This window comes from Grampus griseus (assembly GCF_964374135.1).
Source record: "Grampus griseus genome assembly, chromosome: 5".
NCBI classification, from domain to species: domain Eukaryota; kingdom Metazoa; phylum Chordata; class Mammalia; order Artiodactyla; family Delphinidae; genus Grampus; species Grampus griseus.
Window position 1 is genome coordinate 88005639 of NC_138998.1, and position 281070 is coordinate 88286708.

The 281070-nt window shown below is 38.3% G+C and overlaps 1 protein-coding gene across 1 annotated transcript; it reads left to right on the forward strand.

The window, feature by feature from the left end:
* Positions 1 to 2904: 2904 nt before the first annotated feature.
* On the forward strand, positions 2905 to 182001 carry MORC1 (MORC family CW-type zinc finger 1; the record flags this gene model as incomplete). Its single annotated transcript, XM_082655264.1, has 27 exons — positions 2905 to 3050; positions 6477 to 6530; positions 10709 to 10743; positions 16802 to 16870; positions 19985 to 20075; positions 20730 to 20838; positions 24630 to 24789; positions 26581 to 26686; positions 67258 to 67383; positions 72168 to 72247; positions 73167 to 73240; positions 75626 to 75690; positions 77915 to 78058; positions 80273 to 80427; positions 99023 to 99151; positions 102473 to 102578; positions 107640 to 107778; positions 127469 to 127534; positions 128506 to 128751; positions 136265 to 136369; positions 155711 to 155780; positions 157899 to 157965; positions 161215 to 161361; positions 169450 to 169537; positions 170990 to 171043; positions 178659 to 178853; positions 181909 to 182001. The coding sequence occupies exons 1-27, from the start codon at positions 2920 to 2922 to the stop codon at positions 181999 to 182001; spliced, it is 2904 nt and encodes a 967-aa protein (XP_082511390.1). The 5' UTR covers positions 2905 to 2919.
* Positions 182002 to 281070: the final 99069 nt, after the last annotated feature.

Consider the following 281070-nt stretch of genomic DNA (forward strand, 5'->3'; position numbering starts at 1 on the left):
TGTTTCATAATGAAAACTCTGGAGGTGAGTGACTTCTGGCTTTGGTTTAGTAATTCAAGAATGTTTGGGACTGCTTCATGCAATTCTCTTGACTTTCCCTCATGGATGCAAATGACACCTCAATATCCTGTAATTGCACCTGTATTTAAAGCAGAAACAAGAAAGAAGGGAGGTAGAACCAGCCGCGACTGTGCCTTTTATCTAGTGGTTTTCTAGAAACCACTCAACACATTTCTGCTTTTATCTTATTCAAGAGTACTAAGTCAGATGGCCACCTTTGCTGCAGGGGAGTCTAGAAAAGTAAGTCTTCAGCTTTGATAGTAGAAAGAGGAAAGTTGGGAAAATGGCTAGTGGGTTAGCCAACCCAGAGTGAATACCATATTTTCTAACTCATTTAATACCATCACTATTCTTTGAGCAAGTTTTGGGCCTCATATTTTCCACCGTCTCCAGGGATGCTTATCACAGTGCTGAATATTTGGGAATATAAAGATGGTCAATTATATGGGTAACAGAATTTCTATAATGAAAACCCCACCATTGTCTAACCTGGAGTAGATTGGAAGAGATGAAAACACACTGACTAGGTTCACACAAAAGCAAGAAAATGAGCCATAATGGTGTGAGGTGCTTTCAGAGACATTTCATTATTATCGATTGAGGGTTATTGGCCTCTTTCAACATTATCACCTTAATAGCATTTGTTTTCTGTGTTTATTATCTTAGGACGATGTCACTTCTTATAGTTCCTAGGAGATGGCACACCGTTGTGCATGGTTGGAAGGTACAAGTGTCCGTTTTTTATGTTTATAAACTTTGTTTTGTGTTTAAACATGTTTGTGTAGAGTAATGAAATGTTGGTTCATACAAAGTTAAGCGAAAGGGGGAAAGTGGAGTTTGAAAAATTTGAGCCGCCATTTGTGACTAGTACATGAATGTTGCAAAGCCGAAATGTTTGGTTAGGAAGAGCTGAAGAGTCTCATATCCCAAATTGACTGTTCTCAACATCAGGATCAACCATAAGATAAGCAGATGATGTTCTCATTTTAAATTTCTCCTCCCTGTTATTCCCCTAGTATTTTTATCATGAAGTAATGTTAAAATGAATACTGAGGCAGGGCTGAGGGGGGTGGCTGAGACAGGCAATCCCAAAAGTATACGTTAAAGAGGAAACGAATTGCCTTTATGACAGCAGAGTGGCAAAGCAGAGTTGAAATGGGGAAAAAGGCTTTGGGTGGGTTGTGCACAATGACCTCAGGGCTCTTTTTCAGCACCATCTAATAGAGCCCCCCTGCGTGTCTGTCATCCAGGCCAACCGGAAATGTCTAGTGCTTTGGGACTGCCCACTTACTGTAGGAGGGCTCTTCTCAGATTATTAGACGGAGTGCTTCTGTGATAATCACACCCTTCCCTCTGGTAGAAATTAGGTATTACAGCCCATTACTAAGTATAGGCTAGTGGCTCTGGTGCCCTCCCAAAAGTAAATTTCTTTGAGGTAGCAGCTGGAAATTGGGGGTAATAAAATAAATCCAGAAGAGGCTTGTCAAGGTTTTCTTACTCATAAAATGAAAATAAAATATCATACTTTCCTTGAAGTTCTATGAAAGGAAAGATTGGAAAAATAGCTCACGTTGCTTAGTAAAGAGAATTTTGCTATCAAAACACCATCATAGCCACTGTTAAAACAAAAATGCAATCAGGAAAATTATTTGAAATGTTTGTGCTTACTACCGGTTTTCAAATTAGAGCACCATGTGCGCTTGGGTTGCCATTCAGATTCTCTCTTCCTCCGCTGAGTCTTACAAATGTAGTAACAGATAAACTTCTTTCTCTGGAAGTAGAATGAGTACCCCAAAACTGACATTGTTTTTCTTTTTTTTTGTGAGCCTCATTGCTTGTGTAATGCCTGGAAATCACAAACACATCTAGTCCAACTTCTTTATTCCATAGATGCTTGTTTCTGATTTTAAAACTCTCATATAAAACATCTGCTGAGTACTATTGAACTACCTTATTTGCAAGTCATAGTGCCTTAGAATGAATGAGTTTGAACACTTAGAGGTCAACTAGGCCTACTAATTTGTCATCCCAGCCAGCACCTTTCCATAACACATCCTTGACAAATCTTGTTTCAGCTCAGGTTTTGGTGACTCAGTGCTTTGTATCCCCTTTTGGACAGCTGGCATACACAGCCCTTCCTTATATTTATCCCCAATCCCCCTCTTTCCACCTTCCACTTGCCCAATTCTGTCTTTTGGAACAATACAGAATGTCTATTCTTTGAATCGCGCCAGCACATCAAACAATTGAATGGCAGCTGACAGGTGAAAAAGGTCCTCACGGAACACAAGGCTCCACATTCTGTTCTGATTGCCTTTAGTTCTTCCTTCCTTTCTCTCTCTGGCTGACCGCTTTTCTTCTTTCTTTCCTTAGACTGGAGAAAACACAACCCAAGGGACACGGGTAAGTGCTGGGGTGAGAACACAAAGGGCCTTGACCTCTGCTGTGTAACAACCGCAAAAGGGAAACTATCCGTTTTCCTTCCCTACCGTCCCCAGCTCCCTTACCGACCTCGCCTCCCAGATTCTTCCCATTCTGTGTGTTTATGTGTGTATGTGTGTGTGCGATCATTTCTGATCAAATTCTAGCCCCAGCCCTGGGCTCCATTTTCCAGTTGGGGAATGATAGAAAAGTGTTTAGTAAGGTTACGTAAACCTCAATTCGGGAAGAGGAGCCTAGCCCAGACGCCTTATCACCAGGTGGATCCAAGATCAGGACCAGACTTAACTTGCCAGACACTCGGGCCCACAGCGCAGGGTGAGCTTCGCGCTCCGGCCACCAGGGGGAGCGCGTGCTCGCCGAGCCAGGTGTCTGCGCAAGGGCGTGGGCGTGGGCGTGGACGTGGACGTGGGCGTGGAGATGGGCGAAAGGCTGCTGGGTCTGGCGTCTGGGTGCCCGAGGGCCGCGCGGGTCGCGTTCCAGGCCATGGACGACAAGTATACCGCTCTGCGGCGGGCCCAGCTGAATCTGGACTTCATCCATGCCAACTCGTGAGTACCCTGGCGTAGCCGGAACGGGGAGCCTGTCCACACAATGGAGACGTTTGTCCATCTCCTCATTCTACCATCCTGGCCTATCTCTAATGATTTCTCTCCCTAACACACTGACATTTTAAAGATTAAAGTTGCCTTCCAAAGAGTAATTTGTATTTATCGATTCCAGCCGCTGTTGCATCCTGAGGCTTTCTGAAAATGTAACCTCTATGAGGATAGGAATCTCACATTTTAGTTATTACTAGGGCACTGTTTCTTCTGTCAGGCCAGTAGCCCCTTTGGCTACTCTTTAGGTGTTATATTGAATATTCAGATTGCAGAGGCAGGTGACAGAGGTTTTCTTGTCCATCTGTTATTTCCAACAGAGCAAAGCATAGCAGTGAGTGCTGTGTAATTCACGGTGGTATGTTGAGTTTTTGGAACCTTTTAGTAATTTGTATTTACTGAAAGTACCGATTGATAGAAAGGATGCAGCAGATTTGAAACCACAGAAATGGAAATGTAAAGAAGCCTGGCCTTGCTGCTTGGGAAAAACAGTGTAATTTTTACAGACAACAGAATAAAACAAACGGGCAATATTCAGCAGATATTTAGTTTTATCTTGTTATCATGGAGAATGATTTCAAGCTGGAAAGGATGGTACAAGTAGTTAAAAGTTAACAGGTAGAAGACAAATGAAGAAATAGCAATTTTGAGCAAGTTGAAAAATTATAAGCTGAGTGCTGGAAAGACTGTGAATTTTATCTTAGAAAAGTTCCTCAGCCTCAGTTTTGCATAGTTTCTATAGCTATTGCTCCCCAACCTCCCCCCCCACCATACTACCCCATTATCAGTTGGTGGTCTGGTAACTTAACAACAAAAGTGACAGCAGCGTGAAGCCACAGCAACAAAATCAGATACAAATTGGCATAGTCTCAGCTCCCAGAGATAAAATTCTTATCTGAGACTGGCCTCAGTAAAAACAGGAGTGATTTTTTATTCCTCCTTTGCTTCACCCCCACATCCAATCCATCAATCATCAAGTCCTCTTCATGCCACCTCTGTGTCTCAAATTCATCCATTTCTCCCCATCTCTACTGCCATCTCCCCTCTGGATTTCTCATAGCCTCTAAACTAGGTTCTCTGCTTCCCCTTCTTGCTCCCCTATGATCCGTTTTCCTAAAAGCTGCCAGAGTGAGCTTTTAAAAACTTAAACCAGATGTGTCACTCTTCTTTTTTTTTTCTTTTTAATATTATTTATTTATTTATTTTAATTTTGACTGCGTTGGGTCTTCGTTGCTGCGCGCGGGCTTTCTCTAGTTGCGGTGAGCTGGGGCTACTCTTCGTTGTGGTGTGCAGGCTTCTCATTGCGGTGGCTTCTCTTGTTGCGGAACACGGGCTCTAGGCGCGTGGGCTTCAGTAGTTGTGGCATGTGGGCTCAGTAGTTGTGGCTCACGGACCCAGTTGCTCCACGGCATGTGGGATCTTCCTGGACCAGGGCTCGAACCCGTGTCCCCTGCATTGGCAGGCGGATTCTTAACCACTGAGTCACCAGGGAAGCCCCAAGGTGTGTCACTTTTCTTAAGACATGACAGTGGTTTCCAGTTGCATGGGGACCAAGTATGAGCTCCTAACCATGGAGTAGGAAGCACTGCACGACCTGGCCATCCCATGTCTTGCTGTGTTCTCCCCGTTTTGCCATAGCCAGAGCAGACTGGCCTGCTTGGCTCTTTTCTGCTTCAAGGTCTTTGCACCTCCTGCTCTTGCTGGAGCATTTTCACTCCAGTTCTGCAAGGGACTGAGCTCTCATCTTTCAGGGTTCAGCTTATGTCTTCTGTGAAGAAAGGCTTTCCCTTCCTCACCAGTTACTCTTCCCCATACCTCTTTCTTAGTAGCATTGAATCATAATCTGTGTTTTCATCTTTATATGTTTGTTTACTTGTGTATTTTTCATATCCCCCACTAACTTGAGCCCGCAAAGTGTAAAGAACATGTCTGCCCACATTGGCACGTAGCAGGCAGTCAGTAAAAATCTCAAGTGAAATGGTACAGAAGCTTATATGGCATTTTTTGGGGGGGGATCAGAATGATTGCAGTTACTTTCCTGAAGGATTGTTTAGAAAGGCTTGTGGTTTGAAGTGCTGCTTTTGTAAAGCATGTCACCGACACTTTTCTTTTGCTCTGTTCTAGATTTTTAAGTACTAACTTTCTTTTGAGTGAAGGACACCTTTTTGCAATAATTGCATTTAGTAGGTTTATGCTTTTTTTCACGAACAGTGAATATTTATTAAAAGGCAACTATTTTATAAGAGCAGCTAAGCTCAGAAATCAGAGACATCTGACATCTGCCATTAAAGGAGTTAGTTCTACTGTAGGGTATAATTAAGAGTCAAATGAATGGTGTACTAAGCAATTAGGATAGTGGTTCACAAACTTGTCTCTTCATTAGAAGCATAGTAGGTTTATTCTGATGACGAATTTGAAAGCTGACTGGAGTCAAGAGACCCCTCATCAGCATGTGTTTATAGTTTAAAATTCCAAAAATAGATATATGTATATATTTTTTTAAATAAATTTTTAGCTAACATATCATCCTGTGGCCTGAGGTATTTGGAGTCCCTGAGACATTGCAGATTATCCTTCCTCCTGTACAAATGAGCAGATGTTTTTTGATAAATGGGTCTCTCTTGCTTCTGCTACCTGTTTACTAAATATAAAAAGAAAATTGCCTACTGAATCTTACTTTAATGCTGCGATAAGGTTGCTGATTGAAATATCCACAACAACAAATGAAAAGCAAGTGTGGGACCCTGAAGGTGGCTTGATATCACCCCAGAGGAACATTCAGCCTTCAAAGTATAAATAAGGATGGCTATCTAGTGTGTTCTATTGCCCAGGACTTGGCAAGAGGGATACAGGGGAGAGTGACCACTGGTAATCTGTGAGATTATTTAAGGATCAGGGTTGTCCAAGGTGAAAAGATTGCACAGAAAAGTGTAGATTAGTGGTGCAAACAGGGTCCCCTGCCAGTGCCTGTGTCTGCAGATGGAGTCTTAAGGTCTTTCAGTGAGCCTGGATTTTGATCAAGGTTTTTCAGAAGTAATTTGGCCTTCAATAATACAGCTTTAATGAAACATTCTCTAAAAGACTTGAGTAAATGCTTATCAAGCAATTTTAAAATGTCAAAATTTGCTTTAAGTACAGTCAGGTCCTTGAAGTCTTTGTTTCATTAGGAGTAGACAGGATATTTTGGCAATAGTGTTCTTAGCCCTGGCTTTGTCATGTACTTCAGAATCTTGACCATGCTGAGAAAGTAGTTTCTAGAATAACTCCGTAATTGATTATCTGCCTAGAACTGGAGAACATTGTCTGAACGTGTCTTGAACCTTTTACATTGATTACAGAGTTGGTTTAACTTTGGTTTTCCCTCTATTTCTTCATCAGCACCACTCACAGTTTCCTTTTTGGAGCACTGGCTGAATTGCTGGACAATGCAAGGTAAGGATTATGTGTAAACAAAGGTTATTCAAAGGGACAAAGGCATTTTATAAAATTAATAAAGTCTAGTCATATTAAGAGATGAAAATACGTTGTCATTTCCCCACTTGGAATGCTTTGTGACTTGATTTCCTATAAAATCAAGGTATTATAGGAAAAAGAACAGATGAAAGGAGGAATTATTCATCTTTATTCAGTTTGTATTTATGATCATACTTGAAGTGCAGGTAAATTGGACATCTGTTTTTTTTTTTACATCTTTATTGGAGTATAATTGCTTTACAGTGGTGTGTTACTTTCTGCTTTATAATAAAGTGAATCAGTTATACATATACATATGTTCCCATATCTCTTCCCTCTTGTGTCTCCCTCTCTCCCACCCTCCCTATCACACTCCTCCAGGTGGTCACAAAGCACCGAGCTGATCTCCCTGTGCTATGCGGCTGCTTCCCACTAGCTATCTACCTTACGTTTGGTAGTGTTTATATGTCCATGCCACTCTCTCACTTTGTCCCAGCTTACCCTTCCCCCTCCCCATATCCTCAAGTCCATTCTCTGGTAGGTCTGTGTCTTTATTCCCATCTTGCCCCTAGGTTCTTCATGACCCTTTTTTTTTTCTTAGATTCCATATATATGTGTTAGCATACGGTATTTGTTTTTCTCTTTCTGACTTACTACACTCTGTATGACAGGCTCTAGGTCCATCCATCTCACTACAAATAACTCAGTTTTGTTTCTTTTTATGGCTGAGTAATATTCCATTGTATATATGTGCCACGTCTTCTTTATCCATTCATCTGGACATCTGTTTTTGTGTTTATAACCATGTAATAGCAGATATTCATTTGGATTTTATTTGAATTATGTATCAATGTATACTATGTATTGAGAATTTAGGTTTGGGTTTGGGCATTTACTGAAGTCTGCATCAAAGTGAATTGCATAGTTAAGGAGAAAAGAGCTAAGTGTTGTTGATACCCTGCTGTGTATCAGATCCTGTTCTAAGCTCTTCATGTAGAGGTATTAACTCATTATTCTTGACAACAGCACTTTGACCTGGGAATCATTATTTGAATTCCCCAGATGTAGAAATTGATGCACAGAGAGGTTAGATGACTTATTCAAGGAGATACAGTTAATATTTGGTAGAGCTAGAATTCAAATTCAGGCTATCTGGCTACAGAACTCCCTTGCCCCATTTTACTGTCTCTGACAAAGGTATTGATGTTTAAGGAAATCTCTTTAACAATTTAAGACCTGCTCAATAGTGTGTTTGTGAAGGAGTCAGTTTTTCAGCTCACTGAATATGGCATTTGATTTTTTTATATTTGTATTTGCCTGTAACAGAAGATTTTGTCACCTTTTCTGCAGAAAGCAAAGTCCACCCAGGGAGTAGTATGCGGTTGTTAGATAAGGGATCTCAGTGGGGAGATCTAAATTCCCTGCCACTGATTGATGACTGTATTACAGCGTTTTGCATTTTCCTCTTGTTTCTGGCCTTTGAAGGGAGGTGACTGAGTGTGACCACAGGGTGTAGTCATTTAACCAGCCATCTAGAACTTCCTGCACAGCCATGCTCAATGCTAAGTAAAAAGTCCCTAGCTCCTCTTTATATGAAACTCTGCAGGACTAATGGAATCACCGTCATCACAAAAAGGGAGGGGAGAGGAGAAAAAGAAATTTGCTTGGTCAGAAGAGCTGTGAATGCAACTTAGGTGGAGCTAACAGAGATGGGGCTACTACACATGAATGTTCATGGTTAGTCTCTGCAGGAATTCAGGGTTTCTACTGTTTGCTTCTGCCCAAAGCTTTGAAGCAAGCCTCCTCCTGTATCCATTAGTCCTCTGTCCTACTCAGTGTCCATTTCCAGCAAACTTGACATCTGTAAGTGTGAAAGAACACATCTGTCTCTTTTGCCTACTGTCTTTTCTCCTATAAAGTTGTTTCACTCATTCATTTCAACAAAGGAGGGCAAGTAAAATCAGAATGTAGAAGAAATAGAACAGTGGGAACGGTTTATGGAGTAGAGAGGGTGATTAGCAAAGAAAGATTGACTGCAGACTCAGGGGAGTGAGGGAAATGTGATCAATCAAGCAATTCTTCAAGCAGCATTTGTAAACAGGCAGCCCCCGAACAAGTCCAGCCTGTCTCATGTTTCTTTGACTCATACTGAAAGTTTGCACAATATTTATAAAAAAGAAAAGAAGGAATTGTTTGTAAAGTTTGAGAAACATGAGGTGCCACATAAAAGAATCTGGATCCCATGCTTTTTTAATGTTTTTTTAAAGATTAGACGTACCAACCTTGAGGCTGCCTTCCTCAACGGGATCAGGTGTGTAGCAGGTGCACTCTTGGGACCAGCCTGTGTTTTCAGCTTTGCCATTCCCAGTGTTCCCCATGGCCAGCCTGAACTCTTCAGCTCCTCTGTCTTCAGGGCACACTGAAGTTTGTCACCGCTGCTTAGATGCTAGTAATTGACAGCAAATGAAGCTATTTAACAGACTTACGTGAGATGCTTGCTTGGTCTTACAGAGGTCTTCATAAAGTCCCTGTGTTACTCTAAGACGTTATTTTATATCATTGTATTCAAGATTTTGATGATTTCCTGGAGTTGTCAAAATTAGAACTGGAAGGTATTAAAAGAATGTTGTGGAAAGAGGAGGAAAAAATGTGACAGGATAGGAAGGAATTGTTAGGGGACTCTTCCTGATACAGCACATGTTCAGAGAGAAAGTACCTGGGCTCAAGTACAAAGCTTATTATGAAATGTCTTAATATGCCGTAAAGGTAAATGACTGTTCTTTGTCTCATTCCATGGAATTTTTCTGTGAAGAAACTGTTTCTATGAAAAAAACCGTTCAGTACAGTGGCGTTTATTGAGCAATTATTGTATACATGGTACTTTGTATAACGTGTAATTATACAATGGAGATAATGATACCTATGTGTCACGGGTCTGTGGTAAGGATTAGAAGGGAAGGTTTAATATTTATTTGTCACATGGATAATGACCAAGAAATGACAGTGGTAACCCCAGAATTTCTTTAGAGGAGGCACTTAGAAGCAGCAGTTGGCTAGAGGAAGGAGCTAAGGGGCCAACTTTGTAGAACAGGTACATTGTACCTACTCCAATTTATCTGGGGTAGTTTTGGGTCAGGACTGATGGAAATTTTGGGAGACACTCAGATTTTCCCACCAGAGTCCCACTGGTTGTTATTATTCTGAGCTTCCTTCTAGACTCTTCCTTCCCTCAACATACCCACTTCCTTGTCAGCTAAGCCCTCATTGCCCTTCTCCTTTCTCTCACAGCCTTCATGTGGAAACCAGGATCTTCTGGCTCTTTCTCCTTTCCTTTTAAAGTTTCTACTTTAAAAAGTAATTTAAGAAATTACATAAATAATATCTGTGAATTGTGGAAAACTAAGAAAATAAGAAAAAAAGAAAAGGCACCAGTAACCTCATCATTTGTGTGTGGGGGTGTCCAGCATACTTCTCTGTGCAAGACCAAATATTAAATATTTTCACCTTTGTAGGCCATGTGTTCTCTGTTGAAACTACCCAACTCTACTATTGTAGTGTGAAGGCAGACTATAAGCAATAGGTATATGACAATATGTAAATAAACGGTCATGGTTGTGTTCCCGTAACTTTATTCACAAAAACAGTTGGTGGGCCCATAGACCATAGATTGTCAACCTCTGACCTAGAGAAAATCACTGTTAACATTTGATTTCTTTCCTTACAGATATGCACATGAATATCATATATGTTCTTTAAAAATGTGATTATATGGTACACAGTACTTAGTAATTTTCTTTTTCTTTTTGTACTAAAATATATCATGAAAGTCTTCATATGACTTCTGGATTATTCTCCAACCATTTTTTTTAATGTTCATATCCATTTTCTTGAGCTTCTTGTGTAACTACCACTAAATTCCATCTCTTCTTTTAAATTTCTGACTTTTAGGCTTTGTAATATTCTCAAATTACGAGGGATCATAGGTCTTAGTCTACAAATGCAGGGTGAAACATTTTAGTGTTTTTAAAGCAATTTAAGCAGATTTCTCCATTGTTTGCTATCTGACAGTAGATCATATGTCACATGAGCAATTCAGATTAATGTAATTTTTAAAAATACAATTTCATACTGAAGCAGTATTTTTATATTGTTTTCAGAGATGCAGGGGCTGCAAGACTTGATGTGTTTTCAGGTGAGCAGATTTTCTTTCTCCTTTTTTCTTCTAATGGAAAAGCCTGTAGTTATTTTGATTTTCTTTCATTTCATGAAAATCAAACCACATTCTATAGATTTTTAATGTAATCTAAGTGCTTTGTGAGTTCAGTGACCCCGTGGGGAGCCAGGTTGAGAACAATATACTCTTTGAGTGAAATTGTTCACTTGTTAGAGGACTCATTTACAAAATTAGATCTTCCAGGGTTTTGTGAAAGCATCAGTGATTTGGAGCAGTCAGTTTCTCTGCCACGAGAAAACAGTTTTATTTTAAAATGCATATTAGTGGTTATTCATAATTAAGTATACATCATTCCCAACATATCACAGTTTTAAAGTGTGTAAGTGAATGTGTAGTATGAATGTTTGAAGGCTGTGAAGTTCAAACCAAGCATGTTTTCTTTACTGACTTCATTTCCAGTCACCAAGTATTTTTTGCACTTATTAGTTCATTTCACTGAATATGATGCAGAGGAAGTTAGGTTTTGTGATCCAGTCCTGTAGTTAACACTACCTGGAGAAACGCCTATTGTGTTAAAACTGATCCCCAACCCAGATTCTATCAGCTTTCCTGTGAATATTGGCTGTTGGTCACAGGCCAGAGAATGTGGTCCATGATATAAAGTCTTATCATTATTTAAAAAGCAACTCAGTTCAGTTCAGTTTTCTAAATGTTTTAAGATTTTGTGCTAGGTGGGTGCTTCTGGTTCACGAGGAAGAGAGACATGGACATCTTGAGAGATTTGAAGAAACATAATAAATGACACTCTTCTTCCCTTTCTACTCCCAGGTTCTGAGAAGTTTGAGAAATCAAATAAGAGAGTCAGTCTTCATTGCTGATAAATGCTAGGTTGGAGTGTGGAGCTTAGTGTGGGAGAGCATCAGGCACTCGCCCACCTAGTGGAGTCATGCTCTCTGCAGGCAGCTTGCTCTCAGAGGGAACAGGAGAGACCTGAGCAGAACCTTCTTAAGTTACTTTTCCCCAACTTACTAGTCAGATGAGTGAGCTCACTGCTTCAGGGAAAAAATGGTCAAGGTACAGAGAAGGGCCCCATTTACTACTACTGATTGAACTCCATTCTGCATAGAAGGAAATGCCAGTAGTGGAGAAAGGGTGGTCTTTCCATATATATATCCAATTATATAAGAGTGAAAGAGAATAAGCATCTCTTGCCTAGGAGAGACTCAAAGCATGGTGGGAACACAGAGAAAGAACACCCCATATTAAAGAGCCAGGGCTTGAAATATGGATGTGATTTTTGTCAGGTAGTGTAGGAAGAAAAGAATAGTCCTGTCTGAGGAATTATTGTGAAAAAAAGAATGGAGGTAGACTAGTTCAGAGACTCATTCATTTATTCAATAACAATTTACTGGGTATCTATTATGAATGAGCCAAGCAGTTTTTCTAGGTGCTGGGGATAGAGCAATGACTAAAGTGTTTGATTAAGCCTGTGCTCTCATGGAACATGCATTCTAATGAGGAAAGACAGACAATAAAGAAGTGAACAAATAAATAATATACCAGGTCACGATAAGTGCTAAAAAGAAACAAAACAAAACGAAACATACTGGGTTAAGAGAACAGAGAGGAATGGGAAAGATGTACTATTTTTCACGTGGTGCTCATGGAAAGTTGCTCTAAATAGGTGATATACCAGCAAAGACCTAAATGGCATGAGGCAGTGAGCCATGTATATATTTGGAGAAAAAGCATCCAGGAGACAATGATGGGGCTTGGTTGACTAGAGCTAAGGGTTAGAGCCAAATGTATGAGCACCTTGAATACCATACTAAGATTTTTTGTTTGTTTCTTTTTCTGTAGCCAGTGAACCATTAAAGAGTTTTGAGCAATGTCAGTTGCAAATTATTCAATAGAAATGTGCTCTTTTCTTTTTAAAGAAAGATACTCTAGCAAGAGCATACAGGATGGTTTGTAGATGGTCTGTAGAAGTGTGAAAGAACGATAGCAGGGAAGTGGGGCTATGGCTGATCTACACAAGATTTTATGAGGATTTGAACAAAGGCAGTGGTCCTAGCAGTGGAGGAAGGAGAAAAGATTCGAGCTGAATTACATTCAGAGCACACGTATTATTGAAGGGTCGAAGGGTTGAGAAGAATTATCTGGAATCACAGAAAGTACAACAACTGTGATCAGAATTCACACATTATGTTCTTTTGGGTTTGTGCAAGACATCAGGGCATGGCAGTATTCACTTCACCCCACTTTCTTTAGCACTTGGCATTGTCACAAAAAAGAAAAAAGAATCTTTGCAGTTTGATTTGAAAGGGGCACGTCTTTCTTTATTTAGGTAATATGTGTTATTGCAGCAAACCACAATATGGCTATCAACTTTTTATTGCAGCAAACCACAATATGGCTATCAACCTAGCAAACTGATTTTTCTTCAAAAAATAAAAAAAATAAATAAACTAGGGCCAGGGCTTATGCACCAATAGAATTGGTATGGGGGTACATAATTAATCTAAGCATTGGACTAGTTTTTAAATTATTTACTGAGGCCTGTGAATTACTTTCTTAAGTTTTCTTCAAGTAACTTGAGGGCTATAAAATTCAAACTGAATATGTTTAGCCATGGATGTTTTATCTTACTGTGTGTATTATTCTAGTAAACATGGGTATGCATTCAGTACATTTTTTTAGTGCTTACCAAGTGGCAGGCACTGGGCCAAGTGCTGAGTACACACAGTGCCTGCTTTTAAGGAATTGGCATCCTAGTAAAGGGATCTGTGGAAAATATTGTGTGCAACTTCACTTTTATGGGTAGAAGGCCGTTGAGCTTTCATCATATCTCTGAGGCAACTGAGTCCCCAAACGTGGAAGAACCACTAGTCTGAAAGAGAAATAGATGCATGAACAGGTATTTGAATATACTTTGAAAAGTGGGAAACACAGATTAGAAAGAAAACATTCATTATGGGCACCTGATGATGTGGAAGGATTAGGAAGGCTTGCTAGAAGAAATCATATATGAACTAGAGACCTAAAGGGAAAATAGGCCTTAACCTGGAGAATCAAGGATGGAAAGGACGAAGGAGAAGAATGTATAGTCGCTTGAATCTGGAGAGAACATAGGACACCCTGATGGTGTTGAAGAAATGTTTGAGATGTTCAGGATTAGTCCCAGGTGATTATTTGTGTAGAAGTGGAAGAGTGCAGTATGGGCAGGGGAGGGGATGACAAGAGATGAGCTTGGAGGGGTTCTTCAGAGAAACAGAACCAATAGTAGATAAATAGATATCTCTCCCTGCCCCTTCCTCTCTCTCTCTCTCTCTCTCTCTCTCTCTCTCTCTCTCTCTCTCTCTCTCTCTCTGTCTCTGTCTCTCTGTCAGTCTCTCTCATTCTATCTATGGATATACATATAGTAGAGAGGGAGGAAGAGAAAGAAGGGGATTATTTTAAGAAGCTGGCTCCCATGATTGTGCGGGCTGGCAGGTGTGGAATCTGTAGGGCAGCTGGCAGGTTGGAAATCCAGGTCAGAGTTGACGTTGCAGTCTTGAGTTCTAAATCTTCAGGCAGGCCAGCAGCCCGGAAACTCAAGCAGGGTTTCTGTGTTGCAGTCTTGAGGCAGAAAATTGCTGTTTCTTTGGGAAACCTCAGTCTTTGCCTTTACGGCCTGCAACTGATTGGATGAGGCTGACCCACATTATAGAGGGTATCTGCTTTACTTACAGTTAGCTGATTATAAATGTTAATTGTATCTACAAGTACTTTCATAACAACATCGAGTTGACCAAACAATTGGACACCACAGCTTAGCCAAGTTGACACATAAAATTCACCACCACAGAGAGGTTGGAGGGTCAGGTGATGAAAGGCAAGCTAGATTTGCTAACTGGTTGGGTTGCACCCTGTGGGCAGTGGGAAGGCATGCAAGGGTTATAAGCAGAAGAGGAGTGAACTGCATGACTGGCTACAGACTCTCGGCGTGCTCTGATTTGTGGGAGCAAGAAGTGGGGGAGCTGCTACTGGAATCCAGAAGAGAGGGGTGGTTTCCTGAACTAAGGCAGTGTCATGGGGATGGAGAAAGTGGTCAGATTTGAGAGATGTGAGGAGGTGGAATGGAGAAGACATGTCTACATGGGTGGAAGAGGTGCAGAACTTGATCTTGAGGCTTTGACGTGGGCAGCTGAAGCCTAATGGCAGAGAGATGCCATTTATTGAGCAGGACACACCGGAAGGAGGAGGCAGTCTGCTTCGGGAGAAGGTGCTGTGGTTTGTTTCGGACATGCATGCTTAATAGTTAGTAGAAATCGATCTGAAATACATAGTTTTAAGGAATTGAAACAAACAAGTTGGCGCCAAGCCTCTGAGTGGGTACTTGGGGAACGTTAAATTTTGAGGCTGTGATTGTCTGCAGGCCTTCATGGGAAGTTATAGAAAAATTAAGCACTCTATTAAGACTCTTGGGAATTTTGAGCCTTTCCCACCTATTCACCAAAGAAATGCCCTGCTTTCTTACGTGAGAACTATATACCAAGAGCTGCAAAATCAACTGTTGCAACTTCACAGGCTGAGGCTTGTGTTAGGTGGTTCCCAGTTCTGATAAACCTTAGGATAATAGGGAGGAGTTTTTATTGCTGAACTGCATCCAAGACCAATTAATTTAGAATATATCCCGGTGATTCAAATGTGCAGCCAAGGTTGAGAACTATCGCATTGTGCAAAGAACTCAACAAGAGCTGAACAGTGGAGAAGTGTCAGCCTTAGTCAGGGGATGGCTGAACAGAGCAAATACCTAAAGCGGGGAGGAATATTCTGACACAGAAGTTGAGGTAAGCAGACCAGAGGACCAGGTAGGGAGAAGAACTGGGGAAATGAGATGGTAGGGAAGATTCAAAGGGTTTGTAAACAGGAGGTGAATTAGAGAGAGGAGGGGGAATTACAAGTGGACATGTGAGCATAAAATTATGAACCCAGAAAACTTGGGTATGATTTTTAGATATGTATTTATAGATTATTTTGAACATTTAAAAAATGTAGATTAGAGGTGACCATTGAACCCAGAGTTGACTTAACTGATGTGCTAGAAATGAATCTGTAAGGATGGAGTTAGTAAATCCATGGCTGCCTGGGGATGGGGTCGGGGGTGACAGGGCATGGGAGGGGCAGAAGGCAGAGACTACAAGGGGCACCAGGAAACACCTGGGGTGATGGTCATGTTCACTATCCTGATTGTGGTGATGGTTCCACAGGTATTTACATATGTCAAAATGTGTCACATTGTACACTTTAAACGTGTAGCTCTCTTGTGTGTAAGCTATTTCTCAATAAAGTTGTATGTTAACAAAAAAAAGAGAGAGGTGTGCTGGAATTCACATATCCACATGTTGAAATTACTTCAAGAGCCAGATTACAAACTGTGCATTAACATTACTCTCATTACTTTTAGTTACACCTTCAAAATTTTTTAAACAAGAGATTATATTATGTAATTTAATATCTCTTAATCATCAAAATTGACTCCAAATAACTTAGCTATTTTCAAAAATCAAATACATTTTTCAAGAGGCAAATATTTGCTGCCACTGAGAAGCATGCACGAATGGCTCTTATGGGAATTAGCTACTTGGAAGAGAGCCTGATGAATTTAATAAGAATGACCTGGACTGACTTTAGAATTAGTGCTTTGGTGGAAGGGCATCAGGACTGATCAATTTGATAGAGGGATCCTGGGGCCACATCACTGGCTACCTTTATTCCCTCCCCCAGGGAGAAAATACCTGAAGTTTAAAGGACCAGTCAGATTCCAGAACAGGGCATGTCATGCTGTATACATAATTTATTAATATGTACATGTTTTATGTTAATTTAAAGCCTTTTTGTTGCATGATTGTTTTCCCCCTGTAGTTTCTCATGAAACTGTAGCCAAGATGCCTTTCTGAGCTTTATCCTTGTGCCATAACTCTGTCACTCAGTGGCTGCATTTGAGGAGGACAAATAATTATGTGAGCAGCATGACTGTCTGATGAACAAATTAAGCCCACTATTTATTAGTAATAACTGTTTTCTCTTACAGTGGATAATGAAGAACTGCAGGGTGGATTCATGTTGTGCTTCCTGGATGATGGATGTGGTATGAGCCCTGGTAAGTGAATTATCTAGATTCCTACCTGGCTGTTAGAACAAACAGCCTGAAAACCTATAAAATAAATAAAAATAAATTGATATATATATATATATAAACAAGTATGGAGCTATTAGGGAAAATAAACCCCAGACTTAACATCTTGTTGAGCTTTTTAGGTTTAAATATTCCAGCTGACAGAGTAAATTCACTGTAACCATCTAAAGCAAGACCAAAAGTGAACGTAAATCAATATTATCAGAAAAATGACAGGCACAGGGCACAGATTTCTTGTAAGGAACAGCATCTGGGAATGAATGGAAAACAAACACAGACTGTGAGGTTGTCTTTAGCACACCCTTCAGGTACTGCTTGCAAGAGATTTTAAATTTTTTGTTTAACCTTGAGGTAGAGGTCACCTCTCCTTGTTTTTAGCAGTCTGTGTTTTTTCCCTGCACATTCAAAGGTTTAGTTGCTTCTTGAATGTTCTCATCGTAGTGAAAACATCTACAATGCATTGCATGATTATCTTCATATCTTCAAGGCTAGCAAAAGGCAGCACAGAGTAGGTACATAATATTGTTTGCTGTGGAATTGAGATGTTATTCCTTCACATAAAAGATTTGCATGAATTGGGATACCTTATCCCTGAATTCTTATAACACTTGTGTATGTCCCTCAAGCTAGGCTTTTTGACCACCAAATTTAACAAACAGTGAGGGAGTTCAAATAATATGGTAGTGTTCTGGTCAGTTCCACACCAGAGGAAAGAATGATCACCGGTGCTGATAGAAGCTAAGAATAAAAAATAAAGCAATTATCTTCTTTTGAGTCTCCAAAGACCCCCTTGGTCTGAATGGTAAAAGACTATGTGTGACATATTCTAAAGCAATTCCTTAAAAAAAGAAGCAACTCCTTTATATGGGTCCACAAACAAAATAATCAAAACACAGGTAAGACAAATATTCAGATCTTCAGAAGAAACTCACTTCAGTTGACATATACAGTTGTATTTTAAAAAGGCCCAGTAGTGTTGAGAGCAATTCTTTATTAATGTTGGAACTCAGGTGATAAGTTGGAAGAGTTTTTCTGATGATTGAAAATAGAATCCGTCTGTTGTCCAAGCTGAGCTCAATCAATTTTGACCCTTAGAAGATGACTGCGGTGATTTCCAAACTCTTCTCACTTGCAGTCTTGCCCCATCACAGTGCATTCCCCACACAGCAATCCTGAGTGCATTTTTTTCTTTTAATAGATCATATTGATGCCCCTGCTTAAAACCCTTAGTGGTTTTCCATTACTTTAGAATAAAATTCACATTCCTCAGCAACACTTTCAATTTCTTGCATTATTTGGCCTCTGTCCACCTCTTTGACCTTTTCTCGTACCTCGCACTCCCTTGCTCATAGCACTCCAGCCACACCTGGCTGGCCCTTCATCATTTAAATCTCATCTCAGATGACACCTTATGAAGGAGGCCTTCCCTGAGCATTCTATCTGCAGGCTACATTCTTGTTAATTCCCTGTAACATTACCCTGGTTTTATTTCCCTTACTTAGTACTCTCCGAAAGGATCTTGTTTGTCTGCTGCTTTCTCCTACCATGACATAAAGTTATTGAGGACAGGGGTCATGCCTGTCCTATTCAGTGTTCTGTCCCTGTGCTCAGAACTCTGGCCACCGTACATGGGAGTCTATATGGTGTGTGATAAAAACCATGGGATTTGGTCTTCTGCAACTCTGGGTGATATTTCTGTGGGTACCATTTATCAGTGTGACCTTGGGAAAGTTACATAAACTCCTAAAACTTAAATTTCCTCATGCGTAATGTGTAGATAATAATAATAATAGTATCTTCCTTGTAGGCTTGTTATAAATATTAAGTAGTTGGTGCAAATAAAGTATATGATATAGTACCTGGCACATACTAAATAATAAGCAGTAGCTAATATTATCATTATGGATACCCTCGTCTAATAGCCAACCCTTAATAAGAACATGTGATAAAATGTCCAGTTAGCTTCAGACAAGCAGAGTGTCTTTACACACCTCATGCCACGTGCCACTGAACTATAGCATGTCTGCCCCCAGACTGACACAGGGTCCTCAGGGCAATTCTGGAGCATGTATTCAGGTAGCCCAATTGGGAGACCCATTTCTATCTCTTCCTATTTCCCTGGGAACATTCCTGTGCTTGGAGGTATGTATATTCTGAAGTTCAGGGGATTCTTCTCTAGAATTCCAGAATGCCCTGGAGAGATCAGGAGAATAACTCTCAAAGTCTGAAATAAGTAGCCCTTCCCAGTTAGTAGCAGACCAAAAGCTATTCTGCCCTTCTCAGTCTCACATGGGACTGGATAAGTGCCAAAAGCATAGAAAATTACTAGTGGTACAAATAATTATAGCACCTTTATTAGCATTTATTAAATGGCATGTATTGTCTTTAAGGTTAACACATCATCTCATTTAATTCATTTCATTTATCTTCATCAACAAATCTGTGATATAAGTGTTAGTAGTTCCCTTTTAGGGACAAGAAAATATTTTTAAAATTAATTAATTAATTTTTGGCTGTGTTGGGTCTTCATTGCTGAGCGTGGGCTTTCTCTAGTTGCGGCAAGTGGGGGCTACTCTTCCTTGTGGTGCGCGGGCTTCTCATTACGCTGGCTTCTCTTGTTGCAGAGCATGGGCTCTAGGCGCATGGGCTTCAGTAGTTGTGGCACGTGGGCTCAGTGGTCGTGGCTCACGGGCTCTAGAGCACATGCTCAGTAGTTGTGGCACACGGGCTTAGCTGCTCCGTGGCATGTGGGATCTTTCCAGACCAGGGCTCGAACCCGTGTCCCTTGCATTGGCAGGAAGATTCTTAACCACTGCACTACCAGGGAGGCCCAGGGAAAAGGAAATTAAGGCTCTACTTCCCCAGGGTCACGTGGCTAGGTCTGTCTGACCTCCTTCAACATATTGCTGTTATGATCCTGGTGAGAGATTATGGGGCCTGACAAGGATCCTTGTCTTTGGACTGACCCAAGAAGTATGGATTTGTCCTAATATATGTGTGACATCCTGACAACTGGGCCTCTGGCCGGTGTGAATGACTCATAAGTCCTAACCACTTACATGTCTTTGTCAATTATAGAGGAAGCTTCAGATATCATTTACTTTGGAACATCCAAGAAACGGTTATCAAGTTTGAAGTTTATTGGGCAATATGGCAATGGTCTTAAAAGGTGAGAATTGTTTTCCTTAATGCATATATTATTGATTTTGATTATTGGGAATAATATTTGGTTAAAGGAAATTTTAGAAACAAATATAAACTTGAGAGTCCTATCTTGTTTTAGAATTTCCACTACCCATAACTGACTTGAACCTTTACAATGTTTTAAAATTTAATTAAAATTAAAATTTAAAATTTAATTCTTAAATAGATGATGAATCTTTTTTTCAGAGATGGCTGAAGTAGCACCCCTGTAGCTTAAAGCTTCATCACATCTCTAGGTCCTATTGTTTCTCAAAGTGTGTCTTAGTGTAGGTGTTATATGTGTCCACAGCTTATGTTACTGGTCTGCCTCAAAGAAAAGTGAGGACATGAGGCTACGATCACCTGTGTAGCACCTGCCAGGGACAGATGATTGTTCTTTGCTGGAGCCATGGACAGCACCTTATCTCAAGCCAGAATGTGGGCCTGGATTAGTTCAAATTCTGCTCTGCTTTGAGAAAAAAAAAAATCATACTTATACACTCTTGGTGATGAGTCTGCAAAACAGGGGAGTTATTTCTGTGAAAAGAACAACCTGGTACAGTACATGATATCATGCTCGCCTGTTCCTTCTTTCTAGTGTTTGAGATGTAAACCGTTATGTTCTTGATTTTTAATATAGTGGATCCATGAGGATTGGAAAAGACTTTATTCTTTTCACAAAGAAGGAAGAAACGATGACCTGTGTGTTTTTTTCTCAGACATTTTGTGAAAGAGAAGGTCTAAGTGAGGTAAGGGTTGAGAATTTTCCTTCGGTTCCCATGGTAATGGAAATGTTTTCATTTACCGTTTCAGGAGGTAAAGTCTACCGTGGGTTCTTTCTGATTATGCTTTAGAAATTTAAGAGTATATTTGGGAAATGGAGAGAGGGTAGCTGGCCATTCTGGGGTCATTGGAGGCCTGTCCTATTGATCCTTCCTTGAGTAGGTTTGTAACTCCTAGACAGTTTTCAGAACTTTATTTTTATTATCCATGTACACAAATTTTCCAGAATAAGAGGCTCCCTTTGGCACAATGAGCTTTTTGGAAGAAGCTTGCAAAACATTTCCACCACTTGTCTGTAAATTAGAGTATCTTTTTTTTTTTTTTCGCGGTACGTGGGCCTCTCATCGCCGTGGCCTCTCCCGCCGCAGAGCACAGGCTCCGGACGCGCAGGCTCTGGATGCGGCTCACGGGCCCAGCTGCTCATGGGCCCAGCTGCTCCGCAGCACACGGGATCCTCCCGGACCGGGGAACAAACCCCCATCCCCTGCATCGGCCACTGCGCCACCAGGGAAGCCCTAGAGTATCATTTTTAAAATAGAATATTGGATTCAAAAGACTTGGAAAACAACATCTAAAGAAATTGAATGCAAAACAGACTTAAAACTGTAACTCTGTTGACCATAATTTCAATTCCATTTGCTGACCCAGAGACATTTTATTAATTTGCAGTGTCTGAGTTTAGTATTATGAACATCAGTTATAATTCAATATAGCAAATACATGTTGAGGAACTGCTGTCTGCCTAGCACTGGGTAGACCCTGTGGAAGGTAGAAAACAAGCGGGACCACCCGACCGTCAGTATTTTCAGTCTTATCACCAAATAAGGCAGACACGTATGAACTGGATAAATAAAAAAACAGGGGTGTTTAAAAAGCATGCTGTTCAATGAGTATGTGTTCCTGCTGTTACTCAATTGTCAAAAGCAGTGATATGGATGGAGAGATGAGAGAGCCTTGAGTGGCCAATGAGGGTTTTATGGCGAGAGGACAACGTGTAACTGGAAAGGTTGGTATATGGTGAGAAATAGCATGTGGCAAGTCTCAGACCTGAGATGACTGTGGGGTTTGGAGGGACAGTGTGGAGATGGGGGACTGTCCAGCAGGAGCCCAGCATGCCCGCTGGCAGCAGTGGAGTGGGGCTGGTTAACAGGAATAGTCTGGAAGCAATAGGGAGTAGCTGAGTGGGATTCTGACATGAGGAAACGCAATACTTTAAGCATTTATATTGTACTTTTTGTATGTAAAGGATGTGGGAAATTGGGCCAAAGCTGAGGTTATAGTTTTCCTAAAATGGGTCATTTCCTTTTTTTTTTTTAAACTAAAGCCTGCAGCCCCTTTCCATTTCCACTTCTACAGAGGCAATCTCTTTCAACAGTATTAGCTGATTCTTTTGCTATTTTCCTGTAAATCTCTATATAACATGCTTGTATTGCTACTTCTTGATTTGATTTAGGCATTATCTATTCTGTTAACCTCCCACTGTAAAAGGGGAGGATTTATCTGTTTCTTTTTCTTTGCTCCCATCACACATACATACCCTTCCAATTCTCCACCCTCAATATGGCTCAGTTGTAATTTTGGTTGTGCCAATATTCACTATTTACATTAGAGACTATACAGGCACTACATACAATTATACCGTGTCACAAACTATGATTTTTCTCTCTCCTGCAAAACTTTTAATTAATAATTACTAATTGCCTGCTTAGTGTTCTGTATGCTTATCGCTATCACTGAATATTTGCTTGGTCTTATATGTCTTTTATCACTGTGTTAACCCCAGTCTCAGCCTGTTATTTTGATGGTTCCACCGTCTTGAAGAACTCTACTCTGGAATCTTCTTATGTGCTGCACCTCACATTCCTGCTTTCCATGGCTGGTATTCAGCTGCCATCCTGGGATATGCCCCTGCCATCATTCTGGCAATTCTCTTTACTTCTCTTCTGTGTCAGGTCTTTCCTAGTGTGCTCCCTCTTCTTGGTGTAACATATCCTCCATTAGCTTTCTCAGCAAGAGGGCATGAGGGGTAAAATATTTTGAGACTTCACATGCATGAAAATGTTTTTATCCCACCCAAACACTTAATGATAGTTTGGCTTGATGTTTTTTCTTGGAATTAGTTTTCTTTCAGAATTTTGAAGGCATTGCTCCATGATCTTATAATTTCTAGTGTTGAGAAGTCTGAAGCCATTTAAATTCCTGAGTTTTCTAGGTGACCCATTCTTCTCCCCCCTCCCTCTATTTTTGGGAGGGCTTTTCCCCCTCTGTTCTGATTTCAGTGTTTTGCCTCTGGGTGGGTCTGTTTGTACCCATCGTGCTGGGTGCTTGTTGAACATTTTCAGTCTGGAAACTCATGTCCTTTAATTCTGGGATATTTTCCTGTAATATTGCATGATTTTCTTCCATCCATATTATCTTTTCTCTCCTTTTACAACACCTATTCTTAGCTCTTGGATGTCTAGAGACAGTTCTTTAGTTTTCTTACCCTTTCTCTCCTGTTTTCTGTCCTTTATATTTTTGTTTTGTTTTCTGGGAGATTTTCTTACATTTATCTTCCAACCCTTAAAAAGAAAATTTTTTCTGTAATCATATTCTTTACTTCTAAGGAGTCTTTTTAGTCTCTCAATATTCCTTTTTAAAGATATGTAGTTCTTGTTTCATGGATACAGTATTTCTTCTTAGAGCACTGAAGATATTAACTACGATTGAATTTTTTCCCCCTGAAATTTTCATCTTCCTCTTATGGTTTTTGTTACCACTGAGTTGCTTTGTTTGTGCTTGTTTATTTGGTCTCTGTCTGTCACATTAGAGGCTTTTCTTAGATGACTGTTAATCCTGAATACTTTAAAGATTAGTTCAATAAAGTGCCAATTGAAAGCTCTGAGAGTGTGGGTGGGGCTTGACAGCTATGCAGGTCACAATAATGGGATCTAACTGGGATGTTTTATTGGAAAATCCTCAATATAATTTGCCTCATGTCTTTCCTTCTGGGCTGGTCAGATATCTCAAAGAAGACTCTTACAGGCTTCTGCCTGAAGGTCTAGCTGACAGCTTCCTGGGAGCCAAATGAGAGAAGGGATCTGGGGTTCTCAGCATCCAATATGTATACTTTTATTTAATCCCTCTAATCTAAGTAAGGTCCCCTGCCAACTGTGCCTGATATATCCGCTAATCCAGACGTGCTTTGTTCCACTCTTTCCAGTTAATAAACATCAGTCCCTGTGGAGGTGGGGGAGGAGCTATTGCCAGGTGGGGACCTGGATGCTACTTCTAGCTCTCTTCTCCTTTTACCCTACCTCCAGAGTTAATTCATGCCATCAATCTCTGAGCCTTTTAGCAGATTCTGAATTGTAAATCAGGCTAGGGCTTCTCCTGCCTGGCACGGGCTTTAGATTGGTTACTTGGATATGCTGTCATATTTCTTGGATATGCTGTCATACTTGGATATGCTTTTCAACTTCTAAAATGCTGATACTGTTGTCCCCTCTGCCATTCTACCCATAATTCCATAGGGGGCTGAGGTAGATTCCATCTGTTCCCACATTCTACAGTGGAACATTTTAGAATAAAACTCCAAGTATACATATTTGTCATGTGTCTCTTCCTTATAAAACTAGCATACCTGGGAAAAATAAACATTTAACCTAGTGTTTTATAATTTGGCTGCATGGTAAATGAACTGAATTAGGATCAGACAAAAGAATGATGGTTTTTCTTTGTGTATTTCATAGTAAATTGATGTGTGTTTTTTTAATAGGTTGTGGTTCCAATACCTTCATGGTTAACAAGAACCAGAGAATCTGTCACAGATGATCCTCAGAAATTCTCAACGGAATTGTCTATAATTTTTAAGTATTCTCCGTTTAAAACTGAAGCTGAATTGATGCAGCAGTTTGATGTGATCTATGGGAAATGTGGTAAGATCATCACAGCCCTGAAATTTTGATGTGAAAGTATTTGTTTTCAGTGTCTTATGAAAGACTATAAATATGATTTCGTATTTTCTTCTATTTACAATATCACATGGAGTCTCATATGGGGCAGTTATTCATTTTATTTATATAAGTTTTGTCTCAGGAGAGTCCAAACAGGAATAATTCTTAAGTCCCTGACATTGGGAGAAAAGTTTGTACTTGTGTGAGCTTGGTGAAACTGGATAAGAAGAGGATGATACAGGCTATTACCGCAGGGAATCACAGTCTCTGCACCAGATGCTATACTGAAGCATCAATGATTAGATGATGCCAGGGTTTATAAGAGAGTTAGCAATTTATAAAATAACGAATCCAGGTTTCTGTGCCAGTCTTTCTCCAGACTTCTAGCACTTTACATATCTGGAAGCAAAAAGATTCCTACTCTAGAGAAAACTATTTGCATTCTACTTTTTGTAATGTTTATATGCAAAATTCTGTTGTGTTTATATTAAAATTCTGTTTTATGTTATGCTTATAGCAAATTCTGAGATTTTTTTTTCTGTGACTTGGCCTGTGGTTACCTTCAAAATTTCTTCTCTAAACCTGTGTCATTTTGTTTAAAAGTGATGTTTTATGTCATCCTTTTCCCTTTCTCACAGCAGAAAAATAGTGGCAATTAAATAAATATTCATTTCATTAACATATGTGGCATACTTTATGGACAGTTAATGTAATCTCTTAGTTGCCTTCTAATTGTGAAATACTCATATAAATGAAAGATGTATTGTTTCCTGAATACTTTTCTAAATGCTTTATAAAAATTAACTCATTTAATCCTCTAAACAACTCAGTGGTTTAGGTACCTCATGAGCTCCATCATATAGATTAGAAAACTTAGGTTCAGAGAGGTTAGGAAACTTACCTGAGGTCATTGTGCTAGTAAATGGTTGATCCAGGATGTAACCCAAGTATTTAGGCTCCCAAGTCCAAGTCCAAATTCTTAGTCACTCTGCTGTTCTCCCTTCTGTTTTAGTATTACCAAAAAAAGTGTAATTGGTTGTTCTTAAAATTTCTCTGACAGTGGTGTTTGTCTTGATATTATAATCAATTTCATAAAGAATTTGGATTTTTTTGTTTACTGTGCTTTAGAGCAGGGGTCAGCAAACTCTAGCGCCTGCAGGTCCTATCAGCCCCATAGCTGTTTTTGTTAATAAATTTTTATTGGAAATAGCCACATCATTCATTTGTGTATTCCCTACGGCAGCTTTCATGCTACAGCTGTGGAGTTGAGTTGTGAGTAGATGTGAGAGGCCTGCAAAGCCTGAAGTAGTTATTATCTGGCCCTTTACAGAAAAAGTTTACCAACACCTGTTTCAGGGTCTAAAAGCAGTACTTCATATTTATACAAATGTTGAAAATTCATCTTTGTTCTTATGTGCATTGACTTCAGTTCTGCCAGTGAGAGCTTTGCCTATAATACAAATTTGGTTCAGGCTTCTAACAGTTTTTGTAATGCAAATTATGAACAGAGTTCCAAAGTTTAAGAGTCCACATTGAAAGACATAATGAATAGTAAAAAGAAGCGCTATACTGTAGAAACTCAACACTGTTTGGCAGAGAGTGGTATTTGCTATAAGACGTATATCTTGGAACTTATCCAAGCGTATTATTTACTGAAGTACAAAAAGAAATTTGGTCTATAGCAGGCTTAATTCCATAGGTGAGATAATAGCACCATGACTAACACATAGTATAGTTAAATATTGATGAGTCAAATATCTATTTTTCCACTAGGTACTTTGCTGGTTATTTATAACTTGAAGCTTCTGCTTAGTGGAGAACCTGAGTTGGATGTTAAAACTGACAAGGAAGATATACTGATGGCTGGAGCTCTTGAGGAGTGAGTAATATGAGTGTTTGTCAGAACAGGTGTCAACAATGGCAGTGAGCTGGAGTTAGGAGCTCTACATCCTTGCTCCAGGTTGGGGGCCACCAGGCCTTGTCTCTAGAACAATTAATATTACCCCAGCTACAGATGAAGTAAGTTAGGCTAGACAACTGATTCCCGAACCTGGCTGAGCCTCTGAGTGATGTAGGTAGCTTCTTCAGAAGTACAGGATCCTATCTCATACCAAATGTACTGAGTCAGAATCTCCAGATATCAAGCCTAGGAATCAATATTTTTTATATGTTCCACAGGTGATTCATAGGAATATGACTGAATGACAATTCAGAATGGCCCTATGAACTGTATACTTGCAGTTTATAGATAAATAAATGGACATTCATTTTTCTTGGCTATTGGGGATCCATAGGAAACAGAATTGAGAAAACAGTAGTGGGCATGGGTGAAAAAGTGTGGAGAAATATGAAATAGTAATTAACCCTGGATTTCTCTAAAGTAACTTTGAAATTAAAACTTATTAGCTTGAACCTATAGTCTCTTAGTGTCAGCATGCTAGAGCTAGGCGGGATTTATTTTTTTAACATCTTTATTGGAGTATAATTGCTTTACAATGTTGTGTTAGTTTCTGCTGTGTAACAAAGTGAATCAGCTCTATGTATACATACATCCCCATATCCCCTCCCTCTTGCGTCTTCCTCCCACCCTCCCTATGCCACCCCTCTAGGTGGTCACAAAGCACCAAGCTGATCACCCTGTGCTATGCAGCTGCTTCCCACTAGTTATGTATTTTACATTTGTTAGTGTATATATGTCAATGCTACTCTCTCACTTTGTCCCAGCTTACCCTCCCCCCTCCCCATGTCTTCAAGTCCATCCTCTACATCTGTGTCTTTATTCCTGTCCTGGCCCTAGGTACATCAGAATCATTTTTGTTTGTTTGTTTGTTTTAGATTCCACATATATGTGTTAGCATATGGTATTTGTTTTTCTCTTTCTGAGTTACTTCACTCTGCATGACAGACTCTAGGTCCATCCACCTCACTACAAATAACTCCATTTCTTTTTATGTCTGAGTAATATTCCATTGTATATAGGTGCCACATCTTCTTTATCCATTCATCTGTCGATGGACACACAGGTTGCTTCCATATCCTGGCTACTGTAAATAGTGCTGCAATGAACATTGTGGTACATGTCTCTTTTTGAATTATGGTTTTCTCAGGGTATATGCCCAATAGTGGGATTGCTGGGGCATATGGTAGTTCTATTTTTAGATTTTTAAGGAACCTCCATACTGTTCTCCATAGTGGCTCTATCAATTTACATTCCCAGCAACAGTGCAAGAGGGCTCCCTTCAGAGCTAGAAGGGATTTTAAAGGAACTTAATCTAGTCTGATTCATTTCATGAACATTGTGGTGCAATAGAAATATAGTGAGAGCCGGATAGCCTCATCCACTAGAGGGCAGACAGCAGAAGCAAGAACTACAATCCTGCAGCCTGTGGAACAAAAGCCACATTCACAGAAGATAAGACAAGATGAAAAGGCAGAGGACTATGTACTAGATGAATGAGCAAGATAAAACCCCAGAAAAACAACTAAATGAAACAGAGATAGGCAATCTTCCAGAAAGAGAATTCAGAATAATGATAGTGAAGATGATCCAGGACCTCGGAAAAAGAATGGAGACAAAGATCGAGAAGATGCAAGAAATGTTTAACAAAGATCTAGAAGAATTAAAAAACAAACAAACAGAGATGAACAACACAATAACTGAAATGAAAAATACACTAGAAGGGATCAATAGCAGAGTAACTGAGGCAGAAGAACGGATAAGTGACCTGGAAGACAGAATGGGGGAATTCACTGCTGCAGAACACAGTAAAGAAGAAAGAAAAGAAATGAAGAAAGCATAAGAGACCTCATAGGAGAAGAGAGAGAAAAGGACCCGAGAAAATATTTGAAGAGATTATAGTCAAAAACTTCCCTAACATGGGAAAGGAAATAGCCACCCAAGTCCAGGAAGCACAGAGATTTCCATACAGGATAAGCCCAAGGAGAAATATGCTGAGACACACAGTAATCAAATTGGCAAAAATTAAAGACAAAGAAAAATTATTGAAAGCAGCAAGGTAAAAATGACAAATAACATACAAGGGAACTCCCATAAGGTTAACAGAGGATTTCTCAGCAGAAACTCTACAAGCCAGAAGGGAGTGGAATGATATACTTAAAGTGATGAAAGGGAAGAACCTACAACCAAGATTACTCTACCCAGCAAGGATCTCATTCAGATTTGATGGAGAAATCAAAAGCTTTACAGACAAGCAAAAGCTAAGAGAATTCAGCACCACCAAACCAGCTCTACAACAAATGCTAAAAGTGGGAAACACAAGAGAAGAAACGGACCTACAAAAACAAACCCAAAACAGTTAAGAAAATGGTAATAGGAACATACATATCGATAATTACCTTAAACGTGAATGGATTAAATGCTCCAACCAAAAGACACAGGCTCACTGAATGGATACAAAAACAAGACCCATATATATGCTGTCTACAAGAGACCCACTTCAGACCTAGGGACACATACAGATTGAAAGTGAGGGGATGGAAAAAATATTCCATGCAAATGGAAATCAAAAGAAAGCTGGAGTAGCAATACTCATATCAGATAAAATAGACTTTAAAATAAAGAATGTTACAAGAGACAAGGAAGGGCACTACATAATGATCAAGGAATCAATCCAAGAAGAAGATATAACAATTATAAATATATATGCACCCAACATAGGAGCACCTCAATACATAAGGCAACTGCTAACAGCTATAAAAGAGGAAATCACCAGTTACACAAAAATAGTGGGGGACTTTAACACCTCACTTACACCAATGGACAGATCATCCATACAGAAAATTAATAAGGAAACACAAGCTTTAAATGACACAATAGACCAGATAGATTTAATTGATATTTATAGGACATTCCATCCAAGAACAGCAGATTATACTTTCTATTCAGGGCGCCTGGAACGTTCTCCAGGATAGATCATATCTTGGGTCACAAATCAAGCCTCAGTAAGCTTAAGAAAATTGAAATCATATCAAGCATCTTTTCTTACCACAATGCTATGAGATTAGAAATCAATTGCAGGGAAAAAAATGTAAAAAACACAAATACATGAAGGCTAAGCAATATGTTACTAAATAAGCAAGAGATCACTGAAGAAATCAAAGAGGAAATAAAAAAATACCTAGAGACAAATGACAATGAACACACAACGAACCAAAACCTATGGGATGCAGCAAAAGCAGTTCTAAGAGGGAAGTTTATAGCTATACAAGCCTACCTCAAGAAACAAGAAGAATCTCAAATAAACAATCTAATGTTACACCTAAAGGAATTAGAGAAAGAAGAACAAACGAAACCCAAGTTAGCAGAAGGAAAGAAGTCATAAAGATCAGAGCAGAAATAAACGAAATAGAAACAAAGAAAACAGTAGCAAAGATCAATAAAACTAAAAGGGAGTTCTTTGAGAAAATAAAAAAAATTGAGAAACCGTTAACCAGACTCATCAAGAAAAAGAGGGAGAGGACTCAAATCAATAAAATTAGAAACGAAAAAGGAGAAGTTACAACAGACACCACAGAAATACAAAGTATCCGAAGAGACTACTACAGGCAACTCTATGCCAATGAAATGGACAACCTGGAAGAAATGGACAAATTCTTAGAAAGGTATAACCTTACAAGAATGAACCAGGAAGAAATAGAAAACATGAACAGACCAATCACAAGGAGTGAAGTTGAAACTGTGATTAAAAAATCTTCCAACAAACAAAAGTCCAGGACAAGATGGCTTCACAGCTGAATTCTATCAAACATTTAGAGAATAGTTAACACCCATCCTTCTCAGTCTCTTTCAAAAAATTTCAGAGGAAGGAAAACTTCCAAACTCATTCTATGAGGCCACCATCACCCTGATACCAAAACCAGACAAAGGTACTACAAAAAAAGAAAATTACAGACCAATATCACTGATGAATATAGTTGCAAAAATCCTCAACAAAATACTAGCAAACAGAATCCAACAGCACATTAAAAGGATCATACACCATGATCAAGTGGATTTATCCCAGGGAAGCAAGGATTCTTCAATATATGCAAATCAATCAGTGCGATACACCATATTAACAAATTGAAGAATAAAGACCATATGATCATCTTAATAGATGCAGAAAAAGCTTTTGACAAAATTCAACACCCATTTATGATAAAAACTCTCCAGAAAGTGGGCATAGAGGGAACCTACCTCAAAATAATAAAGGCCATATGTGACAAACCCACGGCAAACATTCTCAATGGTGAAAAACTGAAGGCGTTTCCTCTAAGATCAGGAACAAGACAAGGATGTCCACTCTCACCACTATTATTCAGCATAGGTTTGGAAGTCCTAGCCACTGCAATCAGAGAAGAAAAAGAAAGAAAAGGAATACAAATTGGAAAAGAAGAAGTAAAACTCACTGTTTGCAGATGACATGATACTATACATAAAGAATCCTAAAGATGCCACCCAGAAACTGCTAGAGCTAATCATTGAATTTGGTAAAGTTTCAGGATACAAAATTAATGCACAGAAATCTCTTGCACTCCTATACACTAATGATGAAAAATCTGAAAGAGAAATTAAGGAAACAACCCCATTTACCATTGGAACAAAAAAAATCAAATACCTAGGAATAAACCTACCTAGGGAGACAAAAGACCTGTATGCAGAAAACTATAAGACACTGATGAAAGAAATTAAAGATGATACCAACAGATGGAGAGATATACCATGTTCTTGGATTGGAAGAATCAATATTGTGAAAATGACTATACTACCCATAGCAATCTACAGATTCAGTGCAATCCTTATCAACATACCAATGGCATTTTTTACAGAACTACAACAGAAAATCTGAAAATTTGTATAGAGACACAGAGGACCCTGCATAGCCAAAGCTGTCCTGAGGGAAAAAAATGGCGTTGGAGGAATCACACTCACTGACTTCAGACTATACTACAAAGCTACACTAATCAAGACAATATGGTACTGTCACAAAACCATAAATATAGGTCAATGGAATGGGATAGAAAGCCCAGAGATAAACCCATGCACCTATGGTCAACGAATCTATGATAAAGGAGGCAAGGATATACAATGGAGGAAAGACAGTCTCTTCAGTAAGTGGTACTGGGAAAAATGGACAGCTACATGTAAAAGAATGAAATGAGAACATTCCCTAACACCATACACAAAAATAAACTCAAAATGGGTTAGAGACCTAAATGTAAGACCGGACACTATAAAACTCTTAGAAGAAAACATAGGAAGAACACTCTTTGATATAAATCACAGCAAGATATTTTTTAATCCATCTCCTAGAGTAATGGAAATAAAAACAAAACTAAACAAATGGGACTTAATGAAATTTCAAAGCTTTTGCACAGCAAAGGAAACAATAAACAAGACAAAAAGACAACCCTCAGAATGGGAGAAAACATTTGAAAATGAATCAACGGACAAAGGATTAATCTGCAAAATATATAAACAGCTCGTGCACCTCAATATTAAAAAAACAAACAACTCAATTCAAAAATGGACAGAAGACCTGAATAGACATTTCTCCAAAGAAGACATACAGATGGCCAAGAGGCACATGAAAAGCTGCTCAACATCACTGTTAGAGAAATGCAAATCAAAACTACACTGAGGTATCACCTCACACCAGTCATTACCCACCAGTCATGGGTATCATTAGAAAATCTACAAACAACAAATCCTGGAGAGGGTGTGGAGAGAAGGGAACCCTCTTGCTCTGTTGTTGGGAATGTAATTTGATACAGCCACTATGGAGAACAGTATGGAGGTTCCTTAAACTAAAAATAGAATTACGATATGACCCAGCAATTCCACTACTGAGCATATACCCAGAGAAAACCGTAATTCAAAAAGACACATGCACCCCAATGTTCATTGCAGCACTATTTACAAAGCCAGGTCATGGAAGCAACCTAAATGCCCTTTGACAGACGAATGAATAAAGAAGGTGTGGTTCATATTTACAATGGAATATTCCTCAGCCATAAAAGGAACATAATTGGGTCATTTGTAGAGATGTGGATGGGTCTGGAGACTGTCCTATTGAGTGAAGTAACTCAGAAAGGGAAAAACAAATGTCGTATATTAACGCATATATGGGGAACCTAGAAAATGGTACAGATGAACCGGTTTGCAGAGCGGAAATTGAGACACAGAAGTAGAGAAAAGACGGATGGACACCAAGGCGGGAAAGTGGCGGGGGTGGGTGGTGGTGGTATGAATTGGGAGATTGGGATTGACATGTATACACTGATGTGTGTAAAATGGATGACTAATAAGAACCTGCTGTATAAAAATATATATAAAATAAAATTTTTTAAAAAAAGGAAATATAGTGAGAGCCAAAATATGAACCACATATGTCATCATAAATTTATTAGGAGGTACATTAAGAAAAGTAGAAAGAAACAGATGAAATTAATTTAATAATTTTTTAATAGATCTTCATTGGAGAATAATTGCTTCACAATACCCGGTTAGTTCCTGTTGCACAGCAAAGGGAGTCAGCCATATGCATACACATGTCCGCATATCCCCTCCCACTTGATCCTCCCTCCCATCCTCCCTATCCCATCCCTGTAGGTCCTCACAAAGCACCGAGCCATTCTCTCTGTGCTATGCTGCTGCTTCCCACCAGCCAGCTGTTTTACGTTGGTAGTATATATATGTCGATGCTACTCTTACTTTGCCCCAGGTTCGCCCTCCCACCCCATGTCATCAAGTCCATTCTCTATGTCTACCCCTAGGTTCATCAGTACCATTTTTTTTTTTAAGATTCCATATATATGCGTTAGCATATGGTATTCGTTTTTCTCTTTCTGACTTACTTCGCTCTGTGTGGCAGTCTCTAGGTCCATCCACCTCACTATAAATAACTCAATTTCATTTCTTTTTATGGCTGAGTAATATTCTATTGTATATATGTGCCACATCTTCTTTATCAGTTCATCTGTTGATGGACATTTCAGTTGGTTCCATGTCCTGGCTATTGTATATAGTGCTGCAGTGAACATTGTGGTGTATGCCTTCTTTTGAATTATGGTTTTCTCAGGGTATATGCTCAGTAGTGATATTGCTGGGTCATATGGTAGTTCCATTTTTAGTTTTTTTTTTTAGTTTTTTAAGGAACCTCCATACTGTTTTCCATAGTGATTGTGTCAAATTTACATTCCCACCAACAGTGTAGGAGGGTTCCCTTTTTACCACACCCTTTCCAGCGTTTATTGTTTCTAGCATTTTGATAATGGCCATTTTGACCTGTGTGAGGTGATACCTCATTGTAGGTTTGATTTGCATTTCTCTGATAATTAGTGATGCTGAGCATCTTTTTATGTGGCTCTTGACCATCTGTATGTCTTCCTTGGTGAAATGTCTATTTAGGTCTTCCACCCAATTTTTAACTGGATTCTTTGTTTTTTTGATATTGATCTCCACGAGCTCTTTGTATATTTTGGAGATTAACCCTTTGTTGTTTCAATTGCAAATATTTTCTCCCATTCTGAGGGTTGTCTTTTTGTCTTGTTTATGGTTTCCTTCGCTGTGCAAAAGCTTTTAAGTTTCATTAAGTCCTATTTGTTTATTTTTTTAATTTCTGTTAATCTAGGAGATGGGTCAAAAAAGATGTTGTTGTAGTTTATGTCAAAGAGTGTTTTTTCTATGTTTTTCCTCTAAAAGTTTTATTGTGTCTGGTCTCACATTTAAGTCTTTAATCCATTTGGAGTTTATTTTTCTGTATGGTGTTAGGTAGCGTTCTAATTTCATTCTTTTACATGTAGCTGTCCAGTTTTCCCAACACCACTTATTGAAGAGGCTGTCTTTTCTCCATTGTATGTTCTTGCCTCCTTTGTCGTAAATTAGGTGCCCATATGTGCGTGGGTTTATCTCTGGGCATCCAATCCTGTACCATTGATCTATATTTCTCTTTTTGTGCTGGTACCATAATGTCTTGATTACTGTAGCTTTGTGGTACAGTTTAAAGTCGGGGAGCCTGCTTCCTCCAACTCCGTTTTTCTTTCCCAAGATTGCTTTGGCTATTCGGGGTCTTTTGTGTTTCCATATGAATTGTAAGATTTTTGTTCTATTTCTGTAAAAAGTGCCATTGGTAATTTGATAGGGATTGCACTGAATCTGTAGGTTGCTTTGGGTAGTATAGTCATTTTCACAATATTGATTCTTCCAATCCAAGAACATGGTATATTTCTCCATCTGTTTATGTCATCTTTGATTTCTTTCATCAGTGTCTTATAGTTTTTTGAGTACAAGTCTTCACCTCCTTAGGCAGGTTTATTCGTTGGTATTTTATTTTTTTTGTTGCAGTGGTAAATGGGAGTGTTTCCTTAACTTCTTTTTCTGATTTTTCATTGTTGGTGTACAAGAATGCCAGAGATCTCTGTGCATTAATTTTGTATCCTGCAACCTTATGAAATTCATTGGTTAGTTCAAGTAGCTCTCTGGTGGCATCTTTAGAATATTCTATGTATAGTGTCATGTCATCAGCAAATAGTGACAATTTTACTTCTTTTCCAATTTGTATTCCTTTTATTTCTTTTTCTTCTCTGATATCTGTGGCTAGGACTTCCAAAACTGTGTTGAATAAGAGTGGTGAGAGTGGACATTCTTGTCTTTATCCTGATTCTAGTGGAAATGCTTTCCATTTTTCACCATTGAGTATGATGCTAGCTGTGGGTTTGTCATATATGGCCTTTATTATGTTGAGGTAGTTTCCCTCTATGCCTATTTTCTGGAGAGTTTTTATCATAAATGAGTGTTGAATTTGGCAAAGTTTTTTCTGCATCTATTGAGATGATCCTATGGTTTTTATTCTTCAGTTTGTTAATATGGTGTATCACATTGATTGATTTGCGTATATTGAAGAATCCTTGCATCCCTGGGATAAATCCCACTTGATCATGGTGTATGATCCTTTTAGTGTGCTGTTGGATTCTGTTCACTAGTATTTTGTTCAGGATTTTTGCATCTATGTTCATCAGTGATATTGATGTATAATTTTCTTTTTTTGTGATATCTTTTTCTGGTTTTGGTATCAGGGTGATGGGGGCTTTGTAGAATGAATTTGGGAGTGTTTCTCCCTCTGCAATTTTTTGGAAGAGTTTGAGAAGTATCGGTGTTAGCTCTTCTCTAAATGTTTGATAGAATTTGCCTGTGAAGCCATCTTGTCCTGGACTTTTGTTTGTTGGAAGATTTTTAATTACAGTTTCAATTTCATTACTTGTGATAGGTCTGTTTATATTTTCTAATTCTTCCTGGTTCAGTCTTGGAAAATTGTACCTTTCCAAGAATTTGTCCATTTCTTTGTGGTTGTCCATTTTATTGGAATATAGTTGTTTGTAGTAGTCTTTTATAATCCTTTGTATTTCTCCAGTGTCAGTTGTGATTTCTCCTTTTTTATTTCTAATTTTATTGATTTGCATCCTCTCCCTTTTTTTCTTGATGAGTCGGACTAAGGGTTTATCAAGTTTGTTTATCTTCTCAAAGAACCAGCTTTTAGTTTTATTGATCTTTGCTATTGTTTTCTTCATTTCTGTTTCATTTATTTCTGCTCTGATCTTTATGATTCCTTTCTTTGTACTGACTTTTGGTTTTCTTTGTTCTTCTTTCTGTAGTTGTTTTAAGTGCAGTTTAGATTGTGTATCTGAGATTTTTGTTGTTTCTTGAGGTGAGATTGGATTGCTATAAACTTCCCTCTTAGAACTGCTTTTGCTGCGTCCCATAGGTTTTGGGTTGTCGTGTTTTCGTTGTCATTTTTTTCTATGTTTTTTAAAATTTCTTCTTTGATTTCTTCAGTGATCTCCTGGTTATTTAGTAGCACACTGTTTAACCTCCATGTATTTGTGTTTTTTACAGTTTTTTTCCTGTAATTGATTTCCAGTCTCATAGCACTGTGGTCAGAAAAGATGCTTGATATGATTTCAATTTTCTTAAATATTCCAAGGCTTCATTTGTGACCCAAGACATGATCTATCCTGGAGAATGTTCCATGTGCACTTGAGAAGAAAGTGTATTCTGCCACTTTGGGGTGGAATGTTATATAAATATCAATTAGATGTATGTGGTCTATTGTATCATTTAAAACTTTTATTTCCGTATTTATTTTCTGTTTGGATGATCTGTCCATTGGCATAAGTGGGGTGTTAAAGTCCCCTCCTATTTTTGTGTTACTGTTAATTTCTCCTTTCATGGTTGTCAGCATTTGCCTTATGTATTGAGGTGCTCCTCTGTTGGGTGAATAAACATTTATAATTGTTATATCTTCTTCTTTCATTGACCCTTTGATCAATATGTGGTGTCCCTCCGTATCTCTTGTAGCAGTCTTTATTTTAAAGTCTGTTTATTTTATACAAGTATTGCTACTCCAGCTTTCTTTTGATTTGCGTTTGCATGGAGTATATTTTTCCGTCCCTTCACTTTCAGTCTGTATGTGTCTCTAGGTGTGAAGTGGGTATTTTATAGAGAGCATATATATGGGTCTTCTTGTTGTATCTATTGAGCAGTCTTTGTCTTTCCCTTGGGGCATTTAATCCATTTACATTCAAGGTTATTATCAATATGTATGTCCCTGTTACCATTTTCTTAATTGTTTTGGGTTTGTTTTTGTGGGTCTTTTTCTTCTCTTGTGTTTTCCACTTAGAGAAGGTTCTTTAGCATTTGTTGTAAAGCTGGTTTGGTGGTGCTGAATTCTCTTAGCTTTTGTCTGTCTGAAAAGCTTTTGACTTCTCCATTGAATCTGAATGAGACTCTTGCTAGGTAGTGTAATCTTGGCTGTAGGTTTTTCTCTTTCAGCATTTTAAGAATATCGTGCCACTCCCCTCTGGCCTGCAGAATTTCCACTGAAAAATCAGCTGATAACCTTATGGGGATTCCTTTGTATGTTATTTTTTGTTTTCCCTTGCTGCTTTTAATACTTTTTCTTTGAATTTAACTTTTGTTAGTTTGATTAATATGTGCCTTGGTGTGTTTTTCCCAGGGTTTATCCTGTATGGGACTTTCTGTGCTTCCCAGACTTGGGTGACTATTTCTTTTCCCATGTTAGGGAAGTTTTCCACTATAATCTCTTTAAGTATTTTCTCAGACCCTTTCTTTTTCGCTTTTCTACTGGGACCCCTATAATTCTAATGTTGGTGTGTTTAGTGTTGTCCCTGAGGTCTCTGAGTTGTCTGCAATTCATTTCATTCTTTTTACTTTATTCTGCTCCTTGGCAGTTATTTCCACCATTTTGTCTTCCAGCTCACTTATTCATTCTGCCTCAGTTATTCTGTTATTGATTCCTTCTAGTGTATTTTTCATTTAAGTTCACTGTGTTATTCATCTCTCTATTTTGTTCTTTAGTTCTTCTAGATCTTTGTTAAACATTTCTTGTATTTTCTCAATCCATGCTTCCATTCTATTTCCGAGATTCTGGATCACCTTTACTGTCATTACTCTGAATTCTTTTTCAGGAAGATTGCCTATTTCCTCTTCATTTATTTGGTCTTATAGGTTTTTACCTTGCTCCTTGCTTTGCTATCTCATTTCTTTTTTTTTTTTTTTTTATGAGTGGGATTGTTTTCCTGTTTTATTGGTTGTTTGGCCTGAGGCTTCCAGCACTGGAGTTTGTAGGCTATTTTGTAGAGCTGGATCTTGGTGCTGAGATGAAGAACTCTGTGAGACCTCACTCCAATGAATATTCCCTGAGTCTGAGGTTCTCTGTTAGTCCAGTGGTTTGGACTCAGAGCTCCCACTACAGGAGCCATGTGGGTTGGCCAAAAAAAAAAGAGCAATAACAAAGTAAAAAATAAAATTAGACTAGGAAGCTAAGAGATATAGAAAGAGAATGTAAAAATAAAAATATAGATGAGTCAGCAACTGGAAGGTACATCAGTACCACAGTAATAAAAAAGAGGAGGAGGGAAAAGAAGAAAAAAAACGGGGGCGCGGGGAAGGCCTTGTCTGCGGAGAGCGGGTCCTAAGCAAGGGCAAGGTTTGGGTGTTGGGTGGAGCCAATGCTCAGGACCCACAGGGATGAAAAAGGCCCTGGGGACTGTGGGGGGTGGGGTTTAGGCCAAGGAACAGAAGGGGCCCAGGCGTGCCTCCCACCCCTGGTCTCAGAGGGCAGGGGACCTCACCTGGGAGCTTAGTAGGCTTCCTGGGCTCGAGTGGGCAGAGTAAATGCCCTCCTCTCCTCTCCTGCTTCTCTGGTTTGGGAAGGCCCCTCCCACCTGCCTCTCCTGATCTCCCCAGCCTCCCTCCTATGCCCCCAGGACCCACGCGGCCTGGATGGGGCCTTGCGGGGGGATACCAGCTTGGGAGTTCAGCAGGCTCCCTGGCCCAAGTGGGTCAGGCGATCGCCCTCTGCTCCTCTCCTGCTCTTCATAGAGAGTCCCTCCCACCTGCCTCTCCTTATCTCCCTGGCCTCAGGGGTGCCGATCTTGTCTGGCCTCTACTTCTCCTCCCCTGCCAGTCCCCCTGTGTCCTACCAGTTCACTCTGGGGTTCCTTCTGTCTCCTTGGGCATCAGGGTCTCCTACCAGTGTCTAGCAGGTGCCCTAGTTGTGGGGAGATGCTAACTCCATGTCTTCCCACACCTCTGTCTTGACTCCTCCCCCAATAATGTTTTTATTTAATCTGGTAAATATAAAATATTATAATTTCAATTTCTGTATGCAAAATATTGAGACATTTTACATTGTTTTTTTTCCATTCTAAATCTTTGAAATCCAGTGTGTGTTCTACACATATACCACATATCAATTTGGACTAGTGCCCAATAGCCACACATGGCCAGTAGCTACTGTATTGGACAGTGCAGCTTTAGACTAAGATATTGAGACCCAAGTAAACACATTAGCTTAGACAACTTCTTTTTCTTTTTCCTTGGAGGTGACATTTTGAAAGTTCTTTATTTAGAGAATTTAGAGAATTTAACATTTGATAACCTCTTTAGATTAGCTTTTCTATATTTTTCTAATTTATATTTTTTCTCATTTTATTCTAACATGTGGAATTCTTAATTTACACAGAAATGGAGGTTTTTTCCTTTTGGAAAAAAATATCCTGCCTAATTACTGTTCTGCAATTGCTGAGAACCCTTTTGCCAACATTAATGTGCCAATGTCAGAAAGGAGGCCCAGAGTTGTTACTGGCAACTCCATTACTGTGTCCTCCTTTTCTTGCTGGCCTTGTCCTCTGCTTAACAGCTGGTTCAAAAAACAATATCTTATACTATTTAAAAGCTTTGAGCTCAAATTTTCCAAAAGTTATCTCTCAGAGTGCCTTGGCATTTCAACACTAGCATCAGGAAACAATACATTATTAGAGGAATAATTTGACAGCTAATTCTTTGCAAAAAATTCTTACTGTTTCCAGATTGTTTAATGAAGCCAGAAGCTTCTTAAAGCATTTAGACAGTTAATTACAAAATAAAGAAAATGGATCAGACCCAGGACATGTACAATTGACATGGAACATTGTTCACATTGGAATTTTTTGTTTGTTTGACTTTTCAACAAAAATTTTCACACTTTAATCACAAGAGAAGTTTTTTTAAAGACAAGGATGGGGTTTTATGAGGAAGGATTATTGTAAAGAGGAGGCATACTTTCTATACCAAAGATGCTATACATTTCATGGCTTCTGATGTGAGCACCTTGGTGGTGTCAAGAAGGGACAGCAGTACCTCCTCCTGGGGATGGGATAATAATGCCACTGTAGTTTTCTCCTCTAAAAAGTCAGTGGATTCTGACAATAACACCTAATTCCTCTTCACTAAGGGACTAGAAAAACATTAACTCTTAAGGCTGAAAGAATACATCTGGTCCCAAGGTGGCTCTTTTTCTGATTCATTTTCCATTTATGACTTCTGATCTTTGAACTTCTAATCAGGTACAGTTTACATAATCTTGGTTCCGAGAACAAGTGGTTTGTAATATAACAACTTTTTTACCGTTTCTTTTTCTTCTGGCTATTGTATCCCCTCAAAGCCATTGGGCATGATTTGACATCTGTCCAAAGCAAGTTTCCAACCTTCCAATTGTGTAATTTTCACCTTTAGTCTTAGATGATGTGGTCCTGCTGATTCTGAAAATAATTTAATTTTCTACATAAGAATAGGAAAATCCAGGCTTTCAGACTTTTGTTTGGCCTCAGAGAAGAGGTTTCCTGGTATTATTTACTTTCTTCCAATTTTGTTTATTGTAAAATCAAAAGTAAAACAATATTTTTTAACTTTTTAAGGAAAAGAATTTCTATATCGTAATTGATTATTTTAAAAATTTATTTATTTATTCATTTATTTAATTTTTGGCTGCATTGGGTCTTTGCTGCTGCACGTGGGCTTTCTCTAGTTGCTTAGAGTGGGGGCTACTCTTTGTTGTGGTGCACAGGCTTCTCATTGTGGACGCTTCTCTTGTTGCGGAGCGTGGGCTCTAGGCGTGCAGGCCTCAGTAGTTGTGGCACATGGGCTCAGTAGTTGTGGCTCGCAGGCTTTAGAGAACAGGCTCAGTAGTTGTGGCGCACGGACTTAGTTGCTCCGCGGCATGTGGGATCCTCCCGGACCAGGGCTCGAACCCGTGTCCCCTGCACTGGCAGGCAGATTCTTAACCACTGCGCCACCAGGAAAGCCCCTCATAATTATTAATTTATTATTCCATTCTAGTGTTTTTTAAGTGCAGTTTCTCTTTTTTCATTTATGATTTGCTTCTAAACTTTATTCTAAGTTATACAGTCTTAATAAGCCTCGTTTCATAATGATTTCTTGATAAGTGGCCACTGAACTGATTCGTCAACATTTACGTAACAATTCCTGTATTTTTGGACAGTGACATTGGTCTCAGTGTTTCACATTATTTGTGGATGATGTTGGAATAAACATATTCATACAGATAGATTTTTTAATTTTTTGAATTATTTTCTTAAGACAGATTCCCAGGATGGGAACCAGTGAGTCAAAGGGTTTGAACTTTGATACAGTTCTTGTGAGTATTTGGTATCAGTTTTAAACTTGGGAATCAAACCCTTTATCGTTCTGCTTTGGGCTGAGGCTCTAAGAGCAGTAATCTGACCATTGGCAGGGCCTTGTTTCAAGATGACAGTAACCTCATGAAAATTTCATTAGGAGTGATGTTTAAGCACAGGGCAGTGGCATGTGCTTTGGCAATGTCAGTCTAATGACAATCTGTTTTCCCTTAAATTAAAAAAATTGTATGTAGATAGATAACAGTCATCTCAGAATTTCAGAATGCAGATGAGGCAGAAGTTCGCATTTAATGTGTGATATATCACACTGCAGTTTGAATCTGTGACTGTGGTATGTGGTGAGTGCTAGGGAAGCGTACAGAGGTTCCAGGGTGACATGCAGAAAGTCAGTTGTATCTGTAGGGAAAGAATCATGTTGAATTATATCATGTTAAACTTAGTTCCCAGAAAGGGAAGAAGATGATATGAAAAATAGCTTTGTAAGAAATCAGAAGAAAATCAAGTGTTTGGAATAAAACGGAGGTGCAGGGGAGGGCTGAGAATACTGAATATTAAAGGAATAAAAGTGGACTAATAACAGAAAACAAGATGCTTCTTTAGGGCCTGCTTAGACAATTTTTGTTTATTAGTTTATGTTGTGGTAATTTTTGGAACTCTGAACCAAGTCCCACACCTCAAACCTTTGTAACTTTTCCCCCCACCGAGCTGTATTTTCTTCCTTTGAAGTAGTCCATTTGTGCAAAAGAGAATCAAGTTAATCCATTTTCTCCTCACTGGTGCCTGTTAGTAACCTTCAGTCACAGTCATACAAATTATTGAAATTTAGAGTCATTTTCAAAGGTCCTGTATTGCTAGAGTGCAGTAGGACTAAGCAAATGGAAGATGACAGGCTGGTGGAGGGTTTTAAAATGAGTCAGTGCCCATCACTACCTCATATGTGGTTAGTATAAATTGTCATCTGCAAAATCTGCAGGGTTGTAATTCTACTTTGGCATTCCTTACTCAGAGAGTTTATGTAGATGCCAGGTGTGGAATTATAATTCTGTAATTTGGATATTTTAAATTTCATTCATAAGACATACAGCTTTTTTATTCGGATACTGGTATGGAATTATAATTTCATAACTGAGATTTTGAAATTTCATGTAAGATATGCCAGTGAATCCTGGATCCATGTATTAGTTTTCTTTATTCTCTCCTATATCTCACTCTTCCTTGTTTACCTGGTGGTCTATCACCTGTTCCAGGGGCATTAATCTTTGGGGCAGAGGGTGAAGTGTGGATGAAGGGAAGGGGCTTCAAGTAGTACACAAATATCAATTTATTGAAAATTATTCAAACTTGCATAAACACACAGATCAGAGTAATAGTGCTTCCTCATTCTCCACACCAGTTCCCTTAGTCTCTCTTCTTCTATAGAAATAATTCTGCAAGTTGAGTTTTTAAATATATCATCTAATTTTTTTTCTAGTAATTGTCAGTTTATATTAGATTTAACTCAGACATTTTTCTTCTTAACCTTTTATTTTGAAATAATTTAGACTTTTCAGAAGGGTTGCAAAGATAATACAAAGAATTCCAGTATACTTTGCACTCTGATTCCACAAATGTTATTTTACTGCACTTGCTTTATCTTTCAACCTCTCGCTCTTCCTCTCTTTATATGTACTATGGATCCATGGAGTCTCTTATTCTCTTTATTCTAAGGGTTATAATCCATCACTATCAATATGAATTTTGTGTCTAAAGTTGTCCTAGATTTGGCTCTGGCTAGTAGGAGACTGTTTAAGCTGAATCTTATGTTCTTTTCACGTCACCATCATTTTTGAACGTTTCTGTACTTGCTGGAACCACAAGATGTTCCAGGCTCATATTATACTCTTATTTCCCCTGTCTGCAATAAGCCATTTCTCCAAGGAACCTGGTTCCCTTTAGTAGATAATGCTATATTTCATTTTAAAAGATAGCGCTTTTAAAGATGGTATACTTAATCTTTGAAGTAGCTGTATACTGATCAATTACTGTATGTTGGTATATAACAATTTTGCATAATATTCAGTTACTATACACTATAATGTAATGTATAACATGATATTATACATCAACACTCTCCTGTTGATGGGACTTCACTCTTTTAACAGTGCTGATCTTTATACTTATATTTTGGGGCACATGCACAAGTATTGATATTTCTTTAGTATTCTCAGAAAAAATATTGCCAGATTAAGTGGTGGTAATTTTAAATTTAAATAGTGCTAAAGTATTGTGTGAAATGCTTAAATTTTCTGTGCACCCAACCCATGGTCTGAGTTTTCTTAATGCCCTGATTCTTACCAAGAATTTATATAATCAATCTTTAAAATTTTGCCAGGTAGCAAACGATCAGAACCTAGGCAAAAGTCAGGGAACAGATTTTTCTTCACAGCCCTCAGAAAAACCAACTATGGTGGCATCTTCATCTCACACTTCTAGCCTCTAGAACTGTGAGACAATGAATTTTTGTTGTTTTAAAAAAATTTAGCGGGTAGATTAAAGATTTCTCTGCACTCTAGTTTTCTCCTAATTATTGACAAAATTGAGTATATTTTCATGTTTTTTGAACACTTACTTTGCTTCCATAATTTGCTTGTGTGTTTTGCTTATATTTCTATTATGTAGTTTTTCTTGTTGATTTATAGGAATATTTAATTTAGTCTAGCTATTAATACTTTGGGTGTTAAATATGTGGAAAATATTTTCCTCCAGTCTGACACTTGCCCTTTTTTTAATTGAAATGTTCATTGAGATAATTGTAGACTTACATGCAGTTATAAGAAATAATACAGAGAGAGACCATATACCCTTTACGCAGCTTGCCCAGTGTTGGCATTTTGCAAAACTATAGTGCAATATTCCAACCAGGATATTGACATTGATACAGTCCACCAACTTTGATGAAAATCCATCAATGCATCAGCACAAGGATCCTTCCTTTTGCTTTTTATAAATACACATACCTCCTTTTCTCTCTCCCCATTTGACTTTTAACATTCTTAATATTGTCCTTTGTCTTATAGATATTTTTGATTTTTTGAGGTCAATTCTGTCAGTGTTTTCTTTTCTGTGCTTCTTACTTTTGCATTCTAAACTCAGAAAGTCCTTCCTCAGCCAAATGTGTTTTTTCTTATAATCTCTTAACATTTGTAGTTTATTTCTGTATAGCCTTTTAATCCATCTGGAATTTGTTTTTGAAGTGTGCACGCATGGGGAAGGATAGATTAATTTCATGTTTTCCTCATGGATATAGCATTTTTTAAATAGTCCAGCCTTTCCTACTTATTTGAAATGCATTGTCAATATAAACTAGATTTCCACCATACATGGATGTGATTCTAGATAATCTGTTCCTTTTCAGTGATGTAATTTTTTATTCCTCCCCCATTAGAATTTCTAAATTGCCATAGCCCTTATGATCTGTTTTGTTATTTGGTAAGGGAAGTACCCCTAAGCTCTTTTATAAATTGTCTATGCTTGTAGATGTTCTTTTCTATATGAATTTTTAAAATAAGCTTTTTAAGTTTTATTATAAAAAATTCTTGGCATTTTGATTGGTAGTCCATTGAATTTATAGATTAATTGGGGGAGAACTAGCATATTTATGTTTTGGTTCTTATTCCTGTCTTCTATTATATAGCTGAGTGGAGTTTTTTAACAGCATAATATATCAAACTAATTAAGAACAGAGCTTTGGTAGTGAGACTGTCTTCAATTTATACTTCTACCTCCTGTGTTATTATGGGGAAGGTAGTTAACCTCACAGAGCCTCAATTTACTCATTTGAGAATGGTAATAATAATAATAGTGTTATATCACAGGTTGTTGTGAAGATTAAGCAATGTATGATGTAAAAAGTGCTTAAAACACTTCTTGGCACATAGTTCATACCCAGTAATTGTTAGCTATTATTATTACTTAATATAGCTCTTGTATATTTCTTTTTTTTTGAGATTTTGAATTTTATCTTATTTATTTTTTTATACAGCAGGTTCTTATTAGTTATCCATTTTATACATATTAGTGTATATATGTCAATCCCAATCTCCCAATTCATCACACCACCACCCTTCCCCCCAGCTTTCCCCCTTGCTGTCCATATGTTTGTCCTCTACATTTGTGTCTCAATTTCTGCCCTGTAAACTGGTTCATCTGTACCATTTTTCTAGGCTCCACATATATGCGTTAATATACAATATTTGTTTTTCTCTTTCTGACTTACTTCACTCTGTATGACAGTCTCTAGATCCATCCACGTCTCTACAAATGACCCAATTTCTTTCCTTTTTATGGCTGAGTAATACTTCATTGTATATATGTACCACACCTTCTTTATCCATTCATCTGTCGATGGGCATTTAGGTTGCTTCCATGACCTGGCTATTGTAAATAGTGCTACAGTGAAGAGTGGGGTGCATGTGTCTTTTTGAATTATGGTTTTCTCTGGGTATATGCCCAGTAGTGGAATTGCTGAGTCACATGGTAATTCTACTTTTAGTTTTTTAAGGAACCACTGTACTGTTCTCCATAGTGGCTGTATCAATTTACATTCCCACCAACAGTGCAAGAGGGTTCCCTTTTCTCCACACCCTCTCCAGCATTTGTTGTTTGTATATTTTCTGATGATGCCCATTCTAACTGGTGTGAGGTGATACCTCATTGTAGTTTTGATTTGCATTTCTCTAATAATTAGTGATGCTAAGCAGCTTTTCATGTGCTTCTTGGCCATCTTTATGCCTTCTTTGGAGAAATGTCTATTTAGGTCTTCTACCCATTTTTGGATTGTGTGTTTTTTTTTTAATATTGAGCTACATGAGCTGTTTATATATTTTGCAGATTAATCTTTCTCCATTGATTCATATGCAAATATTTTCTCCTATTCTGAGGGCTGTCTTTTTGTCTTGTTTATGGTTTCCTTTGCTGTGCAAAAGATTTGAAGTTTCATTAAGTCCCATTTGTTTAGTTTTGTTTTTATTTCCATTACTCTGGGAGGGGGATCAAAAAAGATCTTGCTGTGATTTATATCAAAGAGTGTTCTTCCTATGTTTTACTCTAAGAGTTTTATAGTGTCTGGTCTTACATTTAGGTCTCTAATCCATTTTAAGTTTATTTTTGTGTATGGTGTTAGGGAGTGTTCTCATTTCATTCTTTTACATGTAGCTGTCCAATTTTCCCAGCACCACTTATTGAAGAGACTGTCTTTTCTCCATTGTATATCCTTGCCTCCTTTATCATAGATCAGTTGATCATAGGTGCGTGGGTTTATCTCTGGGCTTTCTATCCTGTTCCATTGATCTATATTTCTGTTTTTGTGCCAGTACCATATTGTCTTGATTACTGTAGCTTTGTAGTATAGTCTGAAGTCAGGGAGTCTGATTCCTCCAGCTCCATTTTTTTCCCTCAAGATTGCTTTGGCTATTCGGGGTCTTTTTTGTCTCCATACAAATTTTAAGATTATTTGTTCTAGTTCTGTAAAACATGCCATTGGTAATATGATAGAGATTGCATTGAATCTGTAGATTGCCCTGGGTAGTACAGTTATTTTCACAATATTGATTCTTCCAATCCAAGAACATGGTATATCTCTCCATCTGTTTGTGTCATCTTTGATTTCTTTCATCAGTGTCTTTTAGTTTTCTGAGTACAGATCTTTTACCTCCTTAGGTAGGTTTATTCCTAGGTATTTTATTCTTTTTTTGCAGTGGTAAATGGGAGTGTTTCCATAAGTTCTCTTTCAGATATTTCATCATTAGTGTATAGGAATGCAAGAGACTTCTGTGCATTAATTTCATATCCTGCAACTACCAAATGTGTTGGTTAGCTCTAGTATTTTTCTGGTGGCATCTTTAGGATTCTCTATGTATAGTATCATGTCATCTGCAAACAGTGACAGTTTTAGTTCTTCTTTTCCAGTTTGTATTCCTTTTATTTCTTTTTCTTCTCTGATTGCTGTGGCTTGGACTCCAAAACTATGTGGAATAATAGTGGTGAGAGTGGGCATCCTTGTGTTGTTCCTGATCTTAAAGGAAATGCTTCCAGTTTTTCACCTTTGAGAATGATGTTTGCTGGGGGTTTGTCGTATATGGCCTTTATTATGTTGAGGTAGGTTTCTTGTTTGTTGTTTCTTGAGGTAGGATTGTATTGCTATAAACTTCCCTCTTAGAACTGCTTTGCTGCATCCCATAGGTTTTGGATCATCATGTTTTTGTTGTAATTAGTCTCTAGGTACTTTTTGATTTCCTCTTTGATTTCCTCAGTGATCTCTTGGTTATTTAGCAACATATTGTTAGGCCTCCATGTGTTTGTGTTTTTTCTGTTCTTTACCCTGTAATGGATTTCTAATCTCATAACGTTGTGGTCAGAAAAGATGCTTCATATGATTTCAGTTTCTTAAATTTACTGAGGCTTGGATTGTGACCAAAGATGTGATCTATCCTGGAGAATGTTCCATGCACACTTGAGAAGAAAGTGTAATCTGCTGTTTTTGGATGGAATGTCCTATAAATATCAATTAAATGTATCTAGTCTGTTGTGTCATTTAAAGCTTGTGTTTCCTTATTAATTTTCTGCCTGGATGATCTGTCCATTGTTGTAAATGAGGTGTTAAAGTCCCCCACTATTATTGTGTTACTGTCGATTTCCTCTTTTATAGCTGTTAGCAGTTGCCTTATGTATTGAGGTGCTCCTGTGTGGGTGCATATATATTTATAATTGTTGTATCTTCTTCTTGGATTGATCCGTTGATCATTGTGTAGTGTCCTTCCTTGTCTCTTGTAACATTGTTTATTTTAATGTCTGTTTTGTCTGATATGAGTATTGCTACTCCAGCTTTCTTTTGATTTCCACGGAATCATGGAATATCTTTTTCCATCACCTACTTGCAGTTTGTATGTGTCCCTAGGTCTGAAGTGGGTCTCCTGTAGACAGCATATATATGGATCTTGTTTTTGTATCCATTCAGCGAGCCTGTGTCTTTTGGTTGGAGCATTTAATCCATTCACATTTAAGGTAATTATTGATATGTATGTTCTTATTACCATATTTTAACTGTTTGGGGTTTATTTTTGTAGGTCGTTTTCTTTTGTGTTTTCCACTTAGAGAAGTTCCTTTACCATTTGTTGTAGAGCTGGTTTGGTGGTGCTGAATTCTCTCAGCTTTTGCTTGTCTGTAAAGCTTTTTATTTCTCCACTGAATATGAATGAGATCCTTGCTGGGTATGGTAATCTTGGTTGTAGGTTCTTACCTTTCATCACTTTAAATATGTCATGCCATTCCCTTCTGGCTTGTAGAGTTTCTGCTCAGAAATCAGCTGTTAACCTTATGGGAGTTCCCTTGTGTCTTATTTGTCATTTTTCCCTTGTTGCTTTCTATAATTTTTCTTTGTCTTTAATTTTTGTCAGTTTGATTACTGTGTGTCTCAGTGTGTTTCTCCTTGGTTTATCTTGTGTGGGATTCTCTGCACTTCCTGGACTTGGGTGGCTATTTCCTTTCCCATGTTAGGGAAGTTTTCAACTGTAATCTCTTCAAATATTTTCTCTAGTCCTTTCTCTCTCTCTTCTCCTTCTAGGACCCCTGTATGCGAATGTTGTGTTTAATGTTGTCCCAGATGTCTCTTAGGCTGTCTTCATTTCTTTTCATTCTTTTTTCTATATTCAGTTATGCAGTGGTGAATTCCCCCATTCTGTCTTCCAGGTCACTTATCCGTTCTTCTGCCTCAGTTATTCTGCTATCGATTCCTTCTAGTGTATTTTTCATTTCAGTTATTGCATTGTTCATCTCTGTCTGTTTGCTTTTTAATTCTTCTAGCTCTTTGTTAAACATTTCTTGCATCTTCTCGATCTTTGCCTCCATTCTTTTTCCGAGGTCCTGGATCATCTTCACTATCATTATTCTGAATTCTTTTTCTAGAAGGTTGCCTGTCTCCACTTCATTTAGTTGTTTTTCTGGGGTTTTATCTTGTTCCTTCATCTGGTACATAGTCCTCTGCCTTTTCATCTTGTCTATCTTTCTGTGAATGTGGTTTTTGTTCCACTGGCTGCAGGATTGTAGTTCTTCTTGCTTCTGTGTCTGCCCTCTGGTGAATGAGGCTATCTATGAGGATAGTGAAAGTTTCCTGATGGGAGGGATTGGTGATGGGTAGAGCTGGGTGTTGCTCTGGTGGGCAGAGCTCAGTAAAACCTTAATCTGCTTGTCTGCTGATGGATGGGGCTGGGTTCCCTCCCTTTTGGTTGTTTGGCCTGAGGCGACTCAACTCTGGAGCCTACCCAGGCTCTTTAGTGGGGCTTATGGCAGACTCTCGGGGAGCTCACGCTAAGGAATACTTCCCAGAAATTCTGCTGCCAGTGTCCTTATCCCTGCAGTGAGCCACAGCCACCCCTGGCCTCTGCAGGAGACCCTCCAACACTAGCAGGTAGGTCTGGTTCAGTCTCCTATGGGGTCACTGCTCCTTTCTCTGGGTCCTGATGTGCCCACTACTTTGTGTATGCACTCCAAGAGTGGAGTCTCTGTTTCCCCCAGTCCTGTTGAAATCTTGCAATCAAATCCCGCTAGCGTTCAAAATCTCATTCTCTTGGAATTCCTCCTCCCGTTGCCGGACCCCCAGGTTGGGAAACCTGACGTGGGGCTCAGAACCTTCACTCCAGTGGTGGACTTCTGTGGTATAAGTGTTCTCCAGTTTGTGAGTCACCCACCCAGAAGTTATGGGATTTGCTTTTATTGTGATTGTGTCCCTCCTACTGTCTCATTGTGGCTTCTCCTTTGTCTTTGGATATGGGGTATCTTTTTTGGTGACTTCCAGTGTCTTCCTGTGGATAATTGTTCAGCAGTTAGTTGTAATTCCGGTGCTCTCGCAAGAGGGATTGAGAGCACGTCTTTCTACTCTGCCATCTTAAACCAGTCTTCTTTTGTATATTTCTTTTTTTTTTTTTTGTGGTACGCGGGGCCCTCACTGTTGTGGCCTGTCCCATTGCGGAGCACAGGCTCCGGACGCACAGGCTCAGCGGCCATGGCTCATGGGCCTAGCCGCTCCGCAGCATGTGGTATCTTGCCGGACTGGGGCACGAACCCGTGTCCCCTGCATCGGCAGGCGGACTCTCAACCACTACACCACCAGGGAAGTCCTGTATATTTCTTGTTATGTTTGTGCATAGGTATTTTGTGACTCTTCTTGGCATGCAAATAAGACTTTTTTTTTCTCCATTTCTTTTTTGGATTTTTTATTTATTAGTGTACAGTTGGGAATGCCATTGACTTTTTGCCTGTTGATTTTATTTTTTTTAATTTTTAAAATATTTTATTTATATACTTATTTATTTGGTTTTGCCAGGTCATAGTTGCAGTAGGCGGGCTCCTAGTTACGGCTTGTGGGCTCCTTAGTTGTAGCTCGCTGGCTCCTTAGTTATGGCATGTGAACTCTTAGTTGTGGCATGCCTGTGGGTTCTAGTTCCCTGACCAGTGATCGAATCTGGGCCCCCTGCATTGGGAGCTCGGAGTCTTAACTACCGCGCCACCAGGGAAGTCCCTGCCCATTTTTTTTTGCGGTACGCGGGCCTCTCACTGTTGCGGGCTCTCCAGTTGCGGACCACAGGCTCTGGACATGCAGGCTCAGCGGCCATGGCTCACAGGCCTAGCCGCTCCGCGGCATGTGGGATCTTCCCAGACTGGGGCACAAACCCATGTGCCCTGCATTGGCAGGTGGACTCTCAACCACTGTGCCACCAGGGAAGCCCTGCCCATTGATTTTATATCTCAACATTTACTGAACCATTTTATTCTAATAGTTGTCAGTTAAATTTTCTATATCGTTTTTATTTTCAAATAGTGTTGGTTTGTCTTCATTTCTGTTACTTATACTTATTTCTGTTTTTCCTGTTTTAACTAATTAGCTAGTTAAATAGAAGTGGTAATAGAAGACATGCTTTTTTGTCTTGTTTTTGTCTCAGTGGGGTTCTTTTACGTTTGACCATTAGGTGTGATACTTGTTCTAGTTATTCTTCCTTCAAATCAATGTCTTTTGTCAAACTGAGGAAGTCAGTTATTCCTAGTATACTGAGTACCTTTTATTTATTTTTCACATCAGGAAATGGGTATTAAATTTTAGTCAATGCTTTCTGATATCTGTTGAGGTTATTTAGTTTTGTTTTTCTCCTTTAATCTGTTAGAGCAGTGTATTATTATATTAGAGTTTATGATGTGGAACCATCTTTGCATTGCCCAAATAAACCCAACTAGTTTATGATGTATTATTCACTGTGTTGATTTTGCTAGTATTTTATTTAATATTTTTTGCTTTTACGTTTACACATGAGACTGGCAATAATTATGCTTTTATTATCTTTGTCTTATTTAGTATTGGTGTATATAGACTATAGTAGAATAAGTTGTGAAGTATTTTACCTCTTTTATTGATTTGGAAGTGTTTATGTAAAATGAATCATTAGTTTACCTATAGGTTTGGTAGAAGTTCCCTGAAAAATCTGTGGTCCTGTTACTTCCTTTTTACATTCAATACTTTTCAATTGTGTTATAACTGTTAATCTATTCAAATTTTAAAATTCTTGGGCCAAATTTATCACTTATAACTTCTTATAATAAAAATATTCATTTTATTTAGATTTTCAAATTTGTTGATATGGTGTTTTACAGAAAATATTCTTATAAAATTTCTATTTTCCTCAAATCTTATAGTTGTGTCCACTTTTACTTCTTTTTTTAAATTTTATTTTATTTATTTATTTTTTTGGCTGTGTTGGGTCTTCATTGCTGTGCATGGGCTTTGTCTAGTTGCGGCGAGCTGTGGCTACTCTTCGTTGCTGTGCAAGGGCTTCTCACTGTGATGGCTTCTCTTGTTGCAGAGCACAGGCTCTAGGTGCACATGCTTCAGTAGTTGTGGCTCGTGGGCTCTAGAGCGCAGGCTCAGTAGTTGCGGTGCGTGGGCTTAGTTGTTCCGTGGCATGTGAGATCTTCCTGGACCAGGGCTTGAACCCATGTCCCCTACGTTGGCCGGCAGATTCTTAACCACTGTGCCACCAGGGAAGCCCACTTTTACTTCTTTTATCATGTAGTTATGCCATTTCTTTTTCTTGCTAGAGATATTTAATTGTGTCAACTGTCTTTAAAAATAAAACAATTTTGGATTCTTCTTATTAAGTCCATTAGGTTTATGTTAATTTTAAATTAAAAAAATTTTTTTACATATTCTTTGGATTTATTTCCCTTCTTTCTATTTCCTTGAGGTGTGTATTTTATCTGTTCACTTTCAATCTCATTTTCTTTTTTTCATATATATTTTTACTTTTTTTTTAATAGATCTTTATTGGAGTATAATTGCTTCATTTTCTAATCTAAACAATTAAGGCTCTTATTTACCCCCTGCATATGGCTATATTATACAGATTTCAAAATGTTGAACTATCATTGTTGCTTATTTTTAAATAATTTATAAATTCCATTGTATTTTCTCTTTAGCTCAAAAATTATTTTTAAAAATATTTAAAATATCTACAAGAGTTATATTGGGGCATATCAAATATCCTTTTTCTTATTGTTCTAATTTTATTATATGGTGATCAAAGAATGTAGCCTGTATTATATCTGGTCTTTGAAATCTGCTGAGATTTTCTTGTGACCTAATGTTTTAAACATTGGAAAAAATGTGACACTCTGATAAGGTGAGATTCTGATACATCAAGCTTTCAAAATAAGTTATTCAAACCTTCCATATCTTTTTTCCCCCTTAATCCCTCGATTTCTGAGAGAAGTGTGTTAGAATCTCTGAAGTGCATATAAATATGTCCATGTTTCTTGTACTTCTATTAGTATTTGCTGTATATTTTTCTGAGTCATTAGATTTGTGGCACATATCTCATTTTGCTTAAGTGAACCTTTTATTAATTTAAAATATCCCTTTATGTTCCAGCTAATGCTTTCCAGTAACTTTGATTCTACATTTGTCTAGGATTAACCTATGCTCTCTTTCTTTTAGTTAACTTCTTCTTACTATATGTTTTACCACTGCTTTACTAACAACAGTGTTACTTTGTTTTTGGTCTGCCTCATATAAGTGTTATAAAACTAGATTTCCTACTCAGTCTAAGTGCATCTATCTTTTAATAGTAAATTTGTCTAATTCACATTTATAATGACATCTGATATGGTTGGAATTACACTGCCTTCTTATTTTATGTTTCATTTTTCTTTGCTTCCTTGGTTATTTGTTTACACTTGGTTTTTATTTGTTTTATTTTGTTCTGCTTTATTTTTCCTTTCTCCCCTTTTGTCAGATTGGTTGAGATGTGATTTTTTTTCTCAAGGAGGAATATTCATTTATTTTCCATTCCATGTTTGAAAAATTATACATTCCATTCTGTTCTTTCAGTGGATTATCTTTATATCTTAAATAAACATATATAAACTTATATATAGTTTTCTTATTAAAGTTTACAGTTAATCAGTATCTATATCATCTCACAAAGAGGCCTTAGTATGCTCTTTTATTTCTCTTCCTTACCAGTTCCTTCTTTTAAAATTATTTTATATTAAATTTATTTACAAATTTTTACAATATTTTTATCACACCCTGCATATGTAATTATTTAGACTAAATTATAAGATTAAGAAAATTTCATTTGCTTACCACAAAATCTTCCACACCGTATCTTCTTTATTGGTTAATTTACTGGATTATGTTCTCAAATAATTACATCACAGTCTATTGGAGGTAAATTTATGGAAGCTTTATATCCATAAAAGTGCCTTTATTGAGGGGGATTGGTTCAAGATGGCAGAGTAGAAGGACGTGGGCTCAATCCCTCTTGTGAGAGCACCAGAATCATAACTAACTGTTGAACAGTCATTGACAGGAAGACACTGGAACTCACCAAAAAAGATACCCCACATCCAAAGACAAAGGAGAAGCCACAATGAGATGGTAGAAGGGGCACAATCACAATAAAATCAAATCCCATAACTGCTAGGTGGGGGACTCACAAACTGGAGAACAGTTATACCACACCAAGTCCACACAGTGGAGTGAAGGTTCTGAGCCCTACGTCAGGCTTCCCAACCTGGGGGTCCGGCAATGGGAGGAAGAATTCCCAGAGAATTAGACTTTGAAGGCTAGCGGGATTTGATTGCAAGACTTTGACAGGACTAGGGGAAACAGAGACTCCACCCTTGGAGGGCACACACAAAGTAGTGTGCCCACCAGGACCCAGGGGGAAGGAGCAGTGACCCTTAGGAGACTGAACCAGACCTACCTGCTAGTAGTGTAGGAGGGTCTCCTACCCGCTAGAGGCAGGGGGTGTCTGTGGCCCATGGCAGGGAGCAGGACACTGGCAGCAGAAGTTCTGGGAAGTACTCCTTGGCGTGAGCCCTTCTGGAGTCTGCCAATAGCCACACAAAAGAGCCCATAGGCTCCAGTGCTGGGTTGCCTCAGGCCAAACAACCAACAGGGAGGGAACTCAGCCCCACCCATCAGCAGACCAGTGGATTAAAGTTTTACTGAGCTCTTCCCACCAGAGAAACACCCAGCTCTACTCACCACCAGTCCCTCCCATCAGGAAACTTGCACAAGCCTATTAGGTAGCCTCATTGACCAGAGGGCAGACACAGAAGCAAGAAGAACTACAATCCTGCAGCCTGTGGAACGAAAACCACATTCACAGAAACATAGACAAAATGAAAAGGCAGAGGACTATGTACCAGATGAAGGAACAAGATAAAACCCCAGAAAAACAGCTAAATAAAGGGAGATAGGCAACCTTCCAGAAAAAGAATTCAGAATAATGATAGTGAAGATGATCCAGGACCTCAGAAAAAGAATGGAGGCAAAGATTGAGAATGTGCAGGAAATGTTTAGCAAACACCTAGAAGAATTAAAGAACAAATAAACAGAAATGAACAATTTAATAAGTGAAATGAAAAATACACTAGAAGGAATCAATAGGAGAATAACTGAGGCAGAAGAACGGACAAGTGACCTGGAAGACAGAATGGTGGAATTCACTGCCGCAGAACAGAATATAGAAAAAAGAATGAAAAGAAATGAAGACAGCCTAAGAGATCTCTGGGACAACATTAAATGCACTAACATTCCCATTACAGGGGTCCCAGGAGGAGAAGAGAGAGAGAAAGGACCCAAGAAAATATTTGAAGAGATTACAGTTGAAAACTTCCCTAACATGGGAAAGGAAATAGCCATCCAAGTCCAGGAAGCGCAGAGAGTCTCAGGCAGGATAAACCCAAGGAGAAACACGCTGAGACACATAGTAATCAAATTGACAAAAATTAAAGACAAAATTTATTAAAAGCAACAAGGGAAAAATGACAAATAACATAGAAGGGAATTCCCATAAGGTTAACAGCTGATTTCTCAGCAGAAACTCTACAAGCCAGAAGGGAGTAGCATGATATATTTAAAGTGATGAAAGGGAAGAACCTACAACCAAGGTTAATCTACCTGACAAGGATCTCATTCAGATTCCATGGAGAAATCAAAAGCTTTACAGACAAGCAAACGCTAAGAGGATTCATCACCACCACCTCTACAACAAATGCTAATGGATCTTTTCTGAGTGGGAAACACAAGAGAAGAAGAGGACCTACAAAAACAAATGCAAAAGAATTAAGAAAATGGTAATAGGTATATACAGATTGATAATTACCTTAAATGTGAATGGATTGAATGCTCCAACCAAAAGACACAGGCTCGCTAAATGGATACAAAAGCAAGACCCATATATATGCTGTCTACAAGAGACCCACTTCACACCTAGGGACACTTACAGACTGAAATTGAGTGGATGGAAAAAGATACTCAATGCAAATGGAAATCCAAAGAAAGCTGGAGTAGCAATACTCATATCGGACAAAATAGAACTTAAAAAAAAGAATGTTACAAGAGACAAGGAAGTGATGCATACATAATGATGTATGATGTATGTTGTATTACATACATCATTATGATTATATTATATGATCAATATATTATATGATCATATCATATGATCAATAATATGATCAGTCATATTATTGATCCCTACATAATGATCAAGGAATCAATCCAAGAAGAAGATACAACAATTATAAATATATATGCACCCAACATAGGAGCACCTCAATACATAAGGCAACTGCTAACAGCTATAAAAGAGGAAATCGACAGTAACACAGTAATAGTGGGGGACTTTTAACAACTCATTTACAACAATGGACAGATCATCCGGGCAGAAACTAAATAAGGAAACACAAGCTTTAAATGACACAATAGACCAGATAGATTTGATTGATATTTATAGGACATTCCATCTGAAAACAGCAGATTACATTTTCTTCTCAAGTGCACATGGAACAGTCTCCAGGAGAGACCACATCTTGGGTCACAAATCAAGCCTCCATAAATTTAAGAAAATTGAAATCATATCAAGCATCTTTTCCAATGACCACGCTATGAGATTAGATACCAATTACAGGGGAAAAACTGTAAAAACCACAAACACATGGAGGCTAAACAATATGGTACTAAATAACCAAGAGATAACTGAAGACATCAAAGAGGAAATAAAAAATACCTAGAGACAAATGACAATGAAAACATGATGATCCAATACCTAGGGAATGCAGCAAAAGCAGTTCTAAGAGGATAGTGTATAGCAATACCATCCAACCTCAAGAAACAAGAAAAATATCAAATAAACAATCTAACCTTACACCTAAAGTAACCAGAGAAAGAAGAAGAAACAAGGCCCAAAGTTAGTAGAACAGAAGAAATCATAAAGATCAGAGCAGAAATAAATGAAATAGAAACAAAACAATACCAAAGATCAATAAAAATAAAACTGGTTCTTTGAAATGATAAACAAAATTTATAAACCTTTACCAAGACTCATCAAGAAGAAGAGGGAGAGGACTTAAATCAATAAAATTAGAAATGAAAAAGGAGAAGTTACAACAGACACTGCAAAATACAAAGCATCCTAAGAGACTACTACAAGCAACTTTATACCAATAAAATGGACAATCTGGAAGAAATGGACAGAATTTTAGAAAGGTATAGCCTTCCAAGACTGTACCAGGAAGAAATAGAAAATATGAACAGACCAGTCACAAGTAGTGAAGTTGAAACTGTGATTAAAAATCTGCCAACAAACAAAAGTCCAGGACCAGATTGCTTCACAGGTGAATTCTATCAAACATTTAGAGAAGCACTAACACCCATCTTTCTCAAACTCTTCCAGAAAATCACAGAGGAAGGAATACTCTCAAACTCATTCTACGAGGCGACCATCACCCTGATACCAAAACCAGACAAGGATACTACAAAAAAATAAATGTACAGACCAATATCACTGATGGATATAGATGCAAAAATCCTCAACAAAATACTAGCAAACAGAATCCAACAACACATTAAAAGGATCATACACCATGATCAATTGGGATTTATTACAGAGATGCAAGGATTCTTCAATATATGCAAATCAATCAATGTGATACACCATATTAACAAATTGAAGGAGAAAAACCATATGATCATCTCAATAGATGCAGAAAAAGCTTTTGACAAAATTCAATACTGATTTACGATAAGAACTCTCCAGAACATGGGCACAGAGGGTACCTACCTCAACATAATAAAGGCCATATACGACAAATCCACAGCAAACATCATTCACAGTGGTGAAAAACGGAAAGCATTTCCTCTAAGATCAGGAACAAGACAAGGTTGCCCACTCTCACCACTATTATTCAGCAGAGACTAGGACTTTTGGAAGTCCTATCCATGGCAGTCTGAGAAGAAAAAGAAATAAAAGGAACAGAAATTGGAAAAGAAGAAGTAAAGCTGTCACTGTTTGCAAATGACATGATACTATACATAGAGAATCCTAAAGATGCCACCAGAAAACTACTAGAGCTAATTAATGAATTTGGTAAAGTTGCAGGATACAAAATTAATGCACAGAAATCTCTTGCATTCCTTTACACTAATGATGAAAAATCTGAAAGAGAAATTAAGGAAACACTCCTGTTCACCACTGCAACAGTAAGAATAAAATACCTAGGAATAAACATACCTAGGGAGACATAAGACCTGTATGCAGAAAATTATAAGACACTGATAGAAGAAATCAAAGGTGACACAAACAGATGGAGAGATATACCATGTTCTTGAATTGGAAGAATCAGTATTGTGAAAATGACTGTACTACCCAAGGCAATCTACAGATTCAATGCAATCTCTATCAAATTACCAATGGCATTTTTTACAGAACTAGAACAAATAATCTTAAAATTTGTATAGGGACACAAAAGACCCTGAATAGCCAAACCAATATTGAGGGAAAAAAACGGAGCTGGAGGAATCAGACTCTCTGACTTCAGACTATACTACAAAGCTATAGTAATCAAGACAATATGGTACTGGCACAAAAACAGAAATATAGATCAATGGAACAGGATAGAAAGCCCAGAGATAAACCCACACACTTATGGTCAATTAATCTATGACAAAGGGAGTAAGGATATACAGTGGAGAAAAGACAGTCTCTTCAATAAGTGGGGCTGGGAAAACTGGACAGCTAGATGTTAAAGAATGAATTTAGAACACTCTCTAACACCATGTACAAAAATAAACTCAAAATGGATTAAAGACCTAAATGTAAGAGTGGGCACTATAAAACTCTTAGAGGAAAACATACAAAGAACACTCTTTGACATAAATCACAGCAAGATCTTTTATGACCCACCTCCTAGAGTAATGGAAATTAAAAAAAAAATGGGACGTAATGAAACTTAAAAGCTTTTGCACAGCAAAGAAACTATAAACAAAATGAAAAGACAGCCCTCAGAATGGGAGAAAATATTTGCTAACAAATCAACGGGGAAAGAATTAATCTCCTCAATATATAAACAGCTCATGCAGCTCAATATTAAAATAACAAACAACCCAATCAAAAAATGGCTGGAAGACCTAAATAGACATTTCTCCAAAGAAGACATACACATGGCCAAGAGGCATATGAAAAGCTGCTCAACGTCGCTAATCATTAGAGAAATGCAAATCAAAACTACAGTGAGGTATCACCTCACACCTGTTAGAATGGCCATCATCAGAAAATCTACAAACAACAAATGCTGGAGAGGGTGTGGAGAAAAGGGAACCCTCTTGTACGGTTAATGGGAATGTAAATTGATACAGTCACTATGGAGAACAGTATGGACGTTCCTTAAAAAACTAAAAATAGAATTACCATATGATCCAGCAATCCCACTACTGGGCAAATATCCAGAGAAAACCATAATTCAAAAAGACACATGCACCCCAATATTTATTGCAGTAGTCTTTACAATAGGCAGGACATGGAAGCAACCTAAATGCCCATCGACAGATGAATGGATAAGGAAGATGTGGTACATATATACAATGGAATATTACTCAGCCATAAAAAGGAACGAGATTGGGTCATTTGTAGAGACATGGATGGACCTAGTGACTGTCATACAGAGTGAAGTAAGTCAGAAAGAAAAACAAATTTCGTATATTAACACATATATGTGGAATCCAGAAAAATGGTAGTGATGAACTGTTTTGCAAGGCAGGAATAGAGACACAGATGTAGAGAAGAAACCAAGGGGGGAAAGTGGGGGCTGGTTGTGGGATGAATTGGGAGATTGGGATTGACATATATACACTAATATGTATAAAATAGGTAACTAATAAGAACCTGCTGTATAAAAAAAATAAAATTCAAAAAAACGTACCTTTATTTCCCCTTTGTACCTCAGTATTTAAATGGTTAAAGGAATATTGGTTTAAAAATTGTTTTTCTCAGTACTTATTACTTGTTTGACTTCTTGAATCCATGTTGTTAGTGAGAAGTCTGATGAAGATGTAATTATTAAAATTTTGTAATGCTCATTTTTCCTGTGCATAGCTTTTAGGATTTTCTCTTAACCTTTAATAATTCCATAATGTGGGTCTTGGCTTTCTCTAATTCTTCATACTCAGCAGTTGGAGGACTCTTGTAACTTATTACTTTCATATGGGCTCTGCCTTCAAATAGATCCAGATCCAACCACTTATCATCTCCTCTGCTGCTATGATCCTGGTCCAGGCTACCCTCATATCTCACCTGGATTATTGCAGAAGTCCTCCCACTGGTCGACTGGTCTTCCTGCTTCCACCCTTGGCCCTGTAAAAACTATTCTACCCTTGCTCCTCTGTAGCAGCCAGAGTAGTCTTTTAAACAGTCTCTGTATAGAATTCTCCAGTGACTTCCCATTTCACCCAGAGAAAAAGTCAATGTCTGTACAGTGTTCTGCAGCATCCTGCATATTAGTCGCTTATATTTCTCTGATCTTCTTTCCCCTTTTTCTCATTCTTCTCTACGCACCCAAGCATCCTTACTATTCTTCCTTGGATTTCAGCAGGAGACTAGTATGTGTTCTAAGTCTACCAACTTGATTCTAGCTATGTCTTTGATTTTTAAAAAAAGATTCCTTTATATGATGTCATGGTCTGTCAGCAGAGACATTAGGGTTAATTGAATGAATGGGCAGCATTTGCAGTCTAATGCCATATCATATGTTCTTTGTAAAGTCCATACAGAATTAGAAAATATGGGCACCATATCCTTGAATCCTGTTCTGTGGATGGAGTTGAAGGAGCCAGAACCTCAGGCTTACAGGCAGGTAGGGGCTGTGGATGGAGGCTGCCTGAGCCCGTCCACTAATTCCCACCACTCTGCAGCAGTGCTGGGCGTCCAGCCACTCAGCCTTGGAGGCAGTAGGTACATTATAAAAAGCATGAACTTTGTAGTCACTTAGAACTGGTCTCAAATTCTGGTTCTTCCACTGAGTAACGGACTATAGATAGATTCATTTTACATTCACTCATTCAGTGGATATTTACTGAGTGTAAGTATCAGGCCTTGCTTTAGGATCTGGGGATATATCAGGGAAGAAAACAAATATCTCTGCCCCCAAGTGGCTTGAATTCTGTTGAGAGAGCTTTCATTCTAATGATAAGTTATTTGTGGTCTCTGAACTTCAGTGTTCTCATCTACAGGATGAGGCTATTGCATCATCTACTTAATACGAATACTGTAGAAATAGAAGAGGCACAGTACTGGGCATGTGGAAGTTCTCAGTGCATTTTAATTCTGTCCATTCTTCTTCTCCCATAGCACTTCTTTCTAGCACTTACTATAATGCTCTGTAAACTAACTCAGTGCCTGGTACATAGCAAGTAACAGATGAATTAAGGTAAACCGAATTGAATGTCAATGTCTAGGTAATTTTCTAAGGATATTGCAGATACTTTCATTGGAAGGTGCTGGCACTTTCCGTAGTGGGTTCTACTGTCCTCCATCCCTGAAGATCACTGGGGACCTTTATTAGGATGAGAGGGGGAGTTTTAGGAAATTTTGTAAAGTGCTTCTATTACCTTTGAAATCTTTTTTGACTTCCAAACTGTGAAGGCTTGATCACTCCTATAACATTTTTCCTGATTCCCTTTTGGGGGGCCAGGATCATATGACCATTTCACTTGGTCTGTTATGTATGCAATTTCCTTTTGCCCATGTTGTTTTCAATTACTTAATATCTTCTTAACATATTCAACTTTATGAAAAAATGGAAGAAACCACGGACTCTAGTAAAAAAAAAAAAGGCATGTCATGGAATTGGCTGTTATCAAAAGGGCCTTTCTTGCCCCTGGAATCCATCATGGCTCAGGATCTCAGGCAACTAGAGGAATCCATCCAAAAGTAATGATATAATACGGAGTAATGGAGTTGAAATTTTGTGCTAAGTAATGTTTTGAAATTAGGTGTCATGTTGCCAGTGTGTTTCTAAATTGACAGTCATTGGGCAGCATTCCATAATGTCTCTAGTTTATGTCTTAACTGAGCTGGCTAGGAACACATCAAAAGTCACAGCTTCAGATTGTTATAATGTAGTGCTTGCCATACTATGGTTATGGCAGAAGCACTTTCATTACTTTGCGCAGCTTATAACTTTTCTTTTAAATTGCCTCTCTGAGTTGACATTTCTCTTAGGTATAATCTACCCTGAGATTAAATTTAGTTAGCCCCTTTATAGTTCAGAACTTAAACTAGTTAAAAATCTTTACGCACTTCTTTATATTCAAGATAATATAGGCCTTGTTAATTTCAACTTCAAGAACTCTTCAGAGATTTTATAGGGATTTTTAGCAATAAATTTAGAAAATGATAAACCAGTTTTGGTTATAGTATACAGTATTTTCATGAATAGAAATATGACACTTCAGAGATACTCCAAAAGGGATCTAATTTAGTCTGGTGCCCAGATTTTAGAGTTGTTTTCTCAACTATGGAAGGTAGCTCAGTGGTTGGACTGGATGGGAGTCTGTTGTCTGTGTACCCAGTGTAGATAAATGTGGAGGGTGTCCTAGGTCCAAACACCTTCAAGAGATTGTTCTGCTCCCTTCTTTCAGGAAAACTGCTTTACATACTACCCTGTCCAGTAGGTCTACCAGGCAATGGTTCTTAAAACTGGTGGAGTTAAAGAAACACCTGGATAGTTAAAAAAAAATTCACATTCTCAGACTCCAGCCACAGAGAATCTGAATTGGTAGGTAAAGGAGATTTGACCTTGGTCATGAGACCCCTCTTTCTGGACCCTCTCCTACCCTTAACATAGTTTGGTGGTCCCAACACACCAGTCCACCCATGGTATGCCACATATGGAGCAACACTTCCAACAGCAGGAGGACAGGGTGATTAGTCTGGGAGAAGAGAGAGGCCACACAGAGGCCACAGCCACAGCTGGAGGCTAAATTTGAGACTTTTTGCGAATACCCATTGCTGAGTAGGGGACAAGCACATAGATTACCCCAGCTCCTCTATCATATTCCACAGACTATAAAGCCAGTTTCTGCCTGAAAATTTTCCCTTCTCAAGTCTGTCACATGACGGGTGTGTGTGTGTGTGTGTGTGTGTGTGTGTGTGTGTGTGTGTGTTAGGGAGCTTGCTCTCTCTCTTCTTTTCTCAGTTTATTATAGACAGTTAAATAGAAAGTAAGAGAGAAAGATGATACAGACAAAGAGAGAGAAATATGGATACTTCTGGAAAACTTTAGGTTGGAAAAGACATTTAGGAGGAAACGAGACGAACACCTCTTGGAGAAGATCTATGAAGCAGCTCCTGCATGATGGAGAGTAACACTATATTTTTTCTTAGATCTTCTGAAGATACCATGATGACAGAGTACATTTGTATCTCAGTTTCCCCAGTGGGTGGCTTTATTTGTAAACACTGGTAACATCATCACTGAGGATGATCAGTCATTAAAAAGTCTTGTACAGGGAACCCTGTGGTGTTCGTTCTAAATTAAGCCAAGGAAGTCCTGAATAATTATCATTTATTCAACAAATGTTTATTGATGAGGATGCTAGCCTCATGGAGGGTACAGCCTGATGGAGATACAAGTAAGTAAACAGTCAACGACACCACAAAGCAGCAAGTGCTGTGGAGGGGGCCACAGAAAAAGGAGGGGAGCACCGAAGAGTGACTCACCCAATCTTGGGGAGTGAGGGAAGGCTTTGAGAGGAAGTGCGATCTGAAGCGTGAAGAGCAGCTCACTGAAAATGGCCACAGAATTGAATGTGTCAAGGCTTGGGGGTAAGAAAGCATGACCCCATATCTGGAGAACTGAAGTGGTCCTAAATGGCTAGACTGAAACTGGCAGGAGACGAGGCTGGAGAGTTAAGTGGGGTCCAGATCATGAAGGACCTTATGTATCACATAAAGACGTTTGAAAGTGACATTGGGAAGCCTGGTTCATATACAGATGTCATATTTAGCCTTCTTTGTCTTTCTGTCACTGACATAATAATAGCATAAGAAGTATTGCTGTTCTCTTTGTCACAAGTAAATAGGAACTTTCAAAAGTAGGTGTGTGGGGGCTTCCTTGGTGGCGCAGTGGTTGGGAGTCCGCCTGCCGATGCAGGGGACACGGGTTCGTGCCCCGGTCCGGGAGGATCCCACATGCTGCGGAGCAGCTGGGCCCGTGAGCCGTGACCGCTGAGCCTGCGTGTCCGGTGCCTGTGCTCCGCAACGGGGGAGGCCACAGCAGTGAGAGGCCCGCGTATCGCAAAAAAAAAAAAAAAAAAAAAGTAGGTGTGTGTGTAGCAAAGGGTTAATGCTAGAAGTCTTGCTTGCAAGATTGGCCCTTGGCTGGCTTCTGGGAACTTGGCTGGTAAACAGTTCCCCTCACTGATATAAAACTTTCTGTAACAGGTGAAGGTGGCTCACTGTGTCCAGACTGTGCAAATAACATGATATATGCTGAAAATCTACTTTTTTTTCTGGGACTCTGGAACTTTTATACATGCTAGGCAGAGGGTGTTTATATGACCAGCCCCAGTAAAAAAGACAAAAACAAAAACAGAAGCAAAGAACAAACAATGATGAAAAAGCCTTGAGGGCCCAGAGTCTCTAATGGGCTTCCTGAGGCAGAAGCATCACACACACGTTGCTACATTTTCATAGCTGGGGAAAGAGTATTCTCTGTGTGACCCTTCATGAGAGGGGGAGAACATAAGAAAGCCACACGAGGATTCCTCCAGACATCACCTCTCTTTTCCATAGGAGCCATTGTATATCCTTACTTCGTCACCACGATAAAGCTTAGCCATGAATACAATTACATGCTAAGTCCCGTGAGACCTTCTAGCACATCTTCCTCACGTAGGGGAGGTCTTGAGGATCCCCAGCAAACATGCTATGAATATTTACCTATAAATATTAATGGAATGAGTAAAGAAGTGACCTGTTAAGAAGTAGACATATTAGTGTCCTTATTTTATATTTGTATAATATTTTTTTTAACCCAAACTTGTTTAACCCAGTTGGATCTCTCACCAGATTTCTCAAATTCTCAAACTTGTCTCTGAATTACTTTTGACTTTTACCTTCAAATGACAAAGAAGTGTTAGCTTTGAGGAGAGTCAAAAGAAGGAGCTTCTAGCTGTAAGGGCAATTTCAAATCAGGAGATCCAGAAAGGATTTGAATAATGGCAGAAGTCCTCAGAATTTTTATAGTGTCCCAAGGTGACTTTTTTTTTTCTCTTAACAGGGGAGGACTTACTTGACTGTGCAGCTTCTGGTATACTAATAATTGACTACATTACTGTAGTCATGCAGATAGCCTTTCGTGTCACATTAAAGCTGCACTTGTATTTATGGAGTAATAGCCATGGACTAGATACTTTTATGTAATTTATATTGGGAAATTCTACTGAAGGCTTGCTTTTTAAACAACTAATAGAAATTCCTGACTTCATAATGAGCTTCAGATCCTGCCTGGAGGAACTTATAACCAACCAGGAAATCCTTGGACTGCCTATGGATTTCGTCTTCATTTTTGTAAATTCCTTGGAGCTCGGTTCTTTCTTACTGAGTAATTGCCAATAATGTGACCCCATTGAGCAGCCACCCCTCAACAGGCTTTATATTTCCTTTCCACCAACTTGTCTCCCTCTGGACTGAGGTAGGATTATAAAAATGATAGGTTTACTGCTCCCTGCTTTCTATTTGTGCCTTGTAGCCCTTCCCTTGTAGACTTTTCTAGGACCCAGGAGATGAAGAGCACTACTTCTTAAGCATGGCTGGGCCTGTTTTTGATCTTTATTTCTTGTCTAATTGGAGAGGATTTACAGTTCACAAGTAGACTTTAATATAGAAGGTCCCTGGAGTTGTTGTTATACAGCAACTCAGCGACTTCTCAACAATGTGCAGTTTTACAAGGGTAGTTTTCTTCATAGGCTATTTATGTTGTTTCTGCTCCCATTTTATTGCCTTTCCACCCTTTATTTTTCTCTTTTCTTTTTCACTTATCATGTTATCAGACTTCTCCCCTCAGCTGGCCATTAATACTTATTTTAACACTTAATTGCACTTACAGAGTGAAGTTTTATGTTTCTTGTTCATAATTTTCAAAGCAAATGAAACATTTTATTGTATTTCTCTGTTTGCAGTAACTTCATGGAAATATATTTCATTCATGTGGGCCTAGATTCATTTTGTTATGTTTGAGCAGGGGGATTGTTTTGTATATTTGAGGCGGTTTTGTCCTTCTGGGCTGATAGCTTTAATGAAAAGTATCTTTTCTATTGCTGATGTAAGTCTACTTTGAATCGGCTAGTTGCCAGCCAGAGTTCAGTTCTAATCAATGTGTAGGTTATTCACGGAAGCCCTTGTATTTAGGGGTGTGTGAGTGTTGCAGGATTTGCTGGTATTTGTTGTGTCATTAGGTTTAGAAAAAAGTTCCTGAAGCTGCTAGTAGTAACCATTATGACTTGGTAGTCTTATTTTTTCTTCTCAAATAATGTCATTATTACATTGTCTACAGTATGGCCTTTGATATTTTCTTTTCTAGTTTTCCAGAGAGACGGTCATTCAGAGCCTATACATCTGTTCTGTATTTTGACCCTTGGATGAGAATATTCATTCAGGCCAAAAGAGTTAAAACAAAATACCTATGTTATTGCCTCTACAGACCCAGGTAACTCACCTTTGTTCAATTATCTTCATAGAGTTTTCATTTGTAAAATACCTCCCACCCCAATTGTTAAAGTGATTTGATAGTAAGATTTTTATAATTTGATAGTAAGATTTTTACAATTGCAAATAAAATTCAAACTGCATTCTGGAAGGTTTGCTGAAGAGTAATTATATGAAACAAATATTTGGCCATAATAGTAACATACTGGAGTGAACACTGCAGTTAGATGGTCCCCCCAAGTAGGAATATGTTATTTACTTCAGTGACTCCTAGGTGCTTTGATTGTAATGGGTTCTATTAAAAAAATCTGTTCACTTATATTTTCTTTTTACTCAAATATATTTGAACTATTAAGTCATACACATATATGTGTATGTATATTTTATATAGAGAATGCACATATGTACATCTGGTTCACTTATATTTTAATTACCATTTATATTTTAGCATAAGCTTTTTTTAAGCTTACATTTGCCTATGATATAACTTATCTTGCACAACTATGCATGCTATGAGAACAGTTTTTTTTTTCTTGGTGTGTGGTGTGTGGGTGGTCATTTATTTTCTAAACATTTATCAAAACCTGTTAGTCTGAGATTGTGCTAGAAAGATAAGATTAGTTCTAGTTTTCAGGAGTTTACTATCTACTGGGAGGAATATTTAATGCTTGTACATTGTCTATATGTACGCCTTTTGATATACATTGTTATTTAATTTTGGAGTGACCCTGTGGGTTATGTTTTATCATCATTTAGAAATAAATAAATGTCAGAACTAGATAAGAACTCAAATCTTCTGGCTCCGAATTCTGTACCAATTCAAATTCCATGCTCTTTCCCCTATACCACACTAATTCTTTATAACAGACCCACATTTGTTATATTGTCTTATTTCCATGAATAAGTAGTTGCTGTTCTGGGGCCTTGCAATCACTCATATTGATATTAACATGAAAAATTGTGGATCTCTGAATTGAATGCCCTGACCACACACGAATGGATTCCTCAAAAGCTTTACTTTTGATTTCTGATTCTACTGCAGGTCATATTTTGAAAAATGAAGTACACCAAGCCTGAGACTTACTGTATAAATCTGTTTGTTCCTTAATTCATATCAAAGTGATACTTCCTTTTCATCAGTCTCATTCTTCTGGGAAGCACCAAGGGTCTCCTGGATCAATCAATATAGCTCATCTTTTCAAATTAAATTATTCCTCTCTTAGTGAGTTTGGATAAAAAATGGTTTAAGCCAGTGGAAAATGTGGATTTATCCCTATATTCTGAGGGAATTTTATTAAATTGAATTTCGTCTACCTAAATTACTTATATCAAGTGATGGCTGTTTCCTACCCTAGTATATTTTTTAATGCACCTTTCAGTGTAATATTCTTAGAACCAGGAAGTAGATATAATATAAATATTTATTTTATTCCTTCAAAGATACTTAAGGAGGCTCTGGTACTTACACGGGGCTCTGATAAACTGTTAAGTCTGATATGTTTTGGGATCTACAGTATAGCCAGGTTTAATTTTTCATGGCTTTATCCCTTAGGCTTAACTTTCTCTCCATTTGACTTATTTACTTGCATATTGTTTTCCTCACAGCTTCTCTGGTGGCAAAAGTTTTGTGTAAGAAATATGTGGCGTTCTCTGCATGTTATTTCACCCCTAGTGGGGTGACCCTTACTTTATTTCTTCCTTAAAAGGCACTCTAGCTCTAATGGCTGTATGGAAACAAATTAAAAGCTGGGAATGACCCTATAGGACCAGAGTAGAAGCATGTAAAATGTATTAAAAATGATTAAATACTCTGTCCACTTGACTATCCAGCCTCCAATAAACTTCTAGACATGAACCCTGAAGTATTATTTATAAGAATACATACCTATACTTTATGGTCAGTCATTTCTCTATATTTTCGTAGCAAACAGAAAGAAGAAGATTGTATTTTAATTGTGTGGATGGACTTACAGTTGCTGTAGTTCCTTTACCCCAATGTCTCTAACAAGTTCAGAAGGTGCTAGGGGGGAATTTTTGGTGTCATGTCATTGGTTTCCTCCCTTAATCATATTCTCTTCAGTGTTTTTATCAATAGCTTGGGTAAAAAACAGGCATGTTTGAATTCATAATAGACCCTGAACTAGAAGGAGTATCTTATATCAGGCATAATGCGAACAAGATGTGAGAGAGTTGAAATACGAAAGATAAATGTAGTATAAATAACCTACAGTCCCGAATTTAGATTTAAAAAATCTATTGTGTTAATATGCTAGACTTGGACAGTGATTTACATGAAAAAAATAGATGTTTTCATTGACCACAAGCTTAATCTAAGCTGATAGTGTGACAGGGTTGCTGAAAATATTTATGGAACTTAGCTAGCAGCACAAGATGGTAGCCATCCGTTCTCCCCCCGCTCCGCCGCGGGTGCCAGCGGCTCGGGCGGCGGGAGCAGCGGCAGCGGCCAGGCAGCCCAGCTTCGCGAAGGCTCTGCGCCCGCAGGCACCCGGCCCGCGCCCACCCCGCCGCCACGATGCCCAAGAGGAAGAAACCGGCTCCTGCAAAAGTAGAAACGAAGCCAAAAAAGGCGGCAGGAAAGGATAAATCTTCAGACAAAAAAGTGCAAACAGAAGGGAAAAGGGGAGCAAAGGGAAAACAGGCTGAAGTGGCTAACCAAGACACTAAGACAGACTCACCTGCAGAAAATGGAGAAGCTAAAAACGAGGAGAGCCCAGCTTCCGATGAAGCAGGAGGGAAAGAAGCCAAGTCTGATTAATATCACCCACCTGGTCCTATCAGGGGTCCCTGTCTCCCTCCTTGTACAATCCAGAGGAATATTTTTATCAACTATTTTGTAAATGCAGGTTTTTTAGTAACTAGAAACATTTTTAAAAAGGAGGGAGTCCCACCTCATCCCATTTTTTAAGTGTAAACGCTCTTTTTTAAGAGCAGCGTTTGCTGGTTGTTTATTTTTTGGTAGAGTCAGAAAATAGTGGGATATTGAATATGGGAGGCTTTGATTGTCTTGGGTGTCAGCTTAACATTCCACAGATGGGGGGTAGCTTTTCTATCCTATAATACAAAGCACACTAAATGGCAGTTTGGAGACAGTTGTGCATTTAATGTCTTAAACGCTTTACATTACGTGTTTCCCATGTTGTTTTTGGTAGAATTGTTTCCTAAAGGAAACCACTCACCCCTTGATCTTGGCTCTCCTGGGCAGAATTTTGTGCACTTTGTAACATCTTTGGTAATGGTAGTCCAGTTCTTCTAGTAACTGTTAATGTGCTGTGGATGACTGACAATTTGAGTGTGTAGTGTATATGATATTAAATTGTGAATTAGTTGGACTTACGATATAATAGCATATTAGTATTTGAAGGTATTGGTACTTGATATCCTGTGAAGGGAAATTTGCCTCCAAATTTTAAGCTGGAAAGTCACTGGAATAACTGTTCAGAAAAGAATCACAACTACATGATTTTTTAGATTTTTGGTACGTATATTGAGAATTGTGTACAAATTGAAATGTCTGTATACTGATCCTCAAAACAACCAATAAAATCTCAATTATAAAAGAAAAGAAAAGAAAAGAGCAAGATGGTAACACTACCAATAAACCATGTCCTGCTTATACCATGTCTGGAGGGTGATGTTCAGATGAGGATGCTTTAGGAGGGAAGGGACTTCCTAGCTCACAGTATAAATTAACTATCTGGTTATCTGGTAGGGGGTCATTGGTGGAATTGAGCATCATGCCGTGGCTGAGGGAATACACAGGGCCTGAGTGAAAACGTGAAAAGCTGCCATGTGATGGTTGGAATTCTAGAGGGCAGAACTTGGATGGCTGGATAGAAGTGGAAGACAGAGCTAGCTCAGCATGAGAGTGTTAGGCTGTTTTTGCAAGGCAGAGACACACAGATTACCTTTTTCTATTGGTGTATATTTATTTATTTAAATTTATTTGTTTATTTATTTATTGGCCGAGTTGGGTCTTCGTTGCTGCGCGAGGGCTTTCTCTAGTTGCGGCGAGTGGGGGCTACTCTTCGTTGCGGTGCGTGGGCTTCTCATTGCGGTGGCTTCTCTTGTTGCAGCGCACAAGGTCTTAGGTCTTAGACTGTAACAGAAACAAGCTGCTGGCCTAATTAGGCCCACGAGCAGTATTTTGCCTATGCCTGGCATAGGCTCATTGGGCATATAGATGTAGACTCTCTCCTCTGCCTGAACAGATGCCTCTTTTTATATGTCTTTAAATGTTTTGGCTTCAAGAGATGTTATAGAATTCTCCATCTAACTCTCACTGCCTTTCTAAACACTGCCTTTCTAAACATTGAAGTTATCAGAGAATGTTAAGCTCCTGAGTCTACATGGGTATCAGACAAAATTAGGGACTGAGAGAAGCAGTTTATCCAGTATCAGTGATGATCTGGGTAAGAGGGCTAGGTATATTAACCAGAAACTTTGATAATGGAGCAGTTACATAGAAAATTTTCTTTTTAAGAAAATTGTCCTATTTTACATGTATAAGTGAACATTTGTGTGGCCAGAGATTTTCTTATATCTCTCCTGAAGTTCCCTTACTAAAGCAAAATTGCCAAGTATCAAAAGGCAAGAAATTTTTTTTAGGCCTAAACTTTGCTGACTTACCAGCTGAATGCAACTTACTTGATGACTTTTTCTTAATAATAACATATCTCTGGAGTATATAGTCTTCCTAAAGAACATTTTTGTATTATGAACTTTAAAATGATAATCTGACTTACGTCCTTTCTTGTTTCATTTCAGAAAGTATCTGTATGTCACATCTTCTTTTAAAGGAGCATTTAAAAATGAAGTTAAAAAGGCAGAAGAAGCAGTAAAGATAGGTATGTAATTACCTATGGCCTACATCGTTATTGTTAATTTATCCAGCAGACGTTAATTGAGCAGTTATTCTGAGACATACCCTGCTTTGGGCATTATAGGAATAAACACAAGTAATCAAATGTAATTCCTACCTCTAAGGAACTTCATAACACGTTTTCCATCTTTGATTTTGTCTAAATATGATGTTATTATTATAAAAGTAATTCAAGTTCTGCGTACACACTTGGAACTAGATTGATGTATATTAGGGTTGTCCTGATGCAGAGTTAGATCATTTTAGAGACTGGTGTTGCATCCACTTTAAGAAGGCATGCTCTGGGCTTCCCTGGTGGCGCAGTAGTTGAGAGTTCGCCTGCCGATGCAGGGGACACGGGTTCGTGCCCCGGTCTGGGAAGATCCCACATGCCGCGGAGCGGCTAGGCCTGTGAGCCATGGCCGCTGAGCCTGCGCGTCCGGAGCCTGTGCTCCTCAATGAGAGAGGCGACAACAGTGAGAGGCCCTCGTACCACAAAAAAAAAAAAAAAGAAGGCATGCTCTACACATTCACTCCTCCCACAAAAGGACAAAGCCATCCTTCCCCAATGATCCAGGAGGGAAGAGTAGCTCTGTATCCATATTTCATGGATTTTAGAGAGTTTCCAGTCAGCCAAACATTCAGTCATGACTTTTGAATTTGTATGTGTGTGTATATATATATATATATATATATATGCCCTATAAGTTGTCATGACTTAGAGGACCCTGTATGGCTACCTAGTCTTGGAATGTGTGAAAGCTATAGAAGGAATACAGGATTTTCTGAGATTATCATCTGTAAGCCATTCTTACTGGTCATGGATATATTATATATATGTAATATTCATTTAAAGATGCTTGAAAGGGTTTCATTTTATTGAATCATCTTGCTTCTGTTTCTAGCTGAACTCATATTGAAAGAAGCACAAGTCAAAGGAAACCACTCTGACAGAGCTTCTTTGTCTTCTCCTGCCAAGGTATGACATATAGAGTAGTCTTCTTAAATGGTGAACAGGGTCATTTGCTTTTTCCTGTACACAGATGACTCTTATTTATCACTTACTTCTTAAACCTTTAAACAAGCTCGGAAGATTGTTAATTTTAACACAGGTAAACAGAATAGATGGGTGCAGAGACAGGGGAGGAAACTCAGCAAGTGGGGGTAGGCTGAGATTGAGAGCAAAGGTGAACAAAATGTGGGGTGAATTGAGAAGTAAGGAAGATCATCACAACTCATTTCTTTAAAAGGAAGGGAGGGCTTCCCTGGTGGTGCAGTGGTTGAGAGTCCGCCTGCCGATGCAGGGGACGTGGGTTCGTGCCCCGGTCCGGGAAGATCCCACAGGCTGCGGAGCAGCTAGGCCCGTGAGCCATGACCACTGAGCCTGCGCGTCCGGAGCCTGTGCTCCGCAACGGGAGAGGCCACAACAGTGAGAGGCCCGCATACCAAAAAAAAAAAAAAAAAAAAAAAGAAGGGAAAAGTGATAGAGAAAAGGAGAAAATAATGAAAAGCTAGCAGAAAAAACTAGCCTATCAAGTCTCCCTGAAAATATCTCTTCAAATTATAGCTCCCTATGGACCTAAATAAATAGGGAGAACAAGGAGAAGATTAATAAGCAATCCTTCTTTCTAGTGCTAAGAATTATTTACTATAATTATGAATATTACTAACAATGCTTCCAGCTTACAAAGCTCTTTTCTTATGAGTTGCTCCACACAGTTCATAAACATTCTATGTAATCCTTGCAATATGCCCATGAGTAAGATAGGTTATAAAGAACTATTATTATTAATTATAGTGCATAGAAACTAAGAGAAAAAGAATATTGCGGCCGGACATGTATTTTAAGTTTGCTAACTTTTACCAAAAATATGGTACCAAGCTTGCTACCACAGTAAGTCATTGCACGACATATTTACGTGCTTGCATGGGATAAGGAGGTATAGGGAGAAAAAAATGCTTCACTTCACCCTTCCTTCATCCTCTTCTGCGCACTCAGTATATGAATTCTTTCTGTAATTTGCCCTCAAACTTTCAAGAGCGTGTCTGATAAAGAGCTCTCATATCTAATGGTCGTGAATATGGGATGAAATCAAAGAGTAGCACATGTTAATTCCCCAAATCTATCCATGACTTTCCCCAAATTCTTTTACCTTTTTTTTTTCACTTATTTTTTTTTTTAAGGTAAACATAGACCTATCTTATTGTTGTTGACTTTTAAGGAAGAGTTTAAGCTTTCTTTATTTTGTCTCTAAAAAAATCAATCGTTGGCTGTATGTATTTGGGAGACAAGAGAAACAGACTCTTTCTAACGGGTCAGGACCTTGCTTTCTTCTTGCCTTAGCCAGTTACCTCTCGCTGCCCCTTTGCTCTGTGCTCTAAGTTCATTGACAGGAAGGGCAGGGATGTCTTTGAGCAGCTTGCTTTGTTGCTCTGATGCACACTGGTTTCTTTAACTCAGAGAAGAGAGCTAAGCAGAATGACCTCGGCTTTTGACCTCTTAAATTCCTCTAGGCGGTTGGGTGGTTGAATTTGAAGTGAAATACTTACCAAGCATTTACCATTTTCTTTTACTTTAAAGGCTGCGAAAATAAGGTTCAGTCAGAGGTATAGCCATCAAATGAGATGCCCATCTTTCACATCAAGTGGATGGATCACATTAAAAGTCTATTCTTATTTGTGAAATAATAACAATGCATTTTTTTTTCTGCCTGGTTATAGAGAGCATACCAGAGATAGGGTAGTGAATGAGCCAGTATATCAAATTAAAAGAGAAGAAAAGAAAGACAGGTGGGTACCAGTATTGAGGCACTCTGAAAGGGAGAAAGCCCAGGATAGGATACCCTATAAAGGGAAAGTTTGCGGAGGATTAGTTAGGGGTATATGGAATTTGATATAGAGGAGACATTTTCTTTTGGCCTCTGATAAAATTTTTTAATTACAATTTTTTTTTTCCCGAAGGAAGCCTTAGTGATGGATCACGTGATTCAGCATTTTCTGTTCTCACAGACAAAAGCCAGAGTCTAGGTGCATTGAATGACTTTCCCAAGCTTTCACATAGTTTGTGTGAAAGCCACTGTGACATTACAGGAAGCAGTGACTCTTTCTGTAACAGCCAGAGAGGACATTGGCATATGTGCAAAGGGAGAACTGTGGGCTTGGATTTGGTTTGTCTTCTTAGCTATTGGAACTTAATCATTTATCAAGTATTTATTGAGTATCTGCTATTGTAGAATTGCATTAGGCAATGTGACCTATCACTATTACCCTTGTGAAACCTTTAGATAATAGGATAATAAATATCAACTCAGCTCTCATTTTTTAATGGCATTATGTGCTCTCCTAACCAAATGTACTTCTCCAGGATGTATTATGGAAAGCTTTGGAAGATGTAAAAGCAAAGCAGAAGATTCTTCAAGAGAAACGGAGGTAAGACATAAGATTTTCTGTTTGCTAGAATCCTCTGTACTATGTTAAAACAAATTCTGATTTCTGAGTAGGCAGATTTGGTGATCATTATGACAGTTTCTCTTCCTTAGCTTGTGACATCTTATGATATTAAGCATAATATGGTCAAAATCCCCCAACCAGCGTAATCAATGGAAAGTATTTATAAAGTATATATTTTCATGTACACATATGTTAAAACTTCTCAATACAGAGTGAAAACTTAGTTCAGTGTTTGGTTAGATGAAGAAGAGAACTGCCCAGGGGTCCAGCTGACAACTTCTCTTTCCCTGTGTCCTTTGCCATTTAAACTCTGGAGGGTTGGTCCCAGTTCCTTCCCTCTTCTCGTACTGCTTAACAATTTAAGATAGAGTATGCTTCAAGTAAAAGTATCACTTATATAAGGTTAAAATAAAAATAGCAAGCCTATATTACAAAACCATTGTTTACATTGGTAGGGTTGACTTGATGTCCAGTTCAGGTGTTAAGCAAGTTAAATTGAAAATAATCACTGTTGTCCAAGTAAAGTCAGACTTTGGAAGCTGTGATAACTTTGAGAAACAAATTTTTAGGGAAGTGTTACTAGTTTTCAGCATTTTTTGGTGTGTGTGAACCATGATGTGCTATATAACCATAACTTTCTTCAAAACTTAAATTTGAAATGTTAATTATGCATTTATCAAAATAAATATAAAATAAATGTCATAGAAATCTTCAATGAAAAGCAAAGGCCTCTTTAAAGACTTCAGAAAGAAAAAGCTGGTTGATGACTTTTTTTGTCATCACAGTGATAGGCATGAAAGGTGACCATCCTATTACAATAATGCCAGTTGGTGTGAACTTATTTTTATAGCAAAATGCTTTTTTTAAATTTGAAGACAATCAGTATGCCATTTACTGTCACAGAGTGATTATGTCATACCCTCCAATACTCTGTTTTGGGGTCCCTTACAAAGTCAGTATTCTATTTAGTTAAACAACGGGAACATAATTATAGAGTAGACATTTTTGAGAAAAACTTTGATTCATATATATTTAACCCGACATGTATATGCATTTAAAAAATACATAATATATTAATTCATGTCAGTAACTCCCTCAGAAAGTCTGATGTACTCTATATATCATATCCATATAGAAGGACTGATACAACTTTGTCATTGTCCTTTAATGATAGATATATTTAATCAGTCCAGTAAGTATGTCAGTTGTAATAGCCCATGATCATGAATTTGAAAAGAAAAGCTGTTTTTGTGGAATGAGAGGAGCTACAGGATGGGTGGAGGGAAAGAATTATATTTGGTACCATTCTTGGTTGGGAAAGGAGAATAACATTTGCCAGGCACCTAATGTCTTCCAAGTCTGTACTGAACATTATCCGTTTTACTCCTCACGGAATCCCAAGTGGCTAGGCAGGTATTATTCCCATTTTTCACACGAGACAAAAAGTTGAAGCGACTCATCCGTAGTCACATGGTTGTTGCAAAGACAAGCTTGTATTTGAAGTCACATCCATCTTGCTGGTTCTTACATCCAGGTGTTTTTCATAGCTCCAAGCAGCCTCCTGTTATTAGGACTGTTTCTGTCATGTCTGCTATGTCTCATTTTCTATTTTTACACTTTTAATACAAAAGTCACATAGAACATAGTATAGCAGACAGAGTCAGAAAAAACAGGAGCTAATGTCTGTCGCCCTTGTAAACTTGCTTAATTAACTTTGATGTACCTTTGAATTTGGAAAAGGAGAGAAAACTAAAGAATATCTTTTGGCACATTCCAATCTGTGTAGAATATTTGGAGGTTTGAGAACACGCTGAAGGTTAGAAATACCTAAATTTTAAAATGGTCAAATCATCATTTTTCAAAAAATGCTGTGATGTACATATTAGACCAGTTGACATTTTACAACTTGCACTTTCTAGTTCTTGTAAACTGTAAACTTTCTAGTTCTTGTAAATTTAAATTGGCAAACTCATTTTTGAATCAGAGTGCTTGTGTTTGACTGGTATTGTTATTGCCTATCGTGTTTATGCAAAATACTTGGCCATACAGAGATACCGAGTCTGCTTACTAAGTTTTGCAAAATATCTCTATATTTTATGTATATAGTTCCTTTGATATTTATCTTCTGAGTTTGTTTATTAACAGTTTGTAAACTGTATATTTTTATTAATATATTTTTTTCACTTTCTAAATGTAATGCTAGAGAATTAAAAAAGGCAAGGACACTCACCCTATTCTTTGGTGTGAACATAGAAAACCGAAGCCAAGCCGGGATGTTCATTTACAGTAATAACCGCTTGATCAAAATGCATGAGAAAGTGGGCCCACAGTTGAAACTGAAGTCCTCGTAAGTATGTTTTTGTTTTCAGAGGCACAGGCAGGATGAGGGAAGTTGCAGTAATCTTTTGTCTGTGGAGTTAAGTGATTAATCATAATGGGAGCAGGTGTCATAGCCCCCATCCACCCTTCCCATCAGTGTGCAGGCATTCATCTGCCTAATTTATAATGTCAGTGGAGCTGTGTGCCTGCTCTAAGGAAAAAGCACGCTTTTGGAAACTTTACCATTTCTTGTGCCATCTACTAGGGTTAAGTTTCTGATATTTCACCAATTAAAAAATAATATAAGCAGAGTAAAGAAATTTTAGGAAAGAAAAATCCATAGTCTTATACCACAGCCCTGTTAACATTTTGTGCAGCCCCTGCATGTATGAGTTCCTGCCAGTTACCTGCATGAGCGTATATTCTTAACACTCTTCAGCCTGCTTCGATCCCAGAGTAATACATTCTGGTGCTTTCCCAGTGGTGGGTCTGAAACTCCACAAGCTGCTCTCCTGAATTATGTAGAGTCCCGAAGAGAGACCATAGAAAAGCACAGAGTCAGACAGGATAACCGCGAGCAGTAGGATGGCTCAGGGGGACCGTTTTTCATCTTGTTCCCTCACTCTCAAGGAATTAGTGATTCACTCATTTGTTCATTCAACAAGCACTTGTATTGCAGTATCTTGTGCCAGGCACTGTACTAAGCTCTGCAGACAAAATGTTGAAAACCTACTACCTTTTGCTAAGGAACTTATAGTCCAGTGAGATGGACAAATGTATAAATACGTATTTATTATTGTATGGGAACAGCAAGAATGATCTTTTAAAACATAAATTAGTTTATTCTCTTGCTTAAAATCCCAGTGCATGTAGAATAGAACTGGTTTTCATAGTCTGCCAGTGATCTGGCTGCTGCCTGGCTCTGGGACACACCCCACCCATCCCCAGACTCTGCCTGCGTTCCCCTCATACCAGCAGGCTCCCTGTTCCTTTGACATCCTAAGCTTGTTCCTGCCTTAGGGCCTTGACATTTGCTATTCCCTCTGCCTTGAACCTTCTGTCCTCAGATCTTCTTACTGCTGGTCCTAGCATGTCACTCAGGCACCAGCTCTGAAGTCTGCTCCACAGGAAGGTCTTCTTAGACTGTCTAATTAAAATCAGCCCCTGCCATCACCCCCTCTACCTTTTCTCTCTTCGCAGATTACAGCACCTGCTGTATTTTCCTTATACCAACTTATTGCCATCTGAAATGCCCTTATCACCCTTAATGGTTGTCATCCTTTAATAGAAGAGAAACTTCATAAACAGGGACCTTGTCTTTCTTATTCATAACGTATTCCTAAGTTCCTCGAATAGGGCCAGGTGCTGAGCGTGAATGAATTGATGAATGAACAAATATATGTTAGAGGCAAGTATCAGGTGCAAAAAGCCTCTTAGGAGGGGCAGTAAATGAAACTGGGGGAATTTAAGTTAGGTTTCCTGGAAGAAATGATGCTCAAATTCAGACTTAACAGAATGACTGGCTGAAGGGAGGGCAGGGTGGAAGGGGAAAGTAATGAAAAACATGATGGGCAGCGGCCCCAGATTGGGAAGGTGTGACTTGTGTGCCAGGCTGCGGGCACTGGGGAGCCCCTGAAGAGCTAGACTTCTGGATGCCCTTTCCCTCAACAGGTTATAGCACTAAGCAGAATATCCCAGCTACATACATCATGAGCTGCTAAAAATGTGAAAAAAAAATTGCGTTTATCCATCAGGCTGTTACTTCTCAGATATTACAGCCCATATATTCCCACTGGGCACCTGTGTACCTCTGCAATGATGAGGAGACATCCAACCCGACAGGTGAAATGAGGATGAAAAAAGTGACTGGCTCATATTATTAACAGGACCATGTCAGTTTATTGCTGTAAGGGATTGTTAGGGATGTTTATTGCTAAATGGCCTCCTCTTCCCACCCACCTTGACTCCCCATGTCAGGTTATAGGTTTGGAAAAGGAGTCATATTAATTCAGTAATGATGTATTAAGAGATTTTGTATTATGGGACCAAGCACAACTAGGATAACCGTAGACTTACATTAAAAAGTACAATTGTAAGATAACTTGTTAACTTTGACATGGTTTGGACCAAATGACTGAATTTGTTTTTTAAAAATTTGATTTTGAAAGATGAGGGTATATTATTAGCTTTTTGTTTCCTTAGCTCAATTTCATATAATTTCTATATGTATTTATTCTTCCAGACTTGATGCAGGTGTGGTTGGAATTGTTGATATACCCTTGGAGGTCATGGAACCATCCCATAATAAGCAGGGATTTCTCAATGTCCAAGAGTATAATCATCTTCTAAAAGTTATGGGACGATACTTGGTCCAGTACTGTAAGGACACTGGAATTAGTGAGTATTCAGTAGTCATAGTAAGAGATACTTAATGGGAGATTAACTTGGTGATGTCTTTAAGCTGGAATGATTGTACTGATTCGGGTAACCAGTAACCCCAAACCCTGGAAGAGAGTGCCTGCGTTAAAAAAACAAACATAAAGGAAATTAGTCTTAAAATCTTCCCCAGAATATTACATGAAAAATAAAGCAGCAGATTAAAAATTCTAAGAGGAGGGCAATCAGAGAGCACTATGAAGTGGCAGCTGATCATGTAGAGAGGGGGCAGAAGTTTGCTGGAAATAGGCTGAGAAACCCCCAAAGGACACTCTAGGACTCTACTGTGTAGGAGTTGCACAGAGTCCCACATGGACGTGAGTAGCACCTGCAGTATTGTTATATCATGCTGTAGAATAATCATTGTTGACCCTGGATAATTGTAGATATATTAAACCATGTTTTGTATATCTAATAAATCTTCAATATGTTAACTCCAGAAAGATTTAGATGAAAAAAATCACTAAAGTACATATGCTTGGAAACGTAAAAAGATAAACTTTAGTTATCTGGAAAATTTGACTTTTTCAGATCACCTCACTCTCCAGAGATACCTGAACAGTGGTGTGCTGTGCATTAATTAAATAAACTTCCTTTAAATTATGCAGACATAGGGCTTCATTTATGGAGAGAAATAGGCTACTGTGTATTTGTTCAGTGAATTGCATGAAGTATGTATAATTCATGCATATCAAAAATTATGTCTCTAACCTTGAGACAACTTAACATCTTATTATTATCCCATTTGAAGTTGTAATCTTAGAATATTTTCTTTTCTTTTGTACCCACTCTGCTTGGTTCTGAAATTTTCTCATACCAGTGAAACAGGAAAGAGTGCAGGAACTCAGGGGAAAAAATGTAAAGGGGGAATGACGTTGAGGGCACAGATTTCCTGCCCAGACTGGATTTTCCTGTCACAGTCTAAAGCCTCCTCAGAGTGTGGTCTGTGGACCGGCAGCATCAGCATTACCTGAGAGCTTGTTATAAATGCAGAATCTCAGGTCCCACCCCAGAACTACTGGACTAAAATCTGCATGTTAGCAAAATCTCCAGGGGATGTGTATGCGCACTGAAGTTTAAGGAGCACTTCTCTGAAGAGTACATCTTTTGCTTAGCATAGGCATACTTTTTCACGTGTTTTTTTTTTTCTCAGAGACATGTTTGAAGTTATACTAAATGTAGGAATGACTACATTATTTGGCTGGCTGTGCTTAAAGCTGTAGAACACATAGGAATATACAGGGTGAGGTGGTATAAATCAATGATCTACTTGCTGGTCTTTAAATGCTAGCAGGACATGGTTCAGAAAGAAAACGCTGAGCATTTGAAAATTATGTCACTTCCCCCATCCTCATATTTTCTCTGGAAGCTCCTTTGTGTGGAGTGTGGGTAGCCTCCCAACTTTGTACTCTCAACTCCAGGGTGTGACGTGCCAGCCTTCCCCCCGTATGTAACTTTCTATTTCTATCTTATCTACCTAACTTTTTCAAAACGTTCTCAGTAGATGTAATAAGATTCAAGATTAGTAAGTTATATTTGTATTGTAATTATTAGTGGTTAATAACGTGTTGATTTCCTAATTCCGTAATTGTCTATGAATTGATTTAGGGCTAGAGGATACTCTCACAAAAGATGTTCCTCTAGAAGGAAAGCAGAGAGTGGAGAAAGGACAGTGAGCATGTGCATTTGCTCACGTATCTCACGATTTCATCCCCAGACATCATTATCAAACTGAATCAAGTGATCAAGGTCAGGACTGGTAGACTCAGGAACTGTGCTGAGGAGATTGACCTTCAAGGTCTTTGCTTATTAATTCCCACAGGAGTAAGCAAAGTTATGTAATGCTTGACTAATACTCTGAAAGCTAGTATTCCAGGACACGCATTTTAATGAAAAGTATTTGGGTAGATTTTTTGCCTTATAAATAAAAGATGTAGTCTTTGTATTTGCTGCAAGTCTGATCAGTTTCTGTGGAAAATTGGGCCCTTGTAAAAATCGAATCAGCAGAAAGGGGAATGGAGAGGTGATGACTTTTGTGTCATTTGTCAAATCTGCATTTACTTTTGGCACAGTTCATGCTAAGAATCTCAGAAGTGTTTTTCTTGTCTCTGAGTCTGTCCTCACCTCACTGTCTGCTACTATGTTTTCTGAAACTTTATGCATCCTTACAGTAAAATGGAAATATTAATCAGCAGCTTTTTGGAATAGGGAGAGAAGGAGAAGAAGAAGATAGAGGGAAATATCAAATGAAATTTGAGTTCGAGCAGCAGCGATTACGTAGAAGTGTATTACTAAAATTTTCCGAAATGGATCAGAATATAGCTGACGTGCTAAAATGAAATCTCTGATGTAATAAGCACAGTCTTTCCTAGCAACACTCAAACCATAGGGCTTCAGGTTGGTAAGAAGGTTAAAAATCATTTAATTGAGTCACTACCTCCCACCCCATGCTTTAATTCCCCTCTACCTCACGCACCTCTGCCCTAGGCAAGTGGAAGCCACTTTAAGCCTGAACAAGGGTTTTCCATGAAAGAAAAAATGCTACTTCTTGAGGCAGCCCATGAATCTTTGCACAATTGTGTTAGAAAATACATTTTCATGTTAATGTCAAATCTGTTTCTCATATGTTCTTTTACTCATTCGTCTGTGCCAGGCATGGAGTGTTATAGGACCAACACATCAGATGTGGTCCACCCTTTCTGGGAATTTACAGTCTAGCAGGGCTAATGCAATTTCACAATTAGAAATGGGATTGGTGCCCAACAGAGAAGAAGTGGGAGCCAGTGATCAGGAGCTCACAGTTTAGAGCCCAGAGAAGGCCTCAAGGAGGAGTTAGCAAGGGTAACCTCGTTCTCCCCCTTGGGGCCAGGAAGGATAGGTCTAAAGCCTTTTCAAATGACAGCCCTCTCTTTGAAGTTTTCTGTCTCTCTTCAGTCTTATATTATCCTAACATTTCCAAGTTCTGTTGTTATTCTTTATTTGACAAGGCATTAAATATATTCACCATTTTCACATTATTTTTTGTGAAGTCTATTACCTGGAAACAAAAGGTTCAGATGAAAACTTGAATAAAATGGGATCATCATCTCTTTAAGTTGTAATTCTGTTGCTATAGCCTAATATATTCTGAGTAAGCACATTATTGACCCTCAGTATCTTTATTACCAATTAAAGTTCTTAATAAAATGTTTAATGTGTGTTCTTGTTAAGCCATACATCTTTTATATTTTTCCAGTAAGTGTTTTTGGACCCTAGTGTAGAATCCTACATTTATTCCTATTAAATGTTATCACCTTATTAGGCTCATTTTTTTCATGTTGTCAGGACCATTTTTGGAATCTAATGGTGACTTTTACCTAATGTGCTATTCTTCCTGATATGTTAGGTTTGGCCAGTATTTTCTCTCTGATTTTATTTAAATCCTGTTGCACTGGATACAGAAATCAAGCACTTGGCCCTCCACCGATGACCTCCAATGAGGTAGAATTGGGACACTGGGTGAGGACAATTAACCATATTAGTTTTTCAGTTTGTGTAATTTTGAAAGTAAGGGATAATATTTGTTAGATGAATAATTCTTTTAAAAATAGATAACTCTCTATGCCTTAGCTTGGGCTGCTATAGCAAGATACCATAGACTGACCAGTTTATGAGCAACGTAAATTTATTTCTCATAGCTTTGGAGGCTGGAAGTCCAAGATCAGGGTGCCAGCACGGTTGGGTTCTGGTGAGAGCCCTTCTTCCAGTTTGCAGGCTGCTGACATCTTGTTGTATCCTCCCATAGTGGAAAAAGAGTGAGTGAGCTCTCTGCCCTATTCTTATAAGGGCACCAATCCCATTCATGATGGCTCCCCCTAGTGACCTCGTTACTTCCCAAAGGCCCCACCTCCAAATACCATCACCTTGGGAGTTAGGCATCAACATAGGAATTTAGGAGGGACACAGATGTTCAGCCCATAACAGTCCAGTAGCTAGATGTAGCTAGCTGCTCACAACAAAATTTTGTTTCTCTTATTATATTCTTAAGTCTCTGAGATCTCAGGAAGGCACTTCAAGAAAAGTGAAACACAACATTCTGCTAGGGATACACACGTTGAGTGAGGAGGCCTGTGTAAGTATTGAAAGATGAGGCTTGAGACAAGTTTATTTGAAAGTGTAGGTTGAGAAACAAGTCATTTTTTTAAATTCAGTTTTTGAAGTTACGGACTTTATATATTTATTCTATTGTATTTTTAAAACATGTATTTTATCTTTTATTTAAAAACATTTTTATTATGATGGTATGGGCTGAATTGTGCCTCACCTGAATTCACATGTTTTAGTCCTAACTCCCAGAAACCCCCAGAATGTGATTGTGTTTGGAGATAGGACCTTTAAAGGGGTGATTAATTTTAAATGAGGCAGTTAGGCTGGGCCCTATCCAATGTCACTGGTGTCCTTATACGAAGAGGAAATGTGGACACGTGAAGAGACACCAGGGATGGGTGTGCACAGAGAAAAGAATATGTGAGGACACAGTGAGAAGGTGGAGAGAGGCCTCACAGGAAACCAACCTGCCAACAGGTTGATCTTGGGCTTTCAGCCTCTAGAGCTGTGAGGAAATAAATCTCTGTTGTTTAAGCCACCCAGTCTGTGGTGTTTTGTTATGGCAGCCTTAGTAAACTAATATATATGGGAAATTGCAAAATTAGACAGATTTAAGGAAAATGAAATCCGTAAACCCTTCATCCAACCTCAAAAGTTATCAACTTCTGGGCAAACTGGTTTTATCCATGCTCCCACCTACTCCCCCACAACTGGGTTATGAAGGACATTCCAGACACTTTATAATTATATCCGTGTGTGTGTGTGTGTGTGTGTGTGTGTGTGTGTGTGTGTGTATTTTTTTTTTAACATGGAAAAACTTTTTAAATAAATTTATTTATTTTTGGCTGCGTTGGGTCTTTGTTGCTGTGCACGGGCGTTCTCTACTTGCAGCGAGCGGGGTCTACTCTTTGTGGCAGTGTGTGGGCTTCTCATTGCAGTGGCTTTTCTTGTTGCGGAGTACAGGCTCTAGGTGTGTGACACCACAAGCTCTACTTGTGGTGCATGGGCTCAGTAGTTGTGGCTCACGGGCTCAGTAGTTGTGGCTTGCGGGCTCTAGAGTGCAGGCTCAGTAGTTGTGGTGCATGGGCTTAGTTGCTCCGCGGCATGCAGGATCTTCCCGGACCAGGGCTTGAACCCTTGTCCCCTGCATTGGAAGGCGGATTCTTAACCACTGTACCACCAGAGAAGCCCAATACTTAATACCATAAAAATATCCTGCCTATCTTTTATATTTCGAATTATTTTCTATTATAATTCATAGCCCCTCTACCCCATCCTCATATTTCTCTTTACTGCTCACTCTCTCTTTTTTTTTTTTTTTTTGGCAAGGGGAATTTATTTGTAGGAAAAACTGAGTTGGTTGTCTTATAGTTTTCATGGTTTAAATTTTGCTGACTGAATTACTGGGTGTAGTTTAACAGATTCTTCCATTCTGTTTATTTCTCTGTAAATTGGTAGAATCTAGCAGCTTGACCAAATTCAGACGTGTTTTTTTGTTGCTGTTTCATCAAGATGCTTCAGACGTGGTAGTGTGTTCTATCAGGAGCCATAAGTCATTCGATTGTCTCTCTTTTAATGATATTAACAGTTAATGATCAAAGCTCAGATCCCTTAAGACTTCCAAAATCTTATATTCTAATTCTTTCGTATTTTCTTTGATTATTAACTCTAATACTTCTGTAAAGAAAAACTTTTTTCATCTACTATTTGGTTACCCATGTTAGTTGGTAATTTACTATTTGAGAGCAGAAACAATAGAACTCTATATGACTAAACAAATTACGTTGGCTGAAAGCTTGATTTGAGAGGAATTAGAGATACAATTAAAATATTTAAAAAATTATAGACATTTGCCTAACTGATTTATATGGCATAAATATGTATTCTGTTTAAAATTGTTACTTTGTGCCAGCTCCCAGCAAACAGCAGGATGGTTCAGGAGTTCAGTGGATAGATTTCTGTTTTTTAAAAATGATCACATTCTTAGATTTTATCCATTTACACTGCTTTCACCTGGTAATTGAAATTATCACCATTGACAGCACTTACGCTTCCTTTTCTTTCTGACTGCACTTGTATTGTTATCATGATAATGACATTTTTTACATCTACAATGAAGTTTCTTGCTAAAATATCTCAGAAGATCTCACGTATATTGCAAATAAAATATGAAAAAGCCAGCCCTTCTTCTTTTGTCTGGAATTAAATACACTTGGATTCTTACACTTTGATTTTTCTCTGCCATACCAGAAGCAAGACCTCAAAACTCTCTTCATTAGTCTGTATATGTGTACCTTAGCAGAAAGAGTAAGTTGTATCTAATGACTCTGATATTAAGACAGTGCAATCAGAATTAAACACAAGTTGTATTAACAACAGCAAAAAGAGTCTTTACACTTTTGAGACCATTAAGTCAGTTAGGGGGCTTTGTGTATGTCTGAGTAAGGTAAAGAGAGTCCTGGTAGAAAGAAAAATTATGCTAATCCAGGTATTGAGGAGACTTAGGTAACTAACTAGGCTATTGCCCATGATAACACAATGTTTTATGAATATATTTCTGTTATTATGTCTAATTTTGATTTCCACATTTTAGAAAGAATAAGAAAAATGAGTATATCTAAAGAAAGCTATGAACATGACGAAATAAAAGTATAACCTAAAAAGGGAAAGTAAAATTGTTCCTTTATAAGGAAAGAACCAGTAGAAACCTAAGTCTCCTGAGGTTTGTTTTTGAAAGTTTGTACCCTGAGACCTCCATCCATCTTCCTTCTAGTCTCCAGTGTGCAGAATGATGTGGTTCTGAACTGGTAGGCAGGAAGCCCTAGGGGACCTTAGAGGGTGGCTTGGAGTCCTTGAATCCCTGGCTACCAGTGATTGTCTAAGATGGCATTATGTCTTGTACATGTACGTGCTACAGTTTTTCAAATACGTATAGATGTAGTTGTGAGTAGTAAGATGTAAAATCACACAAAAGTATGATTAAATTCATGATTTATTTATTTATTTTTGTCATCATGTATTTTCTCAAGTCGGGAGCAGGGGGTGGTTCTGAAATCATTTTTGCAGCTTAAGGAGATCCTAGTGGGAAGCAGCTGATATGGAACAAGCGAAAATGATGCGGCATTGTCAGGTGAAGTAATGACCTTACTATGAAGTTGGACCACCTCCGCAGATTCCTGGAGTCTGTGGAGTCTGCTGTGTTCACGGTAGAGTGGAGAAGGTAAGGTATTCTGACTGCAGCTGCCACCTACTTCTGCCATTGACTGTACTGTACCATGAGACTGACCCAACCCCACTCCGCCACATCCACGAGCCAAGAGAAAGAATGGCGCTGGAAGCACCTTCAGCACCACTGAAGACATCTTGCCTTGTTTCATCTCGGCTCAATTTTTTTGGTTTTTTATTTTTTTTGCGGTACGCGGGCCTCTCACTGTTGTGGCCTCTCCCGTTGCGGAGCACAGGCTCCGGACGCGCAGGCTCAGTGGCCATGGCTCATGGGCCCAGCTGCTCCGCAGCATGTGGGATCCTCCTGGACTGGGGCACGAACCCGTGTCCCCTGCATCGGCAGGCGGACTCTCAGCCACTGCGCCACCAGGGAAGCCCCCATCTCGCATCAATTTAAATAGAGTTCTTTGGGAAGTGATCATATAGGCCTTCTCTCATCTCAAATGCACCACACATTCTCTAGCCATCATGGCAGTTCTTCCTGATAATTGGCCGCTGGCCTCAAGAGTGTACAGGCTTCACTACCAGCTGATGGGAGTTGGCGTATCAGTTGAAACCAGTTTGCTGTCCCTAACCCAGAGATGCCATAAATGATCACACCATGAATCAGCTTAGCAAGAGTCTCATGTCTAGCTTAGCTAAGGTAATGACAAACAGGACAATATTCAACAGAGGAAGAGGTATGATCAACAGTCCTCTGAGAATGGATGTGTAATTTCTATTTGAGATCTTTGAAAATCGAATATAATCATCTATTTAGACGCAGAGCTACCTGAAGGCAGGGACCTCATTTAAATACCTTCTCCATCTTAAGATTTTCCTGGTGCTTTGATTTCATAAACTGTTTTAGGTTTCCTTATTTTGATTGAAAGCATCAAAGCTTTGCTTTGGTAGTTTATTACTGAATTTTATTACTTCTCCACTTGGCTAACTGATTCCCTGAATGTCATTATACATTCTATGAATAGATACGAAACTGACATCTAGGAGGCTGTTACATTTCTCCTCTTTTTAAGAGGCAAAATCTATGTGAACTGCTCTTTTAGTTACTGGGTTTTGACAATTTTTTTAGTAAGTTATTGCACTAGTTCCCACTATTTTTCCCTGGTTTTAAGAGGCTTCTGAAAAATTAATCAAATTAATTTAAATGTTAGGAATCTTCTGAATACAGTACTCCATACATAGCAATAAATTAAATTTTCACAGCTTTTCTCAGATACTTATTCTAGAAATCAGGACTTTAATTGTGTGCATTGATCCCTGATTATTCCATTAATTTAACAAGCTTGTTGATTATTCAAACAAAAGTCTCAAGGTATGTATTCTATAATTTTGAATATTATAAATATTTCCTGTTTATAAATGTAAACTAAATTTTGAAATCAGAATACCTTGAGATTGTTAAAATAATATAATTATGAAATTAATAAATTTTGTGTTACCTACATAACATTCTCCATTGGGTGGAAATATTTAAGATGTATTTTTAAAAGTCAAGTACTTTTTCATATTTTGAAATTTCACTTTTTTGCTCTTAATTTTCTTCTTGATGAAAGGGCAATTTAAAAACCTTCATTAATACACATTAACAAAAAATAGTTTATTAAAACCATATATTAAAAATATCCATAATTGTATACCACTTCATATGTTAAGGCCAACCTAGTTTAATAAATTTTATTATTAATTTTACTATTTCTTGCTAGACTAGGATAGACAAGAATTTTTTTCCAGGTTTATTGGGCTATAATTGACAAAAAAAAAATCATGTATGTTTATAAAGTGAACAACATGACAATTCATGAAATATTTGTGAAATATTTACCACAGTCAAGTTAATTAAAACATCTGTCACGTCACACAGTTACCTTGTTGCATGTGTGGGGGGTAAGAATGCTTAAGATCTACCCTCTTAGCAAATTTCAGGTAGTGCAATATGGTATTATTAACTATAGTCACCATGCTGTACATTAGATCCTCAGAACTTACTGAGTTTATAACTGAAAGCTTGTACCCTTTGACCAACCTCTCCCCATTACCTCTGGCCCACAGTTGCCAGCAACCACCATTCTACTTTTTGTTTTTATGAGTTCAACTTTATTATTATTATTTTTAGATTCCACATATAAGTCATATCATATATTGTTGTCTGGCTTATTTCATTTAGTAGTAATGACCTCCACATTCATTCTTATAGCAAATGGCAGGATCTTCAACATTTTTGGCTAAATAATATTTTATTCTCTCTCTAGCGCACATGTGCACAGACACACACACCATTTTCTTCAACATTCAACCGTCGTTGGACACTTAGGTGGTTTCCATATTTCCATATCTTGCCTGTAGTGACTAATGTTGCAATGAACATGGGAGTGCAAATATCTTCTCAAGATACCGATTCCATTTTCTTCAGATGTATACCCAGAAGTGGGTTTCTGGATCATATAATAGTTATATTTTTAATTTTTGAGGAAACTCCATACTGTTTTCCATAATGCTCATACCAATTTACATTCCCACCAACAGTGCACAAGGCTTCCCTTTTCTCCACATCCCCAACATTTGTTTTATCTTCTCTTTTTGATAATAGCCATCCTAACAGGTATGAAGTGATATCTTATTGTGGTTTTGATTTGCACTTCCCTGATTATTCGTGATGTTGAGTACCTTTTCATGTACCTGTTGGCCATTTGTATGTCTTTTTTGGAAAACTGTCTATTCAGGTCTTTTGCCCATTTTTCAGTAAGAGTTTTTTTGTTGTTATTCAGTTGTGTGAGTTCTTTGTACATTTTAGGTATTAACCCCTTATCATATAAATTACTTGCAGATATTTTCTCCCCTTCTGTATGTTACCTTTTCATTTTTTTGATTGTTTCATTTGCTATATAGAGACTGCAGTTTGATATAGTCCCACTTTTTTTTTTTTTTTGCTTGTGCTTTTAGTATCATATCAAAAAAAAATCATCACCCAGACCAATGTTAAGGAGAGCTTTTTGTATGTTTTCTTCTAGGAACTTTATGGTTTCAGGTCTTACAATTAAGTCTTTAATTCATTTTGGGTTAATATTTATGAGTGGTATAAAATAGTTTCATTCTTTTGTGAGTATATCCAGTTTTCCCACCATTTATTGAAAAGAATGTTCTTTATGTATGTTCTTGGCACCCTTGTCAGAGATTAGTTGGCTATATATGTGTAGGTTTATTTCTAGGCTTTCTATTCTATTCCACTGGTCAATCAAATATTCTCTCAATCAAAGAACACAGGATATCTTTCCATTTATTTATGTCTTCAGTGTTTTTCGTCAGTCAATACATTTCAGTGTATAGGTCTTTCATCTCCGTGGTTAAATTTAATCCTAAGTATTTTATTGTTTTTGATACTATTGTAAATGAAATTGCTTTCTTAATTTCTCTGTCAGATAGTTCATTGTTAGTGACAGAGATGCAACTGATTTTTGTATGTTGATTTTGAATCTTGCAACTTTACTGAATTCCTTGTTTAGTTTTTTGGTGGAGTCTTTAGGTTTTGCATATATACTATTATGTCATCTGCAAACAGAGAAAATTTTAACTTCTTCCTTTCTGATTTGGTTGCCTTTTATTTCTTTTTCCATGACTAATTGCTCTGGTTAGGACTTCCAGTACTATGTTGAATAGAAGTGGCAAAATTGGATATCCTTGTCTTATTCCTGACCTTGAAGAAAAACTTTAACTTTTCACTGTTGAGTATGATGTTGGCTGTGGGCTTGTTGTCTATGGCCTTCATTATGTTGAGGTACATAGTTTCTATAATTCATTTGTTGAGAGTTTTTATCATAAAGTGGTGTTGAATTTTGTCAAATGCTCTTTCTGTACCTATTGAGATGATCATATGATTTTTAGTCTTCATTCCATTAATGTAGTGTGTCATATTTATTGATTTATGTATGTTGAACTGTTTTTGCATCCAGGGATAAATACCGCATGATCCTTTTATTGTTCTGTTGAATTTGGTTTGCTTTGTTTCGTTGAGGATTTTTGCATCTATGTTCACCAGTGATATTAGCCTATACTTTTCTTTCCTTATAATGTCCTTACCAGGTTTTGGAATCAGGGTGATACAGACCTCATAAAATGAGTTTGGAAGGGTGTCTTCCTCTTCAGTTTTTCAGAAGAGATAGAGAAGGATACATATTCATTTCTTTAATGTTTGATAAAATTCACCACTGAAGCCATCTGGTCCTGGGCTTCTTATTTGTTGGGAGATTTTTAAAAAAATGTTTTATTGACATATAGTTGATTTACAATGTTGTGTTAGTTTCAGGTGTACAGCAAAGTGAATCAGTTATACATATACATATATCCACTTTTTTTTTTTGATTCTTTTCCCATATAGGCCATTACAGAGTATCGAGTAGAGTTCCCTGTGCTATACAGCAGGTTCTTATTAGTTACCTATTTTATATATGGTAGTGTGTATATGTCAATCCCAGTCTCCCAATTTATCCCTCCTGCCCCTTATCCCCTGGTAACTATAAGTTGGTTTTCTACATCTGTGATTCTACTTCTGTTTTATAAATAAGTTCATTTGTACCCTTTTTATTAGATTCCACATATAAGTGATATCATATGATGTTTGTCTTTCTGTGTCTGACTTACTTCACTCAGTATGACAATCTCTAGGTCCATCCATGTTACTGTAAATGGCATTATTTCATTCTTTTTTATGGCAAGTAATATTCCGTTGTATGTATGTACCACATCTTCTTTATCCATTCCTCTGTTGGTGGACATTTAGGTTGCTTAGATGTCCTGGCTACTGTAAATAGTGCTGCAATGAACATTGGGGTGCATGTATCTTTTCAAATTATGGGTTTCTCTGGGTATATGCCCAGGAGTGGAATTGCTAGGTCATATGGTGGTTCTATTTTTAGTTTTTTAAGGAACCTCCATACTGTTCTCCATAGTGGCTACACCAATTTACATTCCCATCAACAGTGTAGGAGGGTTCCCTTTTCTCCACACCCTCTCCAGCGTTTACTGTTGGTAGATTTTTTGGTGATGGCCATTCTGACTGGTGTGAGGTGATACCTCATTGTAGTTTTGGTTTGCATTTCTCTAATTAGTGATGTTGAGCATCTTTTCCTGTGCTATTTGGCCATCTGTATGTCTTCTTTGGAGAAATGTCTATTTAGATCTTATGCCCATTTTTTGTACGGAAACGCAAAAGACCCCAAATAACCAAAGCAATCTTGAGAAAGAAAAATGGAGCTGAGGAATCAGACTTCCTGACTTCAGACTGTACTACAAAGCTACAGTCATCAAAACAGTATGGTACTGGCACAGAAACAGAAATATAGATCAATGGAACAGGATAGAAAGCCCAGAGATAAACCCATGCACCTATGGTCACCTAATCTATGACAAAGGTGGCAAGAATATATAATGGAGAAAAAGACAGTCTCTTCAATAAGTGATGCTGGGAAAACTGGACAGCTACATGTAAAAGAATGAAATTAGAACACTCCTTAACACCATACACAAAAATAAACTCAAAATGGATTAAAGACCTAAATGTAAGGCCAGGCCCTATAAAACTCTTAGAGGAAAACTTTGGCATAACACTCTTTGAAATAGCAGCAAGATCTTTTTTCATTCACCAACTAGAGTAATGGAAATAAAAACAAAAATAAACAAATGAGATCTAATTAAACTTAAAAGCTTTTGCACAGAAAAGGAAACCATAAAGAAAACAAAAAGACAACCCTCAGAATGGGAGAAAATATTTGCAAATGAAGCAACCAACAAGGGATTAATCTCCAAAATATACAAACAGCTCATCCAGTTCAATATCAAAAAAAAAAAAACCCAATCAAAAAATGCTGGGAGATTTTTGATTACTGATTCAATCTTTTTACTCACTCTTGGTCTGTTCATATTTTCTATTTCTTCATGATTCAGTCTTGGTAGTTTGTATGTTTCTAGGAATTTACCCATTTCTTCTTGGTTATATAATTTGTTGGCATATAATTGTTCATAGCAGTCTCTTAAGATCCTTTGTATTGATAGTTCTGTTGTATCAGCTGTAATGTCCCCTCTTTCATTTCTGACTTTATTTGAGTCTTCACTGTTTTTCTTAGCTAGTCTTATTAACAGTTTAACATTTTTGTTTATCTTTTCAAAAAGCAGCTCTTAGTTTCATTGATCTTTTCTATTGTTTTCTGTTCTCTATTTCATTTATTTCTGTTCTGATCTTTGCTCTTTTTTTCCTTCTGCTAACTTGGGCTTAGTTCTTTTTCTACCTGCTTGAGGTATAAAATTAGGCTATTTGAGATCTTTCTTGTTTCTTAATGTAGGTGTTTATCGCTATGCATGGGTTTATTTATGGGCTTTCTGTTCTATTGCATTGATCTCTATTTCTGTTTTTGTTCCACTGCCATACTGTTTTGATGACTGTAGCTTTGTAGTATAGTCTGAAATCAGGCAACCTGATTCCTCCAGCTCTGTTCTTCTTTCTCAAGATTGCTTTGGCTCTTCAGGGTCTTTTGTATTTCTATACAAATTTTTAAATTATTTGTTTAGTTCTATGAAAAACCCCATTGGTAATTTGATAGGGACTGTATGGAATCTTTAGGTTGCCTTGGGTAGTATGGTCATTTTACCAATATTGATTCTTCCAATCCAAGAACATGGTATATCTTTCCATTTGTTTGTGTCATCTTCAGTTTCTTTCATCAGTGTCTTATAGTTTTCAGAGTATAAGTCTTTTGCCTCCTTAGGTAGATTTATTCCTAGATATTTTATTCTTTTTGATGTGATGGTAAATGGGTTGTTTCCTTTGCCCTTTTGATTTCCTCTTTGACTCCTTGGTTGTTCAGTAGTCCATTATTTAATTTCCACCTATTTGTGAATTTTCCAGCTTTCTTCCTCTTGTTGATTATTTTAGTTTCATTATGGTCAGAAAAGATACTTGATATGATTCAATCCTTGTAAATTTGTTAAGATTTATTTTGTGACCTAACATATGATCTATCCTGGAGAATATTCCATATGCATTTGAGAAGAATGTTTATTTTGTTGCTATTGGGTGAAATATTGTGTGTATGTCTGTTAGGTCCATTTTATCTAATGTATAGTTCAAGTCCATTTTTTCTTATAATTTTATCTCTGGATGACCTATCCATTGTTAAAAGAAGGGTAATGCAGACTCCTACTATTATTGCATTGTGGTCTATTTCTCCCTTTAGATCTGTTAATATTTGCTTAATGTATTTAGGTGCTCTGATGTTGGGTGTATGTATTTACAATTATTAATAGCCTCTTGATGAATCAGCTTCTTTATCGTTAAATAATAACCTTCGTTTTCTCTTCCTACAGTTTTTGACTTAAAGTATGTTTTGTCTGATATAAGTATAGCTACCCATGCTCTCTTTTGGTTTCCATTTGCATGGTATCTTTTTTCCATCACTTCAATTTGAGCCTATGTGTGGCCTTAAAACTGATGTGAGTCTTTTATAGACATCATGTAGTTGGGTCTTGGTTTTTATCTATTCAGTCACTTTACATCTTTTGATTGGAGAATTTAATCCACTTATATTTGAAGTAATTATTGATAGATAAGGATTTACTATTGCCATCTTATTAATTGTTTTCTGGCTATTCTGTAGTTCCTTTGTTTCTTTCTTCCTCTCTTGGTCTCTTCCTTTGTGATATGATAATTTTCTGTAGTATTATACTTTGAATCCTTTCTCTTTATCTTTTGTACATCTGCTATAGGTTTTTGCTTTGTGGTTATGAGGCATACATAAAACATGTTATAGTTATAACAGTCAATTTTAAGTTTACAACAACTTAACTTCTATCACATATAAAACTCAACTGTTTTACTCCCTCCCCCCACAAGCATTTTATGTTCTTTATTTCACAATTTACATATTTTAATATTGTGTATTCATTAATAAATATTGTAGCTATGGTTTTAATACTTTGTCTTTTAACCTTTATACTAGAGTTAAGTGATTTATATACCATCATTATAGAATTAGAGTATTCTGAATTTGACTATATACTTACCCTTACCAGTGAGTTTTATATTTTAACATTTTTAAGTTACTAATTAGTTTCCTTTCATTTCAGCTTGAAGAACTCCCTTTAGCATTTCTTGTAAGGCAGGTCTATTAATGAACTCCCTCAGCTTTTGTTTGGGAAATTCTTTATTTCTCCCTCATTTCTGAAGGATAGCTTCAATACAGGTAATGTATTCATGGTTGGCAGGTTATTTTTTTCTTTCAGCACTTTGATTATATTATCCCACTCTTGCCTGATCTATAAGGTTTCTGCTGAAAAATCCACTGATAGACTTTTGGGGGTTCCCTTGTATGGGAGGAATTTTTTTCTCAGGTTAGTTGTATAAATCTCTAGAGACTGAGTAACACATGAAAGAAAACAGACACTGGTGTGATATGTTTCCTCCTACTGCCGTTTCTCTGGTCTGGCCAACTTACTTATCCACTTGCTGAAGCATCTACCTAGTCTTCAGGGTCCACTCCATGGAAATTTGTTTTAATAACATATTATAAATTATGCATATTGGAGTAGCTGCTATCTGAAGGAAAAAAAAAGTTCCATTGGCAGTTAGGAAAAGCAATTTCTGATTCCCAGATTGAATATCTCTGGTTATTTATTTCCTTTGTCCTGATATCTACTTTGAATAGTATAATATCTTCTATCAGTCCTGGTCATTAGATGTTGGGCTACTGAGTGTTCTCATTTATATCTTTGATAGCCAGTAATTCTTTAGTATTATTTAGTCTTATAAATAAACATTAAGCTCTGAGTGTCAGCTACTGAAAGCAAGATCCTAAATATAGCCATTGTCTTCAAGGATTTCACTTTCTAGAGGGAAAATAGACATAAAGTGAACTGAAATGTAACGTGTAAGCATTGTAAGAGTGGTGTGACCACAGAGCAGGTATCACCCCACCCTTGAGAGGCATGTGTCTGTGTTTCTAACATGCTAGTAGTTTTATCGCTCTTAAAATGTTTATTTTGGGATTCACAGTTGATGTTCGTTTTATAAGTTTGCTGGGTTGTGTTAACTGTGATTAGTCAATATTTTCAGGGAGAGATGCTATTTCGCTTCCATTTTATCCAAACAAAACATTAATGAGCTATTTTATCAAGAATGGCAGCAAGATTTTTTGAGGGCTTATTAGGTGCAGGTTGCTGAGCTCTGAGTTGAGGGCATGCATAGTGTTAAAGCACAGTTCCTTGTTTGCAAAGGTGAGGTCTTCTTGGGGAAGTAACATTTAGAGAGAGAACAAATACAGAACAGCAGTAACTTAAATTTCTGCACAACACTACTGTTTTTAATGCACCTTCATATTTATTCTTAGTGATAACCATGTAAGGCAAGTTATTGTTAACACTCACTTTATGGATAAGAAAATTTACGGCTTTCCCGCAATTACACAATAAATCTGTGGTAGACAGCACTCAAAGTCACCTGACTTTAATCTACAGTACTTCCTGCCTTGACATAATAAGAACTGAGTAGTTCATGTGGAAATCAGAGAACAAGGTCTCACGAGCCCTCTCCAGACACTAAAGAGTGTTTCCGGATCTGGTGTGCAGCAAAGAAGTGGAGTCTGGGCTGGGCCAATACCAAATGCTGAGCCAGGAGCAGAAAACCAAAAGTCTGAGTTGAGAGAAGCCCAAGAAGCAGAATCCAAAGGGAAATCTGAGGCAAGAGCTGGTAGGGATTTTGTGAAGGAACAAGGTAAGAGACCCAGGAATTTGTGAGGGTAGCTGTCAGCCCAGCTCAATTGCAAAGCCCCTTTTGAACACTGAGTTCCTTCCCTGCTGGTCTTAAAGGCACATAGCATTCTGAACCTAAATTTTAAAAGGTACAGGAAGGTGTAAAGACGTTTATTGGTATTTTGCCTGGATTACACAGTCAATTGTTAAGGTTGATGTAAGGCTGGCCCTATTTCGTATATTTTATTTCCAAGGTATATATTTTAGAATATTACTCTTTGAACTTTGTACATTGATGAAATGTTCTGTATCTGCCACATTTCAATGCTCAGTAGCCACATGTGGCCAGTTGGTTACCATATTGGACAGAACGGTAAATGTGGGTGCTTTTTTCAAAAAAGTATTTTTAAAGTAATACATGCACATGTAAAAATACTCAAAGTGTTCAGAAAGTAAAAAAAGAAAAGTGAAAGTACCTTCCCCTGCCTTCCTCTCTACTTCTGTCCTTTCTCCAATGGTATCCACTATTAAAACTTTCTTTTGTGTCCTTTTAGGAAAAGAAAAGTGTGCCCTTCAAAATTTTATACGTATATGCTCTGTTTTTACATTACAAAAGCTGATTATACTAGGTTTGCTGTTTTACATCTTTTAAAAAAATTATTATTAAAACTCTGTCTTGGAGATCTTGATGCAATAATATATTTAGCTCTAACTCTGTGTTTTAAAGTTTATCTAATGTTCACTTGTTTGAAAATGGGATTTATCAGTTCCCTATTCTGGACTTTTACCTTGTTTCCAGGGTTTTTTTTTGTTTGTTTTTTTGTTTTCTATTCAAACAGTGCTATGATATATATGGCCATTGTGTTATATGTTTGTAGGGAAGATTCCTAGCAGTGCAATTGCTGGATCAACAGATAAGAATACAGCCTCTTAAGGAGGACTCCTGAATGGGCCTCCATGACAAGTACTGTTCTAAGCAAGGAGGAAGTTTAGAATCTAGGGCAAGGGTAGGGCATAAACAATAGAGACTGGAAGAGAAGGGAACCAGAGATAAAATAAAACTCTGACTGTGAGACAAGATGATAAATATTTGTATCAATAGTCTTAAGGGTGGCTTTTAAGTTTAATCAGTGCAGTCTCTCCTAGGAGTATTTAAGAAAAAAGCTTTAAGTGTCAATGTATTTTATTGCAACAATAAAAGTGTGTATTATTTTTATAACTGCAATTGTGTTCAGTTTTATTATAAAGATGTTGCATATTTATTACATATAGTTTGGAAAAATGTAAGAAAGTATAAAGCAGAAGACAAATTTCACCCATACCCAGAGGAAACCAGTGTCAAATATTTTAATCACTTATTTTTGTATATGTATTAGTTTTTACATGTTCAAGATCGTATTGTATATACATTGTGTTTATATCCAAATTTCCCTTTGCTTATCATCTTTATCTTACTGATTTTATTTTCTTTCATTATTCTTTGCCTGCTTTCTTCTTTCTTTTTTTTTAGGTAATAGAAATCTAACATTGTTTTGGAATGAACTTGGATACCTGAATAATAAGGACATGGAGAAATCTTCAGATTCTATTCAATATCAAAGAAGACAGGCCATGGCCATCCCATTCATTATTCAGTGTGGTGAGTGTTAAATTTCATTCCAATTAGCAAACTTTTAGTGAGAGCCTAATATGCAAGTTGTTCTTTTAAAAAATAGGGCATGAGGAAGACAAAGGTGGGTAAGACAGGGTTTTCGCTTCCAAGGAGATTAGGGTCTAGGAGAAAGGTTAAGATGAGTATGAAAATAATTGTAATAGAGGTGAAAATAGTGTAAATGATGTAAAAGAGGCCCAAAGTTGTTTGAGGGTTCAAAGAAAGGGGAGAGGAGGAGATTAAAGCAAGGCTTCATGACAGAGGTAGCTTTGCCATGGTGTTTAAAGTAGACTTTTGAAGGGCAGAGACGTAGCTGGAAATCTGTGCTAATATCAGGTGTATACTTCAGCTAATATTTTTGTGGTGGATAATAGAAACAGTCATTTTTCTATTTTTAATACTTAACACTATGTTAAATAAGAGTAGGTACTTAGTAATTGACTACTGACTGAATGAATGATGAATAAATAACAAAAGACAAAACTGTTAGGTTGAGTAAACATGTTAAATGGCCTTGAATGCCAGGATAAGGAGTTTTTACTTTAATAAGCAATGGAGAGGCACCAGAAGTTTTTCAGAAGGAGAGTGATATCATTGAAGCATTGAACACTTATTTTGTGTCTCTACTGTCTGCAGGGAATCGGCCATTCAGTGGGGAAGGTGGTCAAGCAAACAAAATATCACCCTGTAGCTATTTACACAGGGCCAAGGGAACACCTCCCCAGCCTTGAGCCTGGGGTGGTCCAAAGAGGACCTGACTGGTTAGATGTCACTTGTAGTAAGGTTGCTCTGGCAGCTTAGTGCAGGATGATTTGGAGGAGGGCTAGAGCAGAGGTTGGGTGAGACCTCTGATGAGACTACTGGCATAATCCAGGATCCAGGTGAGAAACTGTAAATGTCTGAATAAAGGCATGGCAGTGAGATTTAAGAGGAACACAAATGACAGACAGATGCTTAGAAGGTATAGCTGAGGAAATTGATGACTATATGCAACAGCCTATTGGATGATAATATTACTGGCTAAAAATGACAGTGTTTTTGATATGTGCAAGGTACTGTCAGAATCCAATCTCCAGTACCTGAGAGCTGTGTGAAACTGGGTAAATTCCTTAACTTCTCTAAGCCTCAGTTTTCTTATTTATAAAATGAGGTTAGTATTTGTAGTTACATCATGAAGTTTTGTGAAAATACAATTAATTCACACATGTAAAGTTTACTAAGTGCTTGGGATAGTGTATTAGGGTTCTCCAGAGAAAGAGAACCAATAGGATAGATAGATTTATGGACGGATGGATGGATACTTAGATAGATATTAATTATAGGAAATTGGCTCACATGATTAAGGAGGCTGACAACTCCCAAGATCTGTAGTCAGCAAGCTGAAGACCTAGAAGAGCCATTGGTTTAATTCCAGTTTGAGTCTTAAGGCCTGAGAACCAGAAGACCTGATGATGTAGTTCCAGTCTGAATGTTGACAGGCTCAATACCCAGGAAGAGCCGATGTTTTAGTTCTAGTCTGAAGGCAGGAAAAAACTGATGTCTCAGTTCAAGACAGTCAGAGGTTTCTTCTTACTTGCAAGAGTGTCAGCTTTTTTTTTTTTTTCCCTCTATTCAGGCCTTCAACTGATTTCTTGAGGCCCACCCATATTAGGGAAGACAGTGTGCTTTACTCATTCTACCAGCTCAAATGTTAATCTCATCCAAAACATCTTCACAGATACACTCACAATAATGTTTGACCAACTATCCAGACACCCCTTGGCCCCATCAAATTGACACATAAAAGTAACCATCACAGATAATACCTAGCAGTGTTGGCTTTTATCATTGTTTTTATATCATATAATCCTCAGGAACTCTTTTAGGTAAGTAGTAATATTAATCTCTTTTTACAGATGATGATGCTGAAACATAGCGCAGTAATTTTTCTGAGTTATAGAGGTAGTCATTGTGGAGCTATTCAGATTCTTTTTTTCTTTTTTGCAATCAAATTTTTAATAACAAAGATACTATATTTTAATATGGTCAGATACATTTGGCTAAGTACAGATTTTAAAAAACACAAGTGTCTAGCCCAACAGTACAACCATACAGCTTTGTACAGAACATTCCATAGATCAACAGAAAATACATTTGAGCACAAAAATAAAAAATATTTAAAGAGAATCTCTAAGCAGCATTTTATTTCTTCAAAACAGACATATAGTACTGATTAAATATCTACAAGTGCTTTTCCTTTACAAAAATACACATATTCGTAATAGACTAAGTCATTAACAATGACCTGGTAATCTTTCACTTCAATTTGAACGATTTATAAGCTAAATCTTACAACTACAAAAAGGTTTGTATTTGTATGTTAAGATGTTACCACTTTTGACCAAAAAAAAAAAGCTTAAAATATTTTACATTTCAAAGGAAAATTAACAACATAACTGTACAATATAGTCTATGATGGTTTTATTTAATGTGAGGGCTACTCTATTAAAAACTGGTGCTTGCTGTTGTGTTGCCAGATGCAGTGAGATGTAGATATTGGTTGTGGGAATTACAAAAATGAGTGAGTTTGCCATAACTTTAATTTTCTGGGCTATTCAGATTCTTAACCACTGTGCAAACTGCCTCCATCTTTTATGAGCAGAGGGAAGTATTTACCCAAGAGCCATTAACAGTGGGTCTGGAGGGAACTGAGGATTAAAGTGAGGAATAGCCTGGGGAGAGTAGCGTGCCTTAGTCCTAAAACCCAGGAGGGACTGAAAGGGAGAAAGAGATAAAGAAGTTAAGACTGTAGACTGGAGAGTAGGATAAGAGATGTTAAAAAAAAAAAAAAAATGCAGAGCAAGGAACTATGTGTAAATGGTAGAGAGAGCTTGATTTTCCTTGTTATGTTAGTCATGTGGTTGGAGATGAACAGTGGTATTGTTGGCAGATAGATAATAGGTCAGAAAAAATGGGAGAGTCAGGTCACTGGAAGTCTTCATACGGTTTGAGAAGAGGTGAAGAGGGACCTATTAAGATTCTTCTGGCTGAAACTAGTAGAAACCAACTGGAAAGAACTTAAGCAATAATGGCGATAATAATAATAACAGCAGCAACAATAATAATTTATTGATGGTATCCTAGGGTAGCTCATAGAATCCCGAACTATTTGTGCCATCAAATATAATGGTATATGATCAAGGATTCACTTGTCTTTGGATTGAAATACCTCATACTTTCGGTATATGCAACCTGACATCTTACTATGTTAGATTCACTTCTGATTGTGGTCTTTCTTGTATGTACATGGTTTTGTTTTGATTATTTTAGATCTTTGCCTTAAATGGAGAGTCTTGCCTCCCTCTACTAATTATCAGGAAAAAGAAATTTATGACATCTGGATTTGTGCTAATAACGCTAACCTCTTGGAAAACAGGTAGTTTTTGATAGTTTTCTAAAATTCTTTATTCATTTTTAATTACTTAAATATATATGTGTGAAACTGGATACATAGATAATTTTTAGCTTAGTAGCTGTCATTTCTTCTAACTCTTTCTAGCTCCTTGCCACCTCTGGAAGGATATTTCGTTAGTATTCTTTTCCATCAAGTTAAGAGAGTCCTGGGTGTAACTTTTTGTCAGCATTTGGTGTGCAGCTCTGTGCTTCCACTGGCGGGAGACATACCCTGGTGTTTAAGAGTTCTGCCTTCCAGTTCATTTACACTCAATGTACAATCTTATCCTGCAGGAGTCTTATCTAGAGGGTGTCTCTAGAGGCGCTAAACTGTTAGACTATGTGCTTTTCCTGTTTAAGTCATATATTGATTTCATTGCTTTGTGCTTTTGGAGGAAGAAGTTCAGACTAAAACAGGAAAAAAAACCCAATTAAATATTGATGAATATCAATGTTATTACAAGCCCTTTTTGACTTACTTCTTTTCCTTGTGGGCAAAAGAGTTAATACTCCCCTTTAACAAAGGCACCCTTAAGTGAGGCATCGGTTTTCCATGGAGTTTATTCTAAGTACTTTGACCTGGATAAGTGGATCAATATTGCTAATACAGACATTAGGGTAATAACTCTTGTTTATTTTTATCCAGCCCTGAATAAAAAATAAAGAGCAACTGAATAAAAATTAGAAAGAAGAAAACATTTAGAAACTGCTACTAAAACCCCTTCCACCTGGAGTCTCCAGGTTAATCATATTTAGAGATTAACAAAAAATGTCAGAGGTGACAGGGGCTCTTAGATTTCACATGGCCCGAGGGGTTTTTTAGTCTCCCTTTCTTGGTTTGCAGCAGAACCTTTTTTTTTTCTCCCCCAAATAAAATTTGTCTCTGACCTCAAGTATATAAAATAGATAAAAACAGAACTGTCCTGATTTAATTGGAGGTTGAGAATCTGGAGGCCAGAGGTATCCACTTCTCATTTCTGTCCCTACTCTCTCTAAAAAGCTTAGAGCTCCAGGGAGCATGATTATAAAACAGTGATATAGTCTCACTTCTTCATTTTAGAGAAATGGAAATTGAAGCCCAAAATGTGGGGGTGAGAAGCCTGTTCATGAAGCCACTGGCCCAGGTCTTCTAACTCCCAACCTGATTCTAGTCCTAACTTGTAACTTAAATATCTCCCAGATAGGAACACAGTGGTGGCTCAGTTTCAATATTAAGAATAGGTAGTGTTTTCATTGTCGTTGTCATGATTTTCACCCAAGTGTTGTTTAAGAGAAGTTTTTTTGTTGTTGTTTTGGTTTGATTTTTAAATTTCTGCGTGGAAAGCCTTATGCTAGGAAATGTAAGTAAAATTGGTCCAAGCCCGCAACTGTCAAAAAAAAAAAAGTTAATAATATTGATCACTTTCTGTGAGCTCAGAACTTTCATACAGTGTAGGATAGTGTTTAGAGTTTAGACTCTGGGTCCAGACTGCCTGGGTTTGACTCCTGGCTTCATTAGCCTCTGAAGCCTTGGACAAATGATATAACCTGTCTTTAAATCATCTTCCCATCACCTAGGATGGAGTGTAATAATAGGACCTTCTGCATGTTTTCTAGGTCCAACTGAGCCCCTTGTAAGGACAATCTAAGTCCCTGGTCACAGGGGGCCCCTTGGTAACAAGCCATGAGAATTTAGATTCCTCCCCACATTCTAACCATATACCCATTACTTCTCACTCCAGTCTTAGGCCTTCTCGGACCCACAGAACTGGGAATGTGTCCTCTGTAGCTTCCCTTTTCTCAAACTTACTATTGTCCTTGAATTGGCATGGTTGCCCCCTCGTCTCCTTGAAAAGTGATGGTGCCATCACTGAACGTTATAAAATTAGTTTCAGAACTGTATTAATTCTCTTTTACACATCAAAACACTGCCACTTGTGATGACAGGCAAGATAAATTTGCCATGTTGGCAGAAAACTGATGGACCTTAAAAGCCTGAAATGCAAAAAATCTTCTTATATTTAAAATTTCTTAAGTCCTTGATTCTTTAAATATACTGACATAATTTTGACCATCTGTATTTCATTTCCACTGAAAAGATTAGGACAAAAAATATGCTTAAAGTGATAGCAAGAGATTTAGAAATGGGAGCTGTAGAGAAAAACTCCTGATTATAAGGGCAGTTTCTTTTTTTTTTTACTATTTTTTTTTTTTGCGATATGCGGGCCTCTCACTGTTGTGGCCTCTCCCGTTGTGGAGCACAGGCTCCAGACGTGCAGGCTCAGCGGCCATGGCTCACGGGCCCAGCCGCTCCGCGGCATGTGGGATCTTCCCGGACTGGGGCACGAACCCGTGTCCCCTGCATCGGCAGGCGGACTCTCAACCATTGCGCCACCAGGGAAGCCTGGGCAGTTTCTTGAGAGCTGACACTTCTTTCTGGGAGATCGTTAACAGCGATGCAGATGAAGATTCCCAAGGGAAGAGGAGTTGATCTGATGACCTCACTCAGTCCTCTGATTCAGTATGTTTGGATGGACCGTGCATAATTTGAGACTAAGCCATGAAATAGCAAAACCCTGATACATATGTGCTATTGGATTTGGATAGAATCACATAAAATAAGTGTGTTAAAGTGATGAGATGTGAAATATAGTTATTTATTAGGCAACATTTGATGAGCGGAAGGACAGAGTAATGGGGCGAAAAGTGGCATCGTCTGTATTTACAGAAAATACGGTTTATTGTCAGCAGTTAATTGCCAATTGTCCTCAGGGTTAATACCACTGAATAGCATTTGAGTGAACAATGTCCGTGTAACCAGAACTGGGGCAGGAAACATAATAATAGCTCTCTCTTACATAGCAATTACACGTTATGTCATTTCCTCTTTACAGTAATCACGTGAGCTTTCTCTGTTTCTCAGAGGAGAAAACAGTGAGACTAAGGGAGGTCCAGTGACCTGTCCAGGAGTCCTCCCTAAACCTGAAACTTGAAGCCAAGCAGTTTGATGCAAAACCTGTACTCCTTCTGCCTTACTATATCATGGACTCTCCGAAAGGATCCTTAGCTCGGGAAGCCTAATTCCAGACAAATACTTTATGGTGACAAAACACACCATTTTACAAATGGTAGTATTTAGAGTTGGTGACCCAGGCAGGGTAAAAAGGAGCCATTCTTTTTCACACCACCGAAGCCCCTTTTTGTTTTCCACCTTAAGCACAGAGGGAGGCTATGCATTTTTGTCACAGTACCCAAGAAGTAAACATCAGTGTGCTTCCATTACATTCATTCTATACGTTTCTCTGTATTGAAAATAGGGTTCACCAGCAGGGTAAAAATGATGCCTATCATTTGACTAAACCCAAAAGTCTGAATTTTGAAAAGGATGTTAAAAAGTATCTGTGGCTTGTATTCCATCTTAAAATTTAATTTGTTTCTAAAAATCTTTGAGGACAATTGGATGGATTGCATTTTAATAAAATATCTGAGGTTTCTCTTTTCTAAATAAAAACTTAATGCTGCCACAAAGTTCTTTTCTCAAATGAAATAGAAACCTGTGTAGGCACCACCCCACAGATGTCTTCAAATGAACACTGCAGGTGGTTATATATATATAGGTAGGTGTCCCCTGGTTTGTTTACCTACCACCTTTCTTTGAAAATAACAGTAAAAGCAAATACCATATGTGGGTGAAATTCAGTGTTTTTTCACAGTAGTATTTGAATTTGATTGTAGTCCTCACTCTTCTCTGCTGGTGGGAGCAAGAAAAGTGTATGCTGCAGCCTTGAAAAATAGAGAAATATAGTGGGTACGATATGCTTTGCTTTTCCTACACTGTTTCAGGTGGGAGAAGTCCTTTTCTCTATTTTCAACCACCTCCTCCCTTTCCATTTAGTTTAGAACATGAACTTCCCCCTCTTTTGGGTACCTACCAATGATGAAAAATCGTTCTTGTGTAAAGCAGGCTCTAAGAATAGACCTCAGCATTTTGTTCCCTCCTCCCACCCCCCCACCATGTCCCCAGCCATGCCCTGAACTGAGGCCATGTCCAGTGGGAATGGAACTTCTTGTCTCTGCCAAGCCTCCATACCAAAGTGAATAAGATGATATCTCAATTTTTCAACAGTTTGGCTAGCTCAGCTCCCCAAAACATAGCCATGAAACCAGAAGTAGGAAAAAAAAAAGGCCTCAAACCTCTCCAACCATATGTCTCAAAAATCATTAGTACTTTTTGTAACTGTAAAGATGGACGCCCTCAGAGCAGGGCGCAGAGGGCCAAAAAAAAGAAAAAAAAAAAAAAAAAGATGGGACGCCCTCACGCACAGCCTTTTTATCGCAATTTAAACACAATTCTACTTGACTATGTACAATAATACATGTATTAACCTACTAGTGGTTGGAGACAGCACATCAGTAAGGCTGGGAAGCAGAGTGCCCACCAGCATCAGGTGCACTGACAGCAGCAGGGAGAGGAGGGTGCTAGGGTGCTGCATCAGGTCACCGGGCAGCTTGATGAAGGGCTCCACTACGTGGCTCCGTAACCCCCAAGGTGGTCCCTGAGTACCGCCTCCCATCGCAGTAGTTGCTGGTCTTCACAGTGATTCTGAGTCATCAAACGAAGGATCTCTGTGTTTCAGAAGCAGAATTATTTGGTGTATTTTACAGAGACATATAGATTTCAATCCCAAATTTTTTTGGAAGAAAAAAAACGCTTGGTAGTAATAAGGTAAGCTTCAATTATCTAAAAAACATTTTTGCAAAAGGCCTCATTTCATGATAACGCAGGATAAGTGAAGCATTAGTGAATAATGAATATTCTCCCTTTCTCATAGATATATACTACCCTCCACATTTTCCAGTAAGTTCTTTTTCAAGCAAATTGGAGATTTAAGGTCATGTATTACCTAAATTCTCAGTATAATGCTCTATTTGAGTAATGCTGCATTTGAGTTTTGGATATAAGCCAGAGAGTTACTCCTGGTAGAAGTAAATAATCTTTTACGGACAGTAAATAGTTTTATATTTCCTCCTGATGTTATCTCTTGTACTTGTTGATTGTGAAAAGTTGTCATCAGACACAACGACTACCTTCCATCCCCCTGGGCACTTCAAGCACAGTATCACCATCAAAAAATGAGAAAGACAAGCAACTTCAAGAGTCAGTCCAGAGGTATCAAAATCGACTGGAAGAACCTCATCGACAGGTGAGCCGTTAGTTATTCTTTCCAACATCTACCCAGAGTCTTGAGCTGTTGATTTTGTGTGTGCAAATTGACTGATGTGGTTTACCCGAGTAAAATATGTAGCCTCTTTTTTTCATCTTTTTTTGTCACCCCCTTTTAATTTTGGATCTAAGGACTGTTCTAGAGTTGATCACAAGTACTCCAAGGGTCCAGAAAGGAAGAGAACTTCTTCAAATAATACTACATTTTGTACGTGATATCCAAGTCCATCTCCACAACAGTGCATGTGAGGAACAGGGGAATATATTTCCACTCTAGGATGTAGAAGTCAACCAGCGTGTCAAAGGGCCCAGGGTCAAGTTTGGGACACTGGTCTGTATGACTCCAAAGATTAGGCTCTTTTTATTTCTTTGGGCTTCTTCCCTGGGTTTTTGAGATAAAGAGTTGTTCTTTTAAAATATTAGCCTATTAATACAGCAACTTAAAGTTGTATTTAATTATTAAGAAAATTCAATAAATAAAATATTACTATCAGTAAATGTAGGTAACCATGACAGTTGCAAGTGAAAGTGGCATGCAGAATTATTGTTTTAATCTCTTAATAAATTAATTACATCTCTGTTTATAAATTTAGCACCCAACTTCAGCATTTTTTAATTGTGTAGCCTGTCGAGCTCCTCAAATAGGAATTGAGGAGGTCCACAGCGTATGTCCAAATATGTTGACTCCTGTGTAGGTGTCAGGAAATAAGATGCTTATTTGAGTAGAAAACTGCCTTCCTGGATGGGAGTTAAGACATCCAGCCTTACCACCTGATTATTACATGTATTCCTGGGTTCTTAGAAGATGAACTTTCTTTTCTACCCCAGCTTCATCTTCTTACCACTCCCACGTTGCTGGGGATCTGCCATGCAGGTCAGCCAGCACCTGTGATCACAGACAACAAAACCTGACCCTCCCTTTTTAGTCTGGAGTCTCAGGGTTTCTTTTGGGAAGATAACTGAGAGTTATTTAGAAACATATTCTCCTAAGCATTCTTCAATCCCTAAAAGTGGCTCAACTTTTTACAATTCTTAGAGTATCTGGTAGTGGTTTTGAGAACAGGTCAGATGTAAAAATATCACCACCTGTGGTTATTTATTTTATTTTGTTTTTTTGCGGTACCCGGGCCTCTCGCTGTTGTGGCCTCTCCACACAGGCTCCGGACGCACAGGCTCAGTGGCCATGGGAGCACAGGCTCTGGGCGCGCAGGCTCAGTGGCCATGGCTCACGGGCCCAGCTGCCCCGCGGCATGTGGGATCTTCCCGGACCAGGGCACGAACCCGTGTCCCCTGCCTCGGCAGGTGGACTCTCAACCACTGTGCCACCAGGGAAGCCCTGTGGTTATTTTTATAAACAATTAGGTGAAGTCAAATCTTTTCAGTGTGAAATATCTTAATTTGTTTTGTTTCTTATTTTGCTTACCACTTCTTGTAGCTTTGTGAAGGCATTTGAAACATCCTGAATTGATTTTATCTTTATTGTAGTCTCTGGATATTTCTTTTCTTACAGAGGTCAGAGCTGACCCTTGGATAGTGATAGTGCCAATCACTAAGTCTTAACTACTTTTTCTTTGTTTGGGATTGGATGTTTTATTCATCATTGAGGTAGAGATTTTGATAGAGGCTGATGGAGTAATAGATTTGGGCCATCTGTTCTGCTTATTCTTTCTTTCTTGGTAGTTGATTTTTTCATAAAAAATTTGAGCCAGGTTTATAGATTCAGTCTGCTTTAGATATAAACAAAGAAGTTTTGGCAGGACTTAAATAGAAACATACTCCTACCAGTTGAAAGGACGTTAAGACTCTTCACCATCCTCCCCTACCCCGTTTTGTGAAAATAATCCTCACATCTTTTTTCTTCTTTTCTTTTTAATTTTTTTGGCCGCATCGTTCGGCATGTGGAATCTTAGTTTCCCGACCAGGGATCAAACTCATGCCACCTGCGGTGGAAGTGTGGGTTCTTAACCACTGGACTACCAGGGAAGTCCCAATCCTTGTATCTCTAACACACTTCCAGCATGCAGGGCCCTTCACTGACCCTGTTTTTGCGGTAGTCAAGGAAAAGTTTGGCGAGGGGTCACCTAACCACGGGCAACCAGTTGATTTTGATGTGGTCATTGAACACATACTTGCCCTTGGGTCTGTCCCATGCTAAGCATGGTGGGGAATAGAGTGACTCTAACACCAGAATGTAAGCCCTGTGACTGCAAGGCTGGTTTTGGTTTTGTTCATTGTCTGTATTACCAAAAACACTGCCTGGCATGTAGTACGTACTCAACAGATAGTTGTTGAATCACGAAATAAAATATGCCCTCAGATAATATACAGTCCCTTTGAGGACCAAGTCTGACAGCTATTTAAAAGATAGCCACTACTGTAAGACAGTACTAGTTTACTACTTGTCTGATCATAGTGGAAACTAAATTAGAAGTTTATTACAAGGAGATAGTGAGGGCAGCTTCATTCAAAAAAGCTTCATAGAGGAAGTGGCACTTAACTTGTATCTTGAAGTCTATTTAGGGTAAATAAAGGGAAAGTACAGGGCATTATACGTGAGAAGAACATTATAAATGTAGACTTGGAGATGAGCACGGGCTTGTTCCTTCATAGAACCAATCTTTTAAATTACATGCTAAACTTATGTATTTTTTAAAATAAAGTCAGCATTTGTGTGACATATTTGTCTTTTAAAAACTGTGTAACTCATTATAAAATATGAATAGAGGACCTCTGAAAGGTGACCTCAGTTCCCCTTTCACAAAAATAAATCATGAAAGTATTCAAAAACTAATTAGGTGAAAGCTGCCTGATGCCAGAAAAAAGACTCAAAACCATCCAATGTTCAGTGAGAATTTACTTTCTTCCTGACTGCTTTTTAGAAGAAGTGCTGTTAGACTATGACATAGGAAGGGTGGGAAAGCTATACAAACAGGGCGTTGGTGCCATTCAGGTTCAGGGCAGATGTGATTCAGGTGTAGGGTAGGCACCACTGGAAAATCAAGTAATGGCTAGTATATTACCATGATTCCACTGTCTATTAATGGTGCCCAGTCTCTCAATATCAGGAAATAATGAGCTGCATGCCATGAAATTATGGTTTGCCCACCTCCTGTTCTCTCTTCCTGCCTCCCACTGCCAATGCTCGCTTATCCATTGATTAAATCTGGGGAGCAAATATAAAAATGACCTATATCTGCCCACCCTGTTTCTTACTGTCTTGCATTTCAGCTTTAGTGGCAGAAGGCATCCTGATCTGGAAAATGAAATGTTGACTTAGTAAATCAAAGACCTTTCTGGATCTTAGATTCTTTGGTTCTGGGTTTTGTGTCATTGACAACCAAAAGGGATAGAATAATGGTAGGAAGGGTAGTATTATGGTACTAGTATCAGAAATCAGCAGCTACAGCCTCTTTTCCACCCCTCATACACCCTACTGGTATGTAGAGTGACAAAAGTCTAAATTTTAGGTGTCCTACACACAGGGTGCCCTAGTTACAGAAAATTCACAGTGATTCAGAAAACTTTTCTGGTAGAAGAGGTACCTCAATGATTAGATCTTGTCCTCTAGGAGAAAATGAAATAGCTAGGCCCAAAGCTGTCATTTCCACAGATGGTATCATATTTAATCCCCACAACATTACAGCTAATTATATCAATTATAGCATCAGAAGGGGAGTGAATTTCAGAGAAGTTCAATAACTTGAATCAGCCAAACATCTTTAAATGGTGAAGTTGGACTTTGTTTCCTTTTTACCTAATTCCAGCACTGATCTGCTCACAGTATCATATGATAAATACAGACAAAAAGGATATGAGAACATTGACAAAGGTAACAAACTGATAAAATGCAAATCATATTTGTTAAGGGAAATGTGTAAGTTCAGTAAACCTAATAGGAGGGCTCAAATCCAAGATGTAATTGATAAGCTGTGTCAGCAAGCCAAGGGCTCTTTATAAATTGTGCTTCTGGAACAGCCCATTCTTTTTCTCCTTTCTGAATAGATGAATTCCTAACTCCACGTTTCCCCTCATCCTTCTATATCGAGTGACAAGTGCCACCTGCTGGCCAAGCAATGAAGCATTTTCATTTTCATCGTCTCTCGTGATTGTTTAGCTACTAATTGGCCTATCATCTAGATAATTGTTATTCTGTTTTTCAGTAAGCCTAGACAATAATTTTAAAACCATAAGGTAGAGTTACAGAGTCAAGTCCTCTGCATTTGAGGACTTTCCAGTCCTCAATTTTTCCCCTTTCTCAGTTTTAACTCACAATTTACAGTCTCTTCTACCTTCTATTGTACGACAGGACAACTATGTCATAATCAAACACACGGAATATAGTTTTAGGTCCATTTCATTCAGGGATTTTTGGTATCACTTCAAATCCACTTAATGTCTTCAAATCATTATAAGGCAGATGATAACTTGATTCCCTGAATGAAGCCTGCTCTATATTTACCCATTTGTACATAAGTATAGTTAATGGGTAGTATATTTATATAATCAATATGTTTGTGCAAATGTGCTGTATTGCTTATATATTCTCTAGGTCTTTCTGGGTTAATCTTTTCTGATTAATGTTTATTTCTCATCTGGAGCCATAGTTCAGGCTCTCTCTAATCTGACACTACTCCTTTTTTGGCCTGAGTTTCTTCCCTTCTGCAGCATTCTCCCACTGAGCTGCCCCATGTTCCTTATCTGCTTTCTCCACTTCCACGCTGCTGAGTGCCTTCGTTCCTGCCATTTTTTCTGAAATGACCTCTGCCCCTTCCCTAGTCCTTCAAGATCCCAAACTAATGTCATTGCTGTATGAAGTTTTCTCTCATTTCCCTACCTGTAAAAATATTTCCTTCCTTCCAGTCCCCTTTGCCCTTGATGTTTGTCTTTCTCAAGAGCATGTTTCACTTTCTACCTGGTATTATAGTTAGTGTGTACCCGATCGGTCTCCTATATTTGACTATAAGGTTTTTGAAAGAAGAGACCATTCTTATTCATTGCGTTTCCAACAACACCTAGGCCTGGCCATTTTACAGAGTAGGTGTTCACCAAACAACGAGTGAAGGATTGAAGGAACAATTTGATTTGTTCCTTCACAAATAGGTAAAAGGATTCTTCACAAATAGGTAGAAAGATAGTAAATATTTTTCATTGGATCGGTTAAAGTTATGTAGGTTAGACTTAAAATCTTCTGCATATATTCTTGGAGACCATAATGTTCTTACACTTGGTCAAAATAAAGTGTTGCATTTGAGTGGGAGTATAGAGACTGTATTTGGATTTCATTTGTCACATTCATAGTTTTTGCGTCAAATGAATAGCCTTTGTAAAATTCCATGCCTGTTGGAAAGGAACTCCAGCAATAGCATTCTGTTCTTTTGCGGTGCTCGTGTGGACACACAAACTGAAACCGTATAGTCTGGCAATTCCCACATTGGCTGTTTTAGCGGTAAATGTGGAGCAAAGAAGCCTTGCTGAACTTGTAGCTGTGTTTTTCAAATTGAAATGGCATATCTGAGCACAACTTTATAATGAATAATGTGGATGCATTTTCCCATTTAGAATTTAATCGTTTTAATGTGTCATTATTGTGTAGGATGCTGAGATTTCAAATCTGTATAACTATGGAGACAGATGCCTTAGAAAATATATTTATTCGTTGAGTAATTTTCAGCCTCCTTACGTAAACTGTCATGATCTAAAATTTATGACACCTAAAGACCCTTGTCTAACAAGAGGCTAATATACTCCCTGTAATTGAAATGTTTTACTTTATTACTCTTGCTGCAAAGATCCCATTTTTCTATGGTGATGCATTGCCTTTCCAAAAAGGATAATGCATGATATACTCACCCTGGTGGGCCCTGTGTTCACAGCATAGCAGACGAGATGTTATTGCTCATGAGGAACTAATGTAGAAGTTCCTTGAGAGCAGGTATCATGTGTTCATCTTCTCATGTACCTCTCACCATCACATCTGGCTCATTGTTGGGCACAGTAGACGTTGAACTGCAGCTGTTCAACTCCTTAGCTTGATTTACTTGTCCAAATTCTTTTCTTTTTTTATTGAATTATAATTGACATACAGTGTTATAGTAGTTTCAGGTGTATAACAGTGATTCAATATTTTTTATGTGACAAAATGATCACCACAATGTTTAGCTACCATCTGCTACCACAAAGTGTTATTACAATATTATTGACTGTATCCCTTATGCTGTACACTACATCCTCCTGACTTATTTATTTTATAACTGGAATTTTGTATCTCTTAATCAGTTTCACCTATTTTGCCCATTTCCTCATCCCCTTCCCCTCTGGCAGCCACCAGTTTGTGTCTATGAATCTGTTTCTGTTTTGCTTTGTCCACTTTTTTTTTTTTATGCTCTACATATAAGTGAGATCATGTGGTATTTGTCTTTCTCTGTCTGACTTATTTCACTTAGCATAATACCCTCTAGATATAGCCATGTTGTCACAGATGGCAAGAGTTCATTCTATTTTTATGGTGGACTAGTATTCCATTGTGTATATATATATATATATATATATATATATATATATATATATATATATATATATAGGCTACATCTTCTTTATCCATTCATCTGTCCATGGGCATTTAAGTTGTTTCCATGTCTTGGCTATTGTAAATAGTGCTGCAGTGAACATAGGGATACATATACTTTTTGAATTAGTGTTTTTGTTTTCTTCGGATAAATATCCAGAAATGGAATTGCTGGATCGTATGATAGTTCTGTTTTTAGTTTTCTGGGGAACATCCATACTGTTTTTCATAGTGACTGCACCAAGACATTTCTGCCAGTGGTGCACAGGGGTTCCCTTTTCTCCACATCCTCACCAACACTTGTTATTTTTTGTCTTTTTGATGATAGCCATTCTGACAGGTGTGAGGTGTCATCTAATCTCATTGTGGTTTTGGTTTGCATTTCCCTGATGATTAGTGATGTTGAGCATCTTTTCATGTGTTGATCAGCCATCTCTATGTCTTCTTTGGGAAAATGTCTATTTAGGTTCCCTGCCCATTTTTAATTGGGTTGTTTGGGGTTTCTTTGATACTGAGGTTATGTAAGTTCTTTATATATTTTGGATATCAACCCCTTGTCAGATTTGCAAATATCTTCTCCCATTCAGTAGGTTACCTTTCCTTTTGTTGATGGTTTCCTGTGCTGTGCAAAAGCTTTTTAGTTTGATGTAGTCCCAGTTGTTTATTTTTCCTTTTGTTGCCCTGTCTGAGGAGACAGATCCAAAAAAATATTGCTAAGCCTGATGTCAAAAAGTTTACTGCATATGTTTTCTTCTAGGAGTTTTTTTTTTCGCGGTATGTGGGCCTCTCACTGTTGTGACCTCTCCCGTTGCGGGACACAGGCTCCGGATGCGCAGGCTCAGTGGCCATGGCTCATGGGTCTAGCCGCTCCACAGCATGTGGGATCTTCCCGGACCGGGGCACAAACCCGTGTCCCCTGCATCGGCAGGCGGACTCTCAACCACTGTGCCGCCAGGGAAGCCCCTTCTAGGAGTTTTATGGTTTCAGGTCTTACATTTGAGTCTTTAACCCATTTTGAGTTTATTTTTGTATATGGTATGAGAAAATGGTCCGTCAAATTATTTTCTTATTCATCATTTCTTGAGGAGCTGATGTCACGCTACCTGACAGAACAGCACTGTAGTTTACTAAACAGACCAGGACAGTACCTGTGATAGGAGCATCAGAACAGCCTGGCTTCAGGGAACAGTGTGGTGTGGGGAGTCTATGACAGCTCCTGGCTTCATAAGTCACCCTGTTTTGTCCTGGAGGTTGGGACCAAGGAATGCCATCCATTGTTGTCTGCTCCTGGGTTTCACATAAGTGACCAAACGTTGTTGCTGAGGGACAGTAGGAACTCCAGAGGGAGCTCATCCTTCCTCTGAGAAGGACAGAAGTAGCTTTGACAGTGGCTGGCAGTCTTGCCACACTCCGTCCCTCTCTGCATGTCAATCAGCCATTCTTAGTCACATCTGCAGAGACGCAGAGAGAAGGAGAGGTTTAGGTGTGTTGCCTGAATGATTTTCACTGCAGCGAATACTAATTTGGGTTTCACTGCAAATACACCTATTTGATCAGTGCCCATAAGCACCTGAACTCTATCCACAACCAGTTTTTGATGAGTGCACGTACTAATCAGGAACAGTCAGAGGCTGCCTCGTATCCCAGATGCACCTCAGGGCCTGTTTCCTGACTCTTCTCAGAGTGAGGTTCAGGTATTTGGCTTCCTTCCAGAGCAGGCTACTCTCTGGTTCCCTCTGAAGGAACCCTGTGTGTCTGAGCCTGTACCTCTGAGCTTGAATACTGTTTCTCATCTGTTAGACCTAATCTCACTTCTTACTCAGGACCCAACTTTACATTTTGAATTCAGTTTAAGGAAATGTACCTCATGATTTTTCTGATTTTGAACTCAAACCCCATAGCTTGTGCCCCTCAATTTAACCTTGTTAAGTCTTTGTCTCCTGATCATATTCTTTTTTTTTTTTCCTGATCATATTCTTGATCTGAATCTGTATCCTTCTTCTGTCCTAACTCCTGTAGGCTTAAGCAGAATTTAAACTTAATCTCACTTGAGTTACATTTTCCACCTTGTCCTTTATCAGTATATGCTTTAACCTCCCACTCCTCCAGTCAGTCTTGCTTGGCTGGGCCCAGCCTTCTAACAAAGGGCATGGAGTCTCTTGACACACTGGGGGGTTCTAATCCAATCCAAGAGAAATAACTGATGTTTGTCCATGACTTTTGCTTTGCAGTGGTCTAGAATCATCCTTCCTCTACTCTGAGAATCCTCAAGAAGGTCTTCTAGCCAAGACCACTAGTAGTAATACCTGGCATTTGAAAATAACTAAGTATTATTTAAAATACTTCTGAACAAGGGCAGATCTAGTTTTTTGGAGTCTGAGGTTTATACATTTTGGGGGATCCCCTTCAAAAAAGAAGGCGCAAAATTATAAACACGAAGTGAGACACAGGGCCCTGTGTAAGGGAGGGGTCCTGAAGCTCACACTTCATTTGCTTCCTGATTTATCTGCCACGTGGTTCTGCATATACTATACCATTTGATCACCACAGGGTTTTTGTAGTAAAAGATAATTGCATAGGTTTCGTATGTCCAATTCCCTTCTCCTCTCCAGTTTCTTCCCTAAGATTTCCATAATTATGTGTATTTTGGTGAATTCTAAAACTACCCTGAATAATTACTCTAACTGTACATATTACATACATGTGGAAACTTAAATGAGAAGGGTGAATGGAAGGATTAAATGATAAGAGCACTTACAATGTGCCACCCTTAGAGGTGCTTTATTTATTTGTTTAAAGTTATTTATTTATTTTTGGCTGTGTTGGGTCTTTGTTGCTGCACGCGGGCTTTCTCTGGTTGCAGCGAGCAGGGGCTACTCTTCGTTGCGGTGCGCGGGCTTCTCATTGCGGTGGCTTCTCTTGTTGTGGAACATGGGCTCTAGGTGTGCGGGCTTCAGTAGTTGTGGCACATGAGCTCAGTAGCTCAGGCCCTAGAGCACAGGCTCAGTAGTTGTGGTGCACGGGCTTAGTTGCTCCGCGGCATGTGGGATCTTCCCGGACCAGGACTCGAACCCGTGTTCCCTGCATTGGCAGGTGGATTCTTAACCACTGCGTCATCAGGGAAGTATGATGTGCTTTAAATATACTGACTCATTTAATCCTTATGACCATCCTGTGATTGTTATGAGTCCTTTTTTATCCACGAGGAAACCGAGGCACAGAGAAGTAACTTGCCAAGTGTGGGGTTAGGAATCTGCAGAACTGTGATTTCAACTGACACAGTCAAGCTCCAGACCCCTCATTCTATTACTAGACTATGTTGCCTCTCTGGCTGAGGTCACAGAAACAAGGTAGGAACAGAGCTAGATCAAAAATATGAGATTAAAGGCCTTCCCTGGAGGTCCAGTGGTTGAGACTCCGTGCTTCCACGGCATGGGGCACAGGTTCGATTCCTGGTCGGAGAACTAAGATCCCACATGCCACACAGCATGGCCAAAAAAAAATTAAAAATGAGATTAATTCTTAGTTCAAAGCTGTTTGAACTACTCTGCTCTCCTGCTTTCAGTTTGGATTGATAGCTCTTCAGTGTGGGAGAAATTGGGTAATTAATAACTAATGGTAATCAGATTTTTTTATTTTTTGAGGAGCTCTGACTATATTAGGCAGAGTTGGAGGGCAGTGATCATTTTGGAAAGCTGTGCAAAGGGAGGGATGCTTAGGGGCTCCTTGAAGAAGGAGGCTGTGGAAGCAGAATACGGCGGACAGTACACTGGCCTGCTGTCAGGATACCTAACTTCAGGTCCTGGCTCTGCTGTTTATAAGCTGAGTGACCTCAGGTCTGTCTGATGTCACTAGTCCTTGATCCTAGTATACCCCTCCCCCTCCAGCTCAGTAAAAGGGGATTAGACTAGATATTTATGAAGACACATCCAATTTTAGAGCCTATGCGTATTAGTTGCGCATCTTCATTTACAGGCTAAGTTTAAAATATCTATATATATTAATTTTATTCTGAATGCAAACATGAGGTTTCTGGAGCAGAGCAGATCATTATTTAATTATAGCAAATAATCGTGCTGATTCCCTTTTGCCCTAATTTGTACCCCTGGGGCAACGGATGAGATGAGGCAGATCGTATGTTATCCTACATATACTGGAGTTTGTACCACTAGCATGGAACTCTGAAAGAAATGAATCTGGATATTTATATAGGAGAGGGACAGCCATCTCCGTAACCCTACACTACCCCCCGACAGACAAGCACACTTCCTTGCTCTTTGAGAAGGATTCTGGGTTCTTACTCTTACCCTTTGGAATATAAATAAATCTCTTGGGGGCAAGGTAAGACTAGCTTCTTCGGCTATGTCTCCATGGCCCCAGATCTCATTCCTTCCTTAAAATGTAAACACATACCTCCAGGAAGGTAGATTTCTTCAGATGCTCTCTCACTAATAATTAGTCATAAATTAAATTCCAAGATTTGTTCTTCTAGGCTAGGTCTCAAATTTTGATAAAATTTGATCAGAAAGCCTTCACGGTGCAGAAACATAAAAATATTTTCTCTACAGTCCCACAAAGCATGGATATAAAATTAAAAGGGAGAATCTCCTGCCTTCCAGGGCTGTGAATCTATGATGATTGGGCCATCTGTGTAAGTATGTCACATGTTTGTAAAAATGCAGATTCCTGAGATCTACAGCAGACTGACTGAACAAGAATCTGTGGGACAGAAGCCTTAGAATCTGCATTTCTGCACAGCTCCCCACACGATTCTTATGCACCACAGACTTTCTCTTCTTTATTCCTGAGTTAAGGATCCTTCAGTTTTTCTGCTGCCAGAGATACTTCATATTATGCAGCTTTTGCTATTGAATCTGTGATTTTCAGGACTTTCCAAACATGTAAAGAAATGTAACAGTCTTGCCGGGAGAGTTTATGAGTGTCATATAAAAATAAATACTGATATTAGAAAGGTTTCTAGGGTGATGATGATTCTTTGAAATCTGAAAAGGTGATGGTGATGATAAAGATGATACCACTAGTAAACAACTACTCATTAAGTAACTGAGACAGAATTTGAAATGGATTAGCTGTGTTACATGGATTTCTGTTTTGCAAAGAAATACAAAGCTGTGCCAACATTATTGATATTTTTCTATTCAAAATGTAGTTGAGACATTTTCTTTTTGAATATTGTATTTATTTATTTATTTGGCTACACCAGGTCTTAGTTGCGGCATGTGGGATCTAGTTCCCTGACCAGGGAATGAACCTGGGCCCCCTGCATTGGGAGTGTGGAGTCTTAGCCACTGGACCACCAGGGAAGTCCCTAGTTGAGACATTTTTGCTGTGTTTTTCTATGATGTCTGAAGTTCTTTTGTAGAAACACAACTCTGAAATGAATATAAAAAGAGGAAAACTAATGGAATTAAAAATTTTTTTTTATTACTCACAACTCTAGTGATGAGATTAGTAGTTCAGGTCAAAACTCATTACAGTAAAATTTTATAGCCAAAAGTAATTATCTTTAAGCTAGCACCAAAATTATACAAACCCAAATGATTTAAGTGTATCATACATTGTAACTAGGCTAGGCTCAATCCATTTTGCTATATTAGGAACACTGACATTTAATTAAGACACTGACATTTAATATAAAGCATCTCGGGCTTCCCTGGTGGCGCAGTGGTTGGGAGTCCGCCTGCCGATGCAGGGGACGTGGGTTCGTGCTCGAGTCCTGGAAGATCCCACATGCCGCAGAGCGGCTAGGCCCGTGAGCCATGGCCGCTGATCCTGCACGTCCGGAGCCTGTGCTCCGCAACGGGAGAGGCCACAGCAGTGAGAGGCCCGCGTACTGCAAAAAAAAAAAAAAAAAAAAAAAAAAAAATATATATATATATATATATATATATATATATATATATATATATATATATAGCATCTCAAAGATGTGATAACATCTGACAGGTAGTGGAGAAGTTTAGTCACATTATGAGTGCAGAATAGACTTGTGGCAGTGTTTCAACAGTGGAAGAGATGAGCAGTAGGCCCTGGCAGCATCTGTTAATCACCAACATTTTATTGAGTACCTATAAAGTGCTAAACATTGTGATAGGTACTACAGATAAAAAATGACTTTGAGAGTTTACAGTCTGTTGAGAGAGATACCCATATTACCATAACTATAAGACAGTGTGATACATACCATGATAAATATAGGTAGAAAGAGATATAGGAGGCTTCTGCTATAAATATGGCTATATAGATGTAGCATCTTCCTGTTTTTTCCTGGGAGTCTTCTAAGAGCAACAGGAAAACAGAAAACAAAAATGCAACTCCAATTTCAGTCAAGCTAGGAAACATATACCAAAATACTGCAGTGCTGCCAAAAGCAGTCAAGATAATGCAGGAGCTCCACAGGAGGAAAGGAAGAGGAATGGAAAGACGAGCCCAGCAATAGCACCTCTAAAGAATTAACACAAATACACTTACTGAAGAAGGGTTCATCTGGAGATGGAACAGCTATAGCCTTTATCTACAATAGCTGGGAGGCAACAGGAGCCTTACTGGACCTGCTTTGGTTCACAGAAGTAGAAGATGTGGAATGCACATGAAAGTACTCCAAAAAGCCATATTTGCAGAAGCAGTGTTTTTTGGATAAAGATTAGAAGAAAAGAGGTTTTGCTTGTGGAAAAAAAAAACTTGCCTAAACTCTTATCCTCTACCTACCCTTCCTATAGAAAATTCTGGGAAAGAGCTAGTCCTGGAAAACCTAACTCTTATAATGATGTATTTAAGAAACAAACTAGTAGCATAGCTAAATATCTACCAAAAAAAAGAAAAAAATCCAGTAAAATATGAATATGGCACCATATAAATATATAACATATAAATATCATAAACAAAAAGGAAACAAAATCCAGTAAGATATAAATGGCAAAAAAGGAGCAACTACATCCGTTGCTGATAAAAAAAAAAAACTCTTAGCAAATCAGGAACAGAAGAAAACTCCCTCAGTGTGATAAAGGACATCTACAAAAACCCTACAGCAAAAATTGTACTTACTAGTGAAAGACTAAAATCTCTCCCCTAAGATCAGGAATTAGACAAGGAGGTTTGCTGTCATCACTCCAATTCAGCATTTACAGGAGGTTCTAGAAGTACAAGAAAGACAGAAAAGAAAAGGCATTCTGACTGCAAAGGAAGAGGTAAAACTGGTTCTTTTCAGATGTGATAGTCTATGTAGGAAATTGAATGGAATCTGTTAAAAAGTTACTGGAATTGGTAAAATGAGCCTAGCAAAGTTGCAGCGTTCAAAATCAGTATATAAAAATCAACTATTTTGATTTACTAGCATCAGACAATTGTAATTGAAATTTTAAAATATAATACCATTTCCAATAGCATTAAAATACATGAAATACTTCAGGAAAAATTTGACAAAAGATGAGTAAGACCTGCACTGAAAACTACAAAACACTGATGAAAAAATTAAATAAAGCAAATAAATAGAGAGGTAACCTACGTTCATGAGTTTGAAGACTCAATATTGTTAAGATGTCAATTCTCTCTAATAGGTCTATAGATTTAACCCAATGTTAATCAAAATCCAAGCTAGTTGTTTGTGGGGTTTTTTTTTGTAGAAATTGTAAAATGTATAAAATTCATATGGAGTGCAGAGGATTTAAAATAACTTTGAAAAAGAACAAAGTTGGTGGGGTTGACACCATCTAATTTCAAGGCATTATAAACCTATGGTAATCAAGACAATTTGGTATTGGTGTTAAAAGAGACAAATAGAGCCATGGGACATAATAAAGAGTACAGAAATAGACTCATACATTTGTGGTCAATTGTTTTTCAACAACGGGACCAATACATTTCATTGGGAGAAAGAAATAATCTTTTCAACAAATGATACCAAAACACTTGGATAGTCATATATACCTTAAAATAATGAACCTTGACTCTTACCTCAAACCAAATAAAAATTATGGGAAATGCAGCATAGGCCAAATGTAAAACCTAAAACTATAAACCTTCTAGAAGAATGCGTGGGAAAAAATTTTAGTGGCCTAGGGTTTGGCAAAGATTTCTTAAATATGATACCAAAAGCATGAGCTATAAAAGAAAATTTAACAAATATGACTCCATCAAAATTTAAAAACTTTGCTCTTCAAAGGACACAAGAAATCAAAAAATCAAGCCACAGACGGGGAGAAAATATTTACAAAACTCTATCTGATCTGGACTGATATCTAGAATGTATAAAGAACTTTAAAAACTCAATAATAAGACACACAACACATTTAAAAAATAGACAGTTTTGAGACTCTAAACAGGACTCAGCTGAGCCACACTGTACTTGGGCTTCTGCCCTATAGAACTGGTACTATCAGTTCTTCCTATTGTCCCTCCAACCTGAGGGCTCTAAGAGCTTCCTGCTTTTGCTAACATCTAGGGTACCTTCCATCTGCTGGTAGTCTTCTTAGCCTCTTCCATCTCTTCCGTTACCAATCACTGTAGTAAATTCCTTCTGTTCTAAAAGAGTGGGAAGAACATTTGAACAGACATTTCACTAAGGGAGATATACAGACAGCAAATAAACACATGAATGTAAGCATACATCTACACAAAAACTTATACTTGTATGCTCATAGTAGTTTTTTTAATTTTTTAAAAATTTTTTAACATCTTATTAGAGTATAATTGCTTTACAATGGTGTGTCAGTTTCTGCTTTATAACAAAGTGAATCAGTTATACATATACATATGTCCCCATATCCCCTCCATCTTGCGTCTCCCTCCCACCCTCCCTATCCCACCCCTCTAGGTGGTCACAAAGCACCGAGCTGATCATCCTATGCTATGTGGCTGCTTCCCACCAGCTATCTATTTGACATTTGGCAATGTATATATGTCAATGCTACTCTCTCACTTTGTTCCCAGCTTACACTTCCCCCTCCCTGTGTCCTCAAGTCCATTCTCTATGTCTGCATCTTTATTCCTGTCCTGCCCCTACGTTCATCAGAACCATTTTTAATTTTTTTAGATTCCATATATATATGTGTGTTAGCATATGGTATTTGCTTCTCTCTTTCTGACTTACTTCACTCTGTATGACAGACTCTAGGTCCATCCACCTCACTACAAATAACTCAGTTTCATTTCTTTTTATGGCTGAGTAATATTCCACTGTATATATGTGCCACATCTACTTTATCCATTCATCTGTCGATGGACATTTAGGTTGCTTCCATGTCCTGACTATTGTAAATAGAGCTGCCATGAACATTTTGGTACATGACTCTTTTTGAATTATGGTTTTCTCAGGGTATATGCCCAGTAGTGGGATTGCTGCGTCGTATGGTAGTTCTATTTGTAGTTTTTAAGGAACTTCTATACTGTTCTCTATAGTGGCTGTATCAATTTACATTCCCACCAACAGTGCAAGAGGGTTCCCTTTTCTCTACACCCTCTCCAGCATTTATTGTTTCTAGATATTTTGATGATGGCCATTCTGACCGGTGTGAGGTGATACCTCATTGTAGTTTTGATTTGCATTTCTCTAATGATTAATGATGTTGAGCATTCTTTCATGCAATTGTTGGCAATCTGTGTATCTTCTTTGGAGAAATGTCTATTTACGTCTTCTGCCCAGTTTTGGATTGGGCTGTTTGTTTTTTTGATGTTGAGCTGCATGAGTTGCTTGTAAATTTTAGAGATTAATCCTTTGTCAGTTGCTTCATTTGCAAATATTTTCTCCCATTCTGAGGGTTGTCTTTTGGTCTTGTTTATGGTTTCCTTTGCTGTGCAAAAGCTTTGAAGTTTCATTAGGTCCCATTTGTTTATTTTGTTTTTATTTCCATTTCTCGAGGAGGTGGGTTAAAAAGGGTCTTGCTGTGATTTATGTCATAGAGTGTTCTGCCTATGTTTTCCTCTAAGAGTTTGATGGTGTCTGGCCTTACATTTAGGTCTTTAATCCATTTTGAGTTTATTTTTGTGTATGGTGTTAGGGAGTGTTCTAATTTCATTCTTTTACATGTAGCTGTCCAGTTTTCCCAGTGCCACTTATTGAAGAGGCTGTCTTTTCTCCACTGTATATTCTTGCCTTTACCAAAGATAAGGTGACCATATGTGTGTGGGTTTATCTCTGGGCTTTCTATCCTGTTCCATTGATCTATATTTCTGTTTTTGTGCCAGTACCATACTGTCTTGATTCATAGTAGTTTTGTTTGTAATAGCCAAACACTGGAAGTCACCCAAGTGACTATCAATAGGTGAAAGGACAAATTGTGGTATGTCCGTTCAGTGGAATACAACTCAGCAATAAAAAGGAATGAACTATGGATCCACAAAGCAATATGGATTAATTTCAAAATAATTCTTCCTAGTGAAAGAAACCAGACGAAAAAGATTTATGATTCCACTTAAGATAAAATTCTAGAAAATGCAGATGATCTATGCTGAGAGAAAGCAGGTCAGTGGTTGCCCATGGATGGGATGGGGGTAGGAAGAGGTGTAGGGAGGGGTCAGAGGGAGGGAGCTCAAGGAAACCTTTGGGCATAGTTAACTATAGCAAACACTGTATGATATATATGAAAGTTATTAAGAGAGTAGATCCTAGGAGTTCTCATTACAAGGAAAAACTTTTTTCTTTTTTTATTGTATCTATATGAGATGATGGATGATAACTAAACTTATTGTGGTAATCATTTCACAATATATGTAAGCCAAGCCATTACCTTAAACTTAATGATGTATGACAATTATATCTCAAAACTAACTGGAGGTGCGGAAGGAATACAATGCAGCTGTAAAAAGGGAATGAAGAAGCTTTTTAAGTACTAATAGAGAAAGATCTGTAGGATATATCCTTAAGTAAAAAAGAAAGATGCAGACTGTGTGTATAATATACTACCATTTTTCCCCACCTCAGAAAAGCAGGGAAACCTTATGTATATATGCTTGTATTATAGATGACGTATAAGCAAATCTCTGGAAAAATAAACAAGAAATAAGTAGCAGTGGTTACTTGTTAGTGGAATATGAACTGGACAAATAGAGAATGGAGTAATAAGGAGACTTAAAATACACTTTTAAAAATATATGTTTTTCCATGTGAATCTGTATGTATAGTGAGAGATATCTATATAAACATCCAGAAAAATGTCAGGGGAGTATAGAAGTTAAAGCAATTAATTTTCCTTTGGGGAATAGGAGCAGGAATTCGGAGTGGGTAATATTTGAACTGAGACTTGAAGGATGAGTCAAATTCGACAACTGGAGAATATCAGAAAGGTCATTCCAGGCAAAGGAAATGGGTGATACAAGGGCACGGGGACATGAAAGTGAACCTGAGGAATAGTAAATGTGACTGAGCATTTTGTGTATGAGGGCAAAAAGGGGTGTCAGATGGAGGGAAAGAGGTTCAGAAGAAGAATTTAGAAAGTTAGTTGCAACCGTTTGAAAGCCGCTTGTATGTCATGCTAGGTGCTGTTTGGCTTTATTTAATAAACTTGAATTGAATGTGGTCTGTGTGCCACACCATGTGGCAGGTGCTACCGAAATGAGACTCTGTCTTCTAAGCTAGTGGTCTCAGTCCTGACTGCGTATGAGAATCACTCAGAGAGCTTTAATAACTACCGATGCCAGGCCCCATCCCCACATAATTGAATTAGAATGTCAGGGTGTAAGGACTTGGCATCAATAGTGTTTTTTTTAAGTCTTACCAGGTGATTCTAAGCAAATGCATCCAAGTTTGAGAATTCCACCTCCCCTTCTCTTTCCCCCTCTTCTTCTCTCTTGTCTTCCTTATTTTAATGAAGTGAATAATATTGTGTAGAAAGGGGTTGTGGCACAGGTCTAGAGAAGTCTCTGAACTGGAAGCAAGAAAATGAGGAGGTTATAGAAAATAGTTCAAGCAAAAGACGGTAAAGTCATTTAAACAGGGAGGTGACTTGAGGCTAGTGCAAACCTGTGGACTGAGAGTGATTATTAGCCCAGGACAGCCTAGCTTGAATGTCTGGGTGTTTGGTGATGTTACTAGTCAAAAGAGGGACTGCACGAGGAAGTACAGATTGGGGGTGGGTACAGGTACACAGGTGAAATAATTCAGGTTTGGAAGGGTTGCCTTAAAGGTACCTACAACTTATAAGATGCCACCAAGGGCCATTTGGATCTCAGGACAGAGGAAAAGGCCTTATTTCAACATCTATGCAGACCATTCACACTGGAAAAATTTTCAGCAGCTCCAACCCTTAACATCCAACCCAAACTGGAGTCAGGACTCCAGTTTGGATGTTAGGGTATTAACAAGAGCAAGGTAAATTTTCTGTCCTAGAGAGCGTGGACACTGTGCTAGATACCACGATGGCATCTGTGGCACAGCGAAAGAAAGTGGGTGCAACAAAAAGGAGGTGCAAGCAGATCCCCTAACCGGGGTCTCATTCCAAGGGGAGTGACCCTGGGTCTGGGGTGCAGGCCCACATTACTCTTTATGTTCTCTTTGAATATTTCATTAACATCTCATCGTTTTAGTGTAACAATTATCACATCAAAATATTAGCTTAGAAGGTGCTTCTTTTTCAGGAAAAACAAATGCTTTCTCTCTCTACTTATGCCTCTGAGTACAAGGCAGGAGTTGGTTGCTGAGGGTAAGGCAGCATCTCAGTTATTAGGGACACAGTTAAGGCCAGTCTATCCTCAAAAGTCCCTTGAAGCTCAGGCCCAGAACTTTGAACTATACAGAGCTGTTGCTGAAGGTCAAGATTTATTCCAGATGCTGGGACCTACAAGTGGAGACAAAGGGTCTCCAGAGAGGGGAGATGAGGGCTGTGGAGACAGTGTTTAATACAGTGGCCCCTTGTATTGCTTTTAAGACATTTGATCTATAATACTTCATTGGATTGTCTTGTATTGTCCAGTCGCTACCAGTCAGACATCATTGCTCTATGTCTAAACTGAAAGGGACTCCTTAGTAATGATTGGTGAGAGTATGTGATCTTGGCGCTTCTTTAAGAAATGAAGAATATTGAATTATTTTAATATGTCAGTTGAAAGTTATTTTTACTTACATTTGTCTAATGATTTTTTTCCATAATAGCCTCAGTTTATACCAACAATTAGGATCCCTGAGTTCACTACCACCGGCCAAACTTCAGCACCTAAGGTGAGTAATTAAAGAGGGATTGAGCCGTTTGTAACATTTCCCATATGAAGGATAAGACTTATCAAGGGCTAAATGTCATCATGGTTTAATAGGTTCAGAAAGTGAAGCTGTGTTACATATTTTTTCACTGTCATCATTTTTTTCTTATTAGAGTAATACATGTTTATTAGGAAAAACTCAGAAAATAAAATATAAATAAGAAATTTAAATCACCTATTGTTTTACTGCCTGGAGACATTGACCATTTTAAATATTTTAATGTATTTATAATTGTATCTTTTCAGTATATCCTTTCCAATATATTTCAAGATATATTTCATAGAAAAATATATATTTGTGTATTATATAAAATTATACATTTAAAATCAGAGAGAGTGTGTGTTTGTCCTTGGATATATATTTGCCTAGAAATATGTTGTGTATGTAATTTCTACATTGTTTCTTGTTTCTGCTAAATGTCATATATTCCTCAAATGTCTGTTATTATCTAAAATTTAAAATTTTTCAAACCTTTAGAGTTATACCAATCACACACAAAAAATTATGGAAAACTCTTTATAATTTTGTTTCTTCACATTTCTTAACAGGCAAATGGTGGGATTGATAAACCCCAGCCAAAACTTCAGATGAATAGATTACTGACCTATATGCACCAGGGATCCAAAAGCAAGAAAGTCTTTGTTGGGGAGGAAGTCAGGAAGCACAGTGTATTCTCAATTTGCATCCTCAAAATCAGAAAGTTTCTTGACTCAGCTGAGCTCTGCTAAATCAAATTCTGAATGAGCCATTACAGCTGTATACATTTGCCAATGTATTTGCAACATACATTTGCCAAAATTCTAAGCTTCTGATTTTTAAAATTTTTATTAGAAATAAATATCATCTAATGTCATAAGATTATAAGGGAAATGGTAATTAATTATAAATAAGCCAGCTGCCAAAAATTAAAAGCATGTTCTTTGTTATTTAAGGGAAATACGAAAATTCAGAGAATCAGGCCTTCCGGTGATGACTTGATGCATGAGTCTCTTTCATCCTTTGAGCTTTCGGTCAACCATAGAGACTGGAAAAGTAACACAGGAGAGGCGGATTCCGGTGTAGAGCATGTTTCAGAGACTAAAATTACGAAGAAGCCTATGCAGAAGAAAGTGAAACCTCAACAGTGGAGACATCCAGCCGCCCTGCTGGAAAATGTCAAACTAGCTGAGAGATCCCAGGTGTTTTCTTTTTTTCTTCTCTTATTCACAAAATGTATAGTAATTCACTTTTCCAGGAATAGCATTCTGTAAGGGTTTTGCTTCATTTTCACATTTTTAAAGCACTCTAATTATAGCATACACATTGTAATCTGAGTTTCCTGGACAAGGTTCCAATTTCTTTTTTTTTTCTATATTCTCTCTTTTGGAGCAAAAGTCAGGTTGCTAATATCAGCACCGAAGGGCCCCTAAAGAACACCTCTGTGGGATAAAGATTTTAATCTGTATTTAAGAGAGAAATATTTGTATAGGATAAACCTGTAATCTTGAGGATTTTGCATTCAGTGCTTTATAGCAAAAATGCTTAGCCAAATTTTACATAAGTAGTTATCCCTGTAGTCAGAGTTCTGGAAAAATGAGATGTGATGTTGATAATAGAACTAAGTGCTGAGCTTGATTTTAAAGAATGTACCACCCTAGAATTTCCACGTATCTAAGTGAGTTTGTTTCTTTTAAAAGGAATCATTACACTTTTATTCTTACAAGGTTACACTTATTTAATTCCTCTTTGAAAATCTGCCCTCAGATTCAGTATATAACAGTAACAACACTTACAACTGAGTGGGCATTTACCCTGTGCCAGATTCAGTGTTAAATGACTACAGATATTATCTCACTACCTTTTAAAAAATCTTTTATAAGCCAAAATTTATTGCCTAGTTTATCTGCCTTCTTAATCAAATTTGACTTCTAATGTCTTTTGACTGTTTCCAAAAATTAAATTCACCCTTAAAGGGTGAATATGGGGCACATGGAAAATATTCAAATGAGTTACCATAGGTTCTGAAAGCAAGAAACTAATTTGATTAGCAAATATCCACTGAGCCCTGTGTAAGATACTGTGTTAAGCATGGTGGGAGACAAGATTTCAGGCGTGGTTCTTTCAGAAGGAATTATTCTGAATAATAGTTACATTACAGAAATATCTCACACATTTGTGAGATATCTTTGGAAAATGGTATGGATTCTTGAAAATCTTTAGTGATGGAGACTCATTACCTCCTAAGGCAGCCTTTCTCATTTCATTTTTGGGTAGCTCATTCTCTTAAAATATTTGAAATCCAGTTCCCTATAATTTTGAAACTTTGGCCCTAAGTCTTTTCTTGAGACTATAGAAGAAGCTAAGCTGAATCTGTCTACAATCTTCAGAATTTTACTTCAAATTATGTATCCTATTTGAATGTAAAAATTCATCTGTTCAGCAGATACTCAACTTCTGCTATGTCTAAAAAACTTCATGCTTATAGTATAAAAAGTAGTTGCTATTACTTTATAGTTATATCTCCTTTAACCCCTGATTTCCATTCATTAGCTGTGGAATTTCAAGATTTGGGATTTGTAGGCCTATTTTGTGGGTGAATTGCATGCTCCAAAAACAACGTACAAGTGATCGCAAAGTTGAAGTGAGCCCAGGTGTTAGAATAACACATTTTAGACTTTAAATATGGAGATTCACATAGGTATATGTGAATCTATATATCTATATGTATATATATATAAAATCATCTATTATGTGCCATTCAGTATGCCAGCCAGCTACAGGGGATTCAACTATGAGCAAAATCACATATGGTCCCAAGCCCCCACTGAACTTATAGTCTAGTGATGGAGACAGACAATCCAATGATTATACAGACAAATGTGAACTGCTACTGTGGTAATTTTTATGAAATAGTAGCATGAATCCTTGTAATAGGAGATTTGACTCTGAGAGGACAGAGAAGTCTTCCCTGAAAAAGCAATGACATATAACTTTTAGGATAGAATTCCAGCTAAGTGGGTAAGAGGGGAGGAAGAGCATTTCCAATCAATGCAAACATCATTTGCTAATGAGGGAACATGTAATACAAAGTAACTTAAGAAGACAACTAAGCTATGGTGGGGCAGAGAGGGAAAAGGGGGCTGTGGTGTGATCAGAACCATGCAAGCCTATAGGCTTTGATAAGTGGTTTTGTATTTATCCTGAAAGCAATGGGAAACTACTGAAGGGTTTTAAGCAGGGAAGTGGTGTGATCTTATCTTCCTTTAGAAAAGATTGCTTTGGTTGAGTATGAAAGATGGATTAGTAGAGAGCAGAGTGAATGTGGGCAGAGCAGTTAAAAGGCTATTGCAATGGCCCTGTGGGGAAATAACGGTGTGGGTGAGGGTGATCCTGTGGAGTGAAGAGGAGTGGATACTTTGTTCCTTGTGTGTTTGCCTTGAGGAGGGAGCACTGACCTGTTTGTTGAGATATTGGGTGTAGATGGTCAGAGAAGCTGAATTCTGTTGAGAGGCTAACTCAACCAGGCAAAGGCCTAAAAAGTCCATTGACTTAATGACTTAGTGGTAATAGGGATGATCACAGGAAGAATTTTATTGTTGTTGGACTAGAGAGAATAGAAACCAGATTAGAATGGATTGATTAGCAAGTGGAAGGTAAAGAAATGAAGACATGTTGTATGTCAACTCTTGGGAAGATAAGTTTACCTCAGAAGATAGTCTATACTAAGAAAATCTGGAAGTGAAGTGGATAGATCAGAAGACTGTGAAATTTTTGATAAGAACTTGAAAAATGAATTTAGTCAGGTTTAAACTGCAATTCAAAAGGCTTTTGATTACTTGAGGATTATTTGCAGTACATTCTAATCTCCTATCCAGTTAACACAACAATAGGCATTACCACTTCCATACAGAGGAAGTACAGGAAGTGTGATTAATTTTGATATTAGCCTAAGTAGATGGAATTAGGAAGACAGGCTAAACACTCCAACTAAATCTTATTATGTGTTCCAAAAGCTTGATAAAAATGGCTCTGGAATTAGCCAGTGTTTAACCTTATATATACCACAATTCAGCTCTCTTAATACAGGTAATTAATTAATTGTTCTTCCTAGAGAATTGTTTTATCACATACTTGAATTTCTCAGAAGATTCCACTTTTTTTATACTAATCCCCCCCCACCATTTCCTGAAGATGGGGCTCCCAACAAAAACAATGTATTTGTTTCCTACATCTGCAACTTTTAATTCCTTTGAATTTTCCCTTAGTTTCCTTGATTAATTCATTTCACTCAACAAATGTTTATTAAGCATTTACTCTGGGCTGGGTGCTGTGGACTCAGAGATAAATAAGACAGGTTTTGCCCTCAAGAAGTTGAGTCTACCTCTAGCCATTCCAATCAAAGGAGACCTTTCCCTGTATCATAAGTTTTTCATTCCAGTGGTTTCTCACCTTTTCAAGTATGAAGAAACACTTTTCAATATCAAAAAGTGACTGCATTTAGGTCTTTAATCCATTTGAGTTTATCTTTGTATATGCTGTTAGAGAACATGCTAATTTCATTCCTTTACACGTAGCTGTCCAGTTTTCCCAGCACCACTCATTGAAGAGACTGTCTTTTCTCTATTGTATATTCTTGCCTCCTTTGTCGGTAATTGACCATAAATGCATGGGTTTATTTCTGGGCTTTCTATCCTGTTGCATTGATCTATGTGTCTGTTCTTGTGCCAGTACCATACTGTTTTGATTACTGTAGCTTTGTAGTACAGTCTGGAGTCAGGGAGCATGATTCCTCTAGCCTCTTTGTTCTTTCTCAAGATTGTTTTGGCTATTTGGGGTCTTTTGTGTTTCCATACAAATTAAAACATTTTTTGTTCCAATTCTGTGAAAATGCCATTGGTAATTTGATAGGGATTGCACTGAATCTGTAGATTGCCTTGGGTAGTATGATCATTTTAACAGTATTGATTCTTCCAATCCAAGAACATGATATATCTTTCCATTTGTTTGTGTCACCTTCAGTTTCTTTCATCAGTGTCTAATAGTTTACAGAGTACAGACCTTTTGCCTGCTTAGGTATGTTTATTCCTAGGTATTTTATTCTTTTTGATGTGACAATAAGTTGGATTGTTTCCTTAATTTCTCTTTTTGATATTTCATTGTTAGTATATAGAAATGCAGCAGATTACTGTATATTAATTTTGTATCCTGCAACTTTACCAAATTCATTGATGAGCTCTAGTCATTTTCTGGTGGTGTCTTTAGGATTTTCTCTATATAGTATCATGCCATCTGCAAACAGTGAGTTTTACTTCTTCCTTTCCAATTTGGATTCCTTTTATTTCTTTTTCTTCTCTGATTGCTGTGGCTAGGACTTCCAAAACTATGTTGAATAAAAATGGTGAGAGTGGGCACCCTTGTCTTGTTCCTGATCTAAGAGGAAATGCTTTCAGGTTTTCACCATTGAGTAGGATGTTACCTGTGGGTCTGTCATATTTGGCCTTTATTATGTTGATGTATGTTCCCTCTATGTCCACTTTCTGGAGAGTTTTTATCATAAATGGATGTTGAATTTTATCCAAAGCTTTTCCTGCATCTATTGAGATGATCATATGGTTTTGAGTTTTCAATTTGTTAATGTGGGGTGTATCACATTGATTGATTTGCAGATATTGAAAATTCTTGCATCTCTGGGATAAATCCCAGTTGATCATGGTGTATGATCCCTTTAATTTATTGTTGGATTCAGTTTGCTAGTATTTTGTTGAGAATTTTTGCATCTATGTTCATCAGCGATATGGAACTGTAATTTTGTTTTGTGAGATCTTTGGTTTTGGTGTCAGAGTGATGCTGACCTCATAGAATGAGTTTGGAAGTGTTCCTTCCTCTGTAATTTTTTGTAATAGTTTCTAAAGATAGGTGTTAACTCTTCTTTAAATGTTCGATAGAATTCACCTGTGAAGCCATCTGTTCCTGGACTTTTGTTTGCTGGGAGTTTTTTAAATTACTGATTCAATTTCAGTACTGATAATTGGTCTGTTCATATTTTCTATTTCTTCCTGGTTCAGTCTTGGGAGATTGTACCTTTCTAAGAATTTGTCCATTTTTTCTAGGTTGTTCATTTTAATGGTATATAGTTGTTCATAGTAGTCTCATAATCCTTTGTATTTCTGTGGTGTCCATTTATTTTCTCCTTTTTCATTTCAGATTTTTTTGATTTGTGCCCTCTCCCTTTTTTTCTTGATGAGTCTGGCTAAAGGTTTATCAATTTTGTTTATCTTTTCAAAGAACCAGCTTTTAGTTTCATTTATCTTTTCTATTTTTTTTTCTTTTAGTCTCTATTTCATTTATTTCTGCTCTGATCTTTATGATTTCTTTTCTTCTATTAAACTTGGGTTGGTTTGTTCTTCTTTCTCTAGTTCCCTGAGGTGGAAAGTCAGGTTATTTGAGATTTACCTTTCCTGAGGTAAGCTTGTATTGCTATAAACTTCCCTCCTAGAGCTGCTTTTTCTGTGTCCCATAGGTTTTGGATCATTGTGTTTTTGTTTTCATTTATCTCTAGGTATTTTTTGATTTCTCCAGTGATCCACTAGCCGTTTAGTAGCATATTGTTTAGCCTCCACGTGTTTCTGTTTTTTGCAGTTTTTTCCTTGTAATTGATAATAAAATAAACTCAAAATGATTAAAGACCTAAATGTAAGACCGGATACTATAAAAATCCTAGAGGAAAACATAGGCAGAACACTCTTTGACATAATCACAGCAATATTTTTTTTGATCTGTCCCCTATAGTAATGGAAACAAAAGCAAAAATAAATAAATGGAACCTAATTAAACTTAAAAGCTTTTGCACAGCAAAGGAAACAGTAAACAAAATGAAGGGACAGCCTACAGAATGGGAGAAAATATTTGCAAATGATTCAACCAACAAGGGATTAATCTCCAAAATATAAAAGCAGCTTATACAGCTCAATATCAAAAAAAACAAACAACCCGGTCAAAAAATGGCAGAAGATCTAACTACTGTATACATTTCTCCACAGTAGACATACAGAAAGCCAACAGGTACATGAAAAGATGCTCAATATCACTAAACATTAGGGAAATGCAAATCAAAACCATAATGAGATATCACCTTACACCTGTCAGAATGGCTGTCATCAAAAAACCCACAAATAACAAATATTGGTGAGAAAAGGGAATGCTTGTACACTGTTGGTGGGAATGTAAATTGCATTCACTGTGGAAAACAGTATGGAGGTTTCTCAAAAAACTAAAAATAGAACTACCCCATGACCCAGCAGTTCCACTCCTGGATATATATTTGAAAAAACCAAAACACTACTTTGAAAAGATACAAGCCACCCCAATGTTCATAGCAGCATTATTGACAATTGCCAAGATATGGAAGCAACCTAAGTGTCCATCAACAGATGAATGGCTAAAGAGGAGGTGGTTCATATATATACAATGGAATACTACTCCACCATAAAAAAGAATGAAATGTTGCCATTTGCAGCAACATGAATGGACTTTGAGGGCATTATGCTATGAGAAATAAGGCAGACAGAGAAAGACAAATACTGTATGATATCACTTATATGTGGAATCAAACAATACAACAAACTAGTGAGTATATCAAAAAAGAAGCAGACTCACAGATATAGAGAACAAGCTAGTGGTTATCAGTGGGGAAAGGGAAAGGGGGGCAATATAGGTGTAGGGAATTAAGAGGTACAAACCACTAATGTATAAAATAAGCTACAAGGATATATTGTACAATACTGGGAATATAGCCAATATTTTATAAAATGTATGTTGAAACTGTCAAAAAAATTTTTTTAAATGACTGCAGACATCTCACATGATACTAGGCATATTCAGTATCTACTGATTGAGAACAATATAATAGGGACTTCCCTGGTGGCACAGTGGTTAAGAATCTGCCTGCCAATGCAGGGGACACGGGTTCAAGCCCTGGTCCAGGAAGATCCCACATGCTGTGGAGCAACTAAGCCCATGCACCACAACTACTGAGCCTGAGCTCTAGAGCCTGCGAGCCACAACTACTGAGCCTGTGTGCCACAACTACTGAAGCCCATGCGCCTAGAGCCTGTGCTCTGCAACAAGAGAAGCCACTGCAATGAGAAGCCTGCACACTGCAATGAAGAGTAGCCCCTGCTCACTGCAACTAGAGAAAGCCTGCTCACAGCAATGAAGACCCAACGCAGTCAAAAATAAATAAATAAAATAAATAAATTTATTTAAAAAATAATAAAAGAAAGCCATCATAGATATTTTGAAATGAATATATATCTTATTTCCCCCAGCGACATCCGCATAAATTTTAAGAACAACGTATATATCCATATGAGACATTATATATTCAGTATATAGACAGTAATTCATGCAGATTCTTTGCAAAATACTACAAGCCCTTTGATTCACCATTGAGCACTATAATCTACACCACACATTTCATACTTAACTTGCATTATAATATTATGTCGTTGTTGTTTTCTATTATTTAGCCTTCACATGTGAATATCTAAGTCATACTTCTTGAAGGCAAAGATCAAAAAATGAGTTTCCTCTGTTTATCCTACAGAAGTCAGCAGTTACTAGAGGCTGAAGAAGGAAAGAGTGAAGGTAGTTTAATGTGCACCACTGATTGCTACTAATCCTTGTATATTTTTTGTTAATACCTTGCTATAGGCCTCTTCCTGGGAAATGAAGAGGAAGCAGAGACAAAACCCTGTGCAGGAATGTAAGGCTCTGATTGAAGTTGAAACCAGCAACAGCAATTTGGATATAATCCAGGTGAGATAAACTTTACTGACTAAATGACACCTTGAAATTTATTCACATCCATAAAGATGAGAGGAATCCAAGAAGCATTTCACATTAGTGCCTCAAGTAACTGAAACGTTTAATTGAATAACCTAGTTTTTAGGTGAAGAAACAAGACTCAGAAAGTTTGTTGCTTGCCTAAAGCTACAGAAACTAGTAAAAATACAACTGGGACTTATACCTCCTGACCACTAGTTCATAATGCTTTTCATTTTAGTTATCAGGGTGAGAAAGCTTTAATATTATGTTAATGTGTGTGCGTGTGTATATATAAAACTGAAAGTTCATCTCAAAACCTGCATGCCCAAGTCCAAAGCCTCTGAAACTTTCTGTAATTCACAGTGTGGATTCTCACCAGAGAGTATAATTGTAATCTGACTTAAATTAGGCCACTGCCATAAGTCCTGGTAAGAGAAGTCTTTTCAAGAAATATGGATATACTTTCCATTTACTTCTGTAGATTGTGTACCCCTGATTCTAACTTGGTAGTCAATTTCAAAGACCTACATATCTGGACTACTGTACCCTAGACCCCAGCAGAGTTGCCTTCCCTCACTGAACCAAGTGTAAAAGCCCTTAGCGTATAGGAAGAATCGACTCAAGGAATATGAGTAACACTTCATCTGTGAAGCCATGTTAAAGACACTGTCCATTATGTTATAGAGAGCCCTTTGTGTTATAATAAAAAGGTTCATTTGAATGTTTAAATTTAATATCAGGAAAAAATCAATTTCATATTTTCTTTTATCGGAATATGAATTTTATGACTCACTGTATTTCTCTTTATACCTCAGTTGCCAAGAAGCTTATAACTAAATTTCAATTGAAATAAGAATAACTATAGTTGCCATGATTGTTGTTATTTTCCGACATAATAATATAAGTGAGAGTATTCAGAAAAAGGCCTGTGTCATTATACATGTCTTAAGGTAAATTACCTCAAAATGCTATTTAGGATTGTGGATTAAGTTTCAATTATAAATGAGCCAATGAGGAGCATAATGTCTTCTGACTTTAGCCTAATTTATGTGCTCTTCAGCAAAACAATATTGTCACAAGGCACATGATATAACAGTAATGGAGGTTTTATTTTTAAAAGTTTTCATTATGGAACATTTCAGACATAGCACAGTCAACCTGAATGTGCCCATTTCCCAGCTCCAACAATTATCAACTCATGGCTGGTCTTGTTTCATCTGTATCCTCTCCCTCCCTTGCCACCCTCATTACTCCCAACCATCATATCATTTCATCCATCATTATAATTGGTTTAAGAAGGTATCTGAAGCGATGTTGAAAAGCTCTAGGAGTGATTTGTGAATGAGAATTTATTGACAGTTAAATCCAGGATGTGAAGAAAGTGAGCACCAACATGTTTCCAAAAGGAAAAGCGTCAAACTTTAATCAGAGGCCAGAAGACTACAACTGGTGTTGTCAATAACTCAACCTCTTTACCTCTTTGAAGCCAAATGTGATATAACTGTACCTGTGAATATTACTAGTCACGACCTGCTTTGCAGAATCTTCAAAGTCTTTGTGTGTTTTTCATGTAGCCATTGCTTTGTCACCTCCCTAAGCTTTGCATGCAGCTTTTAGCAAGTGCTTTTTCACAAATTAGGTATGACATTTATACTAAATTTTTTGCTGTCTCTTTATGTCATATTTCTCAGGTTCTTATGTTACTTGTGTGAATGTGTGTGGTGTGATTTATTTGTGTCCTATGATCCTGACAGGAAGTCTGTTTTCAAATTCATCGTATCTGATTAATTTGGATAAATACTGTACATTATCCAGTAATGCCCATTAATTTTTCTGTTTGGCTGCGGTTGCAGCAGTTCAAGTAGGAAATAATTGCTTCTGAACGCTTGTCTGCCTGGACTTCTTAAACTCAGAAATTAAAAAAAGATTGTTCTTAACCCCTGGGCTCCTCCCCAGTTATCGTCTAACTGTGGTGCTTGTGTTGTGTATGTGTGTGTGCATGTGCTTTAATTCTGACCCTGCGCCTGTCAAATTTAAAGAAGGAGGGTATGCAGGGCTGCAAGAGGTTATCACTTAAGGAAGAGCAATTGGCTACCCACCACCTGCTGCAATTAGGTGCTTTTTATTATTTTGGTGAATCTACTGCAGCCCAGGATCTTATTTTCAGATGTAATAGGCTCCAAAATATATGTTCAGTTCCACAAACAAAGTCCGTCTCACAGGAATGACTTCACATTATCCAAACTCCCAAGACTGTCATATTATATCATAACGGCAGTTTAGTCATTTAAAATATAAATCCAGCCTCAGTCCACTTGGAAGTTACATTCTGACTTTCATCGTGTATTCTTTCCCCTTATACCAGTCTGCATGGGTTGGCCAGTTACAGTCTGATGGTGCTGGTGAGCTATGTGCCTGAATATTTAAAGGGCTTCCAGCTAAGACAGCCCACTGTGTCCATCTCCCTGCATGGGATCACAGGGTTGATGTTACCAATTGCAACTGTAACATTAAAAGGGCACTGGCCCAGCACCCTCATCCCGTGCCTCCCTGTGCTCTTCTGAGTGTGTTTTTTTTCACATTATATGGAGAACATCTCTATTCCGGTCAGCACGTTCTTACTTCTGTGTATTGTTAATGTCTGTCAGTCTGCCTTTGGAAAGGATTTTTTTTCATATTAGGGCATTTCATTTCCCTCTCTTCCAAGTTGCAGGCACATGTCACTCTGGCTCTTGTACCAACAGTTGTGCAATTTCAAGTGAAATGATAAGAGTATTGATTACTTTTCAGATTTATATTGAATCTGACCACTGCTGATTATTTCAGCTATATGTCGTATAATCTCCAAGATCACCTCATCTGCGGTGGCTCAGGGTTATAACAGTTTGATCTGTTTTCCTAACTTCTTCCTCCTCCTACTCCCCTTAATCCTTTTTTATTGGGGGGGTGTCAGATTTTATTACAATAATAAAATTGAATTTTTATTCTAATTGAGCTTCTCTTCAAAAATCAGTTAGGGTTTTACTTTATTTTTATTTTTTAAACATCTTTATTGGAGTATAATTGCTTTACAATAGTGTGTTAGATTCTACTGTATAACAAAGTGAATCAGATATACATATACATATATCCCCATGTCTCTTCCCTCTTGTGTCTCCCTCCCTCCCACCCTCCCTATCCCACCCCTCTGGGTGGTTACAAAGCACCGAGCTGACCTCCCTGTGCTATGTGGCTGCTTCCCACTAGCTATCTATTTTACATTTGAAAAATACTACAAATAACTCAATAACTACAAATAACTCAACTTCATTTCTTTTGATGGCTGAGTAATATTCCATTGTGCCACATCTTCTTTATCCATTCATCTGTTGAGGGACAATTAGGTTGCTTCCATGTCCTGGCTATTGTAAATAGAGCTGCAATGAACATATTGGTACATGACTCTTTTTGAATTATGCTTTTCTCAGGGTACATGCCCAGTAGTGGGATTGCTGGGTCATATGGTAATTCTATTTGTAGTTTTTTAAGGAACCTCCATACTGTTCTCCATAGTGGCTATACCAATTTACATTCCCACCAACAGTGCAAGAGTGTTCCCTTTACTCCTCATCCTCTCCAGCATTTATTGTTTCTAGATTTTTTAATGATGGCCGTTCAGACCAGAGTGAGGTGATACCTCATTGTGGTTTTGATTTGCATTCTCTAATGATTAATGATGTTGAGCATTCTTTCATGCAATTGTTGGCAGTCTGTATATCTTCTTTGCAGAAATGTCTATTTAGGTCTTCTGCCCATTTTTGGATTGGGTTGTTTGTTTTTTTGTTATTGAGCTGCATGAGCTGCTTGTAAATTTTGGAGATTAATCCTTTGTCAGTTGCTTCATTTGCAAATATTTTCTCCCATTCTGAGGGTGGTCTTTTGGTCTTGTTTATGGTTTCCTTTGCTGTGCAAAAGCTTTGAAATTTCAGTAGGTCCCATTTGTTTATTTTTGTTTTTATTTCCATTTCTCGAGGAGGTGGGTCAAAAAGGATCTTGCTGTGATTTATGTCATAGAGTGTTCTGCCTACGTTTTCCTCTAAGAGTTTCATAGTGTCTGGCCTTACATTTAGGTCTTTAATCCATTTTGAGTTTATTTTTGTGTATGGTGTTAGGGAGTGTTCTAATTTCATTCTTTTACATGTAGCTGTCCAGTTTTCCCAGTGCCACTTATTGAAGAGGCTGTCTTTTCTCCACTGTATATTCTTGCCTCCTTTATCAAAGATAAGGTGACCATATGTGCGTGGGTTTATCTCTGGACTTTCTATCCTGTTCCATTAATCTATATTTCTGTTTTTATGCCAGTACCATACTGTCTTGATTACTGTAGCTTTGTAGTATAGTCTGAAATCAGGGAGCCTGATTCCTCCAGCTCCATTTTTCGTTCTCAAGATTGCTTTGGCTATTTGGGGTCTTTTGTGTTTCCATACAAATTGTGAAGTTTTTTGTTCTAGTTCTGTGAAAAATGCCAGTGGTAGTTTGATAGGGAATGCATTGAATCTGTAGATTGCTTTGGGTAGTAGAGTCATTTTCACAATGTTGATTCTTCCAATCCAAGAACATGGTATATCTCTCCATCTATTTGTATCATTTTTAATTTCTTTCATCTGTGTCTTATAATTTTCTGCATATAGGTCTTCTGTCTCCTTAGGTAGGTTTATTCCTAGATATTTTATTCTTTTTGTTGCAGTGGTAAATGGGAGTGTTTTCTTAATTTCACTTTCAGATTTTTCATCATCAGTGTATAAGAATGCCAGAGATTTCTGTGCATTATTTTTGTATCCTGCTACTTTACCAAATTCATTGATTAGCTCTAGTAGTTTTCTGGTAGCATCTTTAGGATTCTCTATGTAGAGTATCATGTCATCTGCAAACAGTGACAGCTTTACTTCTTCTTTTCCAATTTGGATTCCTTTTATTTCTTTTTTTTTCTCTGATTGCTGTGGCTAAAACTTCCAAAACTATGTTGAATAATAGTGGTGAGAGTGGGCAACCTTGTCTTGTTCCTGATCTTAGTGGAAATTGTTTCAGTATTTCACCATTGAGGACGACGTTGGCTGTGGGTTTGTCATATGGCCTTTATCATGTTGAGGAAAGTTCCCTGTATGCCTACTTTCTGCAGCTTTTTATCATAAATGGGTGTCGAATTTTGTCGAAAGCTTTCTCTGCATCTACTGAGATGATCATATGGTTTTTCTCCTTCAATTTGTTAGCATGGTGTATCACGTTGATTGATTTGCGTATATTGAAGAATTCTTGCATTTCTGGGATAAACCCCACTTGATCATGGTGTATGATCCTTTTAATGTGTTGTTGGATTCTGTTTGCTAGTATTTTGTTGAGGATTTTTGCATCTATTTTCATCAGTGATACTGGCCTGTAGTTTTCCTTCTTTGTGGCATCTTTGTCTGGTTTTGGTATCAGGGTGATGATGGCCTCGTAGAATGAGTTTGGGAGTGTTCCTCCCTCTGCTATATTTTGGAAGAGTTTGAGAAGGATAGGTGTTAGCTCTTCTCTAAATGTTTGATAGAATTCGCCTGTGAAGCCTTCTGGTCCTGGGCTTTTGTTTGTTGGAAGATTTTTAATCACAGTTTCAATTTCAGTGCTTGTGATTGGTCTGTTCATATTTTCTATTTCTTCCTGGTTTAGTCTCGGCAGTTTGTGCATTTCTAAGAATTTGTCCATTTCTTCCAGGTTGTCCATTTTTTTGGCATAGAGTTGCTCGTAGTAATCATTCATGATCCTTTGTATTTCTGCAGTGTCAGTTGTTACTTCTCCATTTTTTTATTTTTATTTTTTTTGCGGTATGCGGGCCTCTCACTGTTGTGGCCTCTCCCGTTGCGGAGCACAGGCTCCGGACGCTTAGGCTCAGCGGCCATGGCTCACGGGGCTAGCCGCTCCGCGGCATGTGGGATCCTCCCAGACCAGGACATGAACCCATGTCCCCTGCATCAGCAGGCGGACTCTCAACCACTGCGCCACCAGGGAAGCCCTACTTCTCCTTTTTCATTTCTAATTCTATTGATTTGAATCTTCTCCCTTTTCTTCTTGATGAGTCTGGCTAATGGTTTATCAATTTTGTTTATCTTCTCAAAGAACCAGCTTTTTGTTTTATTGATCTTTGCTGTCGTTTTCTTCATTTCTTTTTCATTTATTTCTGATCTGATCTTTATGATTTCTTTCCTGCTGCTAACTTTGGCATTTTTTTGTTCTTCTTTCTCTAATTGCTTTAGGTGCAAGGTTAGGTCGTTTATTAGAGTTGTTTCCTGTTTCTTAAGATAGGATTGTATTGCTATAAACTTCCCTCTTAGAACTGCTTTTGCTGCATCCCATAGGTTTTGGGTCGTCGTGTCTCCATTGTCATTTGTTTCTAGGTATTTTTTGATTTCCTCTTTGATTTCTTCAGTGATCACTTCATTATTAAGTAGTGTATTGTTTAGCCTCCATGTGTTTGTATTTTTTACAGATCTTTTCCTGTAATTGGTATCTAGTCTCATAGCGTTGTGGTTGGAAAAGGTACTTGATGCGGTTTCAATTTTCTTAAATTTACCAACGCTAGATTTGTGACCCAAGATATGATCTATCCTGGAGAATATTCCATGAGCACTTGAGAAAAATGTGTATTCTGTTATTTTTGGATGGAATGTCCTATAAATATCAATTAAGTCCATCTTGTTTAATGTATCATTTAAAGCTTGTGTTTCCTTATTTATTTTCATTTTGGATGAGCTGTCCATTAGTGAAAGTGGGGTGTTAAAGTCTCCTACGATGAATGTGTTACTGTCGATTTCCCCTTTTATGGCTGTTAGTATTTGCCTTATGTATTGAGGTGCTCCTGTGTTGGGTGGGTGCATAAATATTTACAATTGTTATATCTTCTTCTTGGATTGATCCCTTGATCATTATGTAGTGTCCTTCTTTGTCTCTTGTAATAGTCTTTATTTTAAAGTCTATTTTGTCTGATATGAGAATTGCTACTCCAGCTTTCTTCTAATTTCCATTTGCATGGAATATCTTTTTCCATGTCCTCACTTTCAGTCTGTATGTGTCCCAAGGTCTGAAGTGGGTCTCTTGTAGACAGCCTATATACAGGTCTTCTTTTTGTATCCATTCAGCCAGTCTGTGTCTTTTGGTGGGAACATTTAATCCATTTACATTTAAGGTAATTATCGATATGTATGTTCCTATTCCCATTTTCTTAATTGTTTTGGATTTGTTATTGTAGGTCTTTTCCTTCTCTTGTGTTTTTTGCCTAGAGAAGTTCCTTTACCATTTGTTGTAAAGCTGGTTTGGTGGTGCTGAACTCTCTCAGCTTTTGCTTGTCTGTAAAGGTTTTAATTTCTCCATCAAATCTGAATGAGATCCTTGCTGGGTAGAGTAATCTTGGTTTTAGGTTTTTCTCTTTCATCACTTTAAATATGTCCTGCCACTCCCTTCTGGCTTGCAGAGTTTCTGCTGAAAGATTAGCTGTTAGCCTTATGGGGATTCCTTTGTGTGTTATTTGTTGTTTTTCCCTTGCTGCTTTTAATATGTTTTCTTTGTATTTAATTTTTGACAGTTTGATTAATATGTGTCTTGGCGTGTTTCTCCTTGGATTTATCCTGTATGGGACTCTCTGTGCTTCCTGGACTTGATTAACTATTTCCTTTCCCATATTAGGGAAGTTTTCAACTATAATCTCTTCAAATATTTTCTCAGTCTCTTTCTTTTTCTCTTCTTCTTCTGGGACCCCTGTAATTCGAATGTTGGTGCATTTACTGTTGTCCCAGAGGTCTCTGAGACTGTCCTCAGTTGTTTTCATTCTTTTTTCTTTATTCTGCTCTGCAGTAGTTATTTCCACTATATTATCTTCCAGGTCATTTATCCGTTCTTCTGCCTCAGTTATTCTGCTATTGATCCCATTTGGAGTATTTTTAATTTCATTTATTGTGTTGTTCCTCATTGCTTGTTTCCTCTTTAGTTCTTCTAGGTCCTTGGTAAATGTTTCTTGCATTTTCTCTATTCTATTTCCAAGATTTTGGATCATCTTTACTATCATTATTCTGAATTCTTTTTCAGGTAGACTGCCTATTTCCTCTTCATTTGTTAGGTGTGGTGGGTTTTTACCTTGTTCCTTCATCTGCTGTGTGTTTTTCTGTCTTCTCATTTTGCTTATCTTACTGTGTTTGGGGTCTCCTTTTCGCAGGCTGCAGGTTCGTAGTTCCCATTGTTTTTGGTGTCTGTCCCCAGTGGCTAAGGTTGGTTCAGTGCGTTGTGTAGGCTTCTTGGTGGAGGGGACTCGTGCCTGTGTTCTGGTGAATGAGGCTGGATCTTGTCTTTCTGGTGGGCAGGTCCACGTCTGGTGGTGTGTTTTGGGGTGTTTGTGGCCTTATTATGATTTTCGGCGGCCTCTCTGCTAATGGATGGGGCTGTGTTCATGTCTTGCTAGTTGTTTGGCATAGGGAGTCCAGCACTGTAGCTTGCTGGCCATTGAGTGAAGCTGGGTCTTGGTGTTGAGATAGAGATGTCTGGGAGACTTCTCCGTTTGATATTACGTGGAACTGGGAGGTCTCTTGTGGACCAGTGTACTGAAGTTGGCTCTCCCACCTTAGTGGCACAGCCCTGACGCCTGGCTGGAGCACCAAGAGCCTGTACTGTTAGTGTTGGAGGGTCTCCTGCCGAGGCAGGGTATGGCTGTGTGTCACCGTGAGGACACTGGCAGCAGAATTTCTAGGAAGTACTCCTTGGCGTGAGCCCTCCCAGGGTCTCTCCAGTTGCTTCTGATCACATAGTTTGTGGGTGTCACTTCTGTGGCATTTTTTTCCTTTTCGATATTACTTTGTGCTTGGCCTTTCAGCCAGGGTGGGCCATTTGTTTTCAAAGTCCATGCAGTGAGAGTGCTCTTGGTAAGAGCTTGCTTGCATATGTCGTTTGTGGCTGTGGCAGTTTCCAGCTGGGATTCAGTTAAAACTCCAGACATTTTTTTAGAGATTAAAAAACTGTCATGAAAATAATGAGGAGTTTTTTTTTAAAGGACCTCTTAATCCTCTTCATAATGCCCTAGATAGCTGCTTGATTGGACCTTGGGGCCATTATGTGTGGAGCCATCAGTCTGCGCTGCAGCAAACTTCTTTCATTATTTTACACCATCTTGTTAGCACAGCTACCATTCCGTCCCCCATTTCAGGACAACTAGTGTGATCCCGATTTATTATCTCAGCTCCTGCAAAATTGTATTTTTCTGAAATTCTACTCTGTGTGTGCGTGCATGTGTGTTTTAGTGGAGTTAGCTTTCCTTTTTCACTGTGGCTGCGATGAAATTCAGCTGCTATTCTTCACGTGTATCATCTCGTCTAATCCTTTTAATAACCTGAGGGGTATATTCTCTTTTCATCCCCATTTTACAGAGGAAGAAAATAAACTCACTCAGGATCACAGTCAGGAACTGGTCACCTTAAACCCTAGCTGTTCAACCTCAGCTCCCACTTTCTTAACCACTCCTCATTATGACTTCTCCCTTTATTGCCCATCTGCATGGGCTGACCCCCATATCAGTTCAGCCCATTGCATACAGGTGGGTTGGAGTGCACAAATACACTTTTCTCAGGGGTGAGGATTTGAATGTTTTGGGTTAGACAGGTTTCCAAAGTTTCATAGATGGGCATTCTCCAGCCAGGAGTCTTGAATTCATTAAAAAAAAGAATCAAGCCGTCATCCACTCCTTGCCCAGATCAAGCTAACTTCCCGTTAGCCCATTTCTGACCTTGTTCACTCCAAATCTGACCTACACAGTAATGTTCTTTTGTGCTCAATATCTGACTCTTTTCTTTCCAGTCAACCTAGAATCACATAGGCACCATCAGGATCATCATCTCATGGATGATTCCTGGGAAGGAGCGTCTTCTCCTTGTCCAAGATTATGAGTCTAGTAATACGGCTGCGGTCATAACCATAGCACCAACCCCTCCCATGAGCTGGTGTCTCCTGACCCTTGGCCTCCAGAAAATCCTATTATTTCCCATCTTCCAGCTCAAAACACATGCCCTGCCCTCTCTTTTAATGAATACTGGATGTTCTGAACTGTTTCTGTCTCAAGCATTTACAAACCCGTGTGTAAAGTTCAAATATGTCCCAGTTAACCCCAGATGGGGAGGAAGTAGAAATTCTTTTCTGCACCCCTTACAGATGTCAGGGGAATCAACATCTAAGTGAAGCTTGCTACAGCTCTGCTTTACTGGAGCAATGCCCTGTGGTACTGTTGTAATTAAGGGTTTTTCTAAGTTCAATTAAAAACTCCTTGTGCACTGCTATGTGATAAATTGGCACTTCAACTTTACTCCAGGCAAAAATTTGACATATGAGCTCCGTAGGACCCCAGTGCCCCTCAGAGTAATGCAATCTGATCAGCTGTCACTGTACCATGCTTAATAGAAGCAATAAAAATAAAAATGAAGCAATGGGACTAGATTCCCAAGCATCTTGTCAAAGAGGTAAGCAGTCTCAAGTTATGTCACCAGTTGAGATGTAAGAAATGACTATACAGAATAGACATCCTAGAGGATCTATTCTGAAAGGTGACTGGGAAAATTAGGTTGCCAAACCACAGCAGATGGTCAGGCAAGCAGATGATCAATTGGGAGAATGCTTCAAAATGCAGGAACACCAGGGGAATAAAATTACCAATGCCAACAGTAAGTTAGAGAAATTGAGCGGGAAAAATATTCTGAGATGTTAAGTCAGACTGACGGAAGTACTAACTTTTTCTTACACATGGGCATGCTTTTGTTCATCTTGGTGGAGCATGTACTCCAAGTTGACATTATGCAGATTTTCTGACTCTCATGTGAAGGAACATTTACCTTTTTCCTATGCTAGTATTTGTTGTTTTTCCATATTTTATAATAACCTTCTTTCAGTTTCTGCTCTGAATATCAGTTGCTAAGGCAGTGAAAGAACATCTATGGGTGTGGTTATTTTAAGTCAGGTTGGACCTGCCTGTTTAATAACCAGGAACCATACTACCTTTTTGGTTGGACTGGCTTTGGCCCTTTTGTCCTCTGTGGTCATTTAGGTCTTTTTGCCTCTCACCTGGCCTCAGGAGCGGACTGGCAGATGGATTCATTTCATTTTCCCAATCTGCAGACGTTTAAGAAACTCAACGGCCAGATCACCACTGACAGATGTATTTTAAGAGTTTGGCAATGGAGTCTCTGGGGTTTACTCTGAAAGGTGTAACCTCCAGCATATAGTCCAGAGTGTGATACTTTCTGGGGCTGAAGAAAGATTGATGAATAAAGAAATGAATGGATGGAACCATCTTCCTGTTTTGGCATGAGCTAATAATCCTTTACCAACTACATCTGGTTAGCTCTTTAGGGCATCTTTCAAAAGAAGGTGATGCCAGCTCAGGAAAGGCATCAACCCACTCTGAATCCCTGGGGTCATTGATGGGGCCTCTGTGGTATGTTACAAAAGCTGAGGAATGTCTGGAAGAGTTGATGAGTTTCCAATGTCTAGGTTTATGTTCTGTGGTAGCCAAAAAAAAAAAAAAAAAAAAAAAACCCAAACCCCCAAACAAACAAACAGACAAAAAACAACAGTAAGTACCCTGTTTTGGCATCACTACTATATAACAATGAAAGTGAAAAGGTGACTCAGTAACCCAAAAGAGGTGAAGAAAGAAGAAAAGCAAATAACCTGCATAGTCAGTACCTAAATCAGCTGCATCCACCCTAAATAGGCAAATTTTTCTGACTCCTCTAACAGAAATTTTTTTTTAATGGGAAACTGCATTGATATTGCAATAACATGATTTCTGATGATTAAAGTTGCCTTAATTTCAAAAGCAAGACATTTATTAGTCAGTTTTCCTGGGTGATGATGTTACCATTGCCTCTATATGAACCTGTATAGTCCTGTGATTGTTGCTAACAGTATCAGAACTTTCACAGACAGAGCCGCCCCCTTATGAGCTATAAACCAGAGCTGCCCCAAGGGCATTGGAGGAAGAATTGTCTATACTCACCCTCCATAGCATCATCCATCAACTCACCAACAGACTTACAGACACAAAGACAATATGTGATACATCCCCTGACTTATGAAAGGAAAATCTCCTGGGCAATTTATAATGAATCTAAATACTCAAGTGCTAGTGTGTGAACTATCAGGAACCATGCACCAATTCAAGACACATTTACTGAACAGGACTATGTTAGAGATTTTGAAGGACACCAAAAAAAAAAAAAACCACCATGATCTCTTCTCTAAAGGAGCAGAAAAATTGGAAGACAATTCTACAAAACCATGAGTTAGCATTATTTTATGGAAAGCAGACAGGCTCTGAACTCTGACAGATTGACCCAGGTTCACATTCAGACCTGCATGCCACATGTCAGTTGTATCAACTTATGGTCTTCTGTTTTCTTTTCTATAGAAGGGGAATAATAATATTACTGACTCTCAAGGTTATGATGAGAATTAATGGGATGATTTGTGACAGAATGAAAAGAATTCCTTGTGTTACAAGAAACAGTTTTTTAAAGATTTTTTTTGATGTGAATCATTTTTTAAAAGTCTTTATTGAATTTGTTACCACATTGCTTCTGTTTTATGTTTTGTTTTTTTGGCCACGAGGCATGTGGGATCTTAGCTCCCTGACCAGGGATCGAGCCCACACCCCCTGCATTGGAAGGTGAAGTCTTAACCACTGGACCCGCCAGGGAAGTCCCCAGAAAAAAAGTTTTTAAAACACACCTTTGTAATTCCAAAGAAGGAAAATTCAGCTTTGGGTAGGCCAGGAGATGGGAGTAAAGAATGAAAATTGGGAGAGTGACATTGCTTTGTGGAAGAAAAGGTAGAGCTAGAGAGTGACCCTGTGTTTGTGGGAAGGGGTGGGAGGAAGGAGAAAGGATGTAATCACACAAGCAGAAAAACACTGGTGCTGCAGAATCGGAGAGTCTGGAGGGGAAGGTTTGTAGAGAGAGATGAGTAGGCTAACAATTGACGAAGTAAAGTAGACCTGCTTCATGGTAATTTTAAGCTGATTTTTGCCTTGTGTAACTATTTCCTCCATTTCTCAACACAATTTTCAGTAAAATCTGTATATTTATTAATGCTTTGTACAGTTGGATTTCTTTTTGGGAGGTGGACCCAAGTGTTGAATTCTGTTTTGAAGTGTCATGGCAAGAATCAAGGCTACTACAGGATCCCAGTCTTACCTGGATCCCGTAGATATGAGGGTTGGCTATTAAAAATAATTAAAACTCTTTGTAATTTACTGTTAATACTTTTTCAGCGAAAGGAAGAAATCAGCATGTGCTAGAGTAAATAAAATAGACATTTTGGAAAGAGTATGACTTATACTTGTTTTAAAAAGTGGGAAAGACATAAGAAAAGGAGGAAAGAATGTATTTCAGGTAGAGAGAACTATGTGGGCAAAGGTATGGAGGCAGAAGTCTACCTAGTGGTTACAGGGAATTCTGAAGAGAACTTTTTGGTTATTATAGAGAATGTTTATTAATATTTCCAGATATCTTAGAATCACATTGAGAAGAGTTTTGAATACCAGAAAAGGGTTTGTACTTGAGGGAGAAAGTAGTCAGGACCTGTAGGCAAGTTTTGAGAAGGAACATTTAATCATGGAGATTTTGTCTAAAGAATTAATTCTTTGTGTTATGATGATAATGAAGCAGTACTGGAAAGAGGAGAAACTAAAGACCAAAAAACCAAGTAGGTTGCTGCTGCCTGGAGATTGTAGTACAAGAAGACAAGGCAAAGTGAAACATCTTGAAGGAAAATAGCACAACTTGGAAAGGCATATGGTAGACTAAACAGTGACAGCAGTTTTAAGATGGCACAATCTGGAATGAAAATGTTATTATAAATAGAAAGAGGACTTGACCAGAGGAATCTAAGTGGGCAAAGGTGAGACTGAGGATTTGAAGTTCAGCAAGACATTCAAGGGTAAGTGTCCTGAAGTCAGTTGGAAATAACTGGGGCACAGATGAGAAGTTAGGGTTGATGATGCTGGGAAGCCATTGTTTGCGTAAGGGTGATAATTTAACCCCCTGAAATTTTCTTTGAGGGAAAATTTTCTTTGAGGGAAAAATAATAATTACCCCAGGAGGAGTTGGAACACAGAAGGTTATCAAAATCAAGAGAGGAAAGAATTCCAAGGGACTTCTTCATGCTTCCCCATCTCAGTAAATAATACCATCACTCACAGTTGCTCAGGCCGACACCTGAATTTCTCTCCTTTCACACCATGCACTAAACCCATCAGCCAATCTTGCTGAATCAACCTTCAAACACATACTCTGTTCTACCCCCTCCACAGCTACCCACCTGGCCAGTTCACTAACATTTCTTACCAGGATTATAGCAGTAGCCCTATAAATGATTCCACTGCTTTTGGCCTCCATAGTCTAAAAATCTGAGTATCCCATCCAAAATATAAGTCAGATTATGCTATTCTCCTACTTAGAACCCTCCACTGGCTTCTTTTTTTAAACTTTTATTGAAGTATAATTGAGTTACAATGTTGTATTAATTTCTTTGGTACAGCAAAGTGACTTAGTTATACATATATACATATATTCTTCGTTTTTTAATTAATTTATTTAATTTATTTATTTTTAGATGCGTTGGATCTTCATTACTGTGTGCAGGCTTTCTCTAGTTATGGCAAGCGGGGGCTACTCCTTTATGTGGTGCACGGGCTCTAGGCACGTGGGCTTCAGTAGTTGTGGCTCGCGGACTCAGTGGTTGTGGCTCGCGGGCTCTAGAGTGCAGGTTCAGTAGTTGTGGCACACGGGCTTAGTTGCTCCGTGGCATGTGGGACCTTCCTGAATCAGGGCTCAAACCTGTGTCCCCTGCATTGGCAGGCAGATTCTTAACCACTGCGCCACCAGGGAAGCCCCCCATGTATTCTTTTTCATATTCTTTTCCATTATGGTTTGTCACAGGGTATTGAATATAGTCCCCTGTGCTATACAATAGGCTCTTGTTGTTTATCCATCCTGTATATACTAGTTTGCATCTGCTGATCCCAAATTCCCTTTCCTTCCCTCCTCTCCCCCTTGACAACCACAAGTCTGTTCTGTATGTCTGTTAGTCTGTTTTTGTTTCATAGATATGTTGATTTTTATCATATTTTAGATCCCACATATAAGTGCTATCATATGATATTTGTATTTCTCTTTCTGACTTACTTCACTTAGTATGATAATCTCTAGGTCCATCCATGTTGCTGCAAATGGCATTATTTTATTCTTTTTGATGGCTGAGTAATATTCCATTGTATATATGTACCACATCTTCTTTATCCATTCCTCTGTCGATAGACATTTAGGATGTTTCCATGTCTTGGCTGTTGTGAATAGTGCTGCTATGAACATAGGGGTGCATGTATCTTTTCGAATAATAGTTTCATCTGGATATATGCCCAGGAGTGGGATTCACGGAGCATGTGGCAACTCTATTTTTAGAGTTTTGAGGAACCTCCATACTGTTCTCCATAGTGGCTGTGACAATTTACATTCCCACCAACAGTGTAAGAGGTGAACCCTCCAATGGCTTCTGCTCACACTTAGAATGAAATATAGTGCCCTCCAAGGCCCTACATGACCTGGCCTGACTTCCTTGCTGTCCTCACTGCCTATAATTCATTCCTTCTCTCACTCCGCTCTAGTCACCCTCACCTTCCTTGGCCTCCAGCACCCTAAGCTTATTTTTCCTTCACAGCCTCTTCCTTTGTTGTTCATAATGCCTGGACTCCACTACTTCCTACCCCCAGCAACATACATGGATTTTCTTGACTTGCGTTTCAACTTTCTTTTATTCCGTGAGTATATGGAGCATCAGTTACTGTCCTAGACATTGGGAATACAGCAGGAAAAAATTAGGCACTACTCCCTGTCTTTATGGTGCTTCCATTCTAGTGGGGAAATCGGACAATAGACAAGATAAATAAGGAAAATATGTTGCATGGTAGGCAATCATAAATGCTAAGGAGAGAAATAGAGCAGAGTTAAGGGGACAGGAAGTGTCCGTGTGGGTGTGGTGAGAGTGAGAGCAATTTTATATAGAGGGGACAAGCAAGGCCCAATTGAGGGGAGATGCTTGAGGAAAGACTAGAAAAAAGTTGAGGGGAATAAACAAATCAACAGCAACTCAAAGACCTGGAGAAAGGAGGGTGTAGATGATTACAGTGACCCCAGAGAGGCAGTTGGGTAACCCAGGTCATTCTCCTTCTCTTACCTGTGATATTTTTCTTCAGAGAACTTATATTATTACATATCCATCTTTTTATTTAATTAATATCTTTCTCCCTCACTAGAAAATAAGCTCCATAGTCTTCATCATAACAGTGTCTGACTCAAACTGGGAACTCAGTTTTACTGAATAAATTAATGAACAAAAGGGAGGCGCCTAGAACATAATGTTAACCATGGAAGAGTGAAAACAGGAAGGGCCTTTGAACTTGGCAGGAGGGCAAGAACTGGTAGCCTTTATGGGTCCTTGATAAAATGTTTGGGGTCGGTGTGGAGGGGCAAAGAAGCAGAAGGAAAGAAGCCAGACAAAGTGTTATCAACCAGTTCTTAAGCTTCCTTAATGCGGGTTGAATGAGAAAAGTGTTACACAGTTGACTATGCTATGCTCTTTTTCCTCTCTCTAACTTATTTATGATTTATTTATCCTCTTAAATATATACTTCACAAAATTGAGCATGTGGTATTATGCTGATCCTTTCCATGCCTTGGAGAATTGACAAATCCCACTCTACTCATTGTTAACATAATTTTAATTAAGGTATCTAAAACCCCTTGTTAAGACTTAACTGTAATCTCATTTACTGTGTGGGAAGTATTATCTATTCCATGACTGAAGTAAAATCTTAGGAAAGCGATATCCTCAAACTGCAGAGTATGAGACACAGTTAAGCCTAAGTGGCTGGAGAGCATTTCTATACTGAAATGAAGTAATATATGTGAAAGAGCTTCACAAGTATCAAAATACACAAATAGTGTCATTGAAAAGACAACTGCATGTTTTCTTGTCTCAGCTTGAAAAAATCCAGACCTTCAAAGCTGCAAGTATATTGTAAAAAAAAAGGCGGCATCCTATGAACTCAGATATTTACACAGTGTCATTTAAAAGGAAATACTGTAGGCTGTGAATTGTTTATCCAAAATATTTTAAACATTACTATGCCAAAGAATAAAGGAAATAAAAGAAAGGAAAGGAAAAGAAGGAAATCTCTCCTGCAATAGAGACGGTAAAGCCTCGTGTAAGTAACACTTTTGGGGTGAGGGGACCATATCTGACCTTCATGGAAACAGCCCTCACACGGCAGAGCTCAAAGCAGAGAACCAAACAATAAAATGTAAAAATAATTTCAAGAGGCAGTGTTAATAATACCGCCACCAGGAGTTCCCTGCTGGGAGTGCTGTCATTTTTGTTAAGCTTAGATACTTTTATCTTGTCTGATTTCCATCATAAGGAGAAGTTACCAAAGAAAATGAACACATCCTGAGTAGGATCATCATAGATTATTACAAAGTGGTTATTACTAAAGGCGTTAAGTAGTTCTTCTCATGAGCTTATCTTGTGGTTGCTGTTAACTGTGGTAGGAGATAGTCTATGCTGCCTATAAACTGTTCAAAAAATATTCACTTCAAAGGGAAGACACAAAGTATGGAGCTCTTCCTTACATATCAACAAATCAGGAGAAAACTTTAGATTTTATGTTACATCAGAAATAAATAAGATACCATTTTAAAGTCATTTTGCAAAATGAACTTTAAAAATATATGCATTTCTGTCCTGCGACTTGAGGACACAGGGAGGGGGAGGTAAGCTGGGACAAAGTGAGAGAGTAGCATTAACATGTATACACTACCAAATGTAAGATGGATAGCTAGTGGGAAGTAGCTGCATCGCACAGGGAGATCAGCTCGGTGCCTTGTGACCACCTAGAGGGGTGGGATAGGAAGGGTGGGAGGGAAACACAAGAGGGAGGGGATATGGGGATATACGTATACATATAGCTGATTCACTTTGTTATACAGCAGAAACTAATACAACATTGTAAAGCAATTATACTCCAATAAAGATGTTAAAAAATATATATATGCATTTTATTTACTTCCTGGGGCATGAATTTATTTACAGTATAAGAATAAAAGGGCTTCCCTGGTGGCGCAGTGGTTGAGAGTCCACCTGCCGATGCAGGGGACACGGGTTCATGCCCCGGTCCGGGAGGATCCCACATGCCACAGAGTGGCTGGGCCCGTGAGCCATGGCCATTGAGCCTGTGCGTCCGGAGCCTGTGCTCCGCAACGGGAGAGGCCACAACAGTGAGAGGCCCGCGTACCGCAAAAAAAAAAAAAAAAAAAAAAAGAATAAAAATATTTTGAAATGGACCAAAGTAACTTAGAATCATTTATTTCCCCCTACCTACAAGGCTTGCTTTCTCTTAATTTGGATAAAATAGAAAATGACAGTGATGGACGGCCTCTCAGTTCTTTCGTTGCTAGGTTACATGTGTGTCCATTTACCCTGCTTCCTGACAGAGCACAGTTTCCAGAATGCCGTGTAAAATATATGCCTTTGTTTCCTGGGAGGGGAGAAAAGGAAGGTTGATAGCCTCCCCATCCCACGTTTGTTTAGCAGTTTAGAGGGGGCATTGAAAGGCGAAGGATACACACAATGGGTAAGCTCCAGAAAACTGAGAGCTGTACACCTCACACCAGGTGACAGAGTCAGGAGCCCAGTGTGTCTCAGCACGTGTTCAGGGGTCTTCAGATCAAGGAGCAGACAGAGCTTTTGCTTTGCCCCTGTCTTCTTCAGATTCCTTTTTTTTACTGCCTTTGCCCCACCTTCTCAGACACTTAAAAATACGTGAAAGGAGCTTCTGGATCTGTTTTCTTGGGTGGCATAAACAAACTCCATCTCTCTCTCTCTCTCTCTCTCTCTCTCTCTCTCTCTCTCTCTCTCTCTCTCTGTCTCTCTGATCTAAAGAAGCGCATTCCCAAAATGTAAGTTTTCTATGGAAATATTGGTAGAAATGTAAAAATCCCACTAAAGAAATGATAGACATAAACATGACAATTATAATGCAACCATCCTTGAGCTGCATTCCAGTATAATTTTTGACAACACGTATGATTGTCTCCCTTCAGAACATGTCCCTAAACTGTCCTGGCAACCTTATGGTCTCTCTCTGATATGGGCATTGATGTTCAAGGTCAGTTTTGCACCTTACTATATGTCCTTTGTTTTTGTACAGCTTTAAATACGGAGCTTGTTTTTCAGGTTTTAGATAAAAGTGACCCTGATGTTTCACGGAGACAAGAAGAAAAGGAAGTTTCTCTTATGAATAAAGGTAAAAAAAGAATTCAGTTTACATCTGTTAGCTGTAACGTCTTGAGTCTTTTTCAGTATGACTTATGCGACATATCTTATGTAGGATATAGATCAGAAGTTTGGTAGCAGTTCGGATTTTAAAAAATTAAATCTGTTTTTCCAATAGTGGGAGGAGAGGTGGGTAGAGAGTGAGCTGCCAACCTCACACATTTTGGAGGGGCAGGGGGACACTTCCTGCCTGAGCGCACTTCCCCCAGTACTACCTCACTGCCTGAAATTCCAACAGTGGACGTCTGTCACCCCCTCATTGAATTCTACTTAGAAATTTGCTGACGACTGATATCAGGCCTATAATTTTCAGAAACTATTTTTGAATATTACGATGACATTCCTCTGTTTTCAGTCATTTTAGTTCTTTCCCTATTTTGCATGATTCCTCTGAGATCACTAAGAATAGTTCAACAAACGCATTTATTAGTTCCTTCATGTCCGTGGGATGTAATTTGTCTTAGGTGAGAGACTTGAGCTTCTTTTAAGCATAAAGTTGCCATCTGATAATATTCAATCTAAAGACAATTTCCCTGCATAGAGAAGCTGGAAACAAGCTAGACTCAGAAAATTTTATTTTCTTAGTGTCCATTCATTATTATTAGTAGAATTCTTTTATTATGTGTTATATTATTATTATACCATTGTCTCCTTTATTGTAAAATTATACCATTGGGCCTAAGCAGCAGGACCATTCTTTTCATTGTCATCTTCTTATTTTGAAATAAGTTTTAAAGCCTTTCTTAGTCTCCTAAACAGGTCTCAGTTCATTTTGACTCCATAATTTCCAGTTGTTTTTGTGTCGATCCATGCCATCATTTCGTGTTCACTCTTGGTTGTAAGCTCTCCCTTCTTTTATACTTCATTGCTTAGGTAACCTAATCAGTCATTCATTCACATCTTTATATTTGAACCCATTAGTGAGGTCCATAAGAAATCACACTTTTTCTCTTTCATCATAACTAGGATAGTTAGCTATTCCACAATCAAGATTTCTTTTGTAAGGGTCTCTTAATTTTAAAGCCAGTCTTTTATAGAAGTTTCAAACTATTAACATGCCTTCAAGTATGTGCCTGTTGGATTTCCAAATTGTAATGAAAAAATTGTTAATACAATTTTGCTCCTAAAATTAATATTTAATTTCAAATACTCATCCTGGATTTGGAAGGAACGAATCGTGAAATATTTTCAAATGACTGTAGTTATGAATTAGTTGGCTAATGGGTTAAGAAATTTTACTTTGCATGCAGATCATGAGCAAAACCAACTGTGCCTGCAGTGCGCTTGGAAAACCTGTCTATTCTCTTTTATGTTTCCTTAGAGGAGTCAGGCAGGTCCTCAGCCATTTACTCACCATCCAAAACTTTCCTTGTTGCTGTCCTGTTCCCCTTGGCCTTCAGTGGCCCTAAACTTATTGGCAAGGGTTTACTTGGTGGGACAAGATCACAGTTATCAAAAAGAATTCTAGAGATATTAGCTGGAAGAACACATTGACCTATTCCTTAACACGCTCCCCAAGACACTCTTGAAACCAATCCGAGGGGATCAAAGCATTTCTGCTCTTCTATGGACTGTAAACAAAGCACTAACCTCTCTGAACCTCGGATTCTGAAGTTCCCTGAGTGAGATTAACTCGATGACTGTAGGTCGCTTTCTGCTTTAAAGTTCTGCTCTCTCCTAGAGGCACATTTCTGATTGGGATCTGTCAGGATGTCTTTGAACCTGAACTCAAAATGGAAGAGAGTAAGATACTGGGGGAAGACAAGTGGTTGTCTGCACAGGGGCTGCTGAGAGAAGGGACACTGGACAGTTCCCATTAGTCATCCCGTGCACAGCAATAGCAAAAAATAAGCATCATTAAAAAGAAATTATAAAAAACAAGCTACAGAGGCTCTTGGATTCTTTATTAAGAGGTTATTATAAATTGCCTTAAGAACATATTGGTGCAGTTTTACAAAAGAGTGTTTGAATACAAAGCCAAATTATATACAAGTTGTTAATGAACTGCTAACACTTCTTTCAGTTCGCTTCATTGTGTAATTGCCAACATGTGATTGACTTTCTTCATTTTGTCTATGTTCTTTTGAAGAAACACAGGAGTTGTGCAGTGATACTGCAGAAATAAAGAGAAACCCTTCATCACCTAACTGGGAAAGGTGAGTGTACTGCAATTATACAAATTCCAAGGGAGTACAATTATACTGTTGAAAAGTAATTATCAATGTTTAAATACAAGAAGAAAGAAAATAATAGCAACAAGCAAAGGCAATGAAGAGTGGAACCAGATTTTACAAAGGAGACAGGAAAGAATAGAATACACTAGATTTCTTACCCTTTTCCCAAACTTTTTCATTTTCTTTTGTGAGGATTTGGGAATTATGAAATGGAACAGGCGTAACTTCCCGCTCACAGAAAGCAACCAATTCAAATTATTGTAATATAGTCAAAGAACTAAAAATGTCACATATACGTATGACTATGAAATCATGAGCTGATTTTTTTTGTGTGGCTCATTATCTTATTGCCATACATATGTGCAATAATCATCGTATGCTAGAATTTTCTTGACATAAGACTCTTGTCACTTTTAAATAGAAGCTGAATATTTTGGTTATCCAATAGAATGAAAAAAAAAATGTTTTCAAGGAAACAGATTCTTATCCTCACGCTGCTCCAAATTTGTCTAAGCTGCTTTCCAAGCATTCAGACCCAGTGTTGCTGGGAAGAATCCTGTGTTCTTTTTGCAGAGGGGCACACTGAATTAAGTACAAGAAAAACAAAACAAAACCAAACCTAAGAGGAGCTGTTATTGTCCTGCACTTGCTGACTGCGTAGTCACTCTAACCCTCAAATCCCATCCCTCCACTCTTCCACTCAGAAGCCTTTCATAGCCCCACCACTTTTAAGACAAGGCAGAAACTCCTGAGCATGGCACAGGCCCCCTGTGCTCATGACTCCCAGGTTAGCTCCCACTTTGCTTCCCAGACTTTCAAAATTGCTTCCCGTTCTGTTATATCACAAAATTCCACCTCTTTTCCCACACCACTTCCTGGGTTTGAATGCCCTCTTGTGTACTGGTCTGTTACCCTTTCATTCACGTCCCAGTTCAAGTGTTCTCTCCTTTGGGGGGCCCCGATTCTCCTGGGCAGACTCAGGTGTTCACAGAGCCACCACTGCGGGGATCGGATTGCATCATAGTTCGTTCAACTGCAGTAATTATTTGTTAAATACCAACCACGTTCTGACACACAGTGTGAACAACTCCTCACGTCAGGTGGAATTGTCATCTGAATATCTGTCTTCCCTCTGCATGTGAGCTTCATGAAGGACAGGGCTCATATCTTTTCTTCTTTGTAACTCTGGCCTCTGACAGATCTTCCCCGAACACTCCATCTAAAATAGCCCACCTTCTGATAACACACACCATCAAATTGTATCATCCCACTATATTTCTTTCAGAGCCTTTATTATTATTTTAAAGTATCTTATTCAATTATCTATTTCTTTTAACACTTTACATTCTAGCTTTCTTATTTTCTGTCTTTTCACTTGAAACTTACTCACTCCACAAGAACAGGGGCTATCTTACTCACCGCTGTGTCCTTAGTGTCCAGAATAGCACCTGCCTCAGAGTTGGCATTCTATAATATTTGTTGATTGAATAAATGATGTAATTTCCCCCCCCAGTGCTGTTGTTAGGTCATTTTATGGACGATGCTTTAACCTAAAGTTATTTATTAAAATTTGAGTTGAAATTTAAAATCCATCCAAAAACTAAAACATGTTTTTTTGCCTGTGTGTGTATTATTTCATATATTACTTTTAGGCTTTTATGAACTTGTGTTTTTTAAAAATAATCTTTGAGTCATAACTACAATATGAATGTTAGAACTATTATCCAATTAAAACAATCTTAATGGGAGAATCTTATCAAATTCATTAGTAGTGGTAGTAATAATGGAGATGATTATAATAACATTGATAACTAGGTACTGTCTGCTGAGCACTTACTGTTAGTAGGCATTGAGCTAAATTCTGTGTATGTATTATGTAATCCTCAGCACAGCTCTGTGAGGCAGGCACTATTATTATTTGGCAGAAGAAGAAACAAAGGTTCAGGGAGGGATCTCTGTGCTCTGGTGTAGTGCATTTTACCCTCCACCTCCCACCCCAGCATGAATTTCCAGCATCCCAAAAATGGTAAAAAAAAAAAAAAAAAAGAAAATTTAAATTTAAGGACTTCTTTAATAAAATTTCAGCATAAAAGAGGTTATAATTAATAGGCTTCAGACATTGTGTGAGTGTTCTTTAACAGACAATTAAGCATTAGTTATAACAGTGTTCTTAATCTTATATAAAGTATCAGCTGAAGTTAGGCAGTATAATTACTGACAAAGAACTGTTGACAGTAGAAACATGTTCCATTTGATATAAGCTATTATCCAATTTTTTAAAAAAGGTCCATACATTGTAAACATAGGAAACTCTCTAGAGTTGCGGTCTTAATTCATGGACGTTAGCATGAAGGAATTACTAAAATCTCCTTTTCACTTGACAAATAAGACCCTATGTGATCTGGCCCCCACCTGCCTACCCAGCTTCGCCTCCCATATTGCGTGTCCCCCAGCCCTCCTGAGCTTTTTTGTTCCCCCGGTACTGAAAGCCTTGGGGCTCATTAACACACTACACACTACTATTTGCATCCTCATTGTGAGCTCTTCTCCACGCTGCAGCCAGTTATCTTTTTAAAACATGTATCAATCAGCTCACCTCACTCCCATGGAAGAAACCCTCCAATGGTAGCACCTGCTCTGCTTGAAATAAACTCCAGTCCCCACGCCATGGCCAGTGCCTCTCACCTCCTCTCTCTGCCTCTTCTTCCTGTGCACTCCCCCCCCTGCAGCCCTGGCCTTCTTGTGTGTCTCTCAACAGCCCTACCTTGTTTCTCCCCCAGGATCATTACACTTCACATGGAATGCTCTCCTTCCACCAGATCTTGACTACATATTTCTTTCAGCTGACTTTGCTTTATTTCTGGACCTACCTTCTGTACTTACCTTCCCCCAGGCTAAAGTAGAACTTGGGTTTAAAAGCCTCTTTCAGCAAATAAGAGACAAATGGTATATGACTACTGTTATTAAGAATAAATTACTGCCAATTCTATTTAATTGGGGCTACCCAAAAACCTTGCAACAAGATTTGTCAGGAATAAATAGTAATTCTTATACCTGAGAATTGATTTTATATAACTACATAAATGACAGTTTTCAGCATTACATCTATGTCCTAGCTTTCATTTTTTGCGTATTAACATCTCATTTGTTGTGTATTAATATTTCTGAATTTATTAGTATCTAATGTGATTTCTACTTAGAAACTATAAACCTTGGCTTGTTTTTGCCCAGTAGGCCAGTGGAAGATTTAAATTCAAGTTCTGGATATGAAGCCAGCGTGTCTGTGAGGGGTGGTTGTAAAGTTGCTTCTTCACTGACAACATCTTCTCAAAGCACATCTGTCAAGGAAACAGTAAGAAAACTGACATCTAATTTAAGGTAAAAATACTTACTAGCATATTTCTACATATGCTTTGTTGAATTTTCTAAGCAGTGACAATTCCTGATATTCTTTTCTCTGTTGGGTGGTGATATTATTGAGAAAATTCAATAAAATGACTTTATGACTTGTCTCCTAACTGCACTGATTTAGATATAACGTGGGTGACATGTCTTTTGAAAGAGAACTGTTGTCACTAACTGCCCTCTTGTTACATGGTCCAGCAATATGGTGGATGTTAATCCTCTCTCCAGTGTAATAAAGAACCAGGATTTGTAAGGATAGAAGACAGGACAGAAAGGGCTTTTAAAAACAGATGAATGGTAGTGTATATATGTCCATGCCACTATCTCACTTCGTCCTAGCTTACCCTTCCCCCTCCCCATGTCCTTAAGTCCATTCTCTACGTCTGCGTCTTTATTCCTGTCCTGTCCCTAGGTTCTTCAGAACCATTTTTTTTTTTTAGAGTCCATATATATGTGTTAGCATATGGTATTTTTTTTTCCCTTTCTGACTTACTGCACTCTGTATGACAGTGGGAAGCAGCCGCATAGCACAGGGAGATCAGCTCAGTGCTTTGTGTCCACCTAGAGGGGTGGGATAGGGAGGGTGGGAGGGAGACGCAAGAGGGAGGAGACATGGGGATATATGTATATGTATAGCTGATTCACTTTGTTATAAAGCAGAAACTAACACACCATTGTAAAGCAATGATGCTCCAATAAAGATGTTAAAAAAAAACAAAAACAAAACCAAATGGGGCCATTTATAATGAACGGGGCAAAAAAAAAAAAGAATTCTTACTGAATTTCTTCCTTCCTTCCTTCTTCCCTCCCTCCCTTTCTTTCCGTTCTTTCTCTTTTGTTTTTTTTTACTGCCTCACGAAGACCCTCATGACATTATGGCCTTCTAGAAAGTCTCTTTTTGTAGCTTTAGATGCTGAACTTATTGAGAGAAACTGAGTTTTACTTTTTGGTTCAGTGTACAATCTTAACATTTGTGGGCATGGTTAATGAGGGGTTTAAATGTCTGGATCTCAGTTCTCAAAGGATGGAGACAGGGAGGGGGTAAAGTCCAAGGTTCAGAGTTTTTCCAGGTAGGGACCAATGATAGGAGAGGGCTTTACAGTCAAGCCAAAGAAGTTAGTGTACAGAAGAGTGCTCTCAAATAGGTGTCATATGAGCGGGTGGGGGACAGTAGCAGAAGCACCACTAAATTAGTACAGCCAATTGGTTTGGCTGGGCTTCACAAGCTTTGAGGGGCCTGGGTGAGGTAAGAGGCTTTCAGCAGAGGGAAATACAACATGCTCTAGCTGGAACAGTATTTTCCCTTAGGATGTTACTTTGACTTTCTGATCAGTGACTGACAAAATTTTCCTGAAGAAAGGAGTTGGCAAAGGATAGAAACAGGAAGGAAGAGAAAGTTAGAGGTGGGGCATATATATAGGGAGCTATGGCCCCTACGCAGGTCCAGGATAGGGTCTAGGTTCCTGTGTGTGACAGTAGACTGCAAACCACTGGAAGCCATGAATTGCATTCTGCAGTTGCCCTGGGCTTTATGGAAGTTTCTGTGTCTAGGGCTGCGGGGCTGTGCTTACATGGATGAGGGCCCCACCTACCATCCTTTAGGAACACACACCTAACATCCGTCCTGCCCTAGGAGAAAGGAGGACGCTCTTGTTATATTCAGGTGGATCCAACTTGGACTTTGCATCAGGACACATTTTCACTAATGACACTAGGGATCCAGAGACAAGTCACTGATCAAGGAGTGAAGCCAGAGAGCTGCATTCCTGAACAGTAAGTTCTGACTACCAGCTCTGCACAGTGTCTGGGTTGGCAAGCTTGCACGAGCCTGGGAACGGGACAGAAGCAAGCCAGACCTCAGGGTTGTACAAATATTATGAGGTTGAAAAGGCCATTCATCCAGTGATCTGGATGGATGTCAGTCTCATACTGCCATGGCCTACAGTATAGTCCCTAGAAAATGGGATTCTCCAACCATCGTCTTGCCTTCTATCAGTGTTCGTCCGGACGTAGTATGTAAGATCCTCATCCTTGATGTTGGGTAGCCTTAAATTTGAATCCTGGTTTCTTACTCACTAGTCCTGAGATTCAGGCATGTCAATTGGTCCCTAAGACATGGTAGTATGGAAAAAATTATATATCAGTATGCCTGTGTATATCTGAATAAATGTGTGCATATTATTAAAAAATGTACGGATATGACATGTCAATGATTGGGACATTGCTTCAAGTGAACCAGGCCTTCTTGATGATAATAATAGCCACTATTTATGAGTCACTATTATATTTTACACAGTCACCTAAGTGCTTTGTATACATTAGCTCCTTAGACAAACTTACAAGGCTGGTATTATTTTTAATTTTTTTTTTTTAAAACGCTAAACTGAAAAAGAGAAACTAAGTAACACTCAAAATCACAAAGACAATTACACAGCTACTAAGGACAGGGCTCCCTGATTTGGAAGCTCTTGCTTTTAATCACGGTGTATATATATACTCACACATACATATGTACATACTTACGTATATACACACACACTTTTTGTAATATTCACTACATATACACACACACAGACACCCACACACGCTTTGCTACTCTCTGCACTGTGAGCCTGGAGAGATTTGCCTGGTTGTGTTGCAGCAGAGTTTGGATGTACAACTGTGCATTATCATCTTCTTTATTTTTTCTTGGCTAATTTTTGTTCTGCCTCTAAGTGTATCATCATTAATAATTTTCATGAGTTACATGTGATCAAGAAGGAGATAATCTGATTGAGTGTACTAAGGCTTTAAGGTGCATCCACCTCTATAATTAGGCATCACTAGAAAATTTAAATTTCCCAGAAACCATCTCCCTAATGAACATGTAGAATCTTTAGTACTTGAAATCATCACACTGTTATCAACTGAACACTCTGAGAGCCAAATGAATTAATAAATAAGCTCCTTTCTGTACCAGCTTGAATTTTTTTGTGGTGATTGTTTTATAAAAATATTCAGTGGGAAAAGAATTGTACACAACACAAGGCTTTAACTGGAACAAAAGGAGCTCCTCATTTACCAATTTTCTCTTTTGCCTTTGGCAGCATGTCATATGTTTTCTCACATTTCACCAGTGAAAACAGATATCTTGTCTTCTTTATGTTTTCTTCCCTGTATTGCACTATTCTATTGTCTGGTCCACATATTAGTCCTTGTGTTTACTAGACTTTAAATTCCTCCAGGCATGAAGATTATGGCTGGCCATGTACAGTGTGGAGGGGACCATGTTCTTTACACTCACGATTGTTCACCAGACTTGCCTTGCTTGTCACAGATAAGAGAGCAGTCAGGCCCTTTGAAGTGTGTGGAGTGTTCCCTCCACTTGGTTCACTTTGAACATGACATCATCCTTATCCCTTCCTACACTGCTAAATGGGCCTCTTCTATTAGTTTCATGTTATAAATTAATAAAAAATAGTCGTTCTTATTATCCTTTTTTATCACCCGATTATGCTCAGTTTAACATTTTCCTGTCTTGCATTATGTTTTGTTTTATGTGTATTAATTTATTTAATCCCCAAATGTAGTAACTCCTTTGAAAACAGATTGAATTTTCCACAGTGTCCAATGTGTATTAGTAGATTTTCAAAAATAATTTTAGTTAAATTGAAAGGGATTAATGTAAAAAGCAGTGAATAGTACTACTGGATGTTAAAGTATTTTCAAATAATGGGGTGCAACTGAGTTGTGTGAATAAATCAGAGGTAAATAAGGTAAACTGAGATCCAGATTGTTAAATTTTACCAAATGGTCCTAAATATTGAAGCAGTATCAAATCTCAAATCACTTTCAACAACAACAACAACAATAATAATATTTTTTATGCACTTACTATGTGCCAGGCACTGTCCTAAGGGCTCTGCATATGTTAACTCACTTAAACCTTACAACAACCCTATAAATAGATACTTTTATTATCCCCATTTTACAGATGAGAAAATTGAGGTATGCAGAGGTTAAGTAATTTGCCCAGCATTACATAACTCTTACGTGGTAGAGCTGGGATTTGAATATTGGCAGTGTGGTCTCATAGTTCTTACTCACAAATACTAACCTATAATGCCTTGTTTTAGTTTATCGTTGTATATGTAAACTCGATATAAGTCAGGCTTCATTTATTTCACCTCTACAAAAGTGCAAACATGCTTCATGTTATCTTAACTTTTAAAAATACCAAAAATAAATTTTAAAAAGAAAGTCACTTTTTACAGGTTGCTGCCAGTTACTGAAGCAAAAGAAAAGACCACACACACACACAAAAATTAGCAATTGAGGTCTATCAAAAACCAGGACCTGACTCCTGGTTTTAGAAAGTGGAGCCATGCCATTTCCATAGCCTTTCACTGGGTTGAAGGAGAGAGTTTCGCTCTACCTCAGGTAGGAGGCTTGCTCTTCTCCTTAGCCAAGACCAAGCTTATTATTAACTAGTTTACCTTTAAAAAGAACAGCAGGATAACCAGGAACCTCTGTGTATCTCTGCTCATGCCTAGAAAGAGCAGAGTTATATTAATGCAAGAAAGATTTTTCTTAAGGAAAAATTACCCTGTTGAGAAAGGATATGACCATGGAATGAAAAGGAAATGGCCCTTAGCTGGAGCTTTTCAAAGCTTGGTCGTCATATATGGAGACAGAGCTGATTTAGTGTCGTAGCTCAGCTAGTTGAACTCTATAAAAATTTCCAACTCAAACTTGTAGATACGGATATGGTTTCTGTAGGAATTCAACTGAAATGGGCATTATAGCCAAGAACCTATTACAGTCCTGGGTGCAAACAATAGCTCTGGAAGATCTTCAGGTTACTTATTTCTTGAATCCCCAAGAAGAGAGATAATGTTAATAAAGACAAATTCCTGATTTTATTAGCAAGTTTGGAGGTGGAACTATGAATAAAAGCTCCAAGGGAAGAAGGGGTGTTCTTGGTAAGAAAAGACTCCCCTTGAATGGTAGCACTTGGTTCTTGAGTCCCTCCAAAATACACAGTATCCATTTCGATACTCCAGATACCAGGTTATTCCTATAGTTCTGTGCTGAGCACATCGTTGAAGGACCTTTTGTGAATTAGAGGATCACTGTTTCTGTCTTAAAGGAAACCTGAAGTTTGAGGGTGGAGAGAAGTTTGATTATATATACCCTCCTCAGGAACAAAAGAAGGTGTCATTGAAGAATTGCATCGAAGAAAGGGACTCAAGACAATAAATGAAGGAATTTTTAAAGAGTTCTTAAGCATCTACATTCAGCCCCCACATTTATGATTTTTGGTAGCTTACAGTTTTTAAGAGGATCTAACAGTTTTCCTGGATTAATTTTTCAGGAAAAGGAAAATGCGGAGGTCTGTGCGTTTGTGCTTAGAGACTACAGGAGCAGGATAATTTGTCTTCCTCTCCAGTCAGTCTCGTGGGACAGAATCCCCAAGGGAAGAGCCTTTTAGAAGAAGTGAGATGGAGGAGAGAGTACAAAGGTGGATACTAAGGTCTTGGAGGGAGAGGGGCAAAGGAGAGTACAGGTGGGCGTGGAGATGAGGATCCTTAACAATTAGGGAACCAGAGAGGTTCAAAATAGGAATAAGTCCTTAATCAAAGAGCTTCCATAGGGCTTCCCTGGTGGCACAGTGGTTGAGAGTCCGCCTGCCGATGCAGGGGACGTGGGTTCGTGCCCCAGTCCAGGAGGATCCCACATGCCACGGAGCGGCTGGGCCCGTGAGCCATGGCCGCTGAGCCTGCATGTCCGGAGCCTGTGCTCCGCAACAGGAGAGGCCACAACAGTGAGAGGCCCGCGTACCGCCAAAAAAAAAAAAAAGAGAGAGCTTCCATAAAGATGACATGAAGTTTTGTATATGAAGCCTATAGCAACACTCAGCACATTTCCAGCACTTTATAAAGAATGGATGAATCTGACCAGGGTGCTCAATACCGTCAGAAAATACTCAGTTCCCCAATATATAGTGCAGTTGGCCTGGCATTCTTCCTTCACAGGCTGTACCCCCCTGCCCCACACAGCTAGCTGACTCCTACCCTTCCTTTGGGGTTTCCCAAATACGAATTTGGGACCCGCTTCTAGGTAGCCATGGTGCTGCATTCCCATTCTAGCTTCTGTCACAGTGTATTGGAATAGTTTTCTTCCTTGTCTGCGTTCCCTACTAGGCTGAATTCAGTGTAATAAGAATGTATTGGGTTCCTAGCATGGGGCACGATGGCAGGCTCTGGAAGGTGCCCTAGATAAAGGCTTTGTTTTAGTAGCATTCAGGGAATGTCTGTGGAATTAATGAGCTTGAGGATATTGAGAAAGTACAACATGATGAGCTACTTGTGACAAGTGATTCCAATAAAACCTTTACCTAAAGTGTTTCACTTTAATAATCTCTCCTTCTCTCTGTGTGTCTTTGTCTCTTTACCTGTCTTTAGAAATAATAGTACACACGTGTGAGACATTATTCAGACTATAATGGTGTTTCATGTAAATTTTGATGTAGAGATTTCACAGACTGAGAATAATCCAGAACTGATTCAGAGCTTTGTCTCTCCCCAACCTGCCCCTTCACCCTTTCCCACTCCCCACCAAATGCCACCACCTCCGAATATTTGTTTTTCTAGAAATACTTCCTTGGAAGATTGCTGATTAGCTCTAAATCTAAACCCCACAGAATTTATACCCACCATGAAAGGGACCAATACTCAGGACCAGTACAGGGGTTTCAACCCTGTATTGGAGGAAGGGAGGCTGGATTTAGGGGAGGAAAGAGGTGGTTTGTATTTAAAAACACCTCTCACCACTTCTCCTCCACGAAACCTACCGTAAACTTGACCACAGGCCTCCTTTCCCAGAGACTCCACTTGAAGCTTTTCTTTCTATACCATCTGATTTCTGCTCAGCTCAAATACCCAGAAGCCCTTTCTCATCCTGCCTCTTCCCTACTCATCTTCTTACCAGCCAGGCAAATAATTCTGAGGACTGTGTGTGTGTGTGTGTGTGTGTGTGTGTGTGTGTTACATTTGATGGTGTGAAATGCTGAGGATTTTTAACTTTTTGGATTGAATCTCCTTAAAATTACAAATGAATATTGCCACAAATAATAAAATACTAGGAATGTAAATTATATAAGAAATAGCTGTCTTATCCTTTGTGTGCCATGTTATTTTATAATTGAAAAATTTTGTAAGTTCCTTGGGTAATATACATGAAGTTCTTGGAACACTTCAACATAAAACACTCTATATACTTTTAAGATGTGGTAACTGTAAATTTCTAGATTTCATATTCTCCCAGGAGTGAAATGTATGTCATCTAGGGGATTAATCCTAGAAAAGCCATCACACTAGAAGGGTGGGGTGCTCCTGCCTTTTGACAAAAGGAAGCACGTGTCAGAACAATGACCATGGCTGTCTGGAAAGAGCAGGGTCCATGTATGATTTCTAGGGGTAGTCCTGGAGGCCCCGATGAAAGAATTACTCCGAAGAGTTAAGTTCTTTGGTTTTCTTTGGGAAAAAGTCAGTAAGCCTGTAGTCAGCCTCTTTTCCTCCGGGAATTTTGCAATGCTGACTTAGCTCTCTGCCGAGGAGAAATTCAGGTAGGTGCAAGATTTTCCTGGACTGCTTGGTTATGGACGGGCATTGTGAGCTCACGCTTGCTTGCTTTAATAAACGTTTTATTTTAAGATAAATGTACAGAGATATCCCCTGTACCCTTTACCCAGTTTCTCCCAATGGTAACATTTTGCAAAACTATAGAACAATATGGAAATTAGGATACTGACATTGACACAGTCAAGATACAGAAGACTTCCATCACCACAAGGATTCTTCCTGTTGCCCTTTTATAGCCATGGCCACCTCCCTCTCCCCAGTCAATGCCTTTTGAAGAACACTTTGATGCCACTTATAAAAACAAACTACTTGGCAGGCACAAATGTTCGTCTTTGCCAAGATATTTAACAAAACCCAGGAGATAGAGCCAGTTCGGACACATGAGCGCTGCATCTCTTTTCCTGGTATATTCTCATCTCTGCTGTGCTTATATTCCTAGGGAGATTCTTCTGTATTTTTTCCCTGAGTATTGTCTACCATCAGAATTTGGCCACACGTCTCTGGAGGAACTTACAGCAAGTTTGGAGGCAAGCTGACTTTTTTTGAACTTTGAGGGAATGACAGAACACCCTGAATTGAATCTTCAGTGAAGAAAAATGTAAAGGGTTACCAATGAGAGGACCTAGGATAGCTTAAGTGAATGAGGATGGGGATCTTTGTACTAAGTGAGTAACTCGGAATTAAAGCTGCATGGGAAACCAGCATGGCCAAGGTTTAAATAAACTCTGGGAAGATTGTGCAGACTGAGAGTAGTCAGTCTCTGAGATGAAAAGAGACAGGATATAGTCCTTAACTTCTCTCCCTGCACCAAAAATAGTTCCTATCCCTTAGATACACTTCCTCAGCTACCTTTTATGAGGAACTGAGGTGAAGATTGGGTTAGAATCACTAAGACGTCACAGGGAAAGATGAAGAAAATTGCATTTACCAAATCTCCTCTCAGAGGCAATACTATATATGACGGGAAGGAAAACTTTGATCAGCAGCTACCTGGGGTGCACAGGGTGAGCCTGGCACTGGCCCACAGTGGGCGGTCCCTGAGCTGCTGAGTCACAGCAGGCTGTGGTGAAGCTGAGTGAGGGGTGCAGGCCTCAGGCCGCCAGAGCTGCTCACGGGACTGGAAGAGCCCCGCCAGGTACAGGAGGGTGGGGGCCTTCTTCGCCACCCTCATGCTCGGTGTTGCTTGTGGAAGGGATGGGTACACGTGAAAAGCTATCAGTGAAAAGAGTACCACAAGATTAATTTGCACAGGTGCCATATGTCTTCGTCTGATCCTGGATGAAGTCCTACATCATTGTTTCTGCTGCTTCACCATCTACTGTCACCTCATTCTTTCCCGTGGGGCTTCTGACTCAACAGTGTCACTGGGACTGTCTTGTCAAACCACCAGTGACCACTGTGCTGACAAGTGCAGTAGTCACTTATCTTACCTGACCTCTTCAGCCCAGCTGACTACTCTTTCTTTCTTGAAGCACTTTCTTTATGTAGCTTCCATGACAACACACTTCTCATTTTCCTGCTTCCCTCCCTCCCATCCTCTGCGCTGGCAGCTCCTTCTCTATTTGGTTTCTAAATGTCGGTGTGTCTGAGGGCTTGTTCCTGGACCACTTTCTTCTCTCTATTAAATGTTGTTTCTAGGTGACCTCAGCTAGTCTCTGACTTTAAATACTATGCCACATGCCAGTGACTCTACCCGGTCTATTTCTGTGGCGTCCCCATCCAAGATATCTAGACTCCAACGGCTTTATTATTTGTCATTTACTTTTCCTTCACCTTGATTTTCTTTTTCATCTGAAAAATTTTAAAACCATGTTGTATAATATAATTAGACCCTGGCTTAAAAGACCCACAGCACCGATGTTGGCAAGTTCTAGGCTTTGATGCTTTTTTATACTAGGTACTTGCATGTTATAACTCTACTGTAGACAGCTCATTCCCTAAAAGTTAATATCCTGTTCTGTTATGATTTATGAAAACAGCTGGAGCAATGCCCAGAACAGACAAACAAGAAGCTGAAAATGTGTTTCAACCAGGTAAGCTTCCTTTCAACGTAATCATTTATATTCTAAATGATCCTGTATTCCAAAGGAGAAATAATATACATTTCTAAATGTTAGGTTTGAAAGGAAATCAAATTTGCATTTACTTATCAAGACTTAGATTAATCTGTAGCATATCAGATGCCACAAAGCAACATCTTTTTGAATTTTAAAGATGCAAATGTTTCCAAACCATAAAGCTTATGAAACACTTGGAGTAGGACTATATTTTGAACAGGAAACATGACATTCTGAGTCTTTAAGCAATAGGTTCACTGGATCCTTGAGACACTGTGCTAAATCAGAAATCTTTTGTATAAAAGTCTTTAATTATTTTGGACAATTTGATATCTCTCTGGGTTTTTTAAATTCTATCAACAGTTTTTTTTAAGTTTATGATTTTTCTATTTTAAAAGCAGCTATAAAATAATGCTAATAAAAGAAAGTAAAAGGAATTTTAAGAAATTCATCCATAGTCCCAAACCATTCCAAGATCACTGGTATTTTTTGGTGTGTTTCATTACAACCTTTCTCTCTCTCTGGGTAGATGGTTTTTTGTTTTTGTTGTTTTGTTTTTTTTTACAGTTTTCTTATAATACTGTGTATCTAGTTCTTAAAGGTTTCCTTGGTGGTGGCAGGGAAGAGTCCATAGAGTCCTTCAGTTCTACTAGAGAAATATCTCAAAAAATCATATGCCCTCAACTTCCTTAAATCACAATCAAGGGAACTGAGACTCCAAGATGTGAACCTGGCCCAACTAACACAGGGGATTAGCACTGGAGCCAGTACAGCCACTGAGGTTCCCAGATACTTCATGGAGGCCACAACAGTCTAGAACTTTTCATGGCACCAGGATCAATATTGAGATGCTTAGGTTTCTGCTGACACTTCACCTGTGTTTGCTCAAACAGGTGCACCAGCTCTATCACTAGCACATATACTAGCATCTTCTTCCAAGTGCTTATGCTTACAGCCATCTTCTGGAAAACTCTCATAATAATATGCAAGACTGGGAGGTGAATGATGCTTCCTGGAATTGTGCACAGCACAGCTGTAAGCACAGGCGCCGCCTCATCTCTTTTGTGGGGAATGGAATATGTTTGAATATTCATGTTTTATAAATGAAATAGAATTGGGAAGTAAGTTCCCCAAAGCATATAACTAGGCAAACTTGAAATGAAAATTAGAACCTAAACTAGATTTCTTCTTAGAAAGGCTGTGTCACAAAGTGTTTGGATTTTAGGGTGTGCCTAAATGTAATACCCCTGTTGATATATTTGCCTCTGATATTTCTGCCTGAGTGCCTACTGGCCTGTGATAAGCAACTGGAAATGAAGGAATATTGTGGTTCTTAATTTCTCATCACTGTTCAACTGAAAATTGAATTTATTTTCTGAGTAGCATTTTTGTTGAAAAAGCAGTAATTGAACATTTTCGGTGTGAAGACTTAGTTGTCATTTCCTAATTAGAGTAAAAGACAGCTTTTATCCAACATATTTTTGACCCTATTCTAGCACTATTATTATTATTATTATTATTTTACTAGTATTATTTTCATCAGCAAATCTAACACTGTGATTGATTAAGAGCCACTAGCTCCAGGCACAAAACTAGGCCTTTTATATATGTTACCTCATTTAATTCTCACAACTTTGGGATGTATAGCTGCCACTATCTCCATGTTAGTAATGAGGAAATGGAGAACCAGAAAGATAACATTCCAATGTCATGATGCAAGTAAGTAGTAGATTCAGGATTGGAACCCAGATTTGTGCCACTCCAGAGCTCTTTTCACTACCTCACTTTATTCCATCTCATTCTTATCCAGACTGTAATACTTCATCCTTATGATAAAGTTTGCAAGTATTACTTGCAGTAGGTACACTACAGCTTCTCAGCCTATTGGCATAAAAGAATTATTGTTTACTTACTAGAGACCTTGACATTACATGGTGAGATGTATATGGGGAGATGCTGACAGTAAAATATGGTGTGGGGAGGGCATGCGGTAGGCAGGTTGTTTACTGTCCCACCAGGAATTGTCCCAACTCTGTGGCAGCCAGCTTGACAAATCACCAGTAGGGTTCCTGGATCTCTTGACACATCCTTATCTACTGGTTAGGGAACTCTGATTTAACTATTTACACTAAAAAACTTAGAAATTTGCTAAGAATTAGTTTATCATACATCTCAGCGTATCCAAGCTTATACATGTCCTTCATGTCTGTTTCTAAATGATATTTTTTCAGTGTCTACACTCAGTAATGGAGCCAAGTTGTTGGGTCTTGGAGGCCAGACTGAATAAGTGTTTATTCAAGGTGTTAGCATAGATGATGAGTAGAATCCTCGTAATGTTCAGGGCAAATGGAATTCAAAGAATCAAAGCAAGATAAACAGTCAAGAGACCATGAGTTCCTGTTGAAATGGAGATGTTGCAAGCAAAATACAGAACAATTGGAATCACGATTTTCTTCACATGAAACTGGTTTTAAGGACTTTATTAATGATTAGTAGCTTTAAGTGGATGGTTATAAAAACTATTGAAATCATTTATTGAAATCCATGTAGGGTTAACTCTATGCACCTTGCTTTAAGGTGTGTACGTTTAATAAAGGGAGGACCCTTTGTAAAGCACAAACTTTTTTGGTCACCCGCCCTGACCACATCAGCAGTGTCCATAACTATTAGAGTAGCAGATGATTCATGACAGCATTGGTGGTCCTTTGCAACCCAACCTGAACCACCATCTTTTATTCTTTCCTCTTGCAAGCCATCTGCTCCATCCAAAATGGAGTTGCTCCAACCTACTAGACTGGCCTGCCTCTGAGCGTTTCCCCGTGCTGTCCCCCCGAATACTCTTCTCCACTCTCCCAGTCCACGGTTGGCCTCTGGAAATCCTGCCCACCCTTTGTACAGCCTGATCAATGCTACCTTCTACATCAAGCCTACCTCAGTCTCTCCGTGTGAAATTAATCTTGACTTCTGTGTTCTGAGAGGACCTTAAAACTCTACTTTAGCATTAATTAAATTTTCTGACTTGCATTACAGTAGTTTCCTGTATTTTATTTTCTCCTCAACTAGATTATTGAATCCTTGAAATTAGCAATCCTCTCATATCCTAGCAACATCAATAAGTAGCTTTGAATGCATCTGGACCTTACTATTGTGCATTGACTCAAAGTTGATTGTTTCTGCTGTAGTGTCTGCCCACACAAACACATGCATATTCTTGTAAATAGGGTGCAAAATCTATAGATTTTGTAGTCCTGCCTTACTTTGTGCAAACTTATTAGGATTCTGGAGCTCCAGAGCTGCCAGAGCTCTGACTTTTTAAATTCAAGGCAGAAAATTAAAATCTCAGTTGAATATTCTTTCTTTCAAATCCTAATTCCATTCTGAATTAATGGGGTTTGGAAGAATTCCATTTTTGATCTGCCGCAAATACCTCTACAAGAGTGAGTTTAACCAGCAGAACTAAGCCTCTCATCCTGTTACAATTCTATACTCACCTTAATTAAAATGTTAAAACAACCAGAAGTCCTTTTATATTGAGCTTTAAAAGTTGTCAAAAGTGTTACCTTTTTTAGAAACCTCATTGAGATGTTAGCCTGAGAAAGCAAGAAGCATAAGTCAGGAAACTGGCTAAACTGGCCGCTAGTGCTTGAAGGAAATACAGTTTGCTGGTTACAAAATAGTGAACGTTGAGAGACTGAATATGATTTTGAATGTAGCATGCTGTATAAACATTCTTTTTTTCATTTTTGAATTTTATTTTATTTTCTTATACAGCAGGTTCTTATTAGTTATCTATTTTATACATATTAGTGTATACATGTCAATCCCAATCTCCCAGTTCATCCCACCAACACCACCACCACCCCCGCCGCTTTCCCCCCTTGGTGTCCATACGTTTATTCTCTACATCTGTGTCTCAATTTCTGCCCTGCAAACTGGTGCATCTGTACTATTTTTCTAGGTTCCACAAATATGCGTTAATATACGATAATTGTTTTTCTCTTTCTGACTTACTTCACTCTGTATGACAGTCTCTGTATCCATCCACATCTCTACAAATGTCCCAATTTCGTTCCTTTTTATGGCAGAGTAATATTCCATTGTATATATGTACCACATCTTCTTTATCCATTCGTCTGTCGATGGGCATTTAGGTTGCTTCCATGACCTGGCTATTGTAAATAGTACTGCAATGAACATTGGGGTGCATGTGTCTTTTTGGATTAGGGTTTTCTCTGGGTAGATGCCCAGTAGTGGGATTGATGGGTCATATGGTAGTTCTATTTTTAGTTTTTTAAGGAACGTCCATACCGTTCTCCATAATGGCTGTATCAATTTACATTCCCACCAACAGTGCAAGAGGGTTCCCTTTTCTCCACACTCTCTCCAGCATTTGTTGTTTGTAGATTTTCTGATGATGCCCATTCTAACTGGTGTGGGGTGATACCTTATTGTAGTTTTGATTTGCATTTCTCTAATAATTAGTGATGTTGAGCAGCTTTTCATATGCTTCTTGGCCATCTGTATGTCTCTGGAGAAATGTCTATTTAGGTCTTCTGTCCATTTTTGGATTGGGTTGTTTGTTTTTTTAATATTGAGCTGCATGAGCTGTTTATATATTTTGGAGATCAATCCTTTGTCCGTTGATTCGTTTGCAAATATTTTCTCCCATTCTAAGGGTTGTCTTTTCGTTTTGTTTATGGTTTCCTTTGCTGTGCAAAAGCTTTGAAGTTTCATTACGTCCCATTTGTTTATTTTTGTTTTTATTTCCATTACTCTAGGAGGTGGGTCAAAAAAGATCTTGCTGTGATTTATCTCAAAGAGTGTTCTTCCTATGTTTTCCTCTAAGAGTTTTATAATGTCCGGTCTTACATTGAGGTCTCTAATCCATTTTGAGTTTATTTTTGTGTATGGTGTTAGGGAGTGTTCTAATTTCATTCCTTTACATGTAGCTGTCCATTTTTCCCAGTACCACTTATTGAGGGATGTTATCAAAATGGCATCATACAGTAGGTGTCACTTTATGATTGGCTTTATTCACTCAACATAATGTCCTTCAGATCCATTAAGTATATCAATCGTGTGTTTCTTTTTATTGCTGATGAGCAATACTGTTATTTTTCTAGGTAATATTGTTTTTTATATTTTTAATTTTATTTGTTTTGGTTTGTTTTATTATTGTTGTTGCTTTTTACAAGAAAGTGTTTCCTGGCTGTTGTTTAGGATGGCAAAAGCTTATAAGATTCTGAAGTTCTGAAAACTAAGAACTATAATTGGCTGCTGACATCTGAACTGTCCATGACTCTGTCCTCATTATTCCAGCTGTGTTGAATTATTTACCCTACTCTACCTTCAGGCCGTGGGAGATCTCACTTCCTGGGTTTGACAGAAGCCTCCACGGGAAGCACCTGTGAAGCTTCTTGGAGGAGGTGGTTATCGCCTTAGTTTTAAGCCATCAACTTCTTGTAGGTTGAATTGAGCATGTTCAAAAAAGGATGCCCCTCCAAGATCTCAGAATGTAGCCTGCATTTCAAGGCAGGTTTGGCCCTCGTATTTGAAGTCCCTTTGCTGTTAATTCTGAACATCTGCTGTCCTAACTCTTGACTATTTAGTGCCCTGTGGCAGGTGTTGGAAATAGAGAGGTGTACAAAACCAATTTTTTTTTTTACATTGAGGTTACGTTCCCGAGGGAAAGATAGATAACAAACACTTAAATAAAACATAAATAAACATACAATGTGATGTGCCATAAAATGTGCAAGGCCAGGGGATAGACAGTGACGGTGTGTTGGGGAAGGGGAGGCTATTTCAGATACAGAGAGCAAGGAATATCTGAGCCATGTTTTCATACTGGTTGAGACCAAGAGTGAGCCTTGTGTATATCTGGAGCTGAATCTGCTGAACAAAGACAGCAGCAAGGGCAAAGGGTCTGTGGCAGGAGGGAGCTTGATGTATACCTGGAAGGGCGAGGCCTAGAACTCAGGAAATGAGGTAAGAAGAGGCAGAGCCAGGTCAAGGATTTCAGAGTCTAATTCCTTGTGCCCTCACACAAACATCCAGGCAGTGTAAGTCTCGAAAGAAATCTAAGATTTCTTTACGTGGCAATCTATAGATTTCATAATTAAGTCTCACCTTTAATACAACACATGATATATATGTGTGAATGTATGTGTGTATATATATAAACGCACACATTTATGGCCATTGTTTACTACTGTGGAGTGGTATTTGGGTCCTTGCTCCCAAATATTCCTCTCAGTTAGTAGCACATGAATAGTATACATAATTGGAGGTAAATTAGTGATGTCAATCCAACTCAAATACCTTAAGTCAGGACTTTAATGCTCTTCTATTTAATGGAGACTCCACACCCGCCTCTCAACTCTAATAATATCTGTGCCTTACTTGGGGCACAATACATTTTCTCCCATAAAGATACAATATTTGCATACTTGTATTATCTCATTCTGTAGACTAGAAGCTTCTTGAGAGCAAAGACTGAATCTTACATATCTCTGCATCACCTATAATAAAATTCAGTGCCTCGAATTTAGGAAGTAGTTGGTGAACGTCTATTAAACAGAATTCAGTATACTTAGGGGGTTTTGTTTGTTTGTTTAAAGAATTTTATAGAAAAAGGAGAAATGTGTGAGGTCAATGAGTGCTTAAAGGCGATGATGTGGCAGTGTTGGGGAAGGGCCTGCATGTATTAGTGAGTGTAGTGGAGGAGGGTGAAGGGGGACAGGGTGGACTCAGAAGACAAATGAGGCTACCTTACAATTTTCCTGGCAACCCAGCATATTAGAATACAGAAATCTTCTTATTGCTGAAACATTCAAATGTTTATCAAAACAGGATTTGCCCTGTATCTCTTTTCTCAGAATATCCCCCGGCCCTCTCAAAATGTTGATACAGGCAATTAATGTCATTTTGAAATTGAAGCATTTGGCCACTCCATTACTTCTTTCTATTCTGTGAGTGTCTCAGGTGCAACACGAGCTCTTGGAAAATAACCAAGACTCTTGAATTAGCAAAGGTCACATGCGTTAGTATATAACCGTACTCTTTACATCAGATTAGGGAACCCAAGGAGAGTGGCACACTAGGAATTCCTCTTACTGTAGCTTCTGTGCTTTTCAGATGCTACAGACTTGAGTTATAAATCACGCATTTAAAGCCCCAAGTGGCTGGACACTCTGTCGTCATCTGTGAGTTACTGGTGCTGTGGCGAGTAGTCACAGGCACCTATCCCCTTTGTGCCTTGAAGAATACGGTAGCCCTGGTAGGAGAACAAGTTCAAGCATTACTAGGTTTCTTCTTTATTCCAAAGCAAGGGTTTCTGAGCTGACCTTGGCGTGCCTCTTTATATTATAGTTACTGGACTATTGTGCATTTTTCCTTCTTTCTCTTCCTCTTCCATCAGATTGTTAGTTCCTTAAGGGATCAACATATCTTAAATGTAGACCACCCATAGTACATATGTACAGAGTTGACACGTGGTATATATGTGTAGGATTGGAATATGATATTCTGCTATTAGGGAGGAAAGTAATATTTTAAAAATATACTAAAACTGTTTTTAAAACATTCCCAGGTCCGTAATGTTTACATGGTCCAATATGAAAAAAAACTAAAGGAAACCATGCAATCCATTATCTATGATGCAAACAGAAGAGGAGTGCTTAATGAAGTATCCCTGGGACAATGTGAAAAAAAAAGAAAAGTCACTGAAGACAAACTGAATAATCTTCGTGTGAAACTGACAGTATTATTGCAGAAACTTCAGCTGGTAAGAAATGAAATTTTATTTGAGTAATAGGAACACACATTGTGTAGAGAGCGCTGGGCTAGCTTCCTCTCCTAATGTCGTCATCCACTTATGACTTTGGACGAGTCACTTAACCGAGCCCTAACTCTGTCTTAATGGATATTGAAATCACAAATAAATGAACTTTGAAAGTATAAATTAGAACACTGTTTTAAAGGCCTATTATATTTTCCCTTTAAAAAATCAGAAGCTTTGCTTGTGCTGTTGGTATAGTTCGATCATGCTGTCTCCTCATTAGCATATTTCCAGTAGGAAATTTTTCCTAATTTTTTCAGACAACAAAATATTTTAATTTTTATCCTAATACAGAGGTTAAAAAAACAGACTCTTCTAATCTTAGAGGAAAATATCATGTAACTATGAATTACTGTTCTTCTTGTTTATTTATATATTTGAATGCATAAAGAATTGGGCTTCTATGATAGATTGAGCCAGTGAGGAAATACCCATCTTCTACTATAGCATATACAAATGCTGGGGAGAAAACATCAAAAATTAAAGTATATATATCCAATGTTGAAAAGTCTTTCTGTAGATGCTAGAAATAAATTGAGAAATCAACAGTGAGCCCAGGAACTATGACTGTGTTTCTCAGCTTTCCTTGGGGTATAAACGAAGGTTGTTCAGTGGGACTCCTAGGAAAGCTCCCTAAGAGGGGGTCAGAGAGCTCTCTGGGGGCCCGCAAGGGCAGGTCTGTGTCTGGAACAACTTGGCATCATACACTCAGCACCCAGCACTTTGTGTTGCTTCCCCAGCACTGGTGATGGACACCTGGGCACTCTCTGGGCTGCCTCAAGACTAGCCTTTGGTTCAGTTTATTGTCATGGTAAACTGGAAGCTCCTTAGATATCATCTAGCCTGCTTTAAAAAAGTATATGGAAATAGGGTCTGACGGGGAGAAAATTGTCTCAGGACCCAGACAAAACTCAGACATAGGCCGTGAGTCTGGAACAGGAGACAGGTCCTTCCTGGGCCATGCAGGGAGAGAGGGCAGGAGCTGTCTCCCAGAGAAACCTGCCTGGAGGCCTGGAGGACGGCTTTGCCCGTGAAGGGGGTCGCGGAGAGACAGACGAGGAAACTTGCTGAGCATCAGTATTGAACATGATAAGCATGGACTTTGAAGCCGACTGTCTGGTTTTCAGTCAGTGTGAGAGTTCATTGCTCTTTCAAAAACCACACATCTTTGGATTTGCTGGGATTTCTCTTATATAAAATACAAAATAAAAACACAGAAAGTATTTTTGATTAAGTATATAGCCAAAAGAGACGATCCCTCTCTTCTTGGGTGGTCTAGGCAACAGTTAAAATGTTTCATTATTAAAATAAAAAGGATGATTAAAGCTAACGATTTTCACATAATGGTAATTATATTTGTCCTTCTGTCAACAGTACTACCTAAGCCAATTTGTGAGAGTGGGATTTGAGTGGAGCTCCTTTGGGTTCTTGTGGCTACAGAGGGTGGTGAATGTTTTTGCATGTGAAAGGTCTGGTGGAGCCTCACACATGGTAGGGTTTCAGTGATGACTGTTGTTTCACTAACAAGAACAACTAGAGAGACCAAAGAAGTTCTTTATCATAGTAATGGAATGCCACTGTCTATCAAGAAAGTTCATAAAAATTATTTGGTTCTCACAATAGCAAATCTGTTCAGCTAGGAAAAACAAAATGAAAGAATAGTAGTTTACTCTTCCTTCTGTGTCAAACCCCTGGGTTCCCTCACAGTAGCCAGAGTAATTATACTAACTTAATTTGTTTTATTCACAAACTTTAGTAAAGAGGTGAAGGGCTTTAGCCCACAGAATGTGAAACGTTTTATCCAGTATTATTGGAGAGGTACTCAAAAGGCTCCTGCCCAGATATGTTTACTCTCATCCCCCACTTGAAATTTACATTTTCAGTGCCTTTAATTGCGCGAGCAGCTACCATGGAGTAGAGCAGACACATGAGATGCGGTGGACCTGGAACAGACGGTTGGGGCAGCACATGAAGAACCTGGGAACAGGATCAACCTGGAGTCCTAGCAGGAAGTCTAATCTACAGGGTAGAAAGCAGGAGCCAAAGGATTAGACCAGACTGAACAGGCTGAGAGCTGTCGGTGTCAGAAAGGATCACACAGGGCATTCCTCAGGGTCAGTGAATATTTGGAAATCCTAGTGAATATCAGTATCATGGAAACCCAAACAGCATCCTAGTTACAAAGCTGGGACTCAGTACAATTCAGGCTTGTTAGAAGACTGAGCAAATCTAGGGCAAAGGGAGCAAAGCAAAAACACATTTAATGGAACCAGATGAGGGATGGAGAAACTATGATAGTGCCAGACACTTATTGGAAACAATAATAACATTGGGATTATTTCTGGAAGGTCCTTCCTAAAAATTCTCCTGTCCATCAGCGCAGTTGGAGAATGAGTTGATCCCATGGTTGGGCCTGAGGGAGTGAGACTTAGGTCAGTAAAGAGGGAGCATTTGTCCAGCTGTTCATGGATCAAGAAGCTCAAGGAAGGAGAGCTTGAGATTACTCCAATAGAGAACTGAGGGAAAGAGAAAAGGGGACAGATCAGGGCAGCAAGCCAAAGGTTGTGGGAAAAGATGCTGCAGAGGAAAAAGGAGAAACAGAGAAGTTAGAATTTGCCTACCCGTCTGTTTTGCCTCTAAGGCTGAAAATTCATGAGAGCCTATAACAGAAAAATGAGATGAGGGCGGGGGCTTTAGGAATATGACAAGTAATTATATAGAAGGGGAAAAAAAAAAAACCCAAAAAGCACAGTTGAACTAATTTCCACTAAAGAAGAAGAAGAAGAAGAAAAAAAAAAAAAGATTCAAGTTCCTAACCACTTGTGAGCATAAAATGAGATTAAATGCAAAAACATTTCAAAAGGTTAAAAGCATTATTCGAATGCAAGCTGGGTTTTGTTGCTACATGAATCATAGGGAAGACTGGTCCAAGGCCACCCAGATTACAGGAATAAACCCTGTAGCTTCTTCCCCTCCTATGATTGTTGCTTCTCTTTTCCAGGGCAGTCCAGCAGGAGACCTGGAGCAAATTGACAGTTATTTAGAAGCTCTGCTTAAAGAAGATAATCTCCTTTTTCAGAAGACTTTTAAATAAAATGACTGCAGGTACAGGACATAGTCTCCTTTCAAAAAAAAGGAAAGCACTTCTCAAAATTAAAAGAAAAGACATTCCATTTTTTAAAATGCTAATAAGAAAAAAAGAAGATTCTGTAAAAATATCTCCTCTGCACTTGTCATTGTAAAGTTCATCTTGTTTAACAGTAAGAAAATTTTATGTTTTAGAAATGGAGACTGGTTTACAATTTGTATGTTTCCCAGTTCTATTCCCTAACTCTTCCTGTTCTTTCAGAAACCATTTCTAGAGTTCTCTAGTTCCCGTGAGCTGCTAAGAAAGATGGAAATGTCATTTAGGCTTAAATTTTGTTTTCACTAAAAAGATTGTAAAAACTGGAAAACAGTGGTTTTTAAGAGCCAAAGAACTACAGAATCACCTCCTTTTGAAATTTGAGTTGAAAAAGAAAGACATTATACCCCTTCTCCACTACAGCCAGTACTCAGTAAAGCAGATAATATACATCCCAAAAGAACTTTGAGATATATTTTATATGTTAATTTTATTATTGAGTTATAGTAAAAGAACCAATCTTCTAAGCATAATATGAATACATATTACATATATGTAAGAATTGTGTTTTACATTTTCCTTGACAACTGTTTGTTTTATTTGTTTAGAAATGTCTGCAACTTTGGACAAAAGCAATAAAACATTTAATAAATGTTTGTGTAATTGTATAATTTTAATTTTATGTACATGCACATAGTATAAAATTCAGAACATGTGAAATGGAATACAGTACAGTGAAAAGTCTTCATCCCGTTCTTGTCTTTAGTTACTTAATTACTCTTCTCAAGAGGCATGGTTTTACTAGTTACTTACGAATTCATCCAAAATCAGTCAATGTATATAAAACCATATAAATCATTATGTGGATATAAATATGGATGTAATAGCATCCAGAATATGCTTTTGTTTTTTTCCATTTAATATATCTTCAAGATCATTCCATATCAGGATCAGTATATGCAGCGCTGTCTCATTGTCTTTAAACTGCTCTTTATTATTCGACTCTGTAGGTATACCCAAATTTATTTTAGGTAAATATCCACCTTATGATGGACATTTACATTTTTCTTTTTTTTTCTCTTTTATAAGGCTTTTGCTTTTCTTTCTTTTTTAAAAAATTTATTTTATTAAGGTATAGTTGATTTACAGTGTTCTGTTAGTTTCTGGTGTACAGCAAAGTAATTCAGCTATACATATATATACTAGTTTGCATTTGCTAATCCCAAACTCCCGATTTATCCCTCCCTCTCCCCCCCTCCCTCTTGGCAACCATAAGTCTGTTGTCTATGTCTGTGAGTCTGTTTCTGTTTCATAGGTAAGTTCATTTGTGTCATATTTTAGATTCTACGTATAAGTGATATTATATGGTACTTCTTTTTCTCTTTCTCACTTACTTTGCTTAGTATGATAATCTCTGAGTCCATCCATGTTGCTGCAAATGGCATTATTTCACTCCTTTTTATGGCTGAATAATATTCCCTTGTGTATATATGTACCACATCTTCTTTATCCATTCATCTGTTGATGGACACTTAGGTTGTTTCCACGTCTTGGCTATTGTAAATAATGCTGCTATGAACATTGGGGTGCATGTATCTTTTTGAATTATAGTTTTGTCTGGGTATATATCCAGGAGTGGGATTGTTGGATCATATGGCAATTCAATTTTTAGTTTTTTGAGGAATCTCCATTCTGTTTTCCATTGTGGCTGCACCAATTTACATTCCCACCAACAATAGGAGGGTTCCCTTTTCTCCACACCCTCTCTAGCATTTGTTATTTGTAGACTTTTTAATGACGGCTGTTCTGACTGGTGTGAGGTGGTACCTCAGTGTAGTTTTGATTTGCATTTCTCTAATGATTAGTGACGTTGAGCATCTTTTCATGTGCATATTGGCCATATGTATTTCTTCTTTGGAGAAATGTCTATTTAGGTCTTCTGCCCATTTTTTGATTGGATTGTTTGATTTTTTGTTATTGAGTTGTATGAGCTGTTTATATATTTTGGAAATTAAGCCCTCATTGGTCACATCATTTGCAAATAATTTCTCCCAGTCCATAGGTTTTCTTTTCATTTTGTTTATGGTTTCCTTTGCTGTGCAAAAGCTTTTAAGTATGATTAGGTCCCATTTGTTTATTTTTGCTTTATTTCTGTTGCCTTGGGAGACTGACCTAAGAAAACATTGGTATGATTTATGTCAGAGAATGTTTTGCCTGTGTTCTCTTCTAGGAGTTTTGTTGTATCATGTCTTATATTTAAGTCTTTAAGCCATTTTGAATTTATTTTTCTGTATGATGTGAGGGTATGTTCTAACTGCATTGATTGACATGCAGCTGTCCAGCTTTTCCAACACCACTTTCTCCATTGTATATTCTTGCCTCCTTTGTCAAAGATTAATTGACTGTAGGTGTTTGGGTTTATTTCTGGGCTCTCTATTCTGTTCTGTTGGTCTATATGTCTGTTTTTGTGCCAATACCATGCTGTTGTGATTACTGTAGCTTTGTAGTATCGTCTGAAGTCTGGGAGGGTTATGCCTCCTGCTTTGTTCTTTTTCCTCAGGATTTCTTGGCTAATTCTGGGACTTTTATGGTTCCACATAAATTGTAGGATTATTCTAGTTCTGTGAAAAATGTGATGGGTAATTTGATAGGGATCACATTAAGTCTGTAGATTGCTTTGGGTGGTGTGGCCATTTTAACAATGTTAATTCTTCCAATCCAAGTGCATGGAATATCTTTCCATTTCTTTGAATCATCTTCAGTTTCCTTTGTTAATGTTTTAGAGTTCTCAGCATATAAGTCTTCACCTCCTTGGTCAGGATTAGTCCTAAATAATTGTTTTTTGATGCAATTTTAAAACGGATTGTTCTTTTACATTCCCTTTCTGATATTTCATTTTTAGTGCTCTTTTTTTTTTTCATGTTTACATGTTCTCATCCTTTTGGATTTACATGCACACAACAGTGAACATTCTTGTAAATATGTTCATTTCACATATATGCAATTATACTTGTTAAATAAACTTCAGAAGATGCATTGCTGGGTCAAAGGGTACATACAGATATTATTAATAGATATTGCCTAATAACACTTCATAAAAATTGTATTAATAAATACCCTCCAGCAATATATTAGTCTGTTTCTCACACCTTCACCTATCTCGTGAATTATCAAGCATTCTTATGTCATTGATCAAATAGATGAAAAGTGGTATATACTTGTAGCTTTAATGTACATTTCTTATGAGTAAGACTGAGCACCTTTTCATGTTTAAAATTCATTTGAGGGCTTCCCTGGTAGCGCAGTGGTTGAGAGTCCACCTGCCAACGCAGGGGACACAGGTTTGTGCCCCAGTCCGGGAGGGTCCCACATGCCGCGGAGCGGCTGGGGCCATGATCCAAGGCCACTGAGCCTGTGCGTCCGGAGCCTGTACTCCACAACAGGAGAGGCCACAACAGTAAGTGGCCTGTGTACTGCAAAAAAAAAAAAAAAATTTCATTTGAATTTTCAAATTTGGCCTTTGTTCATTTTTCAACTTGGTTATATTTTCCTACTAATTTATAGGAACTATTTTCATATTAGGGAAATTATCTTCTTTATATGATGTGTGTCACAAATGTTTTCTCATAATTTTTCATTTTTTAATGTTTTTATTATGTTTTGAGCCATGTGAGATTTTCAAAAATGTTTGCTTTAATTTCCTTTCATTTATGGCTTCTGAGATTTTTAGTCATATTTAGAGAGTACTTTCCAATGCTAAAATTCTAAAGAAATTTTACATTGTTTTCTCTAATGATTTTGATAATCATATTGCTAAATCTTTGATTCATCTAGAATTTATTTTGCTGTCAGGAGTAAGTTAGAGATCTGATGTTGTGTGTGTGTGTTTCCACAATAATGTCCCAGAATTATCAGTTGAATAAATCTTTTCCCCAATGATCTGCAATACCACCTTATTGCAGGTTAAATTCCTATCTGTATTTGCACCGAGTTCTAAAACACAAAAAGATCTCTATTTTTTCCCATTGATTGCCTCATCTTTTCTCTTATTGAATCCATGTTGTTTTGGTAGGGCTAGCTAATAATTTTATTTTTCGAAAATTTCCTCTGTATCTTTGCGTGTATAATTCTTTATATATATATATATATATATATATATATATATAATTTTACATCTTTATTGGAGTATAATTGCTTTAAAATGGTGTATTAGTCTCTGCTTTATAACAAAGTGAATCAGTTATACATATACATATGTTCCCATATCTCTTCCCTCTTGCGTCTCCCTCCCTCCCACCCTCCCTATCCCACCCCTCCAGGCGGTCACAAAGCACCGAGCTGATCTCCCTGTGCTATGCGGCTGCTTCCCACTAGTTATCTACCTTACGTTTGGTAGTGTATATATGTCCATGCTTCTCTCTCGCTTTTTCACAGCTTACCTTTCCCCCTCCCCATATCCTCCAGTCCATTCTCTAGTAGGTCTCTGTCTTTATTCCTGTCTTACCCCTAGGTTCTTCATGACACTTTTTTTTTTCTTATATTCCATATATATATGTGTTAGCATACGGTATTTGTCTTTCTCTTTCTGATTTACTTCACTCTGTATGACAGACTCTAGGTCTATACACCTCATTACAAATAGCTCAATTTCATTTCTTTTTATGGCTGAGTAATATTCGATTGTATATATGTGCCACATCTTCTTTATCCATTCATCTGATGATGAACACTTAGGTTGTTTTCATCTCTGGGCTATTGTAAATAGAGCTGCAATGAACATTTTGGTACATGACTCTTTTTGAATTATGGTATTCTCAGGGTATATGCCCAGTAGTGGGATTGCTGGGTCATATGGTAGTTCTATTTGTAGTTTTCTTAAGGACCCTCCATACTGTTCTCCATAGTGGCTGTATCAATTTACATTCCGACCAACAGTGCAAGAGGGTTCCCTTTTCTCCACACCCTCTCCAGCAGTTATTGTTTCTAGATTTTTTGATGATGGCCATTCTGACTGGTGTGAGATATCTCATGGTAGTTTTGATTTGCATTTCTCTAAAGATTAATGATGTTGAGCATTCTTTCATGTGTTTGTTGGCACTCTGTATATCTTCTTTGGAGAAATGCCTATTTAGGTCTTCTGCCCATTTTTGGATTGGGTTGTTTGTTTTTTTGTTATTGAGCTGCATGAGCTGCTTGTAAATTTTGGAGATTAATCCTTTGTCGGTTACTTCATTTGCAAATATTTTCTCCCACTCTGAGGGTTGTCTTTTGGTCTTGTTTATGGTTTCCTTTGCTGTGCAGAAGCTTTGAAGTTTCATTAGGTCCCATTTGTTTATTTTTGTTTTTATTTCCATTTCTCGAGGAGGTGGGTCAAAAAGGATCTTGCTGTGATTTATGTCATAGAGTGTTCTGCCTATGTTTTCCTCTAAGGGTTTCATAGTGTCTGGCCTTACATTTAGGTCTTTAATCCATTTTGAGCTTATTTTTGTGTATGGTGTTAGGGAGTGATGTAATCTCATACTTTTACATGTACTTGTCCAGTTTTCCCAGCACCACTTATTGTAGAGGCTGTCCTTTCTCCATTGTACATTCCTGCCTCCTTTATCGAAGATAAGGTGACCATATGTGCGTGGGTTTATCTCTGGGCTTTCTATCCTGTTCCATTGATCTATCTTTCTGATTTTGTGCCAGTACGATACTGTCAAGATTACTGTAGCTTTGGAGTATAGTCTGAAGTCAGGGAGCCTGATTCCTCCAGCTCCGTTTTTCGTTCTCAAGATTGCTGTGGCTATTTGGGGTCTTTTGTGTTTCCATACAAAGTGTGAAATTTTTTGTTCTAGTTCTGTGAAAAATGCCAGTGATAGTTTGATACGGATTGCACTGAATCTGTAGCTTGCTTTGGGTAGTAGAGTCATTTTCACAATGTTGATTCTTCCAATCCAAGAACATGGTATATCTCTCCATCTATTTGTATCATCTTTAATTTCTTTCATCAGTGTCTTATAATTTTCTGCATACAGGTCTTTTGTCTCCTTAGGTAGGTTTATTCCTAGATATTTTATTCTTTTTGTTGCAATGGTAAATGGGAGTGTTTTCTTGATTTCACTTTCAGATTTATCATCATTAGTGTATAGGAATGCCAGAGATGTCTGTGCATTAATTTCGTATCCTGCTACTTTACAAAATTCATGGATTAGCTCTAGTAGTTTTCTGGTAGCATCTTTAGGATTCTCTATGTAGAGTATCATGTCATCTGCAAACAGTGACAGCTTTACTTCTTCTTTTCCGATTTGGATTCCTTTTATTTCCTTTTCTTCTCTGATTGCTGTGGCTAAAACTTCCAAAACTATATAGAATAAGAGTGGTGAGAGTGGGCAACCTTGTCTTGTTCCTGATCTTAGTGGAAATGCTTTCAGTTTTTCACCATTGAGGACGATGTTTGGCTGTGGGTTTGTCATATATGGCCTTTATTATGTTGAAGTAAGTTCCCTCTATGCCTACTTTATGCAGGGTTTTTATCATAAATGGGTGTTGAATTTTGTCAAAAGCTTTCTCTGCATCTATTGAGAGGATCATATGGTTTTTCTCCTTCAATTTGTTATATGGTGTATCACATTGACTGATTTGCATATATTAAAGAATCCTAGCATTCCTGGAATAAACCCCACTTGATCATGGTGTATGATCCATTTAATGTGCTCCTGGATTCTGTTTGCTAGTATTTTGTTGAGGATTTTTGCATCTATGTTCATCAGTGATATTGGCCTGTAGTTTTCTTTCTTTGTGACATCCTTGTCTGGTTTTGGTATTAGGGTGATGGTGGCCTCGTAGAATGAGTTTGGGAGTGTTCCTCCCTCTGCTATATTTTGGAAGAGTTTGAGAAGGATAGGTGTTAGCTCTTCTCTAAATGTTTGATAGAATTCGCCTGTGAAGCCATCTGGTCCTGGGCTTTTGTTTGTTGGAAGGTTTTTAATCGCAGTTTCAATTTCAGTGCTTGTGATTGGTCTGTTCATATTTTCTATTTCTTCCTGATTCAGTCTTGGCAGGTTGTGCATTTCTAAGAATTTGTCCATTTCTTCCAGGTTGTCCATTTTATTGGCATAGAGTTGCTTGTAGTAATCTCTCATGATCTTTTGTATTTCTGCAGTGTCACTTGTTACTTCTCCTTTTTCATTTCTAATTCTATTGATTTGAGTTTTCTCCCTTTTTTCTTGATGAGTCTGGCTAATGGTTTATCAATTTTGTTTATCTTCTCAAAGAACCAGCTTTTAGTTTTATTGATCTTTGCTATCGTTTCTTCATTTCTTTTTCCTTTATTTCTGATCTAATTTTTATGATTTCTTTCCTTCTGCTAACTTTGGGGTTTGTTTGTTCTTCTTTCTCTAATTGCTTTAGGTGCAAGGTTAGGTTGTTTATTCGAGATGTTTCCTGTTTCTTAAGGTAGGATTGTACTGCTATAAACTTCCCTCTTAGAAGTGCTTTTGATGCATCCCATAGGTTTTGTTTGGGTCATCGTGTCTCCATTTTCATTTGTGTCTAGGGATTTTTTGATTTCCTCTTTGATTTCTTCAGTGATCACTTAATTATTAAGTAGTGTATTGTTTAGCCTCCATGTGTTTGTATTTTTTACACATCTTTTCCTGTAATTGATATCTAGTCTCATAGCATTGTAGTCAGGACAGATACTTGATGCAATTTCAATTTTCTTAAATTTACCAAGGCTTGATTTGTGACCCAAGATATGATCTATCCTGGAGAATGTTCCATGAGCGCTTGAGAAAATGTGTATTCTGTTGTTTTTGGATGGAATGTTCTATAAATATCAATTAAGTCCATCCTGTTTAATGTATCATTTAAAGCTTGTGTTTCCTTATTTATTTTCATTTTGGATGATCTGTCCATTGCTGAAAGTGGGGTGTTAAAATCCCCTACTATGAATGTGTTACTGTCGATTTCCCCTTTTATGGCTGTTAGTATTTGCCTTATGTATTGAGGTGCCCCTATGTTGGGTGCATAAATATTTACAATTGTTATATGTTCTTCTTGGATCAATCCCTTGATCATTATGTAGTGTCCTTCTTTGTCTCTTGTAAGTCTTTATTTTAAAGTCTATTTTGTCTGATATGAGAATTGCTACACCAGCTTTCTTTTGGTTTCCATTTGCATGAAATATCTTTTTCCATCCCCTCACTTTCAGTCTGTATGTGTCCCTAGGTCTGAAGTGGGTCTCTTGTACACAGCATATATATGGGTCTTGTTTTTGTATCCATTCAGCCAATCTGTCTTTTGGTGAGAGCATTTAGTCCATTTACATTTAAGGTAATTATCCATATGTATGTTCCTATTCCCATTTTCTTAATTGTTTTGGGTTCGTTATTGGAGGTGTTTTCCTTCTCTTGTGTTTCTTGCCTAGAGAAGTTCCTTTACCATTTATTGTAAAGCTGGTTTGGTGGTGCTGAACTCTCTCAGCTTTTGCTTGTCTGTAAAGGTTTTAATTTCTCCATCAAATCTGAATGAGATCCTTGCTGGGTAGAGTAATCTTGGTTGCAGGTTTTTCTCCTCCATCACTTTAAATATGTCCTGCGAGTCCCTTCTGGCTTGCAGAGTTTCTGCTGAAAGATCAGCTGTTAACCTTATGGGGATTCCTTTGTGTGTTATTTGTTGTTTTTCCCTTGCTGCTTTTAATATGTTTTCTTTGTATTTAATTTTTGACAGTTTGATTAATATGTGTCTTGGTGTATTTCTCCTTGGATTTATCTTGTATGGGACTCTCTGTGCTTCCTGGACTTGATTAACTATTTCCTTTCCCATATTAGGGAAGTTTTCAACTATAATCTCTTCAAATATTTTCTCAGTCCCTTTCTTTTTCTCTTCATCTTCTGGGACCCCTATAATTTGAATGTTGGTGTTTTTAATGTTGTCCCAGAGGTCTCTGAGACTGTCCTCAGTTCTTTTCATTCTTTTCTGTTTATTCTGCTCTGCAGTAGTTATTTCCACTATATTATCTTCCACGTCACTTATCCGTTCTTCTGCCTCAGTTATTCTGCTATTGATCCCATCTAGAGTATTTTTAATTTCATTTGTTGTGTTGTTCATCATTGTTTGTTTCATCTTTAGTTCTTCTAGGTCCTTGTTAAATGTTTCTTGCATTTTGTCTATTCTATTTCCAAGATTTTGGATCATCTTTACTATCATTATTCTGAATTCTTTTTCAGGTAGACTGCCTATTTCCTCTTCATTTGTTAGGTCTGCTGGGTTTTTTATCTTGCTCCTTCATCTGCTGTGTGTTTTTCTGTCTTCTCAGTTTGCTTATCTTACTGTGTTTGGGGTCTCCTTTTAGCAGGCTGCAGGTTCGTAGTTCCCGTTGCTTTTGGTGTCTGTCCCCTGTGGCTAAGGTTGGTTCAGTGGGTTGTGTAGGCTTCCTGGTGGAGGGGAGTAGTGCCTGTGTTCTGGTGGATAAGGCTGGATCTTGTCGTTCTGGTGGGGAGGTCCACGTCTGGTGGTGTGTTTTCGGGTATCTGTGGACTTATTATGATTTTAGGCAGCCTCTCTGCTAATGGGTGGGTTTGTGTTCCTGTCTTGCTAGTTGTTTGGCATAGGATGTCCAGCACTGTAGCTTGCTGGTTATTGAGTGAAGCTGGGTGCTGGTGTTGAGATGGAGATCTCTGGGAGATTTTTGCCATTTGATATTATGTGCATCTTGGAGGTCTCTTGTGGACCAGTGTCCTGAAGTTGGCTCTCCCATCTCAGAGGCACAGCACTGACTCCTGGCTGAAGCACCAAGATCCTTTCATCCACACGGCTCAGAATAAAAGGGAGAAAAAGTAGAAAGAAAGAATTAGTAGAAGTAGAAAGAAAGAAAGAAAGAAAGAAAAAGGAGGGAGGGAAGAAGGAAGGAAGGAGGGAAGGAAGGAAAAAAAGGAAGATAAAGTAAAATAAAATAAAGTAAGATAAAATATAATAAAGTTATTAAAATAAAAAAATAATTATTAAGAGAAAAAAAATTTTAAACAAACAAAAAACGGATGGATAGAACCCTAGGACAAATGGTGGAAGCAAAGCTATACAGACAAAATCTCACACAGAAGCATACGCATACACCCTCGCAAAAAGAGGAAAAGGGGAAAAAATCATAAATCTTCCTCTCAAAGTCCACCTCGTTAATTCAGGATGATTCGTCGTCTATTCATGTATTCCACAGATGCAGGGTACATCAAGTTGATTGTGGAGCTTTAATTCGCTGCTTCTGAGGCTACTGGGAGAGATTTCCCTTTCTCTTCTTTGTTCTCACAGCTCCCGGGGGCTCAGCTTTGGATTTGGCCCCGCCTCTGCGTGTAGGTCGTTGGAGGGCGTCTGTCCTTCGCTCAGACAGGACGGGGTTAAAGGAGCCACTGATTCGGGCGCTCTGGCTCACTCAGGCCGGGGGAGGGGGGGGGCGGGGGGAGGGGGGCGGGGCACGGAAGGCGGGGCGGGCCTGCGGCGGCAGAGGCTGCCGTGACGTTGCACCAGCCTGAGGCGCGCCGTCCAGTCTTCCGGGGGAGTTGTCCCTGGATCCCGGGACCCTGGCAGTGGTGGGCTGCACACGCTCCCCGGAAGGGGGTTGTGGACAGTGACCTGTGCTCGCACAGAGGCTTCTTGGTGGCGGCAGCAGCAGCCTTAGCGTCTCATGCCTGTCTCTGGGGTCCGCGCTTTTAGCCGCGGCTCGTGCCCGTCTCTGTAGCTCCTTTAAGCGGAACTCCTAATCCCCTCTCCTCGCGCACCAGGAAACAAAGAGGGAAGAAAAAGTCTCTTACCTCTTCGGCAGGTCCAGACTTTCCTGGACTCCCTCCCGGCTAGTCGTGGCGCACTAACTCCCTGCAGGCTGTGTTCATGCCGCCAACCCCAGTCCTCGCCCGGCGCTCGGACCGAAGCCAGAGCCTGAATTCCAGGCCCCGCCCGCCCCGGTGGGTGAGCAGACAAGCCTCTCGGACTGGTGAGTGCCGGTCGGCCCTGATCCTCTGTGCGGAAATCTCTCCGGTTTGCCCTCCGCACCCCTGTTGCTGTGCTCTCCGCCGGTGCTCCGTAGCTTTCCCCCTCCGCCAGCCGCAGTCTCCGCCCGCGAAGGGGCTTCCTAGTGTTTGGAAACCTTTTCTCGTTCACAGCTCCCTCCCACTGGTGCAGGTCCCGTCCCTATCCTTTTGTCTCTGTTTTTTCTTTTTTTCTTTTGCCCTACCCAGGTACATGGGGAGTTTCTTGCCTTTTGGGAGGTCTGAGGTCTTCTGCCAGCCTTCAGTAGGTGTTCTGTAGGAGTTGTTCCACGTGTAGATGTATTTCTGGTGTATCTGTGGGGATGAAGGTGATCTCCGCGTCTTACTCTTCCTCCATCTTCCCGGAAGCCGTGTGTATAATTCTTATTCAAACTTAGAATTAGGTTTCAATTCAGTACCTACCACTCAAGTTTTATTTGTACTTTGTTGGGTTTGTGGTTAGGGAGAATTGCATATATATGTATATATATATATAAGTCTTTCTACCCAAGACCAAAATATGCTTTTCTATATGTTCAGGGCTTCATTAGTGACCTATATTATTATTTAAAATTTTTCTTCAAATATATCTAGTATATTATAGTTATATTTTTTGTAATTAATTAGATGTACTCTATGGCCTATTAAAAATGAATCTTTTTTCCCATTATCTTATGACTAGTTAATATTTTATATAGCAAGATTTCTGATTTTGAGATATAAATATTGTATCCAGTGTAAGAATTCTCTTTATTTCAAGTAATCATTATGCAGTTTTTTTTAAAGCATAATTTATATGATCAAACAGTTTCTGGATCTCAGGTCCTTGCATTGTTGATCTATACGAAGTTTTCCTTCCACAAGGGATTTTCTTGGCCCCTTAAAAACTTTCATCATCTTCCTCTGCCAACATCAGTATCCATTCTTCCTTTAATCTAAAAATTGGTGATTAATGAATATTAATGGCAATAAGAAGTCAATGCCTCTGAGCATTCTTCTGGCAGACATTTAGAAAGAGTCTGAAGGGGGACTTCCTCAGAGAATGGTTTTTGAAGATTTTTACAGGATATTCCTCATTTTTCCTAACTGAATATTCCCAAGGGCTGAGTCCTCATTATCTCATCTTCTCTCTTTTTACTCTGCATAAGAAATCTCATCTACTCTAATGGTTTCAAGTAATACTTCCAAATGAATAAGTTCTAAATTTCTATGACCTGATTGAACACTTCATTTAAATCTAGTTATGAAATAGAAATTTTCTATTGAAAGTCTATATTGGTATGTTTGACAGAAAATTAATCATAACCTCTCCGATTCCTGTCAAGGCAGTTCATTTAGGCCCCAGTGCCTCAAGTTCTTTGAGGATCTGGGGTTTTAAACAGGTAATCAGCTTGGACTAGGGAATGGGGACTAAAGTAGTAACTAGACTTATGAACTGAGTCAACATGGGAATCGAGGGGGGGAAATGGAGTAAGTTTAGGGGAGGAGAGCCATGTTGGGACCAGATGACTCCAGGAGGAAATAATATAATTCTGTTGCTCCTAAGTATGGTTGGTAGCAAGATGACTTGGGGACCACACGGGGCAGTTCATTTCCATTATTAGACCATGGATACAGTTCTTAGGCCCATTGGATCAGCTCTGAAGTCCATTGGCAATTTGGGCTTGGCTGGGACCAGATAAGCTCAGGAACTAGAGTGGGATAAAACCAGCAGGCAGAGGGTGTGGCTAGATGCAGGTTTGAGAGACAAAAGACAAGAACAGAAAGTGGGGGTGGGGCGGGTGGGTGCGGGCAGTGGCAGGTACAATGCCGGAAGACACAGCCCCATATCTTCCTTTACCTGCAGTCCACACTTTACAGCCTACTACATCTACAACTCTTCTAACTACTTTTATCTGGTTATCTCTGCCTATTTCCCTCTCGTACATAGAATTCCTTTAACAATACTCAGAATGTTTAATTTTTCCATGGCTTAAAACAATGTTCGTCATCTAAATTTATCTTCACAATATTCAGATGTGAGAAGGCAGATACTCTTAATACTATTTTACAGATGGGAAACTGAGACTTAACTGAAGTAATCGTTCAATGTAGTTATTAATAAGTGGTAAACAAAGCCTAGAACCCAGACTTTCTGATTGCAACTCTAAGTTCCTTCCATTAAACCCCACTGTACCACTCAATAATGTAGGCGTAACTTATGGCTAACGATATGGCAAGGGTTACCCTCTAAAATACTGTCTTCTGTCCTTTACAGAAAACTCTATCTCTGAATGGCAGTAAGCAACAATCCCATCAGCTAGTAAGTGACCTTGGTCTTAAAATTGTACTGGTAAATTAATCTCACTGGCTTTCTATTCTTATTTAGCCTATAGCCGTAAGAGGTTTAGCGTAGTTTCTAAGTGCATATGTTAACCTCAAGTTTTAGTGAAGAGTGAGGGACTAAATCCAGAAAGACCTTACATGAAAACAGCGGGAGAAAACCTGTAGACTGTGAATCATGTTGGGGAATAGCGAATCTATAGCTGGTGGTGAGACAGCACCTCCTGCTAGAGACCTGTGTGTGGTACAGAAAACTTAAAATGCAATATCCATCCAGTGTGCAAACACTGTGTAAGTTTAAGACACGCTTGCGTCTGCAAGGTCTGAATCAAAAAGCCAGTCAACGTGTTGATCAAATCTGTAATACCGTTGACAAGAACAAAGTAAGAACTTTCACTTATCATTTGGCTATGATTCTCCATTTCCCTCTTTTTTCAGTAAAATAGCCTAAGGTAAAAAGTGTGTGTTCCACTGAATGGGGAGGTCTTCAGAGAACTCACAGCTTGTAGGTGAGTCATTAAACACATTTAGCACTGCCGGCATGAAAATAATTGGGAACTAGCCTCTCTGCCCTTGGAAATGTTCTGCATGTAGGGAGTTATTTTATTTTATTTATTTATTTATTTTTTGCGGTACGCGGGCCTCTCACTGTTGTGGCCTCTCCCGTTGCGGAGCACAGGCTCTGGACACGCAGGCTCAGCAGCCATGACTCACGGGCCCAGCCGCTCCGGGGCATGTGGGATTTTCCCGACCGGGGCACGAACTCGTGTCCCCTGCATCGGCAGGTGGACTCTCAACCACTGCGCCACCAGGGAAGCCCGGGAGTTATTTTAAAACCAAATTAAATCTTGGCATGGAATTCTAATGCTATCCTTTAAACAAATCTAATAAATGAAGATTGATTTACAAAGACTGATTTCGAAGTATTTAATGCATTGGTGACATTTTATAGAAAAGCAAATTACAGGAATCTGCTTTTAAAAGTGTGATTGCATCTAGATTGGCAGATAAAAATACAAATTAGCCAACATGTTCATACTCAAATCAAAAGTTAGAATGCTTCATAATCCTTTTCTTTTTTTCATATCTGACCAATTTATTTTGGGGATAAACAAACTAATTTACAGTTTTAAATTCAGATAAATATTAGTTTCTAAAGATTGTTACTCAACTGTTGTCTTGAATTTACTCATTTCTGAGCTGCAGCACGTTTTATTTCATGTCTTAAAAAAATATAAAAACGAGAAAAGAAAATATGGAATAGAAAAAAAATAAGATAAAGAAGTAACAATCTGAAATACTAGGCTACTGTCTGCTTTTCCTTGTACATTTCAGTTGTTTTACCTCTAGATCTGTATATTTCAAAATGTGCTGATGCCATCTAGAATAAAAGGGAACCGGAAATACTACTGGTAGAAAAATAGATGACTTTAGAAGGCTGTGCATGATAATAGAAGATAAAGAAGGGATAATTAATTCAGTACAGTTAAAACAACTGGCTGTCCATTAGTATGTATGGAATCTAATACAGCCTTTTGAGCCCTTAGGCCAAAAAAACCAGATGACTTAAAAGGAGGTAACATCCAGGAACTGGGGAAAATTAAACCTATGCAAAATTAACAGCTATTTTAATCCTTGTAGCAATGTCAGGAACATTTCTTTTAGGACATTACTGTCCTTTGTTCTTTGTTTTAAAATATGAATTAAGGACTGCCTGCTTATCATGACTGTTTCCCTCCTCATAAATTTTTGCTTAGTGTAGTTGCAAGCAAACCCAGCTCTGCCCCCGAGGAGCTTACAAATCAGTAGAAAAATGAGGCAGCTTCTGCTTTTAACTCTGAAAAAGGTTTTGGGTATGCTATAGACTGAGTATTTATGTTCCCCTCTCAAATCATATGTTGAAATCCAAACCCCAATATGATGGTATTTGGAGGTGGGGGGTCTTGGGGGGGTGATTAGGTCATGAGGGCAGAGCATTCATGAATGAGATCAGTGCTTTTATAAGGAGGCCCCAGAGAGCTCCCTTGCCCCTTCCTCCATGTGAGGACACAATGAGAAGACGGTTGTCTATGGGAAATGCGTTGTCTATGGGCCCAGGAAATGGGCCCTCACCAGACACTGAATCTGCCTATGCCTTTGACCTTGGACTTCCCAGACTAAGAAATGTGAGAAATCAATGTGTTTAAACCTTCCAGTCTATGGTATTTTTGTTGTAGCAGCCTGGACTAAACAGGACGACCCTGTGAGCACACTGGCATGTTGTCTCTCTTTGTCTCTGCCTGTATATGTATCTCTCTGCTCTCTCTCCCTCTCTGTCATTCTGTGTCTCACTCATGTGGCAGCTGCTGACCCACTGTGCCTGCTGTGAGCGTCCCAATTTCACAATGGAAGTCTGTTGCTCTAGACAGCAGCTCTGTCTAGATTAGACAGTACATCTAATTAGGCTCTGATGGTGGCATTCCTGAGAGTTTAGAAGATGAACTATCAAGTTCTTTAGTTATTCTCCAAAGGTGTCGATGTCATGTCCCAGGCCAGTAATTTTGTTGTTAGCCCAATGTTTGTGGAAGCACTGTGAGTGTCAGTGGTTCATATGCAAGAACAGGAACATGCTGTCGAGGAAGCAGGTACAGACAGTGTCCAAAGTGTCTGGGGCTTGTGTGCCACTGGAGTGAGAATCCTCTTAGTGACAGTCATGGGATGGCCAAACCCATCTCAGGAGCTCAACTGAAATGACTTGGAAGTTCTTCTCTTTATGATTTATCATAGAGATTTCATGTTTGCTTAGGGAGCAAGTAAACCTAGGCAGGCAGTGATGACTAATGCCACGAAAGGTGTGGAGATCTCAACATAAAATCAGGTCGTAAAATGAGAATAGTAAGGATTGCTCATTATCAGGTGATAGCGAGAAATGATATGCAATTATGCACAGGAAAACAAAAAAGCCACATGTTTAATTAGATCAATGAAACTATCAGCTGTCCAGAAACCTGGAGGATTTACTCTAAGAAGCTCCTCTGCAGTTTTACTATTCTGGATGGACATCATCCTAAAACACTTTCCTGCTTCCTCAAAGTGCTGGTAAAACATTTTCTTGATATTAGAGTCATTATTATGAACATTGGTTATTTCATTTATGAAATGCCAAGAAGCACCTATGCCTATTGAAGTTGCTGGAGCTAAGTTCCCTGATGTCAAAAACCCTGAAAGTATGCACTTTTGTTGTGTTTGCTCTTGCTGTTTTTCTGTCCCTTTCCCTGCTGTCAAACACACTTTACCCATCTTTCTGGTTGTTATAATACCAAAAAGCTTCCAATCTCTTTCTACTCTGCCATTTCTAAGTGGCTTCGGCTTGTACTCAAGTTAACCAAGACTATTAGAATAGGGCTTAAAGTAAATAGATTCCAAAATTTAGAGTATAAAGTTTATAACTATTCTTTGGCTAATCACACACATTTGCAGCCTGCTCTTTGGCACTCAGTAAAGACAGTTAAGGCTTTCTGAGCACTTGTGATGTGCCTACCCCTGTTCTAGGCACAGTACATAGACTAACACACTCAACATAATGATAATAAAACCTGCTTTACAATAGTGGCCATGATGTTAGCACCCCAGACCTCCAGGGAAGGTAATTGACCAGGGCCCCAGGTGCATCGCTTTGAAATCCATCACTGCACTTGAGCTGAGTCTGTGCCCAGGTTTAGAATATGACCAGTGATTGAGTGCAGCAGAAATAATACGGTCAGCCCATTCCTAAGACAAGGGGACTCCTCTGTCAGCTGGCTATGGCTCAAGGATTCCCTGGCGGCTTTGTTGAACCATAAGTTTCAGGAGTGTCAAGGACACTTCCACCCAACCTTCTCTTGCTCTCTTCACCTGGGTCAGATTAGCATCCTGGTCTGGCAGCTCGTTCAACCTTCCCTGACTTCCTTCTTGTTTCCTTCCACACAGCGTTTTTCCAAATAAAATCCTTAAATTGGGATTGATAGGTCTAATATCCTGTGAGTGAGAGTCATGGAAAAACAGCCCAGAGAAAATGTAAGACGACATAACAAACCAGAAAAATCAGACACTATCAGACACTTGTTTCATAAGGGCCTGGCACAATCAAAAATAGAGATCAACCTATAGCATATGCTGAGAAATTTTGTAATTTTCATAAAAGGGGGGAAAAGAAATCAAATTAGCATTGAGCTTCTTAACACCCACACCAGAGACTAGAAGTAAATGGAGAAAATCTTCCAAAATTTTGAGGGGGAAGGTATGAGGCCAAATCAAATGTGGGGAAAAAAACAAAAACATTCAAGGAGTGAAAAGTTTTACTTCACATTTATTTTTTCTTAGGAAGCTACTGGAGCAGGTGCTCCAGCAAAATGAGGGACTAGATCAACAAAGAGGGAGAAAATGAATCCAACATAGGAAAACAGATGTGGGCAGTTGAGGGTCATGGAGGAGGGCAGTGCAGATCAACAGCTATGCAGAAAGCCCAATGTGCTGCTCCTCCTTGAAAAGGAAGAAGGGGGACTCAGGGAGGAAAACCTGAAGAAATGACATTGATGGATTATCTACTATGTTTAAGGATTTCAAAAACAGTATTAATTCATTAACTGATATTTAACCAATCTGATGTGGTACATTGGAAAAAAGTTACAAGGCCAGTAAGCACAAAGAAAACTATTGAATAGATTTAGAATGAAGCAATTACATTCTTTTATTATGAAAATTTTACACCTAAGTAGAATAATCTAGTAATCTTGCATAGACCCATCATCCATCTTCAACAGTTACCAAATTTTATCACTTTGTTTCATGTCCCCCTATATTTTTCCCAGGGTTTTTTAAAAGAAAAAAATTACTGAGACTTTGCAGGATTTCACCTGCAAATACTTCATTATTCACCTATTACCAATAAGGACACTTTTTAGCCATAACTACTATGCCATTATCATACATGGCAAAGACAACAATAATTCCTAATGTCATCTAATACCTGGTCTATGGGCAGATTTTCCTGATTGTCTCAAGCATACTTTTTAATTTTTCCTTGATTTGAGTTTGGGTCCAAACAAGGTCCATACATGAAAACAGGGGGTTATGACTTTTAAGTCTGGTTTTTCTATAATAGTAGTTTCCTACCTCCCTGCTCCATTTATGCTATTGAGTTAGTAGGAAAAGTGAGTCGTTGGTCCTGTAGAATATCCTACATTCTAGATTTAGTTGGTTGCTTTCTTGTGTCATCTAATTTGCTTTCTATTCTTCGTATCACCCATAAACTGTATTTAGCTGTTGAAGCTTAAATAGATTCAGATTCATTTGTTTGGCAAGAATACTTCATAAGCACATAATTACTGGTTGCCTTACTTTTTGTGGATTGTCCGTTAACTTCAGGAGGTGTCAGCACGATGAGGCAATTATTAACTCCATGTAAAATAAGGAAGTCAATAATTTTGGTATACCAATGAGCTATGCAGAGAGCAAAATTTACCAGAGTTGTTAAAATCAAACTTCTGACCTTTAGATTAATCTACAATTGTGAGAGTATGCAGGAGGAACAGTGGTATGCTGGGAAATGTGTAACAACTAGTTTTCTGGGGGAAAATAGCCCTGATAACATTTGCCGGTTTCCATGGCATAAATACTCGCACCATGGCCAATTCCAAGCTACCAATCATTTAATAGTTGACTTGCAAGTTTTCTGAAAATGTAACAGTCAGCTCCTATCAGCAGGTAGAATAAGCTCCAGCACACCACTGGGATATGTATAGGAGTCACAGAGTTAAATACTTGTCACTTGCTATAACAGGAAGTGAATAAAGTCTAAAATTGATCAATCAAGACATAAGCAGAATAAGCATCTCAATTGCAAACATGTAAATAAAAGAAAAAATAGCCCCAAAGTTCAAAGTTTTAAATTATAAGACTTTTAGTTTAATTTTAGATATGTATGTGTATGATGTACATGATAAAAAATTAAAACTGATTTTTAAAAATTTTATAACAAAAAAGAAATGGAAAAAATGATGGTAACACGAAAGATATTAGCAAATCTTTGTAGGTGAGGTCAGTGATGGAAATGGCTCTCCTCAAAAAAAAAGGTCTGTCTCTGTGCAAGGAACAACATAGATTCCTTCATTTCTACAACTAGGAATTGTCCATGGAACATATGGAAATCCTATGGACTTGAAGCTGAGGGTCTAGCCTGGCCCAAACTTGGTAGTGAGTAACCTCGTCAAAACATGAAGTCTCCATTAAAAAGTACAACACGATGTTTTCTAGATTCCACATATATGCATTAACATATGATATTTGTTTTTCTCTTTCTGACTTTCTTAGTATGGTTACCAAGAGGGGAAAGGGCGGAGTGGGATTGATTGGGAGATTCGGATCGACATATATACACTACTATGTATAAAATAGATAACTAATGAGAACCAACTGTACAGCACAGGGAACTCTACTCAGTGCTCTGAGGTGACCTAAATGGGAAGGAAATCCAAAAAAGGGGGGATATATGTATATGTATAGCTGATTCACTTTGCTGTACTGCAGAAACTAACACAACATGGTAAAGCAACTATACTCCAATTAAGAAAAAAAAACTGAAAAAAAAAATACAACATGATGAAAGCGTGTGGCTCTCGTGGTCAGTATTAAACCCACACAGGGTGAGACTGTGGGACTTGAAGTTAAGTGGGCTCCAAGGACTGACCAGGGCCACCTCCTCCCCCCACACTTACACCATTGATTTGCTAGGGAAAATGAGTCATTTCCTAATGACTCACTGCCAAAGGAGAAGCTGATGAAAGGCTGATGAGCATTCGAGCTGGGTCTGGGCCAGCACCAATATTCCAAAAACAAGAAACACTGTGAAATTGTAGATGTTGCTGGATACTGGTTCCTAAAAGGCAGTGAAAGTGGACATGGACTACACTGCTCTCACCTGAGTATCCACATGCTTCACCTAGAGATGGATGCAAAATGCCCAGTTCCCTGGAAACTACTTCCTATACTAGACATGACCCTGCACCCTGGGCTGTATGCATCCAGAGTGCATGACACTGAACTTACTTCTGCTCTGCTGAAGTTCGGGCAGAGCCTGGCAATGAAGGAGCACCTAGCACTGCTCTTCATCCTGTACTCCTTGCATTCCAGCCACACTGCTTGCTTCACACTACACCTTCAGTTTGCCCTTCTTCGTGTCTCTTTTTTTCTTTTTAAATGCAAGTGGTGCATGAATTCCTCCTCATGAAACAGCAGTGCAGAAACTGAATAATAAAAATGAATTAATCATCCCCTGTAAACCCCATGGGCTTCCGGAGACTACGCACCTAGCACAGTGGCATAAAGTGGATGTTGAACGAATATATACTGAGTCATTAAATAAAATAATAAGGGAAGTAACAACTCCAGTACCCTATCTTTTATACATGGACTTCTTTCCTTTCCATTCCTCTCTCTCTCCTTCACTCCCCCTTTTCCCCATATTTATACCAAGGAAGGCTACTGTGTCTTCCAAATTTTAACCTAGTGCCCAACTGGAGTGATTATTTGAAGGGAAATTTTTAAATGTATTTTTTATTTGTGTAGTTGGTAAGAATTTCAGCTCACACACTCAGGCATTTTAAAAATGTAACTTTTGATTTTCATAATAAAATTAATTTATATTTTGAGTCCCCATCTTACCAAGGAGATTTCTCCCTCCACTTACCAGGGTTGCAAATACACCCCACGGGTGCATCTAAAACTCAAGGTATTAACACAGGTCAGAGGAGCACCCGTCCACACTGGTATTCCCTGAGACAGAATCTCTCATCTCCTGCTTCACTTAGAAGGCTGCTGTCTCCGCACGGCTAGGCCTCCTGAGTCAGATTCTCTCTCAGTTACTTTATACTCCTAGGCTTGGAAGCCTGTTAGCCTGGCTCAGGGTTGTCTGACTAGATACTCCTTACAGACTTTCCTCCCAAGCTATGTTAGGTTCAGGGAAACTTGGTGAGTTTCTACCCAGTAAATCACAAGTGCTTCTGCTCTTACATCTGCCAGCCACACCTGGTGTGTCTCTCTCCGCCCCGCCCCCCCCCCCAACTAGTCTTGACCCTCACAGAGCAGTGCCCCTAACCCACTGTCTTGTAATTCTCTTTTCCTTCCCTGTTCCACACTTCCCCAGCCTATGGAATTTTTATCTAGCTTGAGAGTAGCCAGGAGAAACTGGCTCTAATTATGTGTTCTTCCAAATCTTTTGTTTGTGGCATAAAATTTATGCTGTGAATCCCAAATGGCTTAAACTATTGAAACTCAAGAGCTAAGAATGAACTCTCGATTTCTGCTTTTCTGTTACAATGACTTATCTCTCAGACAATGAATGTCTTTACTGAATGTGGGAGGGCTGGATGATAGAAGGGATTACCAGGAACAAAGTCACATCCTTGATACACAATATTATTACCCCACTGCATTTGCAAAACTTTATTGAGCTCCTGGGAGGCATGGTGGAAGGAAGGAAGGCACAAAGATGATATAGGAATTGGTCCCTGTACTCAAAGGAGTTTACAATCTAGTGAGATGACAAATGCATCCTCAAAAAATAAAAGTTAGTAAATGAAGAGTCAGATTGAAAGAGGGAAAAGCATTGTAATGACTCTCTAGCTTCAAGGTTCCAGATGAGTCTTGGATATTATAGGGCTGCTTTTAAAACCTGCCCAGTATTGTGAGTAATGGTCCAGCCTATGCCTAGACAGGCAAACTGGATGGAAGGGCCAGGGGAACTCTTCAATCCCATCCCAGCAGGGCAGGTAATAGAAAAATCACACTCAAATTTTGAAGGGGTGTGGGGATGGGGGTGAGCAGGCAGGTAGAAGATATGATTTTCTGTGCCCCCAAAGAGTTTACAGTCTACTGGATAAAAGTCATGTCGAGATTAAATGCCTTAAGAAGAAAATAAGGCAGTATAATATAACAAACTATAGCAGGGTTGTGCTATTCAAGGTACATCTACTGGGATCAGAAGATGCAATGAAAACTAAGTTGCCAAGTTAGGAAAGGCTTTTGGAGAAGCTGAGACATTTTGAGCTGTTGAAAGAAGTTAAGAGATTGAATTATTACTAAGAAAAGTAACAGTTGCTGAACATTTCTATACCAGTCACTGTCTTAAACACTTTACATTTATTGTAGAATCCTCAACAATAATGTAAAAGTAGGTACTATTTTTGTCATTCCCATTTTACAGATGAGGACACTGAGGCACAGAGAGGTTAAGTAAATTGCCTAAAACTACACAGCAGAATTGGAATGCTGGCAGTCTGACTCCAGGGGCTTCACTCTAAATTGCTATGGTATTCCACCTTTAACAAAATAGTTGAATATTTCAACAAAGAGAACAGCTCAAATTAAAGTACAAGGTAGGAGACAGAAGGGTCAGTGGGGACCTAATTAAGGCAGAGGGTTACCGCTAGAGCATAACTTGGAAGCACACACTCTAGGCGCCTCACCTATATCTTTTGCTCCATGCAGACAACCAGTGTGTTGCTGGGACTACATTTATTCTTACATTGTGGCTGAGAAATGAGGCACTCAAAGAACCAAGATGCTAGGAGGGACTTGCCTGGAGAATCTCAAAGCAGAAAACCAGCCCTCGGTCCCTCTGGCTCCTGATCCACATTCTTGCTGCTGTAATAGGTGTGAAGGTCAATGCACAACCCTCAGGGCCACACCTAGGCATCTGGGGATGAAACCGTGGGTTAAATCCATTTCACCTGCCTTCACTAATCAAGGTCATTTTAAGATTTGCATGTCCTCCAAGCTGCACGTAGCCTATATAATAAGATGTTTGCCCAAGTTGTTGTCCAGGAACTCAGAGTCAGCTGCGCCTAGTTCGAGCTGAGTCGATTAAGATGAGATAGGACCACCGACCATCCAACTGGGCATGCGCGAGTGTCGCTCAGTGACCTTTTGAACGTGGAGGCCCGTAGCCTAGTTACGCCTGCGCAGAATGTCGATTACCACACCTTTTTCCAATCACCTTTCCCCACCTCTCCATGCTCTCCACGCCTCAGACCACCCTGCTGCTTCATTCCTCATCCCATAAATACCCCCGCCCCTTGCCTTCTGCGGGGAAGATTTGAGTTCTGTTTTTCTGTGTCTTCGTCTGACTGCCTTGCCGCAAATATATATAACTGCCTCAAATCTCGGTATCTCAGCATCTTGGCTTGCTGTGGTCAGGGCAAAACAAACCGCAACTGGTGCTCTCCAAGCAGTGCCATTGTCAGCTCTTAAACTGAGTCCAGGGTTCTCTAAGAATAATCTTTTGTTAGCTATGGACCTGCAGGAGGGCAGGGATGAGGCCATTTCCTCAGACAGAAGTGGGGTAACAGAAGTCTGATTACCGGTCTAGAAGAAATGGTGGGGGGAAAAGGGACCTAAAAGACTTGTCAGAAGCTTTGGCTCCTGTAAAACTCTGAGGGCTTACAAGGGAGGTAGAATAGTTTCTCTAAATTTGTGGGTTTGGAACTCAAACTCTTACCGAGTCCCAGCTCGTACAACTTGCTGGCTGCACGGCAGGCCAATAAGTCAGGGGATAGTGTTAGGGCCAGAATACAGACTTTTTGGAAAGCCAGCAGACCGAGAAGATGGCGGGCTAACGTCCTAAAGAGCTATCTTAATTCGGGGTACAGTTCAGGCCTCTCTTCTGCTAAGGAAAAAGCGGGATTGCAGACTTCTTAGAGCCACTTGGCCTTGAAGGAAAGCATCACATGTCTTTCTCTGCTTGCTCAGGTGGGCTGGATCACAGAGCTCCAGCAAAAAATTCAAGTAGTTAAGTTACTTTTACTTTATCACTCTTATCTCTGCTTATTCGAAAGGTTTCTAGGCTAAAAGTGAATTTATCTACAAGTAATGTCTGTAACTAACCCAGGACTACGGGATGGGGACTTTCTTAAGGGGACTTAATGAGCTATTCGGTCACAAGAAACATTTCTTTAACGCTTAACTTTTGACCTGAAGGGCTAAAGTAGTAAAATAATTAGGCTAAAGAATGAGGGAAACAGTTTCAATGTGGTGTTCTGTTCTTTGTTACAAAACCATAAATAGAGCAGTGGTTTGAGCCAGAAAACATTGTCAACAAGGATACATTGGAACACTAGGATAAAACAAAACCGCCAACACAAATTCTCAGATTATTTAAATTAGCGACCTCAGACAAATCCTGGGAATCAAGCATGAGGGAATGGTGAGGAATTTTTAGAAGCATGGGTGATTAACCTGTTTACAGAAAGAAAAGTGAGAAGGGCAAGCTGTGGGATTTAATGATGACTACAATGTAATAGTTTACTCATAATATGTACACAAATCAAATCTTTGCTTTAACATATCAGAAGTCCTTGCTCTTTTTAAGGAGCCCTTCTGTGAATCTCTTAAATCACCGGCCGGTCACCGAAGGGCCAGTGGGGGCAGTACCTTGGGAAGAGTGGGATTGCTGGGCTCCTGGCTCACCTCTGACCCTTACTGCTGTGGACAAGGCTCATGACCTCTTTGTGTCAAAGTCTTCAATCCCAAAACTGAGGCAAAACCTATACTGCCTACATTATCACTGAGCTCATGTGAAATAATGTTGGAGAAAACTTTGAAAATATGTGTAATAAACAGCCCACAAAGGGAGGGTATGTTTATCTGTAAAATGCACGTAACACTGACCTCAGGCCCCAACAGAGATTAACTCTCCTTGTTATCAGCTCCAGTTATACTTCCAAACGACGAGACATGCCTACATGTGCAGGGGTTGCTTTCCTGCAATTTCTTGTCTTTTATTGACCTGAGTGCATCAGACATTCACCTTGCTGGTTGGGGCAACACTGGCCCTATGTAATGGTTGCCAGTCACAGAACAAAATTTATTACATGGGAATCATCTTAAGCGTTTTGACTGTCTTCTTAATCTAACCCAGGACACCTGAAAGGGAGCCCCAGCTCTACTTGACGTTCAGAAGTGACCTTTGGTTACCTGGTTTCTTAGCTTCTCTTTGTGTGAGAGCCCTTAAAAATTGCAGTAGGCCAGCTGGCTTTTTAACTTGTGTCATAATTGTTGCTGGTCATTAACCCCCTGGCTGCCCTGCAGCCTGTGATACTGTATCTGGTTGTCTGGCCTACAAGGTGACTGCAATTACTGCTGCTATTCATAGGACACACTTACTGGAAACAAATGACCATCTATTCGATTGTAAACAACTAGGCCAAAATCTCTTAATAAGGGTGAAAACCAAGGCTACTAACTTCAGAACTCCCAGCACAGACATTCTTAGGAAACATTTGTTGGTGATTAATAAAAAGACCTCATTTGTTTAGCACTTTAGAATTTACAGAGCCTTTTCCCATATACCACCGATTATTAACATTTTGGCTGAGTCTCTCAGGCTTTTACCTGTTAAAGATACCAACCGTACTTGCTGATGTACAGTACATTTAAACTTAAGCTGTTGTAACTCATATGTTAACAAAAATCTGTTGGAATGGTGGTTCTCAATTCTGGTTGCATACTAGAGGTGCAACTGAGTAGAACCCTATGGGACCTTCCTGGGAGAGACCACCCCATGTCCTCTGCCTGCCTCTTGCTTACAGAAAACTTGAGCCTCTAAGGCCTTCCCCAGATTCCAAAGAGCAAATTTAATCAGAAAAGTGAGAAAACGCAGAAACAAAGGAAAACAGTCAAGCAAGACAAAAATAATAGCTTAGCCATTCAAGTCAAGGACCTTTAGTTCCTCCTGAACCACACCCTTGAGCTCTTGGGCAGATACTGAAATGCCCACCAGGTGGAAGAAGTTCAACTGCCTGCTGACCACAAGCACATAGATCCCCAAACTGGTTGGAACTGGAAGGTTGATGTTGACTTCGGATTACCTCACCACCAGCTAACTGGAAGTATGTCCACAAGCTGATCAAGCACTCAGCAGCCTTCTCCCTCACCCTGTCTTTAAAAACCTTTTCCTAAAATCCACTGGGGAGTTCAGGTCTTTTGAGCGTTAGCCGCTAATACGCCTTGCTTGGCCTTGCAATCAACCCCTGCACTTTCCTTCAGCACAACCCGGTATCGGTAAATTGGACTTACTGCACGCAGCTGAGCGGACCCAAGTTTGGTTCGGTAACAGAAGCACCTGGGGGTATTACAAATACCAGGGGCTGGGTCTCCACCTCAGTCCAACTGAATCAAAATGATGTTTTGTTTTACTCTGTCAGGGGGTTCAAATGTGCAGCCAGCGCTGCTGTTATACCAGAAAGACCGCAGAGTGGCAGAAAACTGGCTTCTAGGCCCATTGGTACAAAGAGCTGTGTACCATGGATACATATAAAAAGAGAATTCTGGGTCCCAAACTATTAATTCAGAAACAGTTCCTCTGCCTGTTCTTTTAGATACAGCCATAGTAAGAAAAAAAAGTGCTGAAGCCAGGAATTATATAGGTACACACTTTCCACCTTCTAGCCTGCTGGCGTCCACATCCCCACTTCTCCTAGTTACTAAAGAACTAAGGTCCAGCCTTCTCCATGGGAAATAATACAGTCTTAGGAGGCAGGCTGACTGAGTTAGGGTGAGGCTGGATTTTATTTTATCTGTTGCAGTATCAGTTGAAGGAGACAGGTGCTCGTAAGAAGAAACCCACATTGGCTAGTTGAAGAAGTTCCTTGCGGAAGGCTGCGGTTGCTATAGTCGGGGGCAGGTCTTCTGAAGTTAGCTTGTGCACAAGTGATCAAACTCGGACGATTATCTTGCCTTCTCCCAAACGTATGCGAGACTGGCTTCTAATTCACCGTGGGCCGGGTACGTTGCTGGCTGCATTCTGGGGTCAAATGGTCAAGGCTCCCTGATACCCAGGAGACCTATTAACAGTCAGGATCTTATTTGACAAGGCTTTGTCCTAGAATCCTCAAATTTTGTACAGTCACGGCCAAGACAAGAACGACCATGTCTGATCTGCATAACAATCACATTATAGAACCAATTTACCAGGCCAGCATCATATTTCTCATATCACAGAGACAAGGTTCTCCTCAGGACATTCCAGCAATTCCATGGCTGGAAGAGACTATGTTTGCTGCTAGTAGAAGTGTCAGTAGGTGAAAATGAGCTAGGTCATAAATGCCAAACGTCATGTTTCCCTTAACAGGTTTTAAAAATTCACAAAAGTATTTAAAAAGTATTCACATGTATTTGATGTGACAGAGATGGCCCTTATTGCCTACTTTCTTTTCAGTTCCTAAAATGCAACATAAGTATCACTGACAATTGTTGATCAACAATATAATGTGCTTATACTCGCTCTCTGGGTTTCCTTCTGACCATCTGAGTAACCATTTTCAGGCAGAAATTTCAGTTCATATGTTGCTACTGACCTGCCACAGCTGGCAAAATGTCACTGAAGTGTCACATGTAAAAGAATGAAAACATCAAAATGTCTCTAGGTTAGAGGCTGTGACGATTCATGAATTTTTCACAGATAGTGATTCTGTGAAAAGTAGCAGAAAGTTAATGCTGTTGAAGGGAATAGTTTTAATCTGGGCTAAAGTTTGGATTTTTGTTGGATTTGGATTATTTCCTGAGGATGCCCTAGAACAAATGGGGTTTTATGGCTAGTTGTTGAGATAACACTCATTTCTATTTCCACGATCTTAATGTTACTAGAACCCAGATGCTGAGCTTCATGGTTAATACTGTTAGGGCCTTGTTAGGGTTAAATGAGCTCGTATATGTAAAGCACAATGCCTGGCCCTATATGTATAGCAAAGATTACATCAACACCAACAGTTGTCACTGCAGTCATGATTATTATTATAATTGTTATTGCTAGTCCAGTCCATTTTTCATCTGCAAAATGAAGGACTGTTTCCACTAAAATTCTATGATTTGAATCAATGAAATGAAGCCAAGTTTCCCTAATGATATTACCCAGTTCATAAATTCATGGTTCTATCATTGAGACAAAACCCTAAAGAGAATGTCTCAAATATACTGAGATAGCTTTCAATATACGTATCTCAAGGTCACTCAGGCAAACAATGGTGGCGGGACCATATTGAGCCTATCAGATGATATCTGCAGTGAGATTTTACCCAAAGGTTTTATAGGGTGGGGAGAATGGAGGAGTGAGGGCTGTAATGCAGAATGTAATGCAGGTGTGAAGCCCTGAGGAGGGGGGAAATGCTGAACCAAAGCAAGGACCAGCTGCACAGTAAAGGAAGGCTCTAGATTCCCAGCCAAGAGCGTGAGTGAAGACTAAGAACAGGATCGGCTGAAAGAGAACCAGTTTGTGTGCTGGTTCAGCCAATCAGCTATCCTGGAGGAGCAGCTGGGGATATTTCCTAGGGGAAACTGTAAGCAGAGAGAGGCTGTTCTCTATGGGGTGCTGGAGGCTAAACCATGGGCCAGGAGAGAGGGGCTAAGGATTCCAGAATGGACAGAAGTGTTCATCAAACATGGGAGCAGGAGAGGGCAAGAGGAAGGATGAACCCCTTCTGTCCTGCTGAGCCAGATGCCTACGGTGGCAGGATGAGGGAAGGCCTGGCAGTGGAGGCTCACAAGTCTCCCCCAGGCTGAGTGGCTTAGAGCACGTGGCCAGCTTTACCTTGGGCAACACCAGGTATGAAGGAAACAGGCTCCAAGGTGCAGCATCTTCAGACGCTCTTGAGTTAGCTCACCTTATATGATTGCACTACCAAGTAGTTCACACGTAGGAATCCACAACAACCCACTGCACTGAACATGTCCCATCTATTCAAGTCTACAAACACCTCTTCCAGAAAGAGAATTCAATTGTTATGAATTTTGAGGGCAATGTTGGATGATATGAAGAAAAGTCTTAGAGTAAGGCTGACTGGATCTTAAATCCTGGATCTATCCACACCCCAGTTTTGCTACTTTAACTAGTTTATTTAACGTCTCTGAAAATCAGTTTTCTCTTCTGTAAGATAAGAATAAGGCTACCTATAAGGCTGCTGTTAGAATGAGAGAGATGCATGGAGAGTGACCAGCACAGTCACTGGGACGTGGGCTACTCCCGACCTTTTCTTAAAATATATTAATTGTCATTCTTATACTTAGTAATAAATAATAAAACAGTTGTCTTCATATGCATATCAGCTTTATAATTTAACTTTCTACCTTCATTTCAAATTGATTATACTCTTAAAACAACTGTGATTTATGGCGGGGCATGAACATCACCTGGAGATCACACATTCACCTGTGGCTTTCCCGTTGGACAAAAACACATGACTGATTTCCTGATTTTTTATTAGACTTATAAAATTTCATCTCTTTATTGGTAGCAAAAACTTAGTTTTTAAATCTTTAACCTTTATAGATATAAAGTATACCTTATATTTTCTGTACATTTTAGAGACCATGAGAAAGCTTAAATTTGAAGTTTCCATGCATTTTTTTCTCTTTCTCTCATTTGAACCCCCCTCTACAAAATGATAACATATTAATGGAGCCAAACTCCTTCAGGAACCTGAGGAACTGTCACGTTTCCATATTTTGACCCCTGTTTAACTCTTCCCTGTAATCTGCTCCATCCTAAGAACAAGATATATAAATCTATATACATGTTGGGAGTAAAATTATTTTTGTACATAGGCTCCCAAACTCTCCTTTCCTGAGGCTCACCAGAATGGCTTTGTCTGCACCCAAGTTTCCCCTCTCCTTCAACCTCAAAGGAGGATCCTGCCCTTGCCAAACTCATTTTTTAGGATTTTGTGATGCAGAATTAGGAGAGAAGTTGGTGGAAGAAAAGAATGAAATGTTCTCATGGTAGGGCTGGCAGTGAAGGAATAGGGCCGTGGAGATCGCTGAAGACTGAGCAGCAGGGTGTACGTGGAGGAACAGATGGGAGAGGAAGGCGGTGTTGTGAAGAAACCCATAAATGTCTTGCAAGTTGTGTTCTTTCCAGAAATGAAAGACTTGCTGTTATTTTGAAATTAATTTTTGATGGCTGGACTGTATTCATGACTATGTCATTATTCTGAGACTGAACCATGTGGGTCATAATTTTTCTAATTAGTCTTAATAAGGTTAAATTCATGTGAGACTAAGCCACAATGATAAGAGCCACTTGGAGTGATGGTTAGATGTTAACATTGCCTACGAAGAGACACGGATAAGAAAAACAGCGTAGGTCCGTGGTTCGCAGATCTTAGGATACATAAGAGGCACCTGAGGATCGTTTTACATCTTGGACCCCATCCCAAGTAGTTTTGATGCTTTGTTGGGGTCCGAGTCTAGGAATCTGCATATTTCATTGTCCCCACATGATTCTGACACAGAGTGTTTATGAACCCCATTCTGGCTCAAGGCCAGTAAGTGTCAGTCTTCTCCAGAGTTCTGTGTGCCATGGGGGCTCCTGTAGCTCAACCACAGAAATATAATCTTAGCAGTGTTCCTTTGGATTGGCCCAAAGGAAAGTCTCTAGACGTTTTCTATTGCATGCTTCCTAGTCATTTTTGCAGAGACATCTCGCCTTCTCTGGGGCTCTTTATCTCCCTCACCCTTCTTTGTAATCTATAGATCAACTGAAGACAAGAATTGTTTTTTTTCTGTTTTACAGAACAAGCATTTATCTAAAACCCTCTCCAACACGAACACAAGCTATTAAATTACATTCACTGGGGTTGTCTCACCAATGCAAATTTCTACAAAATCTTAATAGGACAATAATTGGAAAACAGAGTAGTAGGCTGCGGATTGTAAAGATTAATTTGCCTGACTACATAACAGAATGCTGCAATGAGAACACGAAATGTTTTGCTTACAGGAGCCTTTGAATGAGGCTGCATCTGTCTAAGTAGAAATGTTTCCTCACCCATAATCAACTTTGGCTGTAGATTACCCAGGTTGCCCATTTGTAAACCACACAATGAAAATATTTATGCTTGTCTCCTGGTAGGGTTTACCTAGAGCTTTCAGAGCCTTGATTGGAAGGTGTTAGGACCACCCACCCATGGTGCCTCATCATAAAATACCAAAAGTTCTAAAGACAACATTGCTCAATCTAGCCTGTCGCCATTCATCATGCAGGTGACACAGAAAATTGTGATCCCTGAAGCGGGACTCAATGTGAAATGAATCATCATGAAATATATGATTTTGTGGAAACGCTGGAATATCAACTTGCCAGCTCAGTCCTCACAGGGAAGATGCTTCTGTGACCTTTTGATAAACATGCACAATAACTACCCAGGAAATGGCTGTATTGATTGGTCAGCCCTGGAGACACAGGAGTAAGAAGACCTAGGAGCAGATGTACCCATGATTAGATACTGTTCCACCTAGCTTATATCCTCCATACCTGTCCATCCTGTAATGATCATGTCCCACCAAATCTGGAGATGATAACTTGAAGATGATACTCATCTTAAATAAATTTCAACTTTATAATAATGTATTTCCCTTGTCTCAGCCATAGCTCTGCTAGGGATTAATAAGTGAAGCGGTAGCAAGCAATAAGAAAGGCAGATGGAGAAAAGGTAAAACCACTTAACGTTTTGGATACTTGAGCCAACTTCCTTTAGGAAACCATTCTACCAGACTCCTGTCTGTTAGCAGATGTCTTATCTCTTAAAAGACATATTAATTATTGATGGGCTAAAGATGCCTGTTGTAAAAATCTAATACCCAAAGGTAGTGAAATGATTTTTAAATATTTTCTTTTTTTTCTTTCTTTCCACAGTGTAGAAAATTTTGAAGTGTAATACATTTTGAAGACAATGCTATAGTGATTAACACACTGGCTTCCAATATCTGAGATGTTGTTGTTGTCTTAAAAAAAAAAAAAAAAAAAAGCATTAACCAGCCAAACAGGCTTGCTTCACATCCAGAACTGCTGGTGGTTTCTCAGTTACTTTTCTTAGAGACTTGGGGGAACTAGACTTAAAAGCTTAAGACTCAAATCAAACACATATCACTTTACAGACCAATAAGCCTAAAGCCCTTTATCTCCAAGGGAAAGGGGTACGTTATATCACATTCTGTTTTGTAAATAGGACTTGATATCCCAAATATTCCAAAGAGAATGCAGCAGATAGCATGTTTTCCTGGGCTGAAGATGCTACCATCAGCAGCTGAAAGCACATGGAGAAACAGTGGAGAGTGAATCAGACACCTGCCTAGAGCTGGCCACCTTTCTCAAAACAGCTGAGCCTTTGGCTGAGCAAGGTTTGAAGTATATGATTCTTAAGAATGGCACGGGCTGTTTCTGTTTTCAACTGAGAATGTTTTACAGATTTAAAACAGAACGAGGGGAACTACCTGAGCTTGCACCCCTTAAACAATCTTTTCTAAGATTGAATATAACAAAAATCATTATTAAAAAAGAGGCTAGGGGACACACAGTTTTTGAAGCACAAGCCTACTGTGTCCCCCTCTGCCTGGCAAAGCAATAAAGTTATTCTTTTCCACTTCACCCAAAACTCTGCCTCTGAGATTCAGTTTGGCACCGGTGCACAGATGCCAAGATTTTGGCTTCACTGGCATATGTCTGCATTATTTCCTTTCAGGTACTTTGATTGAATATGAAATGAGCTAACATGTAAAAGTGATTATCTGAGGGATACTGCTCCCTCCCCTCCCTCCCTCCCTCCTTTCCTCCCTCCCCCCCTTCTTCCTTCCTTTCTTTCTCTTTCTCTCTCTCTCTCTTTCTTTCTTCCTCTTTTTCTTCTTTCCACCAGGACCAGGGGAAATTTCTTCCTATACTGCACATTAGGTCCAAGATTAAACCAAATCTGCCATGGCTTCAAGTTCAAGGCTCTTTCTGCTTCACAAACCTCTTGCTGTTACAATCTCTGAAAACCATGTCTAATACAAAAATGTTTCTGAATTTTGAATCTATTGGAGTCATAATGTCATGTTGATATGCTTTTGGAGAATTTGAGAGGTAAGGCTGAATTCAACTTCTTACTGAAACCGAGCAAGACCCTGTGGGGCCCTCCTGGGCACAAAAGCCTTTCCAGGTCCCCCATTTCTTATTTCCAGGGTAAAGGTTTCAGCCTCCTAGACCTGCCCTGAGTTCCAAAGGGCCGATTCAAACAGCTACTAATCAAGGAAAGAGGGAATACAGTAACAAAGGAGGAACAATCAAGAAACTATAGTGCAGCAATTAAAACAGGATCCTGGTCCCTCCTCAAGAAAAAAAGAAAAAAGAAAAAAAACAGAAAAAAAGAGGCTAATAAGGGGACTTCCCCGGGGGTCCAGTGGTTAAGACTTCGCCTTCCAATGCAGGGGGCACAGGTTCGATCTCCCCTGTGAGGCCAAAAATTTTTTTTAAAAAAAGGCTAATAAATTTTGATTCATACTGAAAATGATGCAATTAAAAGGAATCCTGGAGATTAGCAGTCCAAAAACTTCCACCAGTTTCTCTAAAACAGTACAGAATTTAGCTATGTTTCCCTTCAATTAAAAATTCGTTCCTGGTCTTCTCGCTGAGTGGACGACAAAACCTGAAGATATTCAGAAGAAGACAACTGCTGTAGGGTGCTCAGTGGTGAGGACTCAGCCTTCCATCATGGCATTTCAGAACCTTTTTTATTTTTTTTTGTCATAAGAAGTAGACATTTTCTCTAAAAATGTACTCACCTATTTAAAGTTACTTGTTTTTGTACACTTTATACCCATTTAAAAAAATTAAGTGCCAGGGAAAATTTTATGCCAAAATCTTGTGGGTTGTATTAAATTGTACTGATGGTCCTGCTCATGAATGATGACTTTGCAAATAAAAAATAATTGGTCTTAAATATTTATTTCCCTTTCCACCTTGCTTTCCATAGGATGGATGTATTGCTGCTGTAAATCTAGTAGTACAAGGAAAAATGAAGCAAAACTTCTCCATGATGCAGATGGAAATGGTTCTATTGACAAAAGGGAACTACTGAACATCTTCGTGGTAAGTGAAGTAGTAAAGTATCCTTTTCAGGTCATTATATAGTTAATTCAATTTTCTTCCCTGTGGAGTCAGTGACAGTGCCCTATGTGGTCGGCTGTTCTCGGGATATACGTTTGGAATGGCTGAAGCAATGTCAGTTTCACCATCCTGTTGGTTACTGAATGTGCAATTGTGTATCAGCATTTTCTTCTGGGTGCAGTCCACTCTGAAGCTTACAAACTTAGCAAGGTATTGAGATGAAATATAAACATGATCATGGGTTTCCCTGGTGGCGCAGTGGTTGAGAGTCCGCCTGCGGCTGCAGGAGACGCGGGTTCGTGCCCCAGTCCGGGAGGATCCCACATGCCACGAAGCAGCTGGGCTCGTGAGCCATGGCCGCTGAGCCTGTGCGTCCAGAGCCCGCGTACCAAAAAAAAATGATAATAATAATAAAGTAAACATGATGTCCTAAAACAACTTATCATGTTTTCTCTGCCTCGGTGCAGAAAGTCTGGGGGACCAGCTAAAATACAAGATGGTTTATATAGCAAAAAGACATGGACAAAGAATAAAGGTACCTGAGGAACTAATCTTCCTGGGAGCTTGACTAAAGTATTTTCTAATAGATAGCTCAGGGATCTCAGAGATCCTTTCCACCTCTAAAGTTCAAGGACTCCCTTTATAAATCTTACCCCCCCACCCTCTGCCAGTGGAATGAGGATAGTGATTACCATGGTATGAGATACAATGGATCCCAGAGTAAAAGAGTATTAAGTGGGACACTGTGCCTGAATAAAGATATGAAGTAAAATAAACATTATGAATGTAATACACTGAATTTGTAACACAGAATCAGAACTAGAATCAGATATCTTAGAAATAATCTGGTCCAAATGCTCTCATTTATAGATGGAGCTGAGTCCCAAACATGATACATTGTATAAATCTTAGCAAAAATGCGAGGAAAAATCAATGGGTAGAGCTACAATTATGACTGAATATTTTAACAAATGGACAAAGCTGTTAAACATTTAAAACTATTTTAACAAATGTATAGTTAACCAATATATGAAAAGAATTCAAGAGTATGATAATACTAATATTGCTTCCACTTTAATCTCATCAGAAAGAGTACTAAGATATATTTTGTAGTTGAACTTTTTAAGCATTAAAATTCAGAAATTCTGCATACATACTACATGTTGCAACACAAAACTGGGAATCTAAAATATTCTATAGAGAATTCCCAACCCCATGTAGATTTTCAAATATCCTCTTAAATATACTTATTTTAAAAACATTAAATAAGTAATACAGCATATAAGTATTAGGGGTGCCTCCAAAGCAGTACTCAGATCAGGGGTTCGTATTCTGGGATCTATGGATCTATGGCCTTTAGGAATCCTTGGCCACCTCCTTGGAATCAAGGGCAAAATTTTGCCTGCACGTGATCCATTTTCTTCAGGGGAGGGAGAGGGTCATCAGATTCTCAAAAGAACTAGGAAGAACAAAAGGATAAAAGTGATTATTTTCTAAATCTTATAGGAAAAATTTACATAGGTTTTCGTTAGTTAAAGTGTGTAGCTTAGTGAGTCAAGGAAAGAGAAATATTAAGTAGCTAGTTGAGTTTTTCCTTAAAATGTTTAGAAAGAGAACAAAATAAAAGTAGGGAAACAAATAAAAGCACAGAGCAGAAATTAATTTAATAATTGGATACTATATGTCTTTGATTAAATCAATAAAGATTAAAAACAATAAGATGTAATTCTGTCAAGGGCACTGTGAGAAGAGCGCCCTTACACACTGTGGAGGGAGCATAAATGGATATAACATTCCTGGAAACTGGGTGGTCTGCATTAACAGGCTAAAATTTATCTTCATTTTTAGGGTCAACGTTACTTACTTGTGGTCAGGAAAAACAATAATTAATGTTGCCAAAGATAAACGTTCTATGATTTTACATCACAAAATCATTTAAGATAGTACAAATAAAAAACAACCTAAAGGAGGGTAATTTTAAAATTAATGCAATGGAATATGTACTTATAAAAAAAATCAGTGGTCCTACAAACATACTCTCTATATAATGGCAAATGAAAGAAAAACAGGGTAAAGAATAATACATACTGTATAACATAAGTTCTCTCAACATATGATAACAGGATGTTAAAATGGAATTCATTCCAGGTATCAAGAGATTCGAAGGAAGTACTAGATTATAGGCAGAATTTACAATGGAAGTAGTTACATCTTAATCTCACTTTAAGGGTATGAAACGGTCAAGATGAGGGTTTTGGAGAAGGACTATTGGAGAGGATTTCTTGTGTGGAAGCCCCCACGTCGGTAGCATGAGGGTTTAAGGAGACCAGTGAGGTGTGGCGTGCCCTGCAGTTTGGGGAATATGATGTTGCAGTGTTTGAGTCACACGTGAGAGATCTAAAGAGCAGACCGTGGCAGCAGAGTAGCAGGATGCATTCCTGGAATCTGCTGGGACAAAGATGCTTGGGTTTCTCCATGGATCAGCTATGGGCCACTGAGAGAAGAAGCTGGCAGAGAGCTGTCTTGGATCTTGTCCAGCTGAGCCACTTGGAGAAGTGAGGAATCCTCAGAAGAAGAAAGCTGGAGGTAGATCTGGAGAGTGGTTCTCAACCAGGAGCGATTTTCCACTCCTATTCCCCCAGGGGACACTTGGCAAAGTGTGGAGACATTTTGGTTGTCAACTGGAGAGATGGGGAGGGTGTGGTGCTACTACTATCTATTGTTTAGGGACCAGGGATGCTGCTAAACATTCTACCGTGCACAGGACAATGCAGAGCAAGAAAGAATTGTCGAGTCCAAAATGTCAGTGGTGCAGATGTTGAGAAACCCAGACTTGGAGCCTGTAGAGGGAGCCTCAAGGGATCAGCTGGAATAGGTAGAAATAGAAATACCATTCTTGCATATATGCTCAACAAAAATTTGTGTACATGATCATCAAAAGACCTGACCAGGAGTGTTCATAACAATTTTTGTAATAACCAAAAAGTGGAAATAGCTCATGTACCTCAACAGTAGAATGGCTTTAAATTGTGGTATATTTTCCCAATGATATACTGTAAAACAATGAGGATAAACAAACTATTGCTATGTACAACAACATGCATGAATTCCACATACTTTAAAAAAAGTGCGGGATTCATGTCTAGGGAGTTGCAGGAGAGTCTCAGTAGTGAAAAGGGGGTGGGAGGCCTCAGAGAAATAGTGGTCTTTAAACATCTGCTATCCGGAGAGCTCTGAAACTATATGATCATGACAGTACCTGCCAAGTCAGGGCTCTCCTGGTCCCCTTTTCTCTCCTCTCTCCTGCTGTTCACACTCAGAGGGGTCAGAGAAGGGCTTAGTAAGATGCAGGAGAAAGAGTAGATGTACTAAATGAGGAAGGAAAGAAGGAAACAAACCATGCCTCCTTGCCCCACCCCCATGCTTCTCCTAGAAGAAGAGGGAAAGTATGAGGCACCCTGACATCTCCCTTCAAATTATTATCCTCTTAGGCCTCATCAATCTTCCAGTCAATCCTTCACTCTCACTTATATTGCCTGGAGTTGGGTGATGGACAAATTCTAGAAATTTCATAATCTTTTCTTATGACTTATGCATGCAGTCTAGTATCACTTAAGGAGGTGGGAATACTGGATGCCTAGCCTAATTTTCAAGGCTTTCAGAGCCTCTGCAAAGACACTGAGAAACCTTAAAAACTTTCATCTAATAGGCCACCTGTATCTAACCGTTACTCTTGTATTATTTGACTGTGAGATCTTAGCTTGCTAAGGCCAAGAGTGGTGCTTTGCCACTGTTAATTATGATTGATCCTTGGATTCAGGATTAGTAGTGCTTGGGAAGCAGCAAGAGAGAGTTCTATTTAAGACCATGCCTCTAATTGAAATATGTTGCCAGCAGTTTTTCTAAAGATTCCTTCATGTTCAATCAGGATAGTTATGTTCAAATTCCCAGATGACTAATCCATTCTCTCTCTGTCTCTCTTTCATTTTATTAGGAATTTCTACATCAAATATGGGTCATTTAATTTAATCACCTGGGGCAAGGGTGGGGGTGGGGGGGGAAGGGTGGTTGAATCGTCTCTCTAGGAAAGCTGGAAATGTCATTTTCCCTGCGTCCCCTGATAGCTTTTATGATGAAAAGTTGCTAGTGGAGTGTGAGAAATTCAGTGTCCTTCCAAGGCATGCGTATCTGTCTTCCCAGTTGATCACTCTGCAGAAGGGCACAAAAAAAAACCAAAGGTGCCAGTGGCAGAAGCCAGAGAGGAAGGATTAGATGCTTACAGAGCATCCTTTTATATTCATCTTAAGATCAAAGATAATTAGTCTAAAATGAGAACACTGTTTTCTGGGTCCAGAATTCTTATGACAGTTACCCCTTCGATGTTTTCTCCAATGGGCTCTTAGAATCTTTTGTTACTTAATATGTTGAATGGATCCCTTTGTTCTGTAGAAAAAGCCTAGACTATACTCAGTTCATTTAATTTCCAAGCCTCATTACCCAGAACTGATATACAATCTTTTTATTTGTTTTTAACAACTGAAACAGGTTGGATAGCAAAACTGACATAAACAATTGCCCCAATTCTGTCACATTGGGGTAAGAAATGTCACAAAATGAGTTTGCTTCCAGAAGAGTTGAACTCTCTGATTTAGTTTCTTTGCAGGCACTACAAGCCCTCAATGGCCAGCAAACTGAATCTTGAAGAATTTACCAACTTGGTATTCCATAAGATCGATACAAACGATGACAGCAAAGTAGCTACTTACCTTGGTCTCACTTTTCTTACTGAGCAGGAGTTAGTGGCAGTGTGCGAGATGCCCCATTTAGACAAAAGCATGACCTTTCAAGCAAACCCCACTTGTAATATCACTGGGGCTTCATAATTTGACCGGTACAGGGTTCTCCAGTTGATACAATTGAATTGAATAAATATTTATTGACCATATTTATACTTAATGCACAGGGATTGAGACTTTGTTATATATAAAGAAGAGTAAAGGGAGATAAAAGGAAAAAAAGTTAGAGAATAGGAGATGAAGGGCCCTCTGCTGTTTGCTCTGGGAATTTCTTTCTACTGGAGGCTTCTCATCAACTTACGAATAAACTTGTTTTCCCTCCTAACTTCCATTATGCCATCTTCTATCAGATTTTTCCTTCCCTTTGACAGTACATTTCTGGAAAGAGTTGTCCACACTTGCCTCCACTTCTGCTCTATCTTTTCTACATTTCTACTCTTTCTGCTCATTTCTTCAGCTGCGTTTTTTACCTGAAAATCTGATCTCCTCTTTATCTCAGAGAAGGTGCGCTTCTTCAGAGGTAGGAGTGAGAAGGGAGGGTGCTTACACCAAATGGCTTTAATTTGTAAACTGGGAGATGAGCATATTGATTTGAGATGGAGGCATCATATCTAGGGATGATCCTTGAGAAACAGAAAGCTTGGAATTGTGGAAAATATGATGTTAGTAAGATTAAAAAGGGGTGGGGTTTCCCTGGTGGCGCATTGGTTGAGAGTCCGCCTGCCGTTGCAGGGGACACGGGTTCGTGCCCCGGTCCGGGAGGATCCTACATGCTGCGGAGCGGCTGGGCCCGTGAGCCATGGCCGCTGAGATTGCGCGTCCCGAGCCTGTGCTCCACAACGGGAGAGGCCACAACAGTGAGAGGCCCGCGTACCGCAAAAAACAAACAAACAAAACAAATGAACAAGTCAGTTCATGTGAAAGCTTGCAAGGAACAGATTCAGACCACTCAGAGTTGATAAGGAGGCTAAGTGAAGCTAGAAAAGAACCAGAAAAATGGAGAGAGGAAGGCCCGGTGAGGCCAGTGAAAACTTTATTTGGAATATGCATCCGAAAATGGTAATCATCAAACAGGAGAAATGCCAGAGATTTTGTCGTGTTTTGTTTTCATTTTTAATCCCAGAGGTGCTGCAGGATGGCAGGGGTTGGAGTAGAGAGGATAAACCATTCAACCCAGGGTCAAAATCGTTGCTCAAAGGATGAGTATTCTGGAAGTAGACGGAACATCATGAACGTTTAAGACTTAGCATCGTAAGTGAATTTCAAAAGGACAGGTCAAGAATGTTTGAAAATATCCATGGATCCTGCTTGTCGTGCTGGCAGCGGGCGGGGGAGGGGGGAATAGGAAAAGTGACTTTCCATAGAGAAGTATGAGGGTGGTTCAGTTCGAGGAGTCGGAAAACATGTTCCAGAAAACAGAAAATTGTGCAGGACTTTTTGTTTCCTATCTGTGCTGCTTCCTCAAGAACAAAGTATAAGGAACCAATAAAATGGGGAATGTAGTTGGAAGGGGCCTAGAAATAGAAAGAGCTGAGTTGAAAAAGGATGCGAATCTGAAAGAGAGAAGGAGTTGGGCTCAGGCAACTGAGGTTACCTGCAATTCGGGAACGAGGATCTTTGACCTGTAAGAGTATCTCAGAAGGAAGAGGATACATTATGATTTCTGGACAGTTTACAGATCTAATCACACAAATCATTTCCTCTGATATAAAACTTTATATTTGAAGAAAAAATATTGGCTTTTATAAAATGAAGATATCAAATAAACTAGTTGCACTCTGGAGTAACAATGAACCACTGTTTCTTGGCAAATGCATATACGGAATTAAAACTGATAGAACTTGCTTTTACATGGAAATTATTGGAGACTGTTGTATTGTCTCGTCAAGGGACAGTGAGGTCATTCCACGTATCAAGAAAAAAGATGCTAAGATTGTTCTGTTGAACAGAGACAGCTCGGTGCACCAGAGGACAAGGAAGAGAGAGTAATGAAGACATAGAGGGCTGATATTTGCAGAAGTGTAAAAGGACTTTGCCAGTATTTGACAGAGGAGAATAAAGTGCTTCACTCACACGTAAAGGGAAAGTGAGCATCACAGAGAATATTTGCAGTTGTACAAGCCTAAGTATATATACCTCAAATAAGATTTCTGTTGTTATCATTGTTTTCGAAACATCAGTGTTGGGAGAAATGGAGATGTTTGATGAGGTGTGCCAGAATAGCATTGCCTATGTGACAACATACATCTTTTTTGATTTCTCAAAATAAAAAGCAGCAAGCACACCGTTGGTATCTGATGATCCAATGAGTATTGAAACCAAAGGTCCCCAGCACACCCAGATACAACCAAAACAACTTCAGGAACGTATATGAAAATCCCAATTTGAATGCCAATTGTCTGCAAAAGAATGACCAACATCAAATCCGTTGGAACAGAAAAATACACAATAGCTATAGAATTCTAGACATAATTATCATGGTCATTAGCAAATCAAAGTTAGAAGATTAATCAAAAGAGAGGTATAGGGTTAATGCTAAGATAATAAAACGCTGAAGAGCCGTAAGCTCCATGAGGGCAAGAGCTATTCTGTTTTACGTACTTTGGTATTTCCTGTGCTCTCACACTTTCTGGCACATAATAGGTGCTCCATAAATAGTTGTAAAGTGAATGAGTGTCTGATAAGATGTCATATGAAAAGCAAATGAAGAAATAAAGAAGAAACAAGAGCAATATGCAATGCTATCTGTAGGAAGAAAGGCCTCTAGGAGACAAGTTTGGAAATTAACATATATTTGAAAATGCATTGCAAATGTCAAAATATAAACACAGATAGATTAGCAGAAGTTAATTACCAGTGGAAAGTAGCACTGGGGGGGCCAGAGAGAGGTTAAAGGGAGATTCTTTCTTTTTATTACACTTTTCTGTAGGGTTAGTTGTTTTTTGTTTTTGTTTTTGTTACCATAAGCATGTATCATTGCTATAATTCAACAAGTTAGTTTTTATTTTTATTTTATGAACAAAAGCATCCAGGAAGGAGATCTTGAAGAGAATCACAAGGACAGAAAATTGAAGCTCAACATTCAATATTATTGAAGAATGAAAACAGAAGGGACCTCAAGACAAGTCAGGATACATGATCAAGCATGAAATTCTGCAGACTTTACTTGGAAGTATAGCAATTGGCATGCTACCATGCGCCGCTTAGGAGTCGTTCTTGACATGATTTAGGAAGATTTATAGATACTGTTCACAACCTCAAGAGCAGAAAGTGTCCAGACGACAAAGCGCCAAATAGCCCAGGGACAAAGGAGACTTAAGTGGCTCGTAATAATAAACCATGAAAGTGAAAAGAGAGGAAATGAAAGGTTATTGAGCAGATACTTGGAGTAAAAGAAAACAGGGACAGAACATAATGGAAGACCTTTTACTGAGCGACTAACCAGAAAGACCAGTGTTTTAGACTGGAACACCATGGAATCAAACTGGGAAACTGGGAACTACCAGGAGATAATAGGGAATCAAGTTTCCTTATAAAAGAGAAAAAACTGCAGCGTTTAACACTGCTATAAAATGCTGCTAAATGCCTCTAGTGCCACCTTGCTAATGAATACAGAACTTGTCATTTAAAATCCTGCATCCTCCCTTGAAAATCTGGTCATTCTCATCTCCTGAGACACTCCAGTCCCACCTTTGCTAATTTCCCAGCCCCAGCACAAATTTTCATGAAGTTCTTATTTGAAAGAATTGAAAAACAATTCCTTGACACAGGTTGGCTTCTTTTCTAGGTTGACTTCTTTAGAGCAAGAAATGCTAATGTGAGCGTGTACAGTAAATTTTGACTTTTTGGAGGGAAGAGGCAATTTTTTGGTAATGTTATAAAAACATTTAAGATATTAATGGGAAGAAATACATGATCCATAAATATCAACAAAATAACCAGATTGCAAAAACAAGACTAAAGACAATATTCGAGCAGCTGTCCTATCACCAATAAAACTGCTGAACTTGGTAGTGAGTAATGGAAAAGCGTCCATAACACTGAACTTCAGAGTCCCCAGGAGGAGCGAATGTGTTCACCAACACAACAAACAGCCCTGAATAACGTGGATATAAATTACGTGCATATGTATATTTCAACATATAAAAACGGTGCAATTCTGAATTATGCCTGACAAAGATGGATATGTGTTTTTAAATAGAAAAAAAAAATAATGAAAACTCAGACATGATTTTAGGTCCTTCTGAGTCCCATGATCTCCAGCTCAGTCATCTCTCAGCAGCTTCAGCTCTTGGCTGGTCGATCTTTTGATGGGAAGCTTCTGGATCTGCACAGGCAATCCTTTCTAGGGAGACCCAGCAACCAACCTTCTAATTTGTCTGGGCATAAATCCATAGGCAAACTGAAGACGATTAGGAAGCAATGTGTAAGAATATCAGAAGAAGGAAAGCAATGCATCAGCCTAGGATTTCTGGGCACCTTCCACATTCACAACCCTGGTTGGCTGTGCTGGTGGGGCCGTGTGGTGAAGGAAATGGCAGTTGTAGTCAGGGCTTGATAAATGTTCGGAGAATGAATGAACGAATGCTAAGACTTAGAAGGAAAAGAGCGAGGAAAACTTCAAAATAAGTATTTAGAAATAGTAAGCATCATAAGTTGCTATAGGTAGAGGTTGGCTTAATTTGGAAAAGAGAAATTCTTTTTTGGTAAGTGATAACGTGGAAAAAGCAAATATGCAGAGTTCATGGTATTTTGAAAAACGTGATGAAACATCAGCGAAAAATTCCATCTTTTAAGTTGTTAAAAGAGGAAATCTTAAAAGTTGTCATCACAAGAAAAATATTTGTAACTATGTGAGGTGATGGTTATTGACGAAACTTACTGTGGTAATCATTTTACAATATATACATATCAAATTATTATGTTGCACCCCTTAAACTAATATGTCAATTATATTGCAATAAAAAGAATCCCCAAAAAGCATTTTCTTTCTTCTCTTTTCCACATCAGTAACCTGCATTGCTTTTCAACACAGGCAACTATCTCCCAGCACCTTCCAATACAGCTTCTTTCCTTGCCAGCAGTGAGAATGGAGAAGTGTTATTATAACTAAGTGGTCAAAACAGATTTCACCTCCCCTATCTCCACTCCCACTTCTCTGTGGGTCATGCTGAGTCCCTAGAAGTTTGAAAAATCTTTTGGGTTGTGAACTTAGCAGTGTGTTTTCCCTTTGCAAAGGATGGTTATTCTTCTGTTAGCTATGATCCCCCTGACTTTCCCTGGGATACATAGGGAATTCTAGTCCTACCTGCTGTTACCGGGGTTTTGCACAGACTTCTTTGGCATAAGGAAAACATAAGGAACAAAGATTAGATTTCTCTGTAAAAAAAAAAAAAAAATAGACAAAACATATATTAGTATTTTGCCATGGAAACCAAAAGGAAAGTATCTTATGAGAATGTGATGATTTATGCTTTATATTTGAGCCACTAATTGTGGCGTTTAGATATTTGTCTTTATCCATTAAAAAGTACAGGGACAGTATAACACTTGCTTTCACTTCCTGCTGACTTTCTGCCTCAGGGGCATGTTCCCTAGTTAGTGACTCAGTGTACTTCGCTTGTCCTTGGTTGACCTCCCACCAAGCCACAAACCCTATTAAGTACAATCTCCTTAAGATCAGAAAATTCATCTGTACCTTTCAACTTGAATATGCCCATAATTACAATCCAGATGATTTAAATTGAGAACCCCTCATGCCCAACCCCCAAATGTTGAAAAGTTGTCTTGTAGGATGAGGGTAGTGGGAAACAAGGCAGCAGGTGCCCATGGGTATAAGGCGATAGTTTTATAGCACTGAGCTGGTCAGCATAGACCTAAGGCTTAAGTCAAGGTGATACAATGAGAAATCAAAAAATCAGAAAAGGAACGGAGAACTAGGGAATGAATAAATGTTTAACCTTCTGCACAGCTTTGGATGGTCCTTGAAATTATTTCCTCAGGGAGAAGAATATTGAAAACAGCCTTGCAAACAGTCATTTCCTTCTGATCTTAGAAGTCTGCAATTTTCATGCTTCTATGACTTGGTCATAGCTTCAAGATTAAAGATCAAATAATCAATATCGTGTAGAGATGTAAATGTATATGTGAACACAGGTACATTACCTGATGTTCTCAACTCAAAATGAAAAGAGATTTTATTCGTCACCTGTATTTTCACCTAACAACCCTACCATTGAATGCTTTTCTATATAAGGATATTCAAGGAATTGAGAGTCTGGTTGAGATGAAAGGATATAAAAAGATGAATGTCAATAAAAATGCCAGTGAATATATTGTATATGCTAGTGGGTGGTATTAGACAAAGGCTCTTGCTAATTGTTCTTTTACTATTTTCTGGGAGAATTGACTTTAGAAGAATTTATCAATGGCATGGAAAAAGAATAGCATCTTCTGGAGGTTGTTTCCAAGAGTTACGACCTTTCCAATGTACTGAAAGTAATCTGTGTTGGGAAACAGCCAGACAGACATAGGAGAGAGGCTTCTTCCAAACCATCTGACAAGGCTTGTCTAGGGAAGGTGAAAATGAAGTGGCTATGGGAATGCCTTAGCCAGCCTTCAGTGGATACACATCTTTCAGTGGAGAAGAAATGTGATTTTCTGTACATACATGCTATTGATTTCAGGTTTTTATTATCATTGGTATCCGCTTATGAATGACCCACTTAAGTCCCACAGAGACTGTCATAAAGATCCTAGACAGAAGCAGTGTTGCTTCTGTTTATACATTAGTCCTCTCTCCGCAGATTAGAATGGGGTGATTAAACTGAAGGATTGCCTCCATAGCTATCAGTTCAAAATAGAGCTCGCATGTATGCTTTCTTGCCCACCTCAGTTGGTCTGCATCTTGAAATAGAACTGGATTATCTGGGCAGTGTCTCCACAGTTTAGCATTCTTAGACTAAACGTGCATTTGGCACATGTGTTTGCTGCCTCATGGCTCTTGTCGCATTTGTATATTATAAGTGACTGAGTTCTGGTCTGTTGAGAAACTTTTTTTTTTTCTGCCCTTTTTCTCCTCCCTTACTCTGAACGCTGTCTTGAATCAGTAGTAATGTCCTGCTCCGAAGGAAAAGTCTTAAACTATGTAGTAAAAGGAGAAAATTTCCAGCCGGGCAATGAGAATGTTTCCATCTGATTTGTTAAAAATCTGGGTCCAATTGTGCATGAAAATGCGATGCATCATCTGTAATTATTATGCCAGTTGGAGGTTTGATCAGAACAGCAGACAGCCAGGCTGTGCAACAATAAGCACTTGACATTTCAAACAGTCCTGACATTATAGCTCTGACATTTCATTTTTTATATCCTTTCCCAAAAATGAAATGATGAATGGGATTTCTTGATGGGTTAGAACTTTTAAAGTTTTGGGTTCTATATCACAGGCCCATTAGTACCTCTGTCAATGCCATGCTTCTTATGGAAGCACAGTGGAGATCGAAGAGGAGATGTAAGCTGTCTTTATGTTAAAAGCTTCCTAATTACACTTTCAAATTTGAGTTAAAAACACACAACTTAAACTACAAAGACAGGAGTGGACTGTCCCTATCTCCTCCATAGTTACAGATGTGGATAAACTATAGATAGAGTTATAGATGAGACACACATGGCAGTAGAAATGAAGTGTAAATGGAGGTAGGAAAGTTATAGGCAAATATATTGATGAAGATACAGATGAAGGTCATATAGATGGAAGTAGAAATATTCTAGGATCTTCCAGTAGGCTTTGAGGAGATTTACAAAGTACATAATGTAATGTAAAATATGTTGAAATAAAATGATCACAGATAAAGTAAGGCGAGAAAAATCATTGCAGCCATAATGCCACAAAGTCCTGCTCATTTGGTGAAGGTGGGCTACCCACTGGACTCTGAGCTCCCTAGCAGTAGAGGTGAAAAGGAAAACATCATTACAGTCTTACCCCAGCATCAGCCCCATCCTGCAGTAGTGGTTGATTTCATTTTTTTTCTTCACCCACATTCCTCTGAGGCACCCAATATCCTTTCCACATAAAAATGGGTCCCAGTTCCCCCTTCCAGGCTTCTGTGTTCTAATAACCTCAACCCCTTCCCTTTGTTTTCCCAGTCTAGGATGGAAGCTGCTCCCTGCCATTTCTGTGTTACTTTAGTGTCTTCCCTGTGCTGTTCCAGTCCTCCAATGTCTTTTTAACCATTTTTTTGTATTAAATTCTCTCTGGTAAAATAACTGGTGTGTTTCCTGTTTCCCTGACGGGATCCTGACTGATCCTGGGCCCTGACCGATTGAAGGGTCAGTCCTCTTTAGGGTGGGAAACTCACCCCTTCCTTTCCCTCTATGTACTGAGTCCTTATTCTGGAATTGTGCTCAGTGGGCTTGTTTAATACTAATAGCCCAGTGACGTGACTGTTATCCCCACTTTATGTCTGGTAGCTGAGACTCAAAGAAGTGATCATTTTCCCAGATTATTGCCCGATAGTATCACATGTTACAGGTTGAGCATAACAGGGAAACTGCTGGCAACAGAGCAATGTAGTCAGCAGGACCCCAGCCCAGCGCCACAGAGAGGAATATGGAAGGATGGGTTTGGAGCTGAGGGTTTATAGCTTAATTACCAGCACAGATGGAATACGTGGGACAAGCCCAGTAGACAACTTAAGGACACCTCCCCACCCATAGGTACCATAGTAAGAGCATCCAAGCTCTGCTTTATCCCAGGTCCCATCTACCACTTTATGCTTTGAACCCTGGAGTTCTCAGGTGGCCTCCCCAGGCTCCAGTCACCCTGTTGCCTCCTTGGATTCTCCTCCTCCATTCATCACCCACTTTGGAATTATGACTGGTTTGTTTAATTTACCAGGTTCAGTTTCAGTTTTTTCTTGGATGCTGCCTGTTAGATTTCTAAGCTCTGTTCCATCACTATACCCAGCTCTCACTCCAGATCTACCTCTTCTCAAGTTGACCCAAGGCTTATGGAGGAGAGGTGAGAGCAGTACTCCCTTCCCTTTCCAAAGAATAGCTTTGTTCATTTGTGAGAAGGCTTATAAGCCCACAGGGCATACACTTGTCAGCTTCTTAGGAAAATGGGTTTGTGGGTATAGTTGAAGGATGTGAAGATACTAGCTGTCTGTTATTAGAAAACAAATCATAAAATAATGTCTACTACATAGTTTTGCTGAGGATGGTCCTAACAAGGAGATGAGCTGAAATTCAGGTACAAAAGAATTTAGATTAAATCATGGATAGGTGAAGTCAAAAAAAAAAATCTGGAAAAACAGAACCATATTCTTTCCTTCCAGTCTCCATCTCTTAAGACCATATCTCCCCAAAGTCATGTTCTTCTCTATGGTTTCTTCTGTAACTTAGCATTGTGACACTGAGTCCTAGGAAATAGTCCTAATTGAAATATGAGGTCATGTTACTTTAATGAACTGAATATTTTAAAGTAAATTTAAATTCCTCCTTTAGATGATAAGCTTTAATCAGAGCCTCTGCCCAGTGATTTTTTTTTGAATTTTTATTGTATTTATCAGAATTCCATGTGTTTCCCCACTAATGGTTTTACAGTAAAATTTCAGGCAAGGGATTCCATGACAAGTAGGGACTGGTGTGTGAAGAACCTCAACAACTTTAACTTCTGAGACTGTCACTCCCATTTATCAAAGGGCAGTAGAATTATAGCATCTAACGAGATCCTAGATCTTCCAATGTATTTTCCTCTTTTTAAAAAATAATTCCTTGATGTTTTGAAGGAAAGTGACTCTATTTTAAGAAGAGAAAAAGATAAAAGGGAAGGTATTAAAGGAGCTAATAATCTTTACCTTTATAAAAATACCCCCCCCCCTTAAAAAAGAAGGCTGAAATCCTATCACTCACATCTCTCTACATAAAGATGCAGCAGAAGGAATATGGCCTGTTTCTTTGGCCCAAATATCCACAAAGAAAGGAAATAAGAAGGGAAAAGAGATGAGTGGCAGCTGGCGCAGGATGAGAATGAGCTCTCTAATGCAATTTCTCTTCTTTCTCCTCAAGTCAGAGACTGGTGTGTAGTTGTTGCTTGCCTTGGTCCTTTCTGGCACAGAGAGAGGACACTCCCCCTAGAGAAGTCTACTGACATAGAACTGTGGTTTAAAGCAGAAGAGTATGCTTGTGGGGACAGCAGAATGGTTTAGGTGGGGCAAATATTTCCTTCATTTTTCTTTCCAAAATGTATTGGCATAAGTGTAATGGGGAAAGAAATGAGAAAATATGGTTTGTTTAAAATTAAGTATATGTCTGAGAGGCAAATGAAGAGGCCTAAAGGAAGGGTTACTGCATTAAAGATGAGTGCTGGAAAGAGCCTGCCTCCTCTGCTCCCTCCCTCACCCACCAAATTTATATTAGAGTAACCTTTAAAATGAAAATGAAATACAGAAAATTCCTGACATTTAAAACCAAGCTAGGGTCTTATGCTTGCTGAAGAAACCTAAATCGTTAAAATAGTGTGGACAGGGAGTAGCTTTTTCAATACTCAGAGTCTGTGGGGACAGCTGTAGTTAGGCAAAATTGGACATCCAGACTAAACCCAGGGAATACAAAGTTTTATCAGTAGGATGACTGACAAGATTGAGAAAAATACTTGGGGAGGCAGAATTGCTTGGTGGAAAGAGCAGTGGCCCGGATTCTTGTGACCTTTGACAAGCCATTTACCCCTCTGAGTCTCGGTCTGCTCAGCTCACAAAGCAGTGTGGGTGTGGGGAAAATCTCTGAGGTCCCTTCCACCTTTAGTTTTCTATGATTCCATGACACATTCATAATGCAGGGAATGACACCTCAGTACCTCAAGAAGATTAGTTGCTTAGAAACAAAATTTAAGAGAAAACTTGTTTGACACAATTTGCATGAAGCCCAGATTTCTTTAGACTCATGGCCAGTGAGTTTCAGGTTGCTCCCTGTGGGCTCTATGTTTCCGTTTGTTACTTTGGGGCCTAACCCCTCAATCTGAGTTGCTCCCCATCCTGAATGGAAGGGAAGATAATTGACAGGCTGCCTACAGAGAAGTCACCTGAAAGTCTTTTTCAAAATAAATGTTTTGATATCCCCGATATCCCTGGTGATTCTAATGCATGACCAGGTGTTGAAACCACAACTGCCCATATCTCCTCTCTGAGATACCCACCCCCGTGGTCATCCATCCACACTGTCTCCCAGCATTGATCTTTTTAAGTTCTTTGGAGCCATGGAGTCCTGCATACTTCATTTATAACATACAACAAAAAGATCAGTCTTGCATGTAGGCCTGCAGACTAATTTAAATCCTACCTCCCTCACTCATGAACTGTATTACCCTTTAAGTCATTTTCCCTCAATGTGTCTGAGTTTCCACACTCATGAAATGAGATTAAAAATACTCCAATGAATTGTTATGAAGATGGCAGGAGAGAACATATATAAGCACCTACCACAGAGCTTGGCCTAGTATACGCTTAGTACATGCTGTTTCTCTAACTTTTAGAATATTTAAGGCCTTAGATACATGGAGCTAAGCCTACTTCTTAGGGAATAGATTCCATTCTGGCCTAGAGAGAGACTATATGCTTGTCCCAGACACTTTAATCCCTAGCTTCTCAAGCCATATTTAATTGGCTCTTCTAATGAAATCTGAGAAAAGAGTCATCGATAAACTATTATCTCTAAGTGGGCAAAACCTTTAACATGCCCACAGGGAATGGGTCATCTAACTGTCAGCTGCAGACTTTTACTATTTTGCCCATGTTCTTCAAATGACAATGAACCCTCATATGCATTTACAGACAAGAGTCTTACAATCAGACTGTACACTTGGTCCCTGCTCCAGTACATACGATCATTCCTTCTGATCACGCACTTTACATTTCTATAACATTTTATACTTTTATGAGCATCTTAAGAAACATAATATCAAAACTATTCACAATTTATTAAGATAATTTAGATATTACGATTATCATATTATGAGCAATCCATATGAATATTGAATAAAATTGAATAAAATTCAATAAAATTGAATAAAATAAAATTGAATAAAATAAAATTGAATTCAATAAAATCGAATAAAATAAAATTGAATAAAAAATATATCCAGAACTTGACCCCATTCTCTACCAAGCTACCACCTCCCACACAACCAGAAGCTCCAGGCTGCCATCGTCCCTCACCTGGATTATCATAGCAACCTCCTGACTAGACTCCCTGCTCCCACCCTCTTCCCTCCACAACCTGTTCTCAGCAGAGCGCCACAGTGCTCCAGCTAAAGCAAAAGGCAGATCACGTCAATCCAAACGTCGTGTGGCTCCTAGTTTCTCTTGAAATAAAAGCCAGAGTTCTTGGACTGATCTGCCCTCCCCATTCCCCGTATCTTTCTCAGCTCCTCTGCTGCGACTCTTCCCCTCATTCATCTCACCTCAGCCATAGTAGCCGCTTTCTCTTCCTAAAATATCCCTGGCACCAGTCCTCCTCAGGGACTTTCTTCTCTCTGCCTAGGATGCTTCTCCCCAGATAGCAACCAGGCTTTTTCTCTCACCTCCTTCAAGCTGTATGCTTAACTTCTCACCTTCTCAATGAGGTCTTCCCTGACTACCTACTTAAAATTGCAAATGTCCCTTCTCTCCACCCTCATGCTCCCTATGGCCCTACTCTACTTAACTAGTGCTATGGAATAAATTTCGAATAGATTTATCTTCTAATCTACTATTTCACTGCTTGTTTTGTTTATTCTTTGCCACTTCCCATTGGAATACAAATTCTACAAAGCAAAGTTGTTGGCTGTTTGGTTTATTAACATATCTCCAGTGCTTAAGACAGAGCCCAGCATGCAGTAAGCACTCAACAAGTATTTGGTTTTTCTGTTTTGTTTATTTTTTTAATTGTTAATTAATTTATTTTGTTTATTTTTATTTATTTTTTCTTATTAGTCATCCATTTTATACACATCAGTGTATACATGTCAATCCCATTCTCTCAATTCATCCCACCACCACCCCACCCGCCGCCACTTTCTCCCCTTGGTGTCCAAACGTCTTTTCTCTACTTCTGTGTCTCAATATCTGCTCTGCAAACCAGTTCATCTGTACCATTTTCTAGGTTCCACATATATGTGTTAATAAACAATATTTGTTTTTCTCTTTCTGACTTACTTCACTCTGTATGACAGTCTCTGGATCCATCCACATCTCTACAAATAAACCAATTTCATTCCTTTTTATGGCTGAGTAATATTCCATTGTATATATGTACCACATCTGCTTTATCCAGTCATCTGTCGATGGACATTTAGGTTGCTTCCATGACTGGCTATTGTAAATAGTACTGCAATGAACATTGGGGTGCATGTGTCTTCTTGAATTATGGTTTTCTCTGGGTATATGCCCAGTAGTGGGATTGCTGGATCATATGGTAATTCTATATTTAGTTCTTTAAGGAATCTCCATACTGTTCTCCATAGTGGCTGTATCAATTTACATTCCCACCAACAGTGCAAGAGGGTTCCCTTTTCTCTACACCCTCTCCAGCAATTGTTTGTAGATTTTCTGATGATGCCCGTTCTAACTGGTGTGAGGTGATACCTCATTGTAGTTTTGATTTACATTTCTCTAATAATTAGTAATGTTGAGAGCATTTCATGTGCTTTGTGGCCATCTGTATGTCTTCTTTGGAGAAATGTCTATTTAGGTTTTCTGCCCATTTTTGGATTGGGTTGTTTGTTTTATTAATATTGAGCTGCATGAGCTGTTTATATATTTTGGAGATTAATCCTTTGTCCAATGGTTCATTTGCAAATATCTTCTCCCATTCAGAGGGTTGTCTTTTTGTCTTGTTTATGGTTTCCTTTGCTGTGCAAAAGCTTTGAAGTTTCATTAGGTCCCATTTGTTTATTTTTTTTTATTTCCATTACTCTAGGAGGTGGGTCAAAAAAGTTCTTGCTGTGATTTATCTCAAAGAGTGTTCTTCCTATGTTTTCCTCTAAGAGTTTTATAGTGTCCGGTCTTATGTTTAGGTCTCTACTCCATTTTGAATTTATTTTTGTGTATGGTGTTAGGGAGTGTTCTAATTTCATTCTTTTACATGTAGCTCTCCAGTTTTCCCAGCACCACTTATTGAAGACACTGTCTTTTCTCCATTGTATGTCCTTGCCTCCTTTCTCATAGATTAGTGGACCATAGGTGCATGGGTTTATCTCTGGGCTTTCTATCATGTTCCATTGATCTATATTTCTGTTTTTGTGCCAGTACCATATTGTCTTGATAACTGTAGCTTTGTAGTAAAGTCTGAAGTCAGGGAGTCAGATTCCTCTGCTCCATTTTTTTCCCTCAAGACTGCTTTGACTATTCACGGTCTTTTGTATCTCCATACAAATTTGGATACAAATTTGTGTCTCCATACAAAGATTTTTTGTTCTAGTTCTGTAAAAAATGCCATTGGCAATTTGATAGGGATTACATTGAATCTGTAGATTGCTTAGGGTAATACAGTCATTTTCACATTATTGATTCTTCCCATCCTAGAACATGGTATATCTCTTCGTCTGTTGGTATCATCTTTAATTTTTTTCATCAGTGTCTTATAGTTTTCTGCATACAGGTCTTTTCTCTCCCTAAGTAGGTTTATTCCTAGGTATTTTTTTCTTTTTGTTACAATGGTAAATGGGACTGATTCCTTAATTTCTCTTTCAGATTTTTCATCATTAGTGTATAGGAATGCAAGAGATTTCTGTGCATTAATTTTGTATCCTGCAACTTTACCAAATTCATTGATTAACTCTAGTAGTTTTCTGGTGGCATCTTTAGGATTCTCTATGTATAGTATGTCATCTGCAAACAGTGACTGTTTTACTTCTTCTTTTCCAATTTGTATTCCTTTTATTTCTTTTTCTTCTCTGATTGCCATCGCTAGGACTTTCAAAAGTATGTTGAATAATAGTGGTGAGAGTGGACATCCTTGTCTTCTTCCTGATCTTAGAGGAAATGCTTTCAGTTTTTCGACATTGAGTATGATGTTAGCTGTGGGTGTGTCATATATGGCCTTTATTATGTTGAGGTAGGTTCCCTCTATGCCCACTTTCTGGAGAGTTTTTATCATAAATGGGTGTTGAATTTTGTCAAAAGCTTTTTCTGCATCTATTGAGATGATCCTATGGTTTTTATTTTTCAATTTGTTAATATGGTGTATCACATTGATTGATTTGCATATATTGAAGAATCCTTGCAACCCTGTGATAAATCCCACTTGATCATGGTGTATGATCCTTTAAATGTGTTGTTGGATTCTGTTTGCTAGTATTTTGTTGAGGATTTTTGCATCTATATTCATCAGTGATATCGGTCTGTGATTTTCTTTTTATGTAGTATCTTTGTCTGATTTTGGTATCAGGGTGATGGTGGACTCATAGAATGAGTTTGAGAGTATTCTTTCCTCTGCAATTTTTGGGAAGAGTTTGAGAAGGATGGGTGTTAGCTCTTCTCTAAATGTTTGATAGAATTCACCTATGAAGCCATCTTGTCCTGGACTTCTGTTTGTTGGAAGATTTTTAATCACAGTTTCAATTTCATTACTTATGATTGGTCTGTTCATATTTTCTATTTCTTCCTGATTCAGTCTTGGAAGGTTATACCTTTCTAAGAATTTGTCCATTTCTTCCAGGTTGTCCATTTTATTGGCATAGAGTTGCTTGTAGTAGTCTCTTAGGATGCTTTGTATTTCTGTGGTGGCTGTTGTAACTTCTCCTTTTTCATTTCTACTTTTATTGATTTGAGTCCTCTCCCTCTTTTTCTTGATCAGTTTGGCTCATGGTTTATCAATTTTGTTTATCTTCTCAAACAACCAGCTTTTAGTTTTATTAATCTTTGCTATTGTTTGTTTCTATTTCATTTATTTCTGTTCTGATCTTTATGATTTCTTTCCTTCTGCTAACTTTGGAGTTTGTTTGCTCTTCTCTCTCTAGTTCCTTTAGGCGTAACGTTAGATTGTTTATTTGAGATCTTTCTTGTTTCTTGAGGTATGCTTGTATAGCTATAAATTTCCCTCTTAGGACTGCTTTTGCTATATCCCATAGGTTTTGGATTGTTGTGTTTTCTTTGTCATTTGTCTCTAGGTATTTTTTGATTTCCTCTTTGATTTCTTCAGTGATCTCTTGGTTATTTAGTAATGTATTGTTTAGCTGCCATGTGTTGTGTTTTTTACATTTTTTTTCCCTGTAATTCATTTCTAATCTCATAATGTTGTGGTCAGAAAAGATGCTTGATATGATTTCAATTTTCTTAAATTTACTGAGGCTTGGTTTGGGACCCAAGATGTGATCTGTCCTGGAGAGTGTTCTGTGAGCACTTGAGAAGAAAGTGTGATCTGCAGTTTTGGGATTGAATGTCCTCTAAATATCAGTTATATCTATCTGGTCTATTGTGCCATTTAAAGCTTGTGTTTCCTTATTAATTTTCTGTTTGGATGATCTGTCCATTGGTGTAAGTGAGGTGTTAAAGGCCCCCACTATTATTGTGTTACTGTTGATTTCCTCTTTTATAGCTGTTAGCAGTTGCCTTAGGTATTGAGGTGCTCCTATGTTGGATGCATATATATTTATAAGTGTTATATCTTCTTCTTGGATTGATCCCTTGATTATTATGTAGTGTCCTTCCTTGTCTCTTGTAACATTCTTTATTTTAAATTCTATTTTATCTGATATGAGTATTGCTACTCCAGCTTTCTTCTGAATTCCATTTGCATGAATTATTCTTTTCCATCCCCTCACTTTCAGTCTGTATGTGTCCCTAGGTCTGAAGTGGGTCTCTTGTAGACAGCATATATATGGATCTTGTTTTTGTATCCATTCAGCAAGCCTGTGTCTTTTGGTTGGCACATTTGATCCATTCACGTTTAAGGTAATTATTGATATGTTTGTTCCTATTACCATTTTCTTAATTGATTTGGGTTTGTTTTTGTAGGTCCTTTTCTTCTCTTGTGTTTCCCACTTAGAGAATTTCCTTTAGCGTTTGTGTAGAGCTGGTTTGGTGGTGCTGAATTCTCTTAGCTTTTGCTTATCTGTAAAGCTTTTGATTTCTCCATCGAATCTGAATGAGATTCTTGCTGGGTAGAGTAATCTTTGTTGTAATTTCTTCCCTTTCATCACTTTAAGTATATCATGCCACTCCCTTCTAGCTTGTAGAGTTTCTGCTGAGAAATCAGCTGTTAACGTTATGGGAGTTCCCTTTTATGTTATTTTTCCCTTGCTGCTTTCAATAATTTTTCTTTGTGTTTAATTTTTGCCAGTTTGATTACTTTGTGTCTTGGTTTGTTTCTCCTTGGGTTTATCCTGTATGGGACTCTCTGTGCTTCTTGGACTTGGATGGGTATTTCCTTTCCCATGTTAGGGAAATTTTTGGCTACAATTTCTTCAAATATTTTCTCAGGTCCTTTCTGTCTCTCTTCTCCTTCCTGGCCCCGTATAATGCGAATGTTTTTGCATTTAATGTTGTCCCAGAGGTCTCTTAAGCTGTCTTCATTTCTTTTCATTCTCTTTTCTTTATTTTGTTCTGTGGCAGTGGATTCCACCATTCTGTCTTCCAGGTCACTTATCCGTTCTTCTGCTTCAGTTATTCTGCTATTGATTCCTTCTAGTGTATTTTTCATTTCAGTTATTGTATTGTTCATCTCTGTTTGTTTGTTCTTTAATTCTTCTAGATCTTTGTTAAACATTTCTTGCATCTTCTCGATCTTTTCCTCCATTCTTTTTCCAAGGTCCTGGATCATCTTCACTATCATTATTATGAATTCTTTTTCTGGAAGATTGCCTATCTCCATTTCATTTAGTTGTTTTTCTGGGGTTTTATGTTGTTCCTTCATCTGGTACATAGCCCTCTGCCTTTTCATCTTGTCTATTTTTCTGTGAATGTGGTTTTTGTTCCACAGGCGGCAGAACTGTAGTTCTCTTGCTTCTGCTCAATAAGTATTTGTTGAATGAATAGAGGAATTGTGAAACTTGCCAATGATTATACATCTTAATAGTGACTGGAGCTAACAGAGCTCCTCTGAGTCTCTCTGCAGAGCCTTTCTTCCACCCCATGTGTCCCTTCATTATGTCACAAAAGTCAGAATGGCGAAATAATTTTTTCCATTATCCTTCAAATTATCTTCCATAAGATCTCATATAATCCATCTGATGCTGCCATTTAAAAAATGCTTTTGAAATTTGCTTTCAAGCAGTTTCTTAATCACACAAGAAAATCATAATGTTATCATCATATTATCATCACAGCTGGCTGATGGTTTTGTTTTCCAGTTTGTTCATTTTTTTACCAAAATGATATTTGTGTATCTGTACTCTGGTTACCTGAACCAGCTATGAATGGTTCCTGGCTCTTTTCAGAATTCAAAATATTTCTCAAAGAGTAAAATGATATGTCACCATTGAGAGCAATATAGCTCTCAAAATGTGAATAGATTTTTAAAAAGATGTTTAAGTATTAGATTTTTAACTAAACTATTGGATCAAAAAATTAAAAGATAAATAATATGTTGAATTTATTTGTACCAGTGTGACATCACATTTAAAATATAAAAGTTCAGACAAATTTACAGGAAAACCACTAAGACTCCAAAGATTGGGAAGTCATCAGGAAAGAAAATGTGCAAAGTAGAAAATACAACTGAAAACTTTTCTTTGTGTTTGTTAATCAGTATTCAAAGTCACAGATAATAGGAAAAAAAGCACCACAAATTTAAACAAAACAAACAGTTTCACGTTTCAAATATACACTACCATGTGTAAAATAAATAGCTAGTGGGAACCTGCTGTATAGCACAGGGAGCTCATCTTGATGACCTAGATGGGTGGAATGGCTGGGCAGGGGGGGAAAGGAAGGTCAAAGAGGGAGGGGATATATGTATACATATACCTGATTCACTTTGTTGTAGAGCAGAAACTAACACAACATTGTAAAGCAATTATACTCCAATAAAAAATAGCTTATTTTAAAAGTCAGTCATGAGATGGTAATATTAGGGGTTGTGGGGTACTGGATATAAGATAATTGTTTTGTACTATTCTTGCAACTTTTCTGTAAGTTTAAAATTTGTTCAAAAAGTTTAGAAAAATAATAGATGCTCTGTTCTATCTCTATCTCTGCAGTGATTTATACTCTTAATTACTACGATGTTATAAGTCTTGATATCTGATATCTGCTTTCTACTTTGCAATTGTCTCAGCTATTCTTGACCCTTGGCATTCTCATATAAAGTATAAAATCAGCTTGTCAACTTCCACAAAAATCACTAGAATTACTTTGAATTTATAAGTCAGTTTAGGGAGAATGAACTGAAAGATAGGGGATGTGTATGTCTTCCTCTGTTAATGCTCCCTGAGCTCCTCTCTCAGGTCCTGTATATGGAATAAAACTGGACCTGATCAGAGCTTAGGTCTCTGCAGATTTACTGGCTGGTGTAATGGGTATATTTTTCCACTTGGATTATTCCCTTCTGATAAAATTTTAATCTGGTGTAGAAAAGAAAGCTCATTTTTCCTGTCTTCTGAACTAAGTCCCATTTTAGCAGGTGTGTGTATCATGGTTTAGAGTAAATTGATGACCCTACTCACACCAGTTTAGGAATTGAGGATGCAGATTAATTCCAATGCAGTAGTCAACCGCAGAAAACTAGCTTAAAATAGCTTAGGTAGAAAAGGGAATCTACTCACATAACAAACATTCAGACAGCTGGATACGGGGCTCAAAGAATGTATCAGCTCTTGGATCTCTCATGTCTGATTGTCTCTGTACTTGGCCTCATTCTTTTCAATGTCCTCCCTGAGGCTGAGACAGATGACTGCAAATGAACCTAACCTAAATTATTTTTACAATGCTCCATTCCAAAGAAAGAGAGCCTCCCCGCCCCGCCATCTCTCTATCCCTCTCTATTTCTTTCTTTATCTCTATAGCTCCAACTCTATCAATATCTGTCTTTTCCCCCCTTCCTCCCAAAAAGCACCCAGATATCAAATCTTAGGGAAGACTGACTCTCTCAGGTCATTGCCTGCATCAATCACTGGCCAGGAGGATGGGGGGCTTGGCTAACCTTGCTCACGTGCTCACCCTCTTTGAATTGGTGTATATTGAGGTGCTGGGAGTGGGAGCAAACATCACCCTCTCCTGAATCTTAAGAATGGTTTTCCACAACAGAGAAGAGCTCTGTTTCCAGAGGGGAGGGAAAGCTGGATAGACGAGAATAGCATATGTCACTGAAGTTCCAAAAGTACTCGACCTCATTTCACACCACCTGTGGCACTGTTCAACTACCTCTCCTTTAGAGAACTAAGTGCATGACAAAGTAAGACAAAACATCTTTCATGAAATATTGTAGAAACACAAACTTTGCAGAGTCTATGCAAATTTTAATCGTGGTCTGAAACATTAAACATGGTCTAAAAATACTGTATAAATCCTTTCCTGTTTAGGATTTTAATGTCAGTGCTCAAAACTATTTCCTTTTCTGATGTGGATCCCCGTAAGGCTTCAGCACTTTCCCACTTCTGTCTGAATGTACTAACAACCACTACTCTAGGTGTTGGGCAAACTCTCCACTTCCCTTTATCACTTTGGTGACAACAACTGGGCTGCACATTAGAATCGCTTGGGAAATTTTACAAAATTCCCATGCTTGGGATGTAAACCAGGTCAGGTGAATTGGAATCTCTGGGATTGGGACCTAGGCATCAGCATTTTTGAAAGCTCTTCAGATGATCACAATGTGCAACCAAGGTTGCCACCACTGACCCGCTGATGTCAGTCTGCTTGCTCACTCCTCCCTAGACAGGTCTTGCTTCTAAAACACAAAGGACTGAGATGTAATCGGAACCTCAGAGGGAATAGACAAGGAAGTAGCTCTGCCTGTGTTGGTTGTAGGCCATGAATCCCAAGTAAGAAGTTCATGGGCCAGATGCAACCATTTTTTGCTGCCCACAGTATATTTTGAAAATTGGAAAACAAATTCCATAAAAATCTAGATTTTTATCTTCTCTTAAAGTTGGAAGATTGGGGAAATAGTGGGTAGCTGTTGAGTAGCAGCTGTGGCCTCTAGACAAAAAGTTCTTCCCAGTTTCCACCACTTTGTATTGATATGACCAGTCAGGGTCACTAATTAAAATAATTTGCTTTGGCTTTCTGGGCATTTCAGTTTACAGACACTTCTAGGTACTAAGCCTCCCTGTAACCTAGGCAAAAGGAATTCTTTATGTAATAGAATGTAACTCATTAGAATTGGGTTCCCCATTGTTATGGATAAAGGCCTCACAGTAGCAAGGTGTGTTTATTATCTTGAAGTTTTCCCCTGGACACAAATCTCTCTTGAGTGACTGTGTCAGAATAAGTCATAGAGATACTAGGTTCCATATGGATACAGAGATATATTGATGCATATGTCCTTGTAGATATAGATATATCACACCTTTAACAAGACTTCCCATGACTATCAACGGGCCGTAAAAGACGTGGAGACAGATCTCAATGCTGTTCTTCTCCACCAAGGCAAAATTAATACTATCTTCAAAGGGAATCAGCTGAATTCAATTTAATTCAGCAACAACAAATAATAGCATCTGTGCAGAACTTTCCAATTTACAAAGAACTTTCACACTCGTTAGTTATCTCTTTGATCCTCATAGAAGCTATTTGAGGGAGTCTTTATTAAGTTGCCTAATTTATAGATGAAGAAATTAAAGCTCAGATCATCTTAAGAGATCTTAGGTCATTAAGTCCCCAAATCAGGACTTAAATATATGCTTTTTATCCTAAATCTTATACTCTAAGTCATAACACTGTACTCCCCCCGCAAATAATAACAGTTGGAGAGGAATGTTGAGAAGTTGTGATGGGCAATGGAGCTAGAAAATTTCATGGTCTTATGAATGCTAAGTCTGTTTCAAACCATTCCAGGCACTAGCTGAGATCAACTACAATTCCCTGGCCTCCACAGAGCAGAGGTTCAAAGTCAGGGTTTTAACTTGGTTAAGGGCCAAATGAGTAGCCTAGGTACGGTTAATGTTAATTTGGACTCTACTTATCTAGAATTTATGAAATATTTAATCCTTGCTAAACTGCTGTTCACTTTCAAACTTATATGATCCAGGGAATTCCCTGGCACTCCAGTGATTAGGACTCTATGCTCTCACTGCTGAGGGCCTGGGTTCAATCCTTGGTTGGGAAGCTAAGATCCCACAAACCGTGCAGTGCAAGTTTGTTATATGATCCCAAATTATTTACTAAGTGTATAGTAAAATGGAATTTGCTGGGGATTTAGAGAGGAAATTATCAAGATATTTTAATTATTTGACTCAAATTTCATATTGAGGATTTTGTGATCAACTACCTCAAGGATATGTACCTATCTTTATCGACAATTTCTGGTTTACAACTACTTATTTCTTCTTACTGAAACTAACCTAGCATTGTATTTAGATGTATATTGTAAGTACACAATAAAATTTAGGTCTTATAATTATTACAGCAATCCTTCCAATCGATTTGTTACTCACTTTTTATATTCTGTGCCCTTGCCATGGTCCCTTTTCCCCCAGCTTTACTGAGATATAATTGACATATAACATTGTGTTAAAGATGTACAATGTGATGATTTGATATACATGTATATTACAAAATGATTACCATAATAAGTTAATTAACGCCTCCATCACCTCATATAATTACCATGTGTGTGTATGTGTATATGATGATCTACACTCTTAAAAACTTTCAAGTATATAATACAGTATTGTTAACTAAAGTCATCATTCTGTATATTATCCCCAGAACTTATTCATCTTATAATTGGACGTTTTTACCCTTTGACCAATATCTCCCTCTTACTTCCAACCCCCAGCTCCTGGCAACCACCATTCTACTCTCTGTTCCTCTGAATTAGGCTTTTTCAGATTCCACATATAAGTGAGATCATGTAGTATTTGTCTTCCTCTGTCTGATTTATTTCACTTACACGTAATGCCCTTGAGGTCCACCCATGTTACAAATCTTGCCATGGTCCCTTGCACTTAGTATATATTCAATAAATGTCTGTTACATTTAACTAAACTGAATAATTTTATAAATTTTCAGGTATAAATTTCCAAAAAATACCCCCTGATGGTGGTTTTGAAAAATTCTGCAACATATAAAATACAAAATATTTCCAAAATGATATAGCAATAGCTATTAGAAGTTAAACAATTTGCACGTTAATTTCAAATATTTTTTTGAATAGTGAAGGACTATACCAAACACTTCTTTGTTAATACAATTTAATAACCACTGGTTTGTATTCCTCTATAAATTGGGCTTTCCTTCCAATTCAATCTAGTTTGTCTTAATTGCTCCAAGGCAGTAAAGTTTTATGGAAAAATTACCTTTATAATTTTAATTATTATAGAAACCAAATTCTAAAGTATTATCAACTAACATTAAACTTAAATTGATAAAATTCCAGAATTTAATTTTTTATCATAGGTTTAAAATATCGTGATATAAAGAGAAAGTTAAATGTCAAGTGAAAAATTCCTAAAAATCAGTAAGAAAAAGATAAGCAACCAAATGGAAAAATGTACATAGTTTGGCAACACAGTTATTCACCAAACATATGAAAAGATGTTTACCACTAATAATCTAGAAAATGCAAAATAAAACAATGTTGTGGTCATCAATTGGGAAAAAGTAGAGGTAATAATATCAAGGTTGAAATTGATGGTGGATGAAAACAAAGAGTGGAGGAGATGTTGAAACTGTGGGTAATTATTAGTCAAATCCACTTCCCCTGCCTTCACTAATCAAGGTTGTTTTAAGACTTGTAAGTCCTCCAAGCTGCATGTAGCCTAAACAATAAGATGTCTGCCCAAGCTGTTTTCCAGGAACTTGGAGTCCGTTGCATCTATTTTGAGCTGCAGGTTAGGACTACCTGGGACTTCCGACCCCCCAGATAGGCATGCGAGAGTGTGACCTTTTAACATCAGAGGGCTGAAAACTCCACCCTCAGAATGTGCAGAGCCCAGAAGCCAAATTACACCTGCACAGAATGATTATCGCACCTTTTTCCAATCACCTTTCCCCTTGCTCCCCACAGCTCAGACTGCCCTGTATTTTTATTCTTTATTTCATAAATACCCTGAGTCCCTTGCCTTCGTGTAGGAGGACTTGAGATTTGTTCTTCCATCTTCTTGCTTAGCTGCTTGCAAAGAAACTCTCTTTGCTGCTCACCTCGGGGTCTCGGTGTTTTGGCTTGCTGTGCCCCGGGCCAAATGAACCTGGTTCTGTAAGGATATCATTGTCTTTAGAGTCACTCTGGTTAACATTGAACATGTTCTTGCCCTATCAGCCTGAAATCCCTCTTTTCTGAACCTAGTCTAGAGAAACATTCATACACACACACAAGGAGACTTATACAAGGATGCTTACTGCGGCTTTGTAAAGTTGAAAACAAATTATCAACTTGGAATTGGTAAACTGTAGTATACTTGCATTAGTTAGGGACTGGTTCCTGGTGCACATAATAGATAGAGTGCCTTGGCCAAATAGATGATTTCTTTCTCACACTGAAGAATTTGGAGATAGTTGGTCCAGGGCTGGTGAAACAGATCCACAATACCATCAACAGACCAGGTCCCTTCTACCTTTCCTCCCTGCTGTCCTTAAGCCTTGCTCCCATCCAGTTGGTCTCAGGGAGGTTCCTGACACTCTCCTCAGGCATCACAACTATGCTCTAAATAGAAGGCAGGAGGGAGAGTACATGACAGCTGAGTCAGCAGCATTTGAAGAGCTTTCCTAGAAGCCTCACATAGTGACCTCCACTTCTATATCTTGGCCAGAACTGCGTACAAAGGCACCTGGAAAATGTACTGCTTTATCTGGGCACATTGTCACCCTAAATAAAATCAGGAGAAAAGAGGAAGGGTAGAATGGATACTGGATTGGCAAATATCAGTTCTTAACAATATTCATATAAGTGGTATATTGTTAGGGCCATGCTAATCCAAAAGAATCAAGGTAGATCTCTAAGTCCTATTGGTGAATGAAAAAGTTATGGATCAAAACCTATGGTCTAATGCTACTTACACGCTCACATACACACACACAGACACAGAGGAAACAGTACAGTGATACATAGGAAAGGGTCTGTTGGGACACATCAAAAATCCCAAGAATGATTAATCGTGAGGGTAGTGGGTGAGAGTCTTTAGTTTTATTTATAACTCAGGATGTGGTGGACATGGTGGTGTTGCCCAGATCCTGCTTCAAGGAAGGGCTTGTTGCCCCAGCTGCTGAATGTGTTATCAGCAGACAACCCCCAGATGCAGCTCCTTCTGGAATTGCTCCAACTGCAGAGAGCTGTCTCATTCAAGGTCACACCCTTGGTGCTAGAAGGGGGTGTCCCACACAGAATAACTGATCAAAGGGAGGGTAGAAAACCCAGCTATTTCAGACCAATGATAAGCAGTCTAAGGACCACTCTAGCTCCACAGCTACCCAGTGGAGTCAGATGAGGCTGTTCAGCTTGCATCCCTGCTCACTTCCTTCCACAGGTGTTGTTCACAGACTGTCCGTAATAAACATTCTGCACAGTGAATACTCTGTCTCGGAGTCTGCTTTCCAGAGAACCCAACCTGCAACGGTGGTCTTTCTGTTATAAAGTGACATGTGTACTCTTGAAAAGCCACATGTTCTGCAAAATTGTACATGAAAAATAATTGGGCTTATGGAAAAAATAGAGGGAAACTATTCAAAAACAATGCAGTTGTGTAAGTAGAACACGCACTCAAAAACTAATAAAAATTGTATCAAAAATACTAAACAGTTAAATTTCCAACCATAGTCAGTAGATCCCCATGGCCTTAAACCCCAACTCAGGCCTTCTCCATCAGAATGTGCACCCCTGACAGCATTTGCTTCTGGTAGAGGCCAAGCTCATCAGAATTAAAATGAAAGGGTTGCCTTCTCCATCAATCACCTTTTTTTAACCAAGGGGAAATTATATCCTTCATAGATTCTTTATCTGTACTTGTAGCCTCACCAGATAGCTTAAAGGTGTGGAAATTGAGGTAGTTCAGCCACTACTTGGGATGAAGGAAGATACTCTTGCAAGATTTTCATTTTTTTCTTTTTTTCTCTAAGATTTCATATGTTGTTAAAGTTTTCTCTTGAATTGTGAAAAAGCTTGTCCTGATCACTTCAAAATACTAATAAGATGGAAAATTTCATGTAGGAACCAAAGCATCTTCTGTGTTATAGTGACATCAATCCCTGACTCTCATTTCCAATTCAAGACCAGAAAGAGATAAGACTGTGTCAGATTTTGAAAAAGGAGACTCTATTTACATATTATCTCTATGAAAAATCTTTAAATGTATCTATATGAAAGAGGAATATTGGAGAAAGGGAAACTAAGTATAAGAATGATACTTTGGTACAAAATGAGAGTAATAGAGATACAACATGATTTTTTTCAAGTTCCCCGGCCTCTCTGGACATTAATCCCTGTAATCAGAATTGTTCTTCGCTGTCCATTTATTGTTATTTGTCTGCCATCAGCTGAGTTAGTCTTACCCACTGTTCTTTTATTTTCAGTTCATTTGGCAAAACATGGTACCAGGCAGAGTGAGGATTCCATACTATTGGGCTTCCCAAAATTGCTCCCGCATCCCACATTGCAGAATATGATTAAAAGCAGTTTGGTGTAATAGAAATAACCTTGATTTGAAGTTAAAAGGCTTGGATTCTATTCCTAACTCTGCCCCAAACATTGTGGCTTCAAGGGTGAAATAAGTAATGAATTTAAAATTAGTAAGATTGATGAATGCAACTTTCTGTGCCCCCCTGACCACCGACCACCCTATACTCCTAAAATGCCAACCTCACCAAAGAGCTTCCTATTTTAACCTCTACAGCTTCTTCTAATACTTATTTCCCTAGCACTTAACTGAAAGACAATACATATTAAAAACAGTGGAAGTATGCATCAGGGACCAACCAGATGTGGACAGAAAGAGATGTGTGTACCTGCTTTGGTGATGTGTTTTAGTTGAAATGGTTCTGACAGCCAGGCTCAGAGGCAGGGAACAGCTTGCCAATGTTCCCTGACTTAAAGCGACTACAGCCAATTTTAAAAAGGATGGTGTTTAGGCTGTTCTCCTCTAGTGAGCAGTTCATTAGGTTTGAGATGCCTGTGAGCATTGGGCTATTGGTGGAAAGTTTGTATAAAACAAACAACATCCTTGATGAGTCTTGACACCTAGATGATATTTACTGGGAGAATTCTTAAGTTGACTGGGTTCAGCGTTTTTGTTGTCACTTACTTTGATATGTTTATATTTCTATGTATTTATTTATTTTGTTCTCAGGGAAGTAAATTTTCCTCTCCTAAAGAGGAAGAGACTTTTGTTTTAGATGGTAAACAGAGTGCTGAATTAGCACTGCCTGTCTCATACTGATAGATGTCACAGAAAGTGAATCTACACAAAAAGCCACTAATGAAATAGCAACATGACGTTGCTACACACTCTGGGGACTGTGTGTGTGTGTGTGTGTGTGTGTGTGTAAAATGTTCATGTATGTATGAACTCTTAGTCCACAGAGTCAGATGTGTGGGGAGTGTAGTGTATTTTCTATAATTGAACTTCAAAACTATTTAAAGATTACATTTCTATTACCAAGAAGAACGCTAATCTCAATTTAGAAACTCTCTTCCATTCTCTCTTTCGCCTGTAGTAAGGTGAACTTATTGAATACTAAACGTTACCAACCCTTTCAAGTCGTTCCCCAGTGAGGGTCCCTCTGCCCAATGTCGTTCAAACCAGTGGAACAAGGAGTTTGGTTCCGAAGCAAAGGAAAGCTTTATTCTTTGATCAAAGACTGGAGAGGCGCGAGCTCGAGCTCCAGAGTACACGCTCTCCCTAAGAAAGTCCCTTGGGGGCTGCTTTATAAAGCAGGGATCCCATCGGCTGGAAAGGAAAGAGTTCTCCTGAGGCTGGCACGGCTGTGCTGCTCTCGCTCGAGATCTCAGTGTGGGAGCTGCATCTCTGCGTGCAGCCTGATGCCGCCATCTTGAATTCTGCCTTCGCCCGTGGAGCTGAGGTGTCAAGAGCAGCCATTTTGCACAAGGAACTCTGGTCTGAAGGGCGAGGTGCAGGGCGTCTGCTCGTGGAACCCTATGTGCAAGTGAAACTAGACTAGGCACAAAGGAAAGAAAAAGGTTAGACTTCATTTTATCACCCAGATTCTATTTTTATTTCTTGGGAATTGTTAAGGGGCTTTGCTGGTGACACCGATGTATGAGAGGGTGGGATCTAGTGTGTGTTGCCATATATTCAGTTGACTTCCATAGTGATCAAGGGTAATCATCCACATATATTAGAAATATTCAAAAATAAAAATGGCACAGGCACAGACAATCAAAACGGATGCCTGTAGTAACTAATTAGTACAAATGAACAACACCTACTGATGACCTTGCCCTTCTGGTCTTCAACTATTGGTTCACCCAAGCCACAGCTACATTTTTGTCCCCATAGAAGTTTCTATGCTCTATCCAAGTGCTTCACAGGAATATTAAATGCATTATACTACACCTATCCCACTTTGGGCCATAGGAACTGTGTCTTCTTTACTACTCCTTGGGACATGGGGGAAGTTATGGGCCTCACATCTTCCTCTTCTACACAAGAATTGGAGGAAGGGGCTTGGTGTCAGAGGGCTACCCTGCTCTTGATTTCCCCTTCCTTAAGGTTTGAGTTGGGTTTGGGCCAGGTTAGAGGCAGGGATCAGGTACCTGAAATAAGGCACAGATAATTTTCAGAAATCTCAGCTTCTAACTCTATTATTTCATATTAAACACTCTCCTTCTAAAGAATCTTTATTTAAGAGGGGACACTGTAGCCTGGCTTTTCATATATATTTCCAAATATTCCCAAAATTTTGTTTAGGACAAAAATTTTATTGTCTGAGTCCTTCAAGGCTCTTTACCTTGGCTTTTGACAAACACGGGTCATTTTTCTACTGTTTTGTTCCCCACCCATTGAAGCAACAAATTTTGCCCATTAAACACTATAATGTTCACAGCATAATAAGAAATATCAAGAATGGTAAACTGATCGGCTACTGCATATCGATCCACCATATCTGCTTCAGGCATCTGACCCATCTGTCATCTCTACATGAACATCTCAAACATGGCAACAGTCTTCCTCCTTGAAGCCTACCCAGTCTTTGGGTCACTCTATTAGGAAGTTATTTGTTGCCAGGGTCTGAAATCTGTCTCTGTATAACTTTCCAAAAATTATTAAAATAAAGAGAAAACAAGGAGTCACTTTTGTATTATCAGTTCTCTCCTGGTCTCCCTTCAGATACCGCGTTCTGTTCACCACTTTAATGACCCAAGGGCAGACCCTCACACCAGCAGGCAGATGGAAAATTGACTTTCTGGAACCACAGTGTTCTGTGTGGCTCTTCTGCCATCCAACTTTCTGCTCCAGATCCCTGCTGCCTGATAAGCAGTGTGGGCAGCCAGCTCTTGATCAGTATGCCTATCTTCCAATGAAAGGATTTCAAGCCCAGGTGGCCTGTGTTTAAGGGAGTTAATTCATCGGTCATTGGAATTCAAACCCTCCACAGGTCATTAATATGAGGCTCTATAAGGCTCTACCTTGTCTGGCTTTTTCTGTGAGCCTCAGCTCACACTGTGCTTCCTCTGTGCTTACTCCATACTGGGTGCTTCAGGCATCTTTCAATTTCTCTTCATCATGCTTCCTCTTGACATAGGGCCTTTGCTTTACTGTAACCACTCTCAGAAAAGATTTTTCTTTTCCATTTATCCAGTACTACCTTCCTTCAGAGTTTAGCTCAAATGATATGCCCTTGGGTAAATGATCCCAAATTCCCTAACAAGAGCCTTTTTTTTTTTTTCCTGGAGTCATTGATTTACACTTCTTTGTATAATTATTTATTTCTATCCTTAGGGCTATCATCTAGCTGGCAAATGGCAGGGGCTGCGAAATAGTTTTTGAATGAATAAATGAAGCTAGACCTCAGCCTACTGACTCAGCATGGCTTCCTCCACTCTCTCCTACTTTTTATTTTTTATCTCTACATGTTTCCTTTCCCTCTAGTTTCAGTGCCTGTTTCCAGCAAGCAGTAGAATGAAATAGATGGGTAAATGTCTGTAGTTTTTTTTTTTTTTCCTTAAGGCGAATTACAGGCTGTGGTGATGATTATCCTACGGAGTCACCAAGATCTCATTTAATGAGCAACATGAATCTATAGGGAAATACGCTTTCCCAGGGCTGGAGTCAAAGTTTGCAGACAGAGATTGAAAAAAAATGGTGAAAAAAAATTTTCCAAGTGTCATTTACATTGCTTTGTATTATTTACAGTATATCTTAAGAATTCCACTAATTAAAGGAGGAAATGGCAGAATGCTCCCAAAAAGTTTATATAACAAAGTCTGCTCTTGTTCATATTTTCTATCCAAAATATAACATATCTTTAAATTAGATGTCATTATAAATCCTTTGACATATAATTTCCCTTCAGATGTAGCCCACTAGGTTACATAAAATATTACTGAAATATATCTTTATTTTTCAGAAATCGGATATGTTCATTTGAACATTTGAAGCAGGCTTAAACAAGTTCTTGATTACATTTTTATAACTAGTGATGTTTTCTCAGTCTAATTTCTTTCCAACAACACTTTTAGAAACGTACCAGGCACTAATATTCAGCGAATATTTATTCTGACCATTTGCCTCTTTAGAAAGGTGGTATTAGACATTGTGTCGGCATAATTTTAAATGACAATCTTGTATATTGGTCACAAAAAAGAAATAAAACCAAACAAAAAGCTTTGAGGCTGAAAAATGATGGCAATTTGAATATGAACAGTGTACTATCAAGCCAATCCAAACTTCATTTTCCACAGCTATATTTAAAGCTGGTAAAGCTCGGGGATAAGATGTCCACTTATAGGAAAATGACTTCAAGTAAGTTTTTAAAAAACAGTTTATTTGAAGCTGAATAATAACAAAAAACGAGGCAGATATTTTATGTATGATGCAGACATTTTGTTCATGATAACAGCTGCATTACCAAAAAGCCACATACAAGTTTAGACGTGGAAAACTGTTCTGCAGTAAAATCACCATCTGAAGCACTGGTCACTTTAATTTTTTTCCAGTACTGTTCATTTGGTGGAGAGACTTTTTTGGTGGTTTACACTTACGCTTAGCAAAAAATATATGAAACATTACATAAAGAAGATATGGCAATTTGTTCAGTGGTTTTGTTCAGTGATAATTTAAGAAGACACTGTTGAAAGCAAAACAGTTTGATTTCAAAATATTATTTGTTACTTGGATTTTTCCCAAAATAGTCTATAAAGGTAGTTTGTGATCCAACCATGAATTTTGAGGGCTTAAACTAAGCACAGCATCCTTTTAAAATCTATCCTCCAATTTAATATGAGGTTGGCTAGGACAGGTGAGCAAAGTTAAGACCAGCAGTAGGAAAGTGTGTTTTGGTAGTAGGGGAAAATGGGGAGTTGGAGGGGAGACTGATAATCAAGACAGTTGCATTAGAAACATAATTCCTACACAAAAAAACTCTAAACTGCTGTTCTCTCCAGGCAAGAGTCCCTCCAGAGTCCCTGTTGTGAAAAAATGTGAAATTTGTGCAGTAGCACTGAATACCCAACATAATTAACATATAACAGATAGTTCAGTGATCTCGCAGTGTAAAATAATTGGTGTCTATACAAAAGAGAATAAGTAGCTTTCTGTGTTGCCCTCTGTTCTGATTAAAGTTAGGAAATGTATTATTTTTTTCTGTATAGGCTAAGATTGTCCATTAAAACACACACTCTCTGCTTGTTTTCAATTTTGAAAATTATTCAGTATTTTCAGCTACATTCTTTTAGGCAGAAATACATTGCAACAAAGCTAGTGTGGTCACAGCTAGTATACCTCATATACTGACTGAATAGCAATTTAAAACGCTAAGGTCGTATCAGGTGAGAAAAGTGCGACCTGTTTCGGATTATGAAACATTAAAATGCAGGTACTATAGTTATTATAGTAGAAGATCAATTATTTTTCTCTGAAAAAAGTTATGAGGAAAACCAGACTAATGGTCTTGTAGCTCAAAGAAAAGAAAGTCCCTAACCAAATCTACATTACATTAACTAGTACACAAAGTGATTTTGCACAATTGCATTATTCTCAACTGAGTGGATACCAAGTGTTTTTTTGTTTATATCGTTGATATACAATATCAAGTTAGTTTCAGATGTCAAATCACTAAGTTGTATATTTGCATACATTACAAAATGATCACCATGATAAGTCTAGTAACCATCTGCCCCATACAAAGCCATTACAATATTATTGACTATATTCCTTATGTTGCATATCACATCCCCATGGCTTATCTTTTTATAAATGGAGGTTTGTACCTCTTAATCCCCTTCACCTATTTCTCCCAAACCCCCAACCCCCACCAGAGGGCGGTTCCCTCTGGCAACCACCCTTTTGATCTCTGTATCTATGAGTCTGTTTCTGTTTCGTTTTGTTTTTTTAGATTCCACATGTAAGTGAGATCATACGGTATTTGTCTTTGACTTATTTCACTTAGAGTAAAACCCTCTTGATCTACCCATGTGGTCATAAATGGCAAGATTTCTTTTTTTTTTTTTTTTTTGTAGTGGCTGGGTAGTACTCCATTGTACAATGGACCCTTGAACAACATGGGTTTGAACTGTGCGGATCCACTTACACATGGATTTTTTTTTTGCTAAATACAAACTCCTGTACTACATGATCCATGGTTGGTTGAATACATGGATATGGAACCAAGAATACTGAGGGCCAACTGTGAAGTTAGGGTCAGCACCCCTAACTCCCATATTGTTCTAGGGTCAACTGTGTATATGTGTATATATACCACGTCTTTTTTATCTGTTTATCTGTCAATGGACACAGGTTGCTTCCATATCTTGGTTATTGTAAATAATGCAGCAATGAACATTAGGGTGTGTATATCTTTTCAAATTAATGTTTTTGTTTTCTTTAGGTAAATATGCAGAATTGAAATGCGGAATCACATAGTAGTTTTTGTTTTGTTTTGTTTTGTTTTGTTTTTTTGCGGTACGCGGGCCTCTCACTGTTGTGGCCTCTCCCGTTGCGGAGCACAGGCTCCGGACGCGCAGGCTCAGCGGCCATGGCTCACGGGCCCAGCCGCTCCGCGGCATGTGGGATCTTCCCAGACCGGGGCACAAACCCGCGTCCCCCGCATCGGCAGGCGGACTCTCAACCACTGCGCCACCAGGGAATCCCAGTAGTTTTATTTTTAATTTTTTGAGGAACCTCCATTCTGTTTTCCACAGTGGCTGTACCAATTTACAATCCCAGCAACAGTGCATGAGGGTTCCCTTTTCTTCACATCCTCTTTGTTTCATTTTTTCCAACCACTTCTAATAGGAATAAGAGGCAGGAGCAGCAGCCATCGCCCCAGGTAGAGCTGGGTATCCCTTAAACGTATGAACTGAAATGAAGTGAAGAAGGTGCATCCACATCTATCTAGCCATAGCCCCCATTGAGCCTACTGCCCAGTGAATTCTTTAGACAGAAAGATAAGTCCATGAGTCTCTGTGCTGCTAGGAGAGTGGGATTGATGAAGTGGGCAGAGACAGAAAGAGGCATTCATTAGTTTGTTCTTTAATTCATAAAATATCTATTGTAGACCTATTGTCTGCCAGACTCTGAGAGAGACACTACAGAGACAAGAGGCAATAAAACCAGACATGGACCATGCCCTCTTGGAGTTTAAATGCCAGTGGGAGTTATTAAACAAATAAATTACATTAGGAGTATAAAACTGCAAATCTTGAGACGCACTATGAAAGAAAGCAAGGACAGTTCAGCTCAGAATTTTACAAACAATGGTAATTCAATTATTCAGTGGACATGAAGGACTTTCATGACACTTTCAGAATACCTTCTGAGATCTTGAAAGTGTTTATATCACTGCCTTTCCTTGTTTCTTTGAAGGCTGTGTGATTGAATTGCTGTAAAAGCACAAGGAGGTGGATTATGTAGATGTGCTACTACCTGGAAGAAAATAAAATTCTTTGGAAAGGAATATTTTAATTTTATTTTTAATTAGTTACAGTTACTATAATTGTTGGCACAGTATGACTTCTCAAACTTTAGAATCAGATTGGATACCATATTTTCTGTTTCCATACTGATTTTCATGTAGTAACTTGCATTTGGTTAAACTTTTTTTATTTTTAGATAATTGTAGATTCACATGCGGTTGTAGGAAAAATACAGCGAGATTCTCTGTACCGTTTCCTCAGTTTGCATAGTGGTAACATCTTGCAAAACTGTAGTGCAATATAGGGATTATATAGCTGTCCCATTTTACATTCCCACCAACAATGTGTGAATAATCCAGTTTTTCCACATTCTCACCAGCTTGTGGTTTGCCACTATTTTTTATTTAGCCATTCTGATAGATACGTAGTAATGTCTCATTATATTTTTGAGTTTCCCTAAGGGTTAATGGTTGAACATCTTTTCGTGTGATTATTTGCCATCTGTATATCCTGTTCAATGAAATGTCTTTAGCCTATTTTTCAACTGGATTTTGTTTTAAACAGTTGAATTTTGAGGGTTCTTTATATATTTTAGATACTCATCTTTTGTCACATGTGTGTTTTACAAATACTTTCTCTCTGTCTGTAGCCTAGCCATCATTTTAACAGGGTCTTTCAAAGTCCAAAGTTTTTAATTTGATAACACTAATTTATCAAATTTTTTCCTTTTATGAATAGTGCTTTTGGTATCATTGAAGAACTCTTTGACTAACTCTGGATCCCACAGATTTTCTCCTGTGATTTTTCCTAATGTTTTAAGTTTTATATTTACCACTTAAGTCTGTGATCTATTTTGAATTAAATTTTGTATAAGATATGAGACTTCTGTCAAAGTCCATTTTTTTGCCTACAGATGTCTGTTTGCTCCAGCACCTTTAGTTGAAGTGGCTGTCTTTCCTGTATTGAACTGCTTTTGCAACTTTGTCAAAAATTGGTTGGACATATTTATGTGAGTCTATTTTGGGTTCCCTATTCTGTTCCATTGATATGTGTCCAAACTTCTGTCAGTGACACACAATCTTGATTACATTAGCTATATAATATCTTGAAATTAAGTAGACTGATTATGTTCACTTTATCTTTTCCAAAATTGTTTTAGCTATATCAAGTTACTTTGCCTTTTCATATAAATTTTAGAATATACTACTCAGCCATAAAAAGAAATGAAATTGAGTTATTTGTACTGAGGTGGATGGACCTAGAGTCTGTCATACAGAGTGAAGTAAGTCAGAAAGAGAAAAACAAATACAATATGCTAACACATATACATGGAATCTAAAAAACAAAAAAAGGTCATGAAGAACCTAGGAGCAAGACAGGAATAAAGACACAGACCTACTAGAGAATGGACTTGAGGACACGGGGAGGGGGAAGGGTAAGCTGGGACAAAATGAGAGAGTGGTAGTGTATAGATGGACATATATACACTACCAAATGTAAAATAGATAGCTAGTGGGAAGCAGTCGCATAGCACAGGGAGATCAGCTCGGTGCTTCATGACCAGCTAGAGGGGTGGGATAGGGAGGGTGGGAGGGAGGAAGACGCAAGAGGGAAGAGATATGGGGATATATGTATATGTATAACTGATTCACTTTGTTATAAAGCAGAAACTAACACACCATTGTAAAGCAATTATACTCCAATAAAAACGTTAAAAAACATTTTAGGGGCTTCCCTGGTGGCGCAGTGGTTGAGAGTCCGCCTGCTGATGCAGGGGACACGGATTCGTGCCCCGGTCCGGGAAGATCCCACATGCCGCGGAGCGGCTGGGCCCGTGAGCCATGGCCGCTGAGTCTGCGCGTCCGGAGCCTGTGCTCTGCAATGGGAGAGGCCACAATAGTGAGAGGCCTGCGTACCGCAAAAAAACAAAACAAAACAACAACAGCAAAAAAAAAAACATTTTAGAATATACTAGTTTATATCTAAAAAAATATTGCAGGTGTTTTGATTTCCCTCATGAATATAGATGCAAAAGCCTCAGTAAAATATTAGCCAATAGAATTCGGCCATGTAGTAAAAGAATTATAAACCATGACCAAACATAGTTCCCTCCAGGGATGCAAGGTTAGTCCAGCATTCAAAAAAATCAATCAATGTAATTCACCATATTAAGGGACTAAAGAAGAAAAATCACATGATCATATCAATTGATTCAGAAAAGACATTTGACAAAATTCAACACCCATTAATGGCATGGATGTCTTTGGGTTTATCCTGTTTGGGGTTTGGTTAGCTTTTTGAACATGTAGGTTTCTGTTTCTTGCCAAATTTGGGAAATTTCTAGCCATTTTTTCTTCGAGTACTTTTTCAGCTCTGGCCTTTTCCTCCTCTCCTTTGGAAACACCATTGATACTAATGTTTGATTTTTTTTATAATCCTACAGATCCCTGATGCTCTATTTTTTTCAGTCTATTTTCTCTCTTTTGTTCAAAAAGTACTGGATAATTTCTACTGTTCAATCTTTAGTTCACTGATTCTTTCTCCTGTCCTCTCCATTCTGATGTTGAGCCCATCTACTGAGGTTTCATTCTGAGGTTTGTATTTTTCAGTTCTAAAATTTCTCTTTTGTTCTTCTTTATGTCTTCTACATCTTTGCTGAGGTTGTGTTTTCATTTGTTTCAAGCATGTTCATAACTTCTCATTGAAGCTTTTTATTTTATCATTCCTGTTTTAAAATCTTTTTCAGATCATTGTAACATCTCTGTCATCTCAGTGTTGGCACCTATTGAGTGTCTTAATCAGTCAGTTGAGAGTGGTCTCATTATTGCTGGGCAATGCTGAGTGTCCTGACTCTCCATGAAGCCTCCTCTGATGCCCCTTCCCCTGCCAAGTGATGAGGGGAAGGGCTCTCTTAAAATGCTTGGGTGAAAGGGGGAAGTCTGTGTTCTCTATATGAGCTCCACTGATCCTGCGGGATGGAGAGGAGGACCTTGTTACCATCTGAGGTGGGAGGGAGATGGAAATCCTGGCTCTCTACTGGCCTTCCTTCACACCACTCTGGTGGGGGTTTTGGGATGCCTCTTACAGCGTCATGAGTGTGGAAGTCTAGGCCTCTCACTTAGCCTTTGCTTGCATGAATGGAGATGAGGCCACAGTTTTCTCTATGGTATTTGACTGGAGTTGACCAGTTATTGTCTAAAAGCTTTTTGTCTTGCTAGGCTGCCTCTTTCCTGGTCCTCTAGCTAGAGAGACTAAGCTCTTTTGTCTGGGCTTGTTGGCATTTTCGGGTTGCTTGGCTTCTTTAGTTCCAAGTATGGGACGTATGAGGCAAAAAGAAAACCCAAGAAACTCACTTCTTTGTTGTTTCTTGGGACTCTAAATCCCTAGCTGGTCTGCTTTTTCTCTCAGCCTCTCAAGTCTTCTTATGTTTGTCACATATATAATGCTCAGGGGTTTTAGTTGTATTCAGTGGGAGAAATAGGAAAATTATGTACGTTCCATGTTCCTGGAAGCAGAAGTCAATTTTTTTCAATTAATGTATTTTCATCAAACAAATGCTCTCTTCTTGAGTTTGAGAAATAAAAGAATCTAAAAAACTCAGAAAGGAACATGGACATTCTCAAAATACATACCCAGAATCCAAACACTCTTCATCACTGCTACCATTTTGGCTCAAACCATCATCATCTCCCATATGAATTATTGCAATTATCTCATGATTGCTCTCCCCTTGACTGCCTACTATCTAAATTTAATACAGCAGCCAGAGAGACTCTGTTAAAACATAGTCTAATCACTGTGCCCTAAATCTTTCAAGGGCTCCCTGTCACCAAAGCCAAAATCCATACAGTGGCCTATAAGGTCCCATACATTCTCCCCTCCCACCCCCATTTACCTCTGTTGACTCCTTTCCTCCTATTTTCCCCTCACTTACCCTGATGCTGCCACAGTGGCCTGCATGCTGTTCTGCTCATATGTTGAACGTATTCCCACCTCAGAACCATTGCAGTTACTGTTTAGTTCATGTGGAAAATTCTTGCCCCAGCTATCCTCATGGGTAGCTCTTTCACCTCCTACAGATCATTGCTCAAACCTTCTTAGGCCTTTCTTGATTACCATATTTGAAACTGTAACTACCCATCACTCCCTCTACCCACCATGTCCCTCTTCTTGCTTTATTTTCCCCACAATAATTTTCCTTCTAATAGATCATACAATTTACTAATTTAGTTTTTGTATTCTCTGCCTCTCCCCATTAAAATATACATCCCACGAGGGACATGCTGTCTCATATGCTGTTTCACTGTGGTGTTGTCCACATCAAGAACCGTGCCTAGCATATACTAAGTGCTTGATAAATATCTGTTGAATTAATAAATGACCTATGCGTCCAAGTTTCAGTGAGACAGAAATATCTTCATGACACAGCAATAGCTCTAGTGGTCTGATGGATGGCAGCTCTGGTGATACAAACTGAATTCTAGTAAAGCTGCCTTTAGGAGCACTTAACACAGATCCTTGTTCTAGAGTTATGCCGCTATGTTTTTCAGATATTCTTTCTCCCTCTGCTTCTTACTGTCTTTCTCATTCTAGACCCACTACCAATTATGGGTTTTTTCAGTAATCTCCAGCCTAAAAAAATAACAATATTGAATCTGATTGGTCCAGTGAATTGTCATCACTCCTTGGCTTGAAAAAGATCCATATAACAGATCATATTATAGTCCAGTGACCAGGGACCACCCTTGGGTCAGCCATGGGTTGAGTGGTATAGGATGTGACCATCTCAGCTGGACACATTGCTTTGAGTAGTTCTCTCAAAAGCAGCAAGTGGGCAAGGCAGAGGCCCAGAGAGGAGAAGATCCTTTTCTGATGTGCTAAGCCAGTCTGTAGACTTGCAAACATTTGTACAGATTTAAAAATGAAATCCTTAGATTCTTTCCTTGACTGTTCCATCTGTATACAAGCTACTCAGCCCACACACACCTTAGAAAAATGGAAACAAGATCATGATTCAGCATTTATCAAAGGGATCCCTGACCTTTTCGACATCCTGCCCAGTAGAGAACTTCATTCCCTGAAGAACTTAAGAATCTATGCAACAAATAGCAAATAGTTTGATTTGACTCGACTTTTATTTTTGAAATGAAATTGAATTTCAATACAAAACAAACAGAAAGGCTTTCCTCTTGGGTTTATGCATTGTCAGAAAAGTGACAAAACCCTTTGCTTTGCAGCATATCCTGGAGGGGCCCTACAAAACCCTTGAGCGTTATTGGGGGTGGGGTGCTGTGTCTCAGATCATATGGCCCCGCTGCAGTGCTTTTCTGAGCTCTCTGAGCTCCCTTGGAAGCATACAAAAATAAAGTAGAAACATCAGAACCAAGTGCCGAGAGGCATGATAAGTAGCAGACAGCAGTTTGGAGTCGGTGTGGATTTTGGATTTTGGAGAGGAATCCTTTTCTGGCTCTACTCAGGCAAAAACTGTTGCCAACACACACAGCATGATTAGGCTCACTGTATACTCTCTCACTTTTTATGTAACATAATAATACATTATATACAACCTATTCTGTGATAAGCAGCTTTCAAAACACAGCAAAAAGATGAGAAAAATAATATTAAGCATATTTTCTTTCTTAGGAAATTTCTATCACATCCAACAGCTCTTTGTTATTATGCTATTCTGTGGGCTTCCCCCACTGCCCCCCATATCTAGTGATGAAAGGAAAAAGCTATTATGACTAAATCGTGATAAAGTTACTAAAGCCCAAAGAACCACTGGAATGATTTAATATGAGTATAATTAGTTTTGGAAAAATGGGCCAGTTTCAAATTTAGCACAGGCTTTTGTTTTCACTTTTCTTCAGAATCATTTCGTTTTCCTTACTGAACACAAGATATTGATTATTAAGGAAACATTTATTTACTTTTCACTCAATACCAATTGACTTTGAAAGTAGAGTCAAAGAGTTTGACTTTTGTTGGTGACACATAGGCAGGTGCTATTAAGCAAAATGCACATACAGATAGCTTAGCTTTTTCAGCCCTCCTACCTTATAGATCGTTCCTCTATAATTGAGTATGCTTTAATTTCCCTGATTAGAGTACAACACTACCCAAATTGAAAGGAGGTACATTAAATAGTAGCATGTCTGAGCTAGATGAATTATCTGCTGATGAGATTAGAATGACAAGTGATTACCATGCTTTTTTCATCTTCATTTGCCCAATTATCTTTACTTGTTTAATTATCCTGGATAGAAAGTGAGGCCAATAAAATGTTGAAGACAGAAATTTGTATCACTTTTGTACAGCTTTATACTGATAAACAGCCGCCAAATAAAATAATCAGGACACAACAACGTCAACGTTTAAAAAGTCAATTTTATTATATTGCTTTGTTAATATTTAGTGCACTTACTGTCAGAGCCATCTGAGGCAAGGTGAATCTGAGCAATTATTAAACAAAAGCCTTGAAAGAAGTTGTGCTCCATATTTTTGCTGTTCCCCCGTTTCTCTGGCTGTAATGCTGTGATTTATTTCTGCAAGAGAAACCCTGTTCATTTGGGTTGGTGTTTGAGTAGATCAGTCTCTGGAACAGGAAAAGTTACATTGCTTTTATTGTGTAAATCAAATTAATTCTGCACTTGTTATGATTGTATGAAATTCAATCCTGAGTGTGTTTTTGGAGGCACCTCCGCTTCCCTAGAGGGAATCTTTCATGTTGCCTGAACATAAGGTCCCTGTTACCATTTTTGCTCCTGCTGCATGTTGCTGTTGACCTGTTTCTCACAGGAGTCCTCCCCCTGTTCTGCCCCAGAAACCTTTAACACCGCTCCCAATATGTCTGTGATTCAAACCCTGCTTCCATGGACATTTCACAGCCAACACCAAATATGGGGTCCCAAGAGTAAGGCACATATATCTGCCCTTTGAAGATACCCCCTAAACACCATCATCTCCCCCATGCTTGCAAAAGCCCTCTATCTTGTTCTCCTTCTCTCTCTCTCCTCCCCTCCTTACTTCCCTCCTTCCTCTCCCCCTCCCCTCTTTTTTGGTGTGCTCTCACGTCCCAGCACCAACTTCTCTCCCCAACTTTATTCTCCTTCAAAAGTATTTTGGCTATTCTTGGCCCTCTACATTTCTATATAAATTTTAGAATCAGCCTCTAACTTTCATGAAAAAGCCTATTGGAATTTGGATGGAAATGCATTGAATCTATACATATATTTAGGAAGAAATGATATCTTTACAACTTTGACTCTTGTGATCCACAAACATGGCATTTCTCTCCATTTATTTAAACAAACTTTAATGTCTTCCATTTAAATTTTCATATCTCTGCTATATTTACATAAAGGCACTGTTTAATTAATTAATTAATTTATAAGTGGTAACTATTTTAGGCTGTATTCTGTTACTGGTATGTAAAAATGCAATTGCTTTTGGTTCGATTTTTTTTTATGCCTAGCATTCTTATAAACTCTCTAATTCTAATATTTCTGTAACTTAGGAATTTTTTAAAGTTTATAATATAATCTGTTATTATAGTTCTAGTTTTTTAATTTATTTTTTCTTATCATGCCAAAAAGAATCCCACAGAATCATGTTGAATAGGAGCAATAATAGTAGGCATCTTTATCTGACTCTTGATTTTCTAGACTAAATGTCCTGAGAGGTTTTTTTTTTGTTTTTTAATGAATAAATGTTGCATTTTCTTCATATATTGAGACCTTTAATGTGGTAAAGCGCTATCTTTTGTCAAGCTGTTTTTAATAAATTGCAGGGTTTGTTTTGCTAATTTTTTATTTAGAATTTTTTGTATCTATATTCTTAAGTGGGGTGGACGTATACCATTGTTATCTGTTTCTGCTATCAAGATTATCATAACCTCATAAAATAGATTAAGGACTATTTTCTCTTTTTCTATTCTCTGGGTGAGAAGTCACACTCCCAACCTTTTCCATGTTCACCTCATTTCTTGATTTTTTTGTGTGTATATTGATTTTTCTTTATACAAATAAAAGTAAATGCAAGTATATGTATATTCTTATTCCTCCACCCCTGACTTTCTTATGCAAAAGACAGCATACATTATACACTGTTACAGACTGTGCTTTTAAAAAAATTTTAATCCATATCCTGAGAGCTTTTCACATTAATGCACAGTATGTCTTCATTCTTCTTTATAGCTGCATAGTATTCCATTTAGTGACTTTACCAGAATTCATTTAACAAGATTCCTGTTGCTTTGCTGTTGCAAATAATGCTGCAGTAAATGCTGTGTAAAAATATCATTTCAAATATATCCTAATGTATCCATAGAATGAATTCTTTAAAATGGGAATGCTGTGTCAGAGAGCAAATGGATTTGTAATTTTTATAAGTATTGCCAAATTGCCCTCGATTGTGCACTGTATTGTATTCTTTACCAGCAGAGTAGGAGAGTACCTGTGTTCAGTAGGAAGACTGTAAACTATTGAGTCAACTTCTGTAACAGTTATAGAACATTTTAGTTTTTCTGTCTTTTCTTTAGTGCTGGTAATTTGTATTTTCCTAGGAATTTATGCATTTTATCTAAATGTCTATCCATTTTTGCATATATACATTTGGTAACAATATAATTATCTTTCTTAATATTTTTCTGTATTTGTGGACATGAGCCCCTTTTCATTCCTAAGACTGTGTACTAATGGCTTCTCCCTGTTCTTAATCCATCTAACTAGGCAGGGTTTCTCAACTTTGACATTTGGGGTCAGATGATTCTGTTATTGGGGGCTGCCCTGTGCTTTGCAGGAGTTTTAGCATCTACCCACTACATGCCAGTAGCACTCCCCACCCCAGGTTGTATTTCCAATCACACTTTGTTGTCAGACACTGACAAGAGTGTCCTCTGGGAAAGGTTGTGAGAGGGGAGAGCAAAATTGCTCTCAGTCGCAGACCACTGATCTAGAAGTTTGAAAGTATTATGCCTTATCAAAGAATAAACTTTGGCTTTGTTAATTCTGTTTTTTTCCTTTTTCTAATTAATTGCTGCTCTTACCTTTGTTTATTTCTCTATTTAGACATATTGATGTTTATTTTTATTTCCAGCTTTTTACAGTTGATATTTAATGCTTCAGTTTTCACCTTATTTTTTTTCTAACATGAGCATTTAAGACTATGCATTTTCTTCTAAGTATCACTTAAAAACAACCCACAAGTAGGTGGAATTAGAGTTTAGTTTTAACTTTCATTATTCTTTTATCTATGGTCTATTTAAAAATGTTTTTATAATTTCCAAATTTATGATTTTTTTACTTATTTTTTTAAAAATCAATTTCTATCTTAATTGTCAAAGAACGTGTCTGTGTAATTCTGCTTCTTTGATGTATATTGAGGCTTAGTTTATGGCTTAGAATGTGGTCAATAATTTTCATAAATGTTCCATGTGTTCCTGAAAAGAATGTCTAGTTACTGAATATAGTTTTCTATACAAGTCCATTGTCTCAGTTCTTCTCAAACATTTTCATATCATGTCTTACTAGGGTAAATGAATGAGGTTACTTGAGGTCAGATGTGACTGATCTGTGAGGCTCAAGACACCAACTGTCTGCACTCCCTAGGACAGAGGGAATCAAGTTCTGGGCCAACTTGTAACCCTTTCACAGTATAACAGTTTGCCAGAACATAGCAGCTTATACGTTTTGCATTGGGTCAATATTAACTATATTTTCTGCATCTTCCAAATCCTTATTGATTTCTTTGTGTATTAATCCATAAATTACAGAGAAAGTTGTGTTTAAGTTGATGTGGCTCAGGGCAGGCCATGACAAAATACGCCAAAGTGGCATATTGATAATTTTAAAGTTATTGAAGAAACAGCCAGTGCCAGAAGGACCCTCTGACCCTCCTTTGTCCCCCTGAAAGCAGGAAATAAATCTCCCATATGAAAGGTAGCTTCCCTGCACCAGGAGGTAAAGAGACATCCTTATCACCAGAGATAGGGAATTAGGGCTGAGAAGGCTGTGTAAACAAATTCTGCTTAGATTCTTCACTAATTAGTACTCAGACCTAAGCTTCTTTGTCTTGTCAGTTCTTCACAAATTTATTGTCTCTTTGTCTAAAAGGTATAAAAGCTTCCTGCTTTTGTCCCTTCTCTGAGTTTCAGGTTTTTGGGGACCCCATACATACAAAACTAAATTGGTTTTTCTTCTGTTAATCTGTCTTATTTTAATTTAATTATTATACCAGCCAGAAGAACCAGTAAGGGTAGAGGAAAAATTTCCTCCTTAACAAAGTCTCTTATTTTTATACTTTCTCCTTTTAGTTCTGTAAATTTTGGCTTTAGATATGATATTAGGTACATACAAATTAGCATCACTATATATCCTTAGTAAATGTTAACTTTATGAATTGCAATGATCCTCTCTATTATTGCTTTCTGTTTTCATGTCTATTTTGCCTAACATCATTATAGCTATGTCAGCTTTCTTTTGTTACTTGCTTATTATATCTTTTTTCATCTTTTTAATTTTTTGTATCCTTATGTTTTAGATATATTACTTGTAGGCTGCCTATAGGTGGATTATTCCTCCATTTTCAAATATTTGTGACATGTTATTCCTGATAAGTTAGTAGACAATCTCCTTGTTAAAATAAGAAAAATTGCAGTTATTGGCTTTAAGTTGTTCAATCATGATTGTCAGAGAACTGGAAAATGCCAGTGATTATTTCCTGTTATGACTTACTAGTACAACAAGTATTTATGTTGTTTAAAAACACTGAGATGACAGTTACAATAATACTACCGGTTCAGGTAAGATAACTAATCAGAACTGCAAGTTTCTTTTGGTTGTTATTACAGGGCATGGCAACAATCTCTAAAGTCTTCAAAGTCTTACAAGAATCTTTTCTTCAAATGCTGCTTCCAAGGACAAATTTATATTAATAGAACAGTACAATTTGGTAATGGTTATGAATATTCACAAAATCTCCTTTTTGCGCAAGAGACGAGATTGATGTGAATGTTCTCAATTTAATACCTTATCAAATCAGAACTTCTGAATTTGTTTTATGATGCAGAAAGCTCTCTATCTCTGTAGCTTAAGGAAAGAGGGGACATTTCTTTTAGACTCCTCTTGTTAATTGTGAAGACTGGTACTTTTTTTTAAGACGAGGCTTTGTAAACCTCATTACTTAGCATAAAAAATAAAAAGCAGGCTTGCGACCTCATTTTTATTTGCAGAAATGGACTAAGAGATGAATGGGATTTTACTTATTAACAGTGAAAGAAGGTGTATGTAGCATTAATCTTCCACATTCTGATACTGCAAATGAAGTATGTGTTATTCCTCATTGAATGCAAAGGATGCAAGAATGGCAAAATTGACAAAAAGATGTCAACAGACCCAGGCAAAGGTTTTCTTTTTTTTTTTTTGCGGTACGTGGGCCTCTCACTGTTGTGGCCTCTCCCGTTGCGAAGCACAGGCTCCGGACGCGCAGGCTCAGCGGCCATGGCTCACGGGCCCAGCCGCTCCGCGGCATGTGGGTTCTTCCCGGACCGGGGTACGAACCCGTGCCCCCTGCATCGGCAGGCGGACTCTCCACCACTGCGCCACCAGGGAAGCCCCAAAGGTATTCCATTTTTAAGGTAATCAAAGGTTTAAAAACTTACAGAGCAGGGGACACTGCGTCACTCCAGGTTAGAGGAAAAAGGAAACTTGCTTGCCTAAGTGCTCTACAACAAAAGGCTGCACACCTGCCTCCTGGTTAGAATCTGATCTCAATTCTCTATTGCTTTCCTCTGACCTATATCAGGGTTGAACTCTGCAGGCCACTTAATTTACATCTTTGCTGGAACCTTGTCTTCCAGGGCCAGATGGGCTGACTGAATTAGGTCAAACTGATAACAATTTTGTAATTAAAAGTACAGCAAGTGTTATTGTCCCTAACAATTTGATAGCAAGATTTAGAGTGACAAACTAGTTGTTTAATATTTATTTAAAATATCTTGCCAAATAGTTTCTTTTCAGTGATCTCTTAAGGCACAATTTTATTCTTTTGATTGTATTTCCTCTGAACTTGTAAATAATCAATAACGGTATGCAAATTTAGTTTTCAAAATCATATATAAAACAGTCTAAATTAAAAGGAAAAAGGTCTAAATTTTAATGTAGAGGAAACAAGTTTATGCATATGTGAGGAATTTCAATATGTATTTATCTTCCTGAAAACTGGCTTTTCTTTAATCTCTAAGATTATTCTGACTGGTATGGAACAGATACTGTGCATGGATATGTACCAATGGATCTCATTCTGCCAACCCCCCGCACCCCAAACAACACTATTTTAGCACTCCTTATTACCTGCTGGAGAAAAGTTAGCTAAAGAATGAAACCAAGATATTTGTGGATGCATTACTTAGATGAGGCCCACCTGGAAGTAACAGAAACATCAAAATAGCAATGGCTTAAATAAAACAGAAATTTCTCTCTCACATTAAAGAAGCTGGATATAGTTGGTCCAAGATTGGAATGATGTTGCATGTGTTAGGGGCTTAGGCTCTTCCTGTTGTTTCTCTGCCATCTTTAGCCTGTGGCTTCCATCCTGTGATCTAACATGGCTGCTCAAATTCAGCCATCACATCTTGTTTTTTTTTTTAATTGAAGTATAGTTGATTTATAATATTGTGTTAGTTTCTGGTATACAGTAAAGTGATTCAGTTATATATATATATATATATATATACTTTTTATATTCTTTTCCATTATGGTTTATTACAGGGTGTTGAATATAGTTCACTGTACTATATGGTAGGACCTTGTTGTTTCTCTATTTTATATATAGTAGTTTGTATCTGCTAATCCCAAACGCCTAATTATCCCTCCCCCACTTCATTTCCCCTTTGGTAACCGTAAGTTTTTCTATGTCTGTGATTATGTTTCTGTTTTGTAAATAAGTTTATTTGTATCATATTATAGATTCCACATATAAATGATATCATGTGGTGTATGTCTTTCTCTTTCTGATTTACTTCACTTAGTATGATAATCTCTAGGTCCATCTATGTTGCTGCAAATGGCATTATTTCATTCCTTTTATGGCTGAGTAGTATTCCATTGTCTATGTATACCACATTTTCTTTATCCATTCATCTGTTGATGAACACTTAAGTTGCTTCCTTATCTTGGCAATTATAAATAATGCTGCTATGAACGTTGGGGTGCATGTACTTTTTCAAATTAGAGTTTGCTCCAGATATGTGCCCAAGAGTGGGATTGTTGAATCATATGTTAGCTGTCTCATCTTTATTCCAGCTAGAGAAAAAGACTACCTAAGTAGGCCACACCCAGCTTCAGGGGGGAAAGTTGTTCCAGCAGCTATGCACCCAGCATCAATTGCACAGGACAAAGTTAAACAGGCAAGGAAGACTGTATTCAAGACTGTTGCAATAGAAGGGGGAGACTGAACTCAACTCCACTGAAACAAAGGACTGGAAAAATTTTAGGAGCTGGGGTGCGGGTACACTTAGGCCACCTGTTTGCTAATTGGCCTTACCCAAAGGAAATGTAAATTTTCTCCTATCTCCATGACAGAAGGTAGTTTTACAACTTGGAGCAAGGTACCCACTAGAGTTAGGCGTCTACCCTCCCAAGGAGACTGAGAAATAAGGGCACCATCATCCTTGATGTTTACATTTCAAAGAAGTGGTTCCCAGGACCCTGAGAAAGACATCCCCTGGGTCCTCAAACTGCCAAGAGGCTCCTAAGGAAATTTATATACATTTCAAAGGGGACAAAGAAGTAATTTGTAATTACAAGTATTTTAAATTGAATACTCCAGGAGAAGGGAGGTCGGGGACTTATAGTCAGGAAGAGATCTGTCTAAAATTTTTCAAGCTGGGGAAATATTAAGCCCTGCTTGGTCACCAGTTAAAAAATCAAGTTTCTATACTGAGAAAGAATAAATGGGAGAATAAAAGTTGGAGAACTACTGACAGTTTGCTCCTGCTGGCTCAATAGTTTTCTCTCTCTGTTCTTTGAAGAAAGACTACAAAAACACAATAATGCTTAATTCAAAAATTAATCTTTCTATTGGTAGAATTTCAGCTACTACTATTGCTTGTGTGGTAAAGGCCAGTAGATAAGACTCTTATAGCCTGCTGAATTTCTTCCACCGCCAGGGTTGTATACTTCCCGAGAGTCAGCGGTGTTTATCTCTAAACTTGCTAGCTATACTTGTTATCGTAATTACATAAGATAATTATTATGTGTCCTAATGAAATGTGGGTGTGGATAGAACTTTCTGTACGATAATTAAGTTACTATTTTGCCAAGAAAAAAAAATGTTACTTGCTTAAAAATTGCTGCCAAATTAGATGTGGGTAAAGTTCCCATAAAAGTCTTGGAAGAAAAGGTCTAGAGGGATTCTGCACTTACATTTCATCACAAATGTTTTTTTTTTTTTTTTTTTTTTAAGGAATTACATTGTTTTATTCACAATGAGATCGTCCTTTAAAAGTGTTCAAAATATATTCAAAATATATTATAAACACATTCTAAACATATAACAAATTTAACAAGATAAACATAAATAGAATTAATTATAATTTTAAGTAAGAAAACATATCTTAGCATTTATTCATTCATCCCTGTGGTAGTATTTGTCACTTTATTAAAATGATATTAACTGAATTAGATTGGTGAATTTTTCTTCGCCTATAGAAAATTAAGATTAAGAATATTCTGCAACATTTTTTATTCTAGTAAAAAATCAATATTGCTTGATAATAAATAACAACATTAGTAGCTTACAATAATCAAGGCCATTCCTTTCTGAATAAATTAAGGAATATATTGCCAATAAATAATTAAAGGAGTTGGCAATTATGTTGAATATTTCTTAATATTTTGAAACCTAATCTAGTGGTAATCAAGGGAAAATTAATGAATTATGTTAGTATTTGTTTTATGTCATTACTTTAAAATGTATTATATTGCTGTATAAGCAAAATGATTTTATGGGAAATAATACAGATTATACACACAAATAGTTAAATTAATTATTAGCAAATCACTCTATAACTTGTGCCAAGAATGAAAAGATGGTACAGCTGGGAGGATGGCCAGTAAGAGGAAAAAGCAACAAGGGCTTTCAAGAAGTGATACTCCGGATTGCAAGTTGAACATTCTGCACCAATCACTGTCCAGTTCTAGAGAGGGATGGATTTACTCCCACATTTCCTTGAGTGTGACACTGCACCATGATTATGCAAGGTAAAGCCTTTAGTTATTTCTGTATTAAACGTAAGGATATTTTTAAATCAGGAAAAATCTGATCTCCATTTGAAAAAAAATCTATAAAACTTGCATTATCCTCAATAATAATTTTATAATGGATTAATTGTTTAAAATCTGGAATAAAAAATACCAGTATTATAGGAAATAGAAAATATTTAAAAAATCTTTAGATGGGGAAATAATTTTTTATCAGTACACCAAAAATTGATATTCTAAAGGTAAAGGAAGATGTATCTACATGAAATAATATCATTAATATTAATTATATTAAAACTTATATATGGCAAAGAAAATACATACCAGTGCCTCCCCTACCACACACGCAAAAGCACAGTCAATACAGACACGAATGCAAATTGAGACATTTGATATAATATGACAAAAAAGGGTTAATGCCTTTACTTTTTTTTTTTTTTTTTTTTTTTGGCGATAGGTATACCTGGTTTTAATTCTCACTTCTACCGCTTGGTAGCTGGATAGCCTTAGGCAAGTTTCATACCTCCCTGAAATTCACTTAATTCAGTCTGTAAAATGGCATAATAACTTATTATAGCATCCTTTTAGGAATTTTAAATCAGTTCTTGAAATAAAAGTACACAATATATAGACAAGTATGGATTCCTCAATAGGTGTTTGACCTTTCATTTCTCCAGTATCCCACCCGCATCAAATAAAGAAAAATACTTTTTAAAATTTACGAATATTTCATTGTTGTAAAGTTAAAGCCATAAAAATAATCAAATGGCCTACTATCATACCGTTAGAAGAAAAAAAAAAAGGTGTTCATGAGAGTTCCATATTAGAATACAAGTTTTCCTTAGGCACCTGTTTATGTATGCTATTCTGCTCTTTACAATAAATAATTAAATTTAAAAGACTTAATTCCTCACTTTTAAGACCTTATTAGTTTACAAATTACATATTGACCTATGCTAAATTTTATACCGACCCATGCTAATGAATTCAGTACAGAAAACAAAAAACACTGCACTCAAGCAAACTACATATATATATATATATATAACTTATATGAGAATTGCTACTCCAGCTTTCTTTTGGTTTCCATTTGCATGAAATACCTTTTTCCATCCCCTTACTTTCAGTCTGTATGTGTCTCTAGGTCTGAAGTGGGTCTCTTGTAGACAGCAAATATATGGGTCTTGTTTTTGTATCCATTCAGCCAATCTGTGTCTTTTGGTGGGAGCATTTAGTCCATTTACATTTAAGGTAATTATCGATATGTGTGTTCCCATTCCCATTTTCTTAATTGTTTTGGGTTTGTTATTGTAGGTCTTTTCCTTCTTTTGTGTTTCTTGCCTAGAGAAGTTCCTTTAGCAGTTGTTGTAGAGCTGGTTTGGTGGTGATGAACTCTCTCAGCTTTTGCTTGTCTGTAAAGGTTTTAATTTCTCCATCAAATCTGAATGAGATCCTTGCTGGGTAGAGTAATCTTGGTTGCAGGTTTTTCTCCTTCAACACTTTCAATATGTCCTGCCACTCCCTTCTGGCTTGCAGAGTTTCTGCTGAAAGATCAGCTGTTAACCTTATGGGGATTCCCTTGTGTGTTATTTGTTGTTTTTCCCTTGCTGCTTTTAATATGTTTTCTTTGTATTTAATTTTTGACAGTTTGATTAATATGTGTCTTGGCGTATTTCTCCTTGGATTTATCCTGTATGGGACTCTCTGTGCTTCCTGGACTTGATTAACTATTTCCTTTCCCATATTAGGGAAGTTTTCAACTATAATCTCTTCAAATATTTTCTCAGTCCCTTTCTTTTTCTCTTCTTCTTCTGGAACCCCTATAATTCGAATGTTGGTGCGTTTAATGTTGTCCCAGAGGTCTCTGAGACTGTCCTCAGTTCTTTTCATTCTTTTTTCTTTATTCTGCTCTGCAGTAGTTATTTCCACTATTTTATCTTCCAGGTCACTTATCCGTTCTTCTGCCTCAGTTATTCTGCTATTGAGCCCATCTAGAGTACTTTTAATTTCATTTATTGTGTTGTTCATCGTTGCTTGTTTCATCTTTAGTTCTTCTAGGTCCTTGTTAACTGATTCTTGCATTTTGTCCATTCTATTGTCCATTCTATCTCCAAGATTTCGGATCAACCTTACTATCATTATTCTGAATTCTTTTTCAGGTAGACTGCCTATTTCCTCTTCATTTGTTAGGTCTGGTGGGTTTTTATCTTGCTCCTTCATCTGCTGTGTGTTTTTCTGTCTTTTCATTTTGCTTATCTTACTGTGTTTGTGGTCTCCTTTTTTGCAGGCTGAAGGTTCGTAGTTCCTGTTGTTTTTTGTGTCTGTCCCCAGTGGCTAAGGTTGGTTCAGTGGGTTGTGTCGGCTTCCTGGTGGAGGGTACTAGTGCCTGTGTTCTGGTGGATGAGGCTGGATCTTGTCTTTCTGGTGGGCAGGTCCACGTCTGGTGGTGTGTTTTGGGGTGTCTGTAGACTTATTATGATTTTGGGCAGCCTCTCTGCTAATGGGTGGGGTTGTGTTCCTGTCTTGCTAGTTGTTTGGCATAGGATGTCCAGCACTGTAGCTTGCTGGTCGTTGAGTGAAGCTGGGTGCTGGCGTTGAGATGGAGATCTCTCGGAGATTTTTGCTGTTTGATATTATGTGCAGCTGGGAGGCCTCTTGTGGACCAGTGTCCTGAAGTTGGCTCTCCCACCTCAGAGGCACAGCACTGACTCCTGGCTGCAGCACCAAGAGCCTTTCATCCACAGGGCTCCTTAATTTGGGATGATTCGTTGACTATTCAGGTATTCCACAGATGCAGGGTATATCAAGTTGATTGTGGAGCTTTAATCCGCTGCTTCTGAGGCTGCTAGGAGAGATTTCCCTTTCTCTTCTTTGTTCTCACAGCTCCCAGGGGCTCAGCTTTGGATTTGGCCCTGCCTGTGCGTGTAGGTCGCCGGAGGGCGTCTGTTCTTTGCTCAGACAGGACGGGGTTAAAGGAGCCGCTGATTCGGAGGCTCTGGCTCACTCAGGCCGGGGGGTAGGGAGGGGCACGGAGTGTGGGGCGGGCCTGCAGCGGCAGAGGCCGGGGTGACGTTGCAGCCTGAGGCGCGCCGTGCGTTCTCCCGGGGGAGTTGTCCCTGGATCCCGGGACCCTGGCAGTGGCGGGCTGCACAGGCTCCCCGGAAGGGCGCATCACAAATGTTTTTAAGTTCTAAGTTCACTTTAAAGAAACTAAAACTGGGACTATAGACAGTGTTTTATGGGCAGTGAGAATTATACAAGATGGCATGGAACTCCTATCATAGGCTTTCTTAAGAAATGGTCTTGCCCTACATCAAAAGTTTAATAAGAAGTATTTATACATTTTAAGTTAAAATGCTAATGGTACCTTTTTATTCCTCAACATTGGACCAGTTTTTAAAATTAACCTACAAACTACTGTCTCAATCAAGTTAGATGAAAATAAAACCAAACCAAATATCTACTAACTCTCAAGGTTGGTGACGGGTACTGATTTGTTAAGAGAGTTCTTTATTATATCAAAGGCAGCCGAAGACAGTACTCATTGAAACTCTTATTCTATTCTTTCCATTTTGATTAAAATAAAATGTTCTCTGATTCTAAATGAGATAACGTTCAACTCTGTGTTCAAAATTAGACAAAATTGAGCACAAAACAAGGTTTTAGCTTTAACATTGGGATTTTTTTTGCAAGTTTGTTTTGGATTTTGTCTTTTATGGGAGTGAACTTGACTTAGCATCCGAAGTCACCGAAGCAATGACATCTATTTCTTTCCCCTAAAATTGGGATACAAGACTGATAAAGAAGTGCCTAGGTATTTAAAGGCAAGTGGCATTAATAAAATACTAGCTTGTGAAAAAACACTTTAATATGAACATTTTGTGGTAGAAGTCTTGGTGTTTATTGAAAGCTACAGACTGTCAGTTAAGTGGACTTATATTTAGATTCGTCCTAAACTAGAGAGGTGCTTAGTATTGTGAAAACTACCATAAATTTCATTATTTTTCAACATTTTTAAGAAATACTATTTTTTCAATTTGTTTTAGTTAGCTTCTTTTGATTTTAAATACTAGAAATAGAGAGAGATCATTATGATTAAATAGGTAGGGTGTAAGGACAATCCAGAACTAGGGCCCAAGGTGCTTTTAACCAACTGAAGGTATCAGCTTCTTAACAGATCCAGCTCTGGACTTGGACTGCTTGTTCAAATCCTGAATCTATAACTTATTTGTGCAGTATTGGGCAAGTTAATCTTTATCAGTCTTGGTTTTCTCATCTGTAAGATTATGATTATAATAGCATCCATCTTTTAGGGTGTTACATAATTAAATTATGTATGCAGGTAAGCACTTAGACCAGTGTCTTGCACTTAGTAAGTTCTTAATAAATAATAGTTGTTATACTGATTTTCTAATTAATCTGACCACTTATAGAGTCTTGAATTCCATTCTCTACCAACTATCTCCTTGTGTTTACTCTTAGTTTCTGTCCCCTTGCAATTGTGCCTTGTTTCCCAAGGCCCCAGTTCTGTTTAATAGCATCCTTTTGGCTCAGCCCCCACTGATAACTGTCCAATCTATAGATTGGTTTAGAGGATGCACTGTGTTGCCATGATGTCTTAGGTGGTAGAAGCTGTGAGTAGGTAAGGCAGCTTCTTCAGAAGAGGTTAAAGGAACAGCAAGCATCATTACTAGAGCATCTGTCAAATTTGTATTCTTTCTTGTTATCTTCTCTAAATTTTGTTTAGAGTCTTAATATAAATTATCAATTCTGTTTATCAAGTGAAGGCAAAACCTCAGAGAGATTTAAGCATATTTCAAAACTAATCATCCTGCCTTTACTCTTCTAGAAATAAGTCCTTTAATACCAAAGGAAAATGAGTTATTTTTCCTATTCTTGAGATTTAAGTTGAACTTTTTGGGACCTTAAGATATTTTCAGTGAATATCTTAAGACTTTGGAATTCATCTGTTTTTCTAGTCAAAAATGTTCTCTATATTTTCTTCTGTACATTTTCTTTTTCAGTTGAAATGTGAAAGTTTATAATGATACTCATCCTGGGACATAATCTCTGAGAGCTGTCATAGGTGAAGTATATGTATATTTTTAATGATTGCATGATGATCAGTAATTCATAGCTTATTAATTAACATTTCAAAGAGTCCTGATTAGGTTATAGAATTACACAAAATTACACTAAAAATATATTGTAAAATTACACTAAAGTGAAATGAGGTGCTTGGGGTTCTGCTTCTCATCAAGATAGAATAACATCTTGGATTTATCCTCTCACTTGAATATATTCCCTCCCACTTTAAACAACTAAAATCCGGACAACGTATATAAGACAATGATACTCAAGACTTTGAACATCAGGCAATGAAGAAAAATGATCCCTGAAAGATGGGAAATAAATGAGGTGAACCCTACTATTGCCCTATCTTATTGCCTGGAGAAAGTTTTCAGCCCCTAGAGCAGGTAGAGGGAGTGTAAGTATTGACCACTGATCTGAACTGAGGAGATGAAGCTGCAGGTCAAGAGAAACCAAGAAGGCAGAGTACTGAATAGGAAAAAGCTGCATATAGAAAGAACTCTGGAGCTGTGTAAAGAGTCCGCACTGAGGATTCAGCTGAATACTGATCAGTGCATGCATGTAAGAAAACTAGCAAAGCTTGGGGAAAGACCTAGAAAAAAGAGTAGAGAAAACAGTGCCTATGGCTCACAAAAGGCTGGGAATAGTACTTGTTTTCAACAGCTGGGGTGAAAAACCTCATAATTCAGAGGGTCAGAATAGCTTTTTACCTAAGTTAAATTCAGCCTATTACTGAGGCAAGACCCTACTCTGGTCCTGCTTAACAAAGTTTAAAAAGCAAGACTCTAAAGGATCAATTTGTGTCCAAGTAACTTGACCATTCCCAGAACAAAACTCAAGAATATCATAGGATTACAAAAATATCTATCAGCAAACAAAGTAAAATTCACAGTATTTTCTGCCTAATGAAAAATTACCAAGAATTTTTGAAAGTAGGAAAATACAACCCAGAATGAGAAAAATCAATCAGTTGAAACTCTGAATGACAGATGATAGAATTAGATAAAAACATTAAAACAGTTGTTATAACTGTATTCAATATGTACAAGAAGTTAGAAGATTAAACATGTTTGATAGAGACATGAAAGATGCAAGAAGAAAATACCCAAACTGAATTTATAGAGATAAAAACTAAATTGTCTGAGATTAAAAATATCTCTCAGGGATTATTGACAGACATTTTAGAATTAGTGACCTTGAAGACACAGCAAGAGAAATTATCCAAAATAAAACACAGAAAAAAAAAAGACTGAAATAAACATAAGTAAAATGTGGGATAATTTGCAAGTAGTTGAAGAACCTGGAAATGGGGAATGGGATAAAAAATATATTTAAAAAAATATTGCATATTGTTTAAAACAAGTGATAAAAAAAATCTTAAAACAATCAATCAGAGAAGAATAAGAACACAGAGGGACAAAGACAAGTATGACACCAGATTTTTCTTCAGAAACAATGCAACTAAGAAATCCATAGAACAGTATCTTTAAATCGCTGAAAGAAACATAGTCAACTCAACCTTGAAATTTTTTACCCAATGAAAATATCTTTCAAAAATGAAGGCAGATAAAGACTTTCTCAGATACATAAATGCTGAGGGAATTCATCACCAGCAGGCTTGAAAAATAAATGTTAAAGGAAGTCCTTTAAGCTGAAGAATACTGATACTAGATGGAAGTCTGGATCTATACAAAGCATTGAGGGGTTTTAGAAATGTTAACTACAGGGCTAAACATGAAGACTTTTTTTTTTATTATTATTTAAGCCTTTTAAAAAGATAATTGGGGCTTCCCTGGTGGCGCAGTGGTTGAGAGTCCGCCTGCCGATGCAGGGGACACGGGTTCGTGTCCGGGTCCGGGAAGATCCCACATGCCGCGGAGCGGCTGGGCCCGTGAGCCATGGCCGCTGAGCCTGCGCGTCCGGAGCCTGTGCTTCGCAACGGGAGAGGCCACAACAGTGAGAGGCCCGCGTACCGCGTAAAAAAAAAAAAAAAAAGATAATTGGCCTTTTAAAGTAAAAAGTAATAACAATGCATAAAATGTATAAAACCCGGAGCACAAAGGTCAGAGGAGGGAAGTAAAAGTTCACTGTTTTAAGATTTAAAGAGGTATTCTATCATTTGAATGTAGACTGTAATGAGTTAGAGATGTTTATTAATAACTCTAAGACATTACTAAAATAACACAACATAGATTTGTAACTAATTATCCAACAATGAAGATAAAATGGAATCATAAAAAAAATACTTATGTAATCTAGGAGAAGTCATAAAAAGAGGAAAAAATAAAGAACAGATGGGACAAATAAAAAACAGATATCAAGAGTGTTGCTTTTAACCCAACCATATCAATAATTGCATTAAATGAAAATAGGTTAAACACCCCAATTAAATGAGAGATTTTCAGACTGGATTTTTTAAAAAAGTAAAACTATATGTTGCCTACAAAAAATGCATTTTAACTATAAAAATGTAACTAGGTTGAAAAAGGATATAAAAAGATATTTCATGCTAACATTAATCAAAAGCTAGAATAACAATATTAATATTAGACAAAGTAGATTTCAGAGAAAACAATACTACCAAGGATAAAGAGGGTCATTTCATAGTGTTAAAGATTAAATTCATCAAAAAAATAGTGCATTTGAACATGTGTGCCCCTAATAATAGAGCTTCAAAAAACATGAAGCAACAACTGACAGAATAGTATGGAGAAATAGGCAAATGTACAGTTATAGTCAGAGATTTCAACATTCCCCTCTCAATAATTGATAGAACAAGTAGGCAAAATCAGTGAGGATATAGAAGACTTGAAAAGCTCTATCAACCAAATTGGCCTAATTGACATTTATAGAACACTCTACCAACAACAATAGAATATACATCTTTTTTTTCAAGTGTACACCATCGTCCATCAAGATAGACTATATTCTGACAATAAAGAAAGGCTCAATAAATATAAAAAGATTCAAGTCATATGTTCTATGACCACAATAGAATTAAATTAGAAGTCAACAACAGAAAGAGATCTGGAAAATCCTCAAATATTTGGAAACTATACATTTATAAATAACCCATGGGTCAAAGAAGAAATCAAAAGGGAAATTGAAAGTGCTTGAAATGAATGAATATGAAAGCACATATCAAAATTTATGGGATGCAGCTAAAGCAAAACAATATTTTTAAAAAGGGAAATTTATGAGACTAAATCCCTATTTTAGACAAGAAAAGTTTTATATTAATGACCTCAGTTTCCACCTTAAAATGCTAAAAAAAGAACAAATGAAACACAAAATAGGCAGAAGAAAGGATATAATATAGATCAGAGGGTAAATCAATGAAACAGAAAATGTAAAAACAATAGAAAAATTATGTGAACAATAACTTGTTCTTCAGGAAATCAATAAAATTGATAAATCTCTAGATGGGGAAAAAAGAAGAAAATTATCAGTATCAGAGAGAAGTGAAATCACTACCAATTCTACAGATATTAAAAGAATAATATGAGAATATTTTGAACAACTTTATGCCAATAAATTTAACAACTTAGATGAGAGGGACAAATTCCTCAAAAGACACAAATTTACAAAGTTCACTCAACAAGAAATAGGTAACTTGAAAAGCCTTATATCATTAAAGAATTTAAATTTGTAGCTAAAAACCTTCCTGACTAATGGGCATCAGATATATCCGGTACAAAAAACTTTAAAATATTTTGGAATTCAAATGATATAAACCAGAGGCAAAAAATTCAAATATTTCCAGGTGCCAGGTAAATAATGTAAGTGAATGATGTGGAATAATTACAGGAAAAAACAACTGCCAAAAATACAATCTAACTTTATTTTTACTGAACCATGGTATATATAGAAATGCAACAACATAAACATATATGATAGCAGAGATTTTATTTTAAATTAAACATAAAAACTTAAAGTCAATATGTAATTATTAACTTTATTTGTTGTGGGTTTTTCTTGGCTCTTCTCTGGAATCAGAAACCTGATTCCTTCTGCGCTTAAATATTAGTATTTTTGTCTTTCCTATGGCATTGTGGACAACTTAAAATATTTTACTTTGTCATCAGCATTTAATTTTCTACAGATTCATAATGGAAAATAATTATTGACAGAAGTAGGCACTTCCAAATATGGATAGAATTCTTCCACAAAATGTGCTCTTCCTTCCTCTCTTTACTTGGGTGGCTTCTTCTCATTGTTCAGTTCTCAGAATTAAAATTTCTTCTTCAGAGATGCCCTCTCTCCATTATCTCTTTCTTCTGTTTTCTTAATAGTATTTTTCTTACTATTAGCTACACTTTTCTTTGTTAACCTGTTACTCATCTTTTCTCCTAGCCTGTAGTTCAACGGGTGCAGAGTCTCATTTTCCCTCATCATTGTATAACTTAGTACATAAACTGCCTTAGGAGTTCCACAAACAATTGAAGAAAGCGTGACTAAGCTCTGGTCAGAGGGCAGGACTGATAGCCATCATGTACAATTTTCTTGGTCAGTGATGATTTGAGACCGAATTAAACGCCTACTCCAAATGGAGGGAGATAGAAAGTTTTTTTTTTTAATTTTTTTTGGAGGGCAATTTAAGAGCACTTATGAGTTTAAATAGGACACACACTTTGACCGAACTCTTGAATATATAGAAATATATAGAAATATATATTTCAGAAATATATTCTGTAGAATATATTCAGAAATATATTCTGTAGAGACTTACAGAATGCACACCTTCTAAAGCAGCAATTCTTTCCCTAGACATTTAGCCTCAAGGAGAAGTCAGACAAGTACCAACTATGCGCTGAGATGCATTCTCATTACAATGTTATTTGTAAAAGCAAAAAACCAGAGATTGGAAATGAGCTAAATGTACTTCAAAATTATTTAAATGAGTTTTGGTATAATCAATGAAATGCTATGCAGGCATTAAAATTATAACTGTAGTTAGTTACAGTTAAAAATGACAGTGGAAATAAATCTATAATATATTATTGTTAAGTGAAAAAAGTTTAAATAATATGTATAAAATAATCATTCCCTTTTTTTCTTTTTTGGTTAAAAAAACAACTAATGGTCATATATGTGGGTATATATATGGTCATGCCCAGACAAACATCTAGAATATATAGAAAGTTGATCACAGTAATTATCTCTGGCTAGTAGAATATCTAAATTCTTTTTGATACTGTTTATTGTTACAAGGAATATGCATTAATTTTATAATAATTTTTAGAAGTAATAAAGATATTTCCATTTTTGAAAAGTATTTCTTAAGATTATCCCTCTTCTCTTAGAAATAAGTTTTAATGTCTCCCATGCCTTTCAGTCAGAAATTTCTTCCAACTATGGGATGTTTCACATTGATGAGAAACGAGAACTGTTTAAAAAAAAAACATTGACTTTTATTTCTCTTTCAACATGATCCAGAACATATTTATGCTTAAAACCTTTTTTTTTGGTTTATTTCG